At 37.0% G+C, this 288,358-nt stretch overlaps 5 protein-coding genes across 17 annotated transcripts in view; 3 read left to right on the top strand and 2 right to left on the bottom strand.

Annotated features, from left to right (window-relative positions):
* Window positions 1-17,727, bottom strand: part of TIAL1 (TIA1 cytotoxic granule associated RNA binding protein like 1) — a 23,610-nt gene extending 5,883 nt beyond the window's left edge. Inside the window, exons 1-9 of one of the 5 annotated variants that reach the window (XM_058187491.1) lie at window positions 17,386-17,727; window positions 9,903-9,999; window positions 7,269-7,367; window positions 6,988-7,042; window positions 6,765-6,852; window positions 4,853-4,928; window positions 3,648-3,756; window positions 1,525-1,620; window positions 1,358-1,442 (exon numbers count right to left, since the gene is read on the bottom strand). In XM_058187491.1, the coding sequence (XP_058043474.1) occupies window positions 1,358-1,442; window positions 1,525-1,620; window positions 3,648-3,756; window positions 4,853-4,928; window positions 6,765-6,852; window positions 6,988-7,042; window positions 7,269-7,367; window positions 9,903-9,999; window positions 17,386-17,414 (734 nt within the window). In that variant the 5' untranslated portion in view covers window positions 17,415-17,727. Of the gene's footprint in view, window positions 1-1,357; window positions 1,443-1,524; window positions 1,621-3,647; window positions 3,757-4,852; window positions 5,767-6,764; window positions 6,853-6,987; window positions 7,043-7,268; window positions 7,419-9,902; window positions 10,000-17,385 lie in introns of those variants that run through there. The other 4 variants (XM_058187490.1, XM_058187493.1, XM_058187492.1 and 1 more) reach the window with 4 other exon arrangements.
* A 21,724-nt stretch (window positions 17,728-39,451) lies between these two features.
* BAG3 (BAG cochaperone 3) lies at window positions 39,452-60,492 on the top strand. 2 transcript variants are annotated; one of them, XM_058187489.1, is made up of 4 exons: window positions 39,452-39,780; window positions 54,970-55,317; window positions 57,970-58,326; window positions 59,154-60,492. In XM_058187489.1, the coding sequence occupies exons 1-4, from the start codon at window positions 39,598-39,600 to the stop codon at window positions 59,973-59,975; spliced, it is 1,710 nt and encodes a 569-aa protein (XP_058043472.1). In that variant the 5' UTR covers window positions 39,452-39,597; the 3' UTR covers window positions 59,976-60,492. The 2 variants fall into 2 exon arrangements, with proteins under 2 accessions (XP_058043472.1, XP_058043471.1); XM_058187488.1 differs by having other exon boundaries at window positions 57,967-58,326.
* Window positions 60,493-91,369: 30,877 nt separating this feature from the next.
* Window positions 91,370-139,289, top strand: INPP5F (inositol polyphosphate-5-phosphatase F). 4 transcript variants are annotated; one of them, XM_058187479.1, is made up of 20 exons: window positions 91,370-91,753; window positions 101,585-101,665; window positions 115,609-115,745; window positions 116,642-116,770; window positions 119,897-120,064; window positions 120,268-120,324; window positions 122,136-122,334; window positions 123,045-123,224; window positions 126,213-126,280; window positions 127,639-127,763; window positions 128,652-128,729; window positions 129,337-129,457; window positions 130,082-130,210; window positions 131,280-131,397; window positions 131,961-132,159; window positions 133,408-133,479; window positions 133,592-133,665; window positions 134,847-134,975; window positions 135,604-135,691; window positions 136,491-136,789. In XM_058187479.1, the coding sequence occupies exons 1-20, from the start codon at window positions 91,657-91,659 to the stop codon at window positions 136,585-136,587; spliced, it is 2,346 nt and encodes a 781-aa protein (XP_058043462.1). In that variant the 5' UTR covers window positions 91,370-91,656; the 3' UTR covers window positions 136,588-136,789. The 4 variants fall into 4 exon arrangements, with proteins under 4 accessions (XP_058043462.1, XP_058043460.1, XP_058043461.1 ...); XM_058187477.1 differs by having other exon boundaries at window positions 91,371-91,753; window positions 136,715-139,289; XM_058187478.1 differs by lacking the exons at window positions 91,370-91,753; window positions 101,585-101,665; window positions 115,609-115,745 and adding an exon at window positions 119,496-119,639 and having other exon boundaries at window positions 116,640-116,770; window positions 136,715-139,289.
* Window positions 139,290-140,502: 1,213 nt separating this feature from the next.
* MCMBP (minichromosome maintenance complex binding protein) lies at window positions 140,503-167,257 on the bottom strand. Of its 2 annotated transcripts, none has more exons than XM_058187485.1 (16): window positions 167,119-167,257; window positions 161,032-161,117; window positions 160,038-160,178; window positions 159,265-159,306; window positions 157,731-157,832; window positions 155,895-156,030; window positions 154,825-154,976; window positions 153,965-154,065; window positions 152,884-153,059; window positions 150,621-150,744; window positions 149,804-149,921; window positions 148,138-148,303; window positions 145,066-145,199; window positions 144,408-144,572; window positions 143,262-143,350; window positions 140,503-140,873 (listed from the first exon to the last, which is right to left on the bottom strand). In XM_058187485.1, exons 1-16 carry the CDS (start codon window positions 167,174-167,176, stop codon window positions 140,747-140,749), a joined length of 1,917 nt encoding a protein of 638 aa, XP_058043468.1. In that variant the 5' UTR covers window positions 167,177-167,257; the 3' UTR covers window positions 140,503-140,746. The 2 variants fall into 2 exon arrangements, with proteins under 2 accessions (XP_058043468.1, XP_058043470.1); XM_058187487.1 differs by having other exon boundaries at window positions 155,901-156,030.
* Window positions 167,258-167,516: 259 nt separating this feature from the next.
* SEC23IP (SEC23 interacting protein) lies at window positions 167,517-205,313 on the top strand. 4 transcript variants are annotated; one of them, XM_058187483.1, is made up of 19 exons: window positions 167,517-167,699; window positions 170,195-170,727; window positions 171,539-171,725; window positions 172,646-172,839; window positions 174,332-174,421; window positions 175,195-175,315; window positions 175,686-175,775; window positions 176,410-176,551; window positions 178,587-178,795; window positions 179,076-179,188; window positions 179,839-180,009; window positions 182,951-183,046; window positions 183,864-184,055; window positions 184,472-184,627; window positions 186,252-186,354; window positions 188,130-188,315; window positions 190,066-190,225; window positions 198,494-198,601; window positions 203,782-205,313. In XM_058187483.1, exons 1-18 carry the CDS (start codon window positions 167,534-167,536, stop codon window positions 198,573-198,575), a joined length of 2,991 nt encoding a protein of 996 aa, XP_058043466.1. In that variant the 5' UTR covers window positions 167,517-167,533; the 3' UTR covers window positions 198,576-198,601; window positions 203,782-205,313. The 4 variants fall into 4 exon arrangements, with proteins under 4 accessions (XP_058043466.1, XP_058043465.1, XP_058043464.1 ...); XM_058187482.1 differs by lacking the exon at window positions 203,782-205,313 and adding an exon at window positions 201,431-203,259; XM_058187481.1 differs by lacking the exon at window positions 203,782-205,313 and adding an exon at window positions 201,428-203,259.
* The last annotated feature ends 83,045 nt before the right edge of the window (window positions 205,314-288,358 follow it).

Raw genomic sequence — 288,358 nt, 5'->3', positions numbered from 1 at the left:
TATTCATGGAACTTAACAGCAACATGTCTTTTTTTAAAGAATATACCAAGTACATTTCAACAGTGAAGAAGTTATTGCTTCAGTGTATGTAGTTATCTGCCGGTAATCATCCAGGGAAGTTAGGTTCCAATGTAGGAACCAATGTATTTAAATTCTTAAAAAAATAATTAGGTGTGCCATTGCCTTTGACAACTTCTTAATACAATTCCATAATGTTTAAGGCTCCATTTCTTTTTAACATATATAATATTGGATATTTTCTGTATTTCCTTTTGTAAATATTTTACAAAATATGGTTTACAGATGAACAAAATGGGATAATTCCTCGTTTTAAGCTTATACCTTACGAAGACGCAAACTTAATGGAGCACAGACATGTGCCACCACCAACACCAAGAAACCTCTGACATAATCATTGATGTTACAGATAGTCCTTGACTTTGTTTGAAATTACAACAATCCCGAACAAAGGGATTTGCAACATATGCCCAAAGCTATGGCTGTTGCAACTCCCTTATGGTGACATGTTGAAAATTAAGGTGCTTGGCAGTCTGTGCACATTTATGACCACAGGGATGCTGCAAATGCTCTTGTCTGTCTGTGTCTCCCCCCATTTCAAACTGCCATGGTCTGTAGGACCTCCATCTGGTCCCTGGGCTAACCAGGCTCAGGAGGCTTCAGCCTGTTCCCTACTCCACTAACGCATGCAAGGATCCCACTTATGCCTTTTGTTTTTCTTCCAGTACTGAAGGTGTGACTATTCTACTGAAGTCTTCTCGTGCCACTGTCCATTGAGGCTCCATACTCATGGTGATTCAGAAGTGTCATTCTCCAAATCATGTGAAGCCTTCCCTCTCTAATTAACCCCTGTGCTCGTATCTTGGATCCCTGCTTAACAACCCGCAAGATTACTTAACCACTGCAACCAGAGGACCTGGGATTACAGTAGTTGAGTGAAGTGGTCACATGACATCTTAAATGTCTGCTTCACTCAGCAACCAACATTTTGGTGCCAATTATAGCAATAGCACTTAGACTTCAGTGCTTTATAGCCCTCTCTAAGTGGTTTACAGACTCAGCAATTGCTCCCAACAATCTGGGTCCTCATTTTACCGACCTCAGAATGATGGAAGGCCAGTGAGAATCAAACTGAACTGCAGTCAGCAGAAATAGCCTGTAGTACTGCATTCTAACCACTGTACCGCCACAGCTCTTTATGGTCATAAATCAAGGACTACATTATAGAAATACAATGAAAGTAATTCAGGCATAATAGCTAAAATATAGTTATACGTTTGCTTTGTTACCAACATTGTAATATGTTAAGTTCAGAGCAAATAATGATAAATTCTCCTACCTCACAAAAGAATAGCCTTTAACTGGAAAAGCTCTGGTTTCCACAATTTGCCCAAAAGGGGAGAATGTCTGTCTCATCAACTGATCTAAAAACATTAACATTTGTGTTAGTCATGTGAGTATTCAGTAGTTCACTAAAAACTTTGCAAAGATGAATGTGACTCTCACCTGTTAATCCAGAGGCAATTCCTCCACAATAGACAGTACAGTTTTTGGGGCTTGACTGATTTACTACATCCTCAAATCTCAACTGTTTTGTGTTGTCTGCAAGATACAACTTTTTTCTGTTATTTCCATTAATCAACATACAATATGTCACAATATTGCAGCCTACTATATTTGTAAATTAGAAAGACTCTAAATTCAACACTTTTCAAGTCATTAAATCATGATTTGCTAGTTCATTCAATTTTCATAAGTAATATTATCTTTAATATATTTATTAACAAAACACTGAAAATGTTTAAAGATGACATAAGGAACAAAATCAAAACTTTGCTGAGCAAGAACCTTTCTTAAGCATTATCTCATGGCAATAAGAGTGGCAAAATGTTGGGCAGGGAAGTACCTTTGTCATGTAGATGAAGGCCTGTCTGACAGCTGTATTTAAGGTAAGCCAGTTTCTCTTTGTTAAGGAAGAACAATAGGAATATTTGCAGGATCACTATGAAAGCTGTAAGATGAGCCCATCTGTATTTCTGATTCATAACTCATCTACTTGGTCCAGGCTTCCCGAAAGTGAGGCAGCTGAGTCCAAGCAGTAGTTAATACAAGAATGGTTTACACCTACTGTGAAAGAAGGTATTCATTCTCTTAAGAAGATACCACTAGACCCAATGGAACTGGATAGTTTTTATACAGCCTCCATCTTTCCTTCTTTAGGGAAAGTCACTGAAAAGATGACCAACTGGTGGTTCAGAAAGCTCTGGAAGAAATGGATTATTTGGACCTTTTTAGCTGGGGTTCAGATCTGGTTATAGCAGTCATATAGCACTGATCACATCTGTTGGTGAGTTTGGCAATCCTAGGCTGGAGACAGTACATTGATTCTGGCCTTTCTTGATCTCTCAGTACATTTCTGAACTGCCCCAGGATTGAGGGTAGAAGGCATGGAGTTATAAAGGTTCCCTTTCTCCAGAACTGGTTCCAATCAGTATGCATGTGAGTGGGGAAGGTGACAGAGAGACAGCACCAATATTTCTATTTTGTGCCATTCCTCTTGCTCCTATCTGACCTATACATAAAGCTGCTGGATGAGGTCATCCATCAACATATAATAAGTAGCATTACTATGCTTATAATAACCAATATGTCCAATATCAAGGTTATCTCTTGGTGTTTGAAGGTGGGGGGAGTGGGTCGTGGATTGGCTTAACCCTGGCAAAAAAGAATGGCTGAAATTTTGAAGCCTGTCAGATCAGGATAGTTTTCATCTTTAAACTCTGAATGGGGTTGCATTCCCCACAGTTGGAGTGCAACTCAGAGATCCTCACGGATAGTAGCTCCTACTTAAGGAACAGGAGGAGCAAAGACTAGGATAGTCTTTGCATAATTTATCTTGTGCATCAATTTTGACCACTGCCGATTTAGGAGGTTCTACTCATGCTAACTTCTGGTTGCAATTCAAGATGCTGGTTATTACCTAGATGGATTAGAGCCTGGTTATTGTTTGAACCACTTGTTTTCGTTTCTCCGTGCCTGCCAAAATCAGCAAAGTATGGGCATTCTTGGGGATCCTTTTAATTGTATTGCCATTTTGTGGATCTCTTCTGTCCTAGCATAAGACCTGTGCCAGAGCATCCACACACATTCTCCACCAACATACAGATTTCTGACGGCCTTTTGTAAAGCATGGAGCTAAGGGAAGCACCTGGTTGTTTCTCAGGTGTTTGGGCAGGAGTGAGTCCTATGGATTGATTATTTTTTGTTTCTTGTTGATTGCAAGTGAAAATATCTGTTTGGATTTCTACCACATGATATATTAATTGACAATGGCTGCAATTCTTTAATTGCTTCCTAGTTTTCATTTCTGGTTACCTGTCCAAACTCACAATAACAAGATGGAAAAGCATATAAACAAACAATGAAACAATATCTGCACAAAAGCAAATATTACCAAAACTATTTATGGAACTGTACATACATTTGTAATATCAAGAAGAGATGCAAAATATTAAATATCCATATTCAATATTGCTGTCAGATATTTATAAAGACAGAGATGATCTATTAGAAATCACTCTGTTAATATAATTAAAAGTAGAATTTCATTCTTGCCCAAATTCACTTACTTTCTTGTGTAGTTTTAGGAGCAGGTGGCTTTCGTGTTGCCCAGTTAGTTCTAATCTGACGACCTCCTAACCACTGGCCTCCCATATGTACAATTGCATTTTCTGCATCCTAATTTTTTTTTAAAAGACCACATGGACAAAAATTAATCATACATTTGAAATAAGAGAATTAAAACATATGTTCTATTTTGTTGCTTTGTCTTTTGCTCGGAAAATATAAAATTGACCAATTTAGGTACTAATAGCTTTCCTAAAAATTAATGTAAGGGAATTAATACACTGAATGAAGAAGGTAGACTCCTGTGGCTTCCAGATGCTGCTGAATTTGTGTTTCCAATAGTTCTCACTTGTAGCCATATTGGTTGGGCTGCTGAGAATTCTAGTTCAACAACATCTAGAAGGCCACAAATATTCCACCTCACAGTTGGAGAACTCAATACATTTAAGGTACTTTTAGGTAGATACTGACAATATACCAAGTAGATCCCAATACAGCTCTCATTTCCATAAGAGGTACCGTATTTTTCAGATTATAAGACACTCCGAACTTTAAGACGCACTTACCTTTTTTGGTGAGGAAAACAAGAAAAAGAAATATGCCTCTGCCTCTGCTGCCTAGCAATTTTGCCTGGTTGCAGCAAACAGCCTGCTTTACTTTCATTTTCAGCATAGCTTGATTAGCACAAGAAAAAAAATCTGCAATCCCTGCAGCCTGAAACAGCTGAGAGTTGGGAGGTCGATCCAAGGGACAAGCAATTTGTGCTGTGCTGGAGCTGAAATGGGCTTTCTTCTTGCTGCTTGCTACAAGGAAGTAAATTGCTGGGAGGCAGAGGCCAAAGGGTGGGGGCCAATGGGTGGGCGAGGCTAGATTTGGTGTATAAGATGTACCCAAATTTTCACCCCCTTTTAGGGGGGAAAAAGGTGCCTTTTATACTCCGAAAAATATGGTAACTGCCCTGCAAAAAATATCTGTACTCTATTACCAGTAAAATTAAAAATAGGCATATTTTTGTCTCTTGTCTAAAGGATCGATATAACATTACTCAATACATAATTATAACTATAAAAAGTTCTGCCTTTCACATAACCAACGGGTTATAAAAGTGGGCTATGAACTGGCACCCTACAAGTGTTTGCCTGCTTGTATTACATCCTTTATAAATTAGGCTCACAAAGTATGAAGCAATGATTTGTATTGTACTCACCAATTTATTATAAAATGATACAAAACCATATCCTTTTGATTTTCCTGTTGTCATATCTTTAACTACCCGTGCATCCCTGGGAAGAGAAGCACAGTTATATGAGGAAATATTATAGATATTCAAAATAAAAACTAAAAGGAACCACACACACTGTATTGTGAGCATAGTTTTCCCTATTATAAACTCAGTAACTCCTAACTATAACCATTCCTAATTCTGCCTAATACTTCTTTACCTGTTAGAAAAAAGCAGTAGGACAAAAATAAAAAATAACATGTAATAAACATGCAACCTATCAATATATCCTGCACTTTCTACAACTAAATCGTTCAAATTTGAAATTTTAAAAGGAACAGAATTTCCTTTTCTAATTATCTATTGACTAGGGTCTTCTAAGGTTTACTGAACTATAAATTACTGTAACATTTCTAACTATGTTTACCATGCATTTTCTAAATAAATGCCCTCTCCCTAGTGATATAAAATATGAAATATTAAAAAATTGAAAAAGAGGAAAAAAATAGGAATTAAAAGGCATACATGGCCTGTTAACAGATTTCTTTATTTTTCTTGGTCAATTCTCTACCATCATTTTGGAGTTTGGGCAGCTGTAAATTTTGAAAAATTGACATTTTCAGAAATTTAAGAAAGGCGAATATAACTAACAACAATGCTAAGTTCACCAATATGAAGACAACAAATTTTACACATAATTTTTAGTGAGTAAGTTAAAATGATTGGAAATATAGAACTGCACTGAATATAGAATGTTAAAATGTAAATACTAAGATATGTATATATAAATAATGTATAATAAGAATAAATAGAAATGAGAAAAAAATCTACAACTGAGTTCCAGTGTGCACAGTTCCTTGCAGTTAGCTTCAAGATCCTGTCCATTCTTATGAGCAATTCTGCAAAATAATCAGAATGCTATTACTTTTAATTGTGACTTGGACTTCAGAAAAACTGCAGGTCTCAGGTATAAATCAAAACTGAGAAATAGCAACCTGTATTAAATCTTTTAATATTGGCTTGCAAACAATACCAGTACTTACCAGATTGAGATAAAAAGCAAAGTAAATCAAACAGACAAAATAAGATTTTGTTGCATTTGAAAATATGAGAAAACATAGAGAAAATATGCTTTATAGCAGAAATACATTCCTGTAAAGTAACACAAGATGTTCAGGTTTTGTTCTGATGTTGTTAAAAAGACAAAGAAAACAATAGAAGAAAGTTTTTCAAGAAATTAGATTAAATAATAAAACAAACACACATACTATAGCACTTGAAGAACACTTGCAAAGTTTAAAATGTTCATTTACAAAGCTATAGATATTTGGAAATTTAGTCCCAAAGTTCTACTGTCAACAAAGATACTTTTGACTGGCATAATTAACATATCCTTAAAACAAGACTTCTTTACTTAAAAGTTTATCAAAAGATATGAATTTTAATTTTCGAATTTAAAAATCCTAAATGTAGTACTACATTTCAAGAATGCAGGAAATGAAGTTTTACAACTGGCTATGAATTTACACAGAGTCCAACACTACCTACTGTATATAATTATCAGACACTTCCAGCTCCTATCAGACAATGCTCTATAAGCCACAAGAATCAACAGGTTTGCTTTCATTTGCCCACAACACACCCCAGCCCATAAAAATGCATATGGATTTGCAAGTGTGAAAACCACACAGCTTTAAACAGAACTGATGCAGAAACCTTGTTCATACTTGAGTGGAATAATATAATACAATAAATGGACAAGATAATTCTACACCATTCACATGGCATTATGTAAATAATTCTATGCCTAATAAATAACAGTGACTTAAGAGAAGAACAATCTCGCATTTTAATTCTGTTTGTATTAATGATTTAAGGTAAAAAGTATAGTACTTACGATATTTTACCAAAAGGAGCAAATGCTGACTTAATATCTTCTGTTGTTATTTCTGGACTTAAATCTCCCACAAATACATGAAAATGATCTGGAGGAAAAAAATAGAAATGCATTGCTTCTATATGCAAGAAGTTTAGCTTTCTTATACTGCCAAAGTAAAGCAATGAACACAATCCAACTGAATACATGGCTTAGGAAGTGTTGCTTCAGAACATTTACTTACTTGAAGTATCTTTTTTTTGGCTACTTGGTGTTGTTGCCCAGTTAACTTTTACTTCCTAAAAATAATGAAAAAAATATCAGTAATAATAATAATTCTGACATAATTCTTATGTCAATGAAGAGGCTGTACAGGATCAATTCCAACAAAATGAGTGTTTGTCTTTATAGAAACATTGTTTCAAGATATTTCTAATTAAAAACCGGGGAAAAAAATCCTTGCCATGAATCATAACCTATTTACTTAATTTGCTACATGTCATTCTTTTTTCTTTTGCAACGTACCTTTCCCAAAATTTTTCTCCCATTCATAGCAGCTAATGCAGCAGCTGCATCCCTGTGTTCATAAAATTCCACAAAGCAATAAGGGTCATTGCTTGTATGCTGCAAAACAGAAAATCCAACAGAAGAGTTGACTCTTCTGCTATCGGGTTGCTGAGAAGAAAATCCAGGAAAATATATTACTTAAAGCTAGAAAAGAAAATATTATCGTAAGTGCTTACAAAGTAGCTGTAAGAATTGTTGTCTATTCTGTCAAAAGAATATCTCAAATTATAGCATCCACAAAACTACATCTAAAGGTCATCATGTATGAAAGTGCAGGTTCAATTCAGAACAGCCTTTCTTGAAAATTCATCACACTGTTTAGATGACATGATGGATTACACACTTGAATCAAGAAGTTTTAACTGTAGCTTGTGATCCTAACTGGAATTAATTATCAACAAAATTAGCCTCTGAAGTTGTCAAAACTAATGCTGCCAGTTTCTATCGAATTTGGGATAAGATTACATCTACTATGTTAGGTTATACATATGTGTGCTTCTAAATGGTTCATTCCTCCCTGTAAATTTTTATGTAAGTTTTGAAGGAAAAAGGGGCTTATTGATAACTGGAGCTATTTTCTTTGCAAACATGTTCAGCTCCAAGTACTTACCAATTTCAAAGCCCAGATTTGGGAGGATGTGTGTGATCGTTTCAGATTTCACAAGCATTAAAAGCAAGAATGTGGGTTAGAAAATTACAGCAAAATGCAGTAAATCATTTAAAATTATTTGATTTTTAGCTTCATATTTTAATGAATCGGGTAATATGTGTAGATATATTACATTTAATATATAAATAATAAAATACAAAATAAATGTTACCAGTTACCTATAGGTGGTTGCTAAGAAAGAAAGAAATCTTTAATATTTAAAATCTTTAATATTTAATTATCTTTAACATTTAAAACACAAAAATGTTACAATCTATATACCCAACCTCCAGAGAAATGTTATATACAACAATTTTCACTAATCTGGGAAGCAACACAATTCATGTACCAACAGAAGTATTTTGGTCTAAATTTCTAATGAACTATCTATTGTGCCATTTTATTTTATTGATGCTCCAACACTGGAAATTTTTAAGAAAATGTTGGATAGCCATTTGTCTGAAATGGTGTAGGGTTTCCTGCCTGGGCAGGGGGTTGGACTAGAAGACCTCCAAGGTCCCTTCCAACTCTGAAGTAATATTAGAACTCTGAATAATATTAATAATATTAATAATATTAATAATATTAATAATATTAATAATAATATTAATAATAATAATAATAATAATAATAATAATAATAATAATAATAATAATAATAATAATAATAATAATAATAATAATAATAATATAAGAAGCCCCTTGAAACTGCCATTAAAAAAAAACAGAATATGCATTGGGAATTAAGATCAGGAATATATTTCCTTTAATATACCATGTACACAAAATACCGTGTTATCAATATTGAGACAACTGTGATAAAAAGTTAAGACATCACACTTAGCTAAAAATGAACATTATGATTTCAGTTGGTATGAGAACCAGCCAATGGCTATAAACTAGTGAAGGTTGGTTAAAATGATTATTTTCAAAATTGCAAATTCCAGTATTGGACTGTATCTATTGTAATTTCAACCCATTTAGAAATAGACCTTCAGGATTAAAAAAGGTTCTAGTACTTGCAATAGATCCCTTCCGTGTAGCTATTAAAATAAAAAAGGAGCAATATTCTTCCAGGTTTTATATTCTTAATTTCTTAGCAGTTAAAAAGAACCTAATTTCAAATAGTCATATATTACCACAAAATCTCTATTTAATGAAAACAGAAAGAAAAAACGGTAGATTGTAAATCTTTTGTATTGAAAATACAAATTTCTATCCACTTATGTAGATATTTGATAGTTTTATTTTTTAATAATGAAAAATATAATTTGTTGAAAATCACTAAATGAATCCAATAGTCAGGTCAATTTCAATAGTCCAATACACAATATTGGTTCTCTGTTTCTGAAATTCCATCCTCTCTAAAAGGAAATATTTTGGTCATTCATGAGACTGCAAAAAAGCATGGCTAAATCCTAATAAAACATGTTTTATTCTGATGTTCATCTGAAAGTATTAACAAAATATAAATTATTCAAATAAAGATAAAAACCATAGTTGCAACCCAACTACTTTTCTATGTAATGACTAATATTCATAGTAGTCCCTAATAAGAAATTGCTTCGATTCTTTATCTTTTTTCTGTTACAAAGAAAAAGTTGCAATCGAAGTAATCTTTAAATAATATATACAGCCTGAATTATTTTGTAGAAAGAGTATTTCTTCCAGCCTTCATTTGAAAGAGTATAGTTGTAGTTAAAGTAAACTTATATATTACTAGAGACCGAAGCAATCTTTCTGAGGGGCTGAGAAGTGTCAATAAGCATATATTTTAAGATATACAAGTATCTTTTTCTAATCAAAATTTGTCAGTTAAATCAATTAACTAATTGGTTATAATCCTAGTCAATGCTTGCATAGGAGTCCTCCTTAATTAAACATTATGTCATTATGTGAAATGTTAAGATATTTCATATAGATTAGATTGTGAGAACATATTACCTCTGTTATCATTTTACAGCTTTTGCAAGGTCCAATTTGGCTGAATAATTGAAGTATAAGGACTTCGGTCACATCTCTGGAAAGATTTCCTACATAGCTAGATATAGAAAATAAAAGGTAATATTAATATCATTAATTTATGTCTTACCAAGATATTCTGCAGGTATTAAAAAATCCATTTTATAAACATGCCACAATACTTATAAATACACGTTAATCAAAAACATTTTAATTCTGACGTTTTTCATAATTTACCAAACACTAAATACTGCCACTGCAAAACTACCACTGCAGTTAACAAATTAAGGTATAAAACAAGAATGCCCAATGTGTCAACCTGTGTGTCTTAGATAGAGTCCCAAAATCTCCATAGAGGTTTGTTTTGTGTGTGTGCCTTTTGGGTCAATGTTGGTTACTGCAACTTGCCTGGACAAATCCTTGCAATTTTCTTGGCAATATTTCAGAAGTTGTTTGCCATTACCTGCTTCTAGGACTCACAAAGAGTGACTGCCCCAAGGTTACCCAGCTGGCTAATGTGCCCAACATAGGTCAAGAATTCATGGTCTTCTACTTTCAAGCCTGATACCTTAAGCAATATACCATATGACCCTTATATAAAAGTTTCTTCCATTTGTCAAATTTTAATGACACAGAAGGGGAGAATTATTAAATTCTGGCCTCATCACTGTTTGGAAATACTTTCCAGTATTTGATTCTCATCCTTAAGAATGATCCTTTCCTAGAAGACTTTTGGCTGATATTGCGGCAATATCAGACGTGAGGAGCAGGTCTCCGCGCTCCCAAGCCGATTCTCCATTATAGAAGGCTCCGAAAGAAGCTAAAAAGAATTAAAAAATGGAATGGGAAGATACCATTGAAAAAGAGATAGGTGTTTGGGCAGATACTTTGGAGCTTTGGCAGCATAAGAGGATAGAGATGGGAGGAATACTTAGACTAAACAGTAAAAATGCAGAGGTAGATAGAGACAATGATCCAAGAGAGGAGTATGAGAGGTATGTCAAAAAACAAATAAGAATTGAAATATTAAAACAGGCAAGAGATGATGGATAGAAAGGAAATATTTCTTGGGTTTTTCTTTCTTTCCTTCTTTCTTTAACATAATGGGGGCCTGATTAAAAGTTAGAATAGAAGTAGAAATAAAGAGATACATATTATAAAAGTAATAAATAGATGGAAGATTAGAGGTACTAATCTTACTAGAGGTAAGCAGCCATACCTTTTCCCAAGCTCTTGAAGTTATTCTGTGTACTGCTCTCTGCTATATATGTATATGTGTATGTGCACAGCCATGTAGCTATCATAAGGATTTGAAATGTGTGGTTTATATGCATTAACCACAATCAAACAGCTGTAATGAATATTTATTCAACCTTATCTGCTTACTTTAATTTTTGCTATCAACTAGTGAGCTTCTACATTTTAGCCCAAATATGGCATAGCCTTCCTTGAAATCTAGAGCAGCATTTGCCAGAGGGATATCAGTATTTTAACTGAAAAGAGCATGAGGAGGATGGCTCTGTGCTTTTGATCTCTCGCATAACATATAACCTTTCAATTAATTAACTCATCCAGGACAGATGGACACCTTAGCATAAAAGTACTAAATTAACACCAATCTATTAAAGATTATTTTAAAAATGGTTTAAATATACTTCTCCTTCCAAATTTCTATTGTTATACCAAAGCTAAGTCTGATAGGAACATGGGACTGTTTCTAAAAAAGCTTTATCATTTTTTCCTTGGGGCTTCACTTTGGGAAGCACAAAATATCCAGCATATAGCATTTACATTCTATAAATAAGTCTATAATACATTGTAGTGCATTACATTTACAACACTCAACACAATAAAAGATTACTCATGGGTCATGCACTCTTCTCAGCACTCTTATGCTGAGAAGAGTCAATAATAAAGTCAATAATAACTTTGCAACAAAATTGCAAATATACTATGCCTTGCATTAACAGCATGGACGGTATGCTGTTAATGCAAGTATGTTCATATATCTAAGTTTAGCAAGCTAACAGGCTAAAAAAAAATTTCATACTGAAATGTACTCTAAACTCTCCGTAAAAGGCACAAGATAATGCAATGCAGCACAATGAGTATGAATGATACTGTAACACTAATGCAAAAACTCTAGTTTCCAACTTAGCAGATAGCCTTTGCTTTTCAAATGCAGTCAAAAAATATAAAAGAACCAACAATGAAAGTATGCCATCAGCATAGAATTTGTTGATAAAAAAACACTGACCTATTGAATTTATTTAGGTATGTGCACTTTTTACATGTTCTTGTTGACAGTGAAGTTTTTAGAATCATTTTAGAATGATTTTAAAACATTCTAAACAAATATCCTGAATCACATCACCATCAAGAGTCAAATGCATATATTCTGCATTGAATACATACCCTTAAACAGCAGATCAAAGCAATTTGTACTTTTTGTAGTTACATCACTTGTGTGCGAACTTAAGCAAGGTGGTGAAAGTACATTCGTAAGCACACACTTCTGGCATTCCATCTATTTTATTTAAATTTATTTATTAACACCACACACATTAACACATCAACAAAAAATCCAACTTTCCTACAAAACGATAGTAGTTATCAGGTAATGGCATTATGAATATAGTCTTTTTCTTCTATATAGCTTGCTGGTCATAACATCACCTCCATGCTATATGTATGATGAGTTCAGAAGCTTTTCAGAGAGTACACCATTTGACCTAGCTTGGTCAGACACTGGACCCAGGAACATTATGAGTGGCCATGCATAAAATAGATTGAGTCAGTTGGATTGAGGATGGGTGGGAAGCCACTGGAAGATTGGTGGATGAATCCTACTGAGTGCACAGAGACTAAATAAGCCCATGTGTAGCCTCTCAGGAACTGAGCCATGGACTAGTTGCACTATGACTTCTTCAACATATGAATGCATTGAATGTAACCCAAGTTTCTTAATATCTTATAGACACTGGCCATTTCTGGGCAGTAGGTGAGTTTCTACCAAAGGTATGGAGATTGAAATAAAAGGACATCCTCTAGTTACAGGTTGGGGAAGTCTGGCATCTCCTAGTTACAGGTTGAGAAAGTCTATTGGGAAAACATAGAATTATTTAAAAGAGAGAAAAGTTGTTGCACCAATTCAATGTCCAAGCAGCAGTAATGGGGGAGGAGATACTATATAATCTGCTCTGGAATATTAATTAAGTTCTTTTTAATTCAAAAGAGGCCTGTTTTGAAAAGCAAGGAATGTGGAATGGGGGGATGCCTTTCTATTTCCAACTAAAATCAACATCAGACTACTAGTGAATCAAATTTGAAACTAAACTGGAATAAGATGTGGAAGTTATCTCAGATACCAGTAGACAACCAATTACTTATCAGCAGTCACCACCTGCAGAAGCGTCAAATATCAACTGAGGAGTCCAATTTACTTTCAAGATTCCAGTTAGTCTTTTTCTATTGGTAGTTACATCCAAAATGGCTCCCTGCGACATTAGCTCCTTAAGTGCCTACTGCTTTGCCCCAAATTCCTCCCCCATATCCTTTCCTTTGCAGCAACAGGAATACCATTAGTCCTCCTTCTATACTGACTCTAACACTAGAACAACTGAAAATATCCCAAATCTAAGATATAAGACATTTACAGCAGCTGAAACAGAATGGAATATGCAAAATACTTTTTCTATGTGGAATAGCTGCAAATCATCTGAAACTGGTATTTGAATTAATGGCATGGACCCCATTATGTTGCATGTTATATTGGCTATAAAATGAAACCAGTTAATGTCTTAACAATTAAAAGTGATACAACAAGTCTCAGCAGAAAACAAGCAGAAAGTGGAAGGTCTGGAGGGTGAGATGCGGGCAGTGCAGAAAAGAGAGGAGATGACAGGCAATGCTGTGCTTGGACTACAGATGGATAAAATGTCTTATTTCCTTAGGTTTCAAAATTTGGAAGAAGTGGACCAAGAAGATTTGAGAGATGTTGTGACTAAATTGTTGGGAGAATTTCTTGGGAGAGGTGTTGATTTCATGAATTGGGATCTGGATCGAGTTTATAGAGTTAATTCACAATATGCACGCACGCATGCAGTTCCCAGAGAGGTTCATGTCAAATTTGTGAGAAGAGAGACGAGAGATGAAATTCTTAGAAAACATAGGAGTGGGGCACTGACTTACAGGGGCAGGGAGATAGCCATTCTGAGGCAGATTCCCAGACAGGTACGTGAAATGAGAAAGAAATATTACTTTTTGTCAAGCAAATTGTACCAGAAGGGAGTAGGCTTCAGATGGCTGATGCCAGAGGGATTGATGATTTTCCGGGAGGGCATTACGAAAATAATTAGTACAATTGTGGAGGCTACGGCCTACGTGGAGGAACACAAAGCCCTCCTGGAATCAGATGACCCAGGAATTGAAGAAGGGGAGGTTATAGACCATGGGGCGGTGGCGGCTGCCGCTGTTGCGGCCCTGGAGTTGGGTCAGGCTGAACCCAGAGTTCTGAGATCCAAAACTAGGAAGTGATAAAGATATTTGGTATTGTGTTGGTTTTCCTTATTCTCTTTTGTATGATATTCTGTTTATTCTTGACCCTTCTTTATTGTGTATGTAAGATTTGTAAACTTAGCTACTTCGTGTCACCTGCTTGCCATATGGCTGTTGTATGTGTTAAAAAATTTGAGCAAAATTCTTAGCCTGGATAAGAAAAATGAAAATTTACCATACCTGATATGTATCTGTATAAACCTTTTTTGACCAATAAAAACTTTTTGAACAAAAAAAAAAAAAAAAAAAAAAAAAAACAATTAAAAGTGATACAAAAAACAAACAAGAGAGCAAGTTGGATAACTTTCCTATTTTGGATTTATATGTTAAAGTTTTGAAGTAATTTCTGAGAAGAGACAAAGAAGAAATTTCTGAGAATAGACAAAGAGAAAATGAAAAAAAAAATCAAGTTATAGGACAAGTTATTTAAAGGGATATCAAGATTATTAAAAGCCAGGGGAAAATATGAAGCTAGTTTATCCAATCAAGGTTAAACTATGTCATTTCTGGTAACCCTTAGGGGACTTTTGCTGATTAGGGCTGAATGAAAAGACTTTAAAATTAGTCTATAGATAAGAGATGAGATTATGGGAAGAAGAGAACTTTTGTAGCAAGGTGATAAATTACTGAAATTTTTTGTTCTTGTCATGATGAGGAGGAAGTTATTTCTTTATAATTATCTCTTTTCTTTAATATATATTTTCTTTTTTCTCTGAACTTTTTCTTTTTACTCTTTATAGACTCTCAAGAACCCTTAAATTAAAATTTTAACTTTTTTTACTCCACTAAAATGTGTTCTTTATTCATTTTCAACAACACAAACTTAGTAATAGATAAATTTTTATCAGTTTTGTTAATAAGTATTATCAAGCTAGGTTCTCTGTCTCTCATCAGCTAAGAATCTGTGTAAATCACATAAAATGTAAAACAATTCTATGTTTAACAGCTAAAGTATGTTTTCTTAAACAGCAGACTGACAAATTTTTACATGTTTCTCCCCAAGCTTAACCTAATGATGTTCTGCATCTGATTTTCTCTGGAGGCTCATCACTGCTTCATCTGAGCATGTAACTCAGAACAAAAATGACTTAAAAATCTATTATATACTTCCCTCTTTTTCCTAGTTCTTCCTATCTCAGCCAATAAAATTCAAAAGCTTTCACTGTTTTGTAAATCTTCAATTGGCCTTACAAAATGGCCCCTTAGGATTTTGATTTTTTTTTCTTGTGATAAAGCATCAGTACTATCATATTGTACTGTTCTGACTTCTGGTATGCTTTTTACATACTAATATTTTTGTTGAGCATAACCTCCTTCAACTACGACCCTCCAATTTTCAATCGTAAAGTGGTTTGTTTTGCAATTGACTTCTAAGTTATATTCCTTTTACTTGCTTATTGTTCAAATTTCCTGATTTCCAAACCTTGCAATTTCTTAATATGTCATTATTAAATACTATATCTTACTAACATTACTTGAGGGATTACCTTCTTCATCTCCCTCTCCACATGTTCCCACAGGGAGGGCCTGCTCCAGATTGCTTCTTTTAAACTGTCACTTTATGGGACCTAAAGGATGCTTTTTCTGTGGTTGACCCTTGACCTCTAGAATGATCCACCACCCCCAATACAAGTAGTCCCCAACTTATGACAGTTTGTTTAGTGACCATTCAAAGCACTAAAATTGACTTATGACTGTTTTTCACACTTATGACTGGTGCAGTATACTCAAGGTCATATGATCAAAATTCAGACACTTGGCAACTGACTTCCATTTATGACAGTTGCACGGACCCAAGCTCATGTGATCACCTTTTGTGACCTCCCAACAAGCAAAGTCAATGGGGAAGCCAGATTCACTTAAAAACCATGTTTAACCTAACAACTCTGCAGTGATTCACTTAACAACTCTGGCAGGAAAGGTTGTAAAGCGGGGCAAAACTCCCTTAACAAATGTCTCACTTAGCAATAGAAATTTTGGGCTTCATTGTGGTCATATGTTGAGGACTACCTGTAGAGGACAAGCCTCCGACTCTCCTTGTCTTTAGGAAAGCTCTTAAGACCCGGCTCTTCCTCAGGCATTTAGGGTCATTTGAGTAGGAGCTCCCCTCTAAGGTTTATTATGGTCTGTGCCTGGTTGTCATATTTCACATTTTTAGATTGTTAGGTGCTGGTTGTATGATGACGATGTGTTTTGTTGTAGGTGACACTGCCCAAAGTCACACTGTCTGAGTTAAGCAGCCTTATAAATCTTTAAATACCATACCTACTCAAACATACATCAATTTTCCTCTGGTTTTTCCCAGCTTTCTTTAACTGGAAATGTATTTCCTACCTTATGGAGGTCCCTCATTGCCAGGGATTTCCTACCTTATGGAGGTCCCTCAAGATTACTTTCCAAAACTTTTCTACTGCTGGAGGGAATGCCAAATCTACAAATCTATGCCACAAGCCCTGCCAATTGGCAAAAGGCAATGGCCCTCTTGGTAGCCATCCCACAGGAAAGGCTTTTAGGCACGCCAACATTTATCAAATGGCCGGTGCAATTTGAATATATTAAGCTACTGACCTACACATTTCGTTAAAAAATAAAAAACTTCCTACAAACCTCCCCCGTTACCAAGAACATCCCACCCTCCAAATCTACTCGGGGTTTATGCCCTGCACAATTTATCACCCGCCCTGATGACATTTTGTGGGGAACCTCCAACTCCTCTATCACCTGTAACCTGAGGCGAGGTATAGATTTCCTTCTCGTGCCGCGACTCCCCTCCATACCCTGGGTCCCGCTTTCTTCACCCCTCTCTCTCCAAATGCTCCTTCAGAGAATCCTCCCTGCAGATTCCCCCTCCTGTCATCGCTTCTTGACCCACCTACCGAGCGGCCAACCCATTCCCCGTCCCACTCACAGGGTCTTGGGCTGTCCGTCGTCTTCCATCCTGCTACAGGAAAGCTGCTCCCAGGCAGAGCCAGGATGCTGCACCGAAGGGGAGGGGGAAGCGTAGGGAGACTCCGAGTCGCGATTAAAACAAAACACAAAAACAACCGAGCCGCTCCAGGCCTTTCGTTTTTTCTTAGGCCTCGGCAGCCCCCAAGGTAGGAGTCAATAAAACGCTGAGGGGGGGAGGGGGGCGTTGAACCAAAGGGTCCACAAAATGGCCGCGATCGCCAACCACTCAGGAAATCGTCCAATGCGCAAGCGCAGCGCAACCCATATATCTCTCTCTGTCTGTCTCTCTCTCCCACCTTCCTCGGCGTCACGATAGAAAGGGAATGTTGGAGCTGCGTTTCTTAACTTTGACGGCTTTCAGCTATGTGGACTTCAACTCCCAGAATTTCCGGCTGGCTGGGAAGGGCATTCTGGGAGTTGAAGTCCACGTACCTGAAAGTTAGTAAGGTCTCCGAGGCACATTGCATTGGGAGTTTAAAACACAAGCGTTTTGCTTCCTGGTTCACGCCAGGGGTGGGGAAATAGAATCGGCGCTCAGGCGGAGTCAGGGGAAGGAACCAAACTTTTTCCGTGCTGGCAGGTCTTACACCTATTTTCCCAGTGTTTCATTGAGAGTTTATTGTAGCCTTCCTTAAACACGTGTGGTCAATTGTTCACGGAATAGTTTCCTTTGCTATCTGTATCCAGGTTATTATGTTTACTCACAGCCTTCCGCTGAGTAAGAATAGATCCGTTCTTTAAATGTTTACTCTAACCCAAAATATTTCCTTTCTTCTGATCCTTACTTGTAATAAGGAAGGTAAATTATAGATTAGATGCAGACTGGGAGTACTGTGGATAATTTGCCTGCCGAGATTATTGATCAAAATGTTCAGAGGAAAGCATAAAAGGTAATAAAACAAATCCAATAAAAATAGCTTGAAGGAATTGGAGAGGCTTAGTCGGGTGTTGTTTACGAAAGGACTATAATATGATAGTACTGTATACTTCAAATAGCTGAATGACTGTCACATAAAAGTTTCGTGGTAAAGCCATTTTTTTTTTTTAAGAAATGGATGCTGGTTTTTTGTGGGAGATCTCCAAATAGAGGTTAATACTTGATGCTTTTGTTGTATGTTCTACATCAAGCAGGGATTTGAATTAGATGCATGGAAAATATCTGACCACACCATACCCTGCCGCCCCTCCTTTTCCACGTTGGGAGCATAGTTATGAAGTCAGCAAAGAAGAATCTTAAATGTGTACTGATGTATAGACGTTGTATGGATAATATATAGCCATGGAGACGTCGTTTGACTTTTTCCATAATGTGTTTCCAGCATATAAAAATACAAGTACGTATGTGTGTTGAGCTGTGTGTGTAGGTAGACAAGGTGAGTTGCAAAGGGAGACAGATTTTCAGTGCTTGCACATCAGTTTGATTCCTCAAAATCCCAAGCTTTTATTTTCAATCTATTTTTTTATTTTGTTTTTATAATTTTGTATCATTTAGCTTTTTTACATTTATAATCTAATTGTTTTATGAGTGAAATGTATTATAAAAGATGGTATTTGTGTGGTATTGTTAGTCATTTTCCTATTAAATCAATTTCCCATTCATTCCAATATGAATAAAATGTCTGTCAACTTCAAATTCTTCCTTCAATATTTTATTTTATTTTAAGGCTAATTGCTCTCCTTGACTTCAATAAATGTTTTCAGGACAATTGTACTTTATCAAAGTCTTGCCTCCCAGCATTCAATGATGAGGCATACCTTTGTTATTTTAAGCTTTAATCTCTGCAACAGTAAAGGCATGGATTTATCTGTATTTTTTCATTAGAGTGTCTGTGACTTCATTAATAAGTCATGAAACTTATTGTGACTTCATTCATTAAGAAGAGTTTATCTTGCTATTAAATTACACAATAGTCTAAAGTAGAAAATCACAATGTATAAAAGATCACCACTTCAGCTGTTGTTCTTATATTGATATTTTTGTAATTTATAAAAAAATTATCTGCCTATGATCAGGTCTGCTTCTGTCTGAGAAGTTATAATGAGGTGTCATTCAGTGATAGTTGTTCTTCATTATGGAAATAAGAAAAAAAAGTAATGTAGATATTCATGATAATTGTTACAAGATATGTGTCCTCATATAACATTCGTATTTGAACCAATAAGAGATGTGAGGTGTAGCAGGTTTGCAAAAAAATGTATACTAAGGACAACAAATTTTGTTAGAGCAGTTTATATTCAATACAAGAGCAAGAAAGTTTTTTGACAGAAACAATAGTTTGCCTAGATGCCACAAGGTGGCTCTATTTACTGCTTATCTTGCAAACTTTCTCAACAAATCACTAAGTAGCAGATTTGGATGGCTTTAAAAATGTCTGAATCTGAAGTTATATTTAGCCCAATATACAAACTCTTCTGAAGTAGCAATAGCACATACTGCCCACAATCATGGTATATTAATGGATAATGTCTTAGATTTTTCACTATTACAAGAATATGTTGTTCAAAAATAAATGATTTAATAGTCCAATACACATTTTGAATGTAGTGCAAAGTAATCTGCATTTATCTTTTGACTGGCTTTTATTAAGAAAGTAATGTTCTCACAATACAGAACTTTAATTCTGTTTAAAGTTAATATAAACAATTGCTAATATTGTAATACAGGAATAATCAACTATGGCATTCTCTAGGTTAGAACAATTTTACTCTTCTAGCAATAATTTGGAACTATAAGAGTGTTTTGCCTTAATAACAAATAGTCAAATTCTTTAACATGACAATTTTAATGTTGAGTATATTCAATCAGGCCTATTGTACTATGCACGTACACATAATACATTTTAAAAAGATTACAGGTATATTTAAATTTGAGAAATTATGATTTGGACTATGAAAACAATCTTTTTGTTTTGTTCTGGTGAAACTACAATCAGATTATCTTCAATAATATTGGGGATGTGGATCTGGCTATTGGTTCCATGTGATCTAAGGGCAATTGCATGTATTATAAAAATAAATTAAGTTCCAGTGAGAGGACATTAAGATTATATTTTTTAGAACCATTATAGATAATGCAAACATGGGAAGGATGGCTTCCACAAATGCAAGTCAGATCCAGAGGCACACATAAGCAGTATCTAGTCTGATGATAGTATTTGAATACAGTTCCAGGATTCTTTTCAATCTGAGTTTAAATATTAGTCAAGAATATGAGAGGAGTACAAAAAAGGTCAATTCAGTTTGGGATGTATTAAATATGGAATACTGTGTCTAACTCTGGGTGCTACACTTGGGCAAATTGGAACAGATTCAGAGGGCGTTGTCTCAAATAGATTCAGAGGGAAGCAACTATGAATCAAGAATTTAGGACTGGAAACTAAATTCTCTGAGAAAAAAATGAAGCTGAGTATATTTAACCCCGAGTAGAGAAAACCAAGCAACATATGCCAACATACTTTTCAAACATCTGAAAAGTTACCTTGGCCATAATCAGCTTTCTCTCTGCCATCCTGGGTTACAAGGCATTGAACGCTTTTTTCTAAACTGCAGCTGAATTTTACGAAGAGGTTTCTAGCAGGAAGAATATTTTGACAGTTGAATCAATTACCTAGGGAAATGGTAATTAGCCACATTTCATGAATTAGTTCAAAGAGAAACATCTCTTGGGGATATTTTAATTTGTATTCCTGCATGGAATAAGAGTTTTAAATTCACCTTTCAAGGCTCTGGTTTTAATAATCATTTAGTAATCATTAAAATCTAAATCCCATCACTTTAAAAAGGTATAGTAGGTCACAATTTGTGCAATTTCAAATAGTAAAACGTTCAATTTAATGTGAATTATATATTGATACTAGGTCACATTGAATAAGAACCAAAATTCAGTTAATGTATGGCTAATTTAGCATGCATGCATAATTGAGGGTGGTGCATGCCCAACTACAGCTGGGGTTTTAAATGCTAAACATTTTTTGAGCAAAATGGAGAAAAGGAAGGTTCAGTTAGGGAAAAGTTAAAAAAAAAATAGGCTCAATTGGAAGAACTAGCACAGAATACAGACTTATTAATTGGTACACTTTATGCTCCTTTTTTGTTACACGGTTTTCGTTAAAAAGATATAAAAAGGTTAACTTTAAAAATGTTCTTTGGCTATTTCTGTGGCTCTGGAACCAATTATTTCCCCCCCATAGAAATACAGGTATCACTTCAAACAGTGCAAATTCAAGTATTATGATTATTTCATGGGATTCATTAACCACTCTAATCATGACTTAGCTGTGTAACATAACTGAATCAATTACCTGCTTAGAATAACTTTATTGGGCTTCATTTAAATGAAAGTTCTTCAGCCATTTGGAGGGATCGATTATCTCATGAGTTTCACCAATATGAACTCTAATGCTGTCAAACAGCTGAGTTTTGAAACATTTTATGGAAATGTTTGGTAAGCACACGCTTACAGTTGCAGTGTCCTGAAGTCATGTGATCCCCTTTTGTGACCTTCTTACAAGCAAAGTCAATGGGGAAACCAGAATCACTTAACAATCATGATACTAGTTTTACAACTGCAGTGATTCACTTAACAAATGTGGCAAAAAAGTCATAAAATGGGGCAAAACTTGCTTAACAAATTTCTCACTTAGGAACACAAATTTTGGGTTCAATTATGGTCGCAAGTTGATACTACCTGTATTTTTTAATGATGCTTCAGTTCCAAACTATACAGTATAAATGAAAGCAGTTATCCTTGAAATTGAGGTGTTGACCTTATATAACAACAATGTAATTTGTTTTGCAGGTAACAAAATGAAAACATGTTTTTCAAAAGTCTATCAGTGAGTTATGGTAATAGACAGTGTACCTGTTCCTTTTGTGGTAACAAAAGGGAAATTTCTGGATCTTGCAAATTGTCCATATATTGTATGTGTGCATTTAAATAATAGCTTACATTCCCTCTGTAATTGTCAGATGATAGAAGAATTTGAATGACGGTCTCTATTTTTTATCTAGTCAAACTGATTCAGAATATTGCATTGGAACATGATTTTCTTTGCAAATTATCTAAGCAGGCACCTAGCCATAGCAGCTCAAATATTGTCATTTTAATTTCAGTAATCGAGTATTGGCCAAATTGTATATTAAATAGGATTTTAAGAGTCATTATGACAATCGATATTCATTCAAAAGGCATTTCTTGCTCAGCTTAATGGGCAAAAAAGCCTTCCAAAATGATATTTTTCTACATAAAAATTATTGCTCCTTCACTTCCCAAGCTGTAATATTTTGTTAATTTAAAATTAGCATTTCATCTAGCTATGCAGCAAACCAACTGCAATTAGCATTTGTTTGCCATTTTGTGAAATTGTATTTATTGCTTCTATTTCTCATTAAAAGCTTATTGTTCTTTTCTGTTGATCATTTAACTGGAAGAACTGTCACATGGCTTTTTAAAAAAAAATTAGCCTATCCTTGAAGCAAGGATCTATCACTTTATGAATGTTCACATTCTTATTTACCTTTTTCTTTTAAACATAGTACTTTCAAGCTATGTATTTTGCTTTCCCAATCCGGCATGCAACATCCTTTTATCAAAAAAGTGGTAAAATATTATTTTATTACAGTACAGTAGTACAAAATTAACTTTTATGGATCATGAATGAATGCCTAGACTAAAGCAATTCTAAAAGAAATAATTTAAAGAATGCTTGTTTTCTTTTTTTTTTTAATCTGAGTCATTCTATGATACTGAGCATGTTGGTTCAGAACAAAGATCTATCCACACCATCATCCTGTTTCTGCCAAAGCAGCAAAGCAATCCTATTCATTGTCCATATGGGATTGGCAAATAATGTCTTCTACAAATATCACAACATAAATGCAGGTTCTGTTACTATGATAAATACTACAGCGCTACTGAAAAAGCTTTGGATGATTTAGTCATTTCAATACATGAATTTTATATAGATAAAATTTATATTCCATAGATAATCAAACTTTAAAAATGTCCTTCCTTAGCTGTTCCTTACTTTCTAGTAGTACTGCTTATGCCTACACTTTTTCCAAAGTTTCTCCTGAGCATTTGTTTCTCAACTGAATGCTTTGCATTCAGCTTCTTCAACCAGTCTGCAACCTGTTTCCTGAGAGTCATTGCTTGGTTTCCTTCATAAGCCTGGCATCGTCTCTCCTGCCTGCCAAGTATTCTACTTCTTCCAGCTCTTACTGCCAAAAACATACAGCTGTTCCTCTCTTCAGGCCTTGAGTCATATATTTCAGTACTTTCCTAATGTTCTGCTTTCTTTTCTCTTGTTTTCTGCTTCATTTTGTTGTTTCATTTCCTGTTTCATTTTTTTCTTCAGGTGTCTGTCTCCTACCTACCTCGTATCGGTATTACAGTATATATCTGAAAGAAAGATGATCCTGAATTTAGACCAAAGGAAGAATAGATGGAGAAGTCGTGGTTTTTTTTGAAAAAAAATTATTATTTTTTTTTAAACATAGAATAAAAAAGAATCTCATCAAATCAATTCCGTTACAACGTGCTGCATGGGTGTTAACATATCTTCCTGTACATTCACAAAATAATCATCTTTCATACATATATCATTTTTCCTAAAATATCTTTCCATTTAACCAGTTATAGAATAAATCCCATATTTTATAATATTGCTTATCTTCTTGTTCTCTAATTTCAAATGTTAATTTACTCATTTCTGCACATTCCAGCATTTTCCTAATTATTTCATCTTGCAAAGGTAACTTTTCATTTTTCCAATTTTTTGCAAATACAACCCTAGCTGCTGTAATAATATTCACAATCAAATATTTTATATCTCTAGTATATGTCTTCGGTATAATTCCCAACAGAAAGATTTCTGACTTAAAGTCAATACGCATTTTGATCATTTTTTCCAACCACGTGTGTATTTTAGTCCAATATCTTTTAGCTTCAATGCATGCCCACCACATGTGTTAATATGATCCAGGTATCTGATGACCATTTCCAACATTTTTCAGATTTGTCTTTGGACAAGATGGAGAAGTTGTGTGTAATATACAGATTTTCCTATTTCTTAACTCCAGTTAAAACCAAGCATAAGAATCCTCATTATAACACAGTTCTGGGCTGCATAAACAGACGGACAGAATCAAGATCACGTGAAGTGTTAGTGCCACTTTATAATGCCTTGGTAAGGCCACACTTGGAATACTGCATTCAGTTTTGGTCGCCGCGATGTAAAAAAGATGCTGAGACTCTAGAAAAAGTGTAGAGAAGAGCAACAAAGATGATTAGGGGGCTGGAGACTAAAACATATGAAGAACGGTTGCAGCAACTGGGTATGTCTAGTTTAATAAAAAGAAGGACTAGGGGAGACATGATAGCAGTGTTCCAATATCTCAGGGGTTGCCACAAAGAAGAGGAAGTCGGGCTGTTCTCCAAAGCACCTGAGGATAGAACAAGAAGCAATGGGTAGAAACTGATCAAGGAAAGAAGCAACTTAGAACTAAGGAGAAATTTCCTGACAGTTAGAACAACTAATAAGTGGAACGACTTGCCTGCAGGAGTTGTGAATGCTCCAACAATGGAATTTTTTTCCCTATTAATAAGTCTGAGTGGTGGATGTGTTTATACAGTGTATTTGTAGTTTTTTTGGGGGGGGGCACACACAACCCATAATAATTTCTAGAAGCCACACTCCAAAAAGGGGAGGACTGGGAAATACTCAGGGTGGAAAAAACAAATCAGTAAATGCTATTTTATTCTCAGTCTTTAATTTGGTTTTAAAAATTAGAAATGTTTTAACAATTTTGAAGAGTAAAATAACTCAACAATTTTCTTTAAATGAAAAATAAAGGCAATAAAACAAGGTACACATATTTTTTTCTTATTTCATAATTTTTAATATTTGTAATCTAAATATTTTAATTTAGAGTATCAGTACTCTGTCCTGTATATAAAGGGAAAAGAAAAGAATCAGCTCATAAATGAAATGCAAGATATATTTCTGCCCTTGGAGAAGCTGCTATTTTTACCAGCAAAGTAAAAAGGATTTATTGCTTAATTTTCTTATGAACTTCTCTTTTGCTGATTTTTTATATATAGTGGTTCTAGAGTACTCTTGACTAGCACTGACTGTTTTTAAAATACCAGAGAATAAACTTAGCTGGGTAAAGCTGTAAACATGATTATTAAATAGGTATTTCAATTTTCTCTAAATTTGCTGTTTTTAAAAAAAACAAGTTGCAAAAAAACATGTTTACAAAATTTTGTATCTGTGGTCAGGGCTTGAAGTAATAATTATATTAACCATCAATTAAAATTGTCTGTAAAATAAGGCATATAATTAATATAATTGATTTTCTATCTGCATAGATCAACTATTGTCTCATTCACAAACCAGTCTTATATTACATACATATAAAACATATTTCTTTCATTCCAACAGAAATAACAATGAAGGAAAAACAGGATGGAAACAGGGTAAAAGAAAAATTGTAAAGGGAAGAGAATGGGAAAAACATATTTGGATGGGGTTTGGACAAGGAAAAAAGTTAACTAAAGAAGGGAATGAAAGAGAAATCCTGTTTCATTTAATCCTGTAAGAAAGGATTAAATTCATCAAACAAAAGCAATTAGTCTCTCATCTTCATAGACATGGTAGATTTTCAGCAGTGACTCTGCTGTCATTTGACTCTTCTATCAAGTCCTTGTACAGCCTTTGTTCTCATCAGTGAATGTAAAATAAACCTTTCCCTTATTCACAGTTAACTTAAGGGGTGGGAAGGAAGGGAAAACTTTCTTTCCTGTAGGTAAATATAATAGCTTCCTGTTTCCAGCCCTTTGCAGGCATTCAAATTATTGATGACCGATCTACCAAAGGGACACATTTTCAATGAATTTTTTCAATCTATATTTACAGAATCAGAATAAAAATGAAATTAATAAGGCATATGAAATATGCAAAAAGCATTCGTGTGACTAAAACTTCATAAAGGTTTTCCCTTTTATTTTGCTTTGTGATTTGATGCTAAACTTTAGGAAAGATATAAAGCATGATTACTACTGAATAAATAGACTATCAAAGACCTTGGAATTGAGGAAAATAATGCCTGGAGCAAAGGCTTAAATGGAAGGATAAGTTGTCTTCCTTTCTCATCTGAGAGAAAGAAAACCATTTACTGTACCATGTAAGTGTTAAGTTTGGTAGAACTGCATCACAGTAATGGCTGAGTATATAATAAATAATGATTTTCTTATATGGAGATATGACTCCTTTAATTGATAAAAGTTAAAATAATTTTTCATCTTCTTGTTTTTTTCCTTGCAAATAAAACAAAGTTAAGAGTTTTCAGGTTGTAAATACTGACCCATAAATTTCCCAGTAATCTGATGGAGTAAACCTACTTTTGTTAAGCTTTGCTACCTAGTCTTAGAAAAATAATTTATGGCAGAGGATGCTCCAGAAAATAGCATATTGAACTTCAACTTACAAATTCTAAATGAAAAATTAAATAAAAGGTTTGATGAATTAATAACAATCTTAAATCAATCTAAAGAAGACATCCAGGCACAGGTAACAGCAGTTAAATTGGACAAACAACCAGGTGGACCAGAAACTAATTTCTGGGGTAACAGATTTGAAAGAGAAGGAGGTGTGTTTGAAAATTTGAGGCCCACTAGAGGAAGCTGAAGGGGGCATTAACTCAAAAGATTCAATTATAACAGACATGATCAAATGGATGAGTAATGAACTGGACCTTTTTAGGAAAGTGGAAGGAGTTTGCAAAACAGATTTACTATATGCAACCACAAGACAATTGTTACAGAGATATTGAATTACAATTTGTAGGACGATCTACTAAACAACAAGTGATGCAGAAATATTCTCAACAGACTTATGATTTTGAGGAGTGAGATACAGTTGTTTGGAAAGATCACAGTTATAATTGTAAAAAAAAGTAAAGATGATCAATGGAAGAAGTTATTTTTACTGTTAGGTATCAGTCGATGGTATTTGATCTTAGACAGATCAGAGATAATGGTTGCAGTAGTTTTATGGGAGATTAGAAGCCATTTGTGGACTTTCTGCAAGTTAAATACAATAATAGATCATTAACAGAGGGCTTTGAAGCTTAACATTGTTGTTGGGATTAATGGCTGCTTACAGTAAATAAATGGTAGGTCAAATTGGCTGATTGATAATAGATTTTCATGTTTGTAATATTTTTGTTATATAGTAATATAGCAAATTTAGATTTATACATTTATAAATTGTGGACCTGTTTGCAAGAGGCAAAAAATATGTTGTTGAAATGTATTTATCAGTATTCAACCCATGGGGGACATTTTATTTGTATGTTTGATATTTTGTTTTATACACATTTTTTGTCTTTGGTTCTTTTATTTTCCTTTTGGGTTTTGGATTTTAACTTTGGAAATAAATACATAAAATTATAAAAAAAAAATTATAGTAGATAACCAAGTATTCTGGCTGATAAAAACCTGTTTTAAATGTGGAAGGTGACCATATCAGAGTTCTGCATTGTATTGTTTCTCTTCCACTGGTTCCTCCTGACAGTATTTTTGCCTAAGACGAGCTAAAAATATAGTTAGCCAGCTCTTTTGGTGGATAGGGTTACAAAAGAGAGACCTCTGAAATATTCTGACAAGTGTTGCCAGAATAAGGAGTTGCTTTTGTGGTTGTTTATATTGCAACAGCTATAGTAACTCCATATTAAGTGTTTAAAAGTCAGTATAGAATCTACTGGGTGTGTGTGCTCATCTTACTGTAATGCATTAATAAGAGGAATATAACTATTAATTAATAAATAATAAAATAAATAATAAAATAATTACTGTAATGCATTAATAAGAGGAAGAGAACTATCTCCTAGATTAGCAATTACAGTTTTCTGAGGCAGGGGTCTCCAACCTTGGCATCTTTAAGCCTGGAGGACTTCAGGAGCTTTGCTGGCTGGGGAATTCTGGGAGTTGAAGTCCTCCAGGCTTAAAGTTGCCAAGGTTGGAGAGCCCTGTTCTGAGGTACTCTCATCCAGTTCAATATCTGTGATTTTGGAAGTCTCTTGTTCTAACAATCCTGATGTAGTTTCTTTGTTCCAAAAGAGCAACTTTGAGATCTGTGTAATCAAATATTAGAGATTAGAGATTAAAAACCTCTGATATTACTTTCTCCTTGTTTTGAGTCTTGATATTAGGCTTATCCCGACTGTCTTGGGCAAAGTTTGGCCTGTTTGTCCTATATAGAATCTGGAGAGGCACTACTGACAGATGATGGAACATATTGCATTAGAGGAAGAGCATTGAAGGCACTCTTACTCTCCTGTGTCTACTAGTTGGGGTCTGTGATGGCGCTGTTGGAATAAATGGGTTTGTCTCAGGATTTTGAAAGGATGGAAAAAAGGAGAGGAGCATTGTAACACAAGCTCTTCTCTAAATTAGTGTTATTTCTTTTGCCTTCAGTCATTTCTATTAGCCAATCTATTCAGCAGATCTCTATGTTTTGCACCTTTACTGCTAGAATTTTGTAAGCAAGTGAGGGTTATATTATTGGTAGATGATTTTTTGGTTTATGTTTGCTTATTGTGGATGGAATTCTATGTATTGGTATTAATATATGTTACAGAATTTTGACTTGAAGTGACTGAATTTTGTATTTTACTAAATGATTAAATATCATTCATAGACTGAACTATGCAATACAAGTGAAGTTTAACTTCACCAATAGAGCACTTAGGATCATAGCCACTTAAGAGCTGGACTGTATTAGAACATATTTAGTTTTTTGTGAGATAACAACATAGCTTGAATCTGAAAAATATTTGGCAGGAATGGAGTGAGGTAACCTTCTAGAAAGCCCACAAATATTGCCTCGAGTTCCAGAATGGAAGCAAACTATAAAGGTATTAAGTAACTACATATTCTAATTGCCAGGTCTGAGCTGCTTTCTATTAAAAGCAACCTGAGTTAGTAACAATTCATAAATCTTAGTTCCATAGTACACCAAATTGATACAGTGCCATGTAAAAAACTGAGAATATGGAATACACAATACTACTTACTGGTAGCAAGAAAGAATATTAAGATTCTAGTGTCATTTCTTTTGAGAATGTTTATGATTTTGTTTTAGTGAAGGAACAATGATTTTGTTTGTTATTTATTTTAAAGAAATATGTTATTTGTGTAAAACTTTTAATATTACTGAATACGTTTATTCATAACTATTTGCTTATTTGGCTTCTGTGCCAAGGGATTACTGTGCCAAGGAATTACTACTTGGACAATGCAAGGGTTTAATAGTTCCAATGACCCTGAAAACAATACTATCAGGTGAAGGAGCTCCTGCCAAGGATACCTTTCTTGTTTGATTAAAAGAAAAAGGATGAAACTAATAGTACTTCACTACAGAATGAGTATTGGCAGGGCTCTACAGTGTTGAAAGGAGCCAATTTATCCAGAAGAAAGTCTTCAACTTCAAATGTGGAATAAGGGAAAACACTTTTGTACTATTGGGAAGAAAACTGTATTGTATGACTTAGCTGTGAAACACATGATGTTTTGGTGCTAGATAATCAAAATTCCTCTACCCCAGCAGTCTCTTAACCTTTCTGGTTTTGGGGACCAATGGTGGCAGTAGTGGGTGGGAGCGGGTGGGGGATGCGGATATGGAGCTTTGTGTACTTGCCCACTGCTTGCATGGCCCGGTTTCCAGCGGGCCACGGATCAGTAGTGGTCCACAGATTGAGGGACCCCTGCTCTACCCCGAGTCTGATTGAAAGGTGGTCCTTTAAATACTGGGGAAGAGTGATGAACTTTCAGAAGTAGATTTGAAGATGATGTTACCATTGTTTAGAGAACCAAAACTGTACCGTTCTAACCTGTTACTGCCTTATTGCTTATCACTTTTTATTATTTTACTGTTTAGATTTATGCACGTCTGATATTTAATTTTGTGTTTCATTAACTTATTTTACTTGTTCTGTATGCATTTTTATATTATTTAAAAATTTGATCTGACTATAAATAAAATATGCAGTATACACGATTCATGGGCATAATATCTTGAGAGAAAGATCTAACCAGTGGTTGCATTGGACAGAAATCTAGACTTTGTACACTTTATTATTGTCTGTCCGGGGTTTGGGTCTTTTCCTCATCCTGATTAATATCTACATGAAACTACTAGGAGAGGCTCTATCCTGATTTCCAGTGAGATACCATACATTTGTGGAACATACCCAGTTTTATATCGGCACTCCAGACTGAATGGGGGGATGTGTGATGTCTTGAAGCTATTAGGATCTGGATGGAGAGGTCAGACTGTAATGGGAAAAAGGAATAACCTTGAGGAATAGGAGAAAGAGCTGCAATCAAGCCAAAGAAATCACTTTTTTTGTGTGCATAAGAGCACAAAAGTGCCTACCGTTCCTGTGCTATTGTTCCCTTCATTATATCCAATTAATATAGTTGATGCATAATTTTAATTATATATATATATATATTTTCTTCAAGATATGCTGTTTTATCTATGACTTTTGTTTGTGTATACTGTTGTGACAAAAAGAAATTAAAAAAAAATCTGAGTCAGGACAGAAATGTAATTTGAGAAAGCATTTCAGACTGGAGTCTCCCTAGCTCTCATGAAGATAAAGAGAGGGAGGAGGAAAGTGTATTTAGAGTTGCAAGTTTGTTAATGTAGCCTTATAATAAAAATAGTATTGCCGTTCATAACTTTGGTTTTCTGGTCTGGTCTACCTTGAAAGCCAGACATCAATCTTGCAAGTCTGAATAAATTCATAATAGAGTACTGCATTGGCCATGCCCATTTTGCTTGCACGCAGCCAAAAGTCCATGAGTAGTTTAGTTAGTTTAATTAATTAGTGGCACAAATTTTACCCAATCTTTTAGCTACAATGCAATTATTTCACTGTTTAGCTCTTTGAATCCAGCTAATGTGATGAGAGAGTGGGGTGGGAGAAAGGGAGAGAGAGAGAGAGAGAATCAAGAACAAGTTATACAGAGCACAGAATTGGGAAAATACCTTTCTCTTCTGTCATCCTGCATTTGTGACCTCTCAACTGGGCTAGGTTTGGTTGTGGATTTAGATTTGTTTGTTTGTTTGTTAGTTAGTTAGTTAAAAGTCCTGGGTTTAGAAGTAGCCTAACAGAAATAAGAGACATAGAAAAGATTTTAAGAAACATTGCCCTGAGCAAGGCCCTTTTTGCCGGTGACCTGGGTAATTTCTGAACAGGCACTCTAATACTCTTTTCAGGAACACTGAATCCATGTCCAAAAATAGCATAGCTGATAGTAATGCAAGCAAAGAAGAAGAAAATGGAAGTGAAGTGGGCAGGAGGGAAACAGAGCAAAGAGGAGAACAAGAGACAAAAAGTGATGGGAGCATGAGACAGAACAAGAGGTTCAGCCCAAACGATTGTAACGCACAGGGGGCCTTCAAGTGCACCCGATTGCAATTTGGGGTGAGTGTGGCACCAGGGCTGTTCCAAAACCTAATGGAACGACTTCTGCAAGGGCTCCCAGGGGTAGTTCCCTACTTCGATGATGTCCTGATTTCAGGGGAAAACGTAGAGGAATTGGGGGAGCGTTTGAGAAAGGTTCTGGGCATTTTCCGGACAGCCGGATTAAAAGTCAAGGTAAACAAATGCCAGATAGGGGTCGAATCCGTCGAATTCTTGGGCTACCGGATAGACAAGAAAGGAATTCACCCCACTGAGAGCAAGGTCAAGGCAATTAGAAAGGCTCCAGCGCCCAAAAACAAAGCAGAGCTACAGGCATTCCTGGGGCTAGTTAATTTTTACGCGGTCTTTTTAAAAAACAAAGCAACCGTTGCTGAACCGCTGCATAGGCTTTTAGGGAAAAATACTGTTTGGTCTTGGGGAAAGTCGGAAAATAGGGCTTTCGAAGCAGTAAAGAACCTGCTCTCGAGTGACAGCCTGCTCATACAATATCATAACTCATTGCCCCTAGTGCTGGTTTATATGCCTCCCTTACGGGTGGGGCTGTACTCAGCCATAGACTTCAAACGGCACAGAAGCCCCTATAGCTTTTACTCTAGAACGATGTCCTCCCAGAGAGGAACTACAGCCAATTAGATAAAGAAGCACTAGCCATTGTGTCAGGGGTGAAAAAATTCCACGAATATGTTTTGGGCGGATTTTGAAATCGTGACTGACCACAGACCGCTACTAGGGATACTGGCTGGCGATCACCAACGCCTGTGGCACTTTCGCCACGCTTGACCCGATGGACTATTTTCTTAGCCGCTATTCGCACAAGCTGCAGCATCGACCAGGAAAAGAAGTGGGCATGCAGACGCTTAAGCAGATGCCCACTACCAGGGGCCATCAAGACCCCACGCCGGGACGCCCATCCTGCTTATTGACTCTTGACTCTGGCCCAGTCACATCTAAGGAAGTGGCTCGGCATCATACCGACATTATGTTAAGGACTGTACCGGTTGGGTACAAGAGGGTGGCCGCTGCGCCGGGCGAACGCTTTAAGGAATTTGTTAAAAACGGGATGAGCTCTCGGCTCAAGGGGTGCCTGTTATGGGGTGATCGTGGTAATCCCGATAAATTAAGGGAAAGGTACTGGACCTCCTCCACGAGGGTCACCCAGGGATCGTAAGGATGAAGGGGCTAGCAGAAGCTATGTGTGGTGGCCACTCATGGACTCAGAGATTGCTGAGAGGGTAGGGAAGTGCCAGGCTTGCCAAGAGTCCAGACCTCTACCCCCAACGGCCCCAGTCAGGGAATGGGAAAAACCCCAAGGGCCCTGGTCGAGAATCCACATTGATTTTGCTGGCCCTTTCCATGGCCAAACTTTCCTAGTGGTTGTCGACGCATTCTCTAAATGGTTGGAGATCATACTCATGAAATCCACCACGGCCGAGGCAGTAATCGCAGCCCTGCGCCACCTATTCGCAACCCACGGGTTGCCTGACACTCTGGTGTCCGACAACGGCCCGCACCACGGCAGCCCAGTTTGAAGAATACTTGGCAGAGGAGGGCATCCGACATGCCCTCTCTGCGCCTTTCCACCCTGCGCCGAATGGCCTTGCAGAGCGCCCGTCCGGAGCGCTAAGGAGGCATTGTCCAGGCTCAAGCCAGGTGACTGGCAAACAAAGATAGACTTCTTTCTGGCCGTTCAGCACAGAACCCCAAGCACTGCTACAGGCAGAAGCCCAGCCGAATTATTGATGGGACGGAAACTCCGGTGCCCACTTGACTGTTTGAGTCCCCATTACACACCAGAGGGTTACAAGGGGGAAATAGACAAAACAAGGGAATTGGGCATAGGCGACCGAGTGTGGGCCCGCAACTACGGGGACGGCCCAAGTTGGCTCGCAGGGCAAATAATAAAAGCAACCGGCCCAAAGTCATACTTGGTCGAATTACAAGACAACCGAGTATGGAGGCGCCACATAGATCAGATAAGGAGACGAATAACTGAACAAACTAAGCCACAGGAAACAAATTATGACCCCTCCTTATTTGAACCCACAGCTGACCATGACCCGGGGGAGGCGCAAGACTTAGCTGAGGTCCCGGAGGTCCAGCGACGCCATCAGGTTCCCGAGGGAAACGACAGGGAAAATTACAAAAGTAATCCAGGGCCGGATGGCCAAGAAAAAGAAGCTGCCAATAATCCAGGGCCCGATGGCCTAGAGAAAGAGCTGGGAGGAGAAAACAGACCTCCGAACACCCCAAAACCCCCCCCAGGACTGAACGGCGCGGGTCTGAAAGAACTAGGAGACGCCCAGGTTATTTGCGTGACTACGTCTAAAAATAACATGTAAATAAAATGCAAATAGAGGCAAAGTGTTTTCTGGGAGGGGAGGAGTGTTATGTATTCTTGTATGTACCTTTAAATATTTGGGCGGGAAATCAGCACGTTGCTGATTGGACGAAGCCGCCAGTAGAACTGTATAAAAGGAGAGGTTTTTCCCCTAGCCTGTTGCTGGGTTCACCCTATATTAAAGAGCTGTTGTCACTACCCTGGTCTCCAGCCTCGTTACTTCCAGAACTTAACAGTATTAATATATGTTACAGAATTTTGACTTGAAGTGACTGAATTTTGTATTTTACTAAATGATTAAATATCATTCATAGACTGAACTATGCAATACAAGTGAAGTTTAACTTCACCAATAGAGCATTTAGGATCATAGCCACTTAAGAGCTGGACTGTATTAGAACATATTTAGTTTTTTGTGAGATAACAACATAGCTTGAATCTGAAAAATATTTGGCAGGAATGGAGTGAGGTAACCTTCGAGAAAGCCCACAAATATTGCCTCGAGTTCCAGAATGGAAGCAAACTATAAAGGTATTAAGTAACTACATATTCTAATTGCCAGGTCTGAGCTGTTTTCTATTAAAAGCAACCTGAGTTAGTAACAATTCATAAATCTTAGTTCCATAGTACACCAAATTGATACAGTGCCATGTAAAAAACTGAGAATATGGAATACACAATACTACTTACCAGTAGCAAGAAGGAATTTCAAGATTCTAGAGTCATTTCTTTTGAGAATGTTTATGATTTTGTTTTAGTGAAGAAACAATGATTTTGTTTGTTATTTATTTAAAAGAAATATGTTATTTGTGTAAAACTTTTAATATCACTGAATACATTTATTCATAACTATTTGTTTATTTGGCTTCTGTGCCAACGGATTACTGTGCCAAGGGATTACTACTTTGACAATGCAAGGGTTTAATAGTTCCAATGACTCTGAAAACAATACTATCAGGTGAAGGAGCTCCTGCCAAGGATACCTTTCTTGTATGATTAAAAGAAAAAGGATGAAACTAATAGTACTCCACTACAGAATGAGTATTGGCAGGGCTCTACAGTGTTGAAAGGAGCCAATTTATCCAGAAGAAAGTCTTCAACTTCAAATGTGGAATAAGGGAAAACACTTTTGTACTATTGGGAAGAAAACTGTATTGTATGACTTAGCTGTGAAACACATGATGTTTTGGTGCTAGATAATCAAAATTCCTCTACCCCAGCAGTCTCTTAACCTTTCTGGTTTTGGGGACCAATGGTGGCAGTAGTGGGTGTGGGAGCGGGGTGGAGGGATGCGGATATGGAGCTTTGTGTACTTGCCCACTGCTTGCATGGCCCGGTTTCCAGCGGGCCACGGATCAGTAGTGGTCCACAGATTGAGGGACCCCTGCTCTACCCCGAGTCTGATTGAAAGGTGGTCCTTTAAATACTGGGGAAGAGTGATGAACTTTCAGAAGTAGATTTGAAGATGATGTTACCATTGTTTAGAGAACCAAAACTGTACCGTTCTAACCTCAGTTACTGCCTTATTGCTTATCACTTTTTATTATTTTACTGTTTAGATTTATGCACGTCTGATATTTAATTTTGTGTTTCATTAACTTATTTTACTTGTTCTGTATGCATTTTTATATTATTTAAAAATTTGATCTGACTATAAATAAAATATGCAGTATACACATGATTCATGGGCATAATATCTTGAGAGAAAGATCTAACCAGTGGTTGCATTGGACAGAAATCTAGACTTTGTACACTTTATTATTGTCTGTCCGGGGTTTGGATCTTTTCCTCATCCTGATTAATATCTACATGAAACTACTAGGAGAGGCTCTATCCTGATTTCCAGTGAGATACCATACATTTGTGGAACATACCCAGTTTTATATCGGCACTCCAGACTGAATGGGGGGATGTGTGATGTCTTGAAGCTATTAGGATCTGGATGGAGAGGTCAGACTGTAATGGGAAAAAGGAATAACCTTGAGGAATAGGAGAAAGAGCTGCAATCAAGCCAAAGAAATCACTTTTTTTTTGTGCATAAGAGCACAAAAGTGCCTACCGTTCCTGTCCTATTGTTCCCTTCATTATATCCAATTAATATAGTTGATGCATAATTTTAATTATATATATTTTTTTTTCTTCTTCAAGATATGCTGTTTTATCTATGACTTTTGTTTGTGTATACTGTTGTGACAAAAAGAAATAAAAAAAAAATCTGAGTCAGGACAGAAATGTAATTTGAGAAAGCATTTCAGACTGGAGTCTCCCTAGCTCTCATGAAGATAAAGAGAGGGAGGAGGAAAGTGTATTTAGAGTTGCAAGTTTGTTAATGTAGCCTTATAATAAAAATAGTATTGCCGTTCATAACTTTGGTTTTCTGGTCTGGTCTACCTTGAAAGCCAGACATCAATCTTGCAAGTCTGAATAAATTCATAATAGAGTACTGCATTGGCCATGCCCATTTTGCTTGCACGCAGCCAAAAGTCCATGAGTAGTTTAGTTAGTTTAATTAATTAGTGGCACAAATTTTACCCAATCTTTTAGCTACAATGCAATTATTTCACTGTTTAGCTCTTTGAATCCAGCTAATGTGATGAGAGAGTGGGGTGGGAGAAAGGGAGAGAGAGAAAGAGAGAATCAAGAACAAGTTATACAGAGCACAGAATTGGGAAAATACCTTTCTCTTCTGTCATCCTGCATTTGTGACCTCTCAACTGGGCTAGGTTTGGTTGTGGATTTAGATTTGTTTGTTTGTTTGTTAGTTAGTTAGTTAAAAGTCCTGGGTTTAGAAGTAGCCTAACAGAAATAAGAGACATAGAAAAGATTTTAAGAAACATTGCCCTGAGCAAGGCCCTTTTTGCCGGTGACCTGGGTAATTTCTGAACAGGCACTCTAATACTCTTTTCAGGAACACTGAATCCATGTCCAAAAATAGCATAGCTGATAGTAATGCAAGCAAAGAAGAAGAAAATGGAAGTGAAGTGGGCAGGAGGGAAACAGAGCAAAGAGGAGAACAAGAGACAAAAAGTGATGGGAGCATGAGACAGAACAAGAGGTTCAGCAAAAGAGATACAGATAATCCTCAACATACGACCACTATTGAGCCCAAATTTTTAAGACATTTTTCAGTGCTATTGTAACTTCAAATGGTCACTAAACAAATGGTTGCAAGTTGAGGACTATCGGTAATTGATTTGCACCCTGGCATTATAAGATTATTACAGGTAGTCCTTGACTTACAATCACAATTGAGCCTAAATTTTCTGTTGCTAAGTGAGACGTTTGTTAAGTGAGTTTTGCCCCATTTTATGACCTGTCTTGCCTCAATTTTAAGTGAGTCACCACAGTTGATAAGTTAGTAACTTGGTTGTTAAGTGAATCTGGCTTCCCCATTGACTTTCTTGTCAGAAGGTCGCAAAAGGGGATCAAGTGACCTTGGGACATAGCAACGGTCATAAATATGAACCAGTTGCCAAGCACCTGAATTTTGATCACTTGACAACTTGCAATAGTTGTAAGGGTGAAAAATGGGCATAAGTCACTTTATTCAATGCCATTGTAACTTTGAATGGTCACTATACAAACTGTTGTAAATCGAGGATTACCTGTACAACCCAAGACAGCAAGGGAATGTGTGACAGCCAGAATAACTTCAAACTGAAATAGGTCAAAAGATCTTTAAACTGCTTCCACAGTGGGCTGGGAATGACATGAACATAGTAAGGACATGTCATATAAAAATACCAGCTCCAAACAAAACCACCCACCAGTTATCTATTCTACACCTAAATTTATGAAGAGTTCATATGCTGGGTATGTTTTGAAGAGTGATGGCCCCTTGCATTCAGATGGGCTACTTCATTTTCTGAAAGGTATAGCAAGGGAAAATGGAAAAGGAACTGTTCCACTCACTAAAAATGCCTGACAATATTAAAACATGTAGTTATAGGGGGAAAGTAGTTAGATTTATGATGTCATTCTCTGATTATTTTGCGACATGGAGGATGCAATACTTTGTCTAGAGAAGAAAGCAATTTTCCTTCTCATTAAGGCAAGGCCTTTCCTAACGCTACTGCAGCTGTTTTGTTGAGTCAGTCATCATGGCTTCTTGCCCAAAATCTGAGTTAGGCAATATAGTCTGTGACATGCATTTATTATTTCTTTTTGCAATATAAGGGCAGAAATGTAGCTTTGCTCTGTAGGGCTAGTATAATACAGTACTGGTATGGGTTGGTAAGACTATACTATTTCAATAATTGAAACAGTCTGTACAGAACTTTGGACAATGCAAGTGCCACTGATGAAAATGAAGATGCCCGAAACTGGATACTACCATTTCAGTTTAATCCAATGAAAATATTTTTAGGATTGCAGCATTTCTAATCTAAGCAGCAGCCATTATTCTGAAACACTTGTTGCAAGTTACTTCATCCTTTCACATGGGCAGCTATGCTGCCAGGCCATAATTGTAATATAAACTATTTGCAGGTTCCAATCTGGGTCGGTCACCAAGACCCGAGGTTTAGTCTTCCGAGCTATTTTAAACTATTTTTAAAAAGCCAGTAGTAAGGAAGCAGACTCCCTTGTTTTTTCAGGTCTGTAGGTCTCTTAAGAAATGTTAGAGAGAAATGTCTATGGAGATCCTCAATCGCCCAGGTCACCGTTGTCCCAAAGGTGCTTTTCCAAAATACAATTGAACTTTCTCGGTTGTTTTCTTTGGAAACGTTTCCCTTCTCATCCAAGTAATTTTTTCAGTTCTGAAGAACTGAGCTGAAAAAGAAAGAGAAGCGAAACGTGTTGTTGTTGTTTTTTTTAAAAAACACACACCCAAGAAAGTTCAATTACCTCTTCTAACAAATGCGCGCTCGGGGTAGAGAAACCCACCTTGAATTTCAAAAACAGCTCACTTAAAGGAAAGCAAGATTTCAGAATGAGGACGATTTTCAACTCGCCGTCCAGCAGGCGGAGCGAAGATCCTAACTGATATATTGCTGAATAATGACGGCGAGGAAGAGTGACTCAAACGAGGAGCTCCCGCCCCGGCTATCCAAAGGCGCTGGAGGCGCCCAGAAGTTTCCAGCCAGGCAGCTGCCCCGCGTCTCTCCTCCTCTGTCTCCTGCTCCTCCACCTTCCCCTCCTCTTTGGCACGCAGCTGCTATTTCCAGATACTTCCACCCCCTTCTATGTCTCCTCCCTCTGGATAAAGGTGCCCGGCCGGCAAGAGCTGCCTCGCTTAACTCCAGCGAATGACCTAAGCGGCGGCTGGCAATTTCTTCCCGCGTTGCCTCCTTTCTCCAGCCTTTTTGCGCCTCGCCTCCATCTCTCTTGCGCGCAGCAATGAGCGCAGCTGCTCAGTCTCCCACGCGGATGCAGGTGGAGGCCGGAGGCGGCGAGCGGGAGCCTTTGCCTGCGGGCTGGGAGGTGAAGATAGACCCTCAGACCGGCTGGCCTTTTTTTGTGGATCATAACAGCCGCACCACCACCTGGAACGACCCGCGCCTACAGGAGGATCGCCTGAAGGTACCGTCATGGGTTGCGTTGATTTTTCTTGGCGCGGGAAAGCCGGCGTTAGTTGTGACCGTGGAGTGGAGGGGGATTGACTGGGGACGTGGAGCGCTCGCTCTTAGGCTCCTGTCCGGCCGTCTCGTTAAGGGACGGAGCCGAGGTAGAGGTTGGGTAATTCCGGCTTGTGTCCTTCCCGTGACTGAGAATCTCCATAGACGTCCTTCCCATGACTTTTAATAGTTTGTCCCGATTGCTGCGCTCCATAGCTCGCGTGCATGTTGTGGACAAGAGGGAAGATTTCACAAGACAGGGTAGTGTTCCCTGCGACGTACTTTCGGGGAGGTCAAGTGGAAAACCGAGCCTTCTTTCGGACACCCAGAGCTGGGACTAAAGGACAACGCGCACTATTTCCGCTCTCCAGACTTGGGTGTGTGTACGTGAGGAGGGACGTTCCTCTCGTCGAGCGGCCCAGGGGGGACGGCCCGTGTGGGGCGCAAGAGTTTTCCTCAGTATATGGCATTGTTGTGACTCCAGAGATAAAGTTGAAAGGCCTTCAATGGAGGGCAGGGGAAACTGGGGAAGTGGGAACGGCAGGGGTGGGTGGGTGAGTGGGTGGGCTCTGCTCTGCCTGCAACTCCCGGGTGGCGCCGCTTGAAAGACAGGAGCCGAGTACTTCCCTGGGGCGCTGGGAGCAATAAGATGCAGCGGGTCAGTGCCAGGAAAAGTCTGTCCTCGCTGCCTTCCCACCCCACCCCACCCCCCCCCCGACTACATGGCTATGCAGTGAGGCTAAGAGCTGGCTTTTGTCTCTGACGCACTGCAGTCGTTTCCCCCCCGTTTTTGTGCGCTAAATCATTTGATACTTCGGCCGTTGCGACGTTTATTTAAAGTTGGCGAAGTCCGTCTCGATCTGTAAAGAGGCGAACGTAATTAGCCTGGTTATACTACAAAGACGACGAAACTCCCCCCACCCCCAACAGTATGGTTTTCATAGACTTGTCTTGGTATATAATGAGGGCTAGATCTAGGTTGCTATCCTTAATGTAATTTTTTTGGAGATATCTATTTTTCAAGTGGTTTTTATGATAAGATTCTAAGACATCCTGAGGAAAGTTCCCTTACTTACAGAGATTCTTTTTCTAATTTCTAAAGGAAAGGTAGAAAAAGGAGAATATTTCTTAAAATACTTCATGAGGTTTGCACCCTTCTTTAAAATTCTTGTTTTTTTCTGTTATTGCTTTTTGGAACATAAATTCCATTTCTGCCAAAATGCTTGTTGGTTATATAACAATCCAGTGATTAGATGAAGGAGAAAATCAACAACCTAATGCAAAATAATGATTAGATTTTAAAATAATTGCTTGTGTTCATTTTGGAGCAGTGATGGTGAACTTATGACATGTGTCCAAGATGACACACTACGCCATTTTGGGTGACACGCCAGCAGTCACCAACACCCATGTACGACTGTCAAAAGTACAACTGCAAAAATGTCTTTGTTCTACTTGTATTTCATTTTTGTAATTATTGGAATTTTTTTGGTATAATACACAGCACCACATGATTGGACTATATATATTTTTAAAAATTAGAGAATTGTTTCTCCTCTGTTGTGGGGGGAAGGGGCTGTGACATGCCAGAAAATCAAGCTAGGCATTTTCTAAATTTTTGACATGCTGAGCCCAAAAGGTTTTCCATAACTGCTTTAGAGGTAACATATTTTGCATAGTTCATCTATAGTTCTTTTGGAGAAAACATTCCTAATATTATATTTTGCTATTATGTAGAATCTTGATAGGCTTTCCTATCCCAAAATATTTTGCTGAAAATATGACATTCTCGCTATTCTGTATAAAGTAGCTTAATTGAAGTTTCTTCCTCAGTCCCTCATCAGTATTTCTTGTAACTGCATTTTTCTTCCAGGTCCTCATGATAGCTTGAGTGACTTGAACTGTTCTAGTTATAAAATTTCCCCTTTTTTCCAATACAGTTTTGGCTGTGTATATGGTCTGACATACTATAAAGTGATAATGGTTGCTGAAATAAGTTAGTTGGAATCTACCCAGTTCACCCCTGTAGACTGCTACTGGCATGGCCGCCATTCTTTTAAATCCTGGGACTTGTTCTTCATGGCCATTTGTCTTGGGGTGCTAGAGAGACCAGATCCTTAATTTCCAGGAGGCATCTACTTGCAAAATTTCTATCTGGAGCTTATAACTGGAGTTTTATCAGGTTTGGGGTAAACTTTTTATAAACATGGATATTATGCTATTCTGAGAAAGTGATGGGCCTTTTTTTTAAAGCAAGGATTTAGTGCTTGTAATCCATAAAATCAATTTAAACTTAGTTCTGCCAGTTGGGTGTGCTAGTTCTGTCTCTATTAGGTTCATCACAGGTTTCATGCTCCTTCAAAAAAAACCCTAAAAACACAGGTCTGGCCACATATTTGTGTGTGTGTGAGAGAGAGAGACAGAGACAGAGACAGAGACAGTTTACCTGCTCCTGCTTTTTTATTGCTTTTGATATCATTACATGCATTCTGTGGCTTTTGTACTTGATACTTCTGGGTGCTGCCACAAGTTTCCTTGGTCACGTTCTTCAAGCACTGCGGTTCCATTGTTACCCTTTACCTCATATTACTTCTCTATGTCATCTCTCAGGGCATTTGTGGACATGGGTTTAGTGGTCTGTCAGAAGCTGTCGACCGTGTTGAGAAAGAACTTGATAGAAGACGAGTCACACAAAGCATAAGCACTGAAAGTGCTATCTTCCGCTTCATCCCATGCACCCATCTACCCTGGTAATTTAACAGTGGTGAAACCTGCCATTCTAAGCATCTGTCTAGACTTGCTCCACCCCACATTAGTAAGAGTAATAGATGGCTATTTTCTGCTGGTGAGTAGGGGAGAAACGAAATTTGGGGAATCTCATTCTTTGACTTGTCCTATCCTGAGTACAGAAGGATAACATCTTTGTATTCATATCTTCATAAGGACAGGATAGGAAGTAGCAATGGGGAAAACACAATTTATGTAAGTGTATGTTTCTGCCAACTATATATATTAGGCAGGGGTCCCCACCGGTCTGTGGCCCTCCAGGAACCGGGCCATGTAAGCGAGCAAAGCCCCATCTGTCCATGTGCGGGATCCAGCTAACATGAGGAACACATGTCCTCCCGGTCCACGGAAAAACTGCCCTTTGAGGAATTGGTCCCTGGTGCCCAGAAGGTTGGGGCTGCTGCATTTCCTATCTGATTTAGGAAATTTAAATGAAGTCCTATAATTCAAAGAATTGTTTCAACAAATGTCAAATAGTTTAGAATTCAAGACAAACAGCTATTCCCTCTTCAGCATCTTGCCTGAGGGAAACATCATCATCTTCCTAATGGTAGGGTTGGCACTGGCAGATCCTCAAAATTTTAATTAAAGATACTTAAATGTCTTGCCTGAACTAAACTGACAGCTAATAACTTTAGTTGCAAAGAAAGGTTCTAGATGTTCTGGAAAAGAGCTTCCTGCCTGAATATTAAATGTAGCACAGTGTTGATAGTTGGAAAGATATACAATAGAATAGCAAAAAATAACCATTATTCTTTAAAATAATTTAGATGACTATCACTTTCTAAATAGGCTCCTTGGTGCTGTCTGAGCTTGGTTGTTTTCTTGCAGATGTTTCATTACTAAACTAGGTAACTTCATCAGTGCTAGTGAAGTGGGGGGGGGTTCAGTTTATATTCTAGTGGCTTTACTTTACTTTTATTTACGTAAGATGTTTTGAAGGAATTTAGATGGCTTGTGTGCTACACTGATTCCATATGGTTGTAGTAGTCTGTTGGTGATTTTGGTAGAAAATCTTACTTGAAAAGTAAGAACAGCGAATATATTCCTGTCATTTGCATACATTAAAATTGCTGTTAAATTGCAAATTAGCTATAGTTTAAGTGATATAAATCTTAATTTATTTAAAACAAATGTTAAAATGATGTTAACATGATAAAACATGATAAAAATTGGGCTTTTTGCCTAATTAAAAAAACTTTATAGATGTAATACTTATATTAGGTTAATCAAAATGTCAATTTCAAGTTTTTGAATTTTTTAAAATTATTCCTCAGGCAAAAATGTTAAAGCCACGAAAAACATTAGTGTGGAATTACACGATTTATAAGAACTGTTCCTGCACCTGCTACATTCTGGCATTAACTATTTTGCCTGAAGAATCTTTTGTAAAAACTTGAAAACATTTTTGGCAGCATTACAAAGATTTTAGTTGTGGGAAGTTGTTATTTTGACATGATAAGCAGCTATCATTGCTTATCATGTAATCTAATTTAACTCAAATGGCCACCAATCAGTTGAAAGCAAATCATATGTAATAGTTCTATCTAGCAGTAGTCTCACATTGTTTTCCAAAGCATAATATGGACTGGCCTAAAATATGAAAAGTGTCAGAAGCAGCACATTGTGAAAGATCTCTTGCAGCCACATTTATAGAAGATCCTGCAGCCCTTGAATTGAGCATGTAGGATAAATTGCTCTGCCCCGATGGTTGAACCTTTGGGTGGGGGAGGGGGGGAGAAGGGAGTCGCTGTCTTTACACTCTTTAATAAATAATTAAATAGTTTATTTTAGTCTAAAGACCCAAGAAACTTTTAATGCAAGAGAAGTTAAGGTATAATGGATTAGTAGGTTCTCCAGCTTTATTTCTCCTCTCACTGAAAGTCAGCAGCTGGCATGAAAATCAACTACTGTACAGAGTGCTCTGCTTAACATAGAAGGAATAAGGGAAAGGTAAATTAGTGTCAGGGATTGCGGGTTTAGCCACTTTTCAAGTTGGTTTAGTAACATATTGCACACATAGTGGCATTTTGTTCATCTGACCAGTCGGCTGGGTTGTTTCTTGTATTGACTTGTAATTGATAGATTGTCAGAAGAATATGGGATAAAGTGGCATTGAGTTCACCCAGCACATCAGTAGAAAATGCCTTGCATCCATTTTAACTAAAACCATTGTGTTCAATAATTGTGTTCCCTCCCTCCGCCCATCGCTTTGTACAGTTTCTTGCTTAGACCAAACTTGTCTGAATGTTTGTCTACTAATTTAAGTTATATAAAGATTCGTAAGTGTTACAAAAAGAGGAGTGTATACATCTCTTAGAATACAAGAATCCAGATAAATTCACCTTACTATATTAGATGAAATAGTACATTTTATTTTATTTTCATTTTCTTTTAAAATACGTATCTAGATCTTCTAAAGAAAAGCCTTTCAGCATATTCCATTCTGTTGGATATTATTCAGATGTTTGTTTCTTCACAACTCTTTATATGGTGAGATTTAAAACATGCCAGTGTCTGCCCTTTTTTATTCCAATTATGTAGACTTGTTTAGGTTAACAGCTATTTCTCAGCTAGTTCAGTTTTATATATTTTGTTATCCTTGTAGTAATTTGATTAAAGGATTCAGTACTTGGTAAATCTACACCTGGTAAAATTTTGTAAATCTGTTCCACAAGAGACTTGCTTTTCAAAAACTTCTCCTTTTATATAATATGAGGCAGTATCCATAACTGTTCAAGTCTAAATGCTTTCCTCATTGTTGTGTTTTATGCATTGTCTTTTCCACAACCTACACCAACTGTGGACACCATTATTGCAGCACACATTCATTTCAGCCATCACAATGGGCCTGAGATCTACACTTTACACTATATATTATGCTGATGTGTAAAGTTTAGACGTTAGGATAGATTTTGAGAGATGGAGATCTCAGAATGGAAGCTTACTGTACTGAGTGACTTTGAGCCAGTTATTCTTTCTCTGTCCAACCTGTCTCACATATGATTGTTAATAGAGAAAAAACTGGAGGAGTATTATATATTTTTCCTACAGCTCTTGGAAGAAAGGTGGAACATAAATCAATAAAAACCCTTGGGAAGACATGTTTTGAGCTACAGGTAGTCCTCAACTTGCAACCACATTTATGTCCCAAATATTCTGTTGCTAAGCAAGGCAGTTATTAAATGAGTTTCCTTTATTTTACAGCTGCTAGGTGAATCATGCGGTTGTTAAGCAAATCTGACTTCCCCATTGACTTTACTTATTGGAGGCCGGCTCGTAAGGTTCCAAATGGTGATCACATGAACCTGAGACAACCCAATTGTCATAAATAAATCTGTGTTGGCAAGACTCCGAAATTTGATCACATGATGGTGCAATAATCATAAGTGTGAAAAATGGTCATAAGACACATTTTTCAGTGCCATTGGAACTTCAAATGGTCACTAAACGAATGGTTGTAAATTGGGGACTATCGGTAATTGATTTGCACCCTGGCATTATAAGATTATTACAGGTAGTCATCGACTTAAAATCACAATTGATCCTAAAATTTGTTGCTAAGTGAGACATTTGTTAAGTGAGTTTTGCCCCATTTTATGACTTTTCTTGCCACAACTGTTAAGTAAATCACTGCACTTGTTAAATTAATAACATAGTTTTTAAGTGAACCTGGCTTCCCCATTAACTTTGCTTGTCAAGGTGGTCCCAAAAGGGGATCACATGACCCTGGAAACTGCAACCCTCATAAATATGTCAGTTGCCAAGCGTCTGAATTTTGATCACATGACCCTGGGGATGCTATAATGGTTGTAAGTGTGAAAAACAATTTTCAGTGATGTTCTAACTTTGATCCGTCACTAAACAAACTGTTGTAAGTTGAGGACTACCTGTATTGTGATCCATATAACATTAAAATTATATATAGACTTACTGTTTTGCTTTCAAGAGAACACATTATGCATCTTTATTTAAAAGCTTCAAAAATAATGCACATCTGTGTATCTCTTCAACTGAAAAGTTTGTTGTGGTACTCTTTAATAGATTTTTTAAATGACTTGCTTTTAAGTTTAGTAAGATCAAGCAACAATGCAAGTACTCTTTATTGCAGCTTTCATCACCTTCTGATGCAGTCTTTGAGTCCAGTTTCCATTTATAGGCATGGAGGGTGTATGGCTTCACATGCTTTAGAAAGTTCAGGGCCAGTGCTAGTAAGATCTTATCACCCTGCAGAGTTGAATTCTATTTTGATTATTTAAATGAAATTAATCAGGAAAGTGCATAGTTTTTCAGAATTTCTTGCAGCTTCGTCCTGTTTTTGCCAGAATGCACTCATTGCCAGTTTTTAAAGGGGAAAAAAAACACTAATTTGTGTAAGTTCAGTTGGATACAAAATTAATGGATTTAAATAAAAGGGATGCAGAAAGGATTCCTTAAAGATAATAGCATGACATCAGATGATTAATAAATCAAATTGAGTTTCTTGAAGTAGTTTAAGAAAAATTGTTTGAATTCTCCAATCAGCATATTTAAGTATTTAAATGTGGCGAGCCAACATAAATCAACAGCTTAGCCATAATAAAACAAGTAACCAGAAGTCAGAACTGAAAGTACCAAAAACAAAATTTAAGCAAGCTGAATAGATCCTACTAGGAGAGAAAAGCAGGTTACGCTAGGTTACACCTGCTACTAGGTCAGCTGGGAGTTGCACTATCATTTCTTCCTCTCCTTCTGTTCTGGTTATCTGTTCCATTTGTTTATACAAACAAAACCCTAGCCAGGAAAATGGTTCATATTTAGTGCATGAGGCAATGGGATAAGACAAAAACGGGCCTAGATATTGCTGTAACATTGGGAAAGTTCAGCTCAGAAATCCTCAGCTTTTTAAGGTACTTACATGTTTGAATACTTGGTATTCTGTAATCTGCACTCAGTATTCTCAGCGCTGTGCTTTTACACACACACACACACACACACACACATACACACACACACACACAAACAGAGAGAGAGAGAGAGAGAGAGAGAGAGAGAGAGAGAGAGAGGCCTCAACTTACAACCACAACTGAGACCAGAATTTCTGTTGCTAAGTGATGAGATCATAAAGCAGGATGCCATGTGATTGCATTGCTTAATGATGGCAATCCTAGCACTCCTTGTTGTCCAGACACATGGATTGTTAAGCAGGAAGCAGAGGGAGTCCCAGGTAAGAGCACAGAGGTGCCGCAGTGGGAATGGGGGAAGCCCATCACCGACCACATGTGAGTTGGGGGGGCTATTGCAGTGTGTGATGCAAGTTCATGGAGGCCAGGGAAAGAGGGTGCAGGGTGCAGGTGTGTGAGCATAAGAGTGCTGGGAAAAGGATATGCTATGTCTGGAGGGCTTCTTGGTGCGCCACAGCTCTGGGGCTGCAAGAAACCCCTGAGCTGCAGCAGTAAAGCACAAAGCTGTAGCCAGGCCTGGAAGTGTTAGCTGCCCCAGCCTAGTCCAACAGCTTTATACTGTAGACCCCAGGAATTGCCGTACAAACCCACCATGCCAAAGAATGCATCGGCAATGCAGCACAAATCTGCCATGGTCTGGGAAAGATAAACAGCATGGCCCAAAGTTGCAGCCCAGCACAGCCTGCCCCTCACTCCTTCACCCCAACTGATGTTCTCCATCTTCTTTCTTTTTCTGCTGATGGGGCTTTTCTGTCCTGGCTCCTTCATGACTCAACTTCTGGCTACATGAGGTATCTTCTCCAGGTGTTGTGAGAATGGGCATACCGTTGAGGATGACAGGCCCTCATTCTCACAATGCTTTGGAAGACCTCCAAAGCGTTCTGAAGGCTTTCCAAGCATCACGAGAATGGGGTATGCTATTTGGAGAATTCTGTGTGAGATTTGGAGAACACGGTGAGTGGCCTACAGAAGAAAATCTGGTGCAGCCAGCAGCTTCCTTGCATAGGGTCAGGCCAGGCATGCCTCGTTAAATGGGATAAAGATGGCAAAGGTCAGCTGTGTGCAGCAGGGCCTGTGGAGTGCAGGATGGCAGGAACACCTGGGTCTTTACATTGTGGGGCTGGGCTGGCTGGCTGTGATGTGGGACTTGAGATGGCATTTCTCAGTGGCAGTAGTGACCCTAAGGCTGAAGTAGAGGCTTGGAGGCAGTGGCAGTTGGCTGAGCCTGCTGAAGGCCTTGGGTCTCTACTTCAGTGCCAGCTTTGCTGCTGCTGCCGAGAAGTGCCACCTACAAGCCAGGGTGGCTAGAAGGACATAGATGTAGGAAAGATAAGCAGGTGGTGGGAATTGAAATACATTGCAGTCATAAGTGTGGGTGTGTTGCCAAGTGTTTGAATTTTGATCATGTGACAATGGAGGTTCTGCAATGGCCATTAACTTCAGGGACAAGTTTAATTCACTGTTTTCAACACCACCATAAATTCAAATAGTTACAGAGTTTTTATTTTCATATCTATTTTACAACTTCTTCCTATGAAATCATATGAAGGATTTTTCTTTCTCCCTTGCATAATTTGTGCTGGAGGCGTTTTGTATATCTACAGTACTGATGACTTCTAGCATATTCTGTTTACCTAACATGCATCTCTTTAGTTTATTTTTTTATCACTAGGCTTCAGGCAGATACCTTTATTAAATGGGTAGGAATAGACTTAATCCTTACTCTACCTTTATGCATACAAAACACACAGAGACGCTGGAAGGGGGGGTGGAATTCTTAAACAACCTTTTGGTGAAGGTTGTGAACTTTTATATTTTGGGGAGTGGCTAAGAGCCAAAGAGGATGAGGGCAAGGATACAAAATGATTAAGGCTTTGTCACACATGGGAGCAGGCCTGGAATATTTGTCTATTACCAATAACTTTGGTAATTTCTTTTTTAAACTTCTTTGGATTTACATTTACAGTTATACTTAAGAATACAAGAAACAATACTACTGATTTTGGGGAGCAGAAGAATTCTCAAAATTGCCAAATAAGGGAATTATCACACTCACACACACACACAACACACACACACAACACACACACACACACACACACACACACACCAGTGGTGGATTGCTATAGGTTTGCATCAGATCGGGGGAACCGGTAGCGGCGGCGGCGGGAGGCTGCACATGGACGCTTCTGCACATGGGCAGAAGTGTCCCGCATGCGTGCACAAGTGAACCGGTAGCGACGGCATTTGGAATCCACCGCTGACACACACCTATTCCCATGCCTCAGATTATACCAGTGAAAAGGTGACAAAGCTCAAGGTAATCACACATAAGGAATATATTAAATGTGTTGTATTCTAGCTTCCCTGCAATTCCTGTGTAAATAGATTTACATTCAAAAGAAGCTAAATATGGCGATAACATCAAATTGAATAAAGTAGCATTTGAAGATTGGAAAAAGAATGTGCTACAGATTATAAGCGATCAAAATAAGAAATATGTGATTTTATAGGCTCTGTAGTGATATGTGAAAATCTTGAGAGTCGGGGCAAAGAAATGCTGTTTAGGGATCAATCAGGTAAGAGAGGGCATAATGGGTAGAGAAGGATGTCTATGGAGATTCTCAGTCATGCAGTTCATGGTTGTCCCAAAGGTGCTTTTTCAAAAGGCAACTGTACTTTGTTTTTCCTTGAAGACATTTCAGTTCTCATCCAAGAATCAATAGAATAGAATCAGGGGCGGGTTCCAAATCCTGTCGCTACTGGTTCGCTTGGGCGCGGGGCACTTCTGCACATCTGCACATCAACCACCGGTTGAAAATTGAAACAACAGAAAATATTTTTTTCACTTGTTTTCTCCCATATTCTGATGCAGAGCCAGTATATTTTTTAGGAAGAGTGAACTCCAATTTTCTAGTCTAAAACTAAGTACATTTAGAATCCAGAGAACCTTGGTTAATAAATTAGTTTACTGAGCCATTCTTGCTATGTAAACAGTGTTAGACATCGGCAAGTAGTAAGCTGTGTAAACCCGTCACTGGAAATAGTCATAGGTTACGTATGTAAAGCATGACATATTATTCCAGGCTCCTTTCATTCTTGCATCAATTATAATATTTATTTCATGAAACAAAAGCTAGAAGAGAACAAGAAAATACAGTGTACAAGTCCTTGCTATGTCCCAGATCCTTGTGGCAAAATGAGACCCACCCTCTCATTTGCTATTGTTTTTCTGCTTTAGTGCAGACTGATGCTGTCTTGTGCTGCCAACTGCTCTACAGAGTTACATATGGTAGCTACTGTACAGAAGCTGCCCTCCTGATCCATAGCAGTACTTGCTCATACACAAGCCGATGGGACAGTGGTGAATTTGTTACTACCAGTTCTGTGGGCATGGCTTGGGGGGGCGGTAATACGACTGGGTGGGCATGGCCAACTTTTTTTTTTAAAAAAACTTTTAAAATCATTTTTTCTACACCCTCTTCGGCCAAAGAGGTTGTAGAAAACTCTGGCGATCCCAGCTGAGTTGCCTGATTGTCAGAGGCTTTTCTTTTCTTTTAAAGGCAAAAAAATGCTTTTAAAAGAAAAGAAAAAAGCCTCTGACGATCAGGCAACTCAGCTGGGATCATCAGAGGAGCCTTTTAAAAGCATTTTTTTACAACCTCTTCAGCTGAAAAAATGATTTTAAAAGGCTCTGAGCTGTGCAATCATCAGAGGCTTTTTTTTTTTTACTTTTAAAAGTATTTTTTCGGCCGAAGAATAAATACTTTTAAAAGTAAAAAAAGAAAAACTCTGATGATGGTGCGGCTCAGCTGGGCATGGGGTGGGGCAGGGATTTTTCCTACCAGTTCTCTGAACTATCCACTGCCATCACTACCAAATCAGGCGATCCGGTCCGAACCGGGAGCATTTCACCCCTGCGATGGGAGTTGTATTCCAAAACATCTGGAAGGCAACGAATTGCAAAGAAATCAGAATAACTCAATGGATTTTTTTTTTCAAATCCCAAATGCTTATGCTTATCGTCTTCTAAATTATAATAGTCTTTTCCCTGAGTTGGAATAGTCTGTTACAACTGTTAGATGTATAAATGTTTTGAGACATGCTGAGAAAGTGATACCTTATAAATGAGGTTATATTTATTTATAGTGTACAGCCACTTTTTGTTTGGTAGATGCCATGTTTAGCGACCATCCACAAATATGAGGGTTAAGTTTTTTTAAAAAGGATTTTCTGATCAACGCACACACGTAGGCCCAAATTTCTGTGCTTGACAAACAACACATACCAGAGTGATAGTAATGCCTGGTTTGCCCTCTGAGATAACTTTATATAAATGAGACAGCAGCAACCAGCAATCTTTGCAGTGTCTCTCTTTCATGTGTTTGCTTATCGACCATGTAGCTTTTGATTTGTGGTTGAATTGTGGTTGCTAAATGAGATGTATATATGCTTTTCTGTTTTGTATGGATGTGTATGCATAGTCTCTTTCTCTCTCTCTCTCTCTCTCTCTCTCTCTCTCTCTCTCTCTCTCTCTCTCTCATAAACTTCACTGATTAGTAACTATGACTCTAAACCAACCAGAAAAATGTTTCAATTTACTAAATAGAAGTAAATAGAAGTCAAACATTTAAATTAGATTACATTCTGTTTAAATCAATGGAAAAAATCCCAATTCAACCTTTTCAGATAACCTAGACTGCTTATTATCTTTTCACTGAAATGAGCTGTTAGATAAGGGTCATTGTCAGAAGGGGAAAATTGTGCTAAATGCTTAAGGGAAACTTTTTTCTTAAATATTCAGCAGCATTAAAATGTGAAAATTCTATATAATAATAATAAAGCTTGACATGGTATCAAATTATGTAATGTGATGGCACAATTGTCACTTTAAAAGGCAGGTCTGCTGCATTTCCATATACTGTAAATTCATAGTAATTGGTAGTTGATATTCTAAGGAAGTTGGGCATCCATATAAATTTGCTTATTTTATTTATTTATTAAACTTCGCATTATTGAATGATATTTTGTGAGCAAGAGCAGTAGTTGCTATCTGATCTCACTGGAAGATTCATTTAGAATGTGATTCCCAAAATAGAATTACCACTGCAGGAAGAGCTTCATTAGAGGACTTAGGAGGGGAATCTCTTGCATAAAGTTCTGTTTCTATCCTGTTCACAGTCTAAATATCATATTACAAACATACTTAAGCTTGTAGCATTTATCTTCCATTCTTTATGACTTTTTTCTTTTGATCTACCCACCCTTCCTTCCAAACCTCACCCCACACTTTCACATTACTGGAGCTGATAAATCCTTACTTTGATATTAAATGGGTCCATCTGTTTCCTTTGTCAATGACATTATTTAAATAGCATTAAAAAGAACATTGTCCCCTGTTTGTGTCCTGTTCATTTTGGTGTTTTTTATGCTGTTAATTTTAACAAGAACTATTATAGCCAATTTTCCTTTTTCAAATATGACAGATAAAAGATATACATTTTTTAAATTTTTCCTGATGTTTGCAAGTTTTTGTTTGTTTATTCTTTCCATATCTTCCCATATCTGTTTGAATCTATGAGAATATAATGGTACCAGAAATGAAATTTCAAAAGAAACTGCAGAAGAGAGGATTAATAATTTTGTGTTCATTTACCTCTCGATTCCCCAAACATTCATGTAAATATTTGCTTCAACTGTGGCTTATGTTTAGTAAAATGAATATGCAGAAATTATGATTGTATTTAATGCTGGCCTGTCTTCCAGACCAGTACCTTACAGATTTGTTGATTTGTTATTGTCTTCCAAATCCCTAGCGAACACAATTATTTTTACCTTCTATTAAACAAAACTTATTCCATTTTTTACTGAATTTGTTACTGTCTTCCATAATGCTTAGCAAGCACAACTGTTAGTCTTGATCGGAATGTGACTAAGTTGGAGAAGACTATGCTAGTTTAAATGTTTAAAACTAGATTATAGCTAATACTTTTAAACTAATGTCGAAAGCATTAAGCCAGGCCTGTCAAACTAGCGGCCCGTGGGCCGGATACATCAAATGCAGGCCACGCCCACCCCGGCTTTTGCAAAGGCAAAAAGCATCACAATACATCATGATACATCCCGGGACCTTATCAAGTTTGACACCCCTACATTAAGCAATCAATTACTAACAATTTGTTGTAGTCAACCCTCAGTGCTACCACTGTTTTGCAATGTTTATAGTATTCTTCCGTCTGATCCATTCTCCCTTCCTCCCTCTACTTTTCTGGTTCTTTGAGAAAAAAACTTTTGAGAATTTTTTGCTTCAAAGAGAGATTTGTTTAGTTCTTTGTGAATACTCACTGATGAAAATCAGTTACATTTAATCCAGAACAGTATAATTTACTTGTTTATTGGAAAGGAGACTATAACCTTTAATAATGGTGTATGCAGGAGGATACTGGTGGTCCTTGACTTACAACTATTCATTTAATGACCGTTCAATGTTACAATGGCACTGAAAAAAATGATTTATGACTGTTTTTCACACTTACGACATTGCAGCACTGTCATATCACATGATCAAAATTCAGATGTTTGGCAACTGACTCATATTTATGACAAGTCCTGAGGTCGTGTAATCACCTTTTGTGACCTTCTGATGAACAAAGTCAATGGGGAAGCCAGATTCACTTAATCATGTTATTAATTTAACAAATGCAGTGATTCACTTAGCAACTCTGGCAAGAAAGGTAGTAAAATGGGGCAAAAACCAATGAATGTTTCACTTAGCAACAGAAATTTTGGGCTCAACTTCAGTCGTAAATTGAGGACTACCTGTAGTTGTATGTGTGAGTCAACTATTTTGGGCTACTGTTGTTTGTCAGGACTTTGCCTTTCTCTTTGTTTCCAGTCTTTTTCCATGTTTTGGCAAAAGTTTGGGTCAATCTTCATCTTCAAGTTAAATATGCAGTTAGATGGAGCTTCCAAAGCCCAGTGCACTTGCAGCAGTAAACGCTGCCTTAGTACTATTGCAACTTCTGACTTTTTCATAAGCCAGAGGAGAACATGCAATTTTGAGTTAATGTTGGGATGTGACAAATGTTTCCTGGATTTTAAATGCACAACAGCTCTGAAGGTCATCTATTTCATCTACAAATTAAAACAGAATGTTCCTGTAGTTTCCTGTATGCCCCCTTGATATCTTGTAATGCTGTAATTTCGAGCCCAATCTTGAGAAATGAGTGGGGGAAGGGGCTTCAGTTCGGAGTGAAAATAAGGAGCACTGTACAGCTACCTTGAGTTTCCGAGGCCATAAATCAAACCAATGAACAAACACAATGTTTAGTCTCCTGCTGGAATTGCACAATTTACAAATGGTATGTCTTGAATTTTAAAAACCTTAATTTCTAAATCTGCACTGTTATAATCTGTTTGCCTAGGAAAGTGCGTCAGCAAATGGCCCATCTCGAAATAGTGTGAATCAAGCCCAAATCCGAGATGGAAATGTGGGATATCCAAAGCTTCGGGCTGGTTATATTCCAATTCCAGTTGTACACGAAGGTGAAGAAAACAGACAGCATTACTCATACAATTCTGGCTATCAGCCTGGTATTCAGCGTTTCAAGGCAGAAACCATTCCTACCCAAGTTCGGGCCCCATCATCTCCAAGAGGAAGCTTTATCCGTTCACAGTCTCCAGCTAGAGGGTTTGCAGAAGCTGCCCAGAAAGATAAGCCATGTGCACAACCAGCAGCAACCCCAATCCAAATACAGTCCTCAGGATCTGAGGTGAGTTTACAGAAGTGCTTTGGCAGGTTTTATGTTAGAATTGTTGCATTATGAGAATGATAATATAATGGTCCTATTTATTCTCCTGCATATTGAATTGTAAGTACTTTTATGCAAAGGGCTTTTGTTAATAGGTGTTAATTTGTAGTATTGCATTTGGATAACTTTTGAAGGAAGAGCATTGCACATTATTATAAATACAACAGAATCACACTTTTCCCAAGTTATAGATGTGGTCCTTTGGGAGGTCCCTTTCCAGATTAGTTTGAATACTCACATTGACAGTTAAAGCATCTGCACCCAGCATTTTGGTCTTATTTAGAGCAGGTTCACTTTGTAGCTATTATTTATTAGATTTATACCGATGACAAAAAAAATAAAATACTCAAGGAGGCTGATTACAAAAGCTAAAAACAAACAATGCAAAAAGGTTAAAATTGCACACAATTAAAAAAAACAGCTTCCATAATCCTAGGATTGTAATGATCCTGATCCTATTAACTTTCCATAAGGCTTTGATAATATAGTTCTTTCCTTGAGAGGAACTATATTATGAGATGAGATGAATCTGGAAATGAATGAATGAAAGGTTTTGAAATGGTTGATGAAATGGTTAGTCTTGTTCATTCCATTATCCTTTTGTTTTGTTATTCTGTTTTTCGTCTTGTCTTGATGTTGTCTTGATCAATCAATCAAATAATACATTGGGATCAAAAATACCTTGGTCCACGAATACCATGAAAAAGCAGGTTTTCATTGCTTTTCCAAAACAAAGGAATCCCTTGTGCCCTGAATTGTGTTCAGAAACCCACAGGTAACCAGTGCAGATCATAGTACATAGGTGCCACATGGGAATGCCAAAGTGCACTTTTAAACACTTGAGTAGTCATATAGTAGATCAAACTGTAATTTCCAAGTGGTTTTTAAGGGTAATTCATGTACAATTGCACTCACCCAAGTGAGAAGTGACCAAGGCATGAATGATTGTGCATAGAACCTGCTGGCCCAGGAAAGAACCAGTTATATAAATATGATTAATAAATAAAAAGGATTGTTTTATTTATGTATTTATTTATTAAATTTGTTGCCACCCATCTCATCTAGAGATATAATATTTTAATATTTCATCTGCTGCCTCTATCCAGGTATTGCTTACCAACCACTTGTTCAGCAATCTTTCAAGTTAAGACGATGTTGAACAAGGTGACTTGCAAGTGTTCCTCAAAGTTGTGTCTGTTGCAATGCCCCCATGTTATATGATCATAATCTGGCTCTTGGCAATAGTGCACATTTACAATGGACACAGTGTCCTGTGGTCACGTAATTGCCGTTTGCAAGCTTCAAAGCTGGCTTCTGACAAGAAAAATCAACGGGGAAGCCAGCAGGAAATTGCAAGTCCCAGTTACATGATGTTAGATTTAATGATCTGCAGTGATTAACTTAACAGTCACAGCTAGAAGTGATGAACTGACATAATAAGTCATGAGTTTTTCATTTTATCAGTGTTTTGCTTAGTGACAGACTTACGGGTCTTCTCTAACTGCATTTGGTAAATTAGGACTATCTGTATCTGATGATAAGGAGCTGCATATCATCAGCATGTGGATGATGCTTTTAAATATACACTTGTTATATAGATGTTTATGTAGATGTTTATGTAGAATGCTGTTAAATCCCATGATTTAACAAGAGATTGGGCAGAATTATACTCACCACTTTCTGGTGATGGCCTTCCAGGGATGAATGGAACCATGGCAAAACTGTCATATCTACTTTTAGTTGAGATATCCTCTGCAGAACGATACCATAGTCAATCGTGTCAGAAACATCTGAGAAATCCAAAGAATCAATAGGAACGTAACTCTGTATCTTTCTCCTGTTCACAGTGTAACCAAGGCAGCTTCATCATTCAAACCAGGTCTTAAACCCCTGGTTAAAATAGATTTTGAACATTTGTTTTGTCAAGGAATGTCTGGTGTGTTCAAGTACTACTTTCTGAAAGACCTTGCTCACAAAATGGATCCACAAAACAGATTACAAACCTGTTCCAATCTTCTGTATCCACTGATAATACTTTTTCATATTTAATTTCACTGAGGCCTTTTTTTTTATAAGACTGGAGTCAGTACTTTCAGGAGAAAGGAATTTGTTACCCACTAGATCCAACAGGACCTCCCCACCCTGCTTCTCATAAGAAGCCATGAGGAACAAAGTTTGAGTAAATAGTTTGCTAAATTCCGTCAAACATTAAATTGGTTTCTGATGCTATAAGTTATTCCATACTTAAAAGCAATGCAGTCTGCTGAATCAAAACATTCTCAGTCGATGATGTTAAATCATTTCCAACGTTATTAACCACCTAATCAATTTGGTATGAACAATAGGAATATTTTTCTTAAGGAAGTTTTTTAATGATTAAAATACACTGTTAAGTAAATTGCTTCAATATAATGCTATGATTCTTGCTAACTTTTAAATGATATTAAACCACTGAGACAATGGTTTATCTCTAATTTTTTCAAAACAGTATATATATAACTATTAGTTAATAGGTTGGGTTTAGCAATGTGATTGGAAATTAACAACCTTATCTGAAATGTTTGTTTCTTGGAATATGGCAACTAAACCTGATAATCGCTTTTCCTCCAGCAGCCTCCACCTTCAGAATCACCAACAATTTCCCCTCAGTCTTCCAGCAGGCATAGCTCAGGAAGTCATCAGCTCCCTCGAGGATATATTCCCATTCCTGTGATCCATGAGGGAAATGTCCCAAGACAGCCATCACAAGTCTACCATCAGGCACAGAAGCTGCCTTGCCCAGCCCAGCCAAGTGACTACCAACCTCATCAGCCAGTGTACCATAAAATTCAAGTTGATGATTTGGATCAGAAGCCACAGCGAGCACAGTCCCCATTCAGAGTGACACAGCGAGGCTCAGCAAGTCGTGAAAGTTCACCTGCAAGAATCCAGTCACCAACATCAATCAGACTACAGTCAGTCAAACCTCAAGTAAGTACAGTCAACTTCTGTAAGCCCCTCTTTAGCTAACTATGTTGAAGTCATTACTCATATATAATATTAAAGAGTAGTAACAAAGGCCATAATCATCTCTTGACTAAGGAGTTTACATTAAAAATTAAAATTCCGTTTGTATTGAAATTTATGATTAACTCAACTGTACCATAATAATTGTATGAGTCTTTTCATTCTGCAAATTTTTGCATCCTGGGTTTGGAAGAGTGAAGGGAATAAGAATAGGAATAATAAAGAGAATATTTGTGGTTACTTCTCTCTGTTCAGGAGAACCTTTTGAAGGTTGTAATGATAATCTTTTATTATTGAGGCCTAGGATTACGAAAACCATCTTACACTGAGCCAGACTACTTGGTTTGCATTGATTATTATCAATCCTGATTGGTAGCATTTTCCTAATGCTACATAGATATAATTGAACTTAAGCATTTGATTTGATATAATGCACTCTATTAAGTAGTAACTAGTATTTGAAAATTTCCAATATAGGACACTTGTTACTAGTAGCTTTTCTCATAGTTACTACAGCTTTTCTCATAGTTTGTTTTGTTCTGATTTTTTTTCAGCAACAGGATTTTTTTTTCTTTTAGTTATTCCTTTTTCATCATAGAATGTTATTCTCAGAATTCTGGCTTGTTACTTTGGTTCACAATGTATATATACATAGCACCTCATACTGAAAAATTTCCAAGATTTTGGAAATGTTGAACTCAGCATTATAATTATTTCTGACGTTTCAATTCCTGTACATGTTCTTAATTTGTGTTTCCTAATAAAAAGCAGCTTGTTCTCTTCCTTCTCAGCAACAAGTGCCAACTGAAGAAGCACCGCCACCTCTGCCACCTGATACCAAGCTTAAAAACAAGGCTGGTTCACCTGTAACAGAAAGTCCTGTTCAAAGTATCCCCATTCAAGTCAGACGTGCAGATGTAGATACTAAGTCATCCCAGCAGGTACCATTTTCTCCCATCCAAGTCATACGTCCAGATGTAGATACTAAGCTACCCCAGCAGGTACCATTTCCTACAGTAGAACATGTTGATAACAAGATTCCATGCCCTGTTAAAGCTGTTCCAATCGAAGAGAGATCTTTACCACAAGAACATGAGTCAGAGAAGACTTCAGAAGCAGAAGAGCCTCAGAAACACCCAGGGGTCTTGAAGGTTGAAGCTATTCTAAATAGGGTACAGATCCTAGAGCATGAAGTTGATTCCTTTCAAGGAAAGAAAAATGACAAAAAGTACCTGTGGATAGAAGAATACTTGACCAAAGAGCTGTTAGCCTTGGACTCTGTGGACCCCGAGGGTCGTGCAGATGTTCGGCAGGCCAGGAGAGATGGTGTAAGAAAAGTCCAGAATATATTGGAAAGACTTGAACAGAAAGCAGAGGATGTTCCAGAGACCACTCAAGGAGATGGATTTCAGTCATCTTTCCATGAAAGTAGTCCACTGTCACAGGAAAAAATGGAGATTGATCCTATGGTGGAAAATCTTGCTAAGGATATAAATAATGAAAATGTCAAGGAGCAAATCAAAATAGAAATGGAACAACCTGGATCTAAAGAAGACATAGTCTCAAATCTTGCTAAAGAAAGTTGCACAGCTAAAACTCTGGCTGAACCATAAAGACAGGCAATAATTAGTATTTGGACTCCTTAAATTAAATGTGTGTTAAGCAAATTTTAACTTGCATGCATTTCCAAAGCTTTGCACCAGTTGGTTTTTAATCAACAGTTTGGATCATGGAAAACAGTTGGGGGGCAGAAATAGGTGCATAAAAATAATGTTTAGCTTATATTCTGTATCTTGCTCAAATAATGTGTTTGAAAATATCTTGTAAAATGATTGCTTTCAATTCAACACAATGAGTGAAAAATGTTTTGTCAATTTCAGTTAGCAGAATTACTTTGATAAAATCATTACCTATGTACAACTAAATAAGACATCCTTTTTAAAAACAGACACTCTTAGGGAAAATGTTTTCACTATTAGGCACTTTAATGATGTCTGGAAAGTGTGTTAAGAAACTATAGGGATATTTATGTACTGTATTGAGAACTTCAGTGCTATATTTTAAATGAGAAAAGAAATAAAACAGACTATAGAAGCCTGATGAACCTGTGTGGTTAATAAATGAGAAAGATGGCTGTATATTATTTGTTTGCTTCTAAAATAAATATTCCTTTGTAAATGACTACTTACAAGGGCTCTCTAGTAAATTTATGATTTTTCAAATTTACATATAGTGAATCCTGAACTTATTGAAATGTTCAAGTGGACATGTAAAATATTCAACAGTCTCAACATCAGTTGCACTAAAAATACAGAAATATAGCAGGAACTACTTTTCCATTCAATAGGTTGAATCATATTTTAGCCAAATTATACCCAGCCTAATTAAATATGCTAAGTATTCGAAGCTGGAATTTGCCTACTTTTACCTCAGTAGAATAGAATATATCTAGCTCAGGATTAAACTGTGGAATCCCTGGTGCTCTCTTAGCTTGGTTGTTTCCTTGCAGATTTATTACCCAACTAGGCAATATCATCAGTGTGAGTGAGTGTGGGAGTTTGTTCCCTGTTCATATACAATGGCTTGCTCTGCCAGTTTTGGTGGTAGAAGGTATGGTTTTCTCATCGGTAGTTCTTTGATTAGAGTTTTGTTTTCTGCTTGATTGCTTTCCTGCTGTAAGTCACTGGTCTCCAAGGAGCACAGTACAGCAACCATACAGCATCACTGTAGCACACAAACCAAAGCCCTTCAAAAATCTTAGGTAAACTAAATTAAAAACGAGTTATCTGTAACATACAGTGTAAGGACTGTTAACAGCCACTGCAGGCAGACAGGCAGAAGACTAACAGAATGCATCCATGAACATTTAAGTAGCAGTTGGAAGATACAATGAAAACTCCTTAATCTTGCAACACATGGAGAGACTCAGCCATAGTTTTAACTGGGGAAGCATCTTAGGCCGAGTTAAATCCAAAAAAAGGAAAACCGGAAGCTTGACATTCAGACAAATCAGCCATCAATAGACACATTGAAATAAACCATATTTGCACACTTTTCAAAAGAGACAAATGAAAAAGTTAAGGAAACAAAATGACCGCCAGCAGCCAGATAAGCAGAGATTAATACCAAGAAAACAAGCAGAAAACAATAATCAAGGAACTACTAAGGAGAAAACCACACACACACACACACACACACACACACACACCATCAAACCTGGCAGGGTAAACTAATGTATATAAATAGAATAAATCCCACACTTACTCGCACTGCCACTGATTCTGCTTTTTTTTTTGGTCTGTTTTCTATGTAAAATAATTCACTCTTAACTGTTGGAAAGATATAGGGTGATAAATATGAAGGAAGGAAAAGCGAGAAATGCTAAAACTTGTGTCTATTAATCAACACTTCGCGACAATTGGTTTTTCATCTCCACCCCATACAAATTACACGTTTTAATTCTATGTTTTGCTCAGTTGCGTACCAAAACAACACATAATAGGCATTTTCATAAGATAATTGATACTGCTGGAAAAATTATGCAACTGCCAGTTTTTACACGTAAGAGTTTTCTTGTCACAGTTTTCTAGCCAAAGTAACAAAATTGTAGATTAGTAGTAACTCCTTCTCAAGAAATAATAAAATCTCTCCAAATTCCATCTCAATTCCTCCAGTGATGCTTCTTTCTTTTATAATCCTCAATTCCAATAATACTAAAAGAGATGCCGTCCACGGATTCTGAAAACATTCCTACATTGGAGAGTGTTATATGATTTTGGATCCAGAGACTTTGTGTACAAACCTTAAAGAAAATTAGTCCATGTAATTTCTGGCTTGATAATAATTATACCAGAAAGAAAAAAGTCTAGTGCAATCTTCAAATGATTACATATGTGAGGAAATCAGTTAAAAGATGTATAGTCAATGGAAAACTTGGAGGGTCTTATACCTAAAGTTTAGAGTACTTGTCAATCCACAAAACAAAATAATTTATTATAGTTTCACTTTAAGAATTAATCAGGTTTTTTAACCTTAATTATTTAATTTAATTACTGGAGTTTAGTACATATGTAGCCTAATGTATAGTGTATGTCCCTGAATAATTTTTGTATGAACTCAATCACATAATTCTCTTTCAGATTCCATTTTGGCTGAGGACTTAGAGCTTAGATCAGGCAATCCACAGTATAATTAAAATGGGGGTGTCAGCCATAATAATATTGCGTAAAGGAGCAAACTTGTTTGCTTGTTTGGTCACCTATTCCTCCTCCCCATTACATTCATTTAAATATATTTGGGAAGAATTTTTTCATCTTAGTTCTAAAATGGCAATCTGCTAAAGCATTTGTTAAAGAAACAAATGCATACTAGGAGGACTTACTGATTTCATTATTGTTATTCTAAAGGTTATCTAAAAAGGGAGAGAATTATATTTTATTAATTTAAAAAAGTAGTTTTGTACTGTCCAAGGTTATAGCACAAACTACTGAAATACTTAAAACATTGAAGCAAACAAATTGAAAACACAAGACACTAAAGGTGGCAAGAAATAGGAAATTTATTTGAGTTTTAATCAAAGCTTTGTTACTAACGCTTGAGACTGTTACAAAACAGTGCATCATAGGACAAAAGCTTTTCAACCAAGCTACCTCAAAAGGACTCTTATAGAATGCCCCCAAAATCCGGGCAAATTTTATAAAACATTTTATGACATAAAAATTATAAATATCATAAAACATTTACTGAGATCAGCTGCTGATCTTTAACTATGCTATATAGTTCAACATGAGCTACTTTCAAGGCAGATGCATCTGTGGATATCTGCTGGAATTTTAAGCACTTTTCCAATACATTAGAAGCTCTGCCATTGTTGAAGGCACTCAAGCACTGAAGAATCTGCTAAGGAAATATCTCTGAAACAATGACCCCAACAGGTCATCGATTATCTAGTAAATTATACCTATTAGATAGTTTAGGCAATTAAGGCATTTTGATTAGTTTCAGTGAAAGACCATAATTCCCTACCTGAGCTACCGAAGAAGAAGAAGAAGAAGAAAGTGTGAGAGATGGGCAGTGTAGATGACATTAGATTTCGTTGTTGTTGTTTAAATTTTATTTTGTCATAACATTATATACAGGAACATATATTGAAAGGAAACAGATAAGATCTTCTGATTTTGTTATTTTTATTATTTTGGAATTTTAAAAAACTTCATTTAGTTTCCTGATTGGGATATTTTCTATTCCAGTTACATACAATGTTGTAGGAACATGTAGGAATGTTGTAATTCATAGTATATGTCATGGCATATACTGAAATGCTTTTAGCAGGTGCATTTTTGAAAGGGGGAAAAAAAGCACTTTCATGTAGATAGGTGCTGAACTTGTTTAAAAACTATCAGGGTTAAATACTTTGCAGAGGTTCTTGTGCTGTAATTAAAAGACTTTCCTGTTTTCCTGATTGCTTTTCCCGGTTGGAACAAATCCAATTAAAAAACATTTACTTACTAGACACTAAGCAATGCATGCTTTAATTCATTTAAGGAGATAGTGAGTGGAGAAAAACTGTTTAGAGTAGCAGAAATGTAGGGTCTTTTATCCTAATTTTAATGCTATGATAGCAGTCATTTAGAAAAATTTCTAGGTTTAATTATTATTATTATTATTTATTAGATTTATAAACCACCCTTCTCCCGAAGGACTCAGGGCGGTGTACAGCCAGAATAAAAAGCAAAACAATATACAGTTAAAATACAGTTAAAAAACTTATTATACAATATGGCCGAATTTAAAATAATTAAGAATCTAAAAAACCCCAATTAAAACCAAAGAGAAATTTAAAAGTCAGAACTAAACAATTTAAGAAAGCCCCGCACGAACAAACAGATATGTTTTCAGTTCGCGGCGAAAAGTCCGAAGGTCAGGTATTTGGCGTAAACCAGGGGGGAGTTCGTTCCAAAGAGAATGACTAGAAGAAAGCTTGTGGTATATTTAAATTGTCCTATTTTTCTGCTGGGAAGCATTGAGCTTCTTAGTATTTGTGCCACTTCCAGAATATTATGCCCGGTCCATCTTAAAATGTATCCTTCTACAATTACAGCTAATACATGAATGTAGCACAAGAATATTATTGATAATTCTCCTTTTCCTGGAAGTAAATAAATCCAATAAACCTTCCTCCCTTCCTTTCCCAGGTGAACTTTTTAAAATGTCATCTGAAATGTGTTTTGAGTCTCGCTCTGAGGAAAGAAATCAAGATTATACCCATGTGTAACACCCATTCTTGTCTATGCATGCATGTGTCAGAAGAAGGCTGGAAGGATGACTCAAAAGTGCAGAGCTTTAGAACTGGAGAAGCTGCCTCCCTGCCTCCCAGCAAATTCTTGAAAGATAGTTTGATGAGATGAATACCAGGAAGTTTACTCTGTTCTGAAAGGGCTTGCAAATGGAGGGAGTTGGGATAGGGAAATTAATAGTACTGAAATAAAAGCAGGATAAAAATCAAATACCGGTAAATAAATAATAATAGTCTGCAGGTTCTATATTCTTGAGGACCCCCTGCTTTACAATCTTTTTATTTTTTTAACACGACAATTGTATTTTCTTTGACATTTTCCTAGCTAGTCTGGCTACATAATATTGTTTTGCTCAGACTTCAGTTCAATTTCCTAGCCAATAATTGATAGTCCTGCTTTAAACCAGAGTTGATAAAGACAACTTTATCAACTTTATCAACAAATGCTCAGTCTTACATATTGGAAAAAAGAACCCAAACACTAAGTACATACTTGATGGACAGTACCTTACAGATGACCCCCACCCTGTTAAAGACCTTGGAGTTTTCATATCAAATGATCTAAGTGCCAAAGCCCACTACAACTACATAGCAAAAAAGGCTCTAAGAGTTGTAAACCTAATCCTGTGTAGCTTCTTTTCCAAAAACACTACACTACTAACCAGAGCATATAAAACATTTGCTAGACCAATTCTAGAATACAGCTCGCCTGTCTGGAACCCTCACCACATTTCTGACATCAATACAATTGAACGTGTCCAGAAATATTTTACAAGAAGAGTTCTCCATTCCTCTGAAAACAACAAAATACCTTATCCCACCAGACTTGAAATCCTAGGCTTAGAAAACTTGGACTCCGTCGCCTTCGACAAGACCTAAGTTTAACTCATAGAATCATCTATTGTAATGTCCTTCCTGTTAAAGACTACTTCAGCTTTAATTGCAATAATACAAGAGCAACCAATAGATTTAAACTTAATGTTAACCGCTTTAATCTAGATTGCAGAAAATACGACTTCTGTAACAGAATCATCAGTGCTTGGAACACTTTACCTGACTCTGTGGTCTCTTCCCATAATCCCAAAAGCTTTAACCAAAAACTTTCTACTATTGACCTCACCCCATTCCTAAGAGGACCATAAGGGGCGTGCATAAGAGCACAAACGTGCCTACCGTTCCTGTCGTATTGTTTTCCTTTTTCTTCTTCTTATACATATATATGCTTATACCTCCTAATATTTACTTATATATATGTTTATATACTATATAATCTTTTGTATGATACCTATATATATTGTTGTGACAAATAAAATAAATAAATAAATAAATAAACAAGAACCATGTAGAAGTATAGAATTTTGCTTGTGAAATGCTGAATGATTCTGTGATTATAGTATGTGTATAATTTCCACAAGCCAGGACAAGATGAAGATCAAGTCTATTTAGATAATAATTTACAGTATACTTTGCTTTTGGTGTTGGGCGAGTCATGTTTCAACAAGATGATGGCGGGTGTGCCTTTGTTGAACCTTCAAAAACGAAAGGTAACACATTGCTTAACGAGATGGTATTTAGGTTGATCCCTTGCATCCTGGATAATTCTTTAAGCAAGGATGATATTTGCAGGAGTGCCTGCACCACACCACGATTCTAATTGGCTCAGTTTTTATTACTACAATTTGGAACCAACATTCTTAAAGTAAGTTTATTCCATCCACTGTAAAGAAACCTATTCTTGGCATTTATATTATTTAGTATTCCTAAGTTTCTAAAAGTTGATTTCAGCTACAGGTATAACAGTAGCGATAGCCAGAAAGCTGTAAAATATAAAATATTTAACGATGATGTACTATTTTCTATAGTACATCATTGTTAAATCTTGGGATCCATATAACTTTAAAGCCAAATAGCAACAGCAGATGGAGTGTTTTGTTTTTTTAATAAATTATCCCCCCGCCCCCATAACCAGGGTACAGAAATTTAGACTAACCAAACCAAAGGCCATTTTTAAATCTTTAGGATAGAACTGAAATCCAAATTTTACAATAACTGATAGTTTCCTCAAATATAAGCCATAAAAAGAATCCAATGTTTCTTTTGAATCATATTTTGTAAAGACTTATGGCTATTTTTTTTTTTTTTACATTTCTACTTCAATGTTTTCTAAGGTGACCAACTTTTTTACAATGAGGAGGACACAAATAAATTGAAAAAAATATCATAAATAAAAGAAACATTTTATTCATTGCAACAATAATACAGAATACACTATAATATGATAAATGAATAATAAAAACATTTGTAAAAATAACATTTTAAATGCCTATTAATTATTATTTAAATGAGTACTCTTGGTGGTCAGGTGTTTTGTAATAGCTGCTCTGCCCCCAACTGCAATACAAAATTCTCTGCTGCAAATATTGCAGAAAACAATGTTATCCTTCTTTGATATGAGGAATGGAAATTCCTTATTCAATTTATCATTGAAATGGCATTTCCTCTTTTTTGATTTTTCCATTCCTAAATGAAATTAAAAATTAAAAATAAAATATAGACAATGCAAGCACATTCATTATGAATAAATAAAATTAATTATTAAAACTGAAACAATAACATAAGTGAATAAACTTGTAAATAAAATTATACATATTTGGAAATTATTAAAAAGATAATGAATTAATAAAATGTGAATCACCTGTGTATGATTGAATATTCACTGAGAAAGAAAAAATGTCGCCGCCTTCGACAGGACCTGTGTTTAACTCATAGAATCATCTATTGCAATGTCCTTCCTGTTGAAGACTATTTCAGCTTCAATCATAACAATACAAGAGCAAACAATAGATTTAAACTCAACCGTTTCAATCTTGATTGCAGAAAATATGATTTCTGTAACAGAGTTATTAGGGCTTGGAACACACTACCTGACTCTGTGGTCTCTTCTCAAAATCCCCAAAGCTTTAACCAAAAACTTTCTAATATTGACTTCACCCCATTCCTAAGAGGACCATAAGGGGCGTGCATAAGAGCACAAACGTGCCTACTGTTCCTGTCCTATTGTTTCCTTTCATTATATCCAATTAATATAGTTATCACATACTTATGCTCATATATATGCTTATATATTATATAGTTACTTTCATGCTTATGCCTATATATACTGTTGTGACAAAATAAATAAATAAAGAAGTGAGTCTAATGCGTGCATGTATGCTGTACTGTGTTTCGGTAAGAAGTAAACAAAGCCACTTGCACGCGGCACACTCTCAAAACAATTCTGTGCGGAGCACATGCATCTCATAATTGCATCTCGCTGTACTGTACCGAGCCTTGACGAATTGTCATGTCAATACAAATACATCACGTCATATGCAACGGATCGGATTGGCATCAATCAAATACGGAGATTTACAGATTAGTCTTCAAATATTGAAAAGGAGGACATGTAGGAGGACACTTTTCGAGAGAGGACAGAACTTACAAAAGAAGGACTGTCCTCCCTAAAGGAGGACAATTGGTCACCTTAATGTTTTCATGTTTTCAGTTTTTTAAAATGCACCAAATCTGCCTTCAGGATCCCATACAGTGGTGGGTTACTATCGGTTCGCACCGGTTTGGGAAGACCGATAGTGGTAATTTCAGCCAGTTCGGAGAACTGTTAATTATTGCTGGCTGGCCACGCCCCCGAACCAGTTCTCCTCACTCATCCCAGCCGCCCGACAGTGAGCCGTGCAATCATAGGAGGTTTTTTTTTTTACTTTGAAAAGCATTTTTTCTTCGGTCGAAAAAATGCTTTTAAAAGTAAAAAAAAAAGAGCTCTGATGATCACGTGGCTCAGCTGGGATCATCTGAACCCTTTAAAAGCATTTTTTCTACAACCTCTTCAGCCGAAGAGGCTGTAAAAAAAGTGCTTTTAAAGGATTCTGGTGATCTCAGCTGAGTTGCCTGATCATCAGAGGCTTTTAAAAGCATTTAAAGAGAGAGAAAGAAATAGAAAAAGAGACAAAGAAAGAGACAAAGAAAGAAAGAGAAAGAAGGAGAGGAGAGAGAGAGAAAAGAGATAGACAAAGAGACAAAGAGAGAGAAACAAAGAGAAAGAAAAGAAAGAAAGAAAGAAAGAAAAAAAGGGAGAGAGAGAGATAAAGAAGGAAAGAAAGAGGAAGGGAGAGAGAGAAAAGAGAGAGAAAGAAGAAAGAGAAAGAAAGAGGAAGGAAGGAGAGAGAGAGACAGAAGAGGAAGGAAGGACCACAAACCCTGGCATTAGATGTGGCTTCAGAAGACGCTTTGAAACAGGACAGCAATCTAGGGCTGGAAGGGTCCTTAGAGCCTATCTAGTCCAACCCCCTGCTCCAGCAGGAAACCTTATATCGTCTGGATTATTTGGGGGCCTTTAACAGAGAGGAAAATTGGTAGAAAGGAGTTTACTAGGACAAGGCTGCCATGCAGAGGAAGGCAGAGATAGTCCTTAACTTATGACCAGAATTGAGACCAAAATTTTGGTTGCTAAGCAAGAGCGTTGTTAAGTGAGTTTCACCACATATTACTCAATCCATGATCTCTCCTGGCTCTAACAGTCATGTGCAAGTTAGGGAAGAACATCTGAAGATGTGTGTAATGTTCTAAAGGTACAGAAGTTGTAGTTAAATGTGTGGCAGAAAGTGGACTCTGGGTGTGTTTTTCCAAATGTAGTAAGTGAGGTTGAATGTGTATAGTTTTAGAAGAGGGGTGTGTGTGTGTGTGTACAGTATATATAGTAGATAATGTATCTTTTTGTGTGCCTATACATACTATACTATGTAATATGTATGTACACATATGGCATATATAAAGATAAAGGTAAAGGTTCCCCTCGCACATACGTGCTAGTCGTTGCCGATTCTAGGGGGCGGTGCTCATCTCTGTTTCAAAGCCGAAGAGCCAGCGCTGTCCGAAGACATCTCCGTGGTCATGTGGCCGGCATGACTCAACGCCAAAGGCGCACGGAACGCTGTTACCTTCCCACCAAAGGTGGTCCCTATTTTTTCTACTTGCATTTTTACGTGCTTTTGAAACTGCTAGGTTGGCAGAAGCTGGGACAAGTAACGGGAGCTCACCCTGTTACACGGCAGCACTAGGGATTCGAACTGCTGAACTGCCAACCTTTCGATCGACAAGCTCACCGTGTATATATATATATATATATATATATATATATATATATATATATATATTTGTGACCTACATATATATATATATATATATATATATATATATATATATATATATATATATATATATATATATATATATATTTGTTTTCTGAGGTTTTCACGGGTGTTTGTATATATGTCTTTGGTTGTTCGGGTTTTCTCCCGTGTAAAATTGGAAGTGTCTTGGCGACGTTTCGACGAAGTCTCATTCGTCATCTTCAGGCTTCAGCTTCGTGCTTCTGGGAGCAATGTGTGATCGCAGCTGTTTCTTCCTTTTAACTGCTAGTGGGGGTTTGAACTGATTGGGTGGGAGCTTGGCTGTGCTCTGATTGGATGGGGGTTTTTTCTGTGCTCTGATTGGATGGGGGTGTGTCCTGTGTTGGTGGGGGCTTGGTTGTGCTCAGTCTAGTCTGTGCTGCAGGGGGATTTGAGCTGGTGACCTGCATAGCTGTTGTTTGGCTTTGTGGTCGTGCTACATCTTCATGGTGGGTGTCAGTCTGCTGCATGAATGGATTGGAGGGGTTTGAAATGGCTAATGTTGCAGCTGCAGTCTGGCTTCTGGTCCTTGGTCGTGCTTTATGATCAGTGTGGGTTTGGGTCTGCTTTCTGGGTGGATATATATATATATATATAAAAGGTGAGGGTTTCTTCTTACTTTTTTCTTTTTGTGGCTGATGAAAAATCTTGTATGGTTGGTTTATGTGATCATATTACCTTCATTGCCCTTTTGTTCTAGAAAACAAGACTACGGCTTCTTTGCATTCCTTGATGTCTAACAGAAGGTTGACACTAAACAGATGTATCTAAAGACCCCAAAATAGAAATGCCATTGAAAACGTCCACTAACAATGGCCACTCATTAACAGATTTAAAAGGCAAAATGTACTAGCGGGTCATATAGCATGAAGGCTATAGAATCAAATCTCTGTTATGGTAAAATGGATGATAAACTCTGGCAGCTTTATGAAATAGCACAATTGGTGATGCTTGTTTTTAATAAGTTCAAAAGTAGGAAATTAGATGTGTAGGTGGTGGGGATATAGTGCATCAACTATAGTCTGTGGAGGTGTATAGAAAATGCAATTCTACACATAGGCACCTGTGAATAAGTCATTAAAGGAAAGTCATAATCAACCCATTTTTAAAATTTGTGAAGAACTTGACACCAGTATAAAGACATGATCCATGTAGTACGCCTAAATTTCCCAGGAAGTAGATATGAGTAAAAAGTAAACCAAATTTAATCCGATACTAAGATATATTGCAATGACTGCCATTCAGTGTTATAATAGATGGGAAAGGATTTGCAAAATACAAATCAAGCTTCATAAATTATTTTTTGGCAGTATTTAGAGAGACAAAACAATTTGGGATCACAAGTGAAATGATTATCTGATTTTCTTGCTTTTGTCAGAATGATGGAAGCAATATTGCTATATTGTGCTTTAAGTTCTGCTCGTTTGGCCATGCCTGAGATGTTGTGATATATACAGAAAAGAGGCAGGCTTGTGATAAACTGCTGGGACACTATTTTTGTGAGTCTGATCTCTATTGCCCCTCCACCCCCGCCACCCCCCTACATGGATGCTGCCTAACTGAAAATTTCATGAAGCAGGCTGGAGTAGCCAATTGAGAGGCACCATAATGTATATATTTCCATTGCTGTACATACAGAAAAATGGAATAATGCAATGAATTTTATGTCTTGGCAGAACTGTACAAATATTGCATTTTTTAATAGTTAAAAAAATAAATGATAATGGAAAAATAAATGATAATGTCTAGATACTATATTCATAGATTTATAAAATATATTTAGAGGATATTACATATAAACAAAGAAACCTGACTCTTTTAGATTTCTCTTAAACCTTAATATTGTATAATTGTATCGTAAAAATGACAGTACCAGCTATAATTAAATTAAATTATGTTATGTTATGTTATGTTATATATTATGTTTACTATTATCATATATCATATCATTATATTGCTTAGCCCATTAAGACTGAAAAGCCAAAGCGTTCTTTTCTGCCAGCTGCTAGAAAAATAAATTTAATGTAATATTCATTTCTCCATTTTAAAGAACATCCAAGACAATTATTATACACATGTACTGATGGTTAACATAAACATAATAAATTAAAAATAATTTGGAATATTAGCTGTATCTTAGTCCTGAGTTTCAGTCTTATCAATTTCAGTGTCAGTTTTATCAGTTTGTCATATACAGTAAATGTAGTTAGCAGCAAACTTGCTAGTGCAGACAAACAGGTCAAACTTTTCCTTTTGGCCCTTCTAATCTAGTGCCAGAACTCGAGGGCTGCTGCTACAGCGTGCATGTTCATATTACACAATAAGTATTTTATAAAATTAATACCTGCTGCAAGAAAGAAACTAAGATATATTTCATGAAACAATTGAATGGGATATTCTGACTTCGATGTTGTTCATTTCTAAATGAGTAAGCAACCTGTTAGAATTTCACAAGAAATAAATTGCTTTTGAAATCCCACCTTCAGAGTCTAGGGATTTTCACAGTTTCAGTAAACGCACGCAAGCATTGTTGGTCACTGACTCACCCATCCAACAACAAAGGCAAAAGCACGATGCTTCATAAGTGGTTTACATATTGTGGTTTACTTTGCTATGTTTTAGCTTAGTCCACCCAACATGCCAAGCCATAAATCGTGTATATAAAATAATGCCTAGGTTTACAAAACAGAGGAATCCTCAAACTAAGAAACCTCTATATAGCTCAGCTTGCTCTGAAGTACGTATGATCCCAGACTTTGTGTGGTAAACAGACCTGCTAGACAAGATAGCTGTTCTGCCGTGTGCTTCCACCTCTTCCCTGTATTTAAACCAGTTGGGATTATACCTTTTATCCAGTATAAACCTGACTGTTCTGGTTAACATTGCTATGGGTAAATAAAAATCATCTTAGAATCGTAAGATGTGTTTATTTGTCAGAATGGTGATTGCAACATGTTGAGTGCCAGACAACTAGAGGAGCACTTCATCTGGCACAATTTCATCAATCGTTGTATGTTGTTTATCCATGGGGTTTTCTTGGTAAAATACAGAAAGATTTACCACTGCCTTCTCCTGCTCACCTGCTCATCTCCTGATCGTCTGCCTCTTGCATCTTCCTATATTGCTACTACCCAATTTATTGTAGATGCTGGCTTGCTTTAGCTGAGCAGCTGGATTGAACTTCATGTCTTAGGTGATCCTACTGGAAGTGTAGGCTCTTTGCATTCTTCCCAAAATTCTTTGTTTACATTTCCCAGAACCAATTCCAAAATAAAACAGCATAGGATGGCTTAATCTGCCTATTATTTGGTGGCAAAGGTCATGGTCTTTTGAATTCAAGCAAAATTTTTCCAGGTACAATCTCTTTATTAGACAACACAACCTTCCCCGATTTGTAGCTCCAAATGGGCTACGGCTAAAACTCCCACAACATGGATGGGAAGTTGCAATCCCCAAATAATGGGATTGCAGTTATGAATTGGGTGCAGCTGCTCTTTAACCAAAGATGAACTTTCACTGCCTTTACCAGCAGAGGGCATTTCTCTACCATGTATGTAAGTGAACAAAACCTTCACTTCCTATTGCTCCTTTCTGCTTCTTGTCTTCCAAACTGTAATAAGAGTTTCTTGTAGACGTAAACATTATAACGATTTAGCTATGAAAATATCCTGCAGCAAAATTTCAGGAAACAATTTACAAAAAGGTGAAAAGCATTTCATGTGATTTTCTTCTCTCTTTCAAAGTTATATCCTTTGCAGTTCAATGTAGAATACCAGTTTCTATCAAAGTCACTCTGCCTTCTATCTGGTGTTCGCTAATATGGCTTAGGTTCTGGCCCCGTTATTCCCAGACTCCAATAAGGCACCGAGGCAGGATGATCACTTACTAACGATTTATTTAGAACATTCTGATTATAAAGGATTCCTCTCAAAGAGGGAATCTCAAGTTCAGATATTTGAACCCAACTACCCTGTTTTACCTAAAAGAAGACATCCCCTAATAATAAGCCCAGTCGGGCTTTTGAGCACATGGCAATAACGCAAAGCGCTTATTTCAGGGTTCAAAAAAATATAAGACAGGGTCTTATTTTCGGAGAAACACGGTATTGAATTCAAAATAAATAATGTAAGGTCTTGGCAGCTGCAACTTTAATTTGAAATAAAGGTTAACGCCTGAACTGTCAAATATAGCAATTAGCTTGCTTTTAAATGCTGTCAACCACTAAATCGCTGCATGGGAACTATTAAACTGTCACATTTAAGGTGTAATAATGAAAGCAAATATTAAGTATAAGTTATTATAATTTAGTTATGAAATGTCAGCAGGAAAACACACACACACACACACACACACAGACAGAGTTTAAGGAGCATTTGAACAGAAAAAATGAATAGAAGCATTATTTACCTTAACATCTCAAAAGTGCAAAGGAACTTTCCCAGTTCAGTCTGTTTAGCATAAAGATCTGAAAAAAGATCTGAGAAGCAGTGGAATATCAAATAATTGTATCTTGAAGTTGTGCAGTCATATCTGTACTGTGAATAGAGAGATTTATGAAATCTATTTTTAGAAATCAAAAGTGATAATGCCCAGCGCAACTCCAAAGAGGTCTCTAAATTATTAACTTTTGGGGTTTTCTATGAAAAGGAATACATTATTAAAATCTGAATCTTTTAACACAAAAATCACAAGCTGAATTAAGTTATTTGATTGCTTAGAATGCTAGGATATTCAGAATCATGCATTGTGAAAGATGTCTAAGAAAAGTGTGTCATAAACGTTATTTGTGTTGTCTGTGTGTGTAGGATTTGCTGGTTACAAAAACAATTATGTTCTACTGGGAGAAAAATTACAAGTGATTATGCAATTATGAATTTCGTGGTGGTGTACTTTTTTGTAGTGATCTGTCAGAACACATAAGCTGAAAAGCCATAGTACAAGGTTAATGGGTAAGAACCTTCTTTTCTCTCTACTGTGCCCAAGTTAGTCTTTAGCTTGTGCAATTTGAATATCATCTCTCTTCTCTGCCACTCTGGGTCATATGGCAAGCCAGTATCTAACTATCTGTCTTTCTGCCCATTCATCCAATTCATAGTTCACTTGCAGAGCCATCCTGGCAGCTAATGGGATTTAAAAACCTCACTCTACAAGATAACGATAGAAAAATGAGACACACACTGCATCAGGAACAAAAACCCTCGTATTCACATATTTCAGACTGGCTCAGTGCCTGGGGGAGATACAGGTCTTCCCAGTCTTTTCAACAGCAGGTGAAGTCAGGAGATACCGTTACCAAGGGCAGGTGGTGGAACAAGAAATGCCTTACATGATGATTACATCAGATGACATTAATTGATAGGACCCAGAACATGCCAACCCTGCTGGATTTTGTGGGACAGGCAGAGATAATTGGAAACAGACAGTTCCCGTATATATCCAGATCCTTTCTGCTCTTTCAAACAGACTTTACAAACAAAATTTAAAAACTTATTATACAATTTGGCCGAAAAACATTAAAACATTTAAAATTCTAAAAACCCATTAAAATTCATATAAAATTTAGAAATATAAAATATAAATTTAAAATACAACAGAATTTAAGCCAGCCCCGCGCGAATAAATAAATACGCTTCCCATAAACTGTACTTTGTTTCATACAATATTAGGCACTCCTGCCTAGAGCACACCAGCTGTTAACTTCTGGAAATCAGCAGTGGCTAAATCAGTAGCTGGAGAAAGACAAAGGTCTTGAATTGTGCTTTTTAAGTAGAAACTGTTAAAACCAACTAAACTAAAACTCTTTAAGAAACCTTTCTAGCTGCAATATTACTTTAAAGAGAAGAAATGCTACTTTCCTCTGCACATGCTTGTCTTCATATTTTATGGATGGCTAATTGCCAAAAAACACAGGCTGCTCTGCCTTTCTCATGCCATCACTGAAGTATTTAAAGCAATAGCGATTGATCTTTTTGTCCCATCCTTGGTTTTTTTCCTCATTATTATTAAGGTGTGAAATGAATGTTATGTAACAGAATAAAGAAAGAAGAAACTGGCAAATTCTTTGCCCCTTTCTTAAATGTAAAAGACTTCATATTATCTCTATCTTGCCAGGATCATCACTTATTATTTCTAATTACAGTCTTTGCCCAAAGAGTGAAGGACAGTTGTATATGGCTTCCCTGATCAATCATCATTCCATGATTTAACTGCATAAAACGGTGGGTGATCCTTATGCTATATCCTTGCATTTGTCCATGAGCTGCTACATGATGCAGGGTGGATGATATAAGGAAAGAGCAATGCACCAATTTGGGAGAGATAGCTCAGTATTCTTACTGAGAATTCATGAGTGAAAGGAAGGATAAAAGCCAAGGGTGCTTTGAAAAGAACACATTTATTATACTTCTGTGACAGCAAAAATAACACTCAAGGTCACATTGTCAGGAGGAACATACTGCCGGATTTTTTTGGTTGCTAAATCCTTTCGGATAATTGCAAAGGTATATCTATCCCTCTGCCAAGGTTATGGACATGGCTATATATAATAAATGACTGGGGTAAACATTTTTAAATTATTAAAAATGATAGTGTTTAGTTCTGGAAGTAAGTAAAATTATTTAAGAGGGAGCTTCTTTCCTTTAATTTTTCTGTTCTCCTTTTGAAAATAAGAAAAATGTTCAGTGATGCTATGCAAAAACATTCCCAAAGCAGCCATTTGATGCCCTAGTGAGAGAGAGACATAGATTATTTATATTCTTTATTCAGAAGTTAATTTTGTAGATCTCTTATAATACTTCAGAACAAAATTTCCCAAAGAAAAAGTCTAAAATAAAACTAAAGGTTTTGGGGTTTTTTTGAAAAAAAATCATTCTGAAAATTCTTGTGGGCGATGTGAGATACATGGTTCAAAACAGATACACTCTGTCATATGGAATATTTTATGCGTTTGCATCAGCTGTCAGCTATATTTATTTAAGCTTCTGAAGCTATTAATGGTAAATCATCCCCAACACTCTTGGGAATGTTTTTCAAAAAGCGTTGGAATTAATTTAACAAAAGTAAAGTGCACACATTTTACTTCAGCACATAAAAATTCTACAGTTTGACTCATCTCCGCTTTATGTACCATCTAGTTAAAAGGAAACCTGGTGAGAATTACTTAACAAGCAAATAAATGGAAGTGTTGGCATGTTCTGGTTTCATTATATTTGATATCCAGTGCAGTACAAAAAACAGCAGCCTCCAAGCATTCCTTTTGTAGCCCCAGAAGAATGTGTTAAAAATATTAGCTGTTTTTGTACCTTTAGATTTGCAGATGCTTAATGCAGTTCTTTCATTCCTTTAACTTCCTAACCTTCTTCCAAAATGGATACTGAATCAGCCTGTTTAAAATTTGCTCTTCAGCTTGCCACACAAAGCCAGCTGCATCCCTCTGGCTAACGGAAATTGCACCTCTTTGCAATTCAGTCCCAGAAGACTGCTTTTATCACATTCACATTAGTGCTATGCCCCCTTTCTAAGCAAAGTTTTCTCAAAAAAAAAGCCTAGGAACAAATATTCAATACTACAAAATATATAATGCCACCAGTTCTAGAGATCCAAAAATCTAGATAACCACTAGGTGACAGGAAAGGGGTAGAAAACTAAGACTATCTCATGGTCAACCAGATTGTGGCAACCATGTTATCTTTTATCCATTCAGGTTGTTCTCATGTTCTTCTTCAGCTGGCACTCTCTAAATATATTATTATTGGATGTATTATTCATTATTGCTATACCTGACCATCAAAGTGGCTTGCCACATTAAAAATATATATGTTAAACTAAGACAGCATTAATACATTTTAAATACTGATAAAGTAACAAATATTAACATAACTTGGATTATAGTTCTTATCATTCCCAGAAGCTTTGCTCCAGTTTATTAAATAGATAGGATAGAATAGGATAGAATTTTTTATTGGCCAAGTGTGATTGGACACACATGGAATTTGTCTTGGTGCATATGCTCTCAGTGTATATAAAAGAAAAGATACCTTCATCAAAGTATCACTTACAACACTTAATAATAGTCATAGGGTACAAATTTAACACTTAATGATACAACACTTAATGATAGTCATAGAACTGTGGAATTTGTAGTCCACAGTGGGCTTATATCACCATAGCCTGTTTCCTTGGTCTGTTGGCTTCTGTTGTGTGCTTTTGTTCTAAAATGGAAATACTAATACGTGAACAGGGTACTATCCATTCAGACATAATTCATTGTCATTCCTGTCTGTTGTCCCAAACCCTTTTCATCTGTTTCTGCTGGCCTTCACTGTAACTTTAACCAAACATAAAGGATTTTAAATATTCAAACTATAATTTTATCAAATTGTCAAGAGAAAATTATGTATTATTATTTATAGGGCAGATGCTACACAATTAATCTTGACTATGACCCATCTGCAAGTGTATCCCAAATAAACTGTGTTAAAATATAATATATGGCATCATTACCTAATTAATACATCTGCTCAAGCCCATGAGCACTAATGGCTTACTCTATAATCCCTGATCTTTGAATGAGTTGATTTACCAGAGAGACTTAATTGCCTGCTACAGCTGCCACTGAAATGTGATATGCTTTTCCAAAATAGGACTTATTTAGGGAATATAAAACAGGAAATTTGGAGACAGCAACCAATTGTTTTTCCTGATGTGGCAATACTTGTATCTTAGATTTATTGTTAATGGGAAACTTTTACTTCATTTTGCTCCTACTTGGGACTTCAATCATTTTATAAAGTATCAGAAAAAGATACCCTCCAACTCCCTTCCATTAGTTCCAGTGACTGTACTAGGTTTTGCCATAGATTTAAGTCCCATACTGGCATGAAAACTACCGTAGTATGGGAATTGCCATAAGTAATTACATGCTGTCCCATACTACAGCGCAATGGAAGTAACATTGGTTTTTTTTCAAAGCCATTATGCTTTTATGCCTTTTTGGGGGGTTGTTTTTGCTTAAAAACATGTGTTCATTGACTACTTTTGGCATATCACATTTTTATGCATTGTAAATATCTGTTGTTCTCCCTATAGCCACTAGGATTAATGAAATTAATGTATTTGGCACCTTTCCAGATAGATCATAATTTAGAAATGATGTCATTCTTAAATGACAAGAATAAAGAATGTAACCAAAGAGGTTTTCAAGGAAATGGAATGGTAGGAATGGTAATTTAGAAAATTTTGGCAATGATGGATTTAATGAAACACGCACACACACACACACACACATTTTTTATTAAAGAAGTTTGTCCGCAGAGAAAAAACAATACAAATTTTGAGTTAAAGATAAGAGAAATTGGGAAAAGTATGTTAAGTCATAAATTCTTTACACTGATTAGGCTATCAATCTTGTTGCCTGCCAGCAGTCTATGACTGTATATATATCTAATAAATAACAGGCAGTTCTGCTCCAGATTTTAGTAGCTCTTACTCATCTTTATGAAGACTGTAGTACCAGATCCTGCAGCAATTAATCTTTCTTTTTTTCAGTCAAGAAAGAAAAAGCTCAGAGCGGATTATTTATGGTCTGGTGTCTGATCCTGGAGCTCCTCTGCAAAGATTTATTGCTTTATATGCCAAAACTGTGTTACTAAATGCTAAAGTGCAAATATAGCTTGAAGAAATAGAAAACAGCATTACCTTCTTTCTTATTTATTTATTTATTTATTTATTTATTTATTTATTTATTTATTTATTTATTTATTTATTTATTTATTTATTTATTTATTTATTTATTTATTTATTTATTTATTTATTTATTTATTGTTTCAATTTCTATACCGCCCTTCTCCCAAAGGACTCAGGGGGGTTTACAGCCAAAGTAAAGACAGTTAGTACTATTTTTAAGGCCAGTTTAAAAGGAAAATTTAGAGTTGCTTGAAGAACTTAAAACCAATAAAACCCCTTATTAAAACCCCACTAGGCCAGTCCTGCACGGTGAAACAAAAATGTTTTCAGCTCGCATCGAAAGGTCCGAAGATCAGGGAGTTGACGGATACCTGGTGGTAACTTGTTCCAGAGGGTTGGTGCCCCCACAGAGAAGGCCCTCCCCCTGGGCGCCGCCAGCCGACATTGACTGGCCGATGGCACCCTGAGGAGAACCTCCCTATGGGAACACACTGGCCGATGGGAGGTCGTCGGTAGCAGCAGGCGGTCCCGTAAGTAACCCGGTCCTATGCCATGGAGTGCTTTGAAGATGGTAACTAACACCTTGAATTGCACCCGAAAGACCACCTGAAGCCAGTGCAGCCTGCGCAGGAGAGGTGTTATATGGGAGCAACGAGTCGCTCCCTCTATCACCCGCGCGGCCGCATTCTGAACTAATTGGAGTCTTCGGGTGCTCTTCAAGGGAAGCCCCATTGGAGTCTTCGGGTGCTCTTCAAGGGAAGCCCCTCTTCCAACACCTGCCATTTCTTCCAACACCTGCCACTGCAATAGTCCAGACGAAAAGTGACGAGGGCGTGAGTGACTGTGCACAAGGAATCCCGGTGCAAGAAGGGACGCAACTGGCGTATTAGGCGAACCTGGTAAAAAGCTCCTCTGGTGACGGCCGTCAAATGCTCTTCCAATGACAGTCGTGCATCCAGAAGGATGCCCAGATTGTGGACCTTCTCTGTGGGGGCCAATGACTTATACTAATCTCATAAACACCTGTATCTTAGTTTGAGTGGAAATAGCAAGTCAAAAGGATTTCGGATATCACCCCACCCCTTCGCAGCCCTCCCCTGTGTAGAAAGTCAGCAGCCACCCACAATGAAATATTTTGGGGTATATTAAAAAGGCAAGATAGAATATTTCCCCTAAAGCAGAAATGGGGAAAATTTTAAGGCAGAAACCAGCCTCAGTCTCTCTACCCCAAGCAGAAACTGAGGAAGCCAGCTTTTAGAAATACAGATTTGGTAATCCATTCAAAAAGGCTGTCAATACCCTGTCCTCAGGGCGTCCTCCCCTCACATATCGGGACTTCCTCCCCCCCTTTGCTAAACCAGGCATGAGCATGGCCAGTGTATGATGCCTCCAGCTTGCTATAGAGTCAGCCATGACCCCATAGGAATCTGACAACAGCCATTAGAATATTAAAGGACATGTTCTTGCACAGGAACACTAATATCAAATACAAAGTCCAAAGAAAGTATAAAAACCCATCCACTCTCAATTCCATTTTGCCAGCAGCTGTCCCAGAACTGCATGCTGTGTGTGTGTTGATTCTGTTCACGAATAAACAGAATCTTTCTTTCCAATTAGCGTCCATTTTATTCCCGGCTTGGACCTGGAGCTGGATATTTCTTCCAACACCTGCCACTGCTTAGCTGATTTGAGAGAAAAAGTACTAAATTAAAATAATCTGCTCACAGCATTCTGTTTGGAATGCTATGCGTTCTCTACTATTGCTACACACACTCTCAAAATTATTTTTAATTGAGTGATTTGATGAGACTTTGTCCTTTCTGCAGTTAGTTGTATACATTAGCTTTAGCTGCAGCTGCTCAAGCAGTGACTTGCATTGCCAAAATATCATTCTATTTCTGATAAGAGTAATAGAGTTGCTTAGCTGATGTGTTGAATGTGTACCACCTAAGGAAATATACTTCAATAAATATGTATTTGTTTCTCCTCTTGGATAAATACTCCTATGGCTAGAGGAGGGGGCTTTATTCCATTATATTGCAACATGGCTGAGACTTTCACACCAATTCTGCAAGATGTATTGTTCTTGTGAGCTGAGTGTACTAGAGGCACATTTTAGTTAATGTTTTAACAATTCAATATTTACAGAAGTAGGTTCTTTGTAGCTTTCTATTGTGTATTATCATGCAAGTTTCGGTAAGGACACAGGTTATAACAGGCTCCTGGTGAAGGGCATTACCAAACAAAGTGACCCAGCCTCTAAGATTACTAGTGGTTTTGAATTTCTTTTAAAAGGAAGAGGATGCCAGCTGAGATTGCTCTGCATATTTGTAGCATATGTTTTGGAGGACAAAGGACCTTAGCAGGCATTCTAGGGCAATCATACTGCAGATACTAAAACAGCCCATCCTTTACTGCCATTGAATAGTTGTCCATATTAATTAATATTTATTTACATTTATTACAAGTGCAACTCCAATGAATTCTGGGTGGTATAGTAAAATACATAAAACCTAAATATTAAATCAGACAACCAAGACTAAATGATTTAATAAACAGCAAAAGTAGAATAGAGTCTTAGACAAATAATAATAATCAGCCCTAGGCCTGGAACCAAATAGGTCAGCTGCCCAATACAGTATAAAGGGCTGCTACAGGGAAGTCGGACATATTTGGTAATACTTTCTCACTGTTTCCATAATGGTACTGTGATTACTATAGACTGTAATGGTATTACTATCTTGCTTTTCTTAATGAAAATCTAAGATCTGAGCTTTGGTTGGCATTTTATCACTTATCTTATAAATCTATCTTCAGCTACTGTTCTTTGTATTGTAGGAAATTAGCACCCACCCCTCTCCTAGAAGAATGAAATATTCTAGAAAATATTAAAAAGGCAGAATATTATACCTCCCAGGATGAGAAAAGGAGAAACATGCTCTTGGAAAGCAGCCTTTGCTAATAGCCCCAGAAAGTCTGGGCCAGCTATCTACAACACAAAAGACCTTCACCTTCAGGACATAATAGGATTAGCCCTCTACCCATCTCACCACATGACACCTGAGAAGATTTCATCACCCAGCAAGATTCAACCAAGCCTGGAACTCAAGACAGCCTCCAAAGTGCATGGCCCCAATCTGACAATCAATAGGATACATTTCTTGACACAGGAACAGAAAGCAAGTTCAAAGCCTAACAGAAGGTATAAATCTCTCTCCTTCTCTCACCCAGGTGCTCTTTTTGCCACAAACCATTTGGTCCTGTCCACCATTAAACCATCTTTCCAAGCAGTCTCCATGTTTCCAGTGTCTTTCTTCCCACTTGGAACTGAACCCAGATGGACATTTCTTCCAACAGTATTATCAAATAGCAGAGATTCTACTCTCTCAATATGGAAGAAAATTGCCTCGCATTCAATACCTTTATTTATATTTGTCAACAGGGAATCAAATGTTGGAGCTCAGCTTCAGAGTTTGCATATATTTATTTCCAGGCTCCTGCAATAATTTATTGGCAAATATTCATTAAATGTACCAGGTGCCTACAAAGACAGTCTGGTGTGCATTTGATCATTGGACTGACTGCTAACATTGCTTGAAGCTTGTTGAGCCCTTGGGGACACCTGTAACTCTGAACGGTTCCTGAATCTTGATTTATTTGAACCCCAGTTTCTTTTTTCACAGTATTATTCTACTGAGAAGTTAATTAAAGAATGCAATTAGCTATTAGCCTTTTCAAGTTAATCAAATGATATTATTTTTGTTATACATTTCAAATTATAAGGTCCTTCCCTTTAGATATTCAGGTTTAACTTTCGAGCACTTGAAATATTAAATGACTGCATAAACAAAATAGAAACATTTTTACATTGAATCACAACTCATGTTAGTAAGGATAGTATTTTTAGCAAAAGTGGGAAAACATAGAATAGCTGTCATAATCGTGTCTATTTTTGGCTGGAGACAAATTCATGGTTGCATTATTAGGCAATTTCATCATATCCTAAACAGATAATAGACATTATTAATAGGTTGGTACTGCTAAATAATGAAGAGAAGGATTAGGAAGCATCATAGCCTGTGAAGTGCTGATAATATAAGAAAATTTCCATTTGTGTCTGAAGATTGTAGAATTTCCTAAGTCGGTGTATTGAAAACAAGGGATGATGTTGAAATCTCACAGCTGAATATAAGTGTCAGCTACAAAAAACCTGGTCCACACATGAAAGTCCAATTGAATTGATTTATTGCTAACAGTCTTACATACAGGAATATTGTCAACTAACAGCCTCTGCTTTAAGTTAGATAAGGGTCAATGACATTCAAGGGGGGCGGGTTAGTTCACTTGTGGCTAAGTAGAGACTCTAGGCTGATATTTTAACTCCACTCCCAGGTTCTGCCATTCCTTCTCTTATGTTGGAAGAAAAATCCATCTTATTGAGTTCCAAGCTGGGAGAAAGGTGCTGGAAATAAAATGGAGGCTAATTGTAAAAGAAGTTTATTGATGAGCAGAACCACAGCATGCAGTTCTGGGGTAGCTGACAAATTAGCTTGATGAGTGCAAGGATTTTTATACAGTTTACAGTATTTTGTAATTTTGAGGTTGGTTTTGTGTGTTTTTATTATTTGATTGGTTTTACTTGTTTCACAAAGGCTTATGATGGGTCTTAATTATCAGCTTCAGCTTCCTGTCCAAATCCTGTCAGGCATGTGTAATTGATTTTATCTATTGCCTCTAGCCTGCCTTTCTTAATGGACCAGTATTGTTTCCACCTTTCTCAATGAATGGGGTTAAAGTCATGTCCTGTCCTTTATCGAATAAACTGGAGATGAAGGTGTTTTGTTTGTGAATAGCTTGACCCAGGATTTCTTAATGGGCATCTGCTTAATAAGAAATACTTGGGGCTGCTTTCTGCCTCTAAGAACATATTTCTCTACATCTCCTTTGGGCAGGGGTGAAATGCTCCCAGTTCGGACCGGCTCGCGCGATCTGGTAGTGATGGCAGCTGCTGGTTCGGAGGACCGGTAGCAAAAATCCCTGCCCCCCCACCTCTGCTGAGCCGCACCATCAGCAGAGGTTTTTTATTTTTACCTTTTAAAAACCGGTTTTTCTTCAGCCGAAACATGCCTTTAAAAGTAAAAAAAAGCCTTTGAGGATCCCGCCCCTCAGCTGAGATCGGCAGAGCCTTTAAACTTAAAAAATAAAATAAAATTAAAGTCTCCTCTGGGGATCTCACCTGAGTTCCTCATCAGCAGAACCTTACTTGTACTCTTACTTGTAGAAAGTAAGAATACAGATTCTAAGGCACTTACCTGATTACTGATGAACGTGTGGCTTTTTTCCCAAACCGGAAAGCAGTTTCACTTTCAGCCCAGACAGAATCAATTGCTTAGCTAATTTATTTCCTCAGTGATCAGCTAATGCTGGCTGGCTTTGCTGGCTGATGAACTCTGGGAATTGAAGTCCACAATAAAATAAAATAAAATAATAAAATAAAATAAAATATTTGTGCAGCTTTCTGAGATTTGGTGTGTTTCTGTAGTGTTTCACTCTAACTACACAAACACAAAAAATCTCAGAAAGCTGTATGTGGCATTGTGTTTGTGTGTGTGTGAGAGAGTTGTGTTGTGTGTGTGTAAAGTGTGAAAGTTGGTTTTTGGTACCTCTTATTGTTTTTTATACTTTGTTTATTATTTTTATTATTTATTGTTATTGGCCATGCCCACCCAGTCATCTGACCACCAAGCCACAGAACCGGTAGGGAAAATTTTTAGATTTCACCCTGCCTTTGGGGAAATATAATATTCTACCTCTTTTAATATTCCCCAAAATATTTCATTTTCTAGGAGGGGGGATAGGGAAGTGGTGGCTTAGTGGGTAAGAGACGCTGAGCTTGTCGATCGAAAGTTCAGCAGTTCAGTGGTTCGAATCCCTAGTGCCGCATAAAAAAAAAAATCATTCATATTCATATGGGGTGAGCTCCCGTTACTTGTCCCAGCTTCTGCTGACCTAGCAGTTCAAAAGCATCTAAAAAATGCAAGTAGAAAAATAGGGACCACCTTTGGTGGGAAGGTAACAGTGTTCCGTGCGCCTTTGGCATTGAGTCATGCCAGTCACATAACCACGGAGATGTCTTTGGACAGCGCTGGCTCTTCGGCTTTGAAACGGAGATGAGCACCGTCCCCTAGAGTATTTTTTAAATACTTATTTTTAATTCCTTCAAGAATTAAAGCACATATGTGCGAAGGAACCTTTACCTTTACCTTTACCTTTAGGAGGGCGGGGCTTCTCACACCTACAATAAACAAACTTCTTGAAGGAATTAAAAATAAGTATTTAAAAAATAGCTGAACAGGAATGTTCAGGGAAGCATTATTATAATGCTTATAATATTACATATTATATTACTATAATATTACATATTATATGATTATAAATATATATGGCCAAAGTGCTCTCAGAGCTGGAAAGCAATAGAGTACACCTGGTTCAATTCTTAATGTATTATCTTTACTCTTGTGTTCATGCTCTTAAAGTTTATCTTTATATTATTGTTTGCCCTGATCTTTGGACCAGGAAGTAACATTTTTTGTTGTTGAGAGGACCAAATATTCAAGGACAATGCTTCATAAAATTTGAAAGAGCAAAGAAATGCTGTATAAAGGAAATATCCAATTGGAATACATGTTTTTGAATAAATTAATATTACATGTATGAATATGCAGATTTGTGGTGTACATTTGGTTTTAGTTTCTAGTGTCATTGTTTCTAGTGGGATACAATTCCTCAAGAATTCTCCGAGAATAAGCATCATTTATTTCAGGCAATAGAAAGAGATTTTAATCTTCAGATCTCTCCTCTATTTCAACTGAAATAAACAAACTATCCTTTACCTGCTTTGCTTGCTGAGAAGAAAAAGATTAAAGAGGAGACGACTTCCGGTATCCAGCGGCAACGGACGTCTGGAAGGCTTCTCCTGCCTCCAGCGCCCGAATCCGGCCGCCGCCGGGGCCCCCAGGGGCCAGGGGGTCCGGAAAGGGCACCTGCCGCACGGACGGCTCGCCAGGGTCTCCCAGCCGACATACAGGACTGTGGGGACCGATGCTGGCGCGTCCTAGGCTCGGCGGGGTTCGAGGCCACAGGCCGCGCCATTATTTTGGTCGTCGCCTGGGCGCTGTGCCCGTGACACCGGGCATTGGATTTATAACTGCAGCAGCCTGGTGGTGAACAGGGCACGGAGAAGAATTGAGGAGGAGAAGGAAGGAATATCGGTAAACGTGAGTGGACTGCTCCGAGTGCGGGGGTTTTTCTCCCCTGCGGTTGGAAGGAGCACGAGTTATTCTGGAGAGGAGAACTTAAAATAAGAAGATTACGGTTTTGTGGAGCTCTGGAGAAGAGGTGATGGAGAAATTTAGGAGGGAAGGTTTGAGGCCCCTCCTTCTGGGGAACAGTGGTGGCGTCCAGCTTCCGCCTTCACTATGAGAATTTTGATGACATCACTTCCCTTGACTTCCTGGTTGACTAACTGTACTCTGGACTCGTTGCTCCTGTGAGTGCCCCTGGTGGATCCGGAGGAAATTACAAGGATACTGTGCCTGCCTGAGGATTTTGTATTTTTTTTCCTTAATGGCAAAAGGTCAGAGACCAACTGCTGGAGAGATGGAGAGAATTTTGGAAAAGTTATCTAATATGGACAAGAAATTGGATGAAATAAGAGCAGAAATTGTGACTATCCAAAAGGATTTAAAGGATACTCAACAAGTTTCAGCAGAAAACAAGCAGAAAGTGGAAGGTTTGAGGGTGGGATGCGGGAGGTGCAGAAAGGAGAGGAGACGACAGGCAATGCTGTGCTTGGACTACAGATGGATAAAATGTCTTATTTCCTTAGGTTTCAAAATTTGGAAGAAGTGGACCAAGAAGACTTGAGAGATGTTGTGACTAAATTGTTGGGAGAATTTCTTGGGAGAGGTGTTGATTTCATGAATTGGGATGTGGATCGAGTTTATAGAGTTAATTAGCAATATGCACGCACGCATGCAGTTCCCAGAGAGGTTCATGTCAAATTTGTGAGAAGAGAGACGAGAGATGAAATTTTAGAAAACATAGGAGTGGGGCACTGATTTACAGGGGCAGGGAGATAGCCATTCTGAGGCAGATTCCCAGACAGGTACGTGAAAAAGAAAGAAATATTATTTTTGTCAAGCAAATTGTACCAGAAGGAGTGGGCTTCAGATGGCTGATGCCAGAGGGATTGATGATTTTCCGGGAGGGCATTACGAAAAAATCAGTACAATTGCGGAGGCTACGGCCTATGTGGAGGAACACAAAGCCTTCCTGGAATCAGATGACCCAGGAATTGAAGAAGGGGAGGTTATAGATCATGGGGCTGAAGCGGCTGCCGCTGTTGCGGCCCTGGAGTTGGGTCAGGCTGAACCCAGAGTTCTGAGATCCAAAACTAGGAAGTGATAAAGATATTTGGGATTGTGTTGGTTTTCCTTATTCTCTTTTGTACGATATTCTGTTTATTCTTGACTCTTCTTTATTACGTATTTAAAATTTGCAAACTTAGCTACTTCGTGTCACCTGCTTGCCTTATGGCTGTTGTATGTGTTAAAAAATTTGAGTAAAATTCTTATTTTAGATAAGAAAAATGAAAATTTACCATACCTGATATGTATTTGTATAAACCTTTTTTGACTAATAAAAACTTTTTGAATAAAAAAAAAAAAAAAAAAAAAAAAAGAAAAAGATTAAAGATATTATTTCCAGTAGGGAACATATGACTCAGACTGAAAGTAAAACAGAGTAGGGAAAATAGAGAAAAAGGTCTTATTAAATGGAAAAAAAAAAACCTAAGAAGAATAAAGAAAATGCTCAATCTTTATGTATTTTTCACAAATATGTTGTTGATATGAATCAATTTCACTATTGTACCAACTAATTCATGTTCAATAGTCTTGCTAAGATATGTATTCTGCAGATACATAAATTGATTTAAACATTCAAGTTTATAGAAAGACGTTAAGTTGTGACAGAAAGAAAAAAAGTTTTCTGAGAAAAACAGAACTGCACTTCAGACCCTATGAGAATATAAACTCTAACCACGACTAAATAGCAAAATTTGTGTTTTATATGGTTTCTAGTTGAAAATCAGTACCTGGCAATTTTGATTTTAATTGGCAAAAGCAGTTGGTTTGGGATAAGGAAAATAGTCATCAAAAGGATTTAAAGGATACTCAACAAGTTTCAGCAGAAAACAAGCAGAAAGTGGAAGGTTTGGAGGGTGAGATGCGGGCAGTGCAGAAAGAGAGGAGACGACAGGCAATGCTGTGCTTGGACTACAGATGGATAAATTGTCTTATTTCCTTAGGTTTCAAAATTTGGAAGAAGTGGACCAAGAAGACTTGAGAGATGTTGTGACTAAATTGTTGGGAGAATTTCTTGGGAGAGGTGTTGATTTCATGAATTGGGATGTGGATCGAGTTTATAGAGTTAATTCGCAATATGCACGCATGCAGTTCCCAGAGAGGTTCATGTCAAATTTGTGAGAAGAGAGACGAGAGATGAAATTCTTAGAAAACATAGGAGTGGGGCACTGATTTACAGGGGCAGGAGATAGCCATTCTGAGGCAGATTCCCAGACAGGTACGTGAAAAAGAAAGAAATATTATTTTTGTCAAGCAAATTGTACCAGAAGGAGTGGGCTTCAGATGGCTGATGCCAGAGGGATTGATGATTTTCCGGAGGGCATTACGAAAAAATCAGTACAATTGCGGAGGCTACGGCCTATGTGGAGGAACACAAAGCCTTCCTGGAATCAGATGACCCAGGAATTGAAGAAGGGAGGTTATAGATCATGGGGCTGAGCGGCTGCCGCTGTTGCGCCCTGAGTTGGGTCAGGCTGAACCCAGAGTTCTGAGATCCAAAACTAGGAAGTGATAAAGATATTTGGGATTGTGTTGGTTTTCCTTATTCTCTTTTGTACGATATTCTGTTTATTCTTGACTCTTCTTTATTACGTATTTAAAATTTGCAAACTTAGCTACTTCGTGTCACCTGCTTGCCTTATGGCTGTTGTATGTGTTAAAAAATTTGAGTAAAATTCTTATTTTAGATAAGAAAAATGAAAATTTACCATACCTGATATGTATTTGTATAAACCTTTTTGACTAATAAAAACTTTTTGAACAAAAAAAAAAAAAAAAAGGAAAAGATTAAAGATATTATTTCCAGTAGGGAACATATGACTCAGACTGAAAGTAAAACAGAGTAGGGAAAATAGAGAAAAAGGTCTTATTAAATGGAAAAAAAAAAACCTAAGAAGAATAAAGAAAATGCTCAATCTTTATGTATTTTTCACAAATATGTTGTTGATATGAATCAATTTCACTATTGTACCAACTAATTCATGTTCAATAGTCTTGCTAAGATATGTATTCTGCAGATACATAAATTGATTTAAACATTCAAGTTTATAGAAAGACGTTAAGTTGTGACAGAAAGAAAAAAAGTTTTCTGAGAAAAACAGAACTGCACTTCAGACCCTATGAGAATATAAACTCTAACCACGACTAAATAGCAAAATTTGTGTTTTATATGGTTTCTAGTTGAAAATCAGTACCTGGCAATTTTGATTTTAATTGGCAAAAGCAGTTGGTTTGGGATAAGGAAAATAGTCATCAAAAGGATGCTGATTCATTGCTATCCCAAGCAGAGTCGGAGGGGCAGGGCGGGGCTTCAGTCTCAAGGTATAACAGGTAGTCCTCACTTTACAACACTTCATTTAGTGACATTCAAAATTTCAACAGCACTGAAAAAAGTGAGTTATGATTGATTTTCACTTATGATGGTTGCAGCATCCCCATGGCCACATGATCAAAATTCAGATGCTTGGGAACTGGTTCATATTTGTGATGGTTGCAATGTCCTGGGCTCATGTGATCAGCTTTTGCGACCTTCTGACAAGCAAAGTCAATGGGGAAGCCAAATTCACTTAACAACCAGCTTACCAATTGCAGTGATTCACTTAGCTACTCTGGCAAGAAAGGTCGTAAAATGGGGCAAAGCTCAATTATGTCTCACTTAACAACAGAAATTTTGGGCTCCATTGTCATAAACTTGAGGACTACCTGCAGTAGTCTCTGGATTGACTTTTTCAACCTCACCCAACTCAGCCCACCTACCTCACGGAGCTGATGGTCTGAGGAAAAATAAAAACAAGGAAGCTTTACCGTTGCCTTAAGCTTCCCTAGGGAAGAGGGATATAGGTAGTCCTCAATTTACCACAATTGAGGCCAAAATTTATGTTGTTAAATCAGACATTTGTTAAGTGAGTTTGCTCCATTTTACACGACTTTTCTCACCGTCTTCGGTAAGTGAATCACTGCAGTTCTTAAATTAGCAACACAGTTGTTAAGCGAATCTGGTTTCCCCATTGACTTTTGCTTGTCAGAAGGTTGCAAAAGGGAATCACATCCTGAACATCACAACTGTCGTAAATATGAGTCAGTTGCCAAGCGTCTGAATTTTGATCAGGTGACCATGGGGAAGGAGCAACGGTTGAAAAATGGTTATCCATCACTTTACCCTTGTAACTTTGAACGGTCACTACATGAACTGATGCAGGCCGAGGACTACCCTTAAGGCCCGCCTAACCAAGCCACCAAGACACGGAAAAAAAACGATTTATTTCTCGCCCCGACCCCCCACGTCCGAATTCCCTTCACGTGAAGGCGCGCTCTCTCTTTAAACGGAAAAAAAGAAGAAGGGGGGGGGGAAAGAAAAGGGGAGATCACGTGTCCACCGGTATGCGCGCGCCGGAACCCGTCCGGCCGGAGCAGAACCAACAAGCTCGGCGGCGGGTGTCGCGCGCGTCTCCGCGACTCTTCCCGGAATAGCCGCCCTTTTAAGAGGTTGGGTCGTGGCCGGTTTCGGCGGCGGGGGAGGTCTGGTTGGCTTTGGCTGCCGTTTCTCCGGCAGCGGCTTGCCTGAGCGCGGCGGTCGTTCTCTTGCCTTGCCTTTGCTTCCTGCCTGCCTTCTTTCTTTCCTTCCTTCCTTCCTTCCTTCCTTCCTTCCATTGGCTGCCCCGCCATGGAGCTTTTCCAAGCCAAGGATCACTACATCTTGCAACAGGAGAACCGGGCGCTCTGGTGTAGCCGCGTCGACGGCAGCCTCCAGCTCCGAGCCGGTGAGTTCGTGGGCAGACGGTGGCCCGGACCGAGCCACCCCTCTGGGCGAAAGGGGCGGGGAGCGGGAGCAAGAACTCTTTACCAGGAGGTAAACCTGACGTCGGCGGGACTTTGCCGGCTCGAACAAGGAGAAGAGAGGTCGGGGTGACTACGGGATAGCTGGGAGGAGGAAGGGCATCTGCTGAGGGGCTGAAGGCAGAGGCGGCTCTCGGGGCGCCCGGAGGGAGGGAGGGAGGAAGGGAGGGAGGGACGGCGGTTGATCCAGTGGGCGAAGGAATGCAGGGTGACTCACCTGGAAGTGTCCCATGTTACCTGAAGGAGGAGAGGGAAGAGAGGGAAGGGGAAGTCTGGTGACAAGTGCAACTCCTGCAAATAGAGGAGCGGGCAAGTTCTCTCTGCTTCCCCTGAAGAGAAATGAGCACATATGGGGATGTTCAGGCGAGGCCATGTTTGGTCCTGAAGAGGGGATCTTTAAATTCCTGAAGTCCAGGTAGCCCTCAACTTACAATCACAATTGAGCCCAAAAATTATGTTGCTGAGTGAGACATTTGTTAAGTGAGTTTTACCCCATTGTATGACCTTTCTTGCCACATTTGTTAAAATGAATTGCTGTAGTTGTTGTTGAATTTGTAATCCGGCTTGTTAAGTATATCTGGTTTTCTCCATTGACTTGGCTTGTCAGAAGGTCGCAAAAGGTGATCACATGACCCCGGGACACTTTGTCAGTTGTCAAGCGTTCAGATGTAATTCACATGACCGTGGGGATGATGCAGTGGTTGTAAGTGCGAAAAATGGTTGTAAGTTACTTTTTTCAGTGCCATTGTAACTTTGAAAGGTCACTAAATAAACTGTTGTAAGTCAAGGATTACGTGTACTGTACAGAGTAAACAAGTCAAGGGCCTTGGAATACATTGGATCTTACGGAACCTGTGGCAGTTTTATCCTTCCCTAATACCTTCTCTCAGTATGGTAACATTTGTCCCATCCTAGCCTGCCTTTTTCTTCTGTAGGCTGTGGATTTCCTGTGTAAATATCTCTGGGCTTGTTGCATTTGACATTTAGAGAGTTAAAGGAAGGGGCTTCTGGGGTTTACTGTGGATATATCCAACAGCCCGTTTGGAATATTGGTATATGGCCTTTTCTTCTTCTTCCTGTTTTAATGCTTGAATTGTAACAGGTTATTTCAGCAACGGGATTAAAGTTGAGACCTGGTTTAATGACTATAATGTTACATCAAATGGTCAGTTTGGCTTAGTGATAATCAGTTCAGTTCGATATATGCGTAAGAGATTTTGTATGCCAGTTGGAAAAGAGATCTGGGGGTGGGGGCTATGCTTGTGGCAGTGATAAAGTGCTATCCACCTGTCCTTGGGATAATAGTACACTGTACCATCATAGAATTAGTTTCCATTGCTAAATTGCTAATTCTGCATTCTTCCTTTTATTGCCATATGGTAGTATAACTGTGTGTGTAGTGTGTCACTGTAAGCAATGTAAGTAAAATCCTCTTTTTCTTGACATCATCAGCAGATGGGAATCCATCTATCAATCAGAGTAATGTGAAAGTGAGTTTTGAAAGGTCAAAGCAGGAGTGAAATCTGGGGGAGATGCCTTGTAAAACAGAAGAACCAGTTCTCTCAAAACCCAGCAGCTCTCTCCTGTGATGATCAGCTCTGCTGTTTTACTTAGAGCTACCCAGCTTTTTGCAGGGCTGGGGTTTTTGAAAGAGTAAACGCTTTTTCATTTGTTTCCCAACTTCCCCCACTGCTGATCAGCTATTGGCAGGCTCGTGGGTGAGGGAGCCTGCTGGATTTTTAAATAGTTGTCTCTCTCACTTTACCATACATCTTCCCTATATAATGATATATGGGGATGACCTTGGGAAGCAGAGCCCAGATATGCTGCCTAGGGAATGGTTAGATAAGAGACAGCATAGTCTATACATGTATAATGGGCAGGGTGAGATACTCAGAAGAGACCCTCCCTAATTTCTTGGGTTGTAAAGGAGACTGGGAGAATTGCATAATGAAGTAGAATTAGCTCATCTGATCACGTTTTCTTTGTGGTCTACGGGAAAGGCTGACATCAGCTGTGGTTCCCCCCCCCCATTGGGATATTACCCTATAAAGTGGGAGAGGGTGCCCCACTGCACTTTCCCCATTGTTTTGATCAGCTCTTTTGCAGGCTTCTTTACACAACAGAATTAGTGCTCATCCATTGGTAAGCTGACACAGCTGGAACAGTTAACCTACTTACAGTCCTACAGAGAATAAAATTAAATGTTGGTGAAGAGTATGAAGTTCTAAAAATACGTTCATTTAGGATAAATATGGTGATTTTAGTATATTAATAGCAAGATCCTTTATAGAACAAGAGAAAGGTGTGCTCCTGGAAAATGATGTAGCCACATAGTTTATTATTCCACTTTAGAATACTATTCTACTTCATCCCTAAAGTTGGTTAGAGAAGGTTGATAAAGAAATTGGAGTACTTGACACACAGCAAAATGGCAAGATAAAGTTTTCAGCTAAGCCTTGAATGGGTTATTTCATTTTTCATGTTTTTGTTAAAGGTTCTCATCATACAAATAGGCAGTTGTGTTTTTTTAACCTTTTATCTCTGTTATAATTCAGATAGGTGATACCTACCAGTCTCATGATTTGAAGAAGTGCCAGTAATGGATTGCTTTGCTGTTCTTTTTCTGACATTGTTCCAAGCTGGTTTCTGAACATTTTAGGAAGAATCATAGCTATATTGTCTGTGACAGGAGATTTGACTAAGCATTGAATTCATGCTGATTGAGCAGAGTCATGAGTAAGAGAGTGAAACACATATTGAAATGACAGTATGTTTGTTTTTTTATTATCCTTGTCTGAAGATATTTTTTGCTTCAATGACAATCTGTTCACATTTTCTATTTTTGAGTTTAGAGTTTGTGTTAATGAAGTAACCAGAGTGAAAGTTAAAATGGTTTGTTTGTTTATTTGTGGCATTATGTAGCAAAGTTTGCTGTTATGGCTTTTTCAAACTGTGTAAGCAGTTTAACAACGATGGCCAAATTTGCCAGTTATATACAAGTAGTCCTAGACTTTCATGACTGTTGCAGCATCCCCATGGTCACATAATCAAAATTTGGATGCTTGGCAACTGGTTCATATTTATGACAGTTGCAGTGTCCTGAGATCAGCTTTTGCAACCTTCTGACAGGCAAAGTCATTGGTGAAGCCAGGTTCACTTAACCACGTTAATAATTTAACAACTGCAATGATTCATTTTACAACTGTGGCAAGAAAGGTCATAAAATGTGGCAAAACTTACTTAAATTGTCTCAGCAACATAAATTTTGGGCTCAGTTGTGGTTGCAAATCAAGGGTTACTTGTAATTTATCCATAACAATTTTAAGTTGATGTATTTGGGGTGTATATTTTTTTTCTTTTTTCTTTTTCTTAATCAGGTTTGTCTGATTAAATTTGTGACTAAAGAAAGAATTCCTAATACTGTAGATACTCAAACATTCCTTGGCAATAAGTTATTGCAAAAAGTATTTCTTGAAGATAAATATTGGAAAATCACTGTCAAATTAATGCATTTGCTAGAATTTTAAACATACCTTGAAGATTGAATTTTGAAATTCTGTAATAAGAACTATGTTACCTTTATCTTTGAAGAAAATACAGCATTAGGAATTTCTTTGGTCTTCTCTGATGCCTGGATTTTCCTTGATACTATACTGATTTGGAGATACTTGAAAAGCAGCAGAACCTTCTGATGTATTCTCTCCAGGGTGGATAAAAATCGATGATTTTTTTTTAAATTAAAAAAAAATCAGATTTTTAAAATTGAAATCGTATTTTTAAATTTTTTTATCGTTTATTTTAATAAAATGCTTTTGGAGTAAAATTCTATCTAAATAATTTTAAATTGCATAGGGATCCTCTTTCCCCTTAGTTTCATTTTGGAATCCCTTGGATTGTCATTTTAAAGAGGTGTTTGAAAATGTGGAAAGCTATTTATATTGAAACAGATAATTTCCGTAATTATTTCAAGTCAAAGTTGTCCATATAGTTGACTACTGACAACTGTATGGACAAATCCACATATGGATACTTTTTTCAGCAATCTTTTCAGAGGTGGTAATGGACTTGAAATTGTCCAGTTGGCTTTAGTGCCTAGGCAAAACTAGAACTCATAGCCTTCCGGTTTCTAGCTCTATGTCTTTAACCTTAACTCAGGGGTGAAATCTAAAAATTTTCCCTACCGGTTCTGTGGGCGTGGCTTAATTGGTGGACGTGGCTTGGTGGTCAGATGATTGGGTGGGCGTGGCCAATAACAATAAATAATTAAAATAATTAAAGTGTAAAAAACAATAAGAGGTACCAAAAACCAACTTTCACACTTTACACACACACACAACACAACACAACACAACACAACTGACTCACACACAATGCAAAAGCAGCTGCACTTCACACTTCACATAGCCACAAAAAGCTCAAAAACCAACTTTCACACTTTACACCCACACAACTGACACACACACACACAAAATGCCGCATACAGCTTTCTGAGATTTTGTGTGTTTGTGTAGTTAGAGTGAAACACTACAGAAACACACCAAATCTCAGAAAGCTGAACAAATATTTTATTTTATTATTTTATTTTATTGTGGACTTCAAATCCCAGAGTTCCTCAGCCAGCAAAGCCAGCCAGTTGATCACCAAGGAAATAGATTAGCTAAGCGATTGATTCTGTCTGGCTGAAACTGAAACTGCTTTCGGGCTGGAAAAAGAGCCATGCGTTCATCAGTAATCAGATAAGTGCCTTAGAATCTCTACTCTTACTTGTAGAAAACATATTTTCTACAAGTAAGAGTACAAGTAAGGTTCTGCTGATGAGGAACTCAGGTGAGATCGCCAGAGGAGACTTTAAATTTTTTTTTTAAGTTTAAAGTCTCTGCCGATTTCAGCTGAGGGGCGGGATCCTCAAAGGCTTTTTTTTACTTTTAAAGGCATGTTTCGGCTGAAGCAAAACCGGCTTTTAAAAGTAAAAACAACAACAACTCTGCAGATGGTGCGGCTCAGCAGAGGCGGGGGGGGGCGGGGCCAGGAATTTTTGCTGCCGTTCCTCCGAACCAGCAGCCGCCATTGCTACCGGATTGCACGAGCTGGTCCGATCCGGGAGCATTTCACCCCTGCCTTAACTCCAAAGTAGCTTTCAATTTGCTAGTGGTTGAAATTAAATCAGATTCCATTTCCCCCTACTTCTTCCTACTTTTGGAATATCTCTCTTTGACTATTGACCAAATGTGACCCATAATTTAAAAAAAAAAAGTGTATTCCTGCCATAGGGTATCAGGCTGTGGCTAGTTTATTTAACATTCATGAAGTGAAATGTTTAAAATTAGATGATTATGAGTTCACTTGCTGTGATTCCCATTTATCACATACAACTGTAAATACTGTGTTCTCTATCAATCATTTCTTTGCCAAATATCTACGACTATATCCAATCAACAATTTTTATGTTACACACAGTTTGTTCTGAAACATATTGACATTTGTACCTTGTCCTTCCAATGATTCCTTTGGTTTTACCTTAAAATAAGCTATGGTAGTTTATTTGAACTGTGTATGGTAAAAACTGTAAAGAAAGAAGATACAGTGCTCTGTAACTTTGTAAGGCCTCCTTTGTAATTAAGTTTAAGTTTAAGTCTATGTTAAGTGGATTGTTTAAATGAGTTTTCAGAGCTATTTTTGTGCATTTACTTTTGTTGGAGATTCTTTTTCTAGGTTGAACAATTATACTTCTTTTATAATGTAGTTTACTCCTGGGCTTTGAATTAAGTAAAAATATCTTTGTTAATGTGAGTCAACTTTAAACATATGTGTCAAAAGAGCAACTTGTGTGAATTTCTAATAAGGAATCTTAAAATCTGAACATAGAGGGAATCCATTTTTATGATTTGCATTTCAAAGTAGTGAATATTACGTAGCCCATTTTCCTCTTCCTAAAAATTTCTTGTCTCTGTTGGATCTTCTCATGGATTTTGTGGACCCGCTTCAGCAGAATTAAAGATCAGCAAGGAACTCAACAAAATCTTTCATCCTGTCCTCATTAGTATAATGATAAAATTTGTGTTTGATGCTACAACTGTTTGATGGCTTCATAATTGGCTGAATGACCTCAACTTATAAACGTTTCTGCATTAGCTGAATAGCATTGAATAGGGTGCTTAGGGTTCCTTTCTTTGTTGTTCAACATTTGTATTTCAGTCATTTAAATACAGTTTGACTCCCAGTAACTCTAGGAGATTTACAAATAGTTTAAAATATTTTTTAAATAATAAGAGTACAAAAATACAAACAACCCGGTAAAGAAAATTAACCTGGATGGGAACAAGGGAAAGGTTGAAAGGAAGCATAAATTATCCTTGCCAAATAGCTGGGTGAAGAGCCTTGTCTTCAAAATATCACTGGGTCGGGGATTTTTGAATCTTGAGTCAAACTTCCGTCCAGAAGGCAGGTGCTGCTGCAGAGAATATGTCTTCCTGAGTCCCAAAAGATGGTATAGTTTAATTGTTGGAACCCAGAATGTGCCAGCCCTGCTGGATTGAACTTGCCAAACAGATATATGGGAAATTGGTGGCACCTCAAGTAACCAAGTTCTCTGCCATGTTAGGCTTTAGAGGTAATGACCAGCTCCTTGAATTCACACAGAAGCAAAGTGGCAACCAAAGCAGGTGTCACACTTAAACCATTAAAAGGAAAGGGAAGGTTGGACACTAGATATTGAAGACTAATTTATTGGATCTAATGGTGGGCTCTTGAGAAATATACCACCACCTCTTTTAAGACTGGGGCACTGCCCCCTCTGTCAGAGAGGCTGCTGTCATGACCCAGAAAGCAGCTGGATCCAGTGAACAATTGACAGTATAGGGAGCCATGTCCATTTCCTCAGGAGTTACCTATCCCAGATCACACCACCAGACTGTACTTCAGGCACTCTAGCCTGACACAATCAGAGTCCAAGGCAGAGTGAATCTGAGTGACTTTATCTTATAGCCAGACAGAATAATCTAAAAAAAAAAATATGCCAAAGAAGTTCTGGATGGAGCCCTCCACCTCCAGAAACAGGTCTGCTGGATGGTTATCAGCATATGCAATAAGTGTGGAGAAATATTGACATTTTGCCACTCTCATTGTGATGAGGTAATGCCTGATAAGGCTGTTTACATGTGGCTGGTCAAATTCCCTTTGAGTTTTCCTCCAATTGCAGAAGACTTCCTTCTCTTGGCATCTCTTCTAGCACTTCATTCCCCAGAGCTGTTAATAAACTAGTTGTACTTGAATTGGCATACAAGAAGAGGCCATATAGGAGTGATACAATCCAAGGCTCCAACCACCCATCTACTGCAGGCAGCAACTTTATCAGATCCTGTAACAACTAGACTAGGTGATTTCTGATCATATTTTCCAGCTGTAAGATTCTATGATCTCTCTGGCTGTGGTGCACTGTAAGAAAATGTTTTCTTGTCTTATGATGTACCACATTCATAATACGGACATATTAATTTTCACATACGATTTTTAAGAAATCTGGGAGAACTAGCGTGCCAGGAGGAGAACAAATGCTTCTATATTTTAAAAATAAGAAAAGGAAAATACAGAGTTATATATCAATCAGTCTGACAATGCTGTTTGGGAAGATTTTTAAGTAAATCATAAAATGGTTGATTAGAATAGAATGAATAGAATAGAATAGAATAGAATTTTTATTGGCCAAGTGTGATTGGACACACAAGGAATTTGTCTTGGTGCATATGCTCTCAGTGTACATAAAAGAAAAGATACCTTCATCAAGGTACAACATTTACAACACAAATGATGGTAAAAAAAAAAACCAAACACAAAAAGCACCTTGAAAACATTCTGTTAATTACTAGAAGCATGGATAGGAAAATAATTCTTGACAAACCATTTTTTTGCTTTCTGATAAGGCAATTTCCTTAGTTAGCTGTGAGAATAATAGACATCATTGATTTTAAAGCATTTGATAATGTGTATCATATGTTTTGATTAGCAAGCTAGTTGAATATGGACTGCATGATATGAGAATTAAGAGGATATAACAGATGAAAATTATGCTCAGAGAAAGGTTTCTTTAAACAAGCGAAATATTGAGATGCCACAGGGTTTAGCTTGCTATTCCCAGTCTTTAGTATTTTTATTAATAGTTTTTAAGGGAAGGGAATGCGTTTTCAAGTTTCACAAAACTTTGGAATGAAAACAAATTCAAAATACTTTTGAGAAGTTAGAGAAATGCAACAGACCAAAAATAACAGGCAACCGAAGTTCTTCACTTAGGAAATTATGCATAAGAAAGGGCTTGGAAATGTTTGGTTCATTAATACTGCTTGTGAAAAAATGGGAATATTAGTTGATTAGAAACTGAATATATGTCAGCTGGATGATGCGGATATAAAATAATCAAGTGCAGTTTTTGGCTTTATCAACAGGAACACTGTTTCCAAGCAGTTCAATTTTATTCCAGTTTGGATAGACCTCATCATGAGCATTGTGTTCAGTTGTGGGGATCATACTTGAAAAATTTGAAGAACTTGAAACAAGTTCAGAAAAAGACAATGAAGATGATCAGGGGATTAGTAATTAAGTCCTATAGATTAAAATGGAAGAATGTTTAGCCTTGAAACAAAAGAATGAAGGAAAGATAGCACTCCTCAGGTATCTGAATAACATGGAAAAATGGATTTAAGTTATGAAAAGGCAGTGAATGTAGGTAAGAGAAGTTTGACAATATAGCCAATTATCTGGAGAGTTAGTTGGCTTCCTGTCACTGGAGGGGTTCAAGCAGAGGTTAGAGAGTTTTATAGACATCTGTCTGTGATGTTGGATTTCTGCAGTGGGCAGGATGTTAGATTTGATGGCATCATTCATCTCTATAATTCAATAATTCTCAAGAGCTGCTTGTGTAAACTGGTAATAACTATTGATTTTATTTAGATTCTCTGTGTTTGAAGTGCTGCTTTTCTTGTACCCCACCCCTCATGTTTCCTTTTCCCAATAAAATGCACTTTTATTTCTAGAGTTTGGGCATCAATGGTTTTAATGAATATTTAATTAAAACTAAAAAAGTATATTGATAAAAAAATAGGGGAAACTTTGCCAATTGAGTATTGTTTCATCATGTATTGAGTTCCTTGGAGCCACCTGAAGGAGGAATTCAGAACTCAGAATTACCCACTTATATGTTAGGTGGTAAGAACAGGCAATAAAAACATTGGTAGAACTTTTATAGACAATCTAAAATTTGTTGGCTCTCCAGGTATCTTATTTTGTTTAATATTATGTAGAAATTGCTGAGTTCTGTTTTCTTTATTCTGAAGAAGGCGGCCCAGCCAGGAAACTGTACTATGTACATTTCCTCATAACAGAATTAGGAAATAATAAACATATTTTCTTAATATGAAATTGGACTTTTCAAGGAGTTAATCCTACTTTGATTAAGAACCACTATCTTGTTGGTAAAGGGACTTGGAAGCTTTTGAATTGGTCTTCCTAAGGTCTTGGCTGGCGAAAAAAAATCAAACTTAATTTTAGTCAAGGTATTACCGGTAGATCAAGAAATATATGTTTTCTTAAAAGGAATTGTTCTTAACTAGCTGGAGTAATATGTACCTAGCATGTTTACACGATCATCTTGCCTAGTAGAAACCCAGTTTTTCCAGATAAATAATAAAACAAGAAATGTGTATTTGAATTATATGGATAAAACAGTTTACATGTCTAACTCACCTCCTCTTCCTCTGCAGCTACTGATCTTCTTTTGGCTTGGAATCCAATTTGTCTGGGTTTGATCGAAGGAATTATTGGCAAAATTCAGCTTCATACAGGTACGGACAATAAAATATTTCTACAGCCTGAAGAAATAGTTAAAATAATGCTCAGTTTGTTATGCCTATTGGGTTAGGAACCGTCACTCTAAAATTACCTATGACTGACAAAATATATCTGATCTTTGCCAATGCTTTTATCAATGTAATACGTCACTTTTTTTTAATTAATAAAGAATTGGAAAACAAGTGGCTGTTTAAAACTATGTCATAGTTCTTGATGAATTGTATTTTTGTGATTTATCAAATGACATTAGGAAAGAAAAATATACATATATGAATGAAATATATACATGTTCACGAACATACCGTGAAAGATTGAAATGGTTTAAGTTCAGCCATTAGTAATTTATGTGTAATATATTAGTAATATGTGGTTGTAAAATATTAATGAGAATTCTTATAACTGTAAATTTAGTTTAGACTGATAAATAAAATGCTGAATTGAAAATTCTGGAAGCAACATGGAAATATCACCAATATTATATGAAAAAGCAGCTTTTTGAAGAGCTCATTGGGCTCTACAAAGCATTTAAAAGAGATGCCTTACAAAACATGTTATTGTGAGTGTAGTACTTTTCTTGAGAGCTTTATAGCTTTGAAGGGTGTTCCTGGCTTTCTGCTCTGTGTTTATATACACATTCTTTGCTAGTAATCATATCAGAAGTGTCTGGGTATGCCCGCACATGCAGAGGTGCTTTGGGAACAACTTTTGAAACTCTGGTATGATACTCCAAAGCAGTGGTCACCAACTGGTGATCCGTGGACCACCGGTGGTCCGCAAGAAAATTTTGGTGGTCCACAGAAAAAATATTTGCATTTTTTATATTGCACTAAATCAGGGGTCCTCAAACTACGCCCCCTGGGCTGGATACATGCAATAAAGGTTTGTGTTGTTTCAGAGAGTCTTTCCTTTGGGGTTTTCTTGTGTGGGTCGGAGGGGGCAAGAAATTCCGACTTGCGGTCTGCTTCAGCCTCCTGGTGCCGGGCTTTGGGTGAAGGCTGGAGGGAAATGCTGCTGGTGGCAAAGAACCGGAGGGCCTTGTTCCAGTGGGACTGCATCATGGTCTGGAACTGGTTGACTATCTCAGCCGGCTGAGCCTCCAGGCGCCGGTACCTGGCCTTGCATTCCCGTAGGTCTTCCCTCTGCTTGGAAAACCTATGCTTGTAGTCCTCAATGAGATGCTTCTGCCGAGCCTCCTTCTTGGTCAGATCCAATTTGAACTGAGCTGTTTTGCCAACTCTTTCTTGTGGTGGCTGCTTAGCTCCAATAACTGCTTCCTGTTGGGGCCCTAAGGTGCCTGGATGGGGAGGTGAAAAGTGGCTGGGAGGGGAGGGCCGAGTAGAGGCCAGCGAGGCACCCCTCAACATGAGTGACATTGAGTTGACCATGCCCACCCAGCCACTTGACCACATAGCCACACCCACCCAGCTGATCATTAGGCAGATCATATTAGTGGTCCATGGGATTTAAAATTATGAATTTAGTGGTGCCTGAGGTCCAAAAGGTTGGTGACCACTGCTTTTATGCTCTGAAGAAAGGTGCTTCATTTGTGCTAGCATGCTTTGTTTATCACTTTTTTCCTCAAATGGTTTGCACAATTCTAGTTACTACAATTTATTAAATATTTCCTTCTCTTATAGAATAGAATAGAATAGAATAGAATTTTATTGGCCAAGTGTGATTGGACACACAAGGAATTTGTCTTGGTGCATATGCTCTCAGTGTACATAAAAGAAAAGATACGTTCATCAAGGTACAACATTTACAACACAATTGATGATCAATATAGCAATATAAATCATAAGGATTGCCAGCAACAAGTTATAGTCATACAGTCATAAGTGGAAAGAGATTGGTGATGGGAACTATGAAACGATTAATAGTAGTGCAGATTCAGTAAATAGTCTGACAGTGTTGAGGGAATTATTTGTTTAGCAGAGTGATGGCCTTCGGGAAAAAACTGTTCTTGTGTCTAGTTGTTCTGGTGTGCAGTGCTCTATAGCTGCTTTGAGGGTAGGAGTTGAAACAGTTTATGTCCAGGATGCGAGGGATCTGCAAATATTTTCACGGCCCTCTTCTTGATTCGTGCAGTATACAGGTCCTCAATGGAAGGCAAGTTGGTAGCAATTATTTTTTCTGCAGTTCTAATTATCCTCTGAAGTCTGTGTTTTTCTTGTTGGGTTGCAGAACTGAACCAGACAGTTATAGAGGTGCAAATGACAGACTCAATAATTCCTCTGTAGAATTGGATCAGCAGCTCCTTGGGCAGTTTGAGCTTACTGAGTTGGCGCAGAAAGAACATTCTTTGTTGTCCTTTTTTAATGATGTTTTGATGTTAGCTGTCCATTTGAGATCTTGCGATATGATAGAACCCAGAAATTTGAAGGTTTCTACTGTTGATACTGTGTTGTCAAGTATTGTGAGAGGTGGAAGTATGGAAGGGTTTTTCCTAAAGTCTACCACCATTTCTACGGTTTTGAGTGTGTTCAGTTCCAGATTGTTTTGGTTGCACCACAAGGCTAGTCGTTCGACCTCTCGTCTATATGCGGATTCGTCATTGTCTCGAATGAGACCAATCACTGTTGTGTCATCTGCGAACTTCAGTAGCTTAACAAATGGATCATTGGAGATGCAGTCATTGGTATACAGAGAGAAGAGAAGTGGAGAGAGCACACAGCCTTGGGGGGCCCCTGTGCTAATTGTACAGGTATTTGATGTGATCTTGCTTAGCTTCACCTGCTGCTTCCTGTTTGTTAGGAAGCTTGTGATCCACTTACAAGTCTGTTCCGGTACCTGTAGCTGGTTTAGCTTAGTTAGAAGAATGTCTGGAATGATGGTATTGAATGCTGAACTAAAGTCTACAAAAAGGACCCTTGCATAGGTCTTTGGAGACTCAAGATGTTGTAGGATGTAGTGCAGAGCCATATTAACAGCATCATCTGTTGATCTATTTGCTCGGTATGCAAATTGCAAGGGGTCTAACAGCGGATCCGTGATGGTTTTCAGGTAGGAAAGCACTAGCCTTTCAAAGGTTTTCATGACTACAGATGTTAGAGCAACTGGTCTGTAGTCATTCAGTTCCTTGATGGTGGGCTTCTTCGGCACTGGGATGATGGTAGAGCGTTTGAAGCAAGAAGGAACATAGCACATCTCTAGTGATTTATTGAAAATATGGGTGAAGATGGGGGCCAATTGGTCAGCACAGACTTTTAAGCAAGAAGGAGTTATCTTGTCTGGGCCTGGAGCTTTTCCTGGCTTTTGTCTGTGAAATAGGTCCTGCACTTCCTTTTCTGTGATCACTAGGGGTTGTGAACCCAATGAAATGGGGTCAGTTGTAGGAGGCTTGGCTGTTGTTGGTGTGTCTGAGATGGGGGTTGTGGAGATAGGTGGCTGTAGTTTCCTTTCAAACCTGCAGTAAAACTCATTCAGGTCATCTGCCAGTTGTTGATTACCTTCAGCCTGGGAAGGAGGTTTGCCATAGCCGGTGATATTTTTAAGAGTTTTCCACATGTTTGCTGGTTCATTTGCTGAAAATTGATTCTTTAGCTTTTCAGAGTAGCTTCTTTTTGCTGCTCTTATCTCCCTTGTTAGTGCATTTCTGGCCTGATTGTACAGCATTTTATCACCTTTTCTGTAGGCTTCCTCTTTGGAATGTCGTAGCTGCTTAAGTTTAGGTGTAAACCAAGGTTTGTTATTACTGTGTATTCGCAAGTTCCTTGTAGGTACACATAGGTCTTCACAGAAGCTGACATATGATGTTACAGTATCTGTGAGTTCATCCATTTATGTGGTTTCATGTGCTTTATGTTATTGTAAAAGCTAAATAAGATGTCTATGATAGTGGCCCCTAACCTTTTGGGCACCAGGGACTGGTTCCGTGGAATGAGGTTTTTCTGCTGACTGGAGGGTATGTGGTTTTGCATGTTGCCTACATTCTGCGGATGAGGGTTCACTTGTTTGTGCAACCTGGTTTCTGGCATTCCACAGACCAGGGCCAGTCTACGGACTGAGGGTTAGGGACCCCTGGTCTGAGGAGATTCTCAATTATCCACATCATGGTTGTCCCAAAGATGCCTTTTTTTTACTCAAAAGGCAACTGAAAAGAAGTCCAGTTGCCTTGGGGAGAGGGGCGGGAAGCACCTTTGGGAACTAGGCAAGTTTGTTCTTCACTAAGGAAATAACTTTGGACATACTGCTGAAAAAGAGAGAAAATAGTACTGTACACACACCTTAAATATTTCAGGAGTGAGGTCAGCCTGTTTTAGATTCTCTTGGCTTGTCCTCTGGCTTTCTTTACCTCATTTTTAAATAATACTTAGGCAAGCAATATCTTTTGTGAATTGGTTTGTGATGATTATTACAGTTGGGCTAATACAATTATTTCTCACAAACCAAATTGAGGCATAAAATTCAAGCTAATTTCAAATAAAAAATGGTCTACACATTTTACTTTCATTTGTCTGGCTTGTTCCAGTATTTTGAAAGAAAGATAGGTATGAGAAACTACAATATGCTGTATTTGTCATAATATGCTGCTTAAAGATTTTTTTTTAGCATCAGCAAACTAGATTTTATTCTAGAATCTGAAATCAGTATATAGATTTTATAGTTTGCATTTTATGTCTATAAAGTACTGATTACTAATATTGATGCTATGAGGAAATAAGTTTAAATGAAACCTGAATGTTGGTGTCTCATGTGTAGCATTTTACAAAGGTATGAACTTGTGAACAAGCTTTCATTGATAATTGGCTTCAGTACCTCCTTTATCCTGTTAGACAGCTATAAGGAAAGTAAGTATAGTAGAGTGTACCCAGACAAGCAATAGATGAATTTAAGATACTCCCCCCCTCACCTTTTTGGGAGTGTTTGTGTGAGGCAATTTCTCCCCGCCCTTCGTAATCCAATCCAATGTTTCTGCTGTATCCTGCAAAAATCTAATGCGAATGTAACTCTTTTCTTAGAGATAATAGAGCCCGTTTCAGAAAATGCAACAGGGAGTTACTATTGACTGTTTTTGTAAGTCTATTTTGCAGAGATAGCTTAATTCTCTGTGGCCTTAAAGCTGTACTTTGTGAACATTTCCTCTGCCTGTTATGGGTGGAAAATCTATCCCACTGTTGTTTCTTCATCCTCTTTCTGAAAAAAACTAAGAGGATAGTGTTACTTCCTTTAGAATTTTAGAAAAGCAAATAATTGCTGCTGCTATTTTTTTTATAAGGTCTCGTTCATAAGAAAAAAATCAAAGGAAGAGATGAAACTTTATTTTTAGATAAGTATGTTTATTGTAGCAAAGAAGCTTGTTGATTAAGGATCAGTCAGAATCCCCAGGAATTCCTGCCAATGGAAAAGTAGGACTGTAGTTGAGGGATAGCATTGGGTGCTTTGCAGAGGAAGAATGGTGTTACACTATTTTATAGGGAAGTATATGAGAATTCTATGGGATAGTACAAAAATATTCCTTGATATTTTAAAGATTTATTATGGAAATGTAATTGAGAGTTTGAAGCTCATTCTAACAGCAGAAATGGGATTTTGTAAAGTCATTGGGTATAGATGGTTTAAAACAGTTCCTCAGAAATTCAGTTTTATTAATTTTTGCATATTTATAGGTTTAATTATTTTGCTGTAAAAGCAAGTAATGTATTCAACTGAAAGAGAGTCTGTTTTTCAAATAATTTACCTTCAAAAACAAATAAAAATTAAATACCTCACAAGTACCGTAACATGTTTTTGAATGTTTGAAGTTTTGAATATTTTAAATATAGTAAATTTATTTATAATGAATAAATAATAGTCTGAGTACTATCGTATTCTAAATCTGTTTGAACAAATTACTTCGGAAAATATATTCGTATCTCTGTTTTTCCCTTCCTTTCTGGAAGCAGATTAGTAGAGGGACTGCATTGTGATTGGATACAAAGAGTATTTAGTTGAAACATTAGAGATAAAAAGGGTTTTCATTTTTTTTTTTGGCAGCAAAATTGTTTTCTAGATGCTGCAGATAAAATACAAAAACCAATTGTCAAACTGTCATTGAACTGTGTATATAAACAATTGCAGCGTTAGTAACAGCTTGCTTCATCTTGCCTGGTATGGGGTTTGCTCCTGTCCTTGAAAGATGGGCATGTACTCTGGCTATTAGTCAAAACAAGAGAAAATATCCATTGTGTTTTGAGGTGGGTGGAGTCATAATTTTTTTTGCTTGTTTCTTCCTGGCTATAAATACTGCTTTCTCCCAGACCCAGCATCATCCATGATTATGAGGAATACTTTCATTTATATTTGAATGAATGCAATAAAATAAGGTCTAAAACAGAAGAAAAAGGAGACATGCTTGAAGATCTCATGAATGATTCCATTGTTCTTTTAAGATATTTAGATACTTGAGGGAAGGCCTGAACAACAAGGGAAGGCCTGAACAACATGGTCAATGGGAAACAGCAGATAGATTAGTAGACTTGTTTTAATGTAACTTGTGCCACTCAAGCTGGATTTTTCTTTTATTTGTGCAATGACCTATTTTTTGTTAAAAAAATCTTGCTTATGCTTTGTAATATATTTTTAATCAGATAAGCAGACTTGCCCAGTAGAAAATTAGGTATTTTCTTTATCCTCAAGAAAAAATAATTTAACATGGACTTCTCAAAATAGACAAGTAAATAATAAAAAAAAGACAGAAAATCCTTTGAAATACATACGTATAAATCTGATTTTCTGTCTGCAAATGAAAACTTGGAGATCTTACCATTCCAATAAATCTCTGCATAGCTGTGTATGGCCATGTGGGTGTACACACAAATACACAGACATACACCTGACCTGAAACCCTACTCCAGAAGAAAACAGGGCCAGAACAACAGCAAAATGGAATGGATTTACTCATCAAAATATTGCCTATAAAAATGAAATGATAAAAGTCATTGATCTTTTTTCCTCTCGCCAAATATAACAATCATTCTCTTTTCTCTTACACAAACCACTGTCATAAAGAAAAACAGGTACAGAAACACCTCATCTTTTCTTCAGCTGAAATTAGTTATGAAACAACGTTACATAAGTGGAAGTCTGTTTGCATGATTGCATTTCTTCACCTCACAGGAACTGCAAAGAATATTCTTCTCCCAATCCCAGCAGCAAATTTGAGAACATATAGGCTGGTTGATAGATTGTGATGTCATAAAGCATTTGTAAAGACATAAACACCTGGGAATCTATTCCTTTTGTGAATGGAAGAGTTCTTTTCATCTGTGAAAAACCCTGAGATTAAGTTGCTTCCTTGTGAAAGATATGATGGAACTATTTTTACCAATTCCCTGTTCAGCCCCCTGCCATTTTCTTTCTTTCTTTCTTTCTTTTTTTTTTTAAACAGCTTGTCACAGGCTATAAGAAGCTTAAAGGGCAAGGGGGAATTACTCTTCCTGCAGATTTTTTTTTCTTTTGCTGTTAGGGCATCTCTTAAGTGGAGTTGTACAGCTGTAACTATGGATATATGCTATTTGAGATTTTTAAATCTTATTTAACTCAGCCTTGAAACAGATGCATTAGTTCTCCTTCAGCTACTAAAATAAAACCACTATTGATGCCGACCAAGGCAAACTAATATTAGCATAAAAATGATCCTTTAGATACAGTGTATTTTACTGTTCAATGAATGGAGTTGTAATTACACGAGATATCTATTCTAATTCTGGTTTTGGGCTTTATTACACTGATTATATCACTCTCAAAGTATTTGAAAAAAAAGTAAACTGGAAGTATTCAATTTTGAATCTTCAGAACAAATTTAATGCTCATTGGCATGCATTGTCATTGAATGTTATATAGTCATGATGAAGGATCTATGGCACTTAGCCATATCAGTGGGCACGCAAGCTCAGCTCCGATCTGCATGCATGCGCCAACCAGCTGATTTTTGGGTCTTCTGGGCGCACCAGAAGTAGGGAAACAGGCTGTTTCCTGTCTCCAGAGGGCGTAGGGGGTGGTGGGGAAGGCCTGTTTTTATCTCTTATCTGGCTCCAGAGTCTCTCTATGAGTCTGGGGAGGGTGAAAATGGCCTCCCACCCCCGGAGGCCCTCCGGAGGCTGGGGACAGCAAAAAAATTCACTTCCTGTTCAACCGGAAGTTGGTAAACGGGCTGTTTCTGGCCTCCAGAGGGCTTCCAGGCGGGGTGGGGAAGGCCATTTTCACCCTCCCCAGACTCATAGAGAGGCTCTGGATCCAGATGAGAGAGAAAAACGAGTCTACTGGGCCATTGTGTGCCAGGGGTGGGGTGGTGGTGTTGCGTGTGTATGCCTGGGGGCAGGGTGCATAGAATTATAGATGTGGGCATGCGTGCACGTGATCCCTCCGACCCCGTCTCCTGGCACGCGATGGCAAAAAGGTTAGCCATCACTGTTATATAGTCTTCATAAGGACTGAAAAACATTCTGCCTTATTCTTCAAAAATCATCAAAATATATGTTTTTGTTATTGTGTCCTCTGATTCGGTGGAATATTCAAGGTAAGTAATACTGGTTAAGATGCAGACCATAAATTAAAGCATAACTGGAATCGGCAATAACAGATATGGCAAAAGGGCTATAGATAATGTTAGTCAGATGTGGCTCTCCTGAGAGTGTATGCTGCGGCCTGGAGATTATGCAATAACTCTGATTTTACATGTCAATTTAAAAAATCCCCCTATCTGCTATTTATTGGATTTAAATCCCATTTATTTGGGGAGCTCAAATCAGTGCTACATATGGTCTCTTTCCTCATTTTATCATAGCCTGGGTTAAGAATGATTGGTCCATAGCTCCCCAATAAGCAACATGGCCCCATAGGATTCACAGTCTAACATATTAACCTGATTAATAAGTTATTTAATAGCATGGTAAACCAGATTCTATATGCAGTATTAGCATGGTTAGGCAAGGGTCAGGGCACAAGAAGAATAATTAGGATGAACTTAAATTAAAACTGAAAAATGTAAACATTTTTTTAAAAAGCCTATTATTTGGGTATGTAGTGTACTCTTTACTGACTGTATAGAGCTTTTCCATCTTTGGCTGCAGAGCACATAGTCAATCTGATTTCTGTGTTGACCATCTGGTGATGTCCATGTGTAAAGTCGTCTCTTAGGTTGTTGGAAAAGAGTGTTTGCTATGACCATCGCATTGTCTTGACAGAATTCTATCAGCCTGTGCCCTGCTTTATTTTGTACTCCAAGGCCATACTTGCCTGTTATTCTGGTTATCTTTTGGCTTCCTACTTTAGCATTCCAATCTCCCCTGATGATAAGGACATCATTTTTTGGTGTTAATTCTATCAGGTGCTGTAGGGCTTCATAGAACTGGTCAATTTCATCTTCTTCAGCACCAGTGGTTGGGACATAGACTTGAACTACTATGATATTGAATAGTTTGCCTTGGATTCGGACTGAGATCATTCTGTCATTTTGGGGATTGTATCCCAGTATTGCTTTTCCTACTTTTTTATTGATTATGAAGGCCACTCCATTTCTTCTGAGGGATTCTTGCCCACAGTAGTATACCTGACAGTCATCTGAATTAAATTCACCCATTCCTGTCCACTTTAGTTCGCTGATTCCTAAGATGTCAAAGCCAAAGATGGAGAAGCTCTATACAGTCAGTAAAAACAAGACCAGGAGCTGACTGTGGCTCAGATCATTTTTTTATTTATTTTATTTATTTATTTGATTTTTATACCGCCCTTCTCCCGAAGGACTCAGGGCGGTGTACAGGCAGCAGTAAAAAATAACAATACAATGTACAATTTAAAATAGAAATTAAGAAACTTATTATAATTAGCCTAGCATTTTAAAAATTTATAAAACTAAACCCCATTTAAAATAAATAACAAATTTAAAATCAATTAAATTTAAAATTTATAAAAATTAAAAAATTTAAGCCAGCCCCGCGCGAATGAAAAGGTGTGTCTTCAGTTCGCGGCGGAAGGTCCGAAGGTCAGGTATTTGGCGTAAACCCGGGGGAAGCTCGTTCCAGAGTGTGGGAGCCCCCACAGAGAAGGACCTTCCCCTGGGGGCCGCCAGCCGACATTGCTTGGCGGACGGCACCCTGAGAAGTCCCTCTCTGTGAGAACGTACTGGTCGGTGGGAGGCATACGGTAACAGCAGGCGGTCCCGTAAGTACCCGGGCCCTAAGCCATGGAGCGCTTTAAAGGTCGTAACCAAAACCTTAAAGTGCACTCGGGAGGCCACAGGTAGCCAGTGCAGCCTGCGCAGGAGCGGTGTTACGTGGGAGCTACGCGAGGCTCCCTCTATCACCCGCGCGGCTGCATTCTGGACTAACTGAAGCCTCCGAGTGCACTTCAAGGGGAGCCCCATGTAGAGAGCATTACAATAATCCAAGCGGGAGGTAACGAGCGCCTGAGTGACTGTGCGCAAGGCATCCCGATCAAGGAAGGGGCGCAACTGCTGAACCAGGCGAACCTGGTGGAAGGCCCTCCTGGCGACGGCCGTCAACTGATCTTCAAACGACAGCCGTTCATCCAGGAGGACCCCTAAGCTGCGCACCCTATCCTTTGGGGCCAATAACTCGCCTCCAACAGTCAGCTGCGGCTGCAGCTGACTGAATCGGGATGCCGGCATCCACAGCCACTCCGTCTTGGAGGGATTGAGCTTGAGCCTGTTTCTCCCCATCCAGACCCGTACGGCTTCCAGACACCGGGACAACACTTCAACAACTTCATTGGGGTGGCCCGGGGTGGAAAAGTACAGCTGAGTGTCATCAGCGTACAGCTGGTATCTCACCCCGAAGCCACTGATGATCTCACCCAACGGCTTCATGTAGATGTTGAACAGAAGGGGCGAGAGGATCGACCCCTGCGGCACCCCACAAGTGAGGCACCTCGCGATTGACCTCTGCCCCCCTGTCAACACCGTCTGCGGCCGGTCGGAGAGATAGGAGGAGAACCACCGATACACGGTGCCCCCCACTCCCAATCCCTCCAACCGGCGCAGCAAGATACCATGGTCGATGGTATCAAAAGCCGCTGAGAGGTCTAATAGGACCAGGGCAGAGGAATAACCCCTATCCCTGGCCCTCCAGAGATCATCCACCAATGCGACCAAAGCTGTCTCCGTGCTGTATCCGGGTTGGAAGCCGGACTGGAACGGGTCTAGATAGACGGATTCATCCAGGTACTGGGGTAGCTGTCGCGCCACGGCACTCTCTACAACCTTCGCAACGAAGCAAAGGTTGGAGACTGGACGGTAATTACCCAAAATAGCTGGGTCCAAAGAGGGCTTCTTGAGGAGGGGTCTCACCACCGCCTCTTTCAAGGCGGCAGGGAAAACCCCTTCCAACAAAGAGGCATTGATAATCCTCTGGAGCCAGCCTCGTGTCACCTCCTGAGTGGCCAGTACCAGCCAGGAAGGACACGGGTCCAGCAAACATGTAGTGGCGTGAAGCCTCCCCAACAACCTGTCCACGTCCTCAGGAGCACAGGGTCAAATTCATCAGATCATGAGCTTCTTCTTGCAAAATTTAGGCTTAAACTAGAGAAAATAGGGAAAAGCACCAGGCCACTCAGGTATGAACTAAATCATATCCCTGATGAATATACAGTAGAGGTGACAAATAGATTTAAAGAATTAGATCTGATAGACAGAGTGCCTGATGAACTATGGACGGAGGTTCACAACATTGTACAAGAAGTAGCAACTAAAACCATTCCAAAGAAAAAGAAATGCAAGAAAGCAAAATGGCTGTCTGAGGAAGCTCTGCAAATAGCTAGGAAAGAAGGGCTAGGCTAGGGAAAAAGAGAAAGATACACCCAGTTGAATGCAGAATTCCAGAGAATAGCCAGAAGAGATAAGAATGCATTCTTAAATGAACAGTGCAAAGAAATAGAAGAAAACAATAGAATAGGGAGGACCAGAGATCTATTCAAGAAAATTGGAGATATGAAGGGAATGTTTCATGCAAAGGTGGGCATGATAAAGGACCAAAATGGCAGGGACCTAACAGGCAGGAGAGATTAAGAAGAGGTGGCAAAATTACACAGAAGAACTATACAAGAATGAGCTTAACATCCCTGATAACCACGATGGGGTGGTCACTAACCTTGAGCCAGACATCCTAGAATGTGAAATTAAATGGGCCTTAGGAAATCTGAGCAACAACAAAGCTAGTGGAGGAGACAGTATTCCAGCTGAGCTATTCAAAATCTTAAAAGACGACGCAGTAAAAGTGCTACATCCAATTTGCCAGCAAATTTGGAAAACTCAACAATGGCCACAGGATTGGAAAAGGTCAGTTTACATTCCAATTCCAAAGAAAGGCAATGCCAAAGAATGTTCAAACTATCTCACCATTGCACTCATTTCACATGCTAGTAAGGTTATGCTTAAAATCCTACAAGCTAGGCTCCAGCAATATATGGATCGAGAACTACCAGAAGTACAGGCAGGATTTCGTAGAGGCAGAGGAACTAGAGATCAAATTGCCAACATACGCTGGATCATGGAGAAAGCTAGGGAGTTCCAGAAAAACATCTACTTCTGCTTCATTGACTATGCTAAAGCCTTTGATTGTGTGGATCACAACAAATTGTGGCAAGTTCTTAAAGAGATGGGAGTACCAGACCATCTTATTTGTCTCTTGAGAAACCTGTATGCGGGTCAAGAAGCCACAGTGAGAACTGGACATGGAACCACTGATTGGTTCAAAATTGGGAAAGGAGTCCAGCAAGGCTGTATACTGTTACCCTGCCTATTTAACTTGTATGCAGAACACATCATGAGAAAGGCGGGGCTAGGTGAATCAAAAATTGGAATTAAGATTGCCGGAAGAAATATCAACAACCTCAGATATGCAGATAATACCACTCTAATGGCAGAAAGCGAAGAGGAACTAAAGAGTCTCTTGATGCGGGTGAAGGAGGAGAGTGCAAAAGTTGGCTTGAAACTCAACATTAAGAAAACTAAAATCATGGCATCCATCCCTTTCTATTCCTGGCAGATAGATGGTGAAGAAATGGAGATAGTGACAGATTTTATTTTCCTGGGCTCCAAAATTACCGCAGATGGGGACTGCAGCCAAGAAATTAAAAGACGCTTGCTCCTGGGGAGGAAAGCTATGGCAAATCTAGACAGCATACTAAAAAGCAGAGACATCACCCTGCCAACCAAAGTGCGTATAGTCAAAGCTATGGTTTTCCCAGTTGTAATGTATGGCTGTGAAGGTTGGACCATAAGAAAGGCTGAGTGCCAAAGAATTGAGGCCTATGAACTCTGGTGCTGGAGAAGACTCCTGCGAGTCCCTTGGACTGCAAGGCGAACAAACAAGTCAGTTCTAGAGGAGATCAGCCCTGACTGCTCTTTAGAAGGCCAGATCCTGAAGATGAAACTGAAATACTTTGGTCACCTAATGAGAAAGAAGGACTCACTGGAGAAGAGCCTAATGCTGGGAAAGATTGAGGGCAAAAGAAGAAGGGGACGACAGAGAACGAGGTGGCTGGATGGAGTCACTGAAGCAGTAGGCATGAGTTTAAATGGACTCCAGAGGATGGTAGAGGACAGGAAGGCCTGGAGGAATGTTGTCCATGGGGTTGCGATGGGTCGGACACGACTTCGCAACTAACAACAACAGTGTACTCTTTCTGCAAATAATTTTTTAAATTATTTTAACCACCATGTTCATTATTAGAAAAATATCAAAAATCCTATCTGTCTTAGGAAGGGATAGATACTGGTTTGTTTTGGTGAAAGAAAAATATTTTTTTCCCCAGTTTTTTCAGCTCTGGGGTTCTCTAACCCTAATTCCATACTGAGAAGAGGCTTTTCCTCTTTAGTGTTAGCATGTAATTTTGTCAGCCTGATGAAGAGAATATATAAATTGAAAGGTTGCTATTCACGTGGTTAAAATTATAATTGAAACGTCTGTTTCCAAACTTAGATTTGTATTTCTTACAGATTTGCCTTGGTGGTTGCTTCTAATTCGCCAAAAAGTAGTTGTTGGCAAGCTTCCAGGAGATCATGATGTATGTAAAATTACGAAAATTGTTGCAATACCACTTTCTGAAGCAGAACCTCAGGATCTGGACTTGGAGGTAAGATGGAATCCCAGCAATTCATAAAAAGAGTCAACCAACTTAACATGATTGGAATGATATTTAAGTGGAAATGAAAGTTACATGATCAAATCAGGTAGCCATGCTGAATAACAATTTTTAGGTAAACATTTATCATGTGATCATTAACATCAAGGTTGACTCAGCCTTCCATCCTTCCGAGGTCGGTAAAATGAGGATCCAGATTGTTGGGGACAATATGCTGACTATGTAAACCGCTTTGAGAAGGCTGTAAAGTGGTATATAAGTGCTATTGCTATTATTTGACCCAAAGGATAACTGGATAATAAGTGGATGTAAACATTTCTTATCAAACATTTGGAAAAATTCTTCCTTTCCATCTCTCAATTGCTGTCTTTTACTATACGGCTTGTTTACTGCATTTATATCTTGTTTCTTCTCTACAGTCATTTGCATTGTATCAGATATCTTTTTAATGAGATGTCTCTGCTGTGATTAGATATACAAATGACAATTAGTTTTGCCAAAAATCTTACTCCAACTGACTTGTTAATTAAATCCTTGACAGTGATCTTTCTCAAGATTAGACAGTAGATGGGGTAGAAAAGCTTTTTAAAATGTGGAACCTTATAATTTTTAGCAGATACTAGATAATTCTTTAGTGATAGCTAGAATGAATTCTATACAACTTTTCCAAGTTTTTTTTCTCTTTATTATCCTTGTTTTATTGTAAGTATACAGAATATGAAGGGCAGTTATTCAAAAAATAACTATTTTAAAAATGTATTTGATATCATGCAAATGTTAATTATGCAAATTATTTAATGTTCTTAGAAAAATATTAATAAATGAATTCATATTTTATATAACTAAATTCATTAAGCATCTTTTTAACAAAACGTATTGCTTTTCAGCCCTGTAAAAAACATCATTTTGGAATATATAAAACAGAGAAAATTACACAGTCTCCAGATGATTCTAAATTTCTGCTAAGAACCTTCACTCAGATAAAAACAAATGTTTCCTCTTCTAATAAAAAGAAGGTAAGAATTATTTATTAGATTTTAAAGAATTTTTGACGTAGACACTGTAAACAGTACTCGCCTATTTATTTAATTTTGTACTTTTTCGCCAATGAATTGATTAATATAGTCACAAATATTTAAGCATATTTCTGTTTCACTTGTTTTGGAGGTATTTCTTGATTAAATTGCCCCTTTCACCCTGTCTTCCACTGTTTATTTCTGCTGCCTTTTTTTCCTGTTATACTTCTGAACTTTGCTAAAATCCCCACAAGTATAATCAAGGGCACTTTACTTTATCTGCCAGATCAATTTTTTATCTCCTATTTTCACCCTGCTTAGATACAGTCTACTAAACTTTACTACTTGAAGCCTTTTATGCCTTTATATGATTTGACTGGTTCCATCCCCATTTGTCAGATTCGGTTCTAATAGAGCCTTTATTTTGCTCTTTCGCTCTCCTTGGGCCCTCAAATGTATGTGTTTACTGTTCTCACTTGGACTTTTGTGGGCACTGCCTTTTAGTATTTCATGTAAGTTTGAAACTCTGCTGTATTCCTGATAATTTCTAACTGGACAATTGTATAGCTCTAATGATATCTTTCATATTACAACTTAGACATGTTATCACCATTTCAATCAATATGTTCAATACGGCTTTTAATCTCTTTTCTAAAGTTCTTCTCCAAATATGCCCATCTGCCTGCATCTGTTTTTCCCATGAAAGATTCCCTAGGAACACTTTAAATAATTTATTGTTTTTATCAGTTGCAAAACCTTGGATTCATTTGCCTTTTTTGTTTCTTACATTCAGTTTGCGATTGACTCCCCTACGTTACTACTGAACTTTGCAACAAATGTTTAGTTTCCTTCTCTCTCTCCCCCCCACCCCTTTATAGTCAAATCTCAGAAATGGGAGCTGGTATCAACAATAATCTCAGTATTGTTTTTCCCCGTCTGTTTTAAGATTCATATTAAACTTACTATCCTCAATTGCCATAGGTTTTATATGGTTTTATTCCATGAATTTCCAGCTTCGCAATTCAATCATGCTTTTCTCATAAGTAGCTATATTATGTTGTCTTTTTAAATTAGCTATACCTGGTATTTGCTGTCAGAATGCCCAGGTGATTTTCTGTTGTTTTTTTAACTTAAAGGAGGTCAGTCCACATGAAAAAGAAATTTAAAAAATAATTCCCTCCTGATTTTGTTTAGGAACTGAAATGTAGTGCAAATATAGCACAGTATGGAATATGATAACATTGACATAAACTTAACATTTATGTTTCAAATGACAATTAGTCTGATTCTGCACTAATTTTGTCTACCAACTAGTGTTTCAAACATTAAACTTCCTTGTTCTGAAAAAATTATATACAGAATTTCAGGATACTAGTTTCTAGATGATGAACAGCAAGGGCAATAAAGGACATCCTACAATTATCTGGAGCCCTTGTGCAATAAAAGATGCTGATCCTTTGCTGCTGATATGGAACCAAAAGAAATGTAGTAAGGGAAAGGGTGAAAATCAAATACTATAACTATTACTGCATACTGCATAGTAATTAGTAACATCAATTCTTAGTAGCATCAATTCTCATTTAACTTATTCCCTATTAAAGCATATAACAAAAACAAAATGAGTACTGGAGGAAACAAAAATACAATTCATGATACAAGTGCTTTGATATGCACATCAATAAATATTATATATGAAACCACATTAATAGCCACGGTCTATAGAGCATATAAGAATGTAGACTAAAATGTTAATTTGAAACACAAATGGGTTTAAATCAAAGTTCAACAGAATCAACAGAAATTTATAAGCTGTAGTTGCTTTGAATTCTTTCCAGTAATGCTGATGCAGAACATGTTTTTAATGCAATAGTAGCATACATCTTATATTTATATGGGATTTCCCTTGAAATGTATTCAGAAGCTTCAACTGGTACAAGTGCAGCAGCACAATTAGTCTTTGTGGCCCTTAGTTGCACCACTGTTTCGCGAGCTGCCTGTTTGTTTCCGGGTACAGTTCAAGATGTTGGTTTTGATCTTCAAAACCCTACATAGGATAGATCCAGATTACTTGATGAGCCATCTTGTCCTTCTAAAACAAGCCATTGGTCAAGAAACTCCAACTAATGGGATCCAGGAGAATGGGACCTCTGCTGTAGTCTTCTGGAACATTCTGCCCTCTGGGATGAAGTTTGCCCTCACCCTCCTATTTTTCCTCAAGGACCAGAAGTCATGACTTCACCTCTTCCCTGCACGTCTTGTTCTGCCTTGCCCATCTTTTTAATTTCATATTATTGTCCTTCTATTATTTACTGTTCTATTCCTTTGCTATTGTTTATTTTTTTATTTTTTCCCCATTTTATTGTTGTAAGCTATGGCAAGATGTAAATTTAATAAATAAGTAAATAATTAAATACCAACCTCACAAGTGGACTTAATGGATCATGTTTTCACTTATGAAGTCATCAATTAAATATTAATTGCTGTATTTTGAAGCAATAGATTTTGTGGTTCATGAGAAGAAATTATATTTACAATTGGCAACTTTTGAAGTGCTTTATTTATGAATGGCCATTTGCAGTAAGCATCTAGAGAGATTGCCTTTTAAAGTTGTGTATACAGGATTTAAACCTTATTATGAGCAGTACTTTTTAAAAAATAGGAGATGTGATGCCCTCTTTCTTTCATTAAATAAAAATAGTACCTTTTACATTTTTTTATTATTTAGGACACTGTTGGAATATGTTTGAGTTACATTATGTAATATGTAGAACTAGTACAATCCTATATCTAATGAAGATTCTGTGCAGCATGTGGTCTTTCCTCCTGTAACTCTAGATGTTTCTTCATACTATTCTTGGTCATAAATTTGGTAGGTAACTTTACTTGAAGTGTTATTTCTCAGCCTTGTAGAATATAATAATAACAGCATATTTTATATGGAAAAAGTATCTACAAAGTTGTAATTCTCACTGTGTTTGTTTGAAAAGACCTCATCTATGAAAGATTTATATTTTTTTTATTTAAACAAAAGCAAATTGTTGATGGTACATTATGAAAAATCATGTTTAGGTTAGTGACAGGTAACCAACTCACTGTACTGAAATAGAACATTTTGTCCTTTTGTAGGTTAAAGAAAGTAAAGAGAAAGAAAGACTGGAGAGACGTCTATTGGAAGAACTGTTCAAAATGTTTATGGATGCTGATTCTTTTTATTATAGTTTGACTTATGATTTAACGAACTCTATACAAAGGCAAAGTGCATGTGAGAAGACTAACTTGCCCCTTTGGAAAAAGGTAAATAATATGTCTCTTGAAAGATCAGCCATAGATACATAGGGCATCTATTTTAAGGAAAGAAACATTAGTGTTTCCTTATCTTTCACAAATGAAGTTCTTGTTCCTGAACTATTGTGATAAATATAGATTTTTCTGTAGTCTTTGATATTTCAGTTTTCTGTAATATTTGGCTACAAAAGGTTTACTTTTATATGTTTCAGGTTGATGATAGATTCTTTTGGAATAAGCACATGATTGAAGATCTGATAAACCTTGGAGTAAGTAATATTCCATATACTTATGGTTCCTTGAGAATTTCAATGAATTAATCAGATAGTACTCTAGTACTCTATTCTTGATACCATTTAGTCTAAAGAAATCATTAATGTTTCATGTAACTTATCCTAATTTTCTGTGGCACAAACATTTAGGTTTCTAATAGTGCTTCCGTTTAAATACCAAGTGGAACTGTTACTGACTTTCAAAGACATTCCTCCATGATTCCAGCTTTCTTAAGATACGTGGTTGCTAGCTTTCCACAAAGAAACTCAATGGGCAAGCTGGCAGGAAGTCAGAAGTTGCTCTTGCTCCCACTGTTTTTTTGCCTGCCCATGTTCATTGTGTTTCTTTGCTTAAGTAAGAAAATACCTTTGAAACAATGACTCAGTGGCACACGGGTTGTCTAGTAAAATTATATAGACCAAAGTCTGAACAAAAAAAAATTGCAATAAAGCATCAAATAGAGAAAGTGTACAGTGTCTAAGATTGGAATACAGATAAAACACTGAAGAAAAGCATTGGAAATATCTTCCAGATATATAAGCCTATAGAAATAAAGAATCTAACATACAGTTTTTATCATGAAATACAGTATATTTTTTGTAAAAATGTATTAAATGAAAAAAAATAGAATTGGTCTTTTTTTTTATGGGTTTGTCATCATCCATGAAGTTATGATACCTAGATTGGCAATAAGCATTATCACATGTTATGAGTTTCTTGAAGGAGCCTTTCCTAGGAGGTAAATAATAAAGCTGGAAGTCACTGGCAGATATTCACCCCATTCAGGTAGATTTATCTGCTGCTGGAAGAATATTTCTTAGTTGCCTTTTGGCCTAGATAACACTCCAAAGGTGGCCTGCAGTTAATATTTTTAAAGGAAACTGAAAAACATCATTTACCTCAAGCAGGAAAAAATATATTAAAAAAACAAAGTTGATAACATTTTAAAATCACTTTGTGTAGAATTGTGCAGAACAAAAATATTTCCACAGTCCATCTAAAATATAATTTATAAAACTATATGCAGCACCTTTTGAGTGACTCATTTCTAACTATCCTGTACAAGCCAAATCCTTTTGTAAAATAACAGTTTATGGTATCAGATGTAGCTGTTAGGTACAACAAAAGCAACATGAGTGTCTTTACTCTTTTTCCTTGGAAGTTAATCTATTGAAAAGTATTTAGTTTCATTCTGTCTCTCTGTTGCCATCATTTGTTGTACAACCTTAGTTGGAAAAGGGATATTAAAGATTCATTATTAATCATCTAAGTTATTCACAGTTTCCTTTAGAGGAAGAGAAACTTCCAAATAACTCCTTTTTATGACCCTGTAATCCTTTATAAGCATTTATAATTCCCATTAAGCGGTTGCTTGGTGTTTTCCATATAATTTTATTAACTCATATTGGTAAGCTTCAAATGGTCAGCAGTCCAAGTATCCCTGAGTTATTTTGAATTGTCTATTAAATTTGTTTTCTTAATTTTTAATTGTTATTTTAAGTTTAGCTATGTAGTAAAATTATTATTATTATGCAATAGAATTTCATAATATATTAAATATACAAATAAGTGAAACTGCCCAGAGTTGCTGTAACAATAAGGGTATCATATAAATTAAATAAATAAATCAAATTACAGAGCAAAAAATTGCTTAGCTATTTTATTGTAATCTATAGTCAGATATTTATTAATTTAACAAATGCAAAATTTAAAATAAAAACTTTGTATACTACTGCTGCAGCTATTTTCATTTATTTAATTTTTGTGTTCTATAAATTGCATGTATATGTTTTTTAATGTCCTGCAGCAATCTGAAGTGGACTTTTGGATTATCCCAGTCATCCAGGGATTTGTACAAATTGAAGAACTTGTAGTTAATTACAATGAAACATCAGATGAGGAGAAAAGCAGCCCTGAAACACCATCTCAGGAGCCCATTTGTGTAGATTACATTCATCCAAGTTTTCTTGTGGCACTTATCTCACGGAGGAGCCGTCACAGAGCGGGTAAGTTTATTCGGTATAGTCTAGAGACCAAAAAGCTTTAGCGATTATTTTTATGGAAACAAGTATTTCCTATTTGCATTTCTATACAGAAATTAAAATACTCACTTAAGACCATAAGAAGCACTTGAAAAATTGGACAAGACTTGACTTTTTTCAAACTATATCCCCTCCAACCCTTATATTCAGAGACCAGCACATATTTCCTTTCTTTGTGGGATGAGGGTAGAATGAAGGGGATATTCATGCTAAGGATATTATATGCTTGCCTATGTTGTAATGAATTTCACCAGTTAATTATAAGTCTATGTATTGAAGTCATTTTTTCCTGTTCTACATCTATAAACCAGCTTTGTCCTATAAAAGAAAGATAAGTACTAAATTTCTCCTTGTCCATATTTTCCATGCTTCTATTACAATCCATCCTTAGACATTTTCGTCAAGCTAAAGAGTCCCAAATATTCTAAGCCTTTTTTTATATGGAAGATATTTGAATCCCATGATCATATTGGTTCTACAGTTTTTCCAGCTGTGTTATCTCATAATTGCTAGTATTACTTGAGAGACTTGAATGAGGAATTTTATGAAAAAGTTTTGGAAATGCAGTATTAAGTAGCTAGGGTGCTAAGTGAACAAATGTTATGTGAGCTACTGAACATGCAAGTTCAATCTCTTTTCTGAAATTCTTTGCTTCCCCCCTCCCCCCCTCCCAGGGATGCGTTACAAACGAAGAGGAGTGGATAAAAATGGGAATGTAGCAAATTATGTCGAGACTGAACAGTTGATCCATGTTCATAATCACACTCTATCTTTTGTTCAGACAAGAGGCTCTGTGCCTGTTTTTTGGAGTCAGGTTGGTTATAGATACAACCCACGGCCACGTCTTGATAAGTGTAAGTATTCATATGATATATAATGCAGTTATTCAATCATCTTTCAAATTAGTGTGGTAACTTTTATCACAAAGTGATTTTTAAAAATTATTTTCTGTTTATGTCTCCCTAATGTACTTAGGCTGTCATTGACATCTTCATGGTTATTTTTTATATCAATGTAGTTACATGATAAATAAAAATTTCTTATTTTTTTTATTAAAAAAGCCAATTATTTGATAGAAATATCATAACCTGAATTTGAATTTAGTTGAATGTTTTACAAATATTTAACTAAATCTCTAGCAAATTCTTAGAATGACATGATATTCCAAGTAAATGTACATCTATGTATGTTTATATGTGTATCCATAGGTGTATATATTTGTAGGCTTCATATTTTCCTAGAGAGGTAACCTTAACAACTACTTAACCTAGTCATATCTTCTAGTAGTTTTCTTTCCTTTCTGACAGTATATGAATAGGGTTAAAAGGCACTGTTTTGGTAATACATTGTCTTCACCCACTTTTGGTAGAAAATCCCTATTGAGCAATTTACTGGATATGACCAGTCCCTTCCTCATTCCTCAAACAAGCGGCAGTGACAATGGAAAGGAAAGGAAATAAAAAAATGGTAGTTCCTTAAGCCCTGACTTACAGAAAACCTGCTTATACTGATTATCAGATTCTGCTGTTATCCTCTTTTCGAATACCCTTCTTCTGTTCCCAACCCCACCATGCTATATTCATTTCTTCAATCTTATTCAACAGCCAGTTTGGCATAGTAGTAAAGACAACAGGTTAAAAAGAGGGGAAGTTTTTTTCTCCACAATAACAACCCTGTGAAATACATTGGGTGACCCAAAGTCACCAATGAGCTCACATGACTTAGGGTGGACTTGTACTTGTTTCTCTCCAGTCCTAGTCTAACATTTCAGTTTCTATACCAGGGGTGAAATGCTCCTGGTTCGTACCAGATTGGCTGATCCGGTAGTGATGGCGGTGGGTGGTTCGGAGAACCGGTAGTAAAAATCCCTCTCCCCGCCCATGCCCAGGTGAGCCACGAGATCGTTAGAGCCTTTTTTTAACTTTTAAAAGCATTTTTTTACAATCTATTCGGCCGAATAGGTTGTAAAAAATGCTTTTAAAAGGTTAAAAAAAGGGTCTTACGATTACAGCTGAGCCACGTGATCATCAGAGCCTTTTTAAAACTTTTAAAAGCATTTTTTACAACCTATTCTGCTGAAGAGGTTGTAAAAAATGCTTTTAAAAGTAAAAAAAAGATCGCACGCCACAGCTGATCACCCCCCTCCCCCCACTCATTGTTCTACTTACCCATGCCTCCTTTTGGCATGTACTGCATGTGTGCACAGCAAACAAACCAGTAGTAAACCAGTTCAGATTTCACCACTGTTCTATACTACAGTTGGGTTATTGGTTACTCAGTTAATCTGAACTACAAGAAGTATGCCTGTTGCCTTGACTTTATTTGACATACTATTCTTGAAATGTTATAAAGAGTCACCTTAAATAAGCTATTAGTGTGACTCCATATAGTATATCTTAGTACAGTCAAATCTGGAATTGAAATTTTATGGTTGCTTGTTAAGATATGTCAGCCTGTAACTTGCTATTTTGGAATAGTATGGAGATGTGTTGAAAGACTGAACCTGAATTACATCCTGTCATTCAATATTGCATTACCATCTTCTTTTCCATAAATTACATCCTTTAGAATAATTACTAAATTCTTGCATGAAGGTCATTTGAAGATCTTACTATTTATTTGTTTTAATCTCAAGTAACTTTGGGTGGATAGAAATACAGTCAACGCTCCCCCCAATAAATTGATAATTGGCAGCCAAAATAAAAACAATAACAAAATCAAATATAAGTAGACATATAGTACAAATATTTCAATAAAATTAATATAATTCCCAGTCTGGGAACCAAGCCCTTTCTTCAGGTCCTTGTGAAAGACCAACAGGTTTTAACAAATGTTAAAATATATAAGCCCTTGCTGAGATTAATTTTTAAAAAATGTTCTTGTGTATTGCAAAGATGAAATTGCAGATTTGTTTTAGAGGATTAGATGTAGTGATTTAATGCATCTGGTTTTTACTAACCAACTGGTGATGAAGATGGATTTTATTAAGGGTTTGAAAGGGACCAACGTAGTAATGTAAAACCTTCCATGGTTCTCCAGTGATAGCAGGACATTCTTTGTGCTCTCTGAAGAAAAAGACGCTCCTAATGTTTTCTTTACTCTATCTCTAACATTAATGGTATGCAGTCAAACACAGCTCTCTCAGTGTCATTTTTTGGGTGATCCTAAAGATTGAGCGAGCTTAAACATTTGGAAATTTTGCTTTTGGGGAGGTAGGTTTAAACTTTTCAAATGTTTAAGGCCATCATTTTACTCCTTAAATTCTGAAAGTGCTTCCTGAAATGTGTCTTAATCCTGTCCAGTGTTTGAATTGTGGCTGTTGATTTGCCTGTGTCTGAAAACCTCTTGAAAGGATGATATTTGTGCAACTGTATTGTATTGGGTCGGAGGGCCACATCAACTTCCAGCTGCTGGGATGCTGTTGATGTCTCTTTCTGCTACTATTTTTTTTTTAAAGAAAAAATTGCTTTACTATAATGTAGTTATATTTTGGCAGCATGTAATTGTTGTCAAGTGATTTGGCAGTTGTAATTGATGTATTCAAATGGCATGCTGCTCCATAGTCTCATGAAGACTTATACACACAGATCAGTATTTAAAAAACTGCAGTTAAAAATGTGTCGCTATAAAAAGATCTTTCATTATTTATTTGCTGACATACATTGCTTAATGATTATTTGTAAATGTTATTGCACTGAATTCTACAATCTATAATAATTCTTTAAAATATTTTAATTACATCTCTAATTCAGTCTAGTGATATGCTGTTCCAATCTAATACTGCTGCTTTTCATGGAAACATCTCAAAGGGAACGGTCAACCAATATATCTTTCTTTTGTAGGTGAGAAGGAAACTGTTACTTACTTCCGTGCACATTTTGAAGAACAATTAAACATTTATAAAAAACAGGTAGTTTTACCATCTTATAAGACCGTGTTAAATTATTAACAGTTTGGCAATTTTATGCAATTTACATCTGTTCAGTTAATGATTAATAATGATGATTCAATGTTCCAGTGAATGTTGAGTAGTCTCAAAAAAGTGTCTTATGACCTGTCCTCCAAGTTACAAGTTTTGCACCACCTCCATACTTACATGATTGTAATTTGGGTGCTTGGCAACCAGCTAACATTTATGATAGTTTCAGAGTCTTCCAATCTCATGATTGTGATTTGCAGCCTTCTGAGTTGGCTTCCAATAAGCACAGTCAATTGGGGAAGATGAATTCACTTAATGACAGTGTGATTAAGGTAATGATAGCAGTGATTTACTTAACAACCTCAGTAAAATTGGTTGTAAAATCAGGTTGAGTCACATAATAACTCACTTAATGACCACATCACTTAAGTAACCAAAATTTCAGTCCCAAATGAGGTTATAAGTCGAGGACTACCTATACTGTTCTTTTTAATGTTCTGAAAAAAAGAAAAGATTTTGGTAAGATGTAGTACTTCGTGAATTATAAAAAATTGCTTACCATGTAATTCTGGATTGTCTCTAATGGTGGTTTTGTGTTAGTGGAAAGCAACTTGACCAGTGGTGGATTGCTATGGGTTTGTCCTGGATCGGACGAATCAGTAGCGGCAGGATGCTCCGTCCGGACGTCTCTGTGCATGCACAGAAGCATGATGTGCCTGTGTGTGCGTGCCTGCGCCTGCGAGCAAACCAGTAGCAGCTGAAATTGAAACCCACTACTGATTTTGACGTATGTTTGCTGTGGCAGCAAACATTTCTGAATATTCCCGTTTCTCCTGCATTTCCTGTCTTATTACTAGTCATGTGCAATAGGAGTTTTCTGGGGCAAACTTTTGGGGTGAGGAAAAATTTCTAAAAACTGAAAGGGTAAAAGCTGAGTGCCTCATGTTACATAAACAAAAAGGTATCCCTTTAAGGCAGTGTTTCTCAACTCTGTCACTTTAAGATGGATGGACTTCAAGTCCCAGAATTCCTCAGCCAGGGTGGATGGGTTCACCGATCTTAAAGTTGCCAAGATTGAGAAACACGGGTTTAGAGTGAAGCATTTAGTGAACATGACTGTCCATTTAGTGCATTCTTCTGACTGATAAAAATGTGAGAGTAAATATAATGATTTTAACAAACTGGTGAAGCTTTTTATATTCATTGATTGAATTCTTCTTAGCAGTCATTTAGAAAACAAGCCCTTAAAAATTAAAATAAGAACTGCTTCTCCTGTACTTTCAAGTGGAGTTAAGACATGTACATTCATATTTTAAAACATGTTTTTATATTTTCCTATCTTTAAACAGATTATCATTAACCTAGTGGACCAGACTGGACGAGAAAAAATTATTGGTGATGCTTATCTTAAACAAGTTTTATTGTATAATAATCCAAGCCTTACTTATGTGTCATTTGATTTCCATGAACATTGGTAAGACTATGAAAGAATCTTAACCTAACAAATATTGGAATGCACAATCTATTGCTATATTTTATATTATATGTTACATGATGACAGAAGTTCTTCATAGCTAAGATTTGGGGGTTTCCCAGGACAGTTTTCATGGGTGAAGGATTATAAGCAGGGGTGAAATATAAAATTTGTTACTACCGGTTCTGTGGGTGTGGCTTGGTGGGGGGTAATGTGACTGGTGGGCGTGGCCAACTTTTTTTTTTACTTTTAAAAGCATTTTAAAATGCTTTTTAGATGCTTTTAAAAGTAAAAAATGCTTTTAAAAGCTTCTGATGATCAGGCAACAGCTGGTATTGCCAGAGGAGCCTTTTAAAAGCATTTTTTACAGCTTCTTTGGCCGAAGAGGTTGTAGAAAAAATGCTTTGAAAGGGTTCTGATGATCCCAGCTGAGCCACGCGATGATCAGAGGCTTTTTTTTTTACTTTTAAAAGCTTTTTTTTCGGCAGAAGAAAAAATGCTTTTAAATGTTAAAAAAACAAAACTCTGATGATCGCGCGGCTCAGGCCCAGGGATTTATGCTACCGATTCTCCGAACCACCCGCCGCCATTCCTACCAGATCGGGCAATCCGGTCCAGGAGCATTTTACCCCTGATTATAAGGTTTTTGTAAAGTTTCATTTTTTTCAAAAAGGGCCTTAATAAAAAATGTATTCTCGTATATGTGTGCATGTATGTATATATTAAAAATTAGTGTGCAGTCTGTCTTGATTAATGAGTTATTTAGTAGCAGATTGTATAAAAAGGAGAAAAAAACTTGGGGATTTTTTTCAGATTCTGTGTAATAAATAGCACATTCTTTTAGTACAATAAAAAATGACAGCAAACTGCCTTCTTTCTACTTTTTAGCCGTGGAATGAAGTTTGAAAATGTTCAAACCCTTACGGATGCCATTTCTGATATAATCACTGATGTAAAGTGGTGCTGGTAGGTATCCTTTGCTTGGATCAGGAATGAGGGGAAGGCTTGGCAAATAAAAGGCAAAATGCATCCAAAACAATTGTCATTCAGAGTTTTCTCTTTTCCATGATGAGAGATTCTGCAAACAGAGATATGTTGGGCATTGATATGATTAACAGTAACTCATTCTGTATATAGGCACCAAAAACTGTTTTATTTTATACAATAAGAGTATGAATAATATACAGTGGTACCTTGGTACTCATTGTTGATTGGTTCTGGGAGGTGTGATGAAAACCAAAAACAATGAGTACCGGATTTATCCCATAAGAAATAATGTAGTGAGTCACAAAGCAGCTGACACCGACAAGTTCTAACTTGTGCATTGAGTACCAACAATCAATGAGTACCAAGCAAAAATGTGTAGTTGAAACTCAATGAGTTTCAAAGCAGTTGGGTACTACTGGATGTGTGTGTGTGTGTGTATGTATGTATGTATGTATGGGTCAGGGTTCTGACCGATGCCCTAATAAAAGCAGGAGCCCCAAGCCATTTAGCAAGAAAAATATGTAAGTAGAGAACAGCCATTTTTTAAAAAAAGTTTTTCAATTATATTATGTCGCTCTTTTGGAAGGGTGGACCAAGCTGGTGTAATTTGTAAACAGGAAGGAATTTTCCGTGTTAATTGTATGGATTGTCTGGATCGAACCAACGTTGTTCAAGCAGCAATTGCTCGCGCCATTATGGAACAGCAGGTACAACAGTGTAAACCCTTAAAGAAAACACTAGTATAGAGATTTGGAAAAGTCTATTTATCTTTAAATTGCTTCCAAATAATCCATATAGAAGAGCTGAACGTACTGAAGAAAAATAGCTATAGTAGTGCTGGAATTTGTTTTCTGAAAGTTGCATAGATAATGCTAAACTGCAAAATTTAAATGTACCTTTTTACTGATGCTTTTCAGTAAAATGATTTAAAATGCCTTTTTTGATTTTAGCCTGGTCATGCAAATTAAGTACAAAGTTATAGGAAACAGAGTTTTCTCTGTTAAAGAGAAAAACGAATAAGGAACTTGCATTGAATACAAATTTTTAGTGGCAGGATCTTATTATTTCTAGAAAGTACCCGTAGTATAATTTGGATTGTTTGGGAGATTTCATCTTAAAATTGTTACAAGAACACAGAAAGCTTTCCCCTGTTTGGTGCTCTCTGTATGTATTAAACTATAACTTCTATTATATAAAGAGAATTGTTACCTGATACATTTGGAAGTAATTGGATAAGATAAGACTGGTTGAACGTTTTCATTATTTTATTTTTCATTTTATAGTTTTCAGTAAAACAAATGACCATTAATAATAAATACATTAAATTTCAGCTAAAAAAATTAGGTGTGATGCCTCCAGAACAAGCCTTGCCAGTGAAGTGCAATAGAATTTATCAGATCATATGGGCTAACAACGGTGATGCTATAAGCAGACAATATGCTGGAACAGCAGCTTTAAAGGTATTTTTTATATATATATATAAAGAAAAGGAAAGAAGATTCTTCAGGAATAAGCGTGTATTGACTTATGTTTTGAAGTCACTGTCCATAGCATCACTTTTGAATAAAATAATCAAGGTTCTGTGGATTCCATATGTCTTTCTTATTGCTAAGAGGGTAGTTTTTCAAAATTAGAAAAATAAATGTATGGCTCTTATAGTGGATTGAAATTGTGATTTACGTATGAGTTGCTTATAAACATTGATTGTGGATTATTGCAAAAAAATAATGCTCATTCTTTATTGAAACTGTTGTATAATGTTTCATGCATGTATGGATAAAAGCCCTGCCTGTATTGTATGGCACATTAGACAATTGTTCCGCACAATTTCAGTTCAGTGTTTATAATTTTTGATATTTTCTTTTGCTAAAGTTTTTTGTGTTCATTTTATTACATAAAAGCAAAATGAGTCATACCAAAGTCAATAGGAATAAAGAAGGGCTGTGTTTATACATTACATAAAAGCAGAAATTATTAAGTTTATTAATTCCATTGGCTTGGTTTCCTAAAATACTAAACCAAAATCAAACAAACCACAATATGATTTAGCATTCTATGTGAATCTATCAAAGATATCTTCATTTTTATATTGATTGTGCTTATATACCAAACATAACCTATTTAAAAGATTTACTCATTTTTCTTTGTTTGCTTGATGACTATACATGCAAACAAATCATAGTTGTCCGTTCTAGGGTTGACATTTGTACTGTCTTGTTCTTAAATTGGCCTGCTTAAGTAGGTTGTGTGAATATAGCCACTGTGCATTTATGATTTACATTTATTATTTGGAAAACTTGGGGGGGGGGTATTTTCAGGGTAGATGGGAATATATTTGGGTTTGAAGAACCGTAAGACATTCCTTCCAAGCTCTATTTTTTGTTAATAAGGCAACACAATTTGAGGAATGTTTTGGAGGCCAAAAAGTGAAGCTGTAGTATTGCAGTATTCCAATATTGAAAGGAGAACTTTTTCTAAATGATATGTAAATTGCACCCTGAATATTCAGAGATACATTTTGTATAATAGGGTGACTTCACAAGGACTGGTGAAAGGAAGCTGGCAGGAGTTATGAAAGATGGTGTTAACTCTGCAAACAGATACTACTTAAACCGCTTCAGAGATGCTTATAGACAAGCAGTCATAGGTAAGACAGTTGCCTCCATTTTTACACCAAATAGATAAAAATACTTGGGTTATTTATGAATGAACAAAGCACTGGGGTGTATTCCTCATCCTTCCTAATTGGCCCTTCATGCTTGTGGAAATGACTGAGCAAATCTTTTTTCTTCATTTCATTTCCTTGTTCAGAAAGCAGTAAATCAGTGATCTTAATATACATGTATATGCATGTATCGTATTTTATTTAAATATAGTTTTGATTGGTTCATTGTGAGCTGATTCTCCTTGAAATATTGAAACAAATCCCTTCTGATATTAGCATATTTATTTTTAAGTTGCATTGATGCTATTTTTTTCAAATATGGCTAAAACGAGGGTATAACTGCTCCAGATTTTTTCCAGTTTTGGCCAAGTTATGATTTGGAGGGTAGAAAAGCATGACAAATGGTTAAGGAAGCAGCCTATCTTCCTCCATCAACAATTAAGTATTTTTATTATATTGAATATTTAAAACTGAACTTTCATGGTGCAGCTGTTTTCTGTGCCTAGCTCTCATTTAATCATTATATGCACTCTGTGTTTGTCTAGATTTAATGCAGGGTATTCCTGTGACAGAAGATCTATATTCCATATTTACCAAAGAAAAAGAGCATGAAGCCTTGCACAAGGAAAATTTGAGGACTCATCAGGAATTGATTAGCCAATTACTGCAGAGTTACATGAAATTGCTTTTACCAGACGATGAAAAATTTCATGGTGGTTGGGCACTGATTGACTGTGATCCCAGGTATGCAGTGTCTAAAATATTTGATTATAAAATGCTATAAATAAATAAATAATAAATAAAATAACATTTTTCCGTAGTTTGTCCTAAGACAGTACAGTGAGAATAAAACATATGAATTGTAATCATTGTCTTTTATGCAACTCCAATTAGTTTATTATGAATTCTAATTGAGTAGAGTAAGAAAGTTGATAATATGAATACTGTTGACGAACAAAATCAGATTAATGTAAGAACTTTATGTAAAATCAAAAACTTACTACTTTCAGTGTTAGGCAGATAGAATTTTTAATAATTATTTTTTGGTACTTTTATGTATAACTCTATCATTACCAATCATTACCAAAACTCCATTACCAATTGGAAATCTCAAGTGGATTCAAAATAGGATAATCAGTTAAAGTTAAAGTTTTTGATCTTTAAAGAAATTTAAAGTTTGGGATCTTTATACTGATGGACTGCTTATCCTCCTGAGATTTATTCATTTTTTGCTTATTCTGGTTGCTTAGCATAAAATATTCAAAAGATTAATTCTTTTGGGGGGGTTACTCAGTATCTTTAGACTTAGTAAATGGTATTAGGGAAAGTATATATTCAATAACACAGTTATAAAAAGTTTTTGCTAGGAAGTTTTTCTTGTGTTTACTTTCTGGTCCAAGTTTGGTGCTAGAGAAAGTACTTTTTCCCTCATATTTTCTGAGCTTCAGGTTTTATTCTGTTTTTGGTTCTGCTGTTAGTGGTTTTTAAGCAGTTCTTTAATCACTTTGTTTTTCATTGTGTGATTTAGCATTCATGAATATTTGTTTCAAGAATGAAATAAAATCATTATAATGCTACAGCCCTAGTAATTATTTACATGAGACTGTGCTATATCATGATTGCAACTCCTTGGGTTTAGCTGATGCTAGCATAACAATAACTTGTATTGCATTTAGTTAATGAAGGATGATATAATTAAGGGCATTTACTCTCTAACAGACATTAGGAAAGTAGAAAGACTTTCAGGTAAAAGAGAAGTTGAACTGTGGGAGGTGAATCCAGTAGGATGAATGTGCTCAGAACAGATATCTTATAATGTGGGGCAGGAGGCCAAGCCTCCTGTTTGGCTCAGGAATCAGGAATTGTGTTTATGATTTATTAAAAACGTTTTCCTCTACAAAAACTATGAAAAAGTTTTAACTACAAAAAAGAAAAATCTTCAAAAAGTGTTTATGCTTCAACATTTTTGTTATTACTGTCTTTTTATTTTAGCCTTATTGATGCTACTCACAGAGATATGGATGTTCTTCTTCTACTTTCTAATACTGCATACTACGTAGCCTAGTAAGTAATAATTTTTATTTCACATTGTAGACAAAAGTTGTCAGAACTGCATTATCTAGGGTTTGACTATGGGTGAAGATTTAATTCTAGACACTTTTCCCCTCCATTGCAGCTATGATGATGAAATAGATAAAGTCAATCAGTATCAAAGGCTGAGCCTTGAAAATTTGGAAAAGATAGAAATAGGTATGTATTTTGCATTCTATATCCTTATTTCTTGCCAGGGCAATTGTAGCATATCGGTAATTGGGAAAAAAAGTTTGAAAAATCTTTCTCTTTTGTATAATGATTGTAATTCTTTGTCGTGAAACAAATGAACAAATATGCTGTTTCCAATTTGAGAAAACAAACTCATGAATAGTGGCTCTGAAGTTTAGCCGAACTGTTCTGAGCAGGTTGCAGTTAGCTGAAATGAATCTAGGAACATCTTAGTTGTTCCAGGTTGTGGCTAGGTAAATTCTGGAGGACATTAATCAGGTGAGTAAGCAAAGATGGTGCATTTTTCTCTTTTCTCTCTGCTCCCTCTCTGTGTCACCTGTGAACTAATTTGTTCACTGATGTCTCAGTGCCTTCTCTTCCCCCCTTTCCTTTTAGTTGGTGCTGCTGTCTTTGAACTCAACTCCTTATGTGCAACATAAGCCAACTGCCTGCCTTTAAATGGGGAGGGGATGGGTGGTTAAATATACTGCTCTTAAGGATGGCAGAGGCTAAAGGAGGCCACAGTAAGGAGGAAACTGAAAAAAAAACAGGAGAGAGGTGGACCAGCTAGCTGGCTGTACTGAGTTTAATAAAAGGATGGCAGTGGCATGGAACAGCTATAGCATATACCAACTTTTCTAGAGCTTTCTTTTCTTTACCTGTTTTGCTACTGCCAGTGGCTGCATGTAATGCTATAGAGGAATCACTGTGTTTAAAATTTTAAAGTAATACAATAGAAAAGGTGGTGAGTTTTTATGAAAATGTCACCTTGATACCCTGTCTTTTGCCAGGGAACTCAAAGTACATTTTTTTTCTTGCTCCTCTTTTATAGATTAATTTGAGAGATTAAATGACCAAAAGTAATTGGTGAGCTTCATTGCTAAACCGAAAATAAACCAAATTCTCCTCAGCCTCAATATTCACTACTACCACTTACGGGTATAAGGAAGAAAAAACACACAACAAAATCCATGGGATTAATCTTTTAATGGTGTATAACTGAAGCTGTAGAACAGAATCACAGCATACAGTTCAGGGATAAGTGGAACTCAATAGTAGTTCATCACAGTTGAACTAGGAAAGTCTTTATTTCTGGTGTATATAATGAAATGTGTTGTTAAAAAACTAGACTCGGCATTCCTGAATTGTTACTGCTTTTTTTAAACAAGGACCCGAACCAACATTCTTTGGAAAACCCAAGTTCTCATGCATGAGACTTCATCATAAATACAAAGATACAAGTGGGTATTTCCATACTCTTAGAGCTGTCGTGCGCAGCCCTGAAGAGGATGGAAAAGGTAAGTACCTACTTTTTTTTTGAATGAACAGAATCAATTTAGATATTTCTGAGCAATTACAATTTAGCTATGAAAATGAAATGGGACATTTAAATAGTTGAATAAGAAGATATCTTGCTTGAAAATAAACTGTACCTTAAATTTATTAGCCAATTTAATTACTGAATTACTGACACCAGAACTCTGTCCATTTTCACCAAAATCAGTCCGTCTACTGGATTTTGAGCAGGTCTCTGGAGGGGCAGCATACACATTCAAGAGAATTTGGTAAATTTATGCTCTTCCAATTATACTTCACTAATTATTCCATGCATTTTGCATGGATAACAGATGTACCACTCCAATGTGTAGTACAACATAGTGTCTAGTACATCTTCATTTTTTATTTTATCTCAAGGATAAAAATGAATCTTTGTAACCGAAAATGGCTTAATTCTTTTGCTTTTTGCTTAAGTACCTACCTTTATTAATATATGAGTCATTTGATGTAAAATGAAGGTGAACCTTCATGTTAGTACATAAGACATACTGTATGTTGGAAGGCAAATCTATCCAAATAATCTGTCATTAGCATCTAGTGAAAAATATAATTTTTTCAGAAATTCTGAATTAATTCTTTGTATTTCAGACACTCTTCAGTGCATTGCAGAAATGCTGCGAATCACCAAGCAGGCCATGGGATTAGATGTCCCTATTATTGAGAAAAAACTGGAGAGGTAAATTTTAATTTTTCCATGTTCATAAATTCCCCAACACCTAATTCACTTTAAGCTACAACACTTGTGGTATGTATTATAGATAGTCAGTCCTCGACTTATAACCACAGTTGAAACCAGAACTTCCTTTGCTAAGCAAGGCAGTTGTTAATGTGCCTGATTTTACCATCTTTTTTTGGCACATTGGTTGAGTGAATGACTGGAGTTGTTAAGTGAACCACATGATTGTTAAACAAATCCAGCTTTCCCCTTTAACTTTGCTTGTCGGAAGCCGGCTGGGGAGGTTGCAACTCTAGGGATCCAGCAACCATTGTAAATAGATGCCAGTTGCCAAGAACCTGAATTTTCACATGATTGTGGGGATGCTGCGACTGTTTTAAATGGGAGGACTAGTTGTAAGCCACTTTTTTCAGTGCTGTTGTAGCTTCTAATGATCGCTAAAGGAATAGTTGTAAGTCGAGGACTACCTATATACCAGCCAACTATTAGTATTAGTGATTCATTGTTGATCTGCTATTATGTAAATAAAATGTGTTAATTTGGATGCTTTGCTTTTGGGGTTGAGTAGTACTAAGTAGTTACCTAGCTGGATACTGAAAACATTCCAAGTTCAGAGGGCACCAAGAACTCCAAAAAGTTCTTAAATATTTATATTACCTGAAGATTCTGTCTTGCAATACTGAGGATGCTGAGTGCCTTGGTACTAACAAACCCTGATAAAAAAAGGAATTATTATATATTCAGGGTGCACCAAAAGTCAATCAGAATGCTTTATTGATATCTTTTTTTTTTGCCATAGAAAATATGACTGTACCTTGGAATGCTTAAAGATCATGCATCAAATGAATAAGGTGTATTTAAAAGAAAATGGTAACCAATTCAAACACTTAATGTAATTTATGTAATAAATTGTCTGTGAAGCCTGATTTTTGGTACACTCTGTGTAATAAAAGAAGGGATCAAAAGCAGCTGTTTTTATTGTACGAGTAACAAAGGATGTTATTAGTTTTCTCACTTTTTCAGGAAGAGCAGCAGACCACATGAGGACATCATTGGGATCAGATCCCAGAATAGAGGTTCTTTGGCTCTGGGGAAGAATTACTTAATGAACAAGTTTTCATCTCTTAATCAAAAAGTGAAACAAACCAAATCCAACGTAAATATCAGCAATCTTAGAAAACTAGGAAACTTTACAAAGCCTGAAATGAAAGTAAATTTCTTAAAGCCCAATCTGAAAGTAAATCTTTGGAAATCTGACAGTAGTCTTGAAACCATGGAAAATGCCATGACGGATACTAATGCCAATATAGAATCGGATATTGAGATCTCATCTGATAATGACTCGTTCCATTCAGATGATTTCCTGACAAATTCCAGATCTGACGACGACCAGCAATTCATGGACTCTTTAGAGAACGGACAGATAGATTATGTCTTACCTAGTTGTGGTATCATTGCATCTGCTCCTCGGTTAAATAGTCGGTCCCAATCTGTGAGCAGCACTGATATCAATATTAGCATTCCTGTTCCATCAGACATCCATGTTGTAAAATCTGGACACCAAATGAACAATGAACGTGAAGGCAAAACTTTTCAAGAAGTTCTTTCTGCTGAAAATACAACACTAGATGTCACTAAACAGATTGATGTTTACTGTCACAGATTTGTCCAGGATGCTAAAATTAAGATGAACAACAGTGTTTCAGAATGTGAGAGGGGTTCTCGAGAACTCCCAGAAGTGGCGCATAATATTAGCAATAATGCTCCTAAGGCAGCTGATTGTCTGGGAACTAATAAGGCTCCTTCTAGACCATCTAAACTGGATGTATCATTTTCAGAGACAGGACCACAATATTTAGTGGTTGAGCAGATGAATTTATTTAAATCTCCTAAAAGCCCAGGCTCATCTATTGTTCTTGAAGCTGAGCCAGGGTTTCATGCAACTCCTTCACCAGCAGAGAATAATGGTAGCAGGGCCGTCTCTCCCTTTGCAAAAATACGCAATTCAATGGCACAGGTAGCTAACATTACACAAGCTGGCTTAACCCAAGGAATCAACTTTGCTGTGGCTAAAGTGCAGAAGAGCCCAGCTGAACCAGAAACTATTAATGAAAGTCAGCAAAATGAATTGAAAGAAATGTTTACCCAGTGTCAAACAAGAATAATTCAGATTTAGAGCTTAAGATCCCATTGTATATACTATTGAATAAATATTGTGTGTAACATAATTTCTAGGGAAGAGCAAACTGAGTAGTGTTATTAAGAATACCAGTAACAATGTTTACAGAAACCAATGGGAGAAATTAGTTATGTTTTGAACAGGTTTCAGAACTGTTTTGTAGCAAGTAAGCGACGGTAAATTATACTAAGCAGGTAACTCGCACAGCAATTGTTGAAGTGCATGCTCTTCGTTTAGGTGATCGGATGCACAATTATATCTTTTGGGGCAAGTTTTTTATAAGTCTTCAGATTTGTGTAGAATATTTATATTAAGGGTCTGGTACTAAACACCTGTTACCTTATTAATCTTGCACTGTACCAGTGAATATTTTACTCATAGATGGCATTCTATTTATTTTTCTCCAGATTTTTTTAATTTAATTTTTTAAACATTTGAGTTCCTTGAACAGGTTTCATTCCTAAGGAAATGGTCACTGCAGAGGGAGTATTTAAAAAAATGCTTAGGCATTTATTTTCCCTTTCCTTCACCAGTTCCTTGCTTCTTTCTACCTCTGTTGGTTTAGTAGTTATGGTGTCTAGAAGTATGTTTGTTAAAGCTTTCAGGGCAGCTGCTGAAAGGGCTTTTCTAGCTAAAAAAAAAAAAATCCCCTTTTAAAAATAAAATCAATGTGTCTGGAAACCATAATGCATTATTTTCCAAGAAACTAGTTGCATATTCTTAGAGCGTAGTCTTTTCTGGAACAAAGCAAAATTCTTAAGCTTGATATCAAATTCTGATTAAAAATATATCCCTATGAGGAGGTATTACCTAAACGTATGCAAGGGATCATTTTCAGTAATATAACTGACAACATATTCCTCCATAATACCTTACCTTACTCTCCTGTCTAAAATGTGATCAGTGCAATGTGTTTCAGAAGTTACTGTAGCTATAATCTTAACATCAGTTTTAGCAGAGAAATGAATTTGTTTAAATACTAGCTCATTTCTTAGAAGCATGCTGTTGTTGCCCAGAACAGTCTTGTGATGGATGAACTACAAAAGAATGTAGCAGCAGAAACAACAATGAATGCAATCTTGTTCCTTCATAAACTGTCCTTATTCTAGAAGTTGGGTTTCTGTTAGTACACGTGTACTATAGCTAGATTGCATGTAGTGTTCTGAACAGTTGAGTCAATTATAATATGTCTGAGTGTCTCTACTATATCAGGAGCGATAACTTACTTAAGCTGTGTTTTGTGTGATACTTTTGTACTGTTTGTATTTTGTTATTTATTAATACTTTAATGTGTGTTCTTTTGAGTACCTATACATTTAAGTATATTTAGAATAAAACTGTATTGTTTTAATGTGGGAGACAAGAGCTATTTTAATAAAAAAATAAAATACTATGCATTTTGGCGTATATGATTCAAGATACTAAGGATCTTTGTTGATTCATTTACAAGACTAAAACTGCTTCTCCGCTCGTTTTTCCCCCCCCTTAGATATTTATTATTTTTTGGGTAGCAACATACTTAATTCACATAGCTCATACTTATTCACACAGCTAAATTTGAGGAGCAATTGCACAGATCTGTCTGGGGCCATGAGAAATAGGATGTTAATGTATTTGGTAACAGATTGAAGGGATGTCTAAATAGTTACCATAAACACTTGGCTATTAGTTTTCCTCAAGGTAGAGGGAATTGGAAATATCAGACTGTTAGCTGATCAGCCATAAAAGCTGATGTAAGTCATATTTAGAATTTTGCTTCTCTGGTAACATTGACTGTTATTTTTACAGAAAAGAGTTTACTCTTTTTTTTTCTGCTGAATGTTCCCAAGTTACATATTCTGAAAATACCAGTTGGTCAAATTCATCTTTCTGAGGATTCAAATCAGTAATGGGATACACATTTCTTCTAAATCTTATTCTGTAATGTCTTTCCTTGCTGTATGTTATCTGTACTTATTCTAAAGTTCAGAAAGCATGGCCTGTGTATACTCCTGAAATGCTACCCTGGATATATTGTAAACTCAGTGAATAAAATTGTGGGTTTCCACAAAAGTGTTAAACAAAACTCAGCATTTTCACTTAACTTGGGTTGTATTTTTGATATAAAACTCTTAAGTTTAATAGATACTGCAAGGACATAATCTGCAGAGCTGTCTGCCTTGGAATATAGGAGGCAGGAATATTATGTTTGCTGTTTTGAGTTCTGTGTGTATATGGTGGGACAAAATAATAATTAAAAATAACCACTGAGGAACTTAATTGTTATCCAGGCATGTTAAAGAGTTAACTAGCAATGCTAACATCAGATATGACACATACATTAAGTACAATCTCCATTTTGAGGGACTTCAATAAAGATGACAAAGATATAGATAACTATACTGATTTTACACTTTTACATTCTGGGTAAATAGTAATTACCGGTAGTAAATTTGTAACTATTTAGGGCATATTCACACAGCTAAACTTGATGAAAAGTAATCATTTGTGGAACCAATTGTAAGTGGAGAGCCATTTTCAACAAATTGTACTTTCTACTATGACTTTCAGGCCAATCTCATTAAAATCTGATATGTGTTCTAATGCCATAAAGTGTTTATCTGTTATAATAATTCTTAGTAAAAGTGTGACATCATTTTTATAGTAAATCTTTAATATCAAACAGATTTTCCATAGTTGCTAATTCGGTTACAAAACGAGCTCCAAAATTTATCAGTGTTAATCTGCTGAACACCATAAATTGGGTTCATTTGAGAAAAGAGCCATAACTTTGATACAAATTATCTACAAAACCCGGTATAAACATAAGCTCTGTTCATATCAGTTCTACAAATGTTAGGCATGTTTACAGTCTTATAAACATGGATAGTGTTGTCCTAAAGTTCATTTCCATTTACAGATTTTTGCGACTGTAATCTGGCTTTGCGTAATGCCTCCAACTGCTTTGCTCTTAGCCACCTCTCTCTTGATAGTGTTGTCTGCCCAGCACTGAGAGAAAGGAACCTGTGGACAAGAAACAGAGATAAACCTCTTTAGAATCCATATAGTACTAACACTCTGATTCCTGTAACCTTTAACTGGGGCAAAACAGTGCACCATAGGACAAAACTTTTTGAACCAAGGTACTTCTAATGAGTTAACTTGCAGAACGCATTCAAAATCTAGGAGCTATGATTCCTGTGGAATTGAAATTTGGCAAAATTTTATAAAAGGCTTCCTGGGCTATTGTTTGACTATGCTGTATAGTTCAACATGAGCTATTTTCAAGGCAGATACCTCTCAATGTATCCCAGCTTTTCTGCTGAAGGCGGTATATTAGAAGGTCTGTCATTGTTGGACATGGAGGAATCTGGTAAGGAAGTCGCTTCCCAAAATCCCCAAAGCTTCAACCAAAAACTATCTACCATTGACCTCACCCCATTCCTAAGAGGTCTGTAAAGGGCGTGCATAAGACACAAACGTGCCTACCATTCCTGTCCTATTGTTTCCTTTCGTTATATCCAATTAATATAGTTATTACATACTCATACTCATATATATGCTTATATATTGTATAATTATTTCATGCTTATGCTTAAATATACTGTGTGACAAAATAAATAAATAAATAAAATATCTCTGAAATGACAAATGAGAAACAGGGTGTGTGGTACAAATGAAAACCTTTACTATAATGAAAATGAGGCAAATATAGGAAGCCTATAAATAACAAGTGTCAAACTCGTGGCCCGCATCACACACTGGTCATGCCCATCCCCGGTTTAGTGAAGGGGAAAAAAGTTGCAATACGTCGTGACGACCTGTCGTCAGGAGTTTGACACCCCTGATATAAATAATGAAACCTGTGTACAGAGAAAGTCATACCCTGAAGCTCACTTAAGAATTCCCTTCAAGTCCGGCTCAACTGTTGGTGATTACAGGAACACTTCTTTGCACTTGCCTTGGCGGCAGCAGCAAACAACTGCTGTTTATTTCTGGGATTGGGTCATGATTTCCTGTCTAGCCAACACCCTGGAATTGTGTGGTAATGCCTTCCAAATACTAACCAGGCCTGAAAATGTTTTAGTTAAGATAACATTTGGTAGATGCTGTCGTTGGTTGAGACAAAGCTCCTTTAGGCTTTGCAAATAAGCTAATTTTGTGGAATCAGATACTTAATGGAGCCCTGAAAACAACCTGATGAATTATTCTCATTGGATCTCAACCACAGCATCTAAAAGACTGCAACATAGAATTTTACAGGGATATATAGTAAAGAGTATGAAATAATGAAAGAAAAATAATATAGCCATTACTTGTTTAGCGGCTACAAAAGTTCACTTTCCTGCCAATACACACATTTAGACGAATTTTTTTGCACTTGACAAAAGCCTTCAAGGTGAAACTCATTAAAGTCTGATGAGTTTCAGGCAGCCCTGCAAGCAGGTGGGAGAGTTCTAATCTAATCAAGGTCGCTGAGCTTGTTAACTTGCAGTTAGCACTTTTTAGGGAAGTGCTCTGTTGCAAAGAAAAAACAGCTTAGCTCATTTAAACAATCATTCCACCTTGCCAAAGGGCCAAACATACCCACCCACCCGGTACAGAACACTGGTGAGACTAAATGAGACAGCAGATCTTATGGAAAGGGAAAGGAGGAGGAAAGGACTTGCTCTTAAAATCTCCAGGCTGATTTCCAGAAAAACAACTGGAGGAGGTGGAAAAGAATGTCTGTTCTCTTACTCTTCCTGTGACATGAATGAGAAAAATTCATGGTCTTAGCTATAAAAGCTTGCTGGGTAATCTTGGGCCAGTTACTTTGTCCAACCTACCTCACAGGATTGTTATGGGAAAATAGGAAGAGGAAGGTGTGTTGGATATGTTCACCATCTTGAGTTATTTGTAAAAACAACAGAGTTGGGATACAAACAAACAAAAATTGCACCCTTCCAAATCTTGCATAGTCTTCTATGCAATCATCATTTAATAATCTCTTACTTTAAAAAAATTAAGGCACTGTTAGAGGAGGATTATTTGTTTTTCTACCTTCTTCCTGCTGTTCCAGTCTGTTTTATTTTCATGATTCCTGGGATGCATTTTCATTAGGCAAAGACAGTTTCTGAATTTGGGATGATGCTTCTACATGCAAGACCTGTCTTATCTAGCAACAACCAGGACAAATTGCCCTATTACTATTTTTCCACTGTTTCAACCACACTTCGGTTGTATGACTGGAGCCATTTTCTATGTACCTTGGTCCATAAGTCCTGACTTCTTGTGCATTATTATGCATTTTCTTTCACTGAAAATCGAAGCCTGAGCTGTCATATATGTCACATCAGCAGCATTGACACATGTCCTTGTTTTTGACTGTAGTGATAACTTCAGTAAACTACTTAGCATTTGTGCCATTACCTTGCTACCAGTAGAGTTCTGTGAAGATCATCTGCTGTTATACTCTCAGGATCATTTTTACGCATTTCTACAAAATCATCTTCTACTGCCTGTTGAAGAAATTGATTAAAGCTTTATCGTTTAACTTAGATTTGCCTCCCAAAGTCCAGAAAAAGATTGGACTATAATTTTCTCCCTTCAAATGCTAATTTTTAGCCAGTGTTTTTGCATATATAGTGCCATGTTAAAGAAATTTTCTACCATATGAACATATATTCTTCAGGCATAAAATATTTTCACATCCTACATTTCCATTAAAAAAGGAAAGGGTTTACCAATTTATATAGTGCCAAGATCCAGCTGTGATTTCACAATGGCCAGGGAAGAACCATATAATAAATGTCCATTGCAATACGAGACCATACAAGAAAGCTTCCTTGATAATATTAAAATGCTGAATTTAATCCAAGTTTTTTAAAATTTCATTGTAAATGACAAGAACTAGTTTTTTCAGATGGTGTGCCTTTTGTATCCCAAATTTGGCACTTTTTAAACATTTAAGCATTTAAAATTGGCACTTTTTAAATATTCCAATGGAACAAAGCTTCTAATGTTTTAATGTTCCACCATACCAATAGTAATAGAAATTCAAAACAATCCTCTTCCTCCCAGAAGTTTCATTTTAGGTGAGAGAGGGAGTTGAGTGCTTTTTTAGCATACATCCTAATGCAGGGGTGTCAAACTCAAGACCTGGGAGCCAGAGCCAGAGCTGGCACAGGGTGTACTTAGATCTGGCCCACTGGGCCGCCCTAAAAATAACGAAGGACCTGCCCGCGGTGCTTCTGCCAGCAAAAATGGTCTCCCTAGCTCCATTTTCAGCTTCCATGGCCTCCCACAACGTCCATTTTCACTGGCAGAGGGTTGCAGGAGGCTGTGGCAGCCGAAAATGGAGCTCAGAAGCCTGTTCTTGCTGGCACAGCACTGGGGCCACCACAGGCACCCCTGACACGAATGACGTCAAGCTGACCATGCCCACACCACGCCCCCCCCAGGTCAAACACAACCCTGATGTGGCCCTCAATGAAATTGAGTTTGACACCCCTGTCCTAATGCTAATAGAATTTTGTCCCAATCTGAACACTTAACAATAAATGATAATTTCTATACCTTCGTGACTTCATCTGATATGCTATAATCCAGCAGTCTCAACAAGCTTAGATAGATGCGGAACTTGTTGAGGATTGATGGCAGCACAGCTGTGAGAAGGCTGTTCATGTACTCCTCCATATTAGGAGGAAGGAGCTCTGGCTGTAGATGGACTTGGCAATCTGACTGTGGGAAAAGTTTAAATCATTATTTCACATTTCAGTTATTAATACAAAGAAAGGTAGCAATCTTCACTCTGACTAAACCCCCAAATCATTAAGGGATTTTTTTTCATACTGGCTCTGAAAGCGTCTACATGCTATATAGAGTTCTGTCTAAGAAATCAGATAACAAGAATTAGTTGAAGTGTCTTTTTAATCCAATTTGTTTAGTTACCTACAAATGCAATAGTATCCTAATGATTGCGGATTTTAAAAATAACATCCAAAATCATATACTTAAAGATTAATTGATCTATATGTATGAATGCTGTTTACAGGCACTATTTTTGTTCCTTCCAAGGTTTATAATGCCAAATTTTCAAAGAAAAGCAATGTATTGCTCAAGTACAGCATCCAGTATGAACCATGGACGTACAGCACAGCTAGTTTATCTTTGTATCCTTTCATTCTTCTTTAAGAAATTACAAAGAAGGAAGGTCAGGGAAGCTTTGCTATACCGGTAGGAGTGATCTGCCCTCTGAAGTGATCAGAACATTAATGTTGCATGGGAATTCCATCTGATGGTAACTGAAGTCATAATCCACCTTCTGCCAAGTTATCAAGTGGCCCAGTGCTTTCACATTGTGTACACCTACAAACACAATAATGAAAAAAGAAAAAACAATGATTTGTTATCAAAGATTCAGATATAAAATAAAATATAGTATTTTAATTTTTAGTCTTCAAGAATTCTGTCCTATGAATTAATATATAAACCTAGTCCCTAGATAAAATTGCTTTAGGAGTTAAGCAGTTGAGCAAATGATCATCGAGAACTAGGAGAAATTCTGCAAAAATATTTTTTCTTGCACAATCAAGTATGTAAATCTAAAATAAATCAAAGAGAAATTATAAATTATTACAACAAATATTACAATGCAAAACCCTTAATATGTTTTAAAAGCTAAAAAATTAAAAAAAGCTTCCCTCCCCCTAAAATGTAAACCTCATTGTTAGTCCTAAGGTAGCTGTTCTGAAAGGGAAAAAGCTGTTCTGAAAGAGAAAAAGACAGTATCTTTGCACAACCTTAGTAAACTGATGTTTGCTTTTCTTAACTAGCTTCCAGAGTAATTTGATATTTGAGTGACCAATATACAGTCATTCCTCTAACCAGGAATATGGCTAGGTAGTTTGCATCCACCAGAAATCCCGTTTCACTTATTTCCTTTCCCACCATGACTATGTATTGACTCAGGAATCATGGACTGCTGATGAACTGATATTAAATGGATTTTGCTCATTCTTGAGACAGAAGCAGGTATAAAACATGGAAGAGTGGAAGGAGGCCTGTGGTTTCTATCAATACTACCCTATGTGCCAATCAATAGCTTTTGCGCTAGCTTTATCTCAATTACCCAGGCCACACACAAAAGTTCTATACATTCCAGCTGCTGATGGACACTAATCCTTCTACAACATATATTGTTAGGTTCTGCGCTAGTTTCTACCAGTTGGACTGTGATAGACTTAATTAGCTATATATTAGCTTTTATGCTCCCCTGCATTTATTTAAAGTACTTACATTGTGCAATTTTTGTTTTTATATTTTTTAACTTTTTAAAAATTGCTTGTACCCCATTCACTTTATGCTGTCCTAGTTCACAAGATCACAAGAATGTGTTGTTACATGTATTGTTAATGATGTGTTGTTAGATCATTAATTTCTCTCTTAAGAGTTAGTATGTTGATCTATCAAAGATAGTAAAATCAAACCAAAACATTAATCGTGGCTTGTAATGCATCAGAAATAACTTTAGTTTTTCTTAAAATAAATTCTTCCCTAAGTATCTATACTAAATTCAATAGCTCATAACTGTATTTTAGAGTTCATACTTGGAATACCTTACTTGCTAAAGGCTGAACATTAGACTTTAAAATACACATGTTCCTTTAGTACCTTCCTTTTGTTTAACAAAAGGAAGATTTTGTCTCATTCTTTTCTTATTCTAAAAATAAGGAATAAGGTATTCTAAAAATACACCATTCAGTGTATTTTTTGGTTCACTGTATTTAACAAATTAACTGTTTCAAGAACATGTCTGTATGCTTGCCAGAATGTAAGTTAATAATTAATAAGTTAGGGAAAGCATGCCAAAACTAGTTTTTGGTGTTTTTCCTATTATCTTTAATACAGTATAGCCGAATGGGAAAGATAGGGAAACTTCTATGCAGTGAGGTCTTGGTGGATATGACTAGGAGGGAGAGCTTAAAATGGAACAATTGCCAATATTTCTAGCAGCTACCCAATTCGGGATTTTTCTTCTGGAATATTTTTCTCTGCCATGATGTAATATAGTCTATTTTTGAATTTTTGCCAATTTTCTTTTCTACACAAGTTTTATCTTGCTCTGCCCTGTTTTCATAGATCCTGGTGAATGACAGAGAAAGACAGTGTTATAAGACTATTTACGTAACTTCTGTCCAACATTCAATTGGAATGGAAATATAAAAAAATAAGCAAAAGCCCTATTTAAATATAAACTTTTAATTCTTATGAACATGAATAGGGATCAGAATATCCTGACTGATGGGTAACTCATGCCACAATCATGACTCAGTTGGATAATTCCTGCACACATTTCATGAAGCTGCCTTTGAAGACAATCCAGAAACTGAACGTAGAAGGTCATCTCTGCAAAAAGCCCCACATTTTAAAATGCACTTTCACCAAAAAGTAACTACTTTATTAAAATTCAATAATTTAAATCTTTTATTTCAGCATTCTTTGGGGAGTCTCTATCTTGGTTTTGGGATGTTGGATTTTCTCTTCTATTAATTGTTTATGATGATTTTTATGTAATCAAATTTTTATTGATTTGATGTTCTCCACTGTTGGGAATTATAAGTATGGTGAACCATCAGAATTAAGACATGGATGGAAAAGCAGAAAAACAGCGTAAGAAAGATTTAGGTCCATTGACAGCAGAAGACAACTGGGAAGCAGCATGACTGAGATAACATCCTTCAACAATAGATGCATGAAAATCCCACTTTTTTAAATAAAAAAGAGTAACTTCTGTTAATTGAACTAAACGGAGCTAAAAAGGGACAGGCTTTATATGCCTATACTATTATTCTTGTAAAGAAGGTAATCCAAATCAAAAACTGTATAGTTCTGCCTTTCTCTGGATGTAAAATAACTTACATTTCAGAAGATATATTTGACGTTAAATCTGAAAAGTTGAAGGAAATTTTATCTTTGTTTTAAATTGGGATTAGTTTATTTCCAGTTAGATTAATTTCTTTTCCCCAAACTCACACAATACCTGTTACAGTAACTAAGCAAACATACTAAACCTCCTTCTGATCTTATTTCTTGCTTTACCTAGTTGCTTGATTTACTGTTTATAATGCATTTACAATTTCAACATTTATAACTGACGATCTCAGATGACAAGATAAGCATGTATATTCTAATATAATGTAAAATAAAAGAATGAGAGAGGAAACTCTCTTTTTGCTTCAAACATGTTTTTTTAACATTTATTTATCAATAGATTTGAATCGAAACTGTATCCATGAATACTAACCTTTTGTGTCAAGCTGTCCTTGCTCTAGCAGGGTTTCATCTATGACAAAAGAGGTACTGTTGGCCAGCTGTAATATTCCACTGACTAAGCGATTAGCTGTGTAGTCCTTGTGTGGGTTAAACTTTAAGCTGTTCATATTCTCTATGGTCATCTGTAAGCGATACGACTGTCAAAAAAAGAAAAAAGAAAGAAAAAAGAAAAAGAGAAAATCACTATAATGAATTGTCATATGGAACACGTACCTAATAAAGAATTAAGCTACTACATTCACTAAAACTGAGGTGAGGGGTTAATGATTTAATAAAAATCGAAGAATCATGTAATTGCAGATATTCTGGCTAAAGATACCCAATTCTTCCACAGTACAAGAAATACATTCTTTCTTTCATAAGTTAGTAAATATTTTCAAAAATCAGAAGTGTAATAAAATTTATGCAAATTGGTTTTAAAAGACAGAATCTGAAAAATATTCCATTAACCTTGAAAGCATCAAACTTAAATAACACTGCTTGAAAAAAATGTATTATATAGATATGCAGAAATGTTTAATTACACTTTATTTTTTTTCTTTTGTCATTATAACTAAGCATACTGGCAGGCATAAGCAAGGGCAGAAACCATATTGTTAAAATTATGGCATCTGTATTTCCTTGAGCCATAGAGGAATTAGAGATAAACTGTCTCATAGGGTACAGATCCATCATTCTGGATATGTCATGCAAGCAGTCGTGCATTGGTGACATACAGGTAGGCTTATGACAGCAATTGGGACCAGAATTTCCATCGCAAACTTATATAAAGTGTGACTGTACTACATAGTGATGGCAATCCCAGCAGTCTTGGTTGCCACCGTTAATTAAATCCCAGGCAGTTTTCTGCTGGCTTCCCTTAAGTCAGTGAGGAGGCTGGCAGGAAGGTGAAAGTACCTGGAGGCTCCCAGGCAGGACAACAGGCAATAAGTGACTGCTGCCAGATGGAGAAGGACATGAGGAGGTGCAAGAGAGGCAAGGCATGGTGTGAAAGTTGTAGTGAGAGTTGGGGAAGGTGTCAGAAAGGTGTGATGAGGATGCAAGAGTGTGAGATGGAAAAGTAAAACTTGGGGAGGATACACAAGCAGTAAGAGAAGCTTGGGAAGGTATGCGGGGATGTGTGAGTGATTGGTGCAATGCAAGCACTGGGAGAGGATATGTACATGGGGAAGACTCATCCCAGAAACTTGAGACCCTGCTGTCTTCCCAATGTCTTTCTGGGAAAGCTTACAGGAAAGGTCACAAATGGTGATTATGTAATTGTGGGGTACTGCAACACTTTGAACTCTTGAGACCGTTGCCAGCACCCAAATCACAATCATGTGAGGGCAAGGGTGCTAGGATGGGCAGAACAAACAGTCATAAGTTGAGGACTATCAACCCTACAGAGGATTATCTGTATACAAAGAACTCTCTCTCTCACTCATACACTCAATTGTCCATTTAAATACCCAATCAGAAGTATGGTAAATTGACTAAGCAATTTTACACATTTTATTAAGATATAAACTGTGGTTTACAAATTGCTGTGTTAATATATTGATAGCCAAATTCATTACAACTTAATGTGACAGGTGAACCCAGATACTGACGTGAAGGAGCAGTTAAGGTACACAGCTTATAAATGTAATTCTTACTGTAGGAACAAGGTGTTGAATAATACGGTATACATGCTCTGTGAAGACACTGTTTCTTGGACAGCCACTTAAATTCAGGGTGAATTTTCCTAGAGGAAGGACATCTCTTCTCACATAGCTAGATAACACAAAGGATAGAAATATAAGGCTACGAGCAAGAACTTCTATTGCTGATCTTTGTAAACCATTTTATGCTAAAAATGTTTTTGGCTAAAGAGCAATATTGACTTTGAAAGCATATATACAGTGAAATTAGTAGAACAATTATGAACAAGCATCAACGAGGATATAGTATTATAGCTTAAAATTGTGACAGGAATATCGTTTTAGAAATACAAGGAGCCAACTGGGAAAACCAGCTCCCTGGTTTGGTCTAATGCGATTTGCAGGAATTTCTTGTTACAGGAAATTATTTTTTCTTCTTCCCCTCCTCCCTTTTAATTTAGAAAAGATTAGGAGCAGGAAACTGAAGATAAAGAAAAGCTAGCTAGGAGTTAAACATTTTTATATTAACAATTGTTACATTATTCCTTCTAGGCAGCTTTTTTTTACCTTCAGCCCAGTGACAAAGTTTAGCAATTGTATGGTAAGAGAGTGATTCAAACTGTTAAAGATCTAAATAAATATGCAAGCAATTGAGATTACATCAACATCACCACATATTGAAAAGAACAAATTATTTTACTTTATTTGAGGATAAAAATTAGAACAATTTTAGGTGGCAGAATAATACTGTATGTCTTAATTATATACTTTCTGCTCTTTACTTCTTCTCCCACAGGATCAGATACGTTAAACAGGTGAATTAGTTACTTACACTGTGGAAATGAGGTGCAATATAACGTATTCAGCAGCCAAGCTGTCTCCCAAAAAGGCATGACTGAGGAAGCCAAGAAGCTCTGCTCTAACTGGTGATAGTTCAGACATAAAACTAGAGACAACTAAAATAGACAGCATAGGCAAGAATCAGAAATAACACATGCGTTTTTCTATACAGGTAGTCTTCAACTTATACCCATTTGTTTAGTAATTGTTCAAAGTTACAACAGCACTGAAAAGAGTGTCTTATGATTGGTTTTCACACTTACAGAATCCCTATGGTATCGGCAACTGGCATGTATTTGATATTTGCACTGCCCTGGGGACATGCGATTATTAGTTGTACCATTCCCAGCTGGCATTCAACAAAGATACTTAAGATTCACTTAAAAACCATATGACTCACTTAACAACTGCAGTGATTCATTCAACAACTGTGGCAAAATAGGTCATAAAATGGGACACAACTCACTTAACAACTGTCTTGCTTAGCAACAGAAATTAGAAGCTCCATTGTGGTTGTAAGTCTACCTGTATTGTGCAGGTAGTCCTCAACTTATGCCTGGCCACTTAATGACCATTCCAAATGACAATGGACCTCCTCAAAACTATTTACAACCTATTTTGTTGGCTTCCCCCTCTGCAATCATGAGATCACATTTGTTTGGCACTTGACAACTGGTTCGCCTTTATGGTTATTTGCTGTATTCCGCAACACATGACTGTGTTTTTTGTTGATTTCTGTGATTTACTTATGGTGTCCCAATAAAAAATTGTTGTTCCTTAGTGTCCCACTGAGGAAAATGCATTTGCTTAAGACTGTTGTAAAAAAATGGTCGTAACTTTGCATGAGGTCACATAATGCCTCAACTTATAAATGCAATGATTTATGATTGTAATTCTGAGCTCCATTATGGTTGTAAGTTGAGGCTTACCTGTACACTTAATTATCATTTGCAGAAGACAGTTAATGATATACAACTGTGCATCAAACATACATATATTTTTAGCTGAGTGTCATATTGACAACAGATTTTAATGCTGTATTTAAAAATGACAAGTGACACACAAAAGAAATAATTTAAATAGCTAAGGAAGGTACCCCACACTAGTTATCAACTATGTTATTAAATCATTAAATTTCATCTTTAAATCAAAGGAACTCTTTTTATTACCATGAAACTGAGAAAATTCTTCTTTTAGGGGCCTAAGGGCCTGGAAAAGTTCTGAAGGAATGTTGACACTGATGATGCAGAAGATGGTGAGGTATGGCTCTAATAAAGTTTGATTTAACATAACATAACATAACATGATTTGATTTTATGGTGTAGAGGAAATTTAACTTGCTTGCATTATTAGCTTAAACGTCAGATATTTTCTTTCTTCATAGCATCATGATTGTTTTGGCCAGGTATTATCTTAAAAAAGAGTTATTTCCCTAAAATATGAGAGTTCTGGAAGTAATATTTTATTGTAGCTTCAAATGCTAGCTAATTTTAGGGGTCAGTATAGCTGCCAGGTGTCCATTTGAAGGAAGCCAATTTTGTTAAAGATTAGCTCAATATTTCTATCAAATAAGAAAAACTAATCAGCAGCAAGACTGAAAATTGCCTTGAAGTCACACCAACTCTGTCAGTAGGCAATTAAAAATTGGAAGCCATATTTAATCTATTATAGGTGCATATAATTTACTCTTTATCTCTTTTCTTTAAAAGATACCATTAGGACAATTGTTACAATATTCAGAATTTTTCCATAAATCACTTTATAATCTGGACTTTAAAAGCAGAAATAATTTTACAAGCTAAAATGAACACTATTGTTGTCACATGTAGTCTACAGGATTTTCAGAAACATTATTTGTATATACAGTACACAGAGATGTATTTGGCAAGAGCATTACTACTATGAGGAAAGGAAGGGTGGTGCCTTATATTGAACAATTTCCTGTGCTATTTAGAATCACTATCAAGCAAGCTGGACACTTTTGATTATTACATGGATGCCATAAGACATGGGTGTCAAACTTGCTCGTCACGTGACGTATCGCAACGTTTTTTCCCTTCGAGGAGTATAGAACATAAACTCAAAGGGGGAGCAAAATGACTTATACAACATTTACAAATATCCTTTATGTTTTAAATACTAAGGACGTAGGAACAAACTGACCGTTTTGTGTACAAAGAAGTGGAAACAATAAAATCCAATTCAGGCATCTGATAGTAACAAGGTAATTTTCCCTAAATAGTTGAAACACTTACAGTTCTTGCTTTCTTCTTCATTAAGGCAAGCAGGCAACAATGGATTTATGTGCTGAAGTTTCTGTGCCAGAATTACATGGATTCTGGGAACTAATGATGCTGGAGGACTATGAACTCTCTGTTCTTCCACAGTATCCATACAATCCATAGACTCCACTGGAGAGGAGGAATTCTCCCTAAAACATAGAAGTATCTGTATTTAGGCACACTTAATTTCAAAATTACATGCAACGTCCTTTCCTGCTAAAGAAAAAGGTATTTTATTGAAACATGAAATGTCAGCACAGATAATCCTCGACTTACAACCACAATTCGGCCCAAATTTTCTCTTGTTAAGTGGGACATTTGTTAAGTGAGTTTTGCCCCATTTTATGATTTTTCTGGCCATAGTTGTTAACTGAATCACTGCAGTTTATAAGTTAGTAACATAGTTAAGTGAATCTTCCCTATTGATTTTGCTCGTCAAAAGGTTGCAAAACATGATCATATGACCTCGGGACAGAGCAATGGTCATAATATGAACCAGTTGCCAAGCATCTGAATTTTGATCACATCATAACGACGATACATCGGTTGTGTGAAAAACAATCATAACTCACTTTTTTCAGTACCATTGTAACTTTGAATGTTCAGTAAATGAACTATTGTAAGCCAAGGACTATCTGTATTATAAACAGAATAAATCAAGTTCTTGAATTTATTTCATACTTTTGCAGCAATCAAAGTAAAGTCCTCAGTTATAGCTTTTAAAAATGCTCCTGAATATAAAGAATTGACATGACTTTTTTATTTTTTACATTGGAACAATGAACTAAGTATTATTTAGAATTGGGACAAATTCAAATCGCTAAAATTTAGTTATAAATTCAACACTGTAAAGTAGCAATTTGTGGGTTAGCATTAATCTTCCAAAAAAATTTTGAATTATTGTTTTCTGAAACACACTGACAAAGAAGAAAACTCAATGTTGCTAATTTTTTATAGAAACTTTACAAACTACCTATTATCTTTGGACCAAATATGTGAATTTCTTCAGTCACAATGATGGCAAACTTGCATTTTATCATCACTAAAATGTTACCTTTCTTCATTGTTCAGCACGTTCAGGACAGGATCGACAGACAAAATCCCATATACCTCAAGAATATCATTGACTTTGAAACTGTCCCCATTTTCATATATCTGCCACAAAAAGAACATGTTTAAGAGAAGAAATTGCAGTAAGACAATATGAAGTACTATAAAAGCAACAGCTACTTGAACGTACTAATAAATCATGATTTCGTATTATGGGAAAAGGTTTGTATCATAACTGTCCTTCATAACTTTCTACTTCAATAAAAAATTGTAACTCTGCAGAATTACAGTGTTCTAAATTCTAACAATATACAGTCACTTAATATACCCTTCAGTGACAGACAGGCTTTGTGCAACTGTCAGGCTATATTTACATGAAGCAGTGTGATATATAATTAAACACAGGTAGTCCTCGACTTACGACCACAATTGAGCCCAGAATTTCCATTGCTGTGTGAAACAGTTAACTGAATTTAGCTCCATTTTACAACCTTTCTTGCGACAGTTAAATGAGTCATTGCAGCTATTCAGTTAGTAACACGGTTGTTAGGTGAATCTGGCTTCCCTTGACTTTGCTTGTCAAAAGATCACAAAAGGTAAATCACATGACACTGGGATACTGCAATAATCATAAATATGAGTCAGATGCTGCAATGGTTGTAAGTGTGAAAAATGATCATGTCACTTTTTTTTCAGTGCCATTGTAACTTTGAATGGTCACTAAAGGAACTGTTGTAAGTTGAAGACTACCTGTATGTGGCTTTGATTTATGTACCAGTTCTAAATGTAAATTACAACAAATCTCCACACCTCTAACATGTGTAAAAGCGATGCTGTTTCAGATACTGCTTAAGATATTATTACCTTCACAAGACATGCTGGGCCCTTTTCTCCTGGGAGTGGAAAATTCAGATCTAGCGGAGATGAACAGTTTAAGGAAATCATCTGATGCCTTGCAGAAGCTTCTGTTTCTAATCGCTTTGGCTCTCCACTCCCCTGGATATCGGGCACATTTCCTAGAATTAAAACAACAACAACAACAGTTTCCACTACCTTAAAACTCGTAATTTGAGATTAATATTTATTGCTGCTTTTTGAAAAAAAAATTACATCATGCTGAGTCACAAGTGCATGTTGCAAACAGATTCTTTTCAGAATAGTAATTCCCCAAAAGTATTTTAATTTACAAAAGGAGTACTAAGTCCTAGATGAAACCAAGCAAATACTTCAGAATACTATGAAGGGTAGGAAAAGAAGTGGAAATGATTAGAAACAAAAGAAGGGGGAAGTTGTTATTTGTTTTGTACACTTTCTTTTCTCCCTGACCTCAACATCTGGCATTAGTGGACTGGAATAAAGTGCTTATTTCTGGACTCTATATATGGTGTTTTTAAAATTATGTTAGAAGAAAAAAAATATAGACGACTCTGCAAATGGCCCACCTCTGATTTAGCTCAGCATATTTATTTTCAATAACTGTGAGCCAAACAAAGAGAACCATGAAGTTCATAACGCTCTTCATTATTTTTCTGCTGCATCTGGCATTCAGTTATATATTGTCCTATTTATTTTCATGGCTAACAATTAATGTATCATCTCTCCATGAGTTTTCTCTTGCTCTTTCTATAAATCACAATCATCCTTCATTTTGAAGAATATAGTATTTGCAAATACTGGTCTGTAAATCATGTATCTGTAGCTACAAACTGACCCATGGATAACACATCAGACCAATGGTACATTCAGAAACTTGCTCTTTTTGCAACTATACCTGAACTCATCTAATTATTTCAAAAACCAGATAATGGTATATAAAATCATATTATAAATCTATTCTAAGTCAACAAGGCATAAATCACTTCAGTGCAAATAGATACACAATATTAATTCTGAAAAATAAGTGACTTTCAGGAGAAAGACAACATTCTCTCAACTGATACCGAGGTGCTGTTCTCTTTGTTTTGATGGATGCAACTCCATGTCTTCATCATCCTCATAACTCCTCTTATGGCGACTTGGTGTGTATGATGTTGATGGACAAACTCGAGCTTGACTTGCGCTATTATAAGCGTAAGTTTTAAGTTAAGGACAGAAACATTCTGATAGGATGAATAAACTTATCTGGAAATTTAATTAAACATGTAATTTAAAATTAAAGCAATGCTATCATTTCCAAAGATGAAGGAAAAGATAACAGCATTTTGTAAGTTTAACATATGACTACATCATGTAATGTTTCATATTCTTATAGAATTTAAAAAATAGTTCTGTAGAAATATTGAAGAATGAACATAAACAAATTAAAAACGGAATACCACACAAGTGCTAGTAGACTATGTGGCAATAAGGAAAGAGCATGATTTGGCTTACAATAGCAGGTCATTCATCTGTAAATGTTATTGTATATATGTATGTATTTATTTGTTTCAGAAATTTCTAATTTCTTTTTTACAACCGTGTAAACCAGAAGTCTTCAAACTTGGCAGCTTTAAGACTTGTAGACTTCTGGGAGTTTAAGTCCACAAGTCTTAAAGCTGCCAAGTTTGAAGACCTCTGCTGTAAACCCTTAATTCAGGGTATGGCTGTCTATCTTAATATCTAACCCGGGGCAAAAAGAAATGCAGAAAACAATTCAATCTGTATCAAAAAATACAACAGTTAAACTATAATACCACAAACAAGGTACCATACTGAGAGCAGTTTAGAAATGCTGCACCATAAAAAATCCATATTAGAAAAGCAATTAAAATGGCTAAATTGCTTAATCCATCTATTTCGTTATAAATTATCTCCTTTTCTCCTTATTACATCTCTTTATCACTTGACATAGAGAAGTATCTCACTATCACAATCAGCTCGGAAGAGATGTTTTTAGTCTCAACTCATGCACATGATCCAAACAAAAACAAAAACCTGTCCCCAAATATGCTTCCTTGCCAAGGATTCAGAAAATCCTGATTCTATTATTATAGTTAAGAAAAGCTCTTTAAAAGGTTATCTTTATTAAGGCTTCTTCAAATAGCCATTTTGTTCAGCATCTGTAGCTTTTGTTGGTGGAGTCAAAAGGTAAATTCTGAAGTTCAAACTCTGATCTATCTATATCAGGGCTGTCAAACTCCCGGCCAGTGTCACGTGCTGGCCACGCCCACACTCAGTTTAGCAAAGAGGGAAAAAAGTCCCGATATGTCACGTGACGCTGCTGTGACATTGTGAGTTTGATATCCCTGATCTATATCTACAAAGATCAGAGTTCTGCAAGAAATGATTTTCCTTATAATACTCTGGAAGAAACACTGGACTTCGAAGAAGCAGGATAGAAAGAGTATTCTGCTTGCTGTTGAAGTATACCATAGAAAACCAAGGAAATAAATGGATAATTGAACAAATCGATCCAGAATTTTCACTGGAGATGATAATAATGCTCAAATTATCATATTTTGGATATATGATGCAAAGATTTAACTGTCCTAAGACTTCTTAAACTGGTAAATCTGGAGAAGAGTCTAACCAGAAGCAAGGTGACTGGATTTAATTACAGCAACAATAGTTGCAACACTGGAAGACCTGGTTTGGAACAGACGTAGAGGAGGTCCATCTCAGTGGTCATTAAGAGTTGACACAACTTGATGGCATAGAATCAACCAACCAATCAACCAACTAATCAATACTTTTCTATCAAGTGTTAAAGAGCTTGCATTATCAATATTACTACTACTATTTTTGTATTTTTTTATATATGAGTCCACAATATAATAAGCTACAAAGGATATTTCTTTTACCCACGCTGATTCTCCTGGCACTGGAACACAGTAAAAAGTCTGTCTATCTGCAGTTATGATTTGTTTAGGATTTAAATCTATTTCTTGATGAGGCTAGAAGAAGAGATATTATACATCACTAACATATGATAAAAAGAAAAAATATTGTAAAGTTGTTATAAAAATGAAATACATTTGATTTTTTAAAAAGGGGATAATCTTAAAATAAATTTATAATTAGTGTGCTTGAAAGAAATATTTATCCTAAGGAATTACAAGGAATGACCTCAAATTTCTGTAGATCAAAAGTTCCAGTAACAACTTTTTTGACATATTTAAAATAATGAAATGCTGATTCTGGTTTTTTATATCAACAATAGCACAGTGCTAGTTTGAACTGTATCATTTGAAGCCTGACAATTCCTTTTTAGCAATATAGTATTCAAGTAGAAGCACTAGTGAAATGTATGGAGCCAAATTTAAATTAAATTCATGTCTACACAACATATATTAATATATGCTATTGATCAACCCATTTTCTAAGTGTTTTTAGAATGCAGCACTAAATATCTATAAGTAAGTGACGTAAGCATATAAATTGGCATGTGTGACCCCAAAACAAGTCTTACAAGAAAACTATCTGGAAGAGATCCCAGAACACTCCTGGCAACAGACATAGAACATATGTTTGGAAAGGAGAGGCACAGAACATCCCACAAAAAGGGTAATAATTAGCATACAGATCTCCTGCACAGGAATACAATACACTGTAAAATCTATTTTTTTTTACTACAACCTGTATGCTTCTCTCTGTCTTAGACTTACAGTATTTTCTAATCTCAAGTTTTTGAAACATTGTTAAATGTTAAAATGGCAATGCTAAAAATACACATTCACATAGCCTTAATGTAAGTCTACTCCATGTATCTGATAAGGGTAGGTTTTTCTTCCCTGATAAAATATTAGAATGTGTGAGGGGCTAGTACTTCTAAAACCCACTAGCATTATTGCCTTCTACAGTCAAAATAGAATAGAAGCACATATTCCGCAGAAATAGATTTAAGGAGGACTAGTTGTCACTGATTCCATAAACTAAATGAGGATACATCGGTACAGATGAGTGCTCAATTATATCTTTATTTTTAAAAAAAAAAGCACAAGAGAAGGGTGTGGGTGTCTGTTCTGTTCCATTCTATGCTATTCTATTCTATCTTTTATTAAAAAACAAATACATATGTTGTGTAATTATTTATTACTACAAAAACTTGTGTTCATCTCCATTTTTTGATTGTACGAGTTGCTTATAGTATTATTTTCAGAAGCTTTAAGACAAAAATCAATTAACACAATTCTAACAAAAAAAATTAACGCACCACCATTTGGGCTTACATGAACAAATTCATCCCCAAATGCCTTTTTGAAAAGTCATGTTTTTCAAGTTCTCCAAAAAGATATACATAGAATCAGTGAAAGATAAAATTTAAAAAAAAGGATAAATATTATAGCAATTTAAATGTGTTGCCATAATTTTAGTAGCTGTACTTACCCCACATTCTGCTACATCTCTGTATTTTCCAAAATGCATAACCTGTTAAAAAACATAAAATCACTATTGTATTCCATACAACTTCTTACCATGTTCTTTTTGGGAAGATTTGTGGGGATTTTGTAAATATTTACTCTTACTTTCTCATAATTATTTTTTCTATGAATGTAGTGGTTCTACTCTCTGCCAAGCTCAATATATTCTTTTTTTAATGTTTCATTCTGAAAAAGCTAAGGGTTGATTTATCATATTTTATTGGTTCCAGGCAAAGCATCTGTTCCACTCCAATATACATGAACAGAATTGTTAAGGAACTATTATTAGATGTGGATTGTTGATATTTCACTTAAGAATACACATAGAAAAACCTTAAGATTTCCTTTATTTCATCTGATACTCTAAGAGGCACTGGCTGTTCCTACAAAAGTCCTATGTCACATGGAATAAAAAGGAAATGATGGACCTAGCAAAGATGGATACCTTGTGGTAGGCAAAACCAAACTTAAAATTCAGGAAGGAAGACAAGGTCACAAAGTAGGTAAGGCCACAGCACAAATATGGTAGTCCTGGAATTGTTTTGATAAAAGTTTGACGATTTGGTTTCATGTTGTTCCTATTTTATACTACAGGGTATTTATCACTCTAAACAATAATTTATGAAAAATTGCTCTAAATTTTCAATAATCATAAAAGAGAAACAAGGACCACAAGAGGAACAACATGGCTGGGTAGGAGTATAGGTAATCAGAACCATAGTGAAGAAACTAACTTACACGTGATTTAGTAACTCTATCAACAGTTTCATAAACATTCATATAAAATTCAGGATCAAACATATCCTGAACCATACAGCGAAATTTTACTAAGCTATTTGGTTTCAGGTAATGTAAAGGAACATCATTCAATGATGGTACCTGTAAAACAAAATTCAAGAATTAGCTTCATGAGGCAAGCAGAATTTTATATCTTTATTTTCAATGATTATTCATCTAATTATATTTTAATTTAAGTAAGTCTGAAGATCTAATACCTACACAGAAAGGCTGATAGAATTTACATTGATTTTATAAAAAGATTTCTTAGTAATCATTGAACAAAATATGATTTAGCTCAGATATGCATATTTGAGATTTAGTCAATTAACTAAATCTTCTCTATAGTACCTATAAAATGTTTAATAAGAAATTAAAAAATGGGCCAATCAATAACATTCTATTTTTCAAACAGCTGGTCTACTGAAATAAAATGACTAACTAAATGATTATATACATTCCATACAGTTTCTAATGAGTCAGAATTCAATTTTCTGAATGTGTAGGTTTAATTTGTTCATCTCTTGGGATCAAGACTGAATTACTAAAAAAATGTATTATAGATGTTTGTGTATTCCTTGCATCTTTTGGTATTCTTTTTCCTTATTCAAACAAAATTTTTTTATCATAAAATATGACAATTTATTCTATAATCAAATATGTATTGTCTTTAGGTTAGGGAAATTATAAAAAACACAAATGAAACTATCACATACTCTTGAATATGCAGGAAATTTACTCAGAATCCAACATTTAAAGACTATACATTTAGAGATCTTATATCCAATTCCAATAGCAATTTCCTGTTTTATTTTTCTACTGATATACTTAACTAGAAACTCAATTTATTTTATAATCCCTTTTAACTCTACTATATGCTTAAAGTTATTCAAGCCATCCTATCCAAAATAATTCCTAAAATAATTTAAGTTTTGATAAGTAAATATAGCCTTACCCAGTTAGTTGCATTATTTTCTTTTAATTTCTCTTTGAAGTACTCTGTTACTTTCCTTTCCCATTCAGGATTTAGATTATTTTGAGCTAAACAAGACAAAAAAAATCAAATCACACTATTTTAGTTTGTAAAAAGTATAGGCTGTAAATGTAAAATGTAGTACAGTACATTTAAAATGTTACTTTGCTAATACAGTATTTATTATTCAATAGTTGATGAACAAATAGAATTTTAGGTTTTTAATATAGACACACACATTATGATAAGTAAGTTTACTGAACCTCAAAGCAGTATTAGTAATCTAGGAATGGAAATCAAAACCAAATCTCTTGACAGATGCTTGCTGGAATGGTTTGCTTTTAACAGTAGCATCCAAATCTAGTTCTGGGTTCCAATAGCCAATAAAAGTTGTCAGCCAGTTCAAAGGTCAGGATTGCAGAGACAGGTACTTATGATGAAGGAACATGGGTCAGGGTGCTTCTTAAATCAAACCTCAGTGAACTGTAACTAATTAAGAGATTTACTCCCTTGCTTGGCAAGGATCCTCAAATAACAGCTCTGTTCAGTTCCCTTTTCTACTCATGTATTAGAGGGGCTGGGTGGCCTTCTCATCTAATTGCTCAAGTTGCCCAGGTAGTGTTTGTTTTTGGACCAGCCTCATGCGATACTTAGCTTGAGGACTTCTGAGGCTGACATTCCATAGATTCAGATTCTGAACCCTAAGCCTGGGCCCTAACAGCGAGAAACCTTTACTTAAAAAATTAAAGCAGACATACTTTTAGAAGGCTAAAAGTGGAGCCAATGACTGCAGCAGAATGAAGAGTTGCTGAGTAGACTGGCTTTTCATAATCCTCCAGATGAGAAGACTGGAGATGGCCTACAAGTGCTCTATTTATTTATTTATTTAATTTAATTTATATACCGCCCTTCTCCCGAAGGACTCAGGGCGGTTTACAGCCAGGGTAAACAAATCAGAAAAGTTAAAAAACATTTAAAAACTAATTAAATTAAAGGCTGAAGGAATTTAAGATTATAATAAAACCCCAATAAAAAACTTCATTAAGCCAGCCCTGCATGATGAAATAGAAAGGTCTTTAGACAATTTCACCTTACAAGGCAACCACATGACACTGGTTGGTGGCAGGTTTAGAGTTCTGGGAGATGAGGGAATAGCCATTTTGCTCAAATCATCAAACACCAAGTGACTTCTTTAATGCTTAGTGAAAGAAATTTGAAATACAGTTTAAGGACACAGGTTTTTTTTAAAAAAATAAACAGAAGAGTCATTAAAACTTTGATTTTGGAAAATTACAAACAGACTAAAAGTCCAGATGAATTTGAAAAAGATTTTGGAATTAATTATAAGAATCCTTCTTATGGAAAATGCTTTAAAAAAAAAGAAGAACACATTAGGATTAGACTTTGGACAATAGAAAGAAGCAGAAGGATTAGAGATTACAATTTAAATGTATTTTTAAATTTCACTTACTAATAAGAATGAAGCAAAATATTTTAACATTGAACAAACTGAAGATAGTTTTGAACAATGGACCCAGAAGCTAATTTTAAGAGAGTCTGCTTCTATAGTTTATGTTTAAAAGATTTTTTTGGGGGAAAAAAAACAAGTTTCACATGCGAAGATTGAAACTGATCTGAAAAGGGATTTAAAAATGACAGACTACTAGAATTATGAAAAAAAATAAGTTAAACGTGCTACAATTTGTTTCAGTGATTTCTGATCTCAAGCTTCCATCTCAGTGGTGGGAGACTATGCCAATTATTGTTAGGGTATAGAGACTTGATTCAATTGTCACTGAGGTGGTCCATTATTTAAGTAGTGAACATTCTATAGCTGTTACATTCAGAGAGGTAGTGTACGTAGAATGCCTTTGTATCTATTCTTGCCAATAGTAGCTTTAGCATTTTAAATATGAGCCAGCAGCATGCAGCAGCAGCCACAAAAGCCAATACAATCCTAGGTTGCATAAGCAGAAGGATAGAATCAAGATAATGTGATGTATTAGTACCACTTTATAAAACCTTAGTAAGACCATACTTGGAATACTGCATCCACCACATTATAAAAAAGATGTTGAGACTCTGGAAAGAGGGTAGAGAAGAACAATAAAGATGATTAAGGGCCTGGAGACTAAAACATACGAAGAATGGTTGCATAAATTGGGTATGGCTAGTTTAGTGAAAAGAAAGATTAGGTTTGACATGATAGCAGTGTTCAGGGGTTTCAGTTTTTTAGGGGTTGCCACAAAGAAGAGGGGGTGTGTGTCAATCTATTTTCCAAAGCACCAGAATGCAAGACAAGAAACAATGGAAGGAAACTAATCAAGAACAGAAGCAACCAAGAACCAAGGATAAATTTCCTAACAGTGAGAACAATTAACTAGTGGAATGGCTTGCCTTCAGAAGTTGTGGATGCTCCATCACTGAGGCTTTTAAGAAAAGACTGGATAGCCACTTGTCTGAAATGGGATAGATCTCCTGATTGAGCAGGGGGTTGGATTAGATCAGGGGTCTCCAACCTTGGCAACTTTACGAGTTGTGGACTTCAACTCCCAGAGTTCCTCAGCCAGCATGTGCTGGCTGAGAAATTCCGGGAGTTGAACTCTTAAAGTTGCCAAGGTTGGAGACCCCTGGACTAGATAACCTCCAAAGTCCCTCCCAACTCTGTTAATTTTGTTACTGTGAAGTGGCTGAGAGCCAGAACAGTTAGGAATCAGGTTTCTGGAGAAAAACCAATAGGTTTTTATAGTTGAAAGTAGAACAGAATAGAATAGAATTTTTTATTGGCCAAATGTGATTGGACACACAAGGAATTTGTCTTGGTGCATATGCTCTCAGCGTAGATAAAAGAAAAGATACGTTCATCAAGAATCATGAAGTATAACACTTAATGATAGTCATAGGATACAAATAAGCAATCAGGAAACAATATCAATAGTAAGGATACAAACAACAAAGTTACAGTCATAAGTGGAAGGAGATGGGTGATGGGAACGATGAGAAGGTTAATAGAACTGCAGACTTAGTAAACAGTTTGACAGTGTTGAGGGAATTATTTGTTTAGCAGTGTCAGGAAATCGTTATTTGCCTAACTAATTGGCCAGGCAATATATAAACTAACTATGTTTGTTTATAGGAAGGCATGATATTGCTTTAAGGCCGTGCTGCATTATGCAAGCATCCTGATTGGTTGAGCTCTGTAGCCAATGTATAAAAGGACTACTAAATTATAGCTTGTTTGGGGAATCTACAGAGATGGTACAGCATTGTAAGCTGAAGACATGCTGCAACTGTATATTCCAGCTTTATGATCGTTGCTTGATCATGGCTAGTTACTGATTCCTCAAGATACTGACTGTTGTGTATTGAACTGAACTGAACGAAGACCTTGTTTATTTTGCAAGTCTACATTGGTAAGAAGACTGACTGACTGAATTTATATGTGTATGACCTGGAATTGTTTTTGGCCTATGTCTTTGCCTTTTCCCTAAAAGTAAAGGAATATCAAACCCCCGTTTGTCTGCAAGTGACCGTTATTGTATACAACCAGTCTCAGTCGTTTTCATGCGTAGGGTACTCTGCTCAACAGTCCACAACCTTAGTTGTGAACCCAGATTACCCTTAACAAGCAGAGTGATGGTGTTCGGGAAAAAACTGTTCTTGTATCTAGTTGTTCTGGTGTGCAGTGCTCTACAACATCGTTTTGAGGGTAGGAGTTGAAACAATTTATGTCCAGGATGTGAGGGGTCTGTAAATATTTTCACAGCCCTCTTTTTGACTCATGCAGTATACGGGTCCACAATAGAAGGCAGGTTGGTAGCAATTGTTTTTTCTGCAGTTCTAATTATCTTCTGAAGTCTGTGTCTGTCTTGTTGGGTTGCAGAACCAAACCAGACAGTTATAGAGGTGCAGATGACAGACTCAATAATTCCTCTGTAGAACTGTATCAGCAGCTCCTTGGGCAGTTTGAGCTTTCTGAGTTGGCGCAGAAAGAACATTCTTTGTTGTCCTTTTTTGATGACTTTTTTGATGTTAGCTGTCCATTTGCCTTATATATTGTAAGCCGCCCTGAGTCTTCGGAGAAGGGCGGGGTATAAATGTAAACAAACAAACAAACAAAAAATTTTTTTTAGATCTTGCGATATGGTAGAACCTAGAAATTTGAAGGTTTCTTCTGTTGATACTGTATTGTCTGGTATTGTGAGAGGTGAAGTATGGAAGGGTTTCTCTTAAAGTTTACCACCATTTCTACGTTTTGAGTATGTTCTGTTCCAGATTGCTCTGATCCCATCATGAGGCTAGTTGTTCAACCTCCCGTCTGTATGCGGATTCATCACTGTCTCGAATGAGACCGATCACTGTTGTGTTATCTGCGAACTTCGGTAGTTTAATAGATGGATTGTTAGAGATGCAGTCATTGGTATACAGAGAGAAGTGGGGAGAGCACACAGCCTTGGGGGCCCCCTGTGCTAATTGTACAGGTATCTGATGTGATTCTGCTTAGCTTCACCTGCTGTTTCCTGTTTCTTAGGAAGCTGCTTCTTATTACTATTATTATTCTGCCTAATTCAACATCTTCATCTTCAATGTATTACACTGTCTCTTCCATGTCATGAAGTATAACTTCTTCTGTCCAATAATTGATCTGTCTTTGTGGTAGAAATTTTCAAGCAGCTGGTTTTCAATTAAAGAATATCACCTGGTGGGACTCAGGAGAAACACCTACTCTGACAATTCCTATTCTCTGGGATGAGTTCGTATGGTTCCCACCCTTCTGTTGTTTAGGAAATTCCTAAACATTGGATGAGCATCCAGTAGGGGGAGGGGAAAGAGAAGATGCTTATTCTGTAAACCACTTAGAGAGGGGCTGTAAAGCACTATGAAGTGGTATCTAAGTCTATTGCTATTGTTCCAATTAGCCTCTAAGAGAGTGATTCTGAAGTTCCTATTTTGTTTCACTGGTTTGATTTATTCTGCTTTTTTAATGGTATTTTGCTTTTCCTGTTAGCTGCATTTTCCAAATGTTGGTTTTTCAGTTATATGAGCCTAGCAATTAATATTTTGCTTGTAAGGTTAACAAAAACAATTAGACAATTATTCAGACGTGCTCAGAGATTTTAGGATTAACTTTGGATCACATTTAACCAAGAGTTGGTTCAATTGCAAATAATTGTGCTAAAAATGATATATAGCAAACCATTTTGCTAAAAACAAAACGGAAAAGAACACAACAACTTGGGTTTAGAAAGCCACTCATAAATTACAAACACACCAATTAGATATAAGAGCAATTGATAGCCACAGAAAACACAGAAGATTCCTGTTCAGTTTTGAGCAGAAGCCTAATAATACCATGCCCTCACCCTGTTCTTTTTAATTACAAAGTACAGCAGTAAACTAGTAATTAAGCACTCAAAAGAAGGACGCCAGGCCTGACATTTAATAGGAAAAATCCCCTTCAATGCCTTTAAGAAGCGTTATTCTCCCACTCAGCCGCCCCCTCCCCCGCCCCGAAGCCGAAAGAAACAACACAGCGCACATGCTCAGGAACACTCTTCTTCTTCCCACGAGGGTTCCAACTTTCGGCGTGCAGAAGAACTGCCCTTCCGCAGCCAAGTTTGCCTCACAACACAACTCCGAGGCTGCTTTTCACTCCGCTCGGCCCAGCGGGGTCCCGACTTTGCCAGGCCAAACTCGGTTATTAGCTTTGTCGCCGTCGGTCAGTCTCACTTTGCCCGGGATAAGCCCGCTACTTCCTAACACCCCACCCCCGCTTCCAACCCGTTCCGCAAGGAGTGGCGAGGTGCCGCCGTCTCTCTCTCCTTCCCGGTCGTCTCCGGTCCCAGAACCGTTCTTAGCAATGCCGCCGTCTTCTCTTTCCTCTCGTGCTTTTTTTTTTTTGGTGAGGACGGACGGACTCGGCCGACTTCCCCTCTGCCTGTCCGCTTCGTACCCGGGGGTAGCTCAGGCCGCTTCCCCGCCGCCTTGACCTGCCCTTACAGCTTTTCGCGTTTTCGTGCCTTATCCCCCCCGGGCCTCCCCCGCAACCCTTTCCAAGCCCGGTCTCACCGAAAATGCCCTGCACGATACTGAGAGGGCAGTTCAGCCAGTCCGCCACACACGGCATCTTTTCGGTTCTTCGACGCGTTTAAAAGGCCAGGAAGAGACACCGCCGAAGAGAGGTCTCCCTTCAGAGGAGGACCCGCTTTTCCGGAGGCTTACGCGCCGGGCGGAGAGCGCTTAAGATAGCTAGCTGGCGGGCGGGGCGGGCGGGCGGGCGGGCGTTCCAGGCTGGGTTGAAAGCGGCGCAAGCCAGGCCGGAGCGCACTTCAAGCCCGACTTCACTTCGCTCTAAGCGCGGGCTCGGGTTGGCGGGAGAAGAGGGAAGAGAGCGGCGCCGGCGCCATCTTAGAGCCGGGCGGAAGGGGCAGGGCCTTGTCGTAGAGGGCTCCAGAGAGTCGGGAGACGTGGAAGTCCCTCAGTCATGGCTGCCCCCAAAACCTCCGCCACGGGAGGCATCTCTTCGACGAGCGGCGGCACTAACTTGCTCTTCTCCTCCTCGGCCACCGAATTCAATTTCACCGTCCCTTTCATCCCCGTCAGCCAAACCGCTCCTGTGGCCGGTACGGGACCTGGCCTCCTTCCCACAGGTAATGGTCGAGGGGGGGCGACAAGGGGGGGGGAACACACGGGAGTTGGAATGCCCGGTTGGAATCCATTTTCGCTGCTCCCCCCCCCTCCCGCTTCGTTTTGATGGGCGACCCTTAACGCATTTAGGGGGCTTTAGGCAAAATAAATAAATAAATCCCTGCCGTGGGTCTGCGATAGCGACGCCTGGAAGCTCTTCCATCTTGCAGATCGGAGGTCTCGTAACTTCCAGGAGCTGCGATGAATGAAGGGGTTTGAGAAGGTGGGATATTCCAGGGATGTGACATTTATTTATTTATAACGGGAAACGGATGTATTGTTGCCATTGGTCTGCGTTTCTTTATATCGGGGTTTGAAATTGAGTTATTTTACTGGGAGATTCCAGAATTTCCTGGCTGGCTACTCCCCCTCCCCTTTTCCAATCCTCTTTACGATCTTTTTGACAGTTTAGAGGGGCATTTCATGCCCTTGAAGGCTTTAGTGCACACAGAAAAAAAATGTGGGCTTCCACCGCTTGGTGCTGCAATCTTATTACTGAGGATGCAGAGAAAGTTCCCACCAAGACTTGCCCAATCAGTGGGTAGGATTTCCTGGCTCATGTGACCTGTTGCATTTCTTTTTCTTGCAATTAAGTTTCCCTGAAAGTTTAGTTGTTTGGAGAGAACAACTCTCCAACAACTCTCTTTACTTAGTGACTGTTCAAAGTTACAACGGCACTGAAAAAAGTGACTTAGGACTATTTTTCACACTTATGACCCTTGCAGCATCTGCATGGCCACATGATTTACATTCGGATGCTTAGCAACTGATTTACGTTTATGACTGTTGCAGTATCCCGGACTCATGTGATCACCTTTTACAACCTTCTGACAGGCAAAGTCAATGGGGAAACCAGATTCACTTAACAGTGGTGTTACTGATTTAACAGCTGCAACTATCCACTTCACAAATGCGGCAAGAAAAGTAGTAAAATGGAGCAAACCTCATTTAACAAATTCCTCAGTAACATAAATTTTGAGCTCAAGTCTGGTTGTAAGTTGAGGACTATCTGTAGTAACGTGGAAAAACAATGTTGTCTTTCTTGGATAGAATTTATTTATTTTATTTATTTTATTAAATTTTTATACCGCCCTTCTCCCGAAGGACTCAGGGCGGTGTACAGCCGGAATAAAATACAAAATATATACAATTAAAAAAAATTAAAATAAACTATTACTAAACGGCCGGTAATTTAAAAGATTTAAAAATTTAAAATATTACTAAAACCCCAATTTAAAATCAACTATTTATGCCAGTCCTGCTTGAATGAATAAATATGTTTTTAGCTCACGACGAAAGGTCCGAAGATCAGGCACTTGACGTAAGCCAGGATAGAAGCATAGCAAGCAAGATTTGGAGGTATCAATTTATTAGGATGTTGATTGGAGACAGGTGAAAGGCACCAGCTGATGTGAAAATCAGTGACATCAGATGGGAGACAGGAAAATGTGTCATTCAAAAGAGGTTTTGTAGCATTAACCTAATTCACACATTTGTATTTCTCCTATAATTCCCATATTCATTTATTTATTTGGTAAATTTATAAACCTGCCCAGCTCACGTGCTTGAGCACTGTGTAAAAAGTTAAAAATCACAAAAATGATGCAACAAAGTAACCAAAAGAATCATAGCAAAAATTATAAAAAGTTAAAAACATTAAACATAATTTGCAGAAGGGCACATACCCATGCTATTGGATCTTAGGCCAGATGGCAAAGACATGTTTTCAGATCTTTCTGGAAAATCAGTCTGGGATTTGCTGCCTGCTTATATGCAGTAGCTTAGTTCTCATTATAACATTGAAGAACATCCTTAAAAATTAGGCAGAGTTAAGGAAAGAAATGTCCTATCACTGGGAAAAAATGAGCAGAGCCACAGTAAAAATGGTGGTGTTAATTTTATCAAATACAGAATAGATTAATAAATAAACTGATTAGGTAATATTCTTATCTAAAATGAGCCCTAAAATAGGATTCATACTATCAAAAGCTAACTTTCTCAATCACTTCCAAATCTGAAAGATTCTGCCCCCATCCATGTCTATATTATACACACTTTACCTTGCATTTTGTCCCATTTTTGAGAAATAATGCTCCCCCCATTCCTTTGTTAAATGTAGCCTATAGCCATCAAAGGAAAGTTGTCCTTATAGACTAATTGATGGCGCCTTAATAGTTTAAAAAGCTGGCTGATATATTAGTGTTAATATTCCAAGTTGGCTTCTGTATTGAGTGAACATCCTTATTGGGATAATGAAAGCTTGCCAAAAAAAGAAATTGCTATCTTTTTTGAGGTAATACAAATACTGTAGCTGAATAGAAAAGCTTGAAAATGGTAGAGATGTCTGTTACTGAAATGCAATGGTGAACTATAGCACTGTTGATTTTTGGTTGATGTTATGGAGGAGGTGCCATTTTTTCATATTTTTTATTGATCCTTACTATATTCTTTAATGCAGATGATAACACAGATGTTGGTGAAGAAGACAGCTTCCTAGGCCAGACATCAACAAATGTGAACCCTCCAGCTACATTCAGTTATTTTTCTCAAATTCCTAGCAGTAGTGATCCCTTTGGAAGCATTGGACAACCACCCTTGGCAACCTCAACCCAAGCTGGGACATCTGTTTTCTCTAAACCTCCAGTTTCTTTCCCTCTTCTGCCTTCATCACAAGATGGGCCAAATGTATTTTCAGCTTCTGCTTCCAAATCACAGTCTTTTAATACACCGTCTACTTCAGTACAAGGAATTGGAACTTATCAAACACCTCAGCAAAGTGGTCCTCCACCAGCAGTCTTTTCAACACCACCTCAGGGAGCATCACAACAAGGCTATAACCCCTATCGTCATACTACCTTAAGTAGTAGAGCCAATCCTTACATTACTCCCCCACAGCTGCAACAGACACAAGCACCTGCCCAGAGTCTGCAGCCTTCACCTTCTGTACCACCTATGCAGACATATCCAACTCCTGCAGGACCAATGCCACCGGTAGGAAGATTACCTTTCAGTATATTGCAATTACTATAAAAAAGTTTAAAAAAAGTTTAAAAAGTTAAGGATTCAATATTGTAGTTTGTCTCTCTCACATCTTCTAGGACAGGGGTGTCCAAACTTGGTCCCTTTAAGACTTGTGGACTTCAACTCCCAGAGTCCCTCAGCCAGCAAAGCTGGCTGAGGAACTCTGGGAGTTGAAGTCCACAAGTCTTAAAGGGACCAAGTTTGGACACCCCTGTTCTAGGAGCTCAGTAACAATGATTTATGGTTTGCTGAATATGTTTTGTAACTTGATTTAACTGAGGAAAAGCATTTGAGATAAATGCTGCCCTTAAAATAAAGTTATATGCATTTGCTATCTTGGCCCTTGATTATTATTTTGCATGAAAACAAAAATGAAATGTTTTTGATTTTAGGAATTTTTGACACTGTTTAATTATATCAAGCGTTAATATTTGTTTAGTTTATTGGTCATATCTGAATGTAAAATATTTGTAAAATTATGCAACTGATTAGTTTTTGTATTTTGATAACTTGAAAGTTACATTGAATAGAGTTTTGATTAGGATTCAGTTGTGAAACCTGATGTCTTCTACTTAGATCAAGTTTTGAAAATAATTGCCAGTCAGATAGACAATTAAAACAATTCCCATATTGCTTTTTTTGTTATGCTAATTCAAAATCTATAAGAATAATGTATTCTTGTAATTCAGAATGGAATTAATAGTACATAATTAAGACCTGTATCTAAACATCAAGTAAAACCTTGAAATATTAAGGAAACTTCCTGTTTTTTTCATTCCAGTCAGCCCTATCACCTCAGACATCAATGTCAGCAGGCCCACTTGTGAAGGCACCACCTGTCTTATTACAAAACCAGTATGAACCAGTTCAGCCACATTGGTTTTACTGTAAGGAAGTGGAAAACAAGGAGCTATGGATGCCATTTAGTGATCTAGATTCTACAACTCTAGAGAAGGTTTATAATTCTGGTAAGATTTAAGGATTGTCCTTTGTGTAATAATTTGTGCTTTTGGACATAAAGAGAATAGATAAGTGTAATATTTAATATGCAGATCATTTTTACAGTGAGATGATTTGCATATATTTAAAAGGCTTTTTTTTTAGTGAAAATATGAGACCTGATTGATCCTTGTTTGGAGACAAACAATGTTACTTCAGAAACTCTTGTTTTGCTTTTCCTGTTATTTTCTGACAGCTGTCTTGGAAATGATCAAACTGAGCATTCCTCACAGATGCTATAGCGCAAGTAATCAGAAAACACCAACTTGTTAAATATAGGTATATTATATATGTTTTTACCTGTTGTAGTACAGTATTTGCTTTATATAAAACATTTAATAATCTTGATGACAGTTATTCATGTAATCAAGATTAAGCAACCAATTCTATAAGAGATTTTTGTTCACTTTCCCCCTCTCTTCCTTTAAACAAGTTTACTACAGAAGGTTCTATAAAGTCATATATTTGAGTAATGAGGAGAAATTCTTTCACGATTCTTCAGAGAAAACTCTAGTCATTTCAAAATAATAATATTGGATACTCAATACTTCATAACTCAAAGAGGATTTCCCTCTGGTTTCTCCTGTTTCTTGTTTTTCTCTGTGGTATCTACTGAACTTTTATATTCTATCCATGCTGGTGTATTTTTTTGTATATTGTCTGATTTTGATATCACCAGTGAGCAAAGTGGAACAACTGTTGAAAGAGATTCAGGAGTAAATCTATAAAACTTTCCAACTTGCCCTCATTTTCCAATAGAAGCTTTAGTTCAGAAACAAAATATCACTGTTCAGAGTAAAACTTGAAGCGTTCTCATTTTCAATATTCACAGGTTAGATGAGAAAGGGAGAAATGTTGATAAAGTAATAACTTTCTTCTTAATCTTTAGTGCAACCTGATCCAGAGAGTGTAGTTTTGAGTACTGATGGAGGACGTTATGATGTTTATCTATATGACCGTGTGAGGAAAGCTGTATATTGGGAAGAACAACAATCTGAAGTAAGACGATGTACTTGGTTTTATAAGGGAGATAAGGACAGCAGATTTATTCCTTATACGGAAGATTTCAGTGAAAAACTAGAGGTAAGTATTTTTAAAAAGGAAGGCAACAATGTTAGCTCTAGATTTTTTTAAAATCCCAAATTCAAAAGTAAAGGTTTTTTTTAATAATAAAATAATAATGCGCTACTATAGCCTTATCATTATCATCAGTTCCTTTTCTGTGAAGCATATAGGGCAGCAAGCTTTTCCCAATGAATCTATTTTAAAAATCATTATTTTGTGGCCTTTAAGTTATAAAAATGTTGCTGTAATATTAATTTTAAACCAAAATTTTAGTATAAAGTAAAAATGTTGAAAATTGTGTTTTTATTACTTTTTTAAAATGCAAAGTTACATTATACTGAATAGATTATACAGTAGTGGCCAAAATTGTGGAAAACTTTTGGGGAAAAGTGTATTTTCTAAAACTAGCTAACACCACTTTTTTGGGGAATAGTACCATAAAATTATATATGAATGGGAAGATAATTTAATCAAGGATGTAATGCAATAACTTTTATGAAGGATTTGCTATTAGAATAGCAGTTACAGTATAAAGAAGAAAAGTAAAACACGTAGAAAAAACTAGATATACAAAAATTATCACCACAGAAAAAAATGAGAGCTACAAAAATTATGTCAGTTAATACTCAGTTGGGTAACCTTTAGCATGAATTATGGCCTTACAACGTCTTCCCATGGAGTGAACCAAGTCTTTTATTTCTGCAGCTGTTATAATGTGAAACCAAGATTGAATAATTGCTTCTATTAACTGGATTTTATTGCTGAGTCACTTCTGACTAACAAGTTTCTTTAGTCGGCTCCAATAGATTTTCAATTGGGTTAAGGTCTGGGCTATTCCCAGACCATTCCAGCAGTGGAATATGATTATCTTGAAACTTCCCCCCCTCCCCCGCCCAAAAAACAGAGGGACTGGCATAATAGTTTGATTTTAAATTGGGGTTTTATTAATATTTTAAATATTTTAAATTTAAATTTTAATTATCAGCTGTTTTCGTAATTTTGCTATGTTTTAATTCGTTTTTAACTGTACATATTTTGTATTTTATTTCTGGCTGAGTCCTTCGGGAGAAGGGCGGTATAAAAATTTAATAAATAAATAAATAAAAAAGTGTTATTAGCCATCAAACCTCAAAAATACACTTTTCCCACAAGGTTTCCACAATTTTGGCCACTACTGTATGTGGCAAATATATCTTATTTATTCTTACTATACAATCTAGATTATTTCATTTTACAGCAAATATGTTTTCTATGCTGCATAAGCCAAAAATAGATTTTCATATTGTTGGTATCTGACTTTCATTGTGGCTTCAAATTTTGGGGAAAAGTGCCATTTAGAACATACTAGGCATAAAACACTGGGAAAAACATCTTTCTAGTTTTAATTATATTTAAATAGTGACTGCCTTTAGAAATTTGATTAATTGGTAGGAAATCCATAGTTTTTATCCACAAGTTGTGGGAACAATTTGAGTTTTAATATAATATTACAAATTTATGTTTGTTGTAGGCCGAGTATAAGAAAGCTGTTACCACAAATCAATGGCATCGGCGATTAGAATTTCCAGGTGGAGAAACTTTCGTTATGCATAATCCTAAGGTAATGAGAATGTTGTTTAATTAGATACTCTGGAGAGCATCAGTAATGTATTGGTATTATCACTTTGGAGGATGATCATAATTGGATACAGAAACAGGAGCCTGTTTGGGCAAAAGGAGAAGATTGAAATGTCTTCAGGTGGTTTAGGGTAGTTTGAAGGGTATATTATGGAGGTTTAAGGAAGAGAATTGGAATGGTTTGACTGTCAGAGGCCTTCTGTTACAATTTCCATTCTTAAAATCCTGAAAAGTACCAACATTGGGAAAAAATATAGAAAACCCAATTAGTTTAAAGTGGTTGGAAAGCATGCTGCTAAAATTCCACTAGTTTTTAATGATTTGGGGATGTGGAACAGTAGTGCGTTTTAATTTAGTTTGCTACTGGTTCAGTCATGCGCGCTTGCATGCACAGAAGCATCTGGGAGGCTCCGCCCACCCGCCACTGCCGCTACGGGTTCGCCCAATCTGAGGCGAACTGGTAGCAACCCACCACTGATGTTTTTTTTCTAACAGTGCAGTTTAACTTTGAATAATGTGTTGTCACAAATCATTATTTCAGAAGTTGAGCATCTTTTAAATCAGTTTGGAAACTGACATAAATATAAACTTAATTTTTGTCTAATATATACTAAACAATCTTAAGCCATTTTTTTCTTGGCAAAAAAATTTGTACTATCTATGAATTTAATCCACCTAAGCTATACCATATATTTATTGCATAATATCGCAGTATGTTAAATTGGGTATAAATGTGATACACTGATTTTATCTCAGGTTATAGTTCAGTTCCAGCCTTCTTCAATACCAGATGAATGGGGCACCACACAAGATGATCAGACCAGACCAAGAGTAGTTAAACGTGGGATTGATGATGATCATGAGGATATTCCAGATGGTAAGTTGTACAGGATTTCATACAAAATATTCCCTTACAGTCTGTTACTTTCTCCTCACATGCTGGGATGATAAATACGTTTTGGCTGAAGAATATATTGGCTCCCAGCAAGCTTCTGAATATTGACTGTATAAATGCTGGTAATGAGTAAGGCTGCTTTCCAGAATAGATAGAAACACTTTTCCTCTAGATATTTGGTATTTACCTTGAGATGTCTGAGAGGCTATGTCCTCATTGTGAGATCACAAGGGATGCCTTAAAATGCCTTCAAAGTTGAATAGAAAAACATTGCAAATATATAGAAATATTTAAATTGGAAAGTATGTCTTGTAGTATTTATGAATGTAACTAATGGTATTTATTTTTATAGGTGAAGTGTCTCAAATTGATCATTTGGTATTTATGGTCCATGGAATTGGCCCAGTCTGCGATCTGCGCTTCAGAAGCATTGTTGAATGTGGTAGGATTATTTGAATATGGATACAGGAATGCATTCCTTGTTCCTTTTTTCAGCTAGTACCTTACTATGTTCTTAGACCTTTATTTAGAGTTGTTTGTAAAGTCACTTAGTCTAATACACTAAAGCATTTAGGCTGGTCTTTAAATTGGATTTCAAATCACAGCAGTCGTTGCATCAGAAATATAAACATACAAATTAAATGTGGTTGAGAAGATAATGGAATGAATAAACGGCTCTAAAGGTATAACCCTCTTAAAAGGTATTCAAATAAATGATATATTAGTTTTAAAAGCTATTAGTGAAAGAAAACAGAATTGTAAACTATTATTATTGATAATATTTAGAAGTCAAGCTTTCCCATCAGAAGAGATGAAAAATGGTAAATTGCTTCTGATGCTTTATCCAAATCAACTGCATACATATTTTCTAAAGACTTGGAAAGTGAACACTCTAGAACTTGCTGGGGTTTTAAAAATCAAAATAAGTGGAGTATATACAAAATTTTAGCTATGCTTTTACAAGTCCACCTGCAGAGTTTGGACTAGAAAATATTTATTTTCATAAATTAGAAATTCTGTTAGAGTCAGTATGCACATAATTACTATAAACATTGCTTTTTCCCCTTTTTAAAAAGTTGATGACTTTCGGACAGTATCCCTGAAATTGCTGCAAACACATTTTAAGAAATCTATAGAAGAACATAAAGTGAGTAGAGTCGAATTCCTGCCAGTTCATTGGCATAATGCTTTACATGGAGATGCAACAGGGGTGGATAGGTAGGTCTATTGTACTCATATATTTTAAGAAAGTAGAATTGTTCTTTGATCTTTGATTACTCTCTCAAATCAGTTATGACTTTAAGTGTATAATTTTGGTGACCTTTTAGTTTAGAATTACTAAATATTGTTACATATAAATAAGTATCATATACTGAGAATTTATATCATACTAAATTTTTCATTAGAATAAAAAAAAGGCAGTGATTTTTCCCTAGCATTTTATTCCATTTTTTAAAATTTGCATTTATATCCCGCCCTTCTCCGAAGACTCAGGGTGGCTTACACTATGTCAAGCAATAGTCTTCATCTATTTGTATATTATATACAAAGTCAACTTATTGCCCCCAACAATCTGGGTCCTCATTTTACCTACCTTATAAAGGATGGAAGGCTGAGTCAACCTTGGGCCTGGTGGGGCTTGAACCTGCAGTAATTGCAAACAGTTGCTGTTAATAACAGACTGTCTTAGCAGTCTGAGCCACTCAAGGACCCATTTTTTATAATTGTATTTTATTGTACTATAATTGTATTTTATTGTACTATAACTGATTTGTCTGAAATAAGTCAAAGTTATACCATAGTTTTGAAATTAGCTTGATCTAACTGTGTTTAAGGCTGATCACATGTTAAAGCTTGTACAAGGATGGGGAAGATAGAAAATAGATTTAATAACTCTTGTTCTTGCCATACTAAATATTTGCTAATTGTAATATTTGAATGCAACCAGTGTGGTTCCTTGAATATTGAACCAGTCATTCTAGGACTGTGATGGCAAACCTATGGCACATGTGCCCAAGGTGGCACGCAAAGCCATGTTGCTCAGCAAGCACAGCCTTGCCTGTTTGTCTTATTATTTTCTGGCCTGCATGTGCGCATTACAATCAGCTGTCACCTGTGCAGCAGTGCTGAAAACTGGTGTGTGCATGCGTGCTGACCAGCTGATTGTTGGGTGTGCATACGCGCCAGAACCCGGAAGTTCGACTTTTCCAGAGCACGATCCCTTCGCGCACACGGCAGTGCCAAGAACTGGTGCGCACATGCTTGCCGCCAGCTGATCAGGTGCGCATGCACTCTAGAACCCAGAAGTTCAGCTTTTCCGGAGTGCAGCCCCAATGAGTGCACATGCTGTTTCCACACTACCTTTTTGGCACTGAGTGCTGAAAAGGTTCGTCATCAGTGTTCTAGGATAATAGAGCTAAATGACAGTTGCACTAGTTAAGTGTTTTTAAATAATTCATCTGAGATCATGGAAGTGTAAATTGTGGTATGACAACATGATATACTGTGGCATACTTCATATCAGTATGTTTAACGTAACTTGCAGGCTCTGTAATAATCTGTTTACGATGTATGAAGAGAACAGATTTGTCTGTCTCTGGTATATTGATTAGATTCATTCATTCTCCACTTTTATTATTTTTATAGATACCTGAAGGTGAAATAACATTTCTTTGTCCTATTTCCTTCATAACAATAATCCTGTGAAGGTGGGTTAGGTTGAGAGAGAGTGACTGGCCCAAAGTCAGCCTGCTGGCTTTCTTGCCTAAAGTGGGACTAAAATTCACAGTATCTCAGTTTCTAGCTTGGAGTCTTAGCTGCTAGACCAAACTGGTGCATTGCATACTGCATTCATAGTCTGCCTAACTATGGGTTATTGAATACATCATCACTAATTAGATTCACACAAAGTGAAACCTCAGTTTATTGAACCTTGATACAACAGACCAAATTTATGACAATGTAAGTGATGATAAACATCAAAGTCTCTACGATGGTGTAACTTTCAATTCAACAGAAGACCACGACTAACAGACTTCTTTTTCCTAAATGGTCTGTTAAATTGGGGAAAGGCTGTTACAATGAAGTAGAGGAGCCACAAGGAAGATAATATCATAGTGACCACGGTTGCTTTATAGACTTGAAAAATGATTTGTGAAAATTGCTTTGGCAATTTTTACTCTCAAATTTCTTAGTTTTAGCAAAGTGTACTTGAAATCACTTTTTAATAACTTGTGTAATTGTGTTTTTCAAGGAATATTAAAAAAATAACATTGCCAACTATTGGACGTCTCCGCCACTTCACCAATGAGACTCTACTTGATATCCTGTTTTACAATAGCCCCACTTACTGCCAAACAGTTGTGGAGAAAGTAACAGTAGAAATGAACCATCTTCATTCCCTGTTCATGAGCAGAAACCCTGACTTTAAAGGCGGAATCTCTGTTGCTGGCCACAGTTTAGGTAATGCAACATCTTAATGTGATTATTAGTTCAATGTACCATTTTTATTGTATAAAGCTTGAGTACTGTTGTCTAAATGGGGGTTTAATTCTTAAAGTTGTTAGATTTTTGTCCTAGAAATGTCTCTAGTATTCTGACATTGTGGCTATCTGTCCATTTTGTTAGGCAAAGGGAAGTTTGGGAAACATACTTAAGAGGTCATTGTGTGATTACTGTTTAAACTCAAACTGTTTAGATACCTCAACATGCTATTTCTAACAATAGAGTTTCTATCTCCTAGGATCCTTGGTTCTATTTGACATACTGTCCAATCAGAAGGATTGGACGTCTGCAGTTAATTCTACTACTGTTGCTTCCAATGGTGCTGTGAAAGATGTGACAGATGACCAGCAGGTATTTATATTACCAAACAGTTTCCTTACTAAAAAAAAAAAAAAAACTTCAAACAATTACTGCAATATTCAGAACGCTAGAAATAGGTAACCTAATCAAATTACACAGCATTACTATCATAATCTTCTTCCAAGTATACGTGATTTTTTTTTAACAAATAGAATTGCTTTCTCTTATAAATGATCAGTTCATAAGGATGGTTACACTGCATTAATAAAGGAAAAACATTTTCTATATGCCAACATATGCATACATTGTGTATGCTAATTAACCAGGTTTCTAAAAGGTCCCCTGTCTGTATTTTTCTATAGAAACTTAGCTTTTATTATTAAAAAAATGATCATAAATAGTTGTATTGTCGCTATTCCAGAATATACTTTTTTTCCTGTATGAGTTACAAACCTTTAATGCCTTTGAGAGTTTACTCTAATTAGTGCTTAATCCTAGTGTTTTTTAAGATAAAAACTAGATTTTCTGCAATCTAGATTGGGCTCTTTGTGACATGGTGGACTGAAGTGAGCACCAAACATATACAGTCACTCTATGAGATTTATTTTTGAGCTATCCACATTCATTAGTGAATGATTTATTTTGACTTTCCTTTGGTTTTAAATTTTATAACCTAATGCATATTTTTTTTTCCTTTCAAGGGATCATTGAATTCTAATTCTGCTGGTTGCCTACTGTCTCATTTAAATGATGAACATGGGGATCATGATGATGAGGATGATATTCCAACCTTGCAAAGAACTTTGGAAATGCTTAGTTTGTCAGATTATATCAATACTTTTGAAAAGGAGAAAATTGACATGGAATCTCTGGTATAGTAAAAATTAAAAAATATAATGGTTTGTTTGAATTCAAAACAACATTCCCATTTTATGCACCTCCTGAAGTATCTATTGAGCTGGAATCACTGTTATCCAGAGGAATTTATAAGCACACAGTAATATGTTAGTGAACATGAGATCATTACCACTTCCTCTTGATCATTCAATGCCTGAAATATCTGCACCCTCTAAAATAATTTTAAGATAGCACAACAATGATAAATCCTTGAGAAGAATAAGTATTATTTCAGTGTTTGCACAGAAGTTGTCATAGGTTAATTAATGACAAATTAACATGAGCACTTTTCAGTTCAATAGCCAGTGCTAGTGAATAAAAAAAGACAAGAAAAGAAACTCTTGCACAAAATACAGAACTATACAAATTTCTCAGTAGGCATTAGCACACTTCAAAGTATGTGTTATTAACAGGAAGCAGCTGTATAATTTTTTAGTTTTACAATTTCATGTGGTTTTTTTAGGAGGGGAGGTTGGCTTCCTGTGAAAAAGGATTTCATATTGCCCCAAAACACCAATGAAAGCAGGATCCTCATCATTTAGCATTCAACCAACAGTACTCCATGAGAGTAGCCATATGGCATCATAAGTTTCCAAATGTCATTTTGCTGGAGTTGGCATTGGTGTTAACCTAGTGAAGGCCATAGCTCTTTGACTGAATGACAAACCAATGTATGAAGTTGAACTGATCCCGGAAAACTATATGCTTGAATTATAAACCTTGGAGTATATTCTTTGGTGTATAAAGGAATCATTGGAATGTGTATTGTTTAGGTCAATAGAATATGTAGCTTTTACCTTTGGTGAGAGTTGAGTAGGATGTAGGAGAGATCCTTTCAATATAGAAGTTTCATGATCAGCAGCCAGGGATTTGAGAAAGAGTTGAATTGCAATTGGCATATGATGTTTACGTTAGGGCCCAGTATCCTGCAGGGCAAGTTGAAACTGAGAAATGAATTGTTACTGCCACTCTGGGAGTTAAATTATCCAAATCAAACTCTTGAGATTGGAAAGAGCTTGTTTTAAATCGAATCTTTTCAAAATAGTAACCTGTTCTATCAGAGTGGGGAGGATGTAGAAAAATAAAAGCTTAATTTCTGTAGATAGATTAAAATGAATTAAAAACTAAAATTAAAACACAAAATAACGATGCCACAGCTACATTGTTACCACAGTGGTAAGCTGAATGAGTACGATTTATCGGTCACAATGATACTTTACTTAGGATTTCTCTGTGATGGGGAATAATAGATTAGGTTTATAGTATTGGCTTTTAACATGTATTTTGATCTATTTGGGGAGATGGGGAGAAACAGACTCAGACTCAATCCATCCAAGACGGAGTGGCTGTGGATGCCGGCATTCCGGTACAGTCAGCTGCAACCGCAGCTGACTGTTGGGGGTGAGTCATTGGCCCCGACGGAAAGGGTGCGCAACTTGGGCGTTCTCCTGGATGGACGGCTGTCGTTTGAAGACCATGTGGCGGCTGTCTCCAGGAGAGCTTTTTACCAGGTTCGCCTGGTTCGCCAGTTGCGCCCCTTTCTGGACCGGGATGCCTTATGCACGGTCACTCATGCTCTCGTCACTTCTCGCCTGGATTATTGCAATGCTCTCTACATGGGGCTACCCCTGAGGTGCACCCGGAGACTTCAGCTAGTCCAGAATGCAGCTGCGGGTGATTGAGGAGCACCACGTTGCTCCCGGTAACACCACTCCTGCGCAGTCTGCACTGGCTACCTGTGGTCTTTCGGGTCCGCTTCAGGGTTCTGGTTACCACCTTTAAGGCGCTCCATGGCTTAGGGCCCGGGTACTTACGGGACCGCCTGCTGTTACCTTATGCCTCCCATCGACCCGTACGCTCTCACAGAGAGGGTCTTCTCAGGGTGCCGTCTGCCAAGCAATGTCGGCTGGCGGCCCCAGGAAGGGCCTTCTGTTGGAGCACCTACTCTGGAACGAACTTCCCCGGTTTGCGCCAAATATCTGACCTTCGGACCTTTCGCCGGAATTAAAACTCATTTATTCATTCAAGCGGGACTGGACTGATTTTTTAGATTTTTTAAATTTCTAAATTTTAAATTTTAAATTTTTAAATCTTCTGTAATTTTATATGGGGTATTTTAGGTTGGTCAATTTGACGGTTTTAATTCGGCCACTATTGAATAGGTATTTTAAATTGATTTTTAACTTTGTATACTTATTGCTTTTTATCTTGGCTGTACACCGCCCTGAGTCCTTCGGAAGAAGGGCGGTATAAAAGTTTAATAAATAAATAAATAAATAAAATTTTTATAAGCTCTGGCTCCTACTGCTTTCAATCTACAAAACAAGGATAAATGTGGGGAAATAGCTGTTCTTTCAATTACACAGACTTGATTATACTGGAATATCTTGATTTACCTCCCAGGATTCATAGTAATTGTTACAATTGCATATGTGAGTCCTTGATTAACAACTACAATTGAGCCCAACATTTCTGATGTTAAGTGAGACATTTGTTAAGTGTGTTTTGCCTCATTTTGCAACCTTTCTTGCCACAGTTGTTAAGTGAATCACTGCAGTTAAGTTAGTAATATGGTGGTTAAGTGAATCTGGCTATGCCATTGACTGAAGGTTGCAAAAGGTGATCACATGACCCAGGCCATTGCAACCATCATGAATACAACTCAGTTGCCAAGCATCTGAATTTTGATCGTATGACCAAGGGGATGTTGTAATAGTCATAGGCATGAAAAACGGTCATAATTAACTTTTTTCAGTGCTGTTATAAATTTGAATAGTGATTAAACGAACTGTTGTAAATCAAGGACTACTAAAATGTTTATATTTCTTTTTGTAATTAACCAGCTATAGGGAAATGTATTTGTATTTTTTAAAAAGAAAAATACAAAATCTGATTTACCTCATTTTATTTTGAAAGTTGCTGTGTACAATTGATGACTTGAAGGAAATGGGAATACCTCTTGGGCCTCGGAAGAAGATAGCAAACTTTGTAAAAGACAGAGCAGCCAAACAGGTAGGAATGGTAGTTTTGCTTTGGGAAGCAATCTCACTTGAGTCTCCCTTTGTCTCTGTTTCAATATTAACATTTCATCACAGAAATGTGATAAAATACAAAATAAGCAATATAACATATTTTACTGACCCTATATGTGGAGGAAACACCTTTTGTCAAAGTATTATGAACAAATATTTAACAGTCAACTCCTAGTTAGAATTTTTGTATTTGAAACCCTGAGAGCCAATTTGGGGTAATGGTTAAGTGGAAAGCTGTGAAAAACCTTACCAAAAAAACTGCAGGGATTTAAACCTTTTAATCTAGAGAGAGAATGACAGTGGGGAAAAAAGAGAAACCTGCTATTTACCTTCATCTTTGTAATTGACTTATTTTTACCTTTGGGTTATAAATAATCCATCAGAAAAGTTGCAAAGCAAAATGAGGCAAGGAAAGGCTCATTAGATCAACTGATAGAAAAAGAAATTAGCCAGAAATATAGGAAACATTTGAAAAAATGGAAAAAATTGAAGATTCTATAGGGCATCTTAGGAGAGAAATTAAGTGAATTTTTAATGTGAAAATTTTAGCAAGTAAAGCAGAAATAATAAACAGTTGAAAAAGGACGTAGACAATTTGGCTTTCATGGAATTGAAAGAAAAATTTAAAAAAAGAATTCTGCCTGATATTTTGAGCAGTTACAGAGGATCCTGAAGAAAAGATAATTGAACCTCTAACAAAATTAGTTTGTGTGTGTGTGTACACAAATACAAATGCACATATTTATTTAAGAGTAATTCTTTGATTCTTCAGTTTTTAAAAATCTTCGTTTCAATAGGAACAAAAAAAGGCATTACTAGAGAAAAAGGCTGCAATGGAAGAAGTTGCTCAGACAGTAAAGTTTTCTTCGGCTACTTCATCTTCAGAACCTGCCGTTCCTCAGGACGCATCCAAACGAAAATGCCCATTTGGAACAGCTGTGTCATCTGCACACATAGACTATGAATTTTTTGAAGTGGGAACAGGCCAGGTATGTGATACATATACATATACATATACATACATATATAAATGTAAATGAATACATTTTCTTTGCAACTGGTATAATTGTCTTCTTTTGGACCACAGTTTTTTCTGCTTAGCCTATGCAGTTACAGATAAAGGATTGTGTATTAGAGAATAAAATGATAATGTAAAATATTCCTCAGAAGCTTACAGATGATATAATGTGCACATGATTTGTTATGAACCTACTCATAGAGCATCAATTTCACATAAAACTCTTCAACAGTGAAAGGCATTTTGCAATTTGCTATTTCCAAAATCAACTTTGTTATGTCCAGTCTGGGGATGCATGTAATAAATAGGCTGAAAGTGAAGTAGCTGACATACAAACAGATTATTATTCCTTTTCTTTTTAAAAATAAAATACTTTCTATCTTGTAGGTGTCCGTGGTATACAATATGCTTGATTTTGAACCAGATATTTTCTTTGCTTTGGGTTCTCCAATTGGTGTATTTCTCACTGTAAGAGGAGTGGAAAAAATTGATGAAAGCTACAGGCTGCCAACCTGCAAGGGATTTTTTAACATATATCATCCGGTTAGTAAGACTAACAGGTTTTCAATTACATTTAGTTAAAGCAATATTGTATCTTATGTATTTATATTCTAAGTGTAACTTTTTTGAAAATTAAGAAAATTTATTTGTATGTAGTTAATTTATGACATATTTTTATCGTATTTTATATTTTTAAAAGATTGCATTGTTTATTTAGGGTTAGAGAGAAAATCGAATGTTTGAAATCCTGTGTTATCATGCAAATCAGAGGAACTTTAAATTTTACGCGGGTAGTTGTTGACTTACAACCATTTGTTTAGTTACCATTCAGAGTTACAGTGGCACTGAAGAAAATGACTTATGACTGGTCCTGATGACTATAACCTTCATAGCATCCCCAAAGTCACTTGATCAAAACTTGTGTGCTTGGCAACTGATATGTATTTATAACGGTTGCAATGTCCTAGTGTCATGTGACTGCCATTTGCGACCTTCCCAGCCATCTTCCAGCAAGGAAAAGTCAATAGGGGAAACCAAATTTACTGAACGACTGCCTGTATCATTTAACAGTGGCAGTGATTTGCTTAACCACAACCACAAAAAATGTTGTAGAACTGGATGTGACTCATTTAACAACCACCTTGCTTAACAGAAATTCAGATCCCAATTGTGGTTGTAAGTCGAGGACTACACATATTTCTACGCTGGATTGTCTACTTTTTGATTTATTAAGTATTTTGGGGTGAATAAGTTTGTTTGTGTTAGTTGAGGTGAAAAGAGCCATGGTGGTACAGTGGTTAGAATGTAGCATTGCAGACTAATTCTGCCAACTACCAGCAGTTCGATCCTGACTAGTTCAAGGTTGATTCAACTTTCCATCCTTCCAAGGTCAGTAAAATGAGGACCCAGATTGTTGGGACCAATATGCTGACCCTAAACCGCTTAGAGAGGGCTGTAAAGCACTATAAAATGGTATATGAGTCGTAAGTGCTATTAATATCTCAGAATATTTTGTAATTGTTGTCTATTTGTTGTTAAGGAGGAGCTGCCTTCTGTTTTTCAAATGACCAAGATCTATTTATCTTCCTGTTCTAATTCTCTGAAATTACAGATCACAACTTTAGGCCTCTTGTAAGCATGAACAGAGGATGTATTTCTGTGTTTCATTTAAGAACATAATATATTATTAGGATTTACTGTCTTAATTGTTACAGAAGCATTTCTTAAATTGAAAAAAGGTGTAGTACTCAATTTGTAGGATTCTATTTGTACACTAGAAACCTTGTATGTGTAATTTCCTTGTAAATTGAGTGTGCTATTCTGTAGCATAATTTGAGTATTAAATGTTTAAGAACCGATGTTTCATTGTTTGTTTATCAATATACTAATTATACATGACCTCATGCATGATAATGTGTTTGCAAATTAATCAAATCTACAAATAAATAACGTGAACAAATAGAAATAGAAAAGCTTAGTTAAGGATAATACTTGATTTTAGATATTGCATCTGCAACCTTTTTCATGTACTTTCTTTCCCAACTATGTATTCTATGTTGGGCCACTGGCTGCTATTGGGAAATCAGTCCAATCTTTTTGTGTGAAATTAGTTGTGCAGATCTGTGTTTAGACTTGAAACCTTTTGTTGTATTTTTTTATTATTTAGCTTGATCCAGTGGCATACAGGCTAGAACCTATGATTATTTCTGATTTTGATATGAAACCAGTCCTCATTCCACACCACAAAGGCAGAAAAAGACTCCACCTTGGTAAATAAAGCGAATTAAAATATTTTCTAATATATGACTTGAAGATAAACCTAGTATGTGTTATAAAGCAAAAAGAAGAAGCTTGCAAAGAGAGAAAGCAGCAACATACCAAGATACAAAATATTCAGTATCAATTGATTGCGCATTGTAGGAGAAAAATATTTTATAAAGCTTTCCCTCCAAACTGCTGTTTTTTGCACATTGGTAATTTTGGAATGACTAATGGTAAGGAATGCTATTATTTGTAACAGTGTCTGCCATTTAGTCTGTGTCTTTAACCTGACATCACAATGTGAGAAGGCAGGAAATGAGTTGTTGAAGTAGAGAATAAACAAAAAAATAAATAGGGCAGAATTACAGTAGTTATATAAATAGTTTATTGCAACAGTAGTAAAATACATATTTATCTATGTAGCAATGAGTAGGTGCCTAAGCATAAAATGAAATAGGCAAAGCTGAAATACCATGATGCTTAACAGTTTGTGAGTCTTTTTGAATTTTCAATATTTATCCATAAATATGACCTAAACTGTGATCTGCTCTCCATACAAGTCCTAAAAGTAAAGGAACCTAATTAAACAATGACTCAAAAATGAATGAAAATACAATTTTTCATTAATTAATTAGGGAAAATGATCCATATCTACATATCACAGATTTTTAAGGACCACTTTAGGACAGTTAGACCTCATCTGAAATTAAGAATCTTATAAAAATATTGTTGGTTACTTTTTCCTGACCACTACTCACAGCAAAATAACAGTGGTCACTACACATGGTTACAATTACCATATTATTCGGGGTATAAAACACACCTTTTTCCCCCAAAAAAGAGGGTGAAAATCTGGGTGCGTCTTGTACTCTGAACGTAGCCCTGCCCAGCCTTGCAAATGGAGATTTCAGAGGCTGAAAAAAGCCTTGAAAGAAGCTTCAGAAAAAAAGCCTCGAAAACAGAGCTTCAGAAAAAAAGCCTTTTTTTCCTGAAACTCTGTTTCAGAGGCTTTCAGAGGCAGAAAAAAAAGTTTTTTTCTGAAACAGAGTTTCAGAAGTTTCAGAGGCAGAAAAAAAAGCAAGGCACAAAACTCACAACCAACGAACCTGTTGCTAAAATTCATCTCTGGTTTCAGCTGATTGGGGGTATTCCGGTGGCTGATCTACCCGCCAATCAGCTTTTTTCTTATTTTCCTCCCCAAAAACTAAGGTGCGTCTTATACTCTGAAAAATACGGTATACGTTTAGTATAGTGCAGCTACAGTTAAGTCCTTGGTTAATAATAATAATTGGATACAAAGTTTTGGTTACTTAGTGATATGGACAGCCACATAAATGTGATTATTAATAAATATGGTGATTTTAAAGATTCATACTTCAATCTTTAAGGAGCCTGCTTAGATTAATTACGGCTGTGCAGTACTTTAGAACCTGTATTCATTTAATTTATTTTGCATATGAAGCATCCAAAGGATTCTATTAATATTACCCTACTATTAATATAAATGAAAAATGAAACGAGGAGGATCCATCAGTATATCAGGTTAAAAAATTTAAGTATTTTTTAAAACCGGGACAGTGAACCAGATAATCAGTTCAGACTGAACAGAGCTACAATAAACGATTGTCTAAAGATGACAGAACAGATTTTTTGTTGTTGTTTAATTGAAGATGTATTCTGTATTTACTTCTAGGTAACTATTTAACATTTGTAGTTAACAAAGTGATTACTTTTTCAACTTGCAGTGGTTGGATCAAATTTTTTTTTCTATCTTTTTTAATAGAATTGAAAGATTCTCTCTCTCGGATGGGATCAGACTTGAAACAAGGCTTTCTCAGCTCTTTGAAAAGTGCTTGGCAAACCCTTAACGAATTTGCACGTGCCCATACCTCTTCTTCCCAACTCCAAGCAGAATTGGAGAAAGTGGCCCACCAAATCAAAGCAGAAGAGGAAAAAGATGAGGCAGAAGGTTAGTTGATACAAGCATATCCTTTTCAATAACTGCTCAGTGTGATAAAACTGAAATGTGTTTCTATCTCTTTGCTTGCAGGATTGAAGTCTAGAATATCATGTTAGGAACTCACGTCTCATACCCTGAAACTTGATAAAGTTTGGGATCGTTTCCTCCAATATACAGACTTTCATTTTTATCCTGAAAAGGATAAAAGTTACACGTTTTCCTAGAAGGGAAATAGTTACATGTAGTCCTCAACTTACAGCCATTTGTTTAATGACAGTTTATGTTACGATGGTGTCGGAAAAAATGACTTATGACCCATGTTTGAAGATGTGACTGTCACAATATCTCTCCAAGCACATGACTGCAATTTTGGTGCTTGGCAAGTGACTCACATTTATGACAGTTGCAGCATCTTGTGGTCAATGAACACAAATTGTGACCTTCCCAACCTGCTTCTGATAAAGTCAATTGGGGAAACCAGCTTTGCTTAATGACTGTGTGATTTATTTAACAATCACAGTAATGCACTTAATGACCACAGTAGAAATGTTTGTAAACCAAGTCCCAAATGTGGTTGTAAGTGAAGGGCTACCTGGTACTTCTAGTAAAAACCTTACGTTGCACATAATAAGTGCGTTGGTTTAATCAAACACCATGACAGACAGGACAGGGTCTCTAAATAAAAACACTATAATTGCCTGGAGGTAATCAAATATCGACTTTCTAGACAGAAAAAGTTTGTGTTTTATTCTATCTCTGTTGAATTTTTTTACTTAACTTTTCTTAAATGATTAAAACTAAAGTGCTTGTTGTGGTTCACTGGCAGTCTGTGGAGCTAGCAGCAGAGTCAGAGAGTGAGGAGGTTGGGGAGGAACATGGGCCTGTCCAGGGAAGGCTCAGACGAGGGCTCTGTGTTGGAGGCAGAGAGGGTGCCAGGGCTATCTGGGAGTTATGTGCTGCTTCCGGAGCCTCCAGAGTTGGACATCAACGAGGCAGAGGAATAGGGGGAACATGTGCAGAGCTGCCAGAAGGCAAGGACAATTAAGACAAAAGGGACGATTCGGGAGTAGGGCTTGGAGATGATTGGCCCCTCCCATAAGGCATAAAGGGACATGAGCCTTTGCAGGAAGCAATTTTGTTAGTTCTGTTGGTTTAAATTCTGAAGCTCCATTTTGACTTTGTGCTTCGTATGGCCTTGCAAAGCTAACTGCCAATTAGGTCTTTGGCAGCGTGTCAAGGGAGATAAAGGTGGGTGCTTATCAGCCTTATCCCTAAGGACTGTGGCAGACTTACATCGGACTCTACGAACTATTTGTGACTCATTACGGGCTGTGAATGAACATAATTCACAGCCGTTGAAATAAAAAGAGGGTTTTGAGGACTAATCATGTGCTTTTTACTGTCTCAGGAAGCCTAGGTCAGAACAATCACTTTTATTGAAAACAGAATCTGAAATTATTGTTGCAATGAAATATAATTTGAGATTATCTTTGAAGTGCTCATCTCTTTATCTGCCTTCTCATCATCTGCTCTTAGTTTTAAATTCCAGTGAATTTCAAGATAAAATGAGTATTCCTGTTGTGTTATGGACTAACTAAAACATTCATATTCACAGAAGTGTAAATATATTGGGAGAAAAATTGTAACTGTGTTATAAATAGGCCTAATTCTCAAATATTGTAGTAAAGAAAGAGAATGGGAAAAGGGAGATTCAACTTGTATTGTATTTTTCATACTCAATTTCTTTTCCCTGGAGCAGAAAAGATAGCGGAAAGTCCAGAACTTTCAAAGGATGAAGACTTGAGTATAAAAATTGGTTTGCTAAATGGAGGCCGCCGTATTGATTATGTTCTTCAAGAAAAACCTATAGAAAGTTTTAATGAATATCTTTTTGCTCTACAGAGTCACTTGTGCTACTGGTAAGAATTTATTTATTTTTATAACAAACAGTGCTGCAAAATTTTGTTTCTGTAGATATCCTCTTTTTCAGCTGTATTTTATTTCTACATTTAGCATCTCAGCAAAGGTATATACTACCACATCACAATTCAGCAAGTAAACAATCAATGCGTTTATAAAATCCATATATAGGAGCCATTGTGGCGCAAATGTTCGAATGCAGTATTACAGGCTGACTCTGCCCACTGCCAATAGTTTGATCCTGATCAGCTCAAAGTTGACTCAGCCTTCCATCTTTCTGACGTTGGTAAGATGAGGACCAAGATTGTTGGGGGCAATATGCTGATATTATAAATGGCTCAGAAAGTGCTGTAAAGGACTATGGAATATATAGGTCTAAGTACTATTGCTATTGCTAGATATTACTAGCACCTTTTTGCATGTGGAATCCTTGATACTCTCTGAGCCTGGGTGTTTCTTTGCAGATATTTTATTACCCAACTAGGTAACAGATCATTACTGATAAGTATGAGCTCTGCTCCCTGCCATTATTAGTTGGGGCATGGTTTTTTTCCTTGATAGTTCCTTGATTAGGGTGTGGTTTTCTGCTTGATTGTTTTTCTGGTGTTAATCCCTTATCTGAATGTTGGTTGCTGGAGGGGATGTATTCTGGACTTTCTGTTTCTTTCTTCTTTCTATTATCTCTTTTGAATGGCATGTAAATGTGGTTTATCTCTATGTGACTATTGATGGGAGTATGAAGAAAAAAGCAAAGTTAATCTCATGACATATGGATACAGCCATCTATAGTTTCAGCTAGAATCTATAACCATCCTAGACTAAACTTCGTCCAAAACGCTAGGGAATTCTTGGAAGCTTGTCATTTAGGCAAATCAGCCATCAATAGCGTATAGATATAAACAACATTTGCACACTATTAAAAAGTGAGAGTAAGGAGGAAACAAAAAAAGACCAGGACACATCCTTTTCGGTAACTCAACATCCAGATAAGCAGGAATTAATACCAGAAATCCTGCACCTGTACAGTAAAAAAAGAAAGTATGTAATATAACAACTCGTCAGGGAAAAGAAAATCAGTAATAATAATAAATTATTATGTTTTAAAACAATAAAACAACATCTAATTAAAACATTTGCACAATTGTGTCACTTGATAAAAGTATTTGGATATCTGGTATGTGAGTATAGTGTTATCAGCTCTCAAAAAGTAATAAACAGAAAAATTATCAGTTTGACCCTCAAATTTGGGATCGTTGGGTGGATCAGTGTACTTTTGGGGCATCATAAAAAGGACACTGAGGACATGAGAAAGAGTTTCTACCTCCCTGGACCCACAAGGGCAATGTCTCTGTAAATGAGGAGTCCCATAAAATTTTTCCACTGATAGTCCTGATGGGAAATATTGGAAAACCAATCTGGCCCAAACAAAACAAAAACAACTAGTAAGGTGAAAACCATTCCTCTACCTGTAGTGGTAGGGCAAACTACTGTATATACAGGATATGAGATATTCGGGTTACAGTGCTGCATCAGTTTAAGAACAAAGGACCTGTTTACTGAAGTTATGCTACACAAAACCAAGAGTTTTGTTTCAGACTACAGGAGTGGGAAAATTCTTATTCAACTAAAGTAGCCCTTGATATATTCCTATAATATTGACTTTATAGTATTTTGGTTTAAAAGATAAAATGAGGGCTTGTAACTGTAGTCTATTATTTTGCTAAAAACTTTAATGTAGGAGTATTACATCTGGCATCTGAATATGGAAATGTTGTATTGTATTTGATGTACTTTAGTAAAATACAACATCCTGCTATTTCTTATCAAATATTCTGCCACAGCATTTGCTAGCCTGATATCTACCAGGAGAAAACATGAAATCAGTCGTCTTCTTTACTTTCCCAACAACTTTATTTTCTATGAATTTAATTTCCCACACCTTAGAGATTTCCAAGTTGATTACCATCACTATATCCTGAGATTGTAAATAACAGTAATTTATTCATCTTACATGCTTTCTTTTTTTTAAAAAAAAAGTAGGGAGGCTTAGAATTTACGTCCCAGTTTGCTTGCTTATATTTTGCTTCAGAAATGTTCCAATTTCCTTTGCTTGGTCTATGCTGGAAGGTTGTTAGATAGTATTTCCATAAGGTGGCACTCTTGCTTTAAATAAAATTCTGTTGACTAATAAGTGATAAAATTGTTAGATTCTTACAGGCTGAAGCCAAATACATCATACATCATACATTGCTGATTAATAAAATAAACCTTGAGTTAGTAGACAAACAGTATTTTTTCTATTACTAAGAAATAGTCAGTCTTTCTTTCTGCCTGCCCTTTGAGTATAGGGGTGAAGAGATGCAAGGATTCATATAATAAATGATTTTTTGGTGTTTCTATACACTGTTCTATTTCAGTATGATGCTTAATGTATTCAAATAAATTATACAAAAATTCTCCTGGGGATTAGCTCACCATTATATCCTTGCCTGAAATCTATTTGGACAACTTGAAGGTTATTTAATTATTTATAAAATTAGGAGAATTATTGCATTTTGTAATATATCTATTAGATTCAATAATCTACTGTAGACTGATATTGTAGTATGCTGTGCTGGATTACAAATAAAAATTAGTCTTGAGGGTTTTTTTGGTATTAATATATTCATTACCTAATTTGGTATAAGGTGAAGTCCAACCACCAATGAATAATTAGAAATAGCAATGCATTAATACAGAGCCTGGCTCTCTGAACTAACAAACATTAGAGTGCTGCTAACTGTATTATAAAAAAGTAAAAACATTTTGTTAGTATATTCTTTTTACAATAGTGCATTAAGAAACAAAATATAGTTCTACTCTATGAATGGAATCAAATTTTGTTCCTTTGCTAAGAAGCTTGATACTATGAGCGAAAGGATCTATATACCATTGCTTACAAATGCATTTTAGTCATACAATCATTTGTATGTCACATACAAAATTATGGGTAACTTACAATTATAAAAATTCTCCTGGGGATTAGCTCACCATTATATCCTTGCCTGAAATCTATTTGGACAACTTGAAGGTTATTTAATTATTTATAAAATTAGGAGAATTATTGCATTTTGTAATATATCTATTAGATTCAATAATCTACTGTAGACTGATATTGTAGTATGCTGTGCTGGATTACAAATAAAAATTAGTCTTGAGGGTTTTTTTGGTATTAATATATTCATTACCTAATTTGGTATAAGGTGAAGTCCAACCACCAATGAATAATTAGAAATAGCAATGCATTAATACAGAGCCTGGCTCTCTGAACTAACAAACATTAGAGTGCTGCTAACTGTATTATAAAAAAGTAAAAACATTTTGTTAGTATATTCTTTTTACAATAGTGCATTAAGAAACAAAATATAGTTCTACTCTATGAATGGAATCAAATTTTGTTCCTTTGCTAAGAAGCTTGATACTATGAGCGAAAGGATCTATATACCATTGCTTACAAATGCATTTTAGTCATACAATCATTTGTATGTCACATACAAAATTATGGGTAACTTACAATTATAAAAATAATAAGAAAAACCCAACTAAAATCTCAGTAGTGCTTTCTACCAGTACATTTTCATTCACCACAGGCCTATGTGAAAGAGTGCCATTTTTACAATCTTTTAAATTTTAGCATGATGGGGGCTGTCCTGATTTGGGAATTCAGGGTTTCAGAGTATGGAGGTTGCTACTAAGAAGGCTATTCTACAGGCCCATCCACTCAATCTCTTACAGCTTCCTCCAAGCTTGAGCATGTTGGGCGGGGAGATTCTATCTGAATATATGATCCAAGAACTAGAAAGATAGAACATAAATTTTAATATAACAGCAATAAATAAAATAAATAAATTTTAATATAACAGCAATAACAATCTCCCCAGTTTCATTAGCAATGGATTCTTCTTTGTAATATTGTTTAGGACAGCCTTACTACCCAGTAATTAGAATTACAATCAAATTGAATCTATAAATGTCACCTGATCAAAAATATAAAATACCGTATATACTCGAGTATAAGCCGAGTTTTTCAGCACGTTTTTTGTGCTGAAAAGCGCCCCCTCGGCTTATACTCGAGCCAAGCCGTTCAGCCCTTCCTCTTGCAGCGAGTCCTTTCTACCGCAGGCAGCTAGCTCTTGTTAGTGCGCGCGCATGCGTACTTATTCCTATGTGGACACACGCGCACACCCCCTCACGCACAATTACCCGCGCGTTAGTTATAATTGTTGACAGCGTTGACAGAGAGGGCACGAGGGAGAGGCGAGGCAAGGCAAGGGACCCCGACCGAAGAGTTATAATTGTTGACAAATACACACGCAGGGAGCGAAGAGTGAAAACCCTCCCGGGTTTCAAGCGAAGGAAGGGCGCCTGGCTACACACCGCCCCTTCAAAGAAATAGCTGGCATTCCTCATGGGCGGACGGGCGCACACACACACACACACACACACACACACACACACACACACACACACACGCCGCCTCCTAAATTCATTTCCCCACCCCACCCCACCCCTTTTTCTTGGCTGCTTCTTCTTTTCTCCCTCCCCGGCGCGCAGGCCGTCTAGGGCTCTCCTTACCCAGCCCGTGCAAGTGCGGTCAGCTGCCAAATCGCGTTCCTCTCCTCCCACTGAGGAGGTTTCAAGCTCTGGATTTAAATACAACCGAAGGGGACGCTGGGGCTACAAACAAGACAGGGAGGGAGGGAGGGGAAGGAAAGGGAGGGAGGGAGGGGAGGTCGAGGGGAAGCGCAAGAAACTTGTCAGGTAAAACTCAACAGGCAAGGGCGGAAAAAAAACAGGGAACTGGGAAAACGCCCCCAACTAGGGAGAAAAGGGGAAGGTGGTGTTTTTTTTTTTTAAAAAAAAACAAAAGTCCCGAAACCCAGCGACGGAACCTTTTTCAAAACCGGCTGCCGAGCCGAGAAGTGACGGACGGACGGACGGCCGACTCGCGAGGCCAGAAGGTAGCCCAGCCGCCCCTCGTCAGGCTTTTCTCAGTTACTGCGGCCCCGCTCTCCCTCCCTTCCGTAGCGGTTTAGCAGGGCTGCTTTGGAAGAGCCTTAAACGAGCCCGTCCTCAGCCACCCCTCCCCTTCCCCTTCCTTCGAGCCTCCAGCTCCAGCAGCAGTCTATCCCGGTGGACGAACGCCTCCCGTTTTGCCTTCCTGGAGCCTAGCCGGCCCCGCTCTCCCTCCCCTCCGTAGCGGTTCAGCAGGGCTGCTTTGGAAGAGCCTTAAACGAGCCCGTCCTCAGCCACCCCTCCCCTTCCCCTTCCTTCGAGCCTCCAGCTCCAGCAGCAGTCTATCCCGGTGGACGAACGCCTCCCGTTTTGCCTTCCTGGAGCCTAGCCGGCCCCGCTCTCCCTCCCCTCCGTAGCGGTTCAGCAGGGCTGCTTTGGAAGAGCCTTAAACGAGCCCGTCCTCAGCCACCCCTCCCCTTCCCCTTCCTTCGAGCCTCCAGCTCCAGCAGCAGTCTATCCCGAAGTAAGAATCCGGCCCGTCTACCTTCCCCGGGACTGGCCGGCCCCGTCTCCCTCCCCTCTCCTGCCGGGGCGGGGGCTAGGGCTAAAGAACCTTGAGCTCCACCACCCCCCTCTCCCTTCCCTTTCCTTCGAGCCTCCAGCTCCAGCAGCAGTCTATCCCGGTGGATCCCAGCAGTCTATCCCGGTGGACGAACGCCTCCCGTTTTGCCTTCCCGGAGCCTAGCCGGCCCCGCTCTCCCTCCCCCTCCGTAGCGGCTCAGCTGGGCTGCGAGCCCCGTCCTCGGTCGCCCCTTCGCCCCGGCCCTTTTGCTGGCCTCGCCTGGGCAGGGCTGGGCAGAGCCGGTGACATCACCCTCCACCGCCCACCCGTTGCCGTCCGCCGTCCGCCGCCCGCCGCCGCCGCCGCTGCTCGCCTCCCGTCCCTCCCTCCGCCCTCCTCCAGCAGCCAGCAGCGTGGCCGGGGCGCTCGGCGCGGCAGGGCCGGGCTGGCGACGGCCTCTCCTGGCGGCAGCAACGGCGGCGGCAGCAGCATCAACAGCACCAGCAGCACCAGCGGCTCCCGCAGCAGCCCCCGCAGCCGCCTCCTTCCCCGGGCGCCACCTGCATGAGCCACCGCAAAGGCGACAAGCCGCCCATCAGCATCCAGGAGCACATGGCCATCGACGTCTGCCCAGGTCCCATCCGCCCCATCAAGCAGATCTCCGACTACTTCCCGCGTTTCCCCCGCGGCCTCCCCGCCGCCGCTTTGCTCAGCCGGAGCCTCCCTCTCTCTCTCTCTCTCTCTCTCTCACACACACACACACACACACACAGAGACTTCTAAAGTGGGTTTAATGATATTAGAGACCCTTATTGCCCTGCCAAAAAAAAAAAAAAAGAGCCACCCCAACGTCTATGAAAATTAACCTTCTCTTCCAAGAGACACTGTGCAGGGTATTTTCACTGTTGGTGTGCATACAGGCTTAGATTTGTGCTGGGTTCTTAGTACTTAGAGCACTGACCTTCAGAGGCACCCTGGTCCCTTGGAAGCTAAAGGAGGACTCATTTTCATGCTTGCAGTGTTCAATTTGGGAAGGGCATCCAAAGAAGTGGTAGATCCTTGTGTGTCCAATCACACTTAGCCAATAAAAATTCTATTCTATTCTATTCTATTCTATTCTATTCTATTCTATTCTATTCTATTCTATTCTATTCTATTCACTCATTCATTCATTCATTCATTCCTTGTGTGTCCAATCACACTTGGCCAATAAAAATTCTATTCTATTCTATTCTATTCTATTCTATTCTATTCTATTCTATTCTATTCTATTCTATTCACTCATTCATTCATTCATTCATTCCTTGTGTGTCCAATCACACTTGGCCAATAAAAATTCTATTCTATTCTATTCTATTCTATTCTATTCTATTCTATTCTATTCTATTCTATTCTATTCTATTCTATTCATTTTATTTTGTCAAATACATATTAAATAATTATATAAATATAAGCATGAATTGAATACATAAAAGGAATACAACTAAAGGGAACATTAGGACAGGGACGGTAGGCACGCTGGTGCTCTTATGCACGCCCCTTACAGACCTCTTAGGAATGGGGTGAGGTCAATACTAGATAGTCTTTGGTTAAGGCTTTGGGGATTTTGGGAAGAGACCACAGAGTCAGGTAGCACATTCCAGGCATTAACAACTCTGTTACTGAAGTCACATTTTCTGCAATCTAGATTGGAGAGGTTCACTTTTAAGTTTGAATCTATTGTGTTCTCGTGTATTGTTGTGGTTGAAGCTGAAGTAGTCATTGATAGGAAGTACATTGTAGCAGATAATTTTATGAGCTATGCTCAGGTCATACCAAAGGCGGCGTAGTTCTAAATTTTCTAAAGCTGGGAATCCTCCTTCCCCCTTTTGCACTTTTATTGTTTTTCGTTCAAATAAATATTCATGTTATTTTACTTGGCTCTATCTTTATTTTTTACATTGACCAGTAGCTGCCTCATTTCCCACCCTCGGCTTATACTCGAGTCAATAGTTTTTCCCAGTTTTTGTGGTAAAATTAGGTACCTCGGCTTATATTCGGGTCGGCTTATACTCGAGTATATACGGTAAGTGAAAAAGATGAATTTTATTAATAAAAGTTGCAGAATACATCCAAGCAACTATTTTTTATCTAATTGTAGCAGAATTTAGAAACTGCTAATGTGACGTTATGGGATTTAAAAGATATTTAATTTGCTGAGGAATTTGAGTTGCCAGCAATAGAATGTTTGTAGACCTATTGGTGGAAAGGAGACATGATTAGTGAAGTTATGGTCAATTCAGTGGAGATTAAAATTGAGCCTGAAATCATGATAGAATAAAGTCTAAAATCAGAAGTTGTCCAAACAAATGAAGAAAATGGGCAATGAAATGAGATACAAAAATTGGAAGAAATATAGATGTAAATCATAGAGAGTAAATTAAGGGCAATTAATTATGTGTCAAGATGATTGAGATGCTGTGTTTTGCATATTGATGTTAAAAACATAGGTGAAGAGTTAAATGATCTATGTAAACTATTATGTTGTGGAGAGACATACATTTGAGACATGTTGTAGAAATTAATTTGAAAAGCAATAAAGAAAAACACCAGGATAGCAATTTTTCAAATCTGCATAGTTAGGTATTTGCCTCCTCTGCATTACAGAATAGAATAAGCTTGTTCAAATTAGGCAATTCACTGGAAATTAGCATGTTTTTTTAATCTGCAGGGAATCGGAAGATACATCTCTACTTCTTCTAAAAGAAATCTATAGAAATATGAATGTTTATCCTGAACAACCACAACATTGACATCAGAACCCTGTAATATAAAATGTGTAAGTAATACCTAATATAAATAGAACACAATATTATTTTCTAAAAACGTGAGAAATCCTGGTTTAGAAAGGTGCTACTATGCTTGAAATATATTTGTATCACTTTGTGTACAGGTAGTTCTTGGGTTACAACTACTCCTTCAGTAACCATTCAAGGGTATGATGGCACTGAATAAGGGGTTATTATGTTATGAAGACAACTGGATTTGCTGCTGTGGCGCAGTGGTTAGAATGCAGTACCTCAAGCTACTTCTGCTGCTCACCAGCTGTCAGCAATTTGGCAGTTTGGGTCTCACTGACTCAAGATTGACTCAGCCTTCCATCCTTCCGAGATCATTGGCAATATGCTGACTCTGTAAACCATTTAGAGAGGGCTCTAAAGCATTGTAAAGCGGTATACAAATCTAAGTGCTATTGCTATTGTTGGGAATGCCATCGTAAAGCATATGATGTACAACCACATTGCTTAGCAAGATAAGTTCTGATCCCAAATGAAGTTGTAATTCAAAGATTAGCTATGTGTTCCATTTTAAAACATTCACCTGTGGAATGAATTACTGTAGGGTAATTTTTGTGAGCTTAGATGTTAGAAAAGCCCTAATTTAATTTTTTTTTTCTTATCTTGCCTCAGTAAATTTGATGAGCGTGATAATGTAAGCCTTTTTTGTCATTTTCTCCAATTATGGCACAAAAAACTAACATCAGCTACCTGGCGGGCATAGTTACTTGTTTCTTTCCAGTCATTTTGATAACATTGAACTCTTATGTCTCCTTTCTGAACTTAGCTTCATTAAAGATATCTAATGCACATGTTAGGAAATAAATAAATTATATTTTTCTCTTTTTAAATAATTTTATATGCAGGAAATCAAAAAGGAAAGAAATAATAAATACGTAGCTATCTTTAAGGGATCAAATTCTGAAACACTGATCTCTATTTAATCTGTTCAATAAATTGACAACATTTTCAGCTGATATACATTCAATTTTGATTAGAAAAATATGTATTGCAGAGTTTAGTTGAGAAATGAATGTGTTTTCTTTGGCTTAAATCATTTTAATTTGTATGAAGAATTTGTTATATGCTTCTGAATTAGGTACTTCTGACCATTTAACATATTTTGGGATCAATATATGTGAAATATTTATCACTGTTAGCAATTTTTCTTATGCATACACAGACATCCTATTGCAATTATAGTAAATAATATATAACAGTAGAAATTATTTTAATTACTCCCAGAGTTTAGTAAACAATTTGCTCATATCATGCTGCTTCATGACATATTCATGCTTTTGTTGAGAGAAGCTTTGTTTAAAATATACAGATAAATGCCTCTAATCTTCAGCACTTACAGAGATAACAAGTGGAGGACAATACTCCTGCAATTGCCACTTGAACAATTGTTCAAAATGTTTGTAGAAACTTATTTGCCAAAATATGAAGCGAACATTCAAGTTCTGTGATTTTATTGCATTATTTTGACAATAAATATATACTCTGTATGTTTGTTATGCAGTAGCTTCTTCTTGAAAAATAATATATATTAACTTCCCTTTCTAATATGGTACATTATTCTAGCAGTACATCCGAATAGAATTTATACCTGGAGCATGATGCAGTCTACCAAAACAGTCTGTGAACAATCCTTCAGGCTCTGTTTCCAAAGGCAGTTCAGTTGGCCATTAGAAAGATGGGGTTGTGCACATTTTCCACTTCCCAATAGAGTTTTCATTATTTGCCTCAATACATAGCACCTCTATCATTCAACTATCACATTTATTGCATCCACTAACATTACTTTGAGGAGAAACATACCTACTTACTTATGCATGAAAAGTCCTAGTTTTGACACGAATATGCAGATTTCATAGGAAACTTTTCTGCAGTCAGTTATTAACCGATATGCAACCTCTGGGACTTTTCACGTGTAAGAAAATTGAAGTTCCAGAGGGAAAATTAGGTTGAATTTTTACCGTCTTCCATACCAAAATGGGAATTAGACTGTCATTGCCTCCAGATCTGTTTTAATACGTTCTATAAATGACTTAATCCAACTTTTAAGTGTTTGATTTTAATAGAAGCAAAAATCAGATAGGTCTTTTTCTACCGTCACCGAGCTAAACTTATTGAATTCTTGAATAAGCTATTTCTATGAAGTTAGGTGTAGAATTCTGTCAGAAGAGCATTTTAGACTAATATTTTGGGATAAGCGGGAAGTGTTATTCTTTGGATGTTAGCTTTGTCATAATTCGACCATAATTAGGGTTGAAAAACAGTAGGATTACTGTTTTTATGTTTTTAAATTTGTTTGCTGCCCACAGTGGATGGACTGAAAACACAATTATTAAAATAAATACATTTGCACAAGTAGCTACTGTTCTATGCTTTGTTCAAATTTGCACTGAGTTTTAAAAACCTTTGTAGCATCTAAATCTCACTGAAAATATTTTTGTGTGTGGCCATTGTGTAAATGAAAAAAGAATGCTAAAAACAAGTTATTTGATGAGATGGCTTCAGATTATATATCTTTTAGAAAATCTTATGGTAATAACATTAAAAAAACAACAGAAAGATTACGATAATTACTGCTAAAAAAGTTGTATGACAGTTATATTTTACACAGACCTGGTTTTTTTTTCTCTCACACTCTTTTCTCCATTAGCACTGGTATGGGCAGAAAATGTCTTAGTAGAAATTAAATGGATAGAAACATTCCTATATATTTTCAGTGATATTTTTACATTTCTTGGCAATCGTATTTGCAGTTAACAAAGTTTTCCATAGCTTACTCTCCTGTCTATTTGTCTTTTTTCTTTTTGCAGCAGTTCTCATCTTTGTTTTGGCTTGCTAACAGCCTTTGAAGAAAAAGACAGCAATTCCCTATCCATAGATGACAGAAGTTGTTTCAGTCTGCAGCACTCTGTTTCTAAGCCACCTTTTTGGATCATTTAGAAAAGAAAACATCGGGTGTAAAAAAAAATGTTTTTTTTTATAGAGCGTATATACTGTTTTCATAGCCTTTAATCACTTGTGGCATTTTTGCCAAATTTGAGTCATCTTTAAAAAAAGATACACACAAATTAATAATTTCTAATCTGTCTTGGTTCGTAAGTTTATCAGGCCTGTGTTTTTGATCAGGATTCTATTTTTTAAAATAATATCTTCATGGTAAATAGCAATAATACTTTTATTTAATAAATCCATTTGGTCCGATTTCTTTAAAAATTTAATCTTATCATCAAATTTGTTTAATATACTTTACCTCAAGCCATTATATTTTCAAAATAAATAATTAGAATCAATTTCATACAACATCAGAGTTACCATTACATTTTTATAAACAACATCTGAACCTCTGAAAGAGATGCATTTTTATTTCTGTGACACAAGCCTTTATTCTAAGTTAGAAAATTGTTGTAAGCTCAGCATTTGTACTTCTTGTTTATTTGTCTGCTTATTTGTTTGCAATGAGCTAAATTTGGTTTGACATTGATGAACCTGTTGGATACATGACTTTATATGTGAGGACTAGACCTAGAAAAATATCTGCATTTATGGTCCTGGGGGGGAAGGAATGCTTTAAAGATCAAATTTAGTTAGTCCTTTAACATTGCCTAGTTTTCATAGCAAAATATCTGAGAGTTTCATAAATAAATTTATCAACACTGGACTTCTGAAGCTTATTTTCTTTCATCACTTTTACCCCCCCCCCCCTTGCATATTAAGCGATGTTTCATTAAAGTGATATTGCAATGGCTACTTGCTATGAGTTAATTTAGATTTTTTCCCCAAAAAATATGATTTTGTTGGGTGCAGGAGGTGGTAATATTTATCCTGAAGCAGACATTATATTGGTTCCTGAAAAGAAGGACCAAGAGATAAGATTTGTAATTTAATCATCTTCTGCCTGTTGTATGGTCTATGCAATTAAAAAAAAAAGTATATTTTTACTTAACAGAAGTAAATTCATTGCAGTATATTATCACATAGCTATTTTATATATCTTTAAATACTATGCTTTTCGTGGGCCTTTCGGGAAGGTTTTATGGTTCTTTTGGTAATTCTGATATTATTTTCCGAATGCAGGATTTTTTTTTCTTATTGTAAGTATTTGCTATGCTCCTTGTCATAATGAAAATTTAACATGTTTCTTGTTAAACCTGAGAAAATTCCGGCATAGAAATAGTGAATGAAGCAGCTTCTTGTCAGAATAACTGGAGAAGTCCTTCAATATTACTCAGATTAAATTTATATCTGAACCAATGTTTAGCAGCTTTGAGGTGTTTGGATTTCATCTCCCAGCACGCTGTCTGGGGAATTATGGGGATTGGAGTCTACTTAAAAGTTGGTGAGGTTGAGAAATACTGTTCTAAATGGTTTCAAAATTATAAGTTTGGTATTCTGATCACATTTCCAATCATCCTGGTCACATATAAAGGAAAGAAACATGCAAAGGTTTTCAAGAATCAGCAACAGTACTATATAGTGTATGCTGAAGTGAAAATGTAAAGTGAGATAAAATAAATGTATTGATTGTCACTATGAAAAATGCAGAAGTGTTTATTATCAAGTTTAATTTAAAGAAGTTCATTTTGCTTTTGATTGAATATTGTTGATTGCCATGGAAATAAATGGTGCAAACCTGATAACTGTTTTTGGATGTTTGCGTAGAATTTAAGTTTGGTTTTGAATATTTTAAATTCATCAAAATATTTCAATTTCTGAAAGTATGCCATATCTTTATTCATTTCAATATATGGATAAAGTTTAGTTTGTTACAAATTATACATATAGTTTGGGGATGGAGACATAAATATCTAAAGTATAAAATTTATGCTTTAGATGCTATACTTCACATTAATTAACTACCTGCAGTGCACATTATCTGTTACTGCTATCCTTGCTTATATATTTTATTTAATAACTGGGTTTTATTCTGTGTCAAGTTTCAATAATTTATGAGCAACATACATTCAAACTAAGACTTTTGGTTTTTAAAATTAGAACCCAATGGTAAGTTTATAACTTAAGCATCAGAAAAATCTCTCTGCTGCATTTCACCAGTCAGAGAAAAGTGTGGAAATAACAGCTGTGAACATTTTCTTTCCTCAGCTTGCTAAGATTGATGGCAGTGCTGTGACTATTGGTTTATGCTGTTTTATGTGTTTTCTTGCAGAAAAGAGGAATAGATAGAAAAAACAAAGAATCAGGAATGGCCAAACCACCATCTGCCTGTTATTGGTATTGTAGCCATAGCAATGGATTCTTATTTTCCACAAAACCTTGTAGCACCTTTATACTGGGAGCATTTTTGGAAATTTCAAAGGTTGCTGCTGTGGTTAGATAAGCCTGAAGCGAAACTATTCCCTGATTGGGCTCTGAGAGCTGGAAGCAGACCTGTCATTTTCTCAAATGTATCTGCAATGATGTTTTCTTTTTGTTTTCTGATGAATTATGTACAGTTTATTTTTGTCAACAAACTTCAATCCTTCATATTCTGTTTTGTAATTATATTTCTAGTTAATGTAAATATAAGACATAATGACACCATGTCATGTTCTTGACGTTATGAAAAACCTGACTTACAATTTCATTCCCTCTTTACATATTTTTTAACTTAATTTTGCTTTCACTGTCTATGCTACTTTTATGTGCTTTGTAAAACAGCCAGATAATTTACATTTTGGCAAGGGTTTCTATCACTGTAGCAAATTAATTCTTTAATGGCTATATCAGTGGCTTATGATGAGTGTTTCTTGTTATTTTTTGAAATTTTGGTATTGAGATTAAAATTTCTGGCACTTAAGCCTTTTTTCTTCATCTTCTCTTTTTCTGAAATTGGTACAATTTACCAGGGGTCCGACATAGCCGTTTTGTGTAAGTCAGTAGGGTGTAGTAACGTGAGGACTTAGTACTGGTCTCTCCTCCCCCTCCCCCCCACATTTTTATATAATATAAGATGATAAACATATCTAATGTTCCTGTTTTATATTTTCTCCACAACAATAGCTTCGTGAGTAAGGTTTGGCTTAGAGTTACTTAGCCATATTATTATCATGACCTTTACCTGGGTAAAATGGTATCACAGGAAAATAGTTTTTGAACCCAGGTACCTCAGATGGTTAACTTACAGAATGTATCCAAAATCTGGGACCCATGATTCCCAAAAGATTGAATTACTTCATGGATCCTCAAAACAGCATCGAATTGAGAATGAGTATGCTCCACAATGATGGAATTCAACATGAGGTAGTTGAATCATTGCAGAAACTATAATGAAACTTGTGCAATGCATCCCTCCAACTTGTAAAAGTACAGATTCAACACATGCGAGAATCTTCTATAATCATTGATCCTGCCTGGAGATCAGCATTTCAACATGAAAGAAGATGCACAAATTGTCAACAAAATTGTCATTATCACAGAAACTGAACCAACACCATAACACATTATATTGAAAGAACAAGGACATGGTTTGCAGGTTGCCTTTCAACCTGGTCAATTGGAAGAATCTGAGCTAGCATTTTTTTAAGATTTAAAAATGGAAAAGTTTTTTTTTTAATTGTGCCTTCTTTTGCTTAATTATCAGCTTGGAGAAGAATGTGCTGAATTCATGTTTTGCTTATTGCTTTAACATTTAGTTGTAGCATGTCTACTGTTGCTTTTAGGATATTTCTTTTAGTGAGCCAATATAGCTATCTAGTTTTGATAATTTTATTGGATTCTGCGTGTTCCCCAACCTGTGTTAAGGTATCCTTCAGATTCCTAGAAAATAAATATTTTTAAAATGCAGCAAAAACCTCTGCTATGTGTTGAGGTTTTAACCATTTATTGACTAGTAATTTTTTAAAATTTCCTTAGCACAGTGCTAGTTACCCTCTTCTATTTACCCTCTGAAATAGGAACAGACATTTTTTTTTCATTTTTTTTAGCTTTATATGCTAAAATTAAAATTAAATTAAAATTGACCAAAAAAATTGGTCTGACAAGAAACCTATGATACTTAGCGGAAAAGTTGCTGTTCCAATTTATGTGGTAAGGTACTGACATTGGAAAATATTCTGATATTATTGAAATTTGGCCATATATTCTGTCTTCAAAAATATTGTCGGCATCAAATGGTACTATTATACTGTATTTACACAAGTACTTTTGCCTTATGAAATACTTAGAAATACTTAGGAAAATTATCACAGGCATTTTGGCCATTTACTGAAGTCTGAAATTTCAAAGCATTCACAAAATGATAATCTCTCAAAATAACTGCAGTTATATACCATTTTGATGAGAAGAAGAAAATGGGCCCTTAGGAAAACTTTATGGATACATAGGGAAACTTCGATTGTACTAAGATTAAAAGTAACAGGTCTTGGAAATGGAAAATGGGGGTAACCATGAAGTATATGTTCTAGCAAGTACATAATATCTGCAAAAAAACAACAACAACCCTGTAGAAAGGGTAACACCCAAATTTGTGCAAAAACTGAAATAGCATGGGTAAGTACAAGTAGTCCTCAACTTATGACCATAATTGAGTCCAGAATTTCTGCTGCTAAGTGAAACATTTGTTAACGTGTTTTGCCCTATTTTACTACTTTTCCTGCCACAGTTTTTAAGTGAATCACTGCAACTGGTAAATGAATAATTCTGTTAAGTGGATCTTCCCCATTGACTTCGCTTGTCAGAAGATTGTAAAAGGGGATCACATGACCCTTGGACAATGCAACCATCATAAATATGAGTCAGTTGCCAAGCATCTGAATTTTGATCATGTGACCATGGAGATACTGCGATGGTTGTAAGTGTGAAAAACAGTCATAAGTCACTTTTTTCAGTGGCGTAACTTTGAATGGTCACTAAATGAATTGTAAGTCCTGTAGCTTTGCTGAAATGGACAGAAGTGAGGGCTGGAGGAGAACAGAATGTGAGTTTAACATCTACAAGCTTGTTTTAACCATTCACATTTAAGTTAACAAACCTTATGTTTCAGATGATATACTTAAAGATCGTTAATTGAACATGAAAGAAGGAGCCTCTGATCTTATAGTCCTGTTTGGGGGAAGGAACACATAAGCTCAAAGTTTACACAGGCACAGTTTTATAAAATCAAAGTCTGTTTTAGTATTATATTGCTGATTGCCACTTCTGTAGTACTTAGGGAAATTGTATAAGAAGGGAAAGTTAAAATTTTTGTTGTGGTTGCATGGAACATGTATTCTTGCATCTAACTGGAAAAATCACAAGTCTGGAAAAGGAGATTGTAAAGTTTAGTTAGACAGTTGAAGAGCCATTACACTCTAAGGACCCATTCAATATGAATTGTGATCATTATTTTGAGTTGACTGAAATCTTCTCATCCAATTATTTGCCAATTGTTGAGCAACCTACTCAATACAGTAATAAGGAATCAATAGGAAACCTAACACATGGCCCAAGTACAACTTGTATTCCAGATGGCTGAAGTGAGAGAACAATGCACTTATAAATTTAATCTTGTGGTCAAGTGTAGAATGTTATTTATTTCCTTGTTTTTAATTGGGACATATAGTTTAGGAACATTTAATAGTATGTATAGTATATATACATAGTTGTTTAGATCTTGTTTTATGAGCCATAATTAGATCAGATTCCTTTGAAGTTTTTTTTTGAAAGGTTTATTAAAAATATGATAAGATGAGCCTGAATTTGGTCTGAATCAGACCAAAGATCTGGATACTAATTATACCTTAGCAGCTAGTAGAGACAAAGTTTTTCTAATTTCAAAGCATGTTTTCGTATCCAGTGGACAATTTGGTAATTCTGTAGGAATGTTAGGCAACCTGTACTATCATATATTTTAGATTATAAATCCAATGACCTCTGAATGCAATAACTTAGTTGGATTGTAGGGGAAAACCTCCAGAGAACATAAAGCTATGAACTGAGGTTTTGCAGTTCTACAGCAAAGCAAACTTCTATGAGGTCCAGAATTGCATTAGTTTTGGAAGCATGCTGAAGGCTACATGCTAAACGATGAAGAAGTCTGGACCTCACTTTTTAAGTTTTTCAACTTTAGTTTCAGAAAAGCTTTACACATCCATTTCACTCCAAACTTCTTGGAAGAACAAAAATAAAACGGGACGTATTTTTGACCCCATTTTCTCTGGGTGAACTATGCACATCAAAAGGACAATGTTTTTAAAACATCCAGGCTCTACATCAAGCCTTATACTGAGTTTTTAGGATTGCTTAAAAGGAATGGGAACAAATTTTTGAATGGAACAAACACAACTGACCCTGTAAAAACAGCAGCTTATCTGATATCCATTTCTTGTTTATGTTTTAGAGAGCTGTTGTAATTCTAACAATTTATTAAGACATCAATTTGAAAGTCGTGGTTTTAAATGTACTAACCTCTGCAGTAAATTTTACAAGGGAATCAATAGAATATCCAAGAGACAAAAAGAAGCCAGCTGAAAATAGTGATGGACACTTAACTGGCACTAAACTTATTTTTCTTAGACTGGATGGTTTTGATAATTCATTTATAGAGTATGTAAAACAAAATATGACCAATTTTCTGAGAGCACCATATAACAACAAGCCATTGTTCATGATAAAGTTGGATAGGCAAACAAACAAACAAATAAAAATAAATCTGCCTATCTTTCCCCCGTTCCGTTGTGAGGTTTTTAAAACTGTGTATTTTAATGTCATTACTGACAACTAATTTGCCAGGCAGGAAAAATTCCAACTTATATTTATTCCATTTTTATGGAAATGAAATGAAAAAGTGGGATAACATAAGTAGGGGGAAAGGGGAGAACAGGGAGACTCTCTGGACTATCCTAAGACATTATGGATGCCCAAGGATGCCCCATTTATTTATTTATTTATTTATTTATTTATTTATTTATTTATTTATTTATTTATTTATTTATTTAATTTATTTTGTCACACAGTATATAAAAGCGTAAGCATGAAATACACAGTATATATAAGTGTAAGCATGAAATAACTATATAATATATAAGCATATATACAAGTATGAGTATGTAATAACTATATTAACTGGATATAACGAAAGAAAACTATAGGACAGGAACGGTAGGCACTCGTGTGCTCTTACGCACGCCCCTTACAGACCTCTTAGGAATGGGGTGAGGTCAATAGTAGACAGTTTTTGGTTGAAGCTTTGGGGATTTTGGGAAGAGACCACAGAATCAGGTAGTGTATTCCAAGCATTAACAACTCTGTTACTGAAGTCGTATTCGGCTGTTAAATAATGGAATTTTAGGACAGATCCTTTACAATGGCGATACCTTATGCCACTGTGACATCCACCAAGGGAACTAGAAGTTTCAGCTGTAGACGGATAAGCCCTGTGCTATGAAGACTACACCAGCTCTGAAGACCGGTGCTGCCAAAAATTAATAGAAAACCATGAGTGGCATCAGAATGATGCCCACAGTTATTTCAACTATGGTGTTCCACTGCCCCCATTATGCTAGATTCTGTACTTCCACATTGGAACTGCAGAGACACTTCTGGCTCCAAAGATGAACTTCACAACAGTATGTCTTCTTTGAAGCCAAAGGAATACCTCTATCCTAAGTAAAAGTGGTGGAGAGGAGCCTAGGAATTTGGTTTTTTTTTAATTTGAATTTATATCCCGCCCTTCTCCGAAGACTCAGGGCGGCTTACACTATGTTAAGCAATAGTCTTAATCCATTTGTATATTATATACAAAGTCAACTTTATTGCCCCCAACAATCTGGGTCCTCATTTTACCTACCTTATAAAGGATGGAAGGCTGAGTCAAGCCCAGCCAATATATTTGCAGTGAGGATTGCTAACAGTTGTCATCAGCAAGATTTGGATGGCCATATATTTTAAATCCTCCATGTATAAGATTACATCCCTAAAACAGGTAAAATAATGTCTAAATCTGAATAGTATTTCAAAGCCAATCCAGAAGTCTTTTTCATTTTTTTTTTATAGGACAATTTTTTTTAATTTTCCATAATAGTTCCCACAGTTTAACCAGTGTACAATACAATCACTTATACAACAATCGATCCTATACTCAAATTATGCTCAATCCGGGCTGCTCGACCGCCACTCCCTCCCTTAATCCTTTCTACTCTTCTCATCCTTTCAACTTTCCCCACCATCCTTCTCCTCACTTTTCTACTTCCCCTCCTCTTCCCCACTTCTCACTACCATCCTTTCTAACCCTCTATCTTCTCCTCCTTCTTCTCCTCCTATCCTTTCTTCTCCCTCCCTTCTTTCCTACCTACCTACCTACCTACCTACCTACCTACCTACCTACTTTCTTCCTTCTTTACTCCTCTTTCCTTACCCTTTCCCTTTGGGAGTGGTTACCGAGCAGCCCCGACTTTACACCATTCCAACTTGTTTAATTCTACCATTATTTCTGTACAATGGCAGTCAATTAATTTATAATCTTCCCCTTCCCCCTCCCCCATTTCCTCCCCCTCCCCCCCCCAGACTTCCCAGAACAGAATACAGGGTATTGTAACTAACAAACATAATCTAGTCTAAAATATAACATAAAACATATTCCATTTCACACCATTACACCATCACACTATCAATTCCCTTCTTTCTTAAACTCTAATACATGTCAATTCCTAACTTCACTCAAAAACTAATTGATATTTTTTAATCTGATACCTATTTTGAATATAATCAATCCACTTTCTCCATTCCAAAATATATTTTTCTTGTGTACAATCTTTCAAATAGGCAGAAATTTTTGCCATTTCTGCTAAATTTGATACTTTACTAATCCATTCTCCAATTGTCGGTAAGTCTTCTTTCTTCCAATATTGTGCAATCAATAGTCTTGCCGCAGTTATTAAATTCAAAATCAGTTTTGTCTCTATAACAGTGCACTCTGGAGTTATTCCTAATAAAAAGAACTGTGGAACAAACTTGATCTTCTTTTTCAAAATGTTCTGCATAATCCACCATATTTTAATCCAAAAGGCTTTAACTTTTTTGCAAGTCCACCATATATGATAATAGGTAGCATCCTCACAATCACATCTCCAACATTTTGCTTTCACATTTGGATACATACATGACAGTTTTTTAGGATCTAAATGCCATCTATAAAACATTTTATAAAATTTTCTCTTAAATTTTGTGCTTGCGTGAATTTAACATTCCTCACCCAAATTTTTTCCCATGTTTCTAACATTATAGGTTGTTGAAAATTTTGTGCCCATTTTACCATACAATCTTTAACCAACTCCATTTCTGAATCAATTTCTACCAATACATTATATAATCTCTTTATATGCTGTTGACCTTGATCTTTTATTTGTTTTACCAAATTATCATCACTTTGCCTAATACCAATTTTCTGATCTATTTTCCATCTAGATTGCAATTGTCCATACTGGAACCATGTATAATCTCTCCCTTCATCCTCAATTTATCCCTAGATTTTAGCTGTAATTCCCCTTTTTCCATAGTCAAAAGCTCTTTGTAAGTAATAACCTCCATTTTTTGTAATATATTTATATTCTCTATCATATGTCTGGGGATAGTCCATATTGGTATCTTTCCATCTAACTTATATTGATATTTTTTCCAAACCCTCAACAACGCACTTCTGACCATATTATTCTTAAATGTCTTATCAATTTTCTTGTCATATATTACATATGCATGCCATCCATATAACAAACCATAACCTTCTATATTCAAAATCCTTTCCTCTGTTAAATTAATCCAATCAGAGATTAAAGCTAAAACAACTGCATCATAGTACAATTTCAAGTTAGGCATTTTTAAACCCCCTCTTTCCCTAACGTCTTGCATTATTTTAACTTTATTCTCGGTTTTTTACCCTTCCATACAAAATTATTAATCCCTTTTTGCCATTCTTGTAAATTTGCATCTTTCTTCAATATTGGAATCATTTGAAACAAAAATAGAAATCTAGGCAAAACATTCATTTTTATAGCTGCCACTCTTCCCAACAATGATAATTGTAACTTCTTCCAATTCTCCATTTCTTTAATTACTTTTCCCCACAATACCTCATAATTATTTTTATATAATTTTACATTCGATGCTGTAATATATACTCCTAGGTATTTAACCTTTTTAACTACTTCATATCCAGTTATTCTTTCTAGTTCTTCCCTCTGATGTGTATTCATATTTTTAATTATCATTTTTGTCTTCTGTTGATTCACTTTGAACCCAGATACCTTACTATACTGATCGATTGTCTCCTTTAGGTATACAACTGATTGTATGGGTTGAGATAAAGAAACAACCAGATCATCTGCAAACGCTCTTAATTTATAATCTTGATTTTTAATTCTAATTCCTTTTATTCGATCTAGACCATGTATATTACTCAATAATATTTCTAAAGTTAGAATAAATAATAATGGTGACAAGGGACATCCTTGTCTAGTCCCTTTCTCAATCTTGAAAGATTCTGTTAATCCACCATTTACTATTATTTGAGCTGTTTGCTTTTGATATATAGCCTTAATTGCTTGAATAAAATAATCCCCAAATTGCATTTTTTCTATTACTTTAAACAAAAACTGCCAATCCAATCTATCAAAAGCTTTTTCCGCATCCAAAAAGAGGAATGCTGCTGAGACCTGGCTGTTTCTTTCCAAATATTCAAGTAAATTTACAATTTGTCTCATATTATATCTCATCTGTCTCCCCTTAATAAATCCTGTTTGATCATTATGAATTAATTGAGTCATCAGTGGCATCAATCTATTCGCTAATATCTTAGCAAATATCTTATAATCAGTATTTAAAAGCGATATTGGCCTATAATTCTCTGGTTTAACACCATCTCGATCTTCTTTAGGTATTAATGAAATAAAAGCTGTCCTCCACGAGGGAGGAGCTTCTCCTCCCCTTTGTATTCTATTAAATAACTCCTTAAGTGGTACAATCATCTCATTTTGTAAATTTTTATAATAAGTAGTTGTCAAACCATCTGTACCTGGTGCTTTATTCGCTTTAAGCTGCTTAATTGCAAACACTATTTCCTCTGAAGAGATTAATTGATTCAACTCTTCCCTTTGATCTACTGTAATTTCTAAAATACCATGGTCCTGTAAATATCTATCTATATCTTTATCATTAATCACATCTCTAGAATATAACTTAATATAATATTCTAAAAAAGCTTTTTTAATCAAATTTTGCTGATATACTTCCTTACCTCTATATTCTATTTTATCAATTATACGTCGTTTCTGTTTCTTTCTTAATAAATATGCTAACCACCTTCCAGGTTTATTAGAATTATTAAACAAATTGTGTTTTGCATATTGTAAATTAGTCGCCACCTGATCTGCCATTAACATATTAAATTGACCTCTTAATATATCTATTGACTCTTTTATTTTACTATCTCCTGGATTACATACCAATAACTGCTCCTTCCTTTTAATTTCCTCTTCTAATTCTTTTCGCCTTTTGTGCAATCTATTTCTATATTTATTATTCATATCTAATAAAATTCCCCTCATATAGGCCTTGCTGGTGTCCCAAACTATCTCTATAGGTGTCCCTTTATCCATATTCAAAGAAAAAAATTCCTTCATTAGAATTTTACATTCATTTACATTTTGTTCATATTTAAACAAGTTCTCATTCATCCTCCACGACCTCCTGGCCTCTTTTTCCCGATCTAGCTCAATCCAAACCGGGCTATGATCAGACAAAGTTCTAGAACAAATTTTGGTCTTCTTCACTCTGAAAAACAAATCATTAGTAATTAAAATAAAATCGATCCTAGAAAAGGATTGATGTCTGTCAGAAAAAAATGTAAAATCTCTCTCTTTTTCATTGCGTTCTCGCCATACATCTCTCAGTTCTAAATCTTCCATCAAATCAAAGAAAACCTTTGGCAGTTTTACACGATTGGAAATATTTCTAAGACTTCTTTTATCTTTCTGGATATCCATCACTCCATTCCAATCACCCATTAATATATGAGTTTTATAATCCCAAAATGTTATTCTTTTATGTAAAAACTTATAAAATTTTTCTTGTTGTTGATTTGGTGCATAAACTCCTATTAAAAGTATTTTTCTCCCCTCCAATAAAAGTTCAATAGCAATATATCTTCCTTGATTATCCGCCTCAATTAATGTTGCAGATAAATTACTCTTTATATAAACAACTAGTCCATTCTTCTTTTCTGTGGCAGATGCAGCAAAATGTATTCCCAATTTTGAATTTATCAAATATTTCTGGTCTGATGTTCTAATATGTGTTTCTTGTAAACATACAATGTCATTTTTAAATTGCTTCAAATAATGAAATATCTTTCTTCTCTTTTGTGGTGAGTTTAATCCATTAACATTCCAAGATAAAAGTCTAATTGCCATTATCAGCAATCGGAAACTTTTGAAGCACCAGCCGCAAATCATATCTTTCTTTGGGCCTTGCTCCTCCCACTGTTTCCGTCTTGGTAATAGTCGATTGAGCCTGTTGAGCCTTTTCTTCTTGTTCCTTGTGTTTGACAGCTGCTCTTGTCATCCTTGGCTCTTTTGGAAGCTCTGATCCCATCTTAGATACATCCAACACTTGTAAAAGGTCTTCTTCCATTACTATCACTTCTTTTTCTTTAATTTCACCTTCCTTTCTCCTACCATTCGGAGATGGTGGACTTCCAGCTTTAAGCACATAGGCATAAAACTCTCGTGCTTTTCTAACTGTATTAAGGTGATGTGCTTTCCCTTCATGATAAACTATTATACCAGTTGGGATGTCCCATCTATACTCAATCTGACGTTTTTTAAGTTCGTTCACCAAAAAAGCAAACTCCTTCCTACCTCTCAACATTTTTGGGGGAATTTCCTTTAGTATTAAAATATCTTGACCAGCCGCTTGAATCTTGTCTCCTTTAAATGAAGCTTGTAAATTCTCATTTCTCACTGTTCTAGTAGTAAAATAAATAACAATATCTCTCGGAAGATTTCTTTGTCTTGCTATCCAGGAATTCACACGATAAATTTTGTCAATATGAAAAGCCACATCTACTGGCTGAACTGCCAAAATCTCCGCAAAGGCCTCAGAAAAAATTTGCTTCAAATTCTCTTGTCTATGCTCTTTCATACCACGTATTCGTAAGGCATGTTCCATCGCTCTATATTGTACCAAAACAATTTCATCATCAACTTTATCCATTTAACTTTGAACTATCTCAATCTTATTTTCCAATTTTAAATTATCTTTCTTTATTTCTTCTACTTCCTGCTCCAGTAAAATCACATTTGATGCCAGACCCTGTACTGCTGACACCAAACCTTCTTTGACTTCTTTATTTCCAATTTGGATTTCTAACATCTGTTTTTTCATCTCTGACATTTCTTCTGTAATTAATTTAAACTTATCTTCTATCTGGGAAGTTTGCCAATTCATAGCATCGTTAAGAGATTCTTTCATAAATTCTTTCAGATTATCCTGAAGTGCTTCCAAATTTAATGATTTTGTATCTGCAGTATGTGCTGGAGAAGCTCCCGGTGTTAATGTTCCTGGGGTTTTTGTAACAGTTGTCTTTAATTGTTTTGCTGCCATCTCTTAAAATTTCTCTTTAACTTAATATTACGTATAAATCTTCTAAGTCTTTTTTTTTAAAAAAACAAACAGTCTCAATATCTCTTCCCCCTTCTCATTACAATGTTAAAAAAAAAATCCCCAACTGGTTTTCGGCAATAAACAGCAAGCAGTAAGAGTTGTAACACTTTCGTTTTCAACTGCGTAGCTCATTAAAAAACAATCGCCATTTTCATTTTAAAGTCAACTCCAAAACTTTAAAAAAAAATAACAGGGAATTGATTTAATTACTTGCTTTTATCGTTAAAACTCTCCTGTTTCTGTTCAGTCCGGTATTTTCTTCTTTAAGTTAAAATTGGTCCCGGCAGTTGGTCGCAGCAATTAGGTCTGCCGGAGCAGGAAAAAAGCCTCAGATCTGGAGCGCTTTGAAGTTCTGAGGGAGCTTAACTCTTCGAGCCCCTGGTGTCTTCCAGGGGTCTGGGGAAGCCCTGCCTCTGCTTCTTATGCTCACCTCCTCTTCTTTGCCCGAAGAGGGGGAATTCCGAACCGCTGGGCAGCTGATTGTCGCTGTCCAACACGATCCAGAGGTTGGTGATCAAGAGGATCACCTCCATTGCCTACGGAGCCAACCAGGAAGTCCAGAAGTCTTTTTGATGAAGATGTATGGCCTTCAGGAACTGTAGGAGGGTAGCAACTGAATAATGGAAGATTCTGTGTACCTTGTGTGTGGATCAGTTTATATACTTTATGTGTGATATGCTCAGAATTAAGTCTTAACATGTTTGTCTTACAGTTATTAGTTAACATTACAGGGATGCAAGAGTATCTGTTTATCTTACAGATACTAGTCAACATAAAGGAGTGCAAGAACATAAGGGTGTGCATGTGTCAAAATATGTAAGATGGTAGGGGTGACATCACAATCCAAGCTCTGCTGCTTTTCAATCTAAATAAAGAGAAAGTGAAGATTTTCATGATTTCTTTCTAGATAACATATTTTTAACTATGCAAAGCTATTGACAAGACCTACAGTCATCAACATGTGCCTCTTAAAATAAATGGAATAACTTATTGAATTCAGCCTAAAAGAACCTTTGTTACTCAATAATTTAAATCATTTCAGGTTATGTGGCATCAGATAATTTTTTTGCTCATAAATTGATAAGAAAGTTATTAATAATTGAATATTGACTGCATACACTACCAAGCAGAGCAAAACCAAACGAGATAACATTTTCCCACTGTTACCAATAAGAGTTGTAAGAATACTGTTTTTTAAACAAGCAAATACTTTCATGTGGTTCTGTGCAGAGAAGATTTTTCTATTGATTATTTATGAGGAAGCAGCATTTCAAGTGAAAAAGGCACTGTTTCAAAGAGAAGAGTATCATCAGATAAAACCTTGATTATCGGCTCCTGTTCCATTTGTTTAGTCACTCTGAGCATCATTTATAGAAAGGCAGGATATATATTCAATAATAGTGACTGTGAATTCCTGGACCACCAGTTTGAGTGACTTCCTATCTTTGGTTTTGAATGTGCTACACTTCCCAATTTGGCACTGTTAAGCAATCTGGGAGGTCTTCCTTAACTTCACCTTCTGCCCAAGGAAGAAGTGGCAGATCGCCAGAAAGGCTTTTGGCCAGATCCATCTTGTATGCTAATTGTATCCATTCCTGGAATGGATCTCCTTATTACAATCACTGATCCCCTTGTGTCTGGACTATTCAATGAGCTATACATGGTATTGTCCTTGTAGACCACTCAGAAGCTACAATTAATGCAGAATGCATTATGCAGACTGTGAATAGCTGTAGATAAATCTCATTATGCTCATATAACATTTCTGCTGTGTGATATCTGCTGATTACCAATTCGCTTCTAGATCCATGATTTCTGCACATCCTATATCAGGGGTGTCAAACTCAATTTCATTCAGGGCTGCATCAGGGTTATGTTTGATCTTGGGGTCGGGGTGGAGGGGTATGGCCAGGGTGGGCATGGCCAGCTCAATGTCACTCGTGTCAGGGGCACCTGTGGTAGCCCAAGCACTCTGCCAGCAAAAATGCCCCCCCCAGCTCTGTTTTTGGCTGCAACGGCCTTCTGCAACCCTCTACCAGTGAAAATGGAGCTTGGGAGGGCTGCAGGAGGCCCTCCCAAGCTTCGTTTTCACTGCTAGAGGCACCATGGGATGGTCCTTCACTGTTTCCAGGGCAGCCACGTGGGCCAGATCTAAGCACACCGCAGGCCGGATCTGGCCGGGAATTGAGTTTGACACCCCTCTCCTATATAATCAGACAGAGTTGGCACATTCCAGATTCCATCTCTAAAACCATGTCTTCTAGCAGGACCCTTCTCTGTCCCAATGCCTGTTCTTCTGCATATTCCATCCCCAGTAGAAACTGGGCAAGTATTGTTCTTTGATAATGTTTCTTCTCTTTTTTTAAATTTGAAAACTACCCAAAATGGCTCTAGCATTGGACAACCCTAGAAATGTGTTTTAATTATACATAATAAAACAATGTACCTTTCAACAATTTTTGATGTCCTTCTTTTGTCTTTTTCAAACATGAGATAGGGTTGATAGTCAAATCAAGCTTGGAAGAAATGGAAAGGAATGGAAAACATAATATTTAGTTCATCTAACAAGATCAGCTAATTGCCTAAAGCTTCTGAGCTTCCCAAAGAAATCAAGCATTTTCCATTGTGCAAAAAATGTTGGGTAGACAGTCATTTATATTTGCATGCTCATTTATTGTATGTTTTGCTAGTTTGGAGCTCTGGTTTCAAACTCAGTGACTGAAAATGAACTCCCTTATTATGAAACATAAATCTATTGCAATCCATGTTTGGAGTGAAATAAAGCCTCCCTCATTTATGATTTCATCGTTGATGAGAGGGCTGGTGTGGCAGGTATTAGTGAAACCTGGCTGGGCTCAAAAGGGAGAGTTGCACTTTTGGAAATGTGACCCGTTGGGTTTTGAGTGCAGCATCAGCTAAGATTTCAGGGCAGGGGTTGATGGTGTTGGTCAATTGTGATCCAAGAGTCCCTTACAGCCTTCAGTGATGCTATGCCACATGTTTCTGGATATGAGACACTGTTCATTAAGTTGGATTATAGGTATCAGTTGCAATTATTGCTGGATAGCAACTTCCCTGCCTCAGCATCTTGAATCCAGATCTGGTTGGCAGTGGAGTTCCCCAGACTTACGGTTCTGGAAGACTTTCCTAGGAATGAGATTGGAGATATATTCCTAGGAAGTTCATGGCCACCATGATAGCCATGGACTTATCTCACATTATCCAGAGCCTGGCTCAGGATGATCGTCACATTCTGTATCCAGTAATCATTTGGAGCAGTGGCTATGTGGTGTGAATTTGGGGGAGATTTTGGTATCTCCCTTGTCATGGTCAGATCATACCTTGATTTCTATGAGATTCTCTAGTGTCACTATCCACTATAGGGAAGCTTGACCTATTAAGTTAGTCTGGTAACTGTTGGACCTGGATGGGTTTCAGAAGGAGCTACTAGTCTGCTGCACTGTTCATCTGAAGCTTTGATTGTCACTGGAAATAAGGGAGCAGCTGAGGTGTTGGGTAAAATTCTTCCCATGCAACTTTTTCTCTCTTGGGGATCCTTCCTGTGATTTATGGAGGAACTGACAGAGATAAAGTAGGAGATGAGATATCAAAAATGTTGCTGCCACTCAACCAGGCATGAACTCAACTGAACACAGATTTATAGATACTATTAAGGCCTACCTTGTGATAGTAAGGGTGGCGTCATCTTTCCCAGGTGAACCAGACAGGAAACGAGTAGATGAATTAATTCTACTGTATTTTTCAAGAGGCAGCTAGTCTTTCTTTGTTTTTCCTTTAACAGGTTTTGCTTCTCATCCAAGAAGTTTCTTCTGTTCACCTGAATAGGGTCACCTGAATAGTGCAAATGGGTGTGGCATAGGTCAATGTCAGCATATAGGCCCCAAAAATTTGGGTCCTCACTTTACCAACCTCAGAAAAATGGAAGGCTGAGTCAACCTTGAGCTGGTAAGAACTGAACTGGCTATGGGCAAAGTCAGCCTGTAATACTGTATTTTAACCACTACACTACCACAGTTCTTATATATGTAAAGTATATATAAAACTAAAGAATCCAATTAAAGCTTATTTAGACAATTTATTTTCTCAAAAAAGTATAATTGTTTTTAAATACAATATGAAAATGTAAAGACTGTTTATGTTATAGAATATTTTTGGGGGCGGGGGAGAAAAAAAACATACCCTCTAAAGCACTGCAGAATACAATAAACAAATTCAGAATTCAGGACCAAACCTTAATTTGTTGGTGACAAAGTTAATCATATTGTATTTTCTCCTCTCATCCCTGAGTTATTCATTTTATGCCAATGTGATAAAGATAGCTTTTTCATATGAAACTACTTCTGCTGGCTACCAAATATCAAATCTGTTCATAATAGTTAATTTCTTACCTGTCTATCTATATAGCTTGAGGGTGAAGATGTGAGTGGGGAAAGTATAAAAGCTACTTCTTCTTTTAAGCCATGCCATGAATAGCAGTAATAACAAATCTTTTTTGATAATCTAATCATACAGGATTATATTTCAGTGATATAATCATGCTGATGATATAATTATTCCCTCCCTAGGGATGTTTGCTTGGCACGTATGTTGATGTCATTTTGCAGCAAGCAAAGACTTTTACTCTCTAAACTTCATATTATAAGTTGTTTTTCCATTGTGAGGTTATGCTTTTTGGGGGGGAGGGGGAGGGTTGGATCCTTTTGAGTTTTAGGCATAATATAATCATGGAGTTGTACTTTTGGAAGGGTCCATAAGGATCATCTACTCCCACTACCTGCAATGTGTAAGAAAACAAATTACAACACCCAGAAAGATTAGCTGTTCAACCCCTTCTTAAAAACCTCCCTAGTTAGAAAATGCACAACTTCCACTGATAGAATTCACTATTGTACAGAACTTACCATCAGGAAGTGATTCCTTCTTCTGAAATAAAATCTTGCAATTACACTATTACTGATCTTCATCACTGTGACTATGGAAAATAGTTATTGACCATTATAGCTGAATATATTTTTCTCCAGAGTGAGAATTGCAGTTTGGCCTACGGCTTAAGCTTTGCTGGCTGAGGGACTCTGGGAGTTGAAGTCCACAAGTCTTAAAGGGACCAAGGTTGGAGACCCCTGGATTAAGTGTTAGGGCAAAATTCACAATAAAATGCTAGGGGAAAAAAACCCCAAAGTAATTGCTTGCACAAAAAAGAAAGTTTGCTTTAATTTGCTTTAGTTGTATGTAATTTGATATATTTTATATTATTCCCCACATGTGTAGCCCTTACTCAAACAGTGGTAGTTGGGCCTGGAATTATTATTGCCGAAGTAATGCAGTCATAAAATTTGATGTGGTATGACTGTTTCACTTAACAATGCAAACTCTGGCACTTCCAAATGCCATTGTTAAACAAACCCTTCAACATAGATAAATGTGACATCACCTGATCATCATTTGCAACTTCTTGCTGGTTTTCCCCACTGACTTTCCTTGTAGGAAGCCACCACAGAAGGTCACAAATGGCAATCCTGTGTCTCTGAGGTGAGTTGCAGCAGGTTTGACCAGTTCTGGAGAACTGGTAGTGGAAACTTTGAGTAGTTCGGAGATCCGGTAGTAAAAATTCTGACTGGCCCCGCCCCCATCTATTCTCTGCCTCCCAAGTCTCAGCTGATCAGGAGGAAATGGGGATTTTGCAATAACCTTCCCCTGGGGTGGGGTGGGAATGGAGATTTTACAGTATCCTTCCCCTGCCATGCCCACCAAGCCACGCCACGCCCACCAAGCAACACCCACAGAATCGGTAGTAAACATTTTTGGAACTCACCACTGCTGTGACTGCAGGATAATGCAACTGTTGTAAGGAAGAAGATTGTACCACTTAATCAGTATCATCATGAGTTTGAATGGTCACTGAACAACTGATCATTAAAAAAGGATCACCCATATTTCCTTTTTAACTTACATATTGAGGGAGGGGGTGTCTGTAAAACAAAACCAAAGATTTCTAAGAGCCAGAGGTAGCCTGAGGCTTCCAGATGTGTGCCTTTATTTTTAGTTAAATTTAAATGTGAAACCTCCTTTTTAAAGTATTTTTTTATTTCGAAATGTATAGAAGGGTATAGAAATATAGAAATGTATATGTAGAAGTATAAAAAATGTGCATCTTTATCAGTTCATTAATATATTATTTTGCTATAACTGACCACAGTGCAGCATACAAAATATGGTAAATTTAGATGGAACTAAGGAGCCTGAATATTAACAGATCCTCCATGATTATTGATGAGTTCCAAATTTCTATAAATGTGGGAAATATTTACAGAACACTTTTTCTTAAATTATTGTAAACGTTGCCATCAGTGTAAGGACCCAGCTGTAGGATTTTCTTCTACAACTTCCAACCCCCTATTTTCTTTGTCATTCAAGCATTAGAATTATTCTGTGTAGCTTTTTAATTTTAAAAAATATCCCCCTCATCTCATACTGGTTCAGCTGCTGATTTCTGAGGTGAAGTAAACAAGACCATAAAATTTCATGACATATAGTATTAGATTGCTTCTAATGTGAATATCAAACAAGTTGCTGTGTTAAGAAAAACTGTTGAGGCAGATGGACTTCATATGAAAAAAACTGAGGCGGTCTGGTCATTATTTGAACATTTTAGCTTATACATTCATAAAAGACTTGACCTCAGCTTCTCTCCATCTGCTCAGCATTCAACTGATAAGGAAAATTATACTGAAAGAAATCCATGTTACTATATAATAAATGGTTGTATCAGTTTAATAAGACTACTCCCATACTTAGAGAATATATAGAATTATTATCATTTTGTTCCCAATGAGAGTTGGTCTTTAGAAGTAATAGGCTAGTTTTCAAAGTTGACAGAAATCAAAAGAAATAAAATATTAGTTTCGTCACAGAATAGTGTTTTCCCCCTTAGGGAAGAAAGTCATCTTACTAGAGCATCTTACATAAGACTAGTATGACTTACATAAGACCAGTCTTTCCATGGTAATGGAATGGTTTATCATGTAAAGTACAGCTATGCCTACATATCTATTGATTTGGCTGCCAAATGGCAATTGCACAAATTGTCATAATCTTTCATTGCTACTGAGACTGTTTGCCCATTGGCTGTTTTCCACTTCTCTGCCAATGGAACTAGATAAAAATTGAAATCACTTTGCTTAATAGAAGGATGATGTAACATAGCTCAAGAATAGCAAACTGAGTCAATGTTATAAAATTGATAGGTACTTTAGAGTCTTTTGAGAAGAAATTTAAAGAAGAAATGTATCTTTTGAAAGAAAAGAGAAAGAAAATAACTATTAACATTAATGGTGAAGGTTTTTAATAATCAGATGGACCGAAGTTATAAAATTTGAGGTTTCAAAGCTATCTAGATTTTTCCTAACCCTTGATTATGATCCCAGAGCTACCCCAATTTTTCATTCAAATCATAATTTTTGTTGATGATAAGAGGAAAATGATTAAATCTAGAACCATTATATAATTATTCAAATATTCAATCACAATGATTACATAATTACAATTAAATTAAAATGAACTGGAATGACATTTATTTTTGAGGCTGCTTCAGGGAAAGTGGCCCTTGATAGACAATTGACAGAACAAATGCATCTTTAGGCCCATGAAAAATACACCTCTGAGCTGTACTTTTCCTTGACATCAAAGCAAGCACTTCTGGTCATTTGCTGCCATCCTAAATCCATTTACCTAAAATTCACCATCTTAAAGTGAATTTATAAATAAGAGACTGGAGTTTGTAAATGAATGTATCTGATAAGTAATTTCACTTCTCACTACGGTTAATTTCATGAAAAGCATTTTAGAATTTTGATGAATTGCCAGATTCTTTAAATTCAGAAGATTCTCTAAATAAATATACAACAGAAATCAGGAACTTTTCTTTTAGGATTCTTGGATAAAAAAGTGGAAAAACTTTCAGAACTTTGTTACTATATATATGTTGACTACAGTGAGAATTTATATGTGCAAAGATGAAAAGAAACATCAACTTCCACAATAGAAGAGTGGATTGAAAAAGTGATGGAATTGGAAGAGATGGCAAAGTTAACTGCTTTAATTAAGGAAAAGAACATAATGAGCTTAGTTTCCACCTGGAAACCACTTCTGGATTTTTTTCTCCAAAGAGATAAAAATTAAAATTTTATTTTGGTTTGATGATTAAATAGGTTATTGTTACAGAAATGACTAATATTCTTATGTATGCAAAAAGTTGATATTATTATTTCACTACGAAATTTACTGCACTGAAAATAGTTGGAAGTCACTGCCTTCTTTTCCTTTCCCTTTCCCTCAATCTTTTTGCTTCCCCTTTTCCCTTTACCTATTTTTCCTATGGTCTTTATTTTATTTTGTATTTTATATTAAGAATTTTTTAATAAATCTTATAATTTGTTTGATAAATTAATAAAGTAATAAGATGGCATAGTTGGTAGTTTTGTCATAACTAAAAACCACTCAGCTGCTTCATTTGTGTACATGCATAAATACTCATGTACCCTTAGCATGTGTGGTTTGAAAGTAATTGCAATTTTTAATATCATTTGTTAGTTTAAAAAGCGTTAATGGGCTTTTAAAAATAGCAGATTGCCATCATACGGAGCAAAATATTATAATATAAAATAATGGTGAATAAAGAAATCAAGCTCAATTCCTGTTGATTTTTGATACTTATAAAGTTTGCATGCTTTCCAGTCTAGCCTACAAATCACTGGAATTTTCTAGTGGCATTTTCTGGCAGAATAACCTTTTATTTAACCATATATAGGCTGGAGCTACATCAAAGAATTGTTGACAATCCCAGTGCCTTCCTTTGTGATGGATGAGCTACTTGCCCAGCTGCTGCTCTTTCTGATAGTTTGATCTGAAGAGTTTTTTAAATAATCTGAATATTTTAGGGTAGACAACATGGCAACCTGATGCTTCTCTCTGAGAAGGCCCCCAAGTGAAGCACTAGAGTTGACAAATTCTAGAACAGGAGTCTCACAACCCCAGGGACTGGTAGTGGTCCGTGGTCTGTTAGGAACTGGGTTGTGCAGCTGGAGGTGAGTGGCGGGCAAGCAAGCTAAACTGAAACCACCATCCCCCCCTCTGGGACTGTGGGAAAATTGTCTTCCGTGAAAGCAGTCCCTGGTTGGGGACCGCTGCTATAGAGCACATGTCAGACCTAGGAGTGTTGCTGGGGGAGTTGGCAGTAGGCAGAGTGTGGCTTTGGAATTCAACTGCAGGAAATGCATAGCAGCTGGCTGAATTGATCAAGCTTCTTGGTTTGTAGGCATACTTCTTTCCTTCACTTTTCTTTTAAATAATTGGGTCAGGTTCACTGCAATAACAACCACATTATGTCGTACGAACAAGAGAAGGTATTAGACAATCTTTCTTTTACTTGGGGGCAATTTTTTGAGTGTATCATCATGCCCTTAGCAGATGAAGTACACAATTATTTATAGGATGGGGTAACAAATCTAATATAGACAGTTTTACTGACATGGACAAGAGGAAGAGCAAAACCAGGGAAGGAGGTATCATTGGTGAAACTGAAAGAAATCTACTGCACCACTCATAAGTTGCCTTTTATTGCATTTGTCTTCATTCTTCAAACTGAGGCTCTGTTGTGTCTTGATCAATTATGTCTCCATAGGAGTCAGATTTTAAGGTGTTGCAGTACAGAAAAAGTAAATAAAATGGGCATAAACTAGAGGTGGGTTTCAGCAGGTTCTGACCAGTTCTGGAGAACTGTAGCGGAAATTTTGAGTAGTTCGGAGAGCTGGTAGTAAAAATTCTGATAGGCTCCGCCTCCATCTATTCTCTGCCTCCCAAGTCCCAGCTGATTGGGAGGAAATGGGGATTTTGCAGTATCCTTCCCTGTCATGCCCACCAAGCCACACCCACCAAGCCATGCCACACCCACCAAGCCACACCCACAGAACCAGTAGTAAAATTTTTTGAAACCCATCACTGGCATAAACCATTGTGAACTTTAGATGGTGTGCTCTTCCCAAAGTAGAACTGTTTCTCATTAATCACAGTGAGCTGAACACACCATCCACATCCAACAGAGTATGGTTAATACTGATGATGTTTTATTTGCAACTTATCCACTTCAAATCTTGGGGTCTGAAGCTAACTCTATCACCAAATAACATTTACCATGAACTAAATCTTAGGGTTTTATATTATACTAGATTGACAGGAAACAAAAGACAAAAAAAAACCATGTAATGCCTTGGTAGTCATGACAATAAAGGAGATAGGACCGTAGAAAGTGTTCAGGCTGAAAGCTTTCTGAAGATCTTTCATCACTGGTGATCCTTAGTAAAAGTTGTCCCTTGCTGTGTTGTTAGGAAGCGCTGCTGACATAATGATGCATTATTTCTGCTCTCTTCCCTTTCCTTTGCGTTTGTTTTTTTTTTTTGCTGCTGTCAGGTATTTTGTGGTACATTAAACAATGGGATACAGTGTCAATCATAGCTCGGGGACAAGATAAAGTCTGTGTTGTGAGGGTATGAGGTAAAATTGGACTTGCTAAGACATTCCAGTGATGTTGTAAATCACTAATGAGGAAAAGCACTAAGACAAAATAAGGCATAGTTTGTGATGCCCAGAGTCAACCAGAGTCTTTTAGAACACGCTCGATATGATGTGCATATTTTTCTGCCTGTTCTTAAAAAGTTAAACAAATCAGATTTTGCTTATTTTAACCATTTCCAAATAACTATTTACTATTTTGATTATCTCAACAGAATACTTTAAACAGCATAATGCTGAGCTGGTTGCATAATGTCTTTGGCACATTGTATTTTTTAACAGATAAGCAAAAAATCTGAAAGTTAAATTAATTTGGCGTTCAGAACCTTTTTTTTCTGAATGGAATTATTTTAACTCCATAGGTGAAGTAAAGTAAAAACTTTTATTTTTTAGCTTTTTCTACTCATCATTTAAAAGCAGGCTTTCCTGGTATTTATTAGAGTCCCATTAGAGAACTTAAAAAGTAAATCTTAAAAAACAACAAAAAAGAATATTGTATAATTCAAAACTGTAAAAATGTTTAACAGTTCAAAATCTGCTGGCAAGGTGACCATCGCATTTGTTGTTTGTTCAAGGATTGTATGCTCTTGTTCATGATTAATCTATTTTTGGTTCATCACCTTTTTCATTCCAGAGATTAGATAGGATTCAAATCTCTTCCTGATTCTTAAAGATAACGATAACAGGAGAATTGCACTGAATTTCAACATGGTTCTTGCCTGATGTGCTTTTTGATAGCACTAGAATAATTCTCTGTTTTCATTCCAAATAGGCAGAGAAGTATGAGGATTTTGTGGGTGCAGGAGACAGAGATTGCCATTCTGGTGAAAAGAAGTGCATGTATTGAATAGAACATACATTCTGTATATGACCATAGTCTGTTCCAATATGATCAAGTATATTTTAACTTAAATTATATGTATTCATTCTAAATTAACAATGATAGACTCTGTGAGGCATTTTGGGAAAGTAGCTTGCTTATTTATTTATTTATTTATTTATTTATTTATTTGACACCTTTATTTGTTTTACAACAATAGCGAACATATCCAACACAACTTTCCCCTCCTCTTTTCCTCACAAAAACAATCCTGTGAGGTGGGTTAGACTGAGGGACACTGACTGGTCCAAAGTCGCCCAGCTGGCTTTCATGGCTAAGGCAGGACTTGAACTCACTTTCACTTGCTTTCTAGCCTGGTGCCTTAACTGTTAGACTAAAAAAGGTAATTTCTTGGGATAGTTCATAACGTTGAATTCTTGCTTTGTCACCATGATGGTAATAAATTGTACTGAATAAATGTTCCCTGTGTTTGTAAAAGGTACTTTGCTCTGTTGAAAATTCATAAAGCGAATATAGAACAGACAACTCAGATAGCTTCAAAGATACTTGACCAAATCATGGAGGCTGAAGCCAAACACCCTGATTCACTGGCCATTGTTTTGGGAGATCTAAACAAGGCAAACTTAAGGAAAGAACTACCAAAATACTTTCAGCATGTCAATTGTCCCACCAGAGGCAAGAATACTCTAGACCACTGCTACACAACACTAAAAGATGCCTATCGGTCTTTACCACGTGCAGCTGTAGGACACTCTGATCATTGCATGATTCACCTTGTACCTGCTTACAGGCAAAGACTTAAAGCCATAAAACCAATAATTAAATCAGTGAAAACCTGGACGGAGGAATCAGAATTAAAGCTACAGGCATGTTTTGACTGCACTGATTGGAATATTTTTAAAGATACCTCTGCAGACCTGGATGAACTCACAGATACTGTAACATCATATGTCAGCTTCTGTGAAGACCTATGTGTACCTACAAGGAACTTGCGAATACACAGTAATAACAAACCTTGGTTTACACCTAAACTTAAGCAGCTACGACATTCCAAAGAGGAAGCCTACAGAAAAGGTGATAAAATGCTGTACAATCAGGCCAGAAATGCACTAACAAGGGAGATAAGAGCAGCAAAAAGAAGCTACTCTGAAAAGCTAAAGAATCAATTTTCAGCAAATGAACCAGCAAACATGTGGAAAACTCTTAAAAATATCACCGGCTATGGAAAACCTCCTTCCCAGGCTGAAGGTAATCAACAACTGGCAGATGACCTGAATGAGTTTTACTGCAGGTTTGAAAGGAAACTACAGCTACCTATCTCCACAACCCCCATCTTAGACATACCAACAACAGCCAAGCCTCCTACAACTGACCCCATTTCATTGGGTTCACAACCCCTAGTGATCACAGAAAAGGAAGTGCAGGACCTATTTCACAGACAAAAGCCAGGAAAAGCTCCAGGCCCAGACAAGATAACTCCTTCTTGCTTAAAAGTCTGTGCTGACCCATCTTTACCCATATTTTCAATAAATCACTAGAGATGTGCTATGTTCCTTCTTGCTTCAAACGCTCTACCATCATCCCAGTGCCGAAGAAGCCCACCATCAAGAAACTGAATGACTACAGACCAGTTGCTTTAACATCTGTAGTCATGAAAACCTTTGAAAGGCTAGTGCTTTCCTACCTGAAAACCATCACGAATCCGCTCTTAGACCCCTTGCAATTTGCATACCGAGCAAATAGATCAACAGATGATGCTGTTAATATGGCTCTGCACTACATCCTACAACATCTTGAGTCTCCAAAGACCTATGCAAGGGTCCTATTTGTAGACTTTAGTTCAGCATTCAATACCATCATTCCAGACATTCTTCTAACTAAGCTAAACCAGCTACAGGTACCGGAACAGACTTGTAAGTGGATCACAAGCTTCCTAACAAACAGGAAGCAGCAGGTGAAGCTAAGCAAGATCACATCAAATACCTGTACAATTAGCACAGGGGCCCCCAAGGCTGTGTGCTCTCCCCACTTCTCTTCTCTCTGTATACCAATGACTGCATCTCCAATGATCCATTTGTTAAGCTACTGAAGTTCGCAGATGACACAACAGTGATTGGTCTCATTCGAGACAATGACGAATCCGCATATAGACGAGAGGTCGAACGACTAGCCTTGTGGTGCAACCAAAACAATCTGGAACTGAACACACTCAAAACCGTAGAAATGGTGGTAGACTTTAGGAAAACCCTTCCATACTTCCACCTCTCACAATACTTGACAACACAGTATCAACAGTAGAAACCTTCAAATTTCTGGGTTCTATCATATCGCAAGATCTCAAATGGACAGCTAACATCAAAACATCATTAAAAAGGACAACAAAGAATGTTCTTTCTCGCCAACTCAGTAAGCTCAAACTGCCCAAGGAGCTGCTGATCCAATTCTACAGAGGAATTATTGAGTCTGTCATTTGCACCTCTATAACTGTCTGGTTCGGTTCTGCAACCCAACAAGAAAAACACAGACTTCAGAGGATAATTAGAACTGCAGAAAAAACAATTGCTACCAACTTGCCTTCCATTGAGGACCTGTATACTGCACGAATCAAGAAGAGGGCCGTGAAAATATTTGCAGATCCCTCGCATCCTGGACATAAACTGTTTCAACTCCTACCCTCAAACGACGCTATAGAGCACTGCACACCAGAACAACTAGACACAAGAACAGTTTTTTCCCGAAGGCCATCACTCTGCTAAACAAATAATTCCCTCAACACTGTCAGACTATTTACTGAATCTGCACTACTATTAATCGTTTCATAGTTCCCATCACCAATCTCTTTCCACTTATGACTGTATGACTATAACTTGTTGCTGGCAATCCTTATGATTTATATTGATATATTGATCATCAATTGTGTTGTAAATGTTGTACCTTGATGAACGTATCTTTTCTTTTATGTACACTGAGAGCATATGCACCAAGACAAATTCCTTGTGTGTCCAATCACACTTGGCCAATAAAATTCTATTCTATTCTATTCTATTCTATTCTATTCTATTCTATTCTATTCTATTCTATTCTATTCTATACTTGTAAGAACTAAACTGAATAAGCCAGAGAAATTGTCTTCCAAATGGATGTGCAGTTCCAATATTATTGCAGCAAATAAAGATTCACACCAATTGATTCACTTGATGCAGTTAGTGGGCATTTATCGTCACACTTTTCTCATTGTCTTCTAGTTATAGTAATATGTAGATAATGTATAATACTGTATTATGTGGTATAGCTTCTTCTAGCTATAGTAATGACATTTCTATCAAATAGAAAGCTTCCATTTAAGCAAAGAATACAGGATGGGGTCAACCTGCTGCCCTAACAAGCACCCAAAATATCTGTTTTTAAATATTGATATAGAGGTTAAAGGGATTTATATTTTGACATGGAACTGAGAGGACTGATGAGTTCTTGTAGAATATAGTGTTCTCTCTCTCTCTCTCTCTCTCTCTCTCTCTCTCTCTCTCTCTCTCTCTCTCTCTCTCTCACACACACACACACACACACACACACACACACACACACGCTATCCACTTCAGTAGAATTATGGTAGACATATATCATCAAAACAACCTGCTTAAACTCTGTCCAGGTCATAATCTTCATATTTTCTGTCAAGCAATGCAAAATACTCATATTGATACTGTTATTATAATAAACAACATGCATTTAACATGGAATTTTTGTTGGAGGAGAATCAATCATGGCATGTTGCTTAAAGAGCACAGACTTTCACTTCACAAGCAATAGCAACACATCCTTTCCTCACAGTAACCTCCTGTCACTGAAAGAACAGATGCTAAAGAGCATGTCAGAGTTTCTGGTAAAATGAATACGGTTATCGGTTGATGCCTTATGACATTGGAGACATTGTTTTTCTTTCCATGTTTGGTTATATACACAAATATATCTGTCTCTGACGATCTCTATCTCTATCGTTTTATTCAAAGTCCCATCAGAATATAGCTTTTATACCAGCTATGGATTCAGCTAAAATCATGCACTAATTTCCTGCTTCATGTGTTACAGAAGGATGTCAGGGAAATAGACAAAGCTTTCATCTAAACAAGACTAAGAGATCTGATCACAAATTTTCTAAATTTCTCATCCAGTGGTGAAATCTGGCTGGATCTATCTGGCTTGTACGAACTGGTAGCGTTGGTGGCAGGAGGCTCCACCCACCCACCGGGAGATCATTACGTCCCGTTTATGACCCTCTGTGCATGCACAGAAGGCTCTTTGTATGTGCAAAAGAGGCCCATGTGTGCATAGCGTGCACACACACATGCTCCCGTTCCCAAACCAGTAGCGAAAGTAAGTGGGTTTCACTGCTGGTCTCATCCTTAATCTATCTTTCTGTTGGTATAGAAAAATGAATGATAACTTCATGGTCCTTTGGGTTGAAGAAGACACATGATTGTGCAATTCATTGTTTGACACAGAGGTGGTTCTGGAGCAACTAAGTTCAAAGTCTAGCACAATGGGGGAACTGGAAGTCTATTGTTATAATAACTGTGGGTGTTATTCTATGATGCAATTCATGACTTCCCATCAGTTTTTGGTGGCACCTGCTATGGTGTAGGCTTTATAGCATAGGGCTTGCCATCAGGTTCTGTCAATTTATTTATTTATTTATTTATTATTTACATTTCTATACCGCCCTTCTCCGAAGACTCAGGGCGGTTTACAGCCAAGTTAAAAAGACATATACAAAAATTAAAACACAATATTTGAAATTTAAAAATCTGAAACCATAAGGCCGAATATTAAAATAACAAAAAATAAAACCACTCAATTAAAAATTACTCTTAGGCCAACCCTGCTCATTGAAACAAAAAAGTCTTGAGCTCGCGCTTAAAGGCCCGGAGGTTGGGAAGAAGGCGTAGCCCCAGAGGCAGTTCGTTCCATAGGGTAGGTGCCCCAACAGAGAAGGCTCTTCCCCTGGGGGCCGCCAGCCGACATTGTTTAGCTGACGGCACCCCAAGGAGACCCTCCCTGTGGGAGCACACAGGTCGATGGGAGGCTATTGGCGGCAGTAGGCGGTCCCATAAGTAACCTGGTCCTATGCCATGGAGCGCTTTAAAGGTGATCACCAACACCTTGAATTGCACGCGGAAAACCACCGGCAACCAGTGCAGCTTGCATAGGAGAGGTGTTATATGGAAGCTCCGGGACGCTCCCTCTATCCCCCGCGCAGCCGCATTCTAGTTGTATATAGCTGTAGCTTCTAGTTCTCCAAGTCAAAGTGTCATAGGCTTTCCTTCACAGCATTTGTATGGATGGCCTTGAGGTCTCTTTTTGGTCATCAGTTCACATAAAACAAATGGCAGGGCACACAGTGGTCATCCATTCTAATGATTTATCCCACCCACTGCATCTGGGCTGAGATAATCAGAGTGTCAGTGCTGATGAACTCTGTATGATCCAAGATCTCCTGGTTGTAGAAATGATCTTGCCAGTGAATGTCAAGGGTGGGGCAGAGAACAACATAGGAAATTCCTCCAGTTGTTTGATGTGTTATCAGTACAATGTCTAGGATTCACATCTATATAGGAAAGAAGGGATAAGTGTAACTGTTAATGACAGCATATGCAGCAATAATTCCCATTTATGATCTGGAGACCACTGGTTATCTATTGGGCAGATCATTCCATGTTTTGTAAAAATATTTTTTTAAATGGTCAAACTCTCAAAAGAAGTGGGTACTCTTCCTCCATATTTTTAGGTAGAAACGCCAACATCTCAGGGCACTGGGAGATCTTATCAGTTATTTTACATATTTTCTTAATTTACAATTCATTTTGTAACCCTGCAGATGTTGTTTTTGAGAGACATGTAAACCATTATCATCCTTTGGTTTATGGGTGGTGCTCAAAAGTTTTTGATTATTTGAAAATAAGCCACCTAAAAGAAAAGTCTTGGAATCACTCTTGGAAGCACAGTTAGGTAATTGGGAACAAAAGAGTTCTCTCTTTAGCGTTTCACTTTTTAGATTCATGACATATCCATATTGGAATAGCAGCAGCATGCTCTATAAAGGAAAGCAGGTTATTTTATCTACTCGCCTGATTCCCTCTTTGCATTAGTTTGCATCAGATCAGTGCATTGCTATATTCGGTGTTTTAATTCTAATACAATCTCAGACAAAGGCATCACATCAAGGAGAGATTAAACATTACTATCTGCAGGGAGATCTAATAGTCCCCTTGAACACAATAAATGAAGGTTTTCACTGCAAATATCTGTTAGGAGCAGGAGCTCATTGTTACACTACCAAGAACAACAGGTTAGAATATCAGCTGCATTTTGCTCTTCAGTTTTTACCTTTCAGCTGTAATTAATAAGATCCTGTACTATTTATGCCAGCTTTGAACAGATGATTGAGCTCAGTGGCACTTGAGAGCCAAAATGCAGACAGTTCTACTTAGTTCCTACTTGAAGAATCAAATTGTTCAGCGTACTAGGATATAATTGGTTCCAGTTGTAAGTTTCATTATGTATTCTCTGGATACAGGCAGCAGAGTCATTAGCAGATTAAAAAGGAAAAGGAGCGACTCCTGTAACAATAACATTAGACCCTTATAAATCATTATGGAGAACTGGAATTTTATCAGTCATTTACGATATTATATATCCCTCCAGAGAGGCAATTTGGTGGACAGTAGTAGTTAAAGACACCAGGGTAGAAACTGGGAGATTTTAAATTCTAGACCCACATTATGCACAAAGCCAGCTAGGTGACCTTGGGCCACTCACTTTCTTTCAGGTCTAGGAAGCAAATCATGGCAACCACTTTGGAAATCTTGCCAAGAAAACTACAGGGACTTGTCCAGGAGGTCTCCAGGAGTCAAAGAAAGCCCTTCAGGTGCTTTAAACAAGTCAGTGCTGAAATTTAGGACCATTAAATCTCAACATTGACCAATTGGAATGACAGTTAAATCTATTTCGTCAAATCCTGTACACACTTATTGAGAAATTCATTTGGGAAATCTTAGAACTTTAAAATATTTGGATTTTAAGGCTATGGGATCCTTTTTTACAGACATACAGAGATTAAAAGAGGAGCCATTCCCATAGACAATAGGGTTGTGTGTGTGTGTGCACATGTGCAGAGTGGGGGGGTAACAGTGACTACCAAGCCACTTACCTAGGGCAAGAAGATGAGTCCGGGGTGAGAAGGCTGAGACTTTCATTTTTTCATCCTATTGGTTCAACCGTCTGCCTCAAGGATAGGCATGGAGGTCTGAGAAAGTAACAGAGGCACAATTTCTTCAGAGGCACAACTGAGAGTGTTTTAACAAACAGCATCACTGTTTGGTTTGGTTGCAGCAATGCCTCAGATAGAAAGTCCATACAGAGAGTAGTGAGGACAGCCAAGAGGATTATGGGGTGCTTGTTTCCCGTGATTCAGGATACTGCTTATAAGATCTATGTGCTTAGAGCTTGAAGCATTGTTAGAGACCCCACTCACCTACTTCACAGTCTGTTTCTGTTGCCCCTCTCAAGGAGGAGATTTCGAAGTATTTCTAGCAGGACTACCAGATTCTGTGAGTTCTCACCATGTACATGTATACATCCATACTGGACTGTGTTGTTTCTCTGTGTCATATAAAATATATGGGTATATGCATAATTATGTAAGTATGCATGCATGTGTGTGTGTGTGTGTGTGTGTGTGTATGTATTTATTTATTTAGTCATGTTTATGTAGTGTATATTAGAGGTGGTGACCCTTTGAGAGCTGATACAACAAAATTTCATTTTAACATATGCCGATTAGTGTACATTCAATATGACAATAAAGTTATTCTAAGTCTAACAGTCTGGAATGTCAACATCTAAGGCCTACAGAGACAAATACCTCATTCAGGGTGAAGTGTGGAACAAGTTATGGACCAGCAAAGGAAATTAGTCAGGAGCAAAAGCAAAACAAAACCAAAAGCTGATGAGAAACAACTGTATGAACTGCTGGCCGGCAAAAATACAGGGGAGTGCAAACAGACAATCATCTCTGAATTGTGAGAAAAGATAACAGTAAAACCCTGTAAAATATTTGCAACAGTAATGTAAAGTTGCCTGGGCAATTTGAATAACCATTAGAGATACAATGTTATATTCTCTTAGGCATGTAACCAATAATGGCAGAACAGAATTTGATTCTAAGCATGAAACTGTAAAAAAAAGAGACATAAATATTTCAGAGTTTGCCAATAGAAAGGATGTTCCCATCTCTTACCATGTGTTGTGGTCTGCCAGCAGCCTGCAGAGCTGGCAACAGAGTCAGACAGCTATTAGGCTGAGGAAGAACATGGGCCAGTCCTGGAGGCTGGGAAATGCCCGGATGAGGACTCTGTGTCAGAGGCAGAGATGGGGCCAGGGCCATCGGGGAGTGAGATGCGGTCTCCGGAGCCTCCGCAGGCTGACAGTAGTGAGGCAGAGGAACAGAAGGAGCATGTTCATAATGCAGGCATGAGAAGAGCTGCCAGAAGGCAAGAGCAGCTAAAGTAAAGAGGATGACTTGGGAGTAGGGCCAAGAGATGATTGGCCCCTCCCATAAGGCTTAAAAGACCAGCAACAGCGTTTGGGCTCTTTGTCGGAAAACAACATTGATAGACTTGCTCCTTGTCTTGCTGCATTTATTTCTTGTCAGCGTCTTCTGCTTTTGAACTTTTGCCAAGAAAAGCCTTTGGCAGTTTGCCTAATTAGACCAAGGTTAGTGATAAGACTGAAGAGTTGTGTTAGGGAGAATTTGTTTTGATTTAGTTTGGACGATGCTGAGAATGAGTTAATTCTCAGCTGTTATAATAAAGTCTGTTTGTTTTTGAACTGATTGCGTTTACTACTACCTACTTGGGCCTGGGTCACAACACCATGGGAAATTTTGTGCAGTCACAATCAGTTCAAATATGTGGAAAGAAAGAGAGGTGTTAGGGGGGAGAGAATATAACATAGTACTATGTCATATTTTGAGGGGAATATTTTAATTGTCTTAATAAGTTCTTATCAGTCCTCTAGGGGAGACTTGATCTCTCTGTGTTTGGAATAAAAAATAGGTTCAATAAAGTTCTATGTTTTTCCCATGGCCCATAACTAGCTAAATTGTCAACGGAGCAAAGGCAATTCAAGAAATTAGGGAAAGAGGCAATTCAGTCAAAGAATATTGAACTTCATTTAGGAAGGCAAGAATGAAAAAGAAGAGAATGTTCCAAATGTACGCAGAACCATTGGCATTTAAAGGAAAATATTAGCTTTGTTATGGTTTACAATAAATCAGAACAAAGCTACAAATTTATTGACTCATCTCCCCAAAACAGATGACATTGTAAAATCACTCAATTACTGTTTTTGCCACAGTTGTTAAGTGAATCTGGCTTTCCCATTGACTTTGCTTGCCAAACGTTTGCAAAAAGTGACCACATGACCCTGGGACTGCAACCGTCATAAATATGAGTCAGTTGCCAAGCATCTGAATTTTGATCACATGGGGATCTGCAATGGTCATAAGTTTGGAAAATGGTCATGTCACTTTTTTCCGTGCCATTTTAACTTTGAATGGTCACTAAATGAACTGTTGTAACTGTTGTAAGTTGAGGGTTATGGTACCTGTATTAGCCAACATTCAGGGAACACTAGTCTTACAGGCCTGGAGCAGTGTTGAAATCCAAATTTTTTTACTACCATGGTAGTATCTGTGGGCATGACTTGGTGGGCGTGATGTGGCTTAGTGGGTGTGGTGTAGCTTGGTGGGTATGGCAGGGGAAGGATACTGCAAAATCCCCATTCCCTCCCCACTCCTGGGGGAAGGATATTGCAAAATCTCCATTCCCACCCTATCCTAGGGCCAGCCAGAGGTGGTATTTGTCAGTTCTCCGAAGTACTCAAAATTTATTTATTTTATTTTATTTATTTATTTATTTTGTCACACAGTATATATAAGCATAAGCATGAAATAATTATACAATATATAAGCATATATATGAGTATGAGTATGTAATAAGTATATTAATTGGATATAGGATTTTTCTGCTACTGGTTCTCCAGAACCTGTCAGAACCTGCTGGATTTCACCCCTGGTACTGTGGAGGAGTTCTGAAGTTGGTGAAACAAAAATTGGTGAAAAGGTTTGGGCAATTAAAAAATAAACTGAAAATCCTTAATTTTAGCACTTACTTTCACATTTATAGTTTTCTTGTGTTATTATAAAACTGCATGAAACCACTTTAAATTTTCAGTAATCATGATTAGAGAATTTCAGGGCCATTAAAAAAAGGATATTATGACTATGGGTGATACCTGGGCCATGGATTGCCTCACATTGATCTATCCTATCACTTTTTATCTTTTCTACAATTAGGATAGCTTGTGTCAGATAAAAGCCACCTTTTATTACCAGCTCAATACTAGAAGCTTCACTAACTACATTTTTAGACTTCATGACTTTGAAAATTAAAGCATCAATTTAATGTGATCGTGATTTGAAAAACAACAACAACCCATCAACATGAATCAGAAGTCTTGTGTATTGTAGCTGCTGACAACAACTATTTTGCAGTTTTTATAAACATGGTTGATGGTTTGCTTTCCCCTAAGCTTAGAGTTGCTTTGTATGTCTTTGGAATGGTTTGTTTCTTTACTACGAATTAAAATCCCAAAGATAAATTGCTTGAGAAATAACTCTAAAGGATAGACTAGACAAAAAAGTGTGCCCTTCATGTAATAGTTTGTTTTACATATTTTCACTCTAGGGAGCTTATTAGAATTTGAATGGAATCTGGAAAGATTATCTTTCTTTCTCTCAATTCATATTTACATCACTAAATTATGAGCACTGAAAGCCTAATTGCTAGCAGACTGCTTTGGATGCCTTGTCAAAGAATCCCAGGCAACCTGGTAGTTCTCCCTACAAAGGTTGCTTAATAGGCAGTTTAGGAAAATCACTGGGCAGATGAAAGTAGCTTGATATAGGACTGGAAATACGGAATGGGCCAGGCCAGACTATTGATGGCCAACCAGGATGTAGCATTTTCCTTCCCTCAGTGTTTTGGTGGGGGGTATGTGTAAATGAGGAACAGGACACAGAATCCTGGTACAGATGGAAACTGTTTGTACATTAAAGCCTAATATAAGATTAGCAGAGAGTGCTTACCTGAGTTTTGTTCTCAAGGTCTTGCTTGAATTTTCTTCAGGTGGAAATTGCATATTGTTCCCAATTTGAAGATACCATTTCTGAACATGGACAGAATTGTATTTATTTTATTTCCTCCCTTATGAATTGTAACTGACTTGACTTATTCCCATTCTAAAAAGCTAGAATGATATCATAATAAATTATCATAATAATAACATTTTCCACACATCATACTGTGCCAAAGAACAAGCCAAACACTCTATAAAGTTATAGTAGGAAGGAATTCAATCACGTCAGTCCTCAAAGTCTTTCTTAAACTTCCAACAGAGCTGTTGACATCTGATCTCAAGAGGAGTATTGCTATTAGCCACCCAGAGTTATGAATTTGAGATTGGTAGTCACATAAATTAAATCAAGCGAACACGTTACAAAATATGGACTAAGGATGCAGAGTTATAACAGCTGCTTTTCTTGATTTTCAATTGAATTGAGAAGCTGATTGAAATAACTCTTGCTTAGACTTAGTTAAGGGTTTTTTCATGCTTGAGTAACTTTTTTGAAAGTAATGAATGAAATTTGAGAAAAAGGTTGTGCTAATCTATATTCCAATCACCACCAGATGTTCTCAGATGCTTATGTGGTTCCAAGTTCCAATAAACAGTCATGGGACCTTAAATGCTATAATGGTTTTAAAAAAACCTTATTTCTACATTGTTCTAATTGGCTATATAAGATTTTGACTCAATACCACTTGAGACCTAGAGTAGAGCAACCAGCAGTTATATCTTGTTTTCATTCATCAGATGGCCCGACTGGTTTACAGCATTGCACATATTAGAACTAAAGTTCTTGAACAGTTTCTAGCTAAAATTTAAAAGGGTAAAAATAAAATAATATTATTATGTGATTTTATTGTAAAATTAAAATAATTTAAACGATCCTATTAAGCGTAAGCAAAATATCTAATTATAGATCCCAAATATAATTGCTAACAAAGAAATGGAGGAATAATTGCTAACAGAAGTCTGAGTCTAATCTGCTGTTTTGCAAAACTTGGATATGTTATAAGTGACAGAATTTTCTTATCTGATAGAAGAAAGGCAACATACTCAGAATAGTAACAGCATGTGAAGGATAAGAGCACAAACGTGCCTACCGTTCCTGTCCTATTGTTTCCTTTTGCTATATCCAATTAATATAGTTATTACATACTCATACTCATATATATGCTTATATATTGTATAGTTATTTCATACTTATGCTTATATATACTGTGTGACTAAATAAATAAATAAATAAATAAATAAATAACCACAAGGACAAGTTTGGCTAGCAATTGGAAGTTTATTAGATATTCCACATAGGAGTGCTCAGTGCATGCTGAATCTGGCCCTAAAACAGAGCCTTGATTGTGATGGAGTTCTAGATTAAGGTTCTAGCGTGGGGAAAAATGTTATCTTGCAAATGATGGACTGGGTTGGATGAATCATTAAAACTCACTTTGTTCCTGTTAAATGTTTTTGAGTAGCCAATATACGGATCACTAGGAAATTTCAGCTCTAGGCTAAATTGGGAAATTGAAAAATATCCTGGAAAAAAGCAGTGGCAAATTGTAATTGCCAAAGAAACTACACAGATGTGTCTTTGAAGTTATTAGGAGCTAAGCTTAAAGGAGAAATTATTGACTGATTGTATTATATCAGTCACAAAGTTAATAATGAATGGTTGCTGTTTCAGTAATGCAGAAAGTTTGATCATTATCTCACTGCCCTACCTCTGGAAAGAAAAAGAAAAAGGATATACTACAGCTTGTTAAAAATGTTTTCTTACTGATGCAGAATAACGTAATCTCCATTGAAGCATATATGCTAAACATCACCTTTGTTTTTTGTTTTTTTGTTTTTTACTTTTTTAGAGGTTAGGATATCAGAAGTGAGATAATGACCATTAGCAATAATGGAATGATTATAAATGGGAGGTGGAATTTTATAATTCTGCGATAAATCCTTGTCTGGATATTCTTGTCCAAAAACAGTCCAGGATTTTTTCTTTTTAAAAAAAGAATTAAGTGCACTATTCTAGGGGAAAATCAATCTACCTCACCATTTTATAGTATATAAGAATATATTACTATAATATATACCATTTTATTCTACTTGTGATGATTACCAACTTTTAAGTATAAAATAGGGTTAAATAAATGCATTGATTCATTTATGACCATCTGGAGAGACAGCACACACATGCATTTCTGATAGAGACTCACAGGTAGAGTAATATGTAGACCTAGAGTAATTTCTCTTGTTTCTGTTTTTGGGGGTGATGGTGGTCCATATAAAGTTTATTATGTCTGAGTAAAGGTGTTTTTAGGGGGACACAGTGGTTCAATGGCTAAATCATTGAGCTTGTTGATTGAAAGGTTGGAAGTTCAGTGGTTCGAATCCCTAGCGCTGCGTAACAGAGTGAGCTCCCGTTACTTGTCCCAGCTTCTGCCAACCTAGCAGTTCGAAAGCACGTAGAAAATGCAAGTAGAAAAATAGGAACCTTTGGTGGGAAGGTAACAGCATTCCCTGCACCTTTAGCATTTAGTCATGCCAGCCACGTGACCATGGAGATGTCTTCGGACAGCGCTGGCTCTTTGGCTTTGAAATGGAGATGAGCACCACCCCCTAGAGTCGGGAATGACTAGCACATATGTGCAAGGGGAACCTTTATCGTTACCTTTTAAAGGTGTTTTAAAAAATCTTTGATCAAGAATATATACACCATATACAGCTAAGCCCTAATGAGTCAACATATTTTTTTGACATCAGTTCTCTCACCAAGCGAGAAGTCAGCAGCCTTCTGGACTCATGGCTATGCTTGAAGAACAGGTGGCAGCTATGACAAAGAAAGCCTTTGCACAAGTTTCTGTTATTGCCAGGTATGCCCATTCCTGGAAATGAAGACCCTTCAGCTGACTACTCATGCCCCAGTTAGCTCATGAATGGATTACAGTAACACATTCTACATGGTGTTGTCCTTGAATAGCACAAAAAAACTACAGGTGATTGAAAGTGCAGTGGCTTCCTAGGTACTCTCTGAGCTTGGTTATTTTATTTTCTTGCAGAAATTTCATTAGCCAAATAGGTAACATCATCAGTGTTAGAAGGGAGAGGAGTTTGCTCTCTGTTTATATATCAGTGGTTTGCCCTGTCAGTGTTGGTGGAAGTGTTCTTGGCAGTTTCTTGATTAGTGATGGAACTTTGATACGCCAACTTGATATCATGGGTTGCATTGGTTGCCAATTGCCTTTTAAGTATAATTCAAGATGCTGGTTGTCACTTTTAAAATCCCTCATGGCATAAGCTTAGTTATTTGAGAAAATGTCTGTTTTCAATAGATTTTGTCAACCCTGTAAGATTGGGCAGAATGGGGATGCCTTGAAGCCATCCAATTAATCAACATCAACTAGTGGGATTCCCAAATTGCATCTTCATGTTTGTGGTGCTTCTTCTCTGGAACTGCATTCCCCCACAGAGATCTGCCTGGCTCTCCCGCTACAAGGATTTATAAAACATGCTGTATTCCCAAGTCTGGGGTTAGGTTGTTTGTAAAGCTGAAACTCTTTGTAAAGTACTGTAAACTCTGAGATGGGTTTTCTCCCAGGTATACAGTATATATTTACAGTATTCTCCTTTTCATTTGTTTTTCTCTTTTTAATTAAGTACAGCAAGACATCTAGAGTCATTTTAGAATTAGGCATCCTTCTAATTAAACTTATGTAAAATAAATACATGCATAAACAATCATTTTTAAAGCTTATTGTACTTTTGATTTGTTTTATATTGATTTTATAATATAGTTTTTATGTATTGTTAGCCTGCACAGAGTTATTCTTTGTTTGTTAGCAGTCATAGGCAATGAATAAGTAAACCCCTAAATGTTATAAGCAATACAGAATGCAGAGTTATTTCTGATTCTTTCACTGAAATCAGAAGTTTTACATTACAGTTTTTAAATATAGAGAACATTTTCAAATATTGATATAGAAAAGCAAATATCCTCCACTGTTAGTTATCATTTTTAAATCTCCCAACAGTGCCAGGATAAGTTGCAAAGAGAAGTCAATACATTCGGGAAGCTTATGTGTATTCACAACGCAAAGAAAAACAAGACTGAATATTTGCTATTAGTCTGGCAAATATGAAAATTCATATAACTGAGTGAAGTCGGAATGAACTTTACTTATCTCCTAATATCCAATAATGTTAACAGACATTTGTGCATTTGAGAGAACTATCTGTGCTTACACAAAAGTACCAAAATGTGGCAGGTATCACTAGTTGATTTTAAATCATTATTTAATGAATGTAATTGTTCATCAGGGCCTTTCTATATCTGTACTCTCCTGAATATGGCCTAATTAGAAGGTGTGGCTTTCAAAAGAAAAGCTTATATGATGTATATAAAAATGCCATATAATAGCAAATCCATGTCAATATAGGACCCCAACATTTGCCTAACAAAGAATACTGTACTGAGGATGATGGTGCCAGTTCAGGAAAACTTTAAGCATCATGCCAATAAGATACACATATCATGTCTCCTTTTCAACAAAGAAATGCAGTTTACAAATACAAAATATTGCACAGCTTTATAAAGCTTTTCTACTGAAATAACAGGGATAGGAAACATACACACATACAATCAAGTATATATAGAACACTAAGTCAGGCTTTATAGTGACATATAAAGAGTTTTAAAATGTGCTGTTCCCTCTTGAAAGCAATTTTGAAATTCTTGTATTGTAATTCAGACATATCCAACTGAGCTTTATTGACGTTAAATCGAGGAATGCTGCATCAGGAAATTGATCTATTTTAATTCTTCACTGAATTGATGTGAAAATATATAATGCAGGAAACAAATTTAGTAAAGGAGACATTTAAAATGGTAGAAGACAGGTGTTTATAAATTCCAAGACATTTCTCATTGTTATTACAATCTTATGCTAAAATACTAGCTGGCATAATGGGGAATTGCAATTGTTTAATGGGGGGGCATATAAATCCCTTAATAAATAAATAATGCTGGATGAGGTGCCTTATAGTCTGTCGAGAGGGATAACGTTGCAGAATGTATTGTAACAGAAAAGATATAATGACAGCCATGAGGAAACTCATTGCTGACAATTCAGAATCTGCGATTGTTAGGTCTTAACATTTTTGTTTTGACCTAGGCACTCTTCACAAAGTACATATAAATGAGGAAATAGAAATATATATTCCCCTGATCTTTGGGGTGTATGTGTCAATTTTCTTTTTGGCTTCTTAATAAACTGTCTTCATCCTAAAAACAATGGATTTATAATTCAGCCATAGGCTCTTCATTCACTAAATAATTTGTAAGACTTTCATTGGATAACAAAGACATTTCATGTGAAATTACTCTTGTAGAAATAGGTCAAAGTATCTGCCTTCCTTCATCAATAAAAAGAACAATAGTTGTGTGGATTCTACTGCCAAATGGCATTGATTTGTGTCATATTATCAAATGTACTGATAAATATATATAGAATACTCTTTAGCTATAAATAAACCTGTAATATGGAAAGGAAATTATCTATCCCTAGAAAGAATATATAGAAGGAATTTGTGGAGCCCTTTCTTTCATAGCATAGATTCTCCACAAACTGTTGTCATGGAGTTATCCATATGGCATCAATATCTGAATAAATTTAGTTTATGGAAATTTAGGAATCAAGGTGAAAAACAACTCCAAATATTGAGTGCAGTGGAGAAGGAGGTGAAAGAGATAATAAATGATAGGGCTTATTAGGCCTGAGCAGCGAGTCCAGAGGTGAAGGACTGTACCAACCAGGAGAAAGTCTTAGACCTCTGGAAACTGTACCTAGGAATTTTATCAAGATTTACAAAATTCCTGGAAAGATAGAAATGGACTATGAGAAACTGACCAACCACAAACCAGGCTCAGCCTAGTGGAAAGTATATTCTAACGTATATTCTTTCACTCAGAAGTGCCAGCATATATTAAATTCTTGACAAATTGGAAGTGCATAGTTGGTGTTCCAGAGTTCTGGAAAAGATAGAAAAGATCCAGTCTGAGGTATTTGGAAGAACCTGCATAATTTGGGTCTCCAACTAAACAGGTTATTTACTTCTGAGCTTACAAGAAGATTTTAGGTAGCATTATAAAAACAACTGCGTTATGAAAACAGTTTAATGGAAGCTTTTTCAATCCCTTGATATGCTTGCTTGCACATCCCCTGATTTACTGAATAAAAAACACAGATACTCTGGCAGTCCTTGTTTTTTTTTCTAAAAGTCTCTAAAACCAAGTTGAAAATTGTATGATGAAAGCTGGGAATGGCTCTAAAACTTATAAAACTTTTAAAAAGAAGTTTTTAATGAGAGATTTTTTTTTACCTAAAGATAAAACTTTCAATAGAGTCCATTTCTATAAGTCCACTAAGAATCAAAATTTTACCTCATCTGGCAACATATTCTGTGAATTTTGCCCTGTCCAGAGTAAGGATCTTCTGCACTTCTGGGGAAATATGTACTGTAATTCTCAGTCTTTCCCAGTATTTCAAACATGAATTTTAATTAAAAGTTAGTCATATATGCTTGAATTTAGAGTCTGATATTGGTAAGAGGAAAAGAAACTAATTGATAAGAAATCAGAGGTCCACTGAAGTACTTATTAGGTCCTTTCATTTTGCCATTACTTCCCCTTCCATTTAAGTATGAAAATATCTGAACATAAAATGTCCAATTTGGCATCTAGACTCAGGAAATAGATACCGTATATACTCGAGTATAAGCCGAGTTTTTCAGCACGTTTTTTGTGCTGAAAAGCGCCCCCTCGGCTTATACTCGAGTCTACGTCTCGATGTACTTCGGGAACCCCGCACAGGAGATGCCAAAGAGGCGGCGAGATCGTCCGGCGGGATTTGCCCAAGGCTGAGCAGTTCGCCGCGCGGACCCGAGCCAAGCCGGTCCCAGTCCAGCCGAACGGTGAAAGCGACATGCCGAGCGCCGCTCCGCTTTCACCGTTCGCTGGACTGGGACCGGCTTGGCTCGGTCCGCGCGGGCGGGGAGCCAGCCTTCTCGGCTGAGGAGGAGGTTTCCCGACATGCGGCGCCGCTCCGCTTTCACTGTTCGGCTGGACTGGGACCGGCTTGGCTCGGATCCGCAGTAACTCCCGCCAGGCTGTGCCGCGAGGAAACAATTTAAAAGCCCAGCTTCTGAAGCACGGAGGGAGAAGAAAGAAAGCCCTGGCGGTGCAGTGAGAGGCGGGCGGGGGCCGCCAGCCTTCTCAGCCGACGCTTTCACCGTTCGGCTGGACTGGGACCGCTTGGCTCGTGTCCGCGCGGGCGGGGAGCCGCCAGCCTTCGGCTGAGGAGGAGGTTTCCCGACATGCGGCGTCGGCCGAGAAGGCTGGCGGCTCCGCCCGCCTCACTGCACCGCCAGGGCTTTCTTCTCCTCCGTGCTTCAGAAGCTGGGCTTTTAAATGGTTTCCTCGCGGCACAGCCTGGCGGGAGTTACCGCGGACCCGAGCCAAGCGGTCCCAGTCCAGCCGAACAGTGAAAGCGGGCGGCGCTGGCATGTCGGAAACCCTCCTCCTCAGCCGAGGCTGGCGGCTCCCGCCCGCGCGGACCGAGCCAAGCGGTCCCAGTCAGCGAGCGGTGAAAGCGGAGCGGCGCCGGCATGTCGCTTTCACCGCTCGCTGGACTGGGACCGGCTTGGCTCGGTCCGCGCGGGCGGGGAGCCGCCAGCCTTCTCGGCTGAGGAGGAGGTTTCCCTGACATGCCGAGCGTCGGCCGAGAAGGCTGGCGGCTCCCCCGCCCCGCCCTCTCACTGCACCGCCAGGGCTTTCTTTCTTCTCCCTCCGTGCTTCAGAAGCTGGGCTTTTAAATGGTTTCCTCGCGGCAGGCGGGAAGAAGATGCTCGGTAGCAGCGGCGGCGGAGGCAACCACCACGTCAGGAGGCTTTCAAGAAGGCGGCGTCCGAGGGGAGCAAGGCCATGATGCAGAAGGAGAACTCTACAATATATAATGCTCCCCACTCCCAACCCTTGAGGGCAAGCCAGAAAGATACCAAGATTGATGATAGTAGGAGCCATCCAATTAGAAAAAAAGATACAAGTGAATGGTTGAAGACCTGAATATTACTATTCCCTACTGGAATAGCCTAATATCAGTTTTCTTCTGAATTTACATTAGATAACATTCAACTTATAGAGCCATCTAATTGATTTGCTCAAATAATAGAAGTTAAAAAATATGCCTGTGCTTTGCCATCTGAATTACTTATACAAATAACTCATGATGGCAAACGTATCCAGCAGACATTTTCCTCCCTACAACCACCACACTCTGAGGCGAATATGGCTGAAGGAGTATGATTAGCCCAAGGTCAGAACTCATGGTCTCTGGCTTTCTAGCATGGTACCCTTTAGACCAAACCGACTATTTTTATTATATCTCGTAGGAATTATGCCTGGTAGGTAGGTACAAAGTCTAAATTACTTACAAGACATAAAGTACATTGCATTGGGAGACATTTGTTTGTATCTGAAAGCTTTCAAAAACTACTGAAGAAGTTGCCACCAAACTCTATTTTACTATGACAAAAGGTGAAATCTATTTATAATACAGCAGGTGAGTATATTAACTGTATTTAATTAATAGAAGCCTCTTCCTACTTTTGGAAGGCAGCTGCAAGCATTATCCAAACAAACAAGATTTAAGTATCAAGTATAAAAATAAATATTCAAATAAATATTCATGTTATTTTACTTGGCTCTATCTTTATTTTTTACATTGACCAGTAGCTGCCTCATTTCCCACCCTAGGCTTATACTCGAGTCAATAGTTTTTCCCAGTTTTTTGTGGTAAAATTAGCTTATATTCGGGTCGGCTTATACTCGAGTATATACGGTACTTAAATTTATTTATTTATTTATTATTTAAATTTGTATACCGCCCTTCTCCCGAAGGACTCAGGGCGGTTCACAGCCAGGTAAAAATACAATACTATAAATACAAATTAAAATACAGTTAAAAAACTTATTAAAATTGGCCAGAATTAAAATTTAGAACTAAAACTTTGGGTGATGAGCACTTGAAGACAAATATGTTTTCTTGTAACATTTGTAAGGCAAGGGCAATTTACAAGGGAAAACATTTTAATCACTATGGACAATAAATAGGGACAAAATTTCATTGAATTTGTGTTACACGGTAGAATTTTTCAAAGCTCTGTTAAATGCTAGTGACCTAATAAAATATGTACTTTAGTTTTCTGGTGTTTTGCAATAAGAAACTAGCATCTGAATATATTTCATATGTTGCTTCAATTTACATGCATTAAAAAATTCAGAATAAACCAACTGCAGAACTCATTGTGAAGATTAATAGGGTGATTTCTTCACTATCTTCAAAAACTTTTAACAAAAAGGAATTACTAATTGAACACTGCAGCAAGAATGGTAGTACATACTAATTTGTTTACAATCCCAGATGAGAAAGATTGCAATTTATGTGGTGTAATTTTAGCAGAGTATAATAACACCTACCCTTATTGTTAATTCTTGATGACTTGTTAAAATAAGTTTGCTCATTCTTTCAAGAGATGTTTGTCAAGTTCACAATCTGGATAATTTCTTCAAAAGTTTTTTTTTTAAAGTACTTTGTATTAAGAGTTTTACACAACACTGATGAAATTCCCTTGTTGTTAAATGAGATAAATATCTGTTCTTCAAATATTGTTAAAGTTTAATGACTTGATATATCCTAAATATTTTACAAAGGAATGATTGAACTAAATTCACTGGAAACCAGGTGGTACTTCCATCCATCCCTTTTCCAAAATAAATTCAGAACTCATAGGATTGCCATCTATAATTAAAACCTCTAGTTCTATAAAATCCTCTATCTTGCAATTCTTTATATTGAGCAAATTTATGCTCATGGTTAAAAAGGATGGTTAGAAAATGGTAGAAGAAATGATGAGGTATGTTTTTCAATGTGTAAAAGAATTTTTATATATGGATTTGAGATGACTGCTTTACATATTTACTATGAGTAAGGATAGATATTGCTTATTATATTTTTGTATTTTTCACCCAAGGCAAAAAGACTTCACAGTAGGTATGGGAATGTAGCCTGTGACCATTGGTGCTTCCTAAAGAAATTGTGTTATTTATTTATAACACACACACACACACACACACACACACACACACACACACACACACACACACACACACACACACACACACACACACACACATATATATATATATATATATATATATATATATATATATATATATATATATATATTTGTTTTCTGAGGTTTTCACGGGTGTTTGTATATAGGTCATTGGTTGTTCGGGTTTTCTCCCGTGTAAAATTGGAAATGTCTTGGCAACGTTTCGACAAAGTCTCATTCGTCATCTTCAGGCTTCAGCTTCATGCTTCTGGGAGCAATGTGTGATCGCAGCTGTTTCTTCCTTTTAACTGCTAGTGGGGGTTTGAACTGATTGGGTGGGAGCTTGGCTGTGCTCTGATTGGATGGAGGTTTTTTTGTGCTCTGATTGGCTGGGGGTGTGTCCTAATCAGAGAATAATCAGAGTAATAATCAAGAGTAATAATCAAGAATAATCAGAGAAGCCATTGAGATAGAAAAACGCCCACACAGCATGAACAAACGAGATGATACCTCCCGCCTACCAGCCATTTGGAAACCCGTCCTTATTGACAAACGAGTCCCTAACACGAGGAATGACACCAGACCCACACTCACGAGGTCCACACAGGATGTCACCACCGCACATCCACCCAGAAAGCAGACCCAAACCCACACTGATCATGAAGTACGACCAAGGACCAGAAGCCAGACCGCAGCTGCAACATTAGCCATTTCAAACCCCTCCAATCCATACATGCAGCAGACTGACACCCACTATGAAGATGTAGCACCACCACAAAGCCAAACAACAGCTATGCAGCTCACCAGCTCAAATCCCCCTGCAACACAGACTAAATTGAGCACAACCAAGCCCCCACCCAAACAGGACACACCCCCAGCCAATCAGAGCACAAAAAACCTCCATCCAATCAGAGCACAGCCAAGCTCCCACCCAATCAGTTCAAACCCCCACTAGCAGTTAAAAGGAAGAAACAGCTGCGATCACACATTGCTCCCAGAAGCACGAAGCTGAAGCCTGAAGATGACGAATGAGACTTGTCGAAATGTTGCCAAGACATTTCAATTTTACACAGGAGAAAACCCGAACAACCAAGACCTATATATATATATATATATATATATAGGTCTTTGGTTATTCGGGTTTTCTCCCGCGTAAAATTGGAAGTGTCTTGGCAATTTTACACGGGAGAAAACCCGAATAACCAAAGACCTACATACAAACACCCGCGAAAACCTCAGAAAACATATATATATATATTTGTAGGTCTTTGGTTATTTGGGTTTTCTCCTGCATAAAATTGGAAGTGTCTTGGCGACGTCTCGACGAAATCCCATTCGTCATCCCCAGGCTAGGTGTCTACAGCTTCGTGCTTCTAGGAGAAATGAGAGAATATTTCTCCTAGAAGCACGAAGCTGTAAACACCTAGCCTGAAGATGACAAATTTTACGTGGGAGAAAACCCGAATAACCAAAGACCTACATAGAAACACCCGTGAAAACCTCAGAAAACAAATATTGCACCTCTACGGGGAGGAAATCCACCATCTGACCAGGACCTATGAAAAACTAGAAGTCCAAAGAGCTTCCATTTTATGTGACCTCACATTCCTACAAAACTGCCAAGATCAAAATTTAATCCCCACATGCTTCCAATTGAAATTCCACTCCAACTCTGCAGCCACCAAACGCATCCTAAAAAGAACAGAATTGGCCCTAATCAGAAATGAACTTCACACAAAAAGATTCCTCCTAGATCGAATCAACAAAGATCTCCTCACACTTCACCTCAAACTCAGCAACAAGATCCACCCCGCACTTTGGGACAAATCCAAACAACTCGCTGTCTGGAGAGTCGAAACACAGACCACCCTCAAGACAGACACACACACCAACGAACTCTGAAGACTACAAGAACGCCAGAACCAAACCCCTCCCCCCTCACATCTCAGATAGGATCCTCACCAAAGCTGAAACTGATGTCCTTTCGAAAGGATTCAACTTTGCAGTCACTCCCAAATACATCCCCATTGAAACCATTATATGCGGAGTTGAAACCAGCCTGAGCAAAATCAACCCCGATGATGCTAACAAAATCAGACTCGAAATCACCAACATCCTCTGCACCAGCAAGCCATCCAAAAGCAACTTACCCAAGAGGAACAGACAGCACTACTTAACCTGAAAAAAGACACCAGCATAATAATCCTACCAGCAGACAAGGGCAACGCCATGGTGGTTATGAACACATCTGACTACCAAACCAAATTAACCAACCTATTCCAGGACTCTCCATACAAACCCCTAAACACAGACCCCACCACCTACCTAGAAAAAACCACTAGATCCAAAATAAAAGCCTCCCCCATCAGCGAAGAAATCCAACAAAGAATAATTCCCAGAGAGAAATCATCCAGATGCCCTAAGCTCTATGGTTTCCCCAAGATACACAAAGAAGGAACCCCACTTAGTCCCATAGTCAGCTCCATAGGCTCACCTCTACAAAACCTAGCCAAATTTCTCGCCAAACGATTACAGCCCTATGCAGAATCCATCACCTCACACGTAAAAAACTCATTCCAGTTCATAGATATCATAAAGAAACAAAACTTACAGCCCAGCGACCTACTTGTGAGCTTTGATGTCATATCCCTCTTCACCCAAGTGCCAATCAAAGAAGCCTTGGCAGCTATCCAAAACAAATATAACCCCCCCAAGCACATCCTAGATCTGACCAACCACTACTTATCCAACACATACTTCATCTATAACAGACAAAAATACAAACAAGTAGAAGGAGCACCCATGGGATCACCCCTCTCACTTGTCATTGCCAACCTCTACATGGAACACTTTGTAACCCAAGCTCTAGAAAAATCTGATCACAAACCCAAACTCTGGCTCAGATACGTAGATGACACCTTCATAATCTGGCCACACGGGAAAGAAAAATTTGACAACTTCCTCACATACCTCAATAGCCTACACCCCAAAATACAGTTCACCATGGAAACAGAAGTTAACAACCAACTTCCCTTCCTGGATGTCTTAGTCTACAGGAAACCCAATGGCTCCCTAGGACACACCATCTACCAGAAGAAAACACACACAAACCGCTATCTGCATACACTCTCACACCACCACCCAGCACAGATCAACTCCGTAGCCAAGACACTCATCTCCAGAACAAAATGCTTAGCTGACGAACAACACCTAAAAACTGAACTACAACTCTCACTAACGTACTAACATCCAATGGATTCCAAAGAAATAAGATTACCAATCTAATCCAAACCCCCCCCCCACTAAAATCCAAGACAGAGAACAAGAAAAGGGCACAGCCCTCCTCCCATATATAAAAGGCACCACGGACAGAATCAGCAAGATCCTCCACAAACACAACATCAAGACAGCATTCTGCACAAACCGAAAAATATCCACCATCCTAAGAAACCCCAAAGACAAAATTGAGTTAGAAAATCAAGGAGTATATGAAATCCCCTGCCTGCCTGCCCCACCACATACATCGGACAAACCAACAGAAGAATAAGTGCAAGCATTGATGAACACGAGAACTCAGTCAAAAAAGAGGAACCAACTTCTTCCCTGGTCCAACACCTTAAAGCCACAGGACATGATATTGACTTTAAAAAGACCAGAACTATTGCCAAAACTGAACACTTTAACAACAGAATAATCAGAGAAGCCATCGAGATAGAAAAACGCCCACACAGCATGAACAAACGAGATGATACCTCCCGCCTACCAGCCATTTGGAAACCCACCCTTATTGACAAACGAGTCCCTAACATGAGGAATGACACCAGAGCCACACTGACGAGGTCTACACAGGATGTCACTACCACACATCCACCCAGAAAGCAGACCCAAACCCACACTGATGACGAAGCACGACCAAGGACCAGAAGCCAGACTGCAGCTGCAACATTAGCATTTCAAACCCCTCCAATCCATACATGCAGCAGACTGACACCCACTATGAAGATGTAGCATGACCATGAAGCCAAACAACAGTAATGCAGCTCACCAGCTCAAATACCCCTGCAACACAGACTAAACTGAGCACAACCAAGCCCCCACCCAAACAGGACACACCCCCAGTCAATCAGAGCACAAAACCCCCCCATCCAATCAGAGCACAGCCAAGCTCCCACCCAATCAGTTCAAACCCCCACTAGCAGTTAAAAGGAAGAAACAGCTGCGATCACACATTGCTCCCAGAAGCACGAAGCTGAAACCTGAAGATGATGAATGAGACTTCGTCGAAACGTCGCCAAGACACTTCCAATTTTACGCAGGAGAAAACCCGAATAACCAAAGACCTACATACAAACAGCTGCGAAAACCTCAGAAAACAAATATATATTTCTGGGAGCAATCACACATTGCTCCCAGAAGCACGAAGCTGAAGCCTGAAGATGACGAATGAGACTTCGTCGAAACGTTGCCAAGACATTTCCAATTTTACACGAGAGAAAACCCGAACAACCAAAGACCTATATATATATAGATAGATAGATAGATAGATAGATAGATAGATAGATAGATATAGATATATTTCATCAAATACACATTAGATAATATATATAAGCATAAATTGAAAACATAAAATGAATACAACTAAAGGGAACATAAGGACAGGAATGGTAGGCATGCTGGTACTCTTATGCACGGCCCTTACAGACCTCTTAGGAATGGGGTGAGGTCAACAGTAGACAGTTTTGAATTGAAGATTTGGGGATTTGGGGATGAGACCACAGAGTCTGGTAGTGCATTCCAGGCATTAACAGGTCTGTTACTGAAGTCATATTTTCTACAGTCGAGATTGGAGTGGTTCACTTTAAGTTTGAATCTATTGTGTGTTTTTACTGGACTTCACCATAAACTAAAAACATGATAGCAGGAAAAATGTGTTTGAGGTAAGGAGGAATTGTGGAATACCACATTATGTTCTGAAGTCCCTTCTCATACCTCATGCATTGTATTGTTCAATATTAAGACAAAGATAATGCAAACCAGCTTATTTGGTGAACTTATCATTGATAGCAAAGAAGTTGGTACATGGTTTGGTTTTCCCAGCTTCAATAAAAGATAATGTGTTGGAAAGCAAAGAATAGATTAATTTTAGATAAGATCTAGGAATATTAAAATTTAGAAAATTATAAAAGATAAGGATGTGGTTAAAGGAATGACATTGAAAGCTAGAAAGTGAGACAGAATAACTGAAAGAAGAAATGTACTTTTAAGTTGTGGCTGCTAAGGTAGCACATACTCCAACAAAAGCCAGTCAGTTGATCCTGAATGAAGATTACAAGATCAACTGGCACTAATTAACCTGCTTTGGGTATGAGATATGAGCAAGTTATGGGCTACAGAAAATAAGAGTAGGTAGCTATAGTTGAGGGAAATAGAAGGGAATGTTGTGTCTCGTCCGATCTCACCACCACAGCCGGGGTCTGCTTATCTGCTTCCGAACGCTGAAGAATGTCCTAGCATGCCTCCCGGCCCCAGTCCTGGCTCCATGCCCAGACAGGCTGAGGAGGGGGCATCTCCCGGCCCCAGCCCTGGCTCCATGCCCAGACAGACTGAAGAAGAGCAAGTATCTCCAGCCCCCAGCTCTGGCTCCATGCCCAGGCAAACGGAGCAACTAGACCCCTCCCCCTCCTCCACAGCATGTGAGCCTGAGGAAGGTCAATTACCAACAGCTGCCGATTGGAGTGACCCTCGCGTCAGAAGACTTGATAGGCGGAGGCAACAGAAGGAAGGGAGGGGCAGGCCTGGATAAGTGCTGAGTCATGGAGCCACACCCCATGGCCTATATAAAGGATCTGCTTTCTGGCATTCTCTGAGTCAGGCAAAGTCTAAACATATCTTGCTGAAGTCACTTTCTGGTCTCCTGCCTGCCCTGAGGACTTTGCTAGGACTTTGGCAGAGCTGCAGAGGCACATCTGATTCGGATTTCCCTGACCCGGCCGTCAGCGGAGGAGTGGGACACAACAGGGAAGGACAGTAGATAAGTGAATGAATGGAATCAGGATGATACTTGGAAGAGCTACAGTTTATCAAGATGGATACATAAAGAGGGGCAGGCATTTGTCCATATATTTGCTAATTCAATGCCACCTACACTACATAAAGAAATAAGCCTTTGTCAAATGTGGAATCAATACAATCATTTGTAAAAAATGAAGACGATTGCATGGTGAATTCAAACAACATTGTGAGGTCTTGAGCAGAGGAAATAAAAGCGTTATCAAAGAACCATTGGAGAGACATTTTTGCAGAGACTGTAAAGGCTGATTTACATATTTGTAAATCACTGGTTCCATATTTCATTCTTATTGGAAACAGATTCATATCAGTGGTGGGTTTCAAATTTTTTTACTTCTGTGGGTGTGGCTTGGTGGGCGTGGCATGGCTTAGTGGCTGTGGCTTGGTGGGCATGGCAGGGGAAGAATACTGTAAAATCTCCGTTGCCACCCCACTTCAGGGGAAGGATACTGCAAAATCTCCATTCCCTCCCCAATCCATGGGAAGGTTACTGCAAAATCCCCATTTCCTCCTCATCAGCTGTAACTCAGGAGGCAGAGAATAGATGGGGGTGGGACCAGTCAGAATTTTTACTACCGGTTCTCCAAACTACTCAAAATTTCCACTACCGGTTCTCCAGAACTGGTCAGAACCTGCTGAAACCCACCTCTGATTCATATGCAGTCAGAAAGGTCTTACCAACCAACTGAATAATTTGACCCCTAGGATACTATTATGGGATTTCCCCTTCCCCTTTCAAAATGCATGACTTATCTTTTGAGACAAGGTAGCACCCTTTTCTGGGGTGGAGAGAATACAAAATCATTTTTATTTTATTTTTGATCTATAATTTATCATCTGACAATCTGAAGACTAAATTGATTTGTCCAATCAAGAATTCTATTGCTTGACTTCCGCTTGGCGCCACTTTTCTTGCTGGGTGCTAATTTATGGCACTCCGCACTGGATATGGTAAAAGCCGGTGAAAACAGCAATGAACAGCTGTTCCCGGCTTCAATTTCCCTCTCTGGTTGAAAGAGAGAGGAAGAGCGGGGGGGGGGGGAGAGTGGTAGATTCCCCTAGGGGCTTTGTTTTTGTTATGCAAAGTCCCGAAAGGTCGAATCCCATTGAATCCTCCTTTAATCTCCAGTATTCACTGCGCTCCTGCAAAAGCAGGAAAAGAGGAAGGTGTCTACTTCTGCTAACAATTGATTTCTTTTTTATTTTATTATTTAAATTTAAATTTTAAATTTAAATTAAATTTTTGTGGATTTCTATAAGCAGACGGAAGAAGCATGAGTGAACAATTATTGGTTTGCAAGTATTTTTGATTTCCTGACTTCCACCTTCTTTAAAAAGAGAATTTCCCCCCACCCTTCCTTTAATTGTTTAAAATGGTGTTTGCGAGCAACTGAAAGTAGAGCGATAAAGGAAAGGCAGCCTTGCTGCGAAATCGAAACTGAATGGAGATTTTATTTTATTGTGTTGGACTGTGGATTGTTGGATTATATTATGTTGTTTAAGTATTTCATAAGGGGATTCTCAGCAGGAACTTTGTCATGAAGGTTCTTTCAGAAAAATGGATTCGTGACTTTATACAGGATTACACAGAAAGAATGTATTTAATTATTCAAAAATACGAATTGATAAAAAATGGGGACGTTTTGGATGAGAGCTTAGAGGAAATTAACCAGTGCAACCAGGACTTGGAAAATGGAATGGAGGAGATACAAACAAAAGTGGATAAATATGAAGATATGATCGTGAATAAACAAGTTGATGTAAAGAAGTTTTCTTTAAATAGTTTGGATGAAATGCCTGAATTTGTGCTACAGGAGGCTGTCTCCCGAACTGAAAAAACTCACAGGGTTAATGCTTTCCAAGAGTTCTCTTTTTGGACTGATGAAATATACGGCAGTAATTTGTGGATTCTTGGACATAAGGAACTACTAGGAAATATTGTGACTGACTTTTCAAAAGGAGTAATGAAGGAAAGACAGAGATTAATGCATCAAAAAAAATGGCAAGAGACAAAAGTATTATCCTTGAAACAAGATTTTTTTTGAAATATTAACAGACAAAAATATTAGTGTCCCGGAAAGACAATATGTGAGGAAGATCTGGAAGAAATGGATTGATTATATGTTTTATATCTATCATAAAAGACTAGATATTTGGATATATACTGGATTTTGACGAGGAAGAACTAAAGTTGAATAGATATTGTAATTTTCTGTATTGAAATTTTATAATGTGTTGCACTGAATTTTAAATAGAATATTCTCGAAAGATTTTATGTAAGAAAGACCTGGGGGAAAAATTATATGGTTATAGAAGCTATAAGGGAGATATTCTCTGAATTGGATTGGATTTTTATGCTTTAGCTGGTTTTAAATACTTTAGGATTAATTTGTTCTATTGATTTATATATTTTATTACTGTTAATTGTTAATTTTTTTTTTGGAAGGATTTTGGTTATGATAGGAGGAAGTCAGAGCTAGAGAGGGAAAATTGGTATAATAGTTTTGGGGAAAAATTTTCTTAGCATATGTTTGTTTTATTTTTAACTATACCTTGTGCTTGTTCCGGGAAGTCAGGGGGGAGGGGGGAGGGCATTAGTGAAGGGAGGGGGGTTGGAGGGAAGGGGGGAAAAATTTTTTTGGTAAAACTTTTTGAATAATAAAAAAAAAGAATTCTATTGCTTCACAGTTCTCATTCACATGGTTGTATATCAACAGGCCAAGGATAAGTGATCAATGGACTACAAGTTCCACAACTTGTAAATATCCTTGCTAGTGAAGGCTGGTGGAAGTTAAATATCTTGAAGGCACATGCTTGGCTACTTTTCCATAAATTCTTTTTTCTATTCCAGATACCTGATGCCCTCCAATTGTGTTGGTACTGCAGCTTCCAAATCTCTCAATTGCCTTAGATTTAAAAGGGGTCATAATGAGCAGTAGCAAATTCATTCATTATAGCGTTTAAACATGAAAGAAGGAGAGGAAGAAAGTTTAATTAGAATCAACTTTAATTTCTTATTCATGTAATTTTCTTGGAAACAATAACGGAAAAGCTTGCTGTTGTCTCCTTCTAGATCAGGGCTGGGCAACTATGGCCCCTTTATGACCTATGGACTTCAACTCCCAGAATTCCTGAGCCAGCATGCTGGCTCAGGAATTCTGGGAGTTGAAGTCCATAGGTCATAAAGGGGCCATAGTTGCCCAGCCCTGTTCTAGATCCTTAACAAAATAAAAAACTTTTCAGTGTTGCTTTCAGCCCTAATTTTAATTAAGTCTGACCCTTCTCAGCTTTTCAAGTTCTACCAAGGTCATATGTCTAAATCCTTGTTTAGCAATTTAATATTTACTAAGCAGCTTCTCAGATGAGCCTGACAGAGTCCCTTCTTTTACTCACAGGGTGGCTCTGAGGTTAAATGAACCGAATAATGGGAAGTAATAGATATAATGACAAATAGAGTCAACAGCTGTGACAATAAAAAATATGTTAAAAGTATCTGGCGCCTGCATATATCTGGTGGTGCTAGATTAATTAGATCAGGCCTGTATATCATGGGATCCACTGAGCAAAATAACTTCATCTGTCATGTATCCTCAGACTACCAAAGGATTAACAAATGTCCTACTTTATTGCCTGACTAGAACAGCAAAAACAAGGCAATTACAGGCCAGATAATATATGTCTGTTAATCTGCTTCACTCAGTGGTTCATAGATTTTGCAGGTCAGAGGAAGATGCCTTTTCTAAATGTTTGTAACCCACATCGCATCAATTCTCTATCTAGTCCAATCCTTTCTGGGCCCAGGCATCCATACTCACTTAATCACCAATCCCTTTTTAAGGAATTTCTAAATCTAAAACTGCTATTCCAGGACTGGGTCTAGGACAACTTGCCACAGGACAACTTGCTGTGGGACAATTCAACGTCATTCAATTTAATAGTTTCATTCAGCTACTTTTATTATTGGTGACCACTGTTTCGTCAAAATTATTGTAACTCTGAATTGAAATACAAATCCAGATTATATATTTCTGGATTGTCTTTATTTTTTTATTGAAATTAATTTAACTTTTTTATTTGTTGAATTGTCCCACAGTGAGTTGTCCTGTGATGTATTGGTTGAGGCGAGTGGGCCAAGACGAGTTGACTACAGTAATTTGGCCATGGTGTTCCATTTTGCTTTGCTCAAAGGGCACAATGTGATTTGGAGCATCGACTGGAACCCTTTGAACCACAGATGTCAAACTCGCAGTGTCACATTGCCATCATGTGATGTATCGCAATGTTTTTCCCCTTCATGGAGCTGAGGTGAGAGTGGCCTACACATGAGGCATCCAGCCCATGGGCCACCGGTTTGCTTTAAACCATATGTATCATTTTTTTGGTAGACACATACCAGCAATTGTGAAAATTCAGGAAAAGATAAAGTGGCTTTAAGATATTTTCAATAGGTATACTGACAGAAGCTCTAAGGGCATTTTGCAATTAGAAGCCACATCTTGAATCCAAAACCCTAAATTGTGGTATTGCTGAGTTATTAAGGTGGTGGCTCTAGATAAACTATACCTATAAACATTAAGGAAGGGAAGACAAATAGTGAATCCTGTGATAAAAATAATTCTGAATTAAATTCATAGTCATTTCCTTTTTCTCTCATAGTTTATCATCCTTTATTTTGGAAATATTTGATATTCTTTTTTTTCTCTATACAACTAGTAATTGTACCCTCTTTACCATTCTAAAATAAACCTTTTCAAAAAATAAGATCTTGACAGGCGTCTGATATTAGATTTTTCATACGTGAGGAAATAAATAACTACATCTTTTATAAAAAAGTGCTAAATCTGTAAAAAGGTCATTCTATAAGCCATTACTCATTAAATACTTGATTCTAAGTTAAGAACTCTTTATGTTTGCAAACTGGATTTTAGTTTTAGCAATTGTTTTCTATAGAATTGTGTATGCTTTCCAGGTAGTATTTTTTAATGTAAACGGAAGATTAAAATAATAGCTAATTTGGGAAGGATAATAAAATGAATTATGGATCATTGTAACCAGTTTCTCCCCTTGTAATATTAAGTACTATACTTGCTTGTAATGGTAAAGTTATCTTGACATTGTAATATATACCTTTATTTATTTATTTATTAAGCTGCAAGGTCTAATTATTATAGCAACACACCTTTGCCAGGCTCCTTTATTGCAAGCTGGGAAGATTATTAATATGAACCAAAGGCATTTTATGTAGCTAAAAATCTATACAGTTTTCATTTCTACCATCCATATTATGATGGTATAATTAGCTGCTTCTTTTTTAGAAGGTAGCATTTTTCATGATATGACTGGCTTTGATGGCACACATGGGTGATTAAATACCTAGCAGTTAGGAAGTAAAATGGGGTCACATAAAATTAAAGTATGGTTTATTCCTTTACGAAGCATGCAGAAAACCAGATATTTGCAAGTTAGTAGAAAAAGAGAAAGGCAGGGGTGGGTTTCAAAACCCATCGGTTTGCCCAACGCAGGGCGAACCAGGAACAAGAAAGGTCTACGAGAACCTTGTGAGTTTTCATGATGTCCAATTTTCCCATAATATCCAAAGCATCCCAAACCACTGTTTCCTTCTTGAGCAGAATCATCCAGCACATGAACATGAAAGTTTTAACTTGCATCTGCACGATCCCGATATGGGTAAAAGAAAGAGAGAAAATAACTGCTTTCTACACTCAGGTTGGGTTGCTGTGGATCAGAGTGTCCTGTGACTTGTGCAGATGTGTATCACAACTGAAGTGTTAAAGCGCTTCGAAAAGGATAAGCTAACAGGGTCTCTACAGAGCATCAGAGGCCAGCCTTGTTCACTGCTTTGCTTTGACCCGAATAGCTGTTGCATTGAAAGAAGCTACTTTTGATTAGTGGAACAATAAGGTCTCTGCACTGCCCAGATACCATCAGAAGCACTATGGTGCTTTATTGAACCATCGATGAAACAAAGCACTCCTTGAGGACCTACAACAGGAGCCCTGTCCTTTATAGCAGCAGAGAAACATTTCATCAAGAAAACTGGAAGGTGCTTTACCCCCTTGTTTTGCAGCAGCCATTCCATCTGGCTTCAAGAAAGGCAAAGATTGAGATCGGTAGTAAGATTACTCCATCAGTTTGATAAAGCAAGGAGTCCCTTGGCTCCTCTTCTATCTGCGTTTCCTTCTGCTCCCGTTAGTCATTGTAATAACCCTGTAACTTTCAGATTTGGTGCCTCTGCTCCTTTCTCACTTACCTGTCTCTCTCCTTGTACCTTTTCTTTTCCCAAACTGCGATTGTCTGGATTGTGGATGATTCGTGAGAGATATTTTGCTGGGAGAGGAGTAAAATGTGAGTCATATTTCATATTTACCAATAGAAAGATGAGGCATTTTCTCTCCTCCCCTCCTGTAATCTCATGTGGTGGTAAAGCTAAAAGAAGCTGCTGAAAACGAAGGAATTAGCACAAAGTAGAAATGGCTGCTGAAGCAAAGCATCCATGCTTTGGAAGATTAGCTGAATCAGTACTTTGGAAGGCCCTTTTTGCCTTGCAAATTTAATCCTTTTTCTATCGCCTAAGCAGGATTTTTCTTTTCTCATTCTTTTCCCTGCTTAGTAATCTCTTCCCTGACACCATCTGCACCAGTTAAATCTTCCTGTCTCCTCCCAGTGTGGCTTCTGCTTCTTTTTAAACTATCTCCATCTTGTGTTCTTCTTCTTTTTTGTTGTTTTTGCTGAGTGTATCTGGATAGACTTGCATATTTATATAAGAAAGAATTATAGATATACAGAGGCCGGATCAATTAATTTGGTAAATGTGATGCTTTATTTTACAGAAATTAACTTTAACTAGTCATTATTAATTCAATAATATAAACATATTCTTCCAGCTTTGGATTATTTTTGGAAAGGAGAAATCACCAAGATGAGTTTTGCTTGCTTAACAATGCAGGAAGCTGGGCACTGAACAGGATTTTTATTTGTGCATATATATTTTTTTTGCTTACTCCTTGGGGTATGAGTCTATATGCACTGTGTGAGGAATCATTCCATTCTGTACAGTATGGAAAATACATATAAAAGTATTAACCTCTATGTCAAGATGATTTTCATCTGAATTATTGATTGGATTACACCAAACATGTTTGAATCCTTAATGAAATTTGCTGAGATCAGGGCTTCATGATTGTTTTGTTAAAATTCAGTGTTACAACTCATCAAATTCTATAAGAATTGAAAATCTTATATAAAACTGAAGGACAGATGTTCCTAAACTACTTATCCACAACTTTCTTTCCTATCATCTCTTACCCAATTGGAATCTATTTTATTATTTTGATTTCAGTGTTCTGGGTGAATTCCAAACTATCACATCTCAGCAGCTTACAATAAAAACAATAAAATAAAACACTAATACAGTTAAAATGCAAGTAAAACAAAAAACAAAACAAAACTAGTAACATGTGTAAATTGATAATTAACACTGACCATTAAATCAGCAGTTTTAAAAAGCTTGTTCAAAACATCTTTTCAAAATGAATGACAAGGCTCAGCCCCTCATCTCTGTAGGAGAAACATTCCAAAAAGTTAGGGAGCCAGCAGAGAAGACTTGATCCCAAGTAACTCCCAGATGAATTCTTGCTAATTGTAAATGAACCTTCTTGGATGAGCGCAGTAACTATACATTCATACAGAAAGGAGTAGCACTTCAAGATCACATAAAGTGTTAATACTACTTTATAATGCCTTGGTAAGACCACAGTTGGAATATTGCATCTAGTTTTGGTCACCAGCATATAAAAAAGATGTTGAGGCTCTAGAGAAAGTGCAGAGGAGAGCAACAAAAAAGATGATTAGGGGACTGAAGGCTAAAAAGTATGAAGAACAGGTGGGTATGCCCCAATGAAGATGGGGGTCAACCTATTCTCCAAAGCACCTGAAGAAAGGATCAGAAGCAATGGATGGAAGCTAATCAAGGAGAGAACCAACCTAGAACTAAGGAGAAATTTCCTTACAGATAGAACAATTAGTGGAACAAATTGCTTCCAGAAGTTGTGGATGCTCCAACACTGGTGGTTTTAAGAACAGATTGGACTGGACAAATTCCATTTGTCTGAAATAGCATAGGGTTGGACAGAAGATCTCCAAAGTCTCTTCCAAATCTGTATTTCTGAGTGTTTTCTCAAATAGACTTGTCCCAAGCCATATAATGTGAAGCACTAAATAATTTTATCCAAGAATAATTTAGCAGTTTCTGTAATCCTTTAATTTGAAAGAGATTTCATCTCTTTGTGTTCTTTTCATATCACCTTGGCTACTGAGTTTTGTGTCAGTTGAAATTTCCAAATTACATGTAAAGGCAGTCCCATATAGAACACATTACAGAACTTAAGTCTGGAGATTATTAGTGTTAACACCACTATGGTGTTTAAACCACATTTTCTTCCAGATAGTGATGGAATTGGCCTATCAGGCAAAGCTGTTAAAAGGTATCCTTGGCTCTTGCATCGATTAGGAAATGAGAGAGAGTTTTGAGTTCAACAGTACTCCCAAAATGCATACCTGTTACCTCTGGAATAGTGTAACTTCATTCAAGGCCAGCAGAATTATTATTTCTTTGAAATTATGGGCTTCACATCAAGCATTTCCATCTAATCTGAGTTCAGTTTATTATTTGTCATCCAACCCATACTGACTGCAAACTAGCATTTAGGGATACACCATTATCCCTAGAGATACGGTAGCAAAATGAAGTATTATCAGCACACTGATAGCATTCAGTTCCATATCTTCTGATTATTTTCGCTAGTAGGTATACTTAAAAGCATTAGACTGAATAGAGTCTCAAGGGACACCATTTAATTGTTCCTATTTCAATGAGATGCTGTCTCCAAGCTGTATGAGCTCAAATCAACTTGCAAAATATTAACAGAACTGGACCACTAAAAATTTCAGAACATTATACAGAAGACCTTGAAAAATGAGAATGTCGTGTCCCACTCCTCCGCTGACGGCCGGGTCAGGGAAATCCGAATCAGGCTTGCCTCTGCAGCTCTGCCCAAAGTCCTAGCAAAGTCCTCAGAGCAGGCAGGAGACCAGTAAGTGACTTCAGCAAGATAAGTTCGACTTTTGCCTGACTCAGAGACTGCCAGAAAGCAGATCCTTTATATAGGCCATGGGGTGTGGCTCCATGACTCAGCACTCATTAAGGCCTGCCCCTCCCTTCCTTCTGTTGCCTCTGCCTATCCAGCCTTCTGATGCGAGGGTCACACCAATCAGCAGCTGTTGGGAATAAACCCTCCTCAGGCTCACATGCTGTGGAGGAGGGGGAGGGGTCTAGCTGCTCCGTTTGCCTGGGCATGGAGTCAGGGCTGGGGCCGGGAGATGCTCCTTCTTCTGCAGTTTGTGTGGGCATGGAGCCAGGACTTGGGCCGGGAGGCATACATTCCTCAGTGTTCGGGAGCAGGTAAGAAGGCCCCGGCTGCTCTGAGGGCGGGCAAGACACAACAGAGAAATTTTAAAGTGCACGAAAATAGAACTCTTGTTTATTCACAATCAGAATTAATCCATTTGGTCAGCCAAGGTAGTCTTAGTGACGTAAGGCATTTTGAAGCCGATTTGAAATGGTTAAAAATAATGTTTCCCAGCCAATTTGGTGTGATGGTAAATCCACCAGGCTAGAGACAGGAGACAATGACATCTAGTCCCAGTTTAGCTATGAAGCCAACTGGGTGTCTTTGGGCCAGTCACTCTCTTTCAGACCTAGGAAGAATGCAATGGCAAACCACTTCTAAAAATCTTGCCAGGAAAACTGCAGAGACTAGTCCAAGTTTTGTTAGGAGTTAACAAAGGTATTGTCGGATGTCAACAAAGACTGACAAAAGTGCAAATCACACATAGAATGGGTTAGAAACTGGCCAATTATTCTTCATCTCTGAAGAATCCAGGACAATTTCTCTAGAAGGTGACTAATAATTACCTTAGGAGACATTTTTCTTTCCACCAAAGAGGCATTTTATGATGTAATCTAAGATGTCTCTGACACTATGTAGCTGGAAACTAAAAGCCAAATTGGGTAGGGTTCCAATGATGTCTTGAAAGTTACTATGTCAAGCAACCAGTCCACACCCTCTGATACCACACATGTCTACTGGTCCACTTAAATAACATGATTAATTACTGACAACTCCTACAGCCGATTCTATATGCAAACCAGCCATAATATAAGAAAGGCTTTAATAACAAAAACAACAACCCCCCAAACTGCGACTGTTCTTACTAAAAGTATGGGAGAAGATTGGTTTATAAATCAGCCTTCCAGTAAATCAAACTATCAGAGTATATAAACTTGTGAAGAAAATAGCATGCAAACAAAATTGACACCATATCAAAGTAGCATGAACTTTCAAATGGGTCTCATGCTGTGTGATATCAGGTTTCAGTCAGGTTCTTCTTCCCCCTGTATTCTATTCATCCAGCTTACTTTTAAGATCCTGAAGTTCGTCTATGTATCAGTTTGGAAAAACTCATTTATTAATTAAATTTGTACACCACCCGACTCTCAGTGACTTTTAAGATACCTTTTGAGAAGGTGGGTGGGAACAGTTGCATTGACTGCAGGTTTAGAACCACTCTTGAAAGCTGACAAAGCTGTTAAAGGGGAAATGGCTCTTAATTCTTTAATTCTCTTGTCTTGTAATGACCTCTTGACTTCTTAATACTGGGCCTGCCACTTCCCATTAATATAGTAATTATGATATCAAGTTTCATAGATGCAGAACTCCTTACTCCTCCACATACTGACCTATTACAATACATAATTTAACAGGTCAGTTTTTAAATGATATCCTTTAAAAAGATGTAACTATATATACAAAGAATTTCCTAAATCCAACGTCCAAGTGGGAAAGCTCTCCAAAGCTCTAATGACTTACCACTCACTAGGCGTCTGCTGAAATGGTGCCTAGTTCTCATTTTGGCTGCTTCTCAATGCCCTACCTCTCACCAAAAGCCTAACTGGGGCCACAATTACCTTCCCAGTTACTCTTTGCATTCACCCAAGATCAATCCCAATATACCACAGCTGTCCAATTGAAAGCAAACTCAATCCCCCCAATATACAGACCAACGGTGGCCCACATCTTTGTTCACCCTCTTAGTGCCTTCCCCCAAAGGGACAGCCCATTTGATGTTGATGATTTGGATGTTGCGATCACTGGGAATGTCACCAACCAAGACAAACTTGCCTCTCAAAAGAAAAGGGCTGGGTACCAATCACTTTCAGAGAGACGAATTCAATTGATTTTTTGTTGACAAGCAACAGATTCTTTATATCAAATTCAGGAAGCTAAGGTGCAAATAGTGTTGGAAGAGGGAAGGATACAAAGGCCCAGAATAATTATTGGACCTGGTCCTCTTGTGTATCCTGCTGCAGTTCCTACTTTATTCTATTTCAACATGTAGGACATATGTCAGGCAGGCCAGGCAGAGATTCAGATTTCTGTTATTGGACCATTTTTTTAGGTTATAGCTCTTTCTCCCATTTCCCAAAAATATTCTCACAGCCCATTCAACCTCATTACACTCAGAGATCAACATCTGTGTTGAAAGACAAGATCAGTGAAAAACTCAAGTCTTTAGCTAAAATAACGGTTCCCACTCTGGTGTCCTGGAGAAATTTTGGCTAATTCCTATGATGGTCCCTGCCCAAAAATGACTTTTTTCTTCTCACCCCAGAGGTTTTTTTGTTTTGTTTTTTGTTTTACATTTTTTTGACTAATGCTAAAGTAACCTCAGACCAGAGGTGGGTTTCAGCAGTTTCTGACCAGTTCTGGAGAACCAGTAGTAGAAATTCTGACTGGCCCCTCCTTATCTATTCTCTGCCTCCCGAGTACCAGCTGATCGGGAGGGAATGGAGATTTTACAGTATCCTTCCCCTGCCATGCCCACCAAACCATACCCATCAAGCCATGCCACGCCCAGCAAGCCACATCCACAGAACCAGTAGTAAAAATTTTTGAAACCCACCACTCTCTCAGACTCATTTCTCAGAAATGAACTGAATTATCCATATTTTTTTTTACAAATACAAGTCTTTCTAAAGGTGACGTTCTCAGCTGTAACCCTGTAAATTTATCGATAAGTCAGGGCTTAATCTAAATTGTAATCAATCAAAACTGCAAAGCAATAAATTGTTTCCAGAAGATGTGAAGAAATATCAGGTCATCACATGAAATAAGAACAACCGCAGAACATAAATATGATAGTTGAACAGTAACAAGAATTCACTGAAAAAAACATTTCATTATTGCATTTATTAGCTATATAAAGCAGGGGTCTCCAACCTTGGCCACTTTAAGCCTGGAGGACTTCAACTCCCAGAATTCCCCAGCCAGCTTTGCTGGCTGGGGAATTCTGGGAGTTGAAGTCCTCCAGGCTTAAAGTGGCCAAGGTTGGAGACCCCTGATATAAAGCATACGGGGAAACTTCTTCAAGTAATGTCAGTGTTACTGCAGGGGTGTAAACATTCCCTCTCACATAGTTTTTTGAGATCCTCTGTGGAGCTCAGCTTGCAGAAGAAGATAAAGAACGACCTGTTCTATTGAAGGTGCCAACCAGCTGGCCAAGATTTAGCTCATCTGGCAAGTGTTTCATTTGTGAATGGCAGTACAGATTCCAAACTCACGAAAACCCTCCTGACTATTGAGTTGAATGTGTCTTGGCACAACATAAACCAAAAGTGATTGCTGATTTTGGAGCAAAAAAATGGCATGAAACACTAATGGCAATTTGAGGGTGCATAAAAGAGTGTCCAGAAAACTGGCATAAACCTCTAAATTAAAACTGATTTTTCTGTAGGTGTCTAGAAATTCAAAGAGTTCCATCTTCAAGCATTTGATTCTGAAAGTACAATTTTGGTATTCACTCAATGTGCAGCTTAAAAATGAATGGATAAAACACTGCTTTTCCAAGATTTGGAATAATTTATAATAAAACAGTTCAATTTCTCAAAATGACAAGTCATTCTGTGACCTTTTTTAAAGAAAATTGGGATTGGTTTAATGTGAAACTTGTACTATCATGCAATAGAGAAAAGGATGTGTGTTTACTGATGGCTGTGCAATTGATTGCCAATACATACTTATCATACATTATGTCAAATGCAGCATACTTTGATTATTATATATGTACGTCTCTCTCTATATATATTATATATACTTAAATTTAATGTAATTATATATATTAAATTATAATTATAATTTAATTTAATTTAATTATATATAATTAAAACTACAGGCTTGCTCTGACTGCACTGATTGGAATATTTCTGAAGATACCTCTGCAGACCTGGATGAACTCACAGATACTGTAACATCATATGTCAGCGTCTGTAAGACCTATGTGTACCAACAAGGAACTTGCGAATATACAGTAACAACAAACCTTGGTTCACAGCTAAACTTAAGCAGCTACGTCATTACAAAGAGGAAGCCTACCGAGAAGGTGATAAAATGCTGTACAATCAGGCCAGAAATGTATTAACAAGGGAGATCAGAGCAGCAAAAAGAAGCTACTCTGAAAAGCTAAAGAATCTGTTCTCAACAAATGAACCAGCAAACATGTGGAAAACTCTTAAAAATATCACCGGCTATGGCAAACCTCTTTCCCAGGCTGAAGGAAATCAATAACTGGCAGATGACCTGAATGAGTTTTACTGCAGGTTTGAAAGGAAACTACAGTCACCTTTCTCCACAACTCCCATCTCAGACACACCAACAACAGCCAAGCCTCCTACAACTGACCCCATCCAATTGGGTTCAAAACCCCTAGTTATCACAGTGCAAGACCTATTTCACAGACAAAAGCCAGGAAAAGCTCCAGGCCCAGACAAGATAACTCCTTCTTGCTTAAAAGTCTATGCTGACCAACTGGCCCGCAACTTCACCCGCTAGAAATCGCTAGAGATGTGCTAAGTTCCTTCTTGCTTCAAATGCTCTACTATCATCCCAGTGCCGAAGAAGACTACCATCAAGGAACTGAATGATTACAGACCAGTTGCTCTAACATCTATAGTCATGAAAACCTTTGAAACACTAGTGCTGTCCCACTTGAAAACCATCACGGATCCGCTGTTAGACCCTTGCAATTTGCATACCGAGCAAATAGATCAACAGATGATGCTGTTAATATGGCTCTGCACTATATCTTACAACATCTTGAGTCTCCAAAGACCTACACAAGGGTCCTCTTTGTAGACTTTAGTTCAGCATTCAATACCATCACATACAACAGTTTTTTCCTGAACGCCATCACTTTGCTAAACAAATAATTTGTTAAACTATTTACTAAATCTGCACTACTATTAATCTTCTCATCATTCCCATTACCCATCTCCTTCCACTTATGACTGTAGGACTGTAACTTTGTTGCTTGTATCCTTACAATGTATATTGATATTGATTGTTTCCTGATTGTTATTTGTACCCTATGACTATCATTAAGTGTTGTAAGTGTTGTACATTGTTGAAGGTATCTTTTCTTTTATGTACACTGAGAGCATATGCACTAAGACAAATTCCTTGTGCGTCCAATCACACTTGGCCAATAAAAAATTCTATTCTATTCTATTCTATTCTATTCTATTCTATTCTATTCTATTCTATTCTATTCTATTCTATTCTATTCTATTCTATTCTATATATAAGTGTGTGTATACATATATGCATATACAGTATATGTATTATCGTTGTTGTGGTTGCGAAGTCATGTCCGACCCAACGCATCCCCATGGACAACTTTCCTCCAGGCCTTCCTGTCCTCTACCATCCCCTGGAGCTCATGTAAGCTCATGCCGATTGCTTCAGTGACTCCATCCAGCCACCTCGTTCTCTGTTGTCCCCTTCTTTTTTTGCCCTCAATTGTTCCCAACATTAGGCTCTTCTCCAGTGAGTCCTTCCTTCTCATTAAGTGGCCAAAGTATTTGAGTTTCATCTTCAGGATCTGGCCTTCTAAAGAGCAATCAGGGTTGATCTCCTCCAGGACTGACCGGTTTGATCGCCTTATAGTCCAAGGGACTGCATATATGTATGTATGTATATATATAAATATATACTCTGTGCATGGATGTGTGTTTATATGTGTATATACATATAATCTAAACAGGCATATAAACACACATGTACACACATGTATACACACGGACTCTAATCACAATAAAGTAATGAGAGATGGCAATTAACTTACACAAGCATTCCTTGCAACAATGCATGCAGTTCATTCGAACTAAAAATATTGACACTTGAAGAAAACAACTCCAATTCATTTTTATATCATTTTACCTATGGATCAAATACTTACAATTGAATTACCGGATAAAAATAGACTGGATACTTTAGAAAAACCTATTCTGGGTGTATGGGGGAATGGATGTGAAGATTTTATTAGCAACAGCAGTAACACTTATATACAGAGCTGCTTTCCAGCCCACTCTAAGCGGTTTACAGAGTTAGCATATATATAACAATCTGGGTCTTCATTTTACTGACCTTGGAAGGATGGAAGGCTGAGTCAACCTTGAGCCAGTGAGAATCGAACTGCCAAACTGCTGGGAGCCAGCAGTCAGCAGAAGTAGCCTGTACTACTGCATTTTAACCACCGCGCCACCATGGCTCTTAATAACAAAGCTTGTTACACTTAGATCCCACTAAAATCCATCAGATAGAAATTATGGCTTTCTTATCTTCTATTTCATCCTCGTGTCAAAGGCACCTATAATAAAACCATATACTGTATGTAAGAGCCATTCTCCTTTGACTATTATATTTCTGAGTCAAAAATATTTCTGGATTCTTATTTTTTCTAAAAAAAAAAATGAACATTAAAACATCTCACCCGGTAGTAGCAACTAAACAAAGGTGGGTCTGGATAGAAACTGAACGGGGGACCCCAGAGAATTCCAGGACTTAGGGTAGACTAGGAAATCAAAGGACAAGCACTCCCCTTTCTAAAAAAAACGGAGCAGTACTATTTAGAATAGTCACTTCCAGGTAAATTGAAATATTTGTATTCTGTCTGGGCTTTGATCCACATGGGTTTTGATCTGGACCCAGACCAGGAACATGTCAAGCAGAGCTAGTTTCAGATAGAAAAGTATGAAAAAATAATAGCCCTTGGTGGCAGTGTATGGCTATGGGGAAGTAAGGGAAGGAAAGCACTAAGATAATTTGAGGGCAGTCTGGAGGAATTAGTTGAATTCATCATGTTCAGTGACCCACAGCCAAAGCAACTGATTATATATACATTATCATCAGTGACCAGCATATTCAACAGTTGACCTCATAAAAAAATAAAAATCAGAATGTGGGAAGATATAGCACAGGGAAGAAAGTATTAATATTACCTAGAAAATACAATTAAATGCCTAAAGTCTGAAATATTTTTAAGTTAATAAAATATTTCTGGCCTTCTAAAGAGCATGAACTGTATATATATATATATATATAAGGATTAATATGGATTCTGTGCTTATGGATTCTGAGTTCTGCTGCATGGCTATTGTATACATGTTTTGCATCATGCTTTATATTGCTGTATATAAAGAAGTTTCTTTTATAAAATGAATCCTGCTGAATTATTTACTTGTGTGCTGGTTGGATTGCTGCAAACTCTAACAAAGATTGTTGGCTGAGCTGGCATAGATGCCACACATATGGATGGAGGGAAAGATACACCAGCCTTGTCCTACATCCCACGTAAGATCCACTTTTATATTTTGTTGGGATCAACCATGATGTTCTAGGTTTGGGTTCAGCCAAATGTTTGAGCCACCATTTGTTTGTTCTGATTTGAAATACCTTTCCTCTTTCACACACACCACTAATCCGTTGCTTTTGAAGCCAGTTTATGATTTATGAAAGCCTATTGGACGAATGGTAACTATCTATCATAGCCTTGAGTTAATTGTGATTCCCTTAATTATCACAATATATTGCATCACTAGTATAATAAAACTAGTGGCTCCGGTTTGATTCTGAAATGATTGAATACCTGGACCTGTAAGATCTTTTATTGTTGTTCATAACAGTTCTTAACAATACTGCAGTTATTATAAAAGAGTAACTTCTCTTTGTTTGAAAAATATTTGCACAAACTCCAAGAAACCTAAGTGGAATTTCAGATGGTTCATGTTGCAGCTTGAATGATGTATGCATTATTTCTAAAGTAAGTAATGACCAAGCTGTGCAATTATTACTGATTTTCCAAATGAAGTTTTCCTTGTGCAATAGCTCTGTTTCATTCAAAGATATTTTTGAGGGGTAATCCAGATGACATCTTTTGTTTGTATCTATTGTTCCATCTTTTTAGTTTTTGCAATGAGTCCATTAAAAGGGGAAGGCAGAATAGCTGCAAAATTGTTGATTTGTCATTCTGGGAAATTTCTGTATTAATTCTGAAATATTGATGAGCTAAAACTGCTTTTGTTACATTTCTCATAATCTCTTTGTTATAAACATACACACTCTCATTAAGCATGTGCAAACAATGTAAAATATTTATTGCTTTATTAACACTGTCCATTCATTAAGAGAGATTTTTTTTTTAAAAAAGCTTCATATATTTGCCATGATGAAAAAGCAACACATGTTCATAGTATACACACATTCATTATTTTCATAAATGCCTAATCATGTTTTTGCAACCGAAAGCTTGGTGGAGAGAGCAGATTTCACAATAACTTCTGCTATCATCAGAGAAAGCAATCACTATAATAGAGACAAACAGAAATGCTTGAGTAAACATCATTTTAAAGTTTGTAAGTAATGATAAAGCTGGGCACATGCACTTCGAGATAGTTCTTATAACAACATTGTGAATAGATTTTCAATCTTCAATTTCATACCAAAAACAAGAACCAGATTTCATTTACAGTTGATAACATGCACTTGTGGGGCTGATAATGTGATAGAAACAATATGTTAGAGAAAGAAAGACTATAAAAAGGTTCCATAGCAGTGGATCTGAATTACATCTATTTGTTCTCTGCAATGATAAATGTCCAGCAGCAGTTTAATTGTTTCAATGTAATGAATATATGAAAAGTGTTGAAATGTATGGTTTGGAAGCTAGATCTAAATCTAGTTTGTCAATATGCACATATAAACATACACACATTATTTATCATCTTTCACTGCAATATAGGTTATTTTTGAAAGCAAAACGAGCCATTACTTTATAATATTTACAATACATTAAAAAAAACCCATTGGAAAGCATAAAGGAGTAAAATATGTCTTCAGAATGAAAAACAATGAAGTTCTAATCTATTCATGGTGCTGTAGACCAGGGATCTCCAACCTTGGTCCCTTTAAGACTTGTGGACTTCAACTCCCAGAGTTCCTCAGCCAGCTTTGCTTTGCTGGCTGAGGGGCTCTGGGAGTTGAAGTCCACAAGTCTTAAAGGCACCAAGGTTGGAGACCCCTGTTTTACATTGTATCTGTGTTAGTTGCTTTGCATATGATACTCATCTGTAATTTGCACAAATATGTTTCTGAACAAAGTAACCCCTCTCACCTATTAATAGGCGTCCCTCCTGTGATTTTAAAAATGCACATTAAAAACGTATTGCTGTTAGGAACATGAGTCTCTAATGTTTGTTGGAATGACATTTTTGAAAGTAATCAACATCCAGATGGAAGGTTGGTGAAATCTGAAAGCTTAGACATTTCCAGGCTACTAATTTTTATAGGTGTTTAATTGGACAAATTGGAAAGATTTGATATCTTCTCATTTTTTTATTGTTGGGGAAATAACTCCTGATCAAGCTGCACTGCAGATTAGAAGAGCCTATTTCAATCTCATCTAGTTGATCCCTAAGTCGAAGGCAAAATAATGGGAGGAGCACTGTAACTCATTCATACACAAACACAGAATTGGAACAGAAACTGTAGTAATACTGAAAAATGTATAACTGATACACAGATATTTTTAGGCACCTTAAATGCTGAACATCTAAGTTTTCAGCATCATTTTTAAAATCATTTCTTTAAAACTCTGGCAAGCTGTGAGACACAGAGGAGCAATAAAGCATTTGAGACTTATCAAATTCTTATTAAGAGTTCCAAACATCTTTCCTTGTGTGTCACTCTCTTAAAAAACAAATAAATTAGATTCATACCTGCAGGGGATGCTGTGTTGATAATAGTTGGGAAGAAAGTGGCAAATTATGCAATTTCATTTTTGCCTTAGAGTCAGAAGCAATGAGAAATTCAACTGACTACTTCTAGACAGAAAAAGGTTACTCTAAATAAATAATTAATGACACAATCTAAAATAGATGTGAATTCTATGCTATATGAGTTTAAATGAATTCATTTCCAATTTACAATCTGTAAAGAGTTGTTTAACTCTAGTTTCAATCGTCTCCTCAATCAAGACCCACATTTTCTGTGCAAGTGATTCTGAGGCAAAGAAAGAAAGAAAAAAAGAAAGAAAGAAAGAAAGAAAGAAAGAAAGGAAGAAATAAAGAAAGAAAAGAAAAAAAAGAGAGAGAGAAAATTGGCAGATGATGCATCTCATTCAGGCTTATTTAATAAATGGACCCTTAGTACATCATCCAAATATTTTGGGAGAATGTGACTCCTAGCTTAATGAACTCTAAAAAAGAGAGAGAGAGAGAGAGAGAGAGATCTGGCAATTTTCTATCCCAGTTTTGAAGATCCTGTACTCTAAACCCTCATCCTGGGGTTAAAAATAATTAGAGAAAGGTTGTATGAATGTTGCTTCCTTGAGTGTGCTCACCCATAAAAGGAGCTTTATACTTTGGCAGAGATCCAGATAACCTGGTATCTGAGTTCCCATTGAACTAAATGGGGCGTGCATAAGCGCACAAACGTGCCTACCGTTCCTGTCCTATTGTTTTTCTTTTCTTCTTCCTATATATGTTTATATGTGTATATACTATATAATCTTTTTGTATGATGTTGTGACAAAAATAAATAAATAAATAAAATAAACAGGATTGCGATTGCTTTGTTGCATGAATGGTTGATTGTGTTTATTTAAATAACCACAGTAAAGCAATAACTACAATGTGGTTTTATACAGTAAAAATAAACTTATTGAACACTGCCAATCCATAACTGAAGCCAAAACTCAGAGGCAAACCAAAGTCTAAGCATAAGGTTTTTCTGCTTACTTCTTTTCGTTGCATTTACAGTTTCTCTTGTTTCAAAGTTTAGACCGTAAACTTCAGGGAAGGAAACCTCTCTTTTTATTCAGTAAAAAAAGTCTTTTCCCAGATAGGACTAATAAATCAAGAATCCTAATTCTAACTCCTCTATGCTAGGGGTTGGGTTTCTGTGTTCTAGAAACTGGCTTCCATATTGTGCGTGTTAGCTTGAGGAGAAAGTGAGAATGTAGTACAATAAGGTTCCTTTGCTCAACTTAGAACCATGATGGCCAAACGTGCATGAGAAAAAAAATCCTATATGTATAAATTGTGGTTGTACTTTTTAAGATAAAAGCTAACAAACTATTTTTGTTTTGTTTTGTTTTGTTTTTTGTTTAGGAGAATCTTCTTTACCTCTGCAATTCTTCCTGGGGGCTGCAAAGAACATAACTATCAATTTCATGATGTCACTGAAGTGGAAGGAGCCCTGAGCCAGAAAAAGATTAAGTCTCAATCCTATTCATTTCAGAATGGGCTGAAATAAGTCCTAGATGTATGAGCAGGTGGATTGTACATTTATATTTTTGGAACAATGTTGTTCTAGGCAAGCAGGTGCATTGATGTCAGGGAGACGTGACTAGCAGTTATAATCCTACTTCTACTTTACTAGATGTGTGAAGACATTTACCTAAAAGTTTTTATCGCCATGTCATTCCTCATCTTGCAGCAAAGGTTGCCCTTTGTGATTATGTTCTTCCCCATGAAATGAAATAAAGCCAACACTGTAAGTGTACTATCTGATTCAGGTCTCATCCAAATGCTCACTGTAATGTGCTTTCCCCTTTCTGTGAGGCAACACAGAAGTATGCGGGCATAATTTGCTCTAACCTGCTCTAACCAAATTTGCTCTAGCCAATTTGTTAAGTGAGTGATGCTGCTTTTACGGATTTAATAAAAGGCACTGACCGGAGCTTGCATTTCCTCTTCTCACCAACTCTTTGAGGGATATGGGCAATACAGAAATGTGAAAAATAAAATAAAGCATTCCCACCCCCACTTGGCAGGCAAGGAAAGCAACTAATACCGTAAGTGTTTTCTTTAATAATATGGTATGACAGAATTGAGCAATGGAAATCTGCATATCACCCTTTCTTCAGTGGAAGCTAATATTGCTCTGGTCAGTTCTGCCACCAGATTGGGAAAAAAAATGCCACGCACAAACTTTCAAGCTTTCCACATGATATGTTGGTGATATGAGTGCTTCCAGATAGTGGGCTGTCTTTTGGGTTATTTTGAACTTTCTTTATTTGGGACAGCAAAAGACATGTGTCCAAAAATCCCTTAGATGGTGTAATGGAAAGTTGTATGACAAAATGAGAGGAAGCAAAGCACAGGGAGGGCAGCAGCTGAATTCCCTTTTCCATGCCCTTTTTTTGACCAGTTGCTATGATGATTGACAGAGAGGCTGCTACGTAGACTTCTCAAGATACTGCTGGTATAGCTGCTCAAAGCCAGAGCAGCAGTGGAGAGCAGTCTTCATGAAGACTGTGCTGCTGCGCCTCATCCTCCTCTGGGATATGATGGTAGTGGAAGAGAGCATTGGAGGGAGAACTAAGTGTGCAAAATGGTGGCAATTTCTCCACCAGTTATGCAAACTAGCTGGTTGATGACCATGGAGAAGGGCTAAGCAGGAACAGCAGTATAACAGCTGGCAAAGAAAACTGTTCTTTATTAAAAAGGGGCTACTGCTACTGTCACAGCATCACTGAGCATATTTTTTGAAAAAAGTCTAGCACTGTATCCCAAAACTAATGAGCATATATTAATAATGAGCCTGCAAAAGACCTGACTTGCACTTTAGAAAGTACCAGCCAGACTGCACACATGTCTGTCTCTAGATTCCAAGGCATGCAAAATGTGCACTCTAAGCTGGCCAGACTCCAGCCTTTAAAGGCATCTTCCCTTTCAAAGCGGCAGATATCACACAGAAAGCAAAACAGGTATTTGAACCTGTTAAATGTTAAAATCCATTTTGGATCAGTTAAAGTGGACTATCTTTAAAGTGAGCTAAAATAAAGGATACATGCAGATGACTCCTTTGTTGGTGAACTCCAAAGAACTCCAGCCAACTGCTCTTTCTTTTCTAGCTTTGATATCTAGACAATATGAGATAATGTTCAGGGACATATCCAAAGCAGCTGTTTTGGGTATGTTAAAAGGAAATCTCTTTCTTTCTCTCTTTACCTATCTATTTGTCTACATACCTATTTATCATTCCTACCATCCTAAAGAAATTTTGAGGCATAAAGTGCTGCATATCATGGTGAAAGCACAGGTATCTTATCTATTACATACCTCAAGATATTCCAATAGTTTGGATCTGCTCTCCAAACAGCCGCCCCCGTGGCTGTTATTTTTTTGGAACAAATAATAAAAGGCTTACCTGCTTTCCTCAGCAAATTAACAACTGTGTTAAATGAAATGGGATTTTAGAAATGCTATTTTGCCTTAGACAAATTGCAATCTCTCCATTGGGATCAGTTTACGCCTCATTTTAAAAGTTTTCTCTTTTAACTTCTTCAACAAAGAACCTCATTCTCATTGGTCAAGACAGATCTATCAGTGCTTTTTTAAAATTAATAAATCTACTTGCTTGTTGTGCTACTTTGGTGGTCTTAACAAATAAACTGTTGTGTTTTCAAATCCCCATTTCACATGCCTAACTGCATCATTGCATCACACCTGCCATGCCAAGTTCTCTTTTTTTCAGTTAATATATTCATACAGAGTGATTTGCATACTCATTTTCCCTTTTTCACATGGCTGGTGCTGCTTCCTTGCTGACTGCAATCTGATATTTTGACTAAAGACTCTGACTATTGAAATGGATGCTAATGGAATACTGCATTGATTTGGAACATCAGAAGTGTTGGTATTTGTGGCCGAGCTAAATGAGCTTTACTTATTTATTAAAATATGTAGAAAATTGCTACATGATCTTAAGACACAATACCCAGCAACTGGGTTAGAAAAAGCTGTATTAAAATAACTAAGTTATTTACTTCACATAATACGGTAATTATAATATATCTTGGACATTAATAGGTTGCATAACCAGAAGACATTCATTAAGGTTTTTTTGTTTCTTTCCATTACAAAGTAACATTCATCATGGAAGCAACAGAAAAACTGATATTGTAATAATAAAAATCACAGGAGCTAAGTGGAAGCTTCTGTTTAAAACAGCTGTTTGAAAGTGTCATTTCCAGAGCTAATGATCTGCATTTCTGAATTGTCACCCAAGATCTCATTAAAAATTATATTTAGTCTGCTATAAAATATTACATTTTTCTCTTATCTCTTAATCTAACCTTTATAAATCAGTGCTTATAGATCAGTGTTTGAAAAGAAAAGCTAATTCTTTTACCTGTGTTTTTTCTGCTTTGAGAAGAATTTAATAGAAGTAATTTGACTGAACTAAATCTTGTCAATATTTTTTTAAAAGCCTTGCTATAAAATATACATGGGGAACATGTGTTTGAACAATGATTCAAAGATTAGCAATTGCTTGACAGTCAAAACTTTGAAAATCAAATATTACCTAAAATCATGTCTGCTGGTACCCTCAGAAACAAATTATTTAAAGTTCTAAAAAAGTTTTTTAACTTGTGGCTTGAAAAAAGAATCACAAAAAAACTTATAGATGATGCATAAAGAGTTGTAAGCTTTGACCTGAGCACATTGCTTGAGATAATGATCAGAGATATTTTCCCCCGATAAATGCAGTTTAAAACTGAAGTTATCAAATTTTAATCTTACATAGAGGGAAAAAACTTCAACTTTAAACCAGAATGGCTTATTTTTTTTTATTAAACATAGTGAAGATTAACAACAATAAGGAAAATTTGGGATCAGGAAGGTTTACTAAACTTAATTAGTGCAAAATGCAAGTAAAAACACCAAATTTCTTGCCCTTTTATATATCAAAATATTGGACTAAATGAACCAAAAGGAGTCTGGTTCCATTCTGTTAAGGCAAAACTATAGCTCAATATTGTATCCATATTACTTCCCCCCCCTTTTAATGACCTACCTGTAATCCCTTGCATTGGGGTGGAGTTAGGGCGATTAAATAGAGCTGAGCATTTACTAGCTGGACACCCTTCCTGATGCCTATGCGGAGTTCGCAGCAGATATTTTCTCTTTGCACACAGAAAGAAAAACATCTGACACTACCTAGGATCAAACTCATAGCCTCCTGATTGTGAGGCAAGAGCTCCATCTCTAGGCCACCATGCCACTCACTGTATCCATATTACGTTTTATGAAGATGTAATTATGTTTAGTATTTGACCATATGCACTCATTCTGCTGAATGTAGTGGGTTGCAATTTGGACTTTGGAGACAACTTTGAGAAGCCAAAGGTTACCCTAAAGAAGTCATCATTTGTCTTGACTTGTCATTCCAAATGTTTTTTTAAAAAAATATGTAAAGTGGATGTTACATTAAAACCTTAATTTAAGAACTGGAAAATATGGACATATATTTTATGAATGGTAGACAGAAGAGGATGGGATTGATACAAATAATCTGTTCTGTCCCCCTCCCCACTTCACAGAGAAGACGCAGAGACGCGTGTCCCACAGTCCTTTATATTTGCAACAGACCTGATTTTCGGTAGTGAAGGAGAGACTTGGCAGCTACAGTGCAAAGGCCTGCCAAGTTCCGAGTTCTTTTCTCTTACAGAGACAGAAGCCCACGTGTCCAAGATCCGTTGCCAAGAGCTCACAGAAAGAAAGCTTTTGCACAGTCTAGGCCTTTAACTCCCAAATGACCGATCTGCAGTTTGCACTTGGCAGCTTTTTGTCCGCCACAAGGGCCAGATGGCAACTCCACCCACTTTTATCCTCTGTGGGGTGTGGCTCAGTGACTCAGCAATCTCTGGGCCTACCACACCTCTTCCTTTGCTACACACACTTATCTTTTCGTCACTGCCTCGGGTCAATCCAAGATTGATATTCCGTAGCTGGCACCTGAGGCATTGCCAGAGAGGAGGAGGGTCCAGGGGAGGGAGGCCTTGTCAGCTCCTCCTCCTGGCCTGCAGCTGGGACCTGGGGCTGTGCCAGAGAGGAGGGTCCTGGAGAGGAAGGCTTGTCGGCTCCTCCCCATCACTCTCAGAGTCATCCTCCTCCATGAGGATAGGCTTGGGGGCCGTAGTCACAACACTATCCTCAAAATAGCCTAATGTATTAAGCATAACTATGCAGTAAGCAGAGATTGAAAGGGAAAAGACTAGGTCAAATGTTTAAAATGTTCTTGCTTAGCATGTGCAGTAATAAAAATATAGAATGTAAGTGAAGATCTGGGCTTAAGGTGAATTATTGTTATATGGTATTTTATGCACTTGTATTAAATAATCTCTTGGACCACAAATACTACTATCTAGAGCAGGGGTAGTCAACCTTTTTATACCTACCGCCCACTTTTGTATCTCTGTTAGTAGCAAAATTTTCTAACCACCCACCGGTTCCACAGTAATGTGCCGTGTATCGTTGTCTGCACATGCCTCTCGTGCATCATGGATTGGGTTTTGGGGGGGATGTCGGCTACCAGCTCTGCTTGTCTGTTACAGCTGGGTGGTGTGGGGGAAGATGCACAAGCTATTCTGGGACAAGGCTTTTTTGTTTGCGGTCCCATTATAGCGCCATTTAATTTCACTTACGTAACGTCAACTAAACTTATGCGTGGGCGATACAAATAGTATATTTTCAGAAATTTAAATTGTCATGGGGAATTTTATGAAAACCGAATGAAAATGAATGAAAACCGAATGAAAGCAGCGGTTGAAAATAATGCTATCAATTTTTTTAAAAAATCAATTCAATTAAAAAAAAAGGAAAGTGCTTCAGTATCGGACAAAACTCCTACCACCCACCATGAAAGCTGGAACGCCCACTAGTGGGCGGTAGGGACCAGGTTGACTGACACTGTTCTAGAGCATGGATTGTGTCATCATGGCATTGACACATGATGTATTGGGACTTTCCCCCCCTTTGCTAAATTGGGTGGGGGCCGGGCTAGCATGTGACGCATCTGGCCCGAGGGGCGCGAGTTTGACACCCCTGGTCTAGAAGCCTCTAGACATTGTCCAAAATAACCAAATTTGACTACTTGTTGAAATTGAACGTGTACATATACATATACATTCAATTTCAAACAGTTAAATACATATTGATTCAGCTTTATCATAATTGTTACTTATTGTGTACATGTACTTTATCTGCTTGTAGTGTGTTCCTTGTCAAATGGACTTGTTATTTTGCTATATTTTTCCATCATGGGTGATATTTTTTAGATTACCAACTTGTACAACTAGATATTTTCATATTTCCTCAACCAGAAGTTTTGGAATTGAGAGAATGGCTATACATTTCTTTAGACAGTTCATTAATTTCTATTTCAGAGAGTTTAAACCATTAAACACCATGACTTATAGAGTCTATCCTTTTATGAGATCATCCACCACCTTACATAACAAATTAAGTTAATATCATCAGCTTGAAATTCTATCAATAAAAATTAATCCTGTAAATTTGGTAAGAAGTTGAATATAACTTTTCATTACTACTTAGTTCAGAAATGTGCAGTCCTAGGCCGATATCTGGTTTTCAGTTACCTTCAGACACCCCTCAGAACTTAAACAGCTGTTTGTGGGAACTATTGAAATGTGAATGCACCATTCTGATGTGAACATGAATGAAAGCAGCGGTTGAAAAATATTAAAACAAGCATATAAAAAGTAAAAGAAACACAAAACACTGGACTGGCTTGATTTTAAATTTTTTTAATTTGCTTTTATGGGTTTTAAATTTTTGTAAATTTTTATAGGGAGTTATTGTATTTTAAATTTTTGGCCAATTGAATAAGTTTTTTAAGGGGTGTTCTTAATATTATATTTATATTATATGTATTGTTCTCTTTGTATTTTATTCTGGCTGTGCACCGCCCTGAGTCCTTCGGGAGAAGGGCGGTATACAAATTAAAATATTATTATTATTATTATTATTATTATTATTATTATTATTATTATTATTATTATTATTATTATTATTATTATTATTATTATTATTATTAAAGAAAACTCATCACATTTCCCCTCAGTATTGTACCCTGACTCAAATATAGTGCAACCTCACTATTTGGAAGCTCCATAACTCTTACAAAAGTTATGTATAGTCACCAAAAAGGTTCTAATTAAACCATTTGGTTGTTTAAATAAGTGCTGTTAATTTGCTAAATACAATAAATATAAATTGGAGGTCAACCTATTATCCAAAGCACAAGTCAATTATTTACCTCTCTCCAGATTCTGGAAAGATGACATATACACTAAGATTAAACAACTGGAGGAGACAAATACTTCCCTAGACTGAAATAAGCCCTAGTTCTGTTTCAGGAGCATCCATAAAATTGGTCATTCTTGCGTGGTCCATGAATGATAGTACATTAATGTTTCATGGCCTGAATGGCTGTGATCTAGCCAATAGTACAATATTGGAAAGCATCCAGTTTTCAGTTTATTTATTTATTTATTTTGTCACAACAATATACATAAGTATCACACAAAAAAAATTATATAGTATATAAACATATATATGAAGAAATATAAGGAGGTATAAGCATATATATATATATATAAGAAGAAGAAGAAAAAAGAAAAACAATAGGACAGGAACGGTAGGCACGTTTGTGCTCTTATGCACGCCCCTTATGGTCCTCTTAGGAATGGGGTGAGGTCAATAGTAGAAAGTTTTTGGTTAAAGCTTTTGGGATTATGGGAAGAGACTACAGAGTCAGGTAAAGTGTTCCAAGCATTGATGATTCTGTTACAGAAGTCATATTTTCTGCAATCTAGATTAAAGCTGTTAACATTAAGTTTAAATCTATTGGTTGCTCTTGTATTATTGCAATTAAAGCTGAAGTAGTCTTTAACAGGAAGGACATTACAATAGATGATTCTATGAGTTAAACCCAGGTCTTGTTGAAGGCGACGGAGTTCTAAGTTTTCTAAGCCTAGGATTTCAAGTCTGGTTATAAAGTTATAAAGCCCTTCATGGCATGGGATTGAGTAATTTCTGCCCATCTATATGATCAGGCGGCTGAATCCCATTGATTAAACAATATCAGCTGGGGAATCAAAAAGAGTGCATTTTGTGTTTCAGTACCTGGCTCCCCCCTTGAGAAAGGGGAACTAGGTACTGCAACAGAAAATGCACTCTTGTTTAAGAAATCCCTGAAAACCACCTGATTCCCCAGGCTTTGGGTTATGATGGACGTTAAGCCTCGTGTAGGGGTTTTGGTTAGCAGGAATTGCTTTTTTTTCTGGATGGAGTATGTTTTTAATGCTTTTATTACTTCTTTTTTTAATTAATTTTTATTGTAGTTTTTCTTTTCCATAACTCTAATACATAGTCAAACAGACAGTGTCATTTTTATATGCTTTGGATTAACAGTTCAAGTAAAATCTACATTATATACATATATATATATATACATCCTCAACTTCCTTATAAATATAAATATTTATAAATTTTTGTTTTTATTCCTTCTAATATTTTTTATTTCTAATATTGCACATTGCCAGGAGTATTATGGAGTATGGATGACCTATTTTTAATAAATAAGCAAACAAAATAAATTAAGTGCCTTTTCTATTTTTAATTATGACCTTGCATTTTAATCTTTTGCTCTTCACCTTCTTGAGAATTCATTTTTTAGTGGGTGAAAAGACAGGTTAGACATTCAACCTACAAATAAATATTTAAAGATGCTGGGTCACCGCTGTCTGGCGTCTGCTGAGCCAAAAAACAAATGAAAACAGCAGCACAAAAAGACAATGAGGTGAAGGATATATTCAGCTGCTTACCAAATAATATGGAAATAAAATGAATGTGGGGCTCTGTTAGCTGAGCTCTCTGGGATAGGTAGGAAGGGAAGCAAAATAATGAAAAAATAAATTTGGCATGTTTAAAAAGTCTGCCTCACAACAATTTATTTATGGAAAACTGCCTTCTTGCTCTGGCAGTTTAATCTAAAGGAATAAAAAAAATGACTAAATCAGTGTTTGCATATGCAATTAAATTTATAGAAGCAATTTGTCCATGTATGATTGCTCCAAATAATAGTATGAGGAAGCAAATACACATATGTTGTAAAGAAATTAAAAAAAAATCCTGCAAAGTAGAGTCCACTGGAGTGGGTGAATACAGTCCACTGCCCCACCTATATTCTGGTTACAAAAGTCTGGAAAAATAATGACAAATTAATTATCATACTTGTGACATACAAATTTTGCTGCCAATGATAGTTGAGTCACTTTGCCTAATGGTAGAGCTAGGTCTAATCTGAAACCATTACTGATTGTAATATAGGTGACACAGACGTACATGTGTCCCTTATTTATAAAGTTTGATACAAGGCAGAATAAACATAGAATTAACACTTGTTCCTTTATCTTTAAATATAGCCTTAATGAAAACCAAAGTGTATGACATTTTATCCATGATATAAATATTGTAATGTTGAGTTATAGCTGGCAAACATGTTTATTTCCTAGCAAAACAGGTAAAACAATACAGGTGAATTTTTTCCCCTTTGTTTTGTTTTATTAATTCAGAATCCATTAATAAAATTCCTGCAATTAATAAATTGTTGGTTTTCAAAACCAAACAATAAAAGAACATCCACTGCACTTAGATTTAAAGGGCAGCACACTTAACACTAAATGGATCACATGTGAAAGCAAAAGCTAAATGTATTAGACTGCATACTTGAGCACTTGGTGGCTATCTCTATGCCTTGGCATTCTAATGTTTTGGATATCTTCACTCTTTGATGCTATTGGTCTAAATCTGACTAAATTGGAAGCCACTGCACAAACTGAAATCCTATTTTGTGCTAAAAATTAATTACCTGCTATCAGAAAGCTAAACAGTTGGGATAATATGGATACGGCCAGCAGTTGGTTGTAGAATTTCCCCTATTTGTAAAATATTGACTTTGCTGAGTAAGTCAAGGAAGTTGTAAGGTTTAAAACAGGACGAAGAGAGGACTAAGAGCAAGACAGGTCTGTAGGCTTTTGCCTACATCATGAGCAATTGTCATTTTAGAGCCATCCAGGATGGAAATGAGGACAAAAACTGAATTGACATATTCTGGAAGGTCAAACAAACCGAAATCTAAAATGCACAACTGGTTGGAAGGGAGAAGAAGAGGTTAAATCTCTTGTTAGTGAATCTAACAAGAGATTTGCAGGATCTGCTTACTGACTTTATCTACAAAGACTTGCAAGCTTTATGACATAAATGTATCTGAAAGTCCTCCTTATTAATTTCAATAAAATATGTCCTATGAATAAATAAGTACTCTTTCAATATTTCATTATAAAACAGCCTGCCATTGCTCAAGCTTGGGACTTTGAACAAGACAGCAAAATACTTTATGAAGTTAACAAATTCCCACTCAAGTTTAAATAAACAAGCATACAGATAAATGGAACTGAATGACAAGATATGAGATAGTTTTCTTTGTGTGGAAGAATTCAAAAGAAATATACGGAGGCAACCAGTTTGGTGTTCTGGATAAGAAAGATACAAAAGTGAGCTTCTTCAATTGAGATAGACAAAAGAAAAGGTAAATGTTACCTCTATTTTATTCTGGTAATTTCATGATCTCTATTCTCTAGAATAAGGTGCCATTTTGTGTGTGGATAGCTCAAGAGAGATATGCTCTCTTGAGCTATCAAATTCCTCTAAGACCAATATAGTTCTTGAGTCAAATTCCTGGAATTTCAGTTGATTTTTCTGAAACGACAAAATGTCTAGAGCAGGCTCTACTTACCTGCGTATCCATTCTTCCAAGAATAAATAACAATGCACAACACTGTCATTTTGGAAATTGCGGTGCAACTCAACGTATTCATTTATCGCCCCACTCTATATTCCTGTCTCTGCATGCTTGGCTTCATTAGCCCAGGCTAATCTATGATGATCCATATTCATCACAAAATATTAATATGTATATATATTCAGTAGTCTGACTTTTATGAGCGGCATTGAGTGTAGCAGAAGTCAAGCACACCTAAACAAAAGGAGCACAATTTACAGAGAACACTATTACAAAGTACTGTTCCTTTATCTTGAAATATATGCAATTGACACCAAAATTAGGAACCGGAAGGCATTTGTCAGAAAAGGAAGCTGAATTTCTATAGACAGCAGCCTAGAAGGTTAAAAAAGTTAATTAAAATCAAGTGGAAGATGGAGTACTGAGCTCAATGTGGATTAGCTTCATCAGTGATCTTGCAAAGGCTAAATAATGTTTGATAGAACATGTTAACAACCAGCCAACTGGAATTCATCAGTTCAGTGGCATACTAAAAACCGAAATCCATGCTGAGTTCAGCATCAGTCACTAGGCTGCTGGGCTATGGAATTCAATACTTTGTTTTCTTTATGCCTCTCTATACTGAGTAGTTTTTGGTTACCAATAACTGGCTGTTAAAGATCTCCAACAACAATATCTATTCTTCCTGGACTGTTCCTAGCCTTTTTTCAGTCCATTCCATTCCAAGTATGGAATGGACGGTTCTGCAATCATTCCATTGTTATTAGGGAAAGCAGGCTAATTTTATGTGCTCTGCAGCTATTTTTATTTATTTATTTATTTTATTTGCATTTATATCCCGCCCTTCTCCAAGCTAGCTTCAACTTGTCATTTTCCTATTATAGGAATCATTTCCCACTGTATTTTAAACATTGAAAGGAAATTACCATCATAAATAAGCACATCTAAAGACATTAGGGATACACTTTTTGGTTTGTTTTTTTAAAATCTAGGTTATCCTATTTTATGCAGCATGCCTTATGATTTGCATAGTGAGAAAAGGAGAGTCTGCTTTTTGAGTCTTTATAACTGCAATCACTGTAGCAGAGGAACAAGTCACTGAAAAATGCATTGATGGATTACTTGATGAGAGCGTTAATATACAATGATACTTTCAGAACAATGGCATAGTGCTGATGTCTCAAAATGTGGGTTGGAACGCTTCCCGCAAATGTTCCAAGCTAAAAATGTTCCAATGTTCTGGTTGCAGAATTTTTAAAAACCTGGTCAGACAAATAAAGCAAGGAACATTCATTCATTTCAGGCGTTGCTCCTCCTTTGCCTGTGAAGCACCTGGCAGGCAATTGCAATATTTGAGGGCTTTTGTGATAAAAAGATTACAAATATTGTAATATTGTGTGCTTATGTTTTTAATAAAGCTAAAAAAATAAAGCTAAGAAATCATTAGTTTTACCCATGGTGAGGAGAGTTGGATTTATCATTTGAGAGGATCACAGTACCAAAATGTTTGTGAAGCTTCAGTGTAGTACACATAACGATTGGGAATGTCAATTCATTCTTTTTTCCCCTTTATTGAACATTATATGTATATACATATAAAACATATATGTATGTACATGTATAGCATATCTATATGTATGTTATGTATGTGTATACTTTTGAGAGCAGGCAACAGAATTTCATTTTTAATGTGTGTCAGAGTGCCCCCAGAAAAAAATGACAATAAAAGTTATCTTTGTATGCTAATCTTGTTCCTTGAACTTTTAATTTTTACTTAGCTCTTTTTTGAAGTGTATATGTGATATTTGATTATTTCCATTGCACAAAGAAAGACGTTTTCAGGGCAGTTAAGCAATATGGATTCCTTTGATCACTGATTTTTAGATACTAGTTCCTTCCAGTCTCCATTTGTGGGGATAATGGTGCTACTTAGATACCACTGGACAATTGTTCTGGCAATTTAGATGTTACTAAGGATTAAATCTCTCAGAATAGTGTTCACACAAGTTAATTCTGTGTAGGATTACACCCTTTTTATTTGAAGGATAACAAACATGGGAATATTGGCATTTAAACCATGATTTGTCAGCCAAGCTCAATTATGCTAAAATCCTTGACATTTCAGTTTCTTGTTGGTACAAATTTAAGTGCCAGGGGAAATAAGATTCTTAGTTCTGGCCATTGAGTATTCAAACTTGGATTAAGTTCAACTACCTTCTTAGTTTACTGTTTTGTTCCACTCTAGCTGATCATGAGAGGTAGAAATTGGCTCTTGAAAAAGGATAAAACAAATCTTTTTTCTTCTGGTCAGTGTGCAAAAATGGGAACTATTCATGAAGAATTGAAATTAATTTATATGAGAATCTTGTAGGGTGTGATTGCTTAAGAATATTGATTTTTTATTTTTATTTTGCAGGGTGACGTGGTACTTAGTGGCATTTACTCTATAAACTGTACTTGGCATAACTCTAACATAAATGTTTTCTTCCTAACCTCAGTGATGCCAAAATCATGAAATGGAGAATCACTGTCGAGGCCATAGGGAATGACCTTGAAGAACAGGAGGAAGGCAATGAGAAGACTTACGTCCATTCTAAGAAACTAAAGAGAAAAGCCTAAGATTATATCTATTATGGTAAAAGTAGTTTTAGACCTATATGGATTTGGTTTATTAATGTGGTCTACCCTAAAGTGCTGCTATTGTGAATTCAACTCTTTTATCTCTAGTGGGGCAGTGGTTAGAATGCAACAACTCTGCCCATAGTGTGGAGTTTGATCCTGACAGGCTCAAGGTCAACTCAGCCCTCCATTCTACTGAGGTCAGTAAAATGAAGGCCCAGATTTTTGGGGGCAATATCCTGATTCTTTAAACTTTTCAGAGAGTGCAATAAAGCATTATGGGGTGGTATATAAATGCTATTGCTATTGCTAGTTGTATGTGGGGGATGTTGAGATTACATTGCAACACACTTTTCCTTACATGCTACCTTACTGTTCTCCCATCACATAAAGAACATTTATCTGGGGGGTAAATCACACCAAAAACAATGGGAAGACTTAAATAGCTTCATTTGAAGTATCTGCTAGCATCAACCACCTTTCTAATGATGCCAAAATTA

This window comes from Ahaetulla prasina, chromosome 6, assembly GCF_028640845.1.
Source record: "Ahaetulla prasina isolate Xishuangbanna chromosome 6, ASM2864084v1, whole genome shotgun sequence".
Lineage (NCBI taxonomy): Eukaryota > Metazoa > Chordata > Lepidosauria > Squamata > Colubridae > Ahaetulla > Ahaetulla prasina.
Note: the sequence above shows the minus strand (reverse complement) of the source record. Positions and strands in the feature narration are given on the sequence as shown.

Coding starts and splice junctions, on each gene's coding strand:
- INPP5F (XM_058187477.1), top strand. CDS start 91,657: ATGGAGCTTTTCCAAGCCAAGGATCACTACATCTTGCAACAGGAGAAC. Junction 132,160..133,407: donor CTGATTGACTGTGATCCCAG/GTATGCAGTGTC, acceptor TTTTTATTTTAG/CCTTATTGATGCTACTCACA. Junction 133,666..134,846: donor TTTGGAAAAGATAGAAATAG/GTATGTATTTTG, acceptor TTTTTAAACAAG/GACCCGAACCAACATTCTTT.
- BAG3 (XM_058187488.1), top strand. CDS start 39,598: ATGAGCGCAGCTGCTCAGTCTCCCACGCGGATGCAGGTGGAGGCCGGA. Junction 55,318..57,966: donor TACAGTCCTCAGGATCTGAG/GTGAGTTTACAG, acceptor CTTTTCCTCCAG/CAGCCTCCACCTTCAGAATC. Junction 58,327..59,153: donor TACAGTCAGTCAAACCTCAA/GTAAGTACAGTC, acceptor CTTCCTTCTCAG/CAACAAGTGCCAACTGAAGA.
- MCMBP (XM_058187485.1), bottom strand. CDS start 167,176: ATGCCGTGTGTGGCGGACTGGCTGAACTGCCCTCTCAGTATCGTGCAG. Junction 150,745..152,883: donor TGAAGAAGAAAGCAAGAACT/GTAAGTGTTTCA, acceptor TGTCTATTTTAG/TTGTCTCTAGTTTTATGTCT. Junction 143,351..144,407: donor TATCAGATGAAGTCACGAAG/GTATAGAAATTA, acceptor TTTCTTCAACAG/GCAGTAGAAGATGATTTTGT.
- SEC23IP (XM_058187483.1), top strand. CDS start 167,534: ATGGCTGCCCCCAAAACCTCCGCCACGGGAGGCATCTCTTCGACGAGC. Junction 174,422..175,194: donor TCGTTATGCATAATCCTAAG/GTAATGAGAATG, acceptor ATTTTATCTCAG/GTTATAGTTCAGTTCCAGCC. Junction 183,047..183,863: donor AAGACAGAGCAGCCAAACAG/GTAGGAATGGTA, acceptor TCGTTTCAATAG/GAACAAAAAAAGGCATTACT.